This window comes from Heteronotia binoei, chromosome 11, assembly GCF_032191835.1.
Source record: "Heteronotia binoei isolate CCM8104 ecotype False Entrance Well chromosome 11, APGP_CSIRO_Hbin_v1, whole genome shotgun sequence".
NCBI lineage: Eukaryota > Metazoa > Chordata > Lepidosauria > Squamata > Gekkonidae > Heteronotia > Heteronotia binoei.
In genome coordinates this window covers 7,572,977-7,824,462 of record NC_083233.1, presented here as the reverse complement: position 1 = coordinate 7,824,462, position 251,486 = coordinate 7,572,977, and the positions used below count along the sequence as shown (strand labels likewise).

The 251,486-nt window shown below is 47.7% G+C and overlaps 1 protein-coding gene across 1 annotated transcript; it reads left to right on the top strand.

Moving 5' to 3' along the window:
- Positions 1-75,500: 75,500 nt before the first annotated feature.
- Positions 75,501-234,886, top strand: SLC16A2 (solute carrier family 16 member 2). Its single transcript, XM_060249105.1, has 6 exons — positions 75,501-75,741; positions 195,854-195,998; positions 221,065-221,527; positions 223,976-224,119; positions 231,854-232,082; positions 233,931-234,886. Exons 1-6 carry the CDS (start codon positions 75,501-75,503, stop codon positions 234,149-234,151), a joined length of 1,443 nt encoding a protein of 480 aa, XP_060105088.1. The 3' UTR covers positions 234,152-234,886.
- Positions 234,887-251,486: the final 16,600 nt, after the last annotated feature.

Below are 251,486 nucleotides of genomic sequence, written 5' to 3'. Positions count from 1 at the left end.
GCATAAAGGCCAAGGCCTCCCCTAAAGTTCTCTCTAGGATTTGGAGTTTTGCTGCCCCTGTAGGTGCAGGTTCCTTTCAGGTATCAAAGTGCAAATGGTTTAGATTCTTCAGGCAGAGTCTGGAAGCTGTGCTGTATCAATCCACTGTCCTTCAATGGCTGAAGCCCCAGGTTGAGGATGCAACAGCTACAAGTTGAGGCCACCAAAAGTAGAGGCGTGCATCACTGCTGTCAGCCAGACCGCTGTTCCTTTAACTCCAATACATCCATCACTGTAGGAAGAGGAGCCCTCTGTCCACTCAGGGAAGAGGTGGTGGTGGAAAGCGCCATGAATTTGCAGCTGACTTATGGTGACCCCAGAGGGGTTTTCAAGACAAAAGAAGTTCAAAGGTGGTTTGCACAGCAACCCTGGACTACCTTGGTTGTCCCCCATCCAAATGCTATCCAGGGCTGACCCTACTTAGCTTCTGAGACCCGACAAGATTGGGTTAGCCTGGAAAAAGGAGGCCTCACATTTGTTAAAACACAGCTGCCACTGCAGTGCCTGGAACAGTTTAGGAGCTGCATCTTTGGCAGTGGAGTCTAGTGACATCCATTCCAGGCCTTGGATCTTCTGGAACTATTCCAGGACATATTCCAGGCCTTGGATCTTCTGGACTGATCCAGGTCTTGGCTCTTCCTGTCTGCTCTGCTTCCCTGATGGATCATGCAATGTCCTGCCCTGCCTAACCTGATGAGGGGCAACAGGTTCCCAAAACACTGCATGAGTGCCCCGTTCTCTCAGGCTTTGGACTCTGTCTCCTCTACTCATGCCAACCAAGCAGATCAGAGGAGATAAACTCACAGATGCTCTTGCTCACTTTTTAAAAAATGTTGTTATATGCTCTTCTACACCAGAAAGCAGCATATAAAGAGTCACAGGGACAGAAAGATACCCGGCAGAGCCAATTCCAGAGCAATTCAATCCAAGCAAACCAGCAAAAGCACTTCTGGTCCACCTCAGATCAACTGGCACCAGAGCTGTGTGTCAGAAGTAGGAGACTCTCATTTCCGCATCTTCTGTTCCTGCTGGCTCTTGCATCCAGAGAACATATGGCAACAGTCCGCTCTGATCCAAATAGGCCTCCTTCCATTCCGTACTTTTGCTTTCTAATGTCCAGATGGGCCTTTGGATTAACATTAGCTTGGGGGTGCTACTGGAACCTTCATTGACAATGGAGACCCAGATAGCAGCCGCTGCCAAATCTGCCTTTTTCCATCTTAGGCGGGCAAGGCAGTTGATTCCTTTCCTCAACCGTGGTGACCTGGCAACTGTGATCCACGCTATAATCACCTCGAGATTGGACTACTGCAACGCCCTCTACATGGGGCTGCCCTTGTCTCAAATCCGGAGGCTACAGCTGGTGCGGGAGCACATACAGCCTGGGCTGCAGGAGCTGCACTGGCTGCTGATAGTGTACCAGATTCACTGCAAGATGCTGGTTATCACCTTTAAAGCCCTATATGGCCGAGGACCTGTCTATCTTAGGGACCGTCTCTTCCCATATGTTCCCCAGAGGGTACTCAGATCAGGGACACAGAACCTGTTATCGACCCCTGGGCCGAGGGAGGCAAGATTGAAGACCACTCGGGAGAGAGCCTTCTCTATAGTGGCCCCGTTAGTAGAACCAACTTCCAGCAGAAGAGCCTTGCAAGACCTGGTCCAGTTCCGCAAGACTTGCAAGGCTGCTTTTTTTCAACTTGCTTTTGATCGATAGCTACATATGAGGATACTCAATTAGACTGAAGTTATTGGAATTTTACCATTAGCACCAAAACTGTTTTGATATGTTTTAATTGTTATACTGCTTAAGCTTTTAATCAGTTAATGCTTAGTATAAACAATTTTTATTAGTAACATATGGTAGTAGAACTATATCTACAACTTATAAAAAGCTTAAGATAAAAAAAAAATCATTCTACCCCACATCTTACTTTTCTCCCACCCCTCCCCCCAATAATTGACCCCCGCCAGTGTTATTTTTTTTTAAAAAAAAAACAGATATTAAAGGTACCTTTAACTATCAAGAAAAAATTGATTAAGAAAAAGATCCCCCCTTCAAAAGTTATATTCTTGTCTTAAAGGTCTTAATCTTCAAAAATTGTCCAATGTCCTTTTATTTTCCACTCTTTTTCTACATATCTTCTGAATTTCTTCCACTCCCGATTAAAAAGTTCTAAATCGCAGTCTCTTAGTTTTCTTGTTAGCTTTTCCATTTCACTCCATGACATAACTTTTATAGTCCAGTCCCATTTTTCTGGTATTTTTTCTTGCTTCCACAACTGCGCATACAATGTCCTAGCAGCTGAGAGCAAGTACCATATTAAAGTTCTATCTTCTTTTGGAAATTTTTCCATTTGTAATCCCAGCAGAAAAGTCTCTGCTTCTTTGTTAAATTCATATCCTAGGATCTTAGATATCTCTTGTTGAATCATCTGCCAAAACATTTTAGCTCTTTCACAAGTCCACCACATATGGTAGAAAGAACCTTCATGCTTTTTACATTTCCAACACCTATCTGGCATCTTATTGTTCATCTTTGCTAATTTTTTTGGAGTCATATACCATCTATACATCATCTTAAAACAGTTCTCTTTAATACTATGACATGTTGCGAGTTTCATAGAGTTTTTCCACAGGTATTTCCAAGATTCCATCTTTATTTCTTTATTTACATTAATTGCCCATTTTATCATTTGAGATTTCACTACTTCATCTTCTGTAGTCCATTGTAAAAGTAATTTGTACACTTTTGAAATTAATTTCTCATTATCTCCAAGCAGAACTCTTTCCATTTCTGTTTGCTCTTTCCTTATTCTTTCAGCTTTGATATCATTCTCCATCAAGCTTTTTATTTGTTGCATTTGAAACCAATCATATTTATAATTCAATTCTTCTGCAGTTTTCAGTTCTATTTTCCCACTTTGTATTTTTAGTAGTTGGTTGTATGATAGTTGTTTTTCCTTAACTGTTTTGGCCGTTAACTTTATCACTTCAGCCGGCACTATCCACAAAGGTCTTCTCTCATCACCATATTTCTTGTACTTTATCCACACATTTAGTAAGCTGCTCCTTATATAATGGTGAGAGAAAAGACCGTCCATCTTCTTTTTCCCATAATACAAGTAGGCATGCCAGCCGAATTTTTTCCCATGGCCTTCTAACACTAGAAGTTTTTTATTTAATAACGTTATCCATTCTTTCAACCATACTAAACAAATTGCTTCATGATACAGTTTCAAATCTGGTAATTGAAACCCACCTCTCTCTTTTGCATCTATCAGGACTTTCATTTTAATTCTAGGTTTCCTCCCGGCCCACACAAATTCCAAGATTTTTCTTCTCCATTTATCAAATTGCTTAGCATCTTTCACAATGGGGATGGTTTGAAACAAATACATAATCCTTGGTAAGATATTCATTTTTACTGCAGCTATTCTGCCCAACAATGACAAATTGAGCTTGTTCCACTTTAGCATATCTTCTTCTATTTTGCGCCAGAGCTTTTCATAGTTGTTCCTAAACAGATCAATATTTTTCATTGTTATCTCTACCCCTAGGTATTTTACTTTAGAGGTAACTTCACAACCCGTTAGTCTTTGTAGTTCTTGTTGTCTATTTTTCTGCATATTCTTACATAAAATTTTTTATTTTTATTTGTTTATGTAAAGTCCCGCCAACTCCCCAAACTCTTGTATTCTCGTTAACAACGGTGTAGCTTGTAAGGGATTTTCATTTATAAACATTATATCATCTGCAAATGCTCTATATTTATAGGTATACCCTTTTATTTGTAGTCCTTCTAAATCTTTTTCATCTTGGATCTGCATCAGTAAAATTTCAAGAGTCATTATGAACAACAATGGCGAAAGCGGGCAGCCTTGTCTAGTACCTTTACTAATTTTCATTTCGTCTGTAAGATCTGCATTGATGCACAACCTTGCCCTTTGTTCAAAATATATTGCCTTTATCATTCTTATAAAACTTTCTCCAAGCTCCATTTTTTCCATCACTGCAAACATGAAGTCCCAATTTAAATTGTCAAATGCTTTTTCTGCATTCGCAAAGAATAGTGCTATTTCCTTTTCTGGATGTCTTTCATAGTATTCTACAATATTTACAACAGTTCTAATATTGTCTCTTATTTGTCTTTTAGGAAGAAAACCAGCTTGGTCCTCCTTTATAAAATTTATCAGATATTGCTTAAGTTGTTCCGCCAGAATTCTTGTAAATATTTTATAATCGTTGTTCAAAAGTGAAATTGGTCTATAATTTTTCACATTTGTAACGTCTCTTTCTTCTTTAGGTATCAAAGAAATAACAGCTTCCTTCCATGTATTTGGTACCTTCCCTTTAACTCTTATTACATTCATCAGTTTCTGTAATTTTGGTATTAATTCATCTTTAAAAATTTTAAAATACTTAGCTGTATAACCGTCTGGCCCGGGAGCTTTATCATTCTTCATCACATTAATTGCTGCTTCAATTTCTATTTTTTCAATTGGGTCATTCAAAATTTTTCTCATATTTTCAGTTAAAGGCTCAATTTTTATTTTCTGTAAATATTCATCTATCTTTTTTCTCTTTACTTCAGCACCTTTAAACAACTTGGCATAGTACTTAAAAAATTCTCTTTTTATTCCCTCTTGAGTAACTACATCTCTTCCATCTATCACAATTCTACTAATTGTTTTGTTTTCCCTCTTTTTTTTCAGCTGCCACGCCAAGTATTTCCCCGTCTTATTTGCTCCTTCAAACGATTTCTGCTGAAGCCTTTTCAAATTCCATTCCACTTCTTTGTTTAGTAAATGTCTTAATTGAGTTTGCAATATTGATATTTCCCTTAGAATCTTCTTTTTCCCTGGTCTTTTCCTCAACTCTCCTTCTTTTTTCTTTATTTCATTTTGAATGTCCAATAGTTGTTTTTCTTTTTCCCTTTTATCTTTGTTGTTCAAAGTAATCAACAACCCTCTCATTACTGCTTTATAAGTATCCCAGACCGTCTGGAAGTCAATATCTTCTTTATCATTCATTTGGAAAAATTCCTTAGTTTCTTTTCCTAGGAAAGTCACTGTTTCTTTGTTCTGTAGCAAATCTTCATTCAGTCTCCATCTTCTCAGTCTTTTGGACAATTTTGTAATCCACATTATTGGGTTATGGTCAGCACCAATTTTAGGCAAAATATCTATCTTCTTTGTTATAAGGCCTAAGTCTCTAGTTCCCCACAGCATGTCAATTCTAGAAAAGGTCTTATGTCTTGCAGAAAAAAAAGTATAGTCCCGCACTTCAGGATTAAACTTTCTCCATATATCTTCCAAGTTTTCCTGTTTAACTAATTCAAAAAAAGACTTTGGCAATTTCCCTTCTTTCCCACTATTTTTTCCCCCTCCGGATCTATCCAATGAGTTCTCAACTGTTCCATTAAAATCTCCCATTAAGAGTATTTGATCGTAGGTCAACTCATCTAGTTGTTGTATAATGTCTTTAAAAAAAACATCTTTTGCACCATTAGGTGCATATAGTCCCAATAACAGCGTTTTTTTCCCATTTGATGTTATTTCCACTGCTACAAATCTTCCATCTTTATCTTTAAACACCAGTTTTGGCTCCAAGTCCTGTTTAATATAAAAAACTACTCCCCTTTTTTTCTGTTCAGCTAATGAAAAAAATTCCCTTCCCAATTGTTTGTTCCATAAAAATTTATAATCCTTTTGTTTGATGTGGACTTCTTGCAAACAAATTATATTACAATTTTGCTTCTTAATCCAATGAAAAGTTGCCCTTCTTTTTTGTGGTGAATTTAGTCCATTAACATTCCAAAACAATAATTTGTAATCCATCATGGTGCAAATTCTTTATTTTCTTCAAAAAATCTCCTCAACTCTCTGGCATTTGTAATTGTTACTCTCTTCCCCTGAAGTTCAAAGCTCAAACCCTCGGGGATTATCCATCTGTACCTTGTGCCATTGTCTTTCAGTTTTTCTGTCAACTTTTTATATGTTCTCCTGTCATTTATCACTTCTTTGGGTAGCTCCTTCATTATTCTCACTCTGCTACCTCTTACTATCAATGACTGTTCAAAGTTTTTCTTCATAATCCTTCCCACCATTTTCTTTGTCATAAATCTTACAACAACATCTCTTGGTAAGTTGTTTTTTTTGGCATATAACGAATTGACTCTATACATATGATCATACATGCTCTTAGTCTTGTCAGGGTCTTCTTCTAAGAATTCTGCAATTATGTTTATTATATATCCTTTCAGATCATCATTCTCTTCCTCAGGTACTCCTCTCAAGTGTATCTGATTTTCCATTAATTTGCATTCGTGGATCGTCACTTTTTCTTGCACTTTCAGCAAGGTGGTATCATGTATTTTAACTTTCTCCTCCACTTCCTGTACTTTCTTGTCTATTTTCCCAATTTGGTCTTTAAGGTCATCCACTTCTTTTTTAATTACTGTGACAAGTTCTTCCTTCATTTCTTCCATCATTTTCTTAACTCCTTTCATAATCCTGGCTTCCATAGCCTCCATTTGGTCCTGCATTTTTTCTAATGAGAGGGCTCTTGTTCGGGGCTGCCTGGGCTCTGACATTTAGGCAAGGAGCAGGGAGATAAAATAAAAATACCAAAAATTTCCGTCTCACAATTTACAAATTTGGCTACCAAGTTCAAAAGGTCTAAATTTTCTCTCTTATTTAGTCTTTGTTCTGTTCTCTTCTGAGCTTCCCAGGCCCAGATATATATTTTTTAAGAAATTTTTCCCCTTTAAAAAATGACGAAATTTTTAACTTCACCAATTTGAAATTTGACAGTCAGGTTCAATAGAGCAGAGCTTGCCCTTTCCAGCAAGCCTAATTTCGCTGGTTTCTGAGCCTCCAAAGCCAAGATATTTATCAAAAAAGTCTTCAAAAATTCCAAAATGGCGGCCGCGATTTTTTCCCCTTTAAAATTTTTTTTCCCCTTTTAAAGTCACCCCAGGAGCCCACCAGTAATGTAGTCAATAGTTCTTGTCCTCTTACCCTTTTTCCCGTCGATTCTGTCAATTTTTAAAGTCCCAAATCTTTTTAAAACAATGTTTTAAATTGGACCTCCCAGCAATGGCTGCCGACGTTTCTCTATGATGTAGAGTAGGCTTTTTCCTTTACTGCTTCCTGTCTCTGTCAGCTTCAACTCTCATGGAAATTTCACGATACTTGACGCACTTCCTGTCTTGCTCAGAAGAGTTGCAGAACTGTTCCAGTATATTCCAATGCAACGTGGGCTGTTTACTTTTCACAAACCGCAAACCGCAAGTAGACAAAACTATGTTCTCTTTTCAAATTTTAGCAGTTTTTAACACTGTCTTTTGTATTAAAACAGTCCAAACTTCTCAATTTCTTTCTTCTAATTGCAAGCTTTGTATTTTCCCCTTCTTCCCACCTTTAATATGTCCCTTTAATCTGTAAATAGCTCCGGAGTGAAAAAAGAGCTTCTGTACCTTTTTTTCTTCACTTATCCAAGTTCCACTGGTCTTCCAAAACTTTAGTTGTTTAGAATTGTCCCAGAAGGTTAGGATCCTGACGAGCTTATGCCAAATCAATGACTCTGAAAGATCTTGCAGACGATAACTATGCAAACTTCTGAGACCCCTCAAAGGAACCCCCTACAGGGCTCCTTTTCAGCCAAGGTAAATCTCTTCCAAAGTTTTAAGTGCAAGTCTTGGACCTTTCTCTCACTGAGAAAGGTAGGCAGTGGGCTTTGATTTGCCCTCCACTACCTCGAACAAGACCTTCAGCTTGCTCCCGATGTGAGAGACAACTCAGCTCGCCATTTTCCTCCCCGGAAGTCCTAATCAGTTAATGCTTAATACTTGTACATGTTTTTATTGTTGTAAGCCGCCCTGAGCCTGCTTCGGTGGGGAGAGCGGGATATAAATCCAATAAAATAAATAAATAAACATTTCTGACTTCACACTTGCAGGATGCAACTCAGCGTGGAGCAGAAGTTATCACTGGCTGATCAAAAGTCAAACATTTAAAACAGTGATTTATTGGGACAGAGGTCAGGATGGTTCCTCTCTACTGAAAGGCCACACTCCATCCTAGAAAGGCCTCCACCAGCAGCAGCAGTCATGACTTTTTGGCATCAACTACAGCAGGGGCTGTTCGCAGGCATGAGATTGCTTCGTGTAGCTTCTTCGCCATGCACAGGTTTTATGCTCACAACTACCCCTTGTGAGGTAGGTGAGGCTGAGAGCAAGTGACTGGCACAAGGTCACCCAGCCAACGTCCATGGCTAAGCCATGGGGCTTCACTGGGAACGGAGAAGAAAGATGGAAGAAAGAGGCAGAGCAGCAGTTGCCTGCTTCTATGTCTTTCTTTGGGTGTTTGTACGACTGACTTGCAGAACAGGAAACCCAATGCCCTGCATTTCATCCAATTCAGAATGTTGAATCAGGCCAATCACCCATCCAGTCCAACCCTCTGTGTCACACAGTGGCCAAAACCACTGTGGACCAACCATCAGGTGGTCCAGCAGGGCCAGAACTCCAGAAGTCCTCTCACTGTTGCTACCCCAAGCACTAAGAATATAGGTGCATCACTGCCCCAGACAGAGTGTTTCATCTATACCTTGAAGTTAATTGCCACAGATGGACCCCTGCTCCATATGTTTGTCTAGTCCCCTCCTGAAGCTATGCTTGTAGCCACCACTGCTTCTGCAACAGCAGTTGCCACCACTTCTGCAACAGAAAAGTACTCGGGATGCCACTTATACCAGGGAGTTCCAGACACAGCGGAATATTTGACAGTATTGGCTATAACAGACAATGGCTACAGCATCAGACAAGTATCTGGGAAATCCAGATTCCTGTGCACTTTCCAACATGGAACCCTGCTGGCTGACCCTGGGCCAATCGAGCTCTCTCAAGCTAACAAGGTTTTTTGTAAGGAGAAAATGGGGAAGGAAGAACCTGCCGTCCTGATTTCCTTGGAGGAAAGGTGGGATAAAATGTATGAGACAGGAAATCAGTCACTGAAAGCACGTGACTGGCCAGCTGTAAGGAGTCCCAGACCTCGTGGAGACCCAGAGTTCAATTCCTTCAAACCACTGAGTTGCAGCCATTCTGTGTGGTTCTCCCATAACGGCTGAGCAGTCCTCCTTGATGAGGAGTGGAACGAATGCCAGTTTCCTAGCAGCTGAGAGTCATTTCCTCCAGTGGCATCTTTTCAGCTTCCAAAAATGCATCCCTCAAGCCTCTTTGGCATCTCCACTCTGCCAGTTGTGTTGACCTCCCCCAGCTGTTTCTGTTCGGTTTGCTCAGTCTGGTTTGATGCACTTTCTACGTGGGGGTGGGGTGGGGTTGCCATTTGCATCAAAATGCATGCCTTTTGGAGACAACAATTTAGTCTGCAGAATACAATGAAGCGGGGCCATTTCCACGCTCTGCAAAAAGCCAGGGATGGCTTGCCAGTGCGTCCACTTGGGGCTCCGAGCAAGTGTATCGAGAGCAGTCTTCCCAGCAGAGTGAACAGAAGATGCCATTTGCTAGCACTTGAACTATGTCTTCTGATTGGGAGCTTCATTCTTCTTCCAAGGGAGATTCTTGGCATGTCTGGATCACACACTGCAGCTAACAGTCATTCTGAAACATGTGCCGCACTTGGCTGGGTAGGGGGTGCCACCCTGGTGTGTAGATGCTTCACATACCTGGATGGGCTTCAGCAGTGTGACTGACAAGCTGTCAGGGTCTTACCTGGATTTGAACCAGGAGGCTTCTGATCTATGAGTTGGTGCCTCTTGTGGTAAGCCCAACAAAGGCAGATGGGGCAGTCTGGCTTTCCTTGGTCACAGTATGGTCCTGCCTCTGGGTATCCCGTTGGTTCTTCTGGAACTGGCGCGACTGTAAGTGCTCACAAGTGTTGACTTCATTCATGCATGAAGCTGTGGGTCTGATTTTCCATAACCATATGGGCACATGAGTGAAGAGCACTGGACTTCATCAGCGTGGAACAGTAGGTTAGAGAGTCAGCCTCGGGTCTCGGATCTCTATCCCACTTTAATGCTTCCTTCACCTGCCATGGCTCTCGTATGTATGCCTCCTTTCCTTGCCAATAAAGAGACATGTCAGGCAGACTGAATACGACAAAAATTTCCATTGGCAAAACTGTCCAATGCATGTTCTGCAGGTGCAGCTTCCATACGTGCACACACACCCGGGACGGGGGGAGGAGGAGGAGGAAGGAAGACAATGAACCTGCCCAGCCTGTCACCCTGATGCAACACACAGGGGTGTCAGACTCATCTGTTATGAGGACCAGATCTGACATAAATGAGGCCTTGCTGGGCCATGTTGGGCCAGGCCATGTGTGAACCTATTTAAGATTAGGTAGCAGAGATAACTTTATAAACTACAAAGGACACAGAAAAACACAATTAATTTTTTTTTTAAAAAACCCTTAAAATAAATCATGCTTAAACATTAGCACTCATCAGGCTTAAAGGTTCTTTCTTTGTATTTCTCCCATGGGGTCTAGGGAACCAGGCAAAGGAAGCTCTGGCTCTTTCCTTCCTTCCTCAGGGGACCAGGAAGGGGAGGAACCTCAGCCAATAGAAGGAAGAGAGGCTTGGCTCAACAGCTCTGATTGAGAGAGTCTGGCAAAACAAGCTTTGCCTCCCCCCCTTCCTCCCCAAGAGAGGAGCCTCAGCCAATGGAGAAAATAGAGGTTTTGCTCTGTAGCTCTTGTGCAATTGAGCAAGTCTTGCAAAGCTTGCTGTTATGCAGAAGGAAGAAGCTGTTATGCAGAAGGAAGCAAGAAAAGGAAGCAGATGACAGCCAGTTGATCGGGGGCCTGATAGGAGCCCTCCAGGGGCCTGATTTGCCCCCTGGGCCACATGTTTGACACCCCTGCTTCAATGCATACAGGAGAAGCACTGCTACCATGCCTTGGTTTCTGGAACCAGCCATCACATTATGCATCCTGCCAAAGCCCAAATATTGTCATACAGAATAATTTATTAGATAAGCCACATATCTACATAGTGATGACTACAACCGCTGATGCATGGCACAACATTTCAGGAATGACAGCAGATACTGGCGAAAAAGAAGCCCATCTTGCAGCTTCTGCCCACTCCCTTCTCCGTTGCAATGGACACCTGAACAGGTGTTACAAGATTGTCTAACCTCATCAAAGAACAAGTGTCAAACGCTCCTCAGCATCCAACAGATGTCAGGTGGGTGGAGGAATCTGAATCCCCCTTTTCTCCAGAAAAAATGCTGCCACGTCTCTGAAACAGTCACTTGCAACTCTGCCTGATGTAAATGCAAAAGAAGTTTCCCTGGATATTCTGAATACCGCAAATGTGGCGGAACCCATGTAAGAAATGCAAGTGACTGTTCAGGACAGAGCCTGGTTTCTATTTGCATTCATCCTGTAATGTCCATCAGAAATTTTCTTCTGTAAAACTTGAAGGAGGAATATATTCTTTGTTATTTGAGCCACATAAACAATGAGAACCAGCCTGGGTGTTGTGGTTAAAGTGTCAGACTAGGATATGGAAGACCCAGGTTCGAATCTCCACTCTGCCATGGAAGCTTGCTGGGTGACCTTGGGCCAGTCACATTCTCTCAGCCTAACCCACCTCACTAGGGTGCCGTGAGGATAAAATGGAGGAAAGGAGAATGACATCAGCCGCTTTGGGTTCCCTCATGGGGGAGAATGGCAGTGTGTAAATGCACCAGGTTCTGTAGGGCAAACAAGCACCTCCATCCAGATTTCTACTGATCATGCATTCTCTGCAGTGTCAGCGGTTCTGACTTTCCACTGGGGGCCCCTGCCAGGGACAGGACCAGTCAAGGCAGAACAGTAAGAAGCCACATGTGAAACAGAGAACAGCTGGAAATCATGTGCCTGAAATCACAACATCCATACTCTCTCATCCATACTCTCTGTGCCAAGAAGAGCCAGTTTGGTGCAGTGGTTAAGTGTGCGGACTCTTATCTGAGAGAACTGGGTTTGATTTCCCACTCCTCCGCTTGCACCTGCTGGAATGGCCTTGGGTCAGCCATAGCTCTCTTATCTGGGAGAACCGGATTTGATTCCCCGCTCCTTCTCTTGCATCTGCTGGAATGGCCTTGGGTCAGCCAGAGCTCTCTTATCTGGGAGAACCGGGTTGGATTCCCCACTCCTCCACTTGCACCTGCTGGAATGGCCTTGGGTCAGCCAGAGCTCTCTTATCTGGGAGAACCGGGTTTGATTCCCCGCTCCTTCTCTTGCATCTGCTGGAATGGCCTTGGGTCAGCCAGAGCTCTCTTATCTGGGAGAACCGGGTTGGATTCCCCACTCCTCCACTTGCACCTGCTGGAATGGCCTTGGGTCAGCCAGAGCTCTCTTATCTGGGAGAACCGGGTTTGATTCCCCACTCCTCCACTTGCAGCTGCTGGAATGGCCTTGGGTCAGCCAGAGCTCTCTTATCTGGGAGAACCGGGTTTGATTCCCCACTCCTCCTCTTGCACCTGCTGGAATGGCCTTGGGTCAGCCAGAGCTCTCTTATCTGGGAGAACCGGGTTTGATTCCCCACTCCTCCTCTTGCACCTGCTGGAATGGCCTTGGGTCAGCCAGAGCTCTCTTATCTGGGAGAACCGGGTTTGATTCCCCACTCCTCCTCTTGCACCTGCTGGAATGGCCTTGGGTCAGCCAGAGCTCTCTTATCTGGGAGAACCGGGTTTGATTCCCCACTCCTCCTCTTGCACCTGCTGGAATGGCCTTGGGTCAGTCAGAGCTCTCTTATCTGGGAGAACCGGGTTTGATTCCCCACTCCTCCTCTTGCACCTGCTGGAATGGCCTTGGGTCAGCCAGAGCTCTCTTATCTGGGAGAACCGGGTTTGATTCCCCACTCCTCCTCTTGCACCTGCTGGAATGGCCTTGGGTCAGCCAGAGCTCTCTTATCTGGGAGAACCGGGTTTGATTCCCCACTCCTCCTCTTGCACCTGCTGGAATGGCCTTGGGTCAGCCAGAGCTCTCTTATCTGGGAGAACCGGGTTTGATTCCCCACTCCTCCTCTTGCACCTGCTGGAATGGCCTTGGGTCAGCCATAGCTCTGGCAGGGGTTGTCTTTGAAAGGGCAGCTGCTCTGAGAGCCCTCTCAGCCCCACCCACCTCACAGGGTGTCTGTTGTGGGGGGAGAAGATATAGGAGATTGTAAGCCACTCTGAGTCTCTGATTCAGAGAGAAGGGTGGGGTATAAGTCTGCAGTCTTCTTCTCTGCAACCGATATGCCAGTGTAGTAGATGTGGAGACATTAGCCTCCCCTGCAGTCTGTATTCTGCTCCTGCTGGTTATAAAGAGAAACACAGACCATTGGAAATGCTGCTCAGAGTCCTTTTGGCATGACCAGTAGTTGACCACTTCATCTGAAAGTGGTCATTATCTTTGCTTTAGAACGAATGCAGCATTGAATCCAGGACTCAAATATGTGACTTGTGCTAGGCAGCTGTGGGATCTCGCATGTTACTCGCCTGTGGAAAATTACCCTGCATGTCTACTGCACTCACCTAAGCAACAGACTACTCTGGTATCTCATGAGCAAGGACGTCATTATCCTATTTTAAAACATATCCAATCCTATAATTCCAAAAATGGTGGTCAGCCATCTTCAGAGGCAAACATGCAAATTCTGGCCTCCAAATTCCAAATGTGGCAAGTTATTACTACATAAGTCACAGCTGACTTATGGCAACCCCAGCTGGGGGCTTTCAAGGCAAGTGGGAAACAGAGAAGGTTTGCCCCTTGCCTTCCTCCGCAGAGCCTTCCTGGGTGGTCTCCATTTAAAGTACTGACTTTGCCCGGCTTCCAACATCTGATGAGATCAGGCTATACCATGCTGCCTTCCTTTCCAATTAGATAAGTTAAAAGTCCAATGCTCTCCTAAAATCAAGGAAGTAAATCCAACGTGCATCTTTTCCTCTAATGCAACCTTGCTTGCACCTTAAAGGGCCTGAACTGGGGTGGATGATGCACAGCCAGAGACCAGTGGGGCAGTGACTGCTGAAGGAAGCTGGAAGATGCTGCTGCAAAAGATGAATACGGAAGACGAAAGAGACACAAGGGTCTTCCCCTTCCCCCCCTGAACATTCAGAAGGCTGCCTCTGCATCCCTCCTGTTGCCTGATCTGCTCAGTCAGCAGCTGTTCTAGCAATTGATACAAGAATCTTCACCAAGAATCCTACAGCACACTTTGACAGAATGCACTCCTGAAATCCTGCCCACTTATTTAGACGGCTCCACGGCTGCCTCTCCAGCCACACCATCCAAATGGCTGCTTAAGATGGCAGAATAAAGTGTCATCATACTGGAAGGACTCGACTAGTGGCATTTCCTGGGCCCACAACACAGCCAGAGGACAAACAAGCCCAGGAGATAGAGGTGACAAAAACACCTCCAAAAGGCCCTGGACAGCTCCTTTCTTGTCCCTCCTGGACAGATCCACTGGTCCCTCCACCAGCTTCATCTCTTCTACCCCAGCAAGCAAGACTCCAGCTTTATTCTACAGAAGGCACAGGCAGAGGAGAACAGGGAGAGGAGAACAGGGCAACTAGAATGATTAAAGGGCTGGAGCACTTTCCCTATAAAGAAAGGTTGAAACGCTTGGGGCTCTTTAGCTTGGAGAAACGTCGACTGCGGGGTGACATGATAGAGGTTTACAAGATAATGCATGGGATGGAGAAAGTAGAGAAAGAAGTACTTTTCTCCCTTTCTCACAATACAAGAACTCGTGGGCATTCAATGAAATTGCTGAGCAGCCAGGTTAAAACGGATAAAAGGAAGTACTTCTTCACCCAAAGGGTGATTAACATGTGGAATTCACTGCCACAGGAGGTGGTGGCGGCCACAAAAATGGCCACCTTCAAGAGGGGTTTAGATAAAAATATGGAGCAGAGGTCCATCAGTGGCTATTAGCCACAGTGTCTGTGTATGTATAAAAAAATTTTGCCACTGTGTGACACAGAGTGTTGGACTGGATGGGCCATTGGCCTGATCCAACATGGCTTCTCTTATGTTCTTATGAGATCAAAGAGTATGGCAGAGGGCACAGGAAGTGCATCCCCCAAACATCTAGAAAAAGATCAGCGAAGCCCCCATGCTATCCTCTGCAACTGTGCATGTTCTGCAACTGCAGAACAAAGGCAGAATTCATACACTGGGCAGCCCCAGGAGCATATGGGAAACTTCAGCTGCCTGGCTGCTCATCCGGGGTCACATTGCGGTAGTTTTTGTAATGACCTTTTGGCCTTAAGTCCTGACCAGCACACGGCAGTGAGTGGAATCAACACCTTTTTGTGGGGGTCTACAGAAACAGCCACTGCGATTTTTGAGGTTGTCTTTTTAGAGACATCTCCATGAGACCTTTTATTTATTTTGATACTCTGCTTTTCTCCTGTCGTGGAATTAGGGCTGGACTGAGTCTCGGTCATCTGCCTATGCTAAACATATGCTAGTTCAATGTCTATATTAATTAGACTCTATAGTTGAAACTTTGGTTCTGTTTTCCAGGAGGCTTTAGGACGCTTCATATCACATTGGGTGATGTGACCTTCCTGGTTCAGATAACGCTGTCTTTCAGCCTCACATGGCTGTTGCATTTTGGAATGTTTATATACTGTCAAATTCTAAATAGAGTATCAGAACCTAGCTTCCTGAAAACATTTTAGTTAACCTTGGCTGAGTTAACTAGCTTAACCCAATTTTCCTGGACCCTCGTGACTCCACAGAGATAGAGAGAAAGGGCTGAGTGTTGTGTACATCACTACTTGCCAGATATTCATTACAAACTTTACAGTTACATTGGCTGCTATAAATGGGGAAAGAGGAGGAGACGGGATTTATACCCCACCCTTCACTCAGAGTCTCAAAGCGGCTTACAATCTCCTTTCCCTTCCTCTCCTCACATCAGACACCCTGTGAGGTAGGTGGGGCTGAGAGAGCTCTCTGAGGACTACTCTTGAGAGAGCAGCTCCAAAAGAACTGTGGCTGGCCCAAGCAGGTACATATGGAGGAGTGGGGAATCAGACCCGGTTCTCCCAGATTAGAGTCCATGTACTTAATCACTATACCAACCTAGCTCTCATTAAATGTTACTTAATATGTGAATGTAGTCTTTTCCCTTGCTGTTCTTGCCAACAACCCATTTTCTCTGGGCCTTTACGAGCTCATCCAACTTTCTACTGCTCCCCCCTTATTTACAACCATTGGGCAAGTAATAAATCCATCTGGCCCAAGGATGTTTATGCTACAGCCTGGCTGGTACCACTTTCAAGTCGCCTCTCCCACAGGCTCACACAGACAACTCTTATCTTCTGCTAGAGAAGTGTGAGCATGGGAGATGTTTTTAATAGCCTAAATTCCTGAGTAATAAAAGAAATAGTATTTAGTAACCTTTGAACCTGTGACTCAAGTATGCATCTGTAATGTAACCTTTGAAGATATCCTATACAGCAACTGTGTAACCCTGTATACGTCATTACTCCCAAGGCTTGTGTCCTTGGTACAGCTTCTGAATTTCTAACAATAAAACAGCTTTGATTTAAAACAAAAGACTGCTTATTGAGAAATATCAGCGCTTGACATTTTGGGAGTAATCCTACTTGGGGACATAACCATCTTGGAAACTTTCTACCCAAATGGCAGAGAGAGCTCCAGATAATGGAGAAGCCCCCGAAAACCCAGAACGACCAATCGACGAAGATCAAGCACCCGACACAGCCCCGGGACAACCTTTGTAGCACATATTCGACACCAGGAGGCCGGCAAGGCGAGGGTCTCCGCTGCACATACAGCGACTATTTATCACCCCGACGGATTGGGGCCCCAGGAGGTCCACTAGCCTAATGGACGAAGCACCTGCTCGGAGAGAGGCGATCTTGGCACTACCCCCCCTACGCACATGGATGGGAGACGACAGTGACCAGGGCGCCTCGGAAGCGAGTGAGGGAGATGGTTGAGAAGAGCAATGCCCCGATCCAATCCCAGATGAGGAGGAAGAGGAAGAACAAAACCCCAACCCGTGGGACTTCCTCCAAATGATGAGATTAGAAATGGCAGAGATGGCCAAATGCTTAAGAGAAGAAATACAAGCCAACAATGTATTCATGGCCCAAGAGATGAGGAAACAACTAGACCAGGCATTGCAGTCACCGGCGCAAAGAGGGGGGCAACCACCACAACCCCCCCCCCTTCCACCACTGCAGCTACCCCAGCAACCTCAGTTGCTGGTACCACCACCGCCACAAGATTACAGACAAAGCCACGAGCTGGATGCCACCTTCGACGGAGACCCGAAGAGGAGGAGGAGGTGAAATCAATTCCCCATGAGAACAGAGACTTAAAACAAGTGTTCAGTGAAGAAGAAGCTAATGAGCTTCCCCCCCCCCCCCAATCAAGATACAAACTGTGCTATAGAATTGATTCCGGGGCAGATCCTCCCTCGAGCTAAAATATACTCCGTGGGGTGGGCTGAAAAAGCAGAACTTTGCAAGTTCCTAGACAAGAACTTAAAGTGGGGGTTCATGAGACCGGCTATGGCCCTCCATGGTGCCCCCGTGCTGTTTAGGAAGAAGAAGAATGGGGGGCTCAAGCTATGTATGGATTTTAGGGGGATAAACATGATTTTGACCTCAAATGCATACCCCATACCCCTAATAAAGGATTTATTGAGCACTGTGTCGGAGGGAAAGATTTTCACCAAGCTGGATCTAAGAGACGCTTATTTCCCAGTACGCATAAAAGAGGGGGATGAATGGAAGACGGTGTTTAACACGCTGATGGGACAATTCAAATACTTAGTCATGCCATTCAGGCTACAAGGGGCCCCGGGAGTTTTTATGAACTTTATAAATGAGGTCCTGTGAAAACATTTGTACCGAGGGGTAGTGGTGTACCTGGACAATATAATTATTCATTCAAATGATCTCCCCTCCCATGTGAAATTAGTGAGGGAAGTCTTAGCAACTCTCTATGAAAACCAGCTGTATGCAAAACTATCCAAATGTGAATTCCACAAGACCGAATTGGATTACTTAGGTTACAGAGTGTCGGGGAGAGGTTTGGCAATGGACCCCGCCAAAATACAAGCCATACTAGATTGGGAACCCCTGAGGGCACGTAGATAGCTCCAATCCTTCATCGGATTCGCAAATTTTTATCGTAATTTTATACAAGGGTTCACACACACCATGCTCCCTTTGACTAACCTTCTTAAGACGAAAGGGAGAGGTCCAGAGGCCAAGCGGCCAGGAGCAAAATTAAATTGGACAGAAAACTGTCAAGAAGCCTTCAACAAGTTAAGAAGGTTGTTCACCAGCGAACCCATCTTGATTCACCCCAATAAATTAAAACCCTTTGTGGTTCAATGCGACACCAGCAATGTCGCTGTGGGGGCAATTCTCATGCAACCAGATGGGGGGGGGGTTTCCCTAAAACCGTGCGCTTATATCTCTAAAAAATTCTCTAAAGATCAGAGGAATTGGTCAGTGTGGGACAAGGAAGCTTTCGCTGTAACGTTTGCACTAAAGACATGGCGATCTTGGTTAGAAGGGGCAAGGGTCCTGTTTGAAATATGGACCGACCATAAGAACCTAGAAGCCCTTACTGGTCGCAAGAAACTAACTGAAAAACAGATCTGGTGGGCGGGATTCTTTGCTAAGTTCGATTTTAAGCTGAAGCACATCCTGGGATCTAAGAATTTTCTTGCTGATGCACTATCTCGACTTCCTCAGCACAACAGCCAAAGGGAGGAGGTGATCGATTCACTCACCTCCCCCAGCCAATTGGGGGGAGTAGTAACTACCCGCTCACAAGCAAAACACAATGTTAGAAGATAAGTGGGGGGAGAGAAAGACTGATTGTCGAGATGGAAAAGGAGGGAGATGCAATACCCGAGGGGGTAAAGAAAGGGGAAGGGAAATTCTGATACAAGGACAGTAATTACTCTTTACGTACCAGAGAGCCTCCGAAAAGAAGTGCTTCAATTGTGTCACGACAGCAAGCTATCTGGGCACTTTCGATATGTAAAAACCCTGCATCTAGTGAATAGACAATCTGGTGGCCGCTTATGAAAAAAGACATTTCTAATTATGTCGCTTCGTGCCCAATATGCTTGATGGCTAAGAGAAGGGGGGAAAGCCCCCAGGGTTGTTACAACCACTAGAAACAGAACGTGGTCGGTAGTCTCATTGGATTTTATCGTAGAGCTTCCCCCCTCGCAGGGAAAGACCGTAATTCTTGTAGTAGTGGACACTTTTTCTAAGCAAGCCCACTTCATTCCATGCTCTCAAAAACCAACAGCTAAAAGACTAGCTCAATTATTCTTCCAACACGTGGTAAAACTACACTTGTTTCTAGATAAATTAATTAGTGACAGAGGCATACAGTTCGTTGCCAACTTCTGACAGGAGTTTTGTAAATTAATGGGGATCGAGCAGGGATTGAGCTCTGTGTACCATCCCCAGACTGACGGACAGACGGAAAGGATAAATGTGCTGCTGGAGCAATACTTAAGATGCTTTGTGAACTATCAGCAGTCCAACTGAGCAGAGTTGCTTCCATTTGCTTCCAAAAGTTGATGGGATTTCAGGCAACTAACAGGGGGAACGATGCCTGAAATCCCATCAACTTTTGAACAACAGTGGGGAAAGTTAGGGAAGGCTTGGAACAACATCCAAGAAAATCTGGAATTGGTAAAGGAGAACTACAAAAAACATTACGATAAGCATCATTCACCCGCTTGGGATTTTAAAGTGGGAGATACAATGTTCCTGTCTACCAAGAACTTGCATCTACCACAAACTTCTAAAAAACTGGCATACAAGTTTTGGGACCGTTCCGTATTAAACGTATAATCAATAAAGTGACTGTAGAACTCGAATTACCCAAACTGTTTAGTAAGATACATCCCATTTTTCATTGCAGTTTGCTTTGGAGGGATCCTGGAGTCACGTCTTGGCATCCCCGGCCCAAAGCTCCCGAGTCTATTCAAGTGGGGGACCAGACTCACCATGAAGTAAAAGAAATCTTAGATGCTAAACTGAAGCGGGGTGTATTATATTTTCTGATTAGATTGAAACATTTCAAGTGCGCTTATTTCTGTAACTTAATTGTTTTTTAGACAAAGAGCAGGTCACCAGCTCTCTACTGCTCCCTACTTATTTACAATTATTGGGCAAGTAATAAATCCATCTGGCCCAAGGATGGTACAGCCTGGCTGGTACCACTTTCAAGTCACCTCTCCCACAGGCTCACACAGACAACTCTTATCTTCTGCTAGAGAAGTGTGAGTATGGGAGATGTTTTTAATAGCCTGAATTCCTTAGTAATAAAAGAGATAGTGTTTAGTAACCTTTGAACCCGTGACTCAAGTATGCATCTGTAATGTAACCTTTGAAGATATCCTATACAACAACTGTGTAACCCTGTATACATCATTACTCCCAAGGCTTGTGTCCTTGGTACAGCTTCTGAGTTTCTAACAATAAAACAGCTTTGATTTAAACAAAAGACTGCTTATTGAGAAATATCAGAACTTGACACTACCTTCTCTTCCTCTCCAAATGAACCCAATGGAAATGGGAATGAATGCAAATGTTCCTGCACCCCTAATTTCCCCCATCTCCCCAATGAGAACTTAAAACAGTCTTCCCTTTTATCTTCACAACAACCTTGTGGGTTTGGTTAGGCTGAGAGAGAGAGCAATTGGCCCAAGGTTACCGAGCAAACTTCCATGCCAAATGAGGGATCTGAACTTAGGCCTTGTGGATCCTAGCCCAACCCTCTAACCACTGCACTACACTGGCTCATCATGCTCTTTCGCAGACCCACTGGCACCTCTCCTACCCTCCTGTGGCCAACCACACAGTGCCTGCTGCATGTCTGGTTCAAGCACAGATTTGCATGTTCAAGTCCAGTTGTTCATCCAATTATCCACAGCCTAGAAGACAAGAGTAACCCAATTTTATATACCACTTACATTCAGAGGTAAGCCAGGATGTTCTCCTCCTGAACTCCATGCCCCAAAAGTGCATGTTGTTCAAGCTTGAATGTTCTCCTACCGCAGAGGTCCACCATCTTTTTGAACCTGCAGACACCACTGGAATTCTGACACAGCACGGTGGGCACAGTGCAGCCATCAAACGGCAGCTACAAAATGGCTGCTGCAGGAGATGGAGCCAGCTACAAAATGGCTGCAGCAATTTACTTTCAGCAACACAGTGAAGATCCCTGTGCTGTGGTGGCAGCTGCCATCAAAGCAGTGTTTTTTTAAAAATCTGCACAGCTAATCAAATCTCCAATGTCCAATCAGAAGCCTTGCTGGTCAAAAGAAGAAGAAGAAGACTGCAGTTTTATACCCCGCCCTTCTCTCTGAATCAGAGACTCAGAGAGGCTTACAATCTCCTATGTCTTCTCCCCCCAAAACAGACGCCCTGTGAGGTGGGTGGGTCTGAGAGGGCTTTCCCAGCAGCTGTTCTTTCAAGGACAACCTCTGCCAGAGCTATGGCTGACCCAAGGCCATTCCAGCAGCTGCAAGTGGAGGAGTGGGGATCAAACCCGGTTCTCCCAGATAAGAGTCCACACACTTAACCACTACACCAAACTGGCTTTCACACATGGCCATGCCCACTTTCTAAAAACACTTGATGGGCACCAGAAAAGGTGTTGGCAGGCACTACGGCACCCGGGCAGCGTCCCCTGGCATATAGCAAACAACTCCGAGGGCAACAGCTGCCATTGCCAACTTTCAATAGTTCAGGAAAGCAATTCTGTTTTCAGACTTAAAAGTTATGCTGGGTAGAATCACATGGCCAGAAATACTTAAGGAGAAGGGAGTTGAAGAGGGGTGGGAGTTTCTTAAAAGTGAAATATTGAAGGCAGAATCACATATGATTCCTATGAGAAGGAAAAAGAAGCCAACTCTCTAAAGGCTCGAGAAACAAAAAAGACTCATTTAGGAAACGGAAGAAGGGTTCTATAACTAAGGATGAATATAAACAAATAACCATTGCTTGTAGAGAGAAAGTTAGCAAACCTAAAGCTCAGTATGAGCTGAGGCTACTAAGAGATGCTATGAAAACCAAAAAAGGGTTCTTTCCTTTATGTTCAAAGCACAAAAAAGAGCATGTTGGTGACCCCTGATTTAGTCTGACATTGCCAGCAGAATTACTAAACTCACCGAAATATCTCACCACAGCAAGCAATGAACGTGCAGCCCTTTGGCTAGATCATACTCATTTTTATAAAAATAATAACCCTCTTAAAACAATAATACAAAGGCAGGGAAGTCCCCCAACCCCCCCGCCCTGCCCCGATGTCAGAAACATTCCTCAAATGAAAAAGGACTACAAGGGCTATCTGTGGTTTAATTTCTCCATGCATTCTGGGTATTCAGAAGCTACTGTGATGAGAATATACTCTGGAATGGCCAAAGGATTAAATTAGATTCCTGCAGGCATGAAAGCGGTGATGAGCGATTGGACACCAGTGGGGCATTCCAAATGATGGCATCTGGGCCTGTGCCAAGTGGGGAGACACATACACATCCAGCAATATGGGATCCACTCAGCTTGGGGAAGAAGCGATTACTCTGCAATAAATAATGCAATCAACTGTGAATAAGGGAAAGGATTTTGAGAGTCATAATGATCAGCTTGGAGAGAGGCTGTAGGGGGGGGAAGAGAAAGCTTTCCCCGCTCTTTGCATGAGGAGAACACCAGATTCACGCTGTGAAACCGACTGGATTTGAGAGACAAACGTCCTTCATCACTGACTGCAGGGGTGTCAAACATTCAGTTCAAGGGCCGAATCAGGTCCCCAGAGGGCTCCTATCAGGCCCCCAAGCAACTGGCTGTCATCTGCTTCCTTCTCCCTATATCTTGCTTCCTTCTGCATAACGGCTTGCTTTGCAAGGCTTGCTCAATTGCACAGGAACGACAGAGCAAAACCTCTGTTTTCTCCACTGGCTGAGGCTCCTCCCTTGGGGAGGAAGGTGGAGGAGGGAGAGCTTGCTTTGCCAGGCTTTCTCAATTGCACAGCGGAGCTACTGAGCCAAGCTCCTCTTCCTTCTACTGGCTGAGGCTCCTGCCCCTCCTGGACCTCTGGGGAAGGAAGGAAAGAGCCAGAGCTTCCTTTGCCCAGTTCCCTGGATTCCATGGGAGAGATACAAAGAAAGCATCTTTAAAACCAATGAGTGCTAACGTTTTAAGTTTTTAAAAATATATATATATTTGTGTTTGTCTGTGTTCTTTATAAAATTTATCTCTCTGCTACCTAATTTTAAATAGGCCCAACCCGACATGGTCTGGCCCAACCAGGTCTCCTCTATGTCAGATCCAGCCCTCATAACAAATGAATTTGACACCCCTAACTTAGTGCATAATTAACTTATGGAATCTGCTGCCAGACAATGTAGTAGTATCCACTGGGTTAGATGGTTTTAAAAGAGGATTAGGCATATTTACAGGGGCAGAGAAGTCTATCAGTGGCTGAGCCATGATATCCAAATGAAACCTTCACACTCAGAGGCAAATGAAACCTTCACACTCAGAGGCAGCATACCTCTGGGGAGGGACGGTGGCTCAGTGGTAGAGCATCTGCTTGGGAAGCAGAAGGTCCCAGGTTCAATCCCCGGCTTCTCCAAAAAAGGGTCCAGGCAAATAGGTGTGAAAAACCTCAGCTTGAGACCCTGGAGAGCCGCTGCCAGTCTGAGAAGACAATACTGACTTTGATGGACCCAGGGTCTGATTCAGTATAAGGCAGCTTCATATGTTCATATGTAAAGAGCACATGCTTGTGTTTAAGCACACTTGGGGAGGGACGTTGGCTCAGTGGTAGAGCATCTGCTTGGGAAGCAGAAGGTCCCAGGTTCAATCCCTGGCATCTCCCAAAAAGTGTCCAGGCAAATAGGTGTGAAAAACCTCAGCTTGAGACTCTGGAGAGCCGCTGCCAGTCTGAGAAGACAATACTGACTTTGATGGACCAAGGGTCTGATTCAGTATAAGGCAGCTTCATATGTTCATATGTTCATAAGCTAGAGGACACACAACAGGCACCTGACCAGCCACTCGTGGAAGCAGAAATCACACCCCTGTGCCTGCATCCCGAAGGAAGACTTGTTGCAACAGTTGTTTTTACACAACGGTTTTTAAGCAGGAGCAGCCTAAGCAGAGACAACTTGGGAGTTTATCTGCAGGAGCCCTGAACAACCAAACTGAGTGCTGGAAAAACAAGGTAAAAATATTCAGTACATAAAATTAAAGGTTCACGAAGCTTCTTAATTCAGCCTGCTGCTTTGCCAGAGGATGTAGTGAGAGGCAAAGGCATAGACAGCTAAGACAGATTCATGGAGGATAAGAGGCTGCTAGAGGGAACCTTCACTTTCACTGGCAGTTCACCTCTGAATCCCAGTGGCAGGAGGCAATATCAGGAATCACAGAATCATAGAGTTGGAAGGGACCTCCAGGGTCATCTAGTCCACCCCCCTGCACAGTACAGGAAATACCTCACAATGCAGGAAACTCACAAAAACTCAGAAATAAACTTACAAATACGTAAGAATAAGTTCTTACATACTTGCATCCTGTCATGAATAAACACAGTTCGAAAGGAATGTCCTACTAAGTCATATATAGCCAGCTTTGCACGGTTTATTCCCTATAAGAATTGAGTTTATGTGGTGTAGTGATTAAGTGTGTGGACATCTAGGGGAACCGGGTTGAACATATGAAGCTGCCTTCTACTGAGTCAGACCTTTGGTCCATCAAAGTCAGTATTGTCTTCTCAGACTGGCAGCGGCTCTCCAGGGTCTCAAGCTGAGGCTTTTCACACCTATTTGCCTGGACCCTTTTTTGGAGATGCCGGGGATTGAACCTGGGACCTTCTGCTTCCCAAGCAGATGCTCTACCACTGAGCCACCGTCCCTCCACCGTCCGTCCCTGGGTTTGATTTCCCATTCCTCCGCTTGCAACTGCTGAATGGCCTTGGGTTAGCCATAGCTCTCGCAGAGCTGTCCTCAAAAGGGCAGCTTCTGGGAGAGCTCTCTCAGCCCCACCTACCTCACAGGGTGTCTGTTATGGGGAAGGAAGGTAAAAGAGATTGGAAGCTGCTCTGAGATTCAGTGCGGAGGTCAGGGTATAAGATTCAGGGCCGGGCAGGGAGAAGGCCTTGGCTTCTATGCCATGTTTGTTTGGCTCTCAGAGGACCTCACTGGCCGCTGTGTGAGACAGGATGCTGGACTAGATGGACCCCTGGTCTGATCCAGCAGGGCCCTTCTTGTGCTCTAACGTCTGGACAGATTGATAGAATGGCAAGGAAGGGTCATAGGCCCTGGGGTTAGCACTGGTGCTTCTAGAAAGGAATAGTTATAACACTGACTCCGGCCCATGAACCTCAGGGAACACTCCTCAGGAGGCCCATCGTAACCATGCCCAATCTCAAAGGCAGGACTGAAGACTCTCAGAGTGGCAACATTCCCAAGGCTACAAAGAGCAGCACCACTTCCCCTCCCACCCGGGCAACAAATACTCCAAAACAGCTGTGCCGCTGCAGAGTACAAGTGGGAGCTCACATGACTCAGCATTCCTCCATGCCAAGAATCCCCTCTGAACAGAAAACTAACTGCCCGGGAAGGGGACTCTAGCCCGAAGCTACTGCTTTTCTCTCTGCAAGGGCTTCTTCATGGAAAAACAGTCAAGCCCCCACCCCCTACACATACACACACCTGCCCTCTGAAGCATTCCAATCCTGAGGCAGGCTAACTCTCTTCTGTTTGGGAGAACTAGGTCCGAGCGCAGGGCTAACCGTGTCCCCCTGAATACAACCCCACTGTGCAAGTGAGTGGGATTACAGCACCGTGGTCAGTATCCTGCAGTGAGAAAAACAAAGGAGAGCAAAAACAGTTCTGCTGCTGTCTGGGAGAAAAGCCCCTCCCCCATGAACATGAACATATGAAGCTGCCTTCTACTGAATCAGACCCTCGGTCCATCAAAGTCAGTATTGTCTACTCAGACTGGCAGCGGCTCTCCAGGGTCTCGAGCTGAGGTTTTTCACACCTACTTGCCTGGACCCTTTTTTAGTTGGAGATGCCGGGGATTGAACCTGGGACCTTCTGCTTCCCAAGCAGATGCTCTACCACTGAGCCACCATCCCATGCACCAATCCAGCACATTTGTATCCCTCGTCCCACAAGTTCTGAGAAGCACACATGGTTTCCTCCCTCCTCACATTATCGACTGAGCAGTCCCCCCCCCCCATGAGCTTCATGGCAAAACTTGGAAATGAATTTGAACCCAGGTACCCCCCCCCCATTGAAATATTCCTGTGGCAACCCCTTTTTGCCCTGACCTGGGTGGCCAAGGCTAGCCCAGTCTCATCAGATCTCAGAAGCTCTGGCTGGGGGCTTGGATGAGAGACCACCAGGAAGCCCAGGGACACTACGCAGCGGCAGGCCAGGCCAAACCATTCCTGAATGTCTCTTGCCTTGAAAACCCTACAGGGTTGCCATAAATCAGCTGCGACTTTCCACCAGCAGCTCCTTTCTAACGGGTGTATTTCCTTTACAGAAGGATGCTCCAAAGGAAAGCCAGCAAGACATGCTTCCCCGGGTGGGACAGCCTCAAATCATGTACCTGCCTGTGAGAAGCCAGACCAGCCTCCTGCTGACTGAATGGCTATTCAAAGGGTTTTACCGTTCCCGTCTCCCCAAAAGAACCTCTGGGTCTTTCCAGATGTTGCAAAGGGGGGACATCCCAGTAGAGGAGAGGCCTGGGAGCTTGGGGGCAACCTTCCTGGGAAGACCAACCCCACAGACAAGTTCTCAGGGTTGGACATATGAAAACATATGAACATATGAAGCTGCCTTCTACTGAATCAGACGCTCGGTCCATCAAAGTCAGTATTGTCTACTCAGACTGGCAGCTGTTCTCCAGGGTCTCAAGCTGAGGTTTTTCACACCTCTTTGCCTGGACCCTTTTTTGGAGATGCCAGGGATTGAACCTGGGACCTTCTGCTTACCAAGCAAATGCTCTACCACTGAGACACCGACCCTTGCCTTAGACATATGAACATATGAAGCTGCCTTCTACTGAATCAGACGCTCAGTCCCTCAAAGTCAGTATTGTCTTCTCAGACTGGCAGCAGCTCTCCAGGGTCTCAAGCTGAGGTTTTTCACACCTATTTGCCTGCACCCTTTTTTGGAGATGCCGGGGATTGAACCTGGGACCTTCTGCTTCCCAAGCAGATGCTCTACCACTGAGCCACCGTCCCTCCCCTGATAAGGCAGCTTCATATGTTCATATGTTCAATCAGATCTTTGATCTGTCAAGTACAGTATTGTCTTCTCAGACTGGCAGTGGCTCTCCAGGGTCTCAAGCTGAGGTTTTTCACACCTATTTGCCTGGACCCTTTTTTGGAGATGCCAGGGATTGAACCTGGGACCTTCTGCTTCCCAAGCAGATGCTCTACCACTGAGCCACCATCTCTCCCCAAAACATATGAACATATGAAGCTGCCTTGTGCTGAATCAGACCCTTGGTCCATCAAAGTCAGTATTGTCTACTCAGACTGGCAGCGGCTCTCCAGGGTCTCAAACTGAGGTTTTTCACACCTATTTGCCTGGAGCCTTTTTTAGTGGAGATGCCGGGGATTGAACCTGGGACCTTCTGCTTCCCAAGCAGATGCTCTACCACTGAGCCACAATCCCTCCCCAAAACATATGAACATATGAAGCTGCCTTCTACCTTTGGTCCATCAAAGTCAGTATTGTCTTCTCAGACTGGCAGCGGCTCTCCAGGGTCTCAAGCTGAGGTTTTGCACACCTATTTGCCTGGACCCTTTTTTAGTGGAGATGCCAGGGATTGAACCTGGGACCTTCTGCTTCCCAAGCAGATGCTCTACCACTGAGCCACCGTCCCGTCCCTCCCCTCGGGGGTGGGAAGTGCTGCCAAATCCCAGCTGACCTCTGGTGACCCCGTGGGGTTTCCCAGGCAAGAGAGGTGCAGAGGTGCCCAGCGACCCTCCCATCCAAATACCGGCCAGGGGTGCCCCTGCTTAGCTTCTGAGGTGTGCCCAGCCCGGCCCATGCAGGTGAGGGGTCTCACTGGGGCACCCCGGCCAGGCCAACCCCTCCGGGCTCCCCGCGTCCACCGCCCCCGCTCTCCCTGCAGGCCTGTCCCCATGCCAACCGAGACGTCTGCCAAGTGCCAACGCGACGCAAGAGCCGGAGCACGACGCCCCCGAAGAGCCCAGCCCAGCGCTGTGGCAACCCCCTCGCCCGCCAGCGGGTCTTCCACGGCTGCGAGCAGAAGAAGAAGAAGAAGTGCGGGGGCTCCGCCTTCTCGGCCAGCCGTGCACGTCCCGACCTGGGCGCTCCTCCTCTGGGCATCTCTCCAAAGAGAGCCGCGGGTGTGGAGGGGCGAGAGCGCACTCTGCACATGCCCCCGAGCCTCCCCCTGCTCCCCTGCCCCGCCCAGCCCCCGCAGAGCCCAGCGGCGCGTCTTGGCGCCCCTCGCAGCCCCCCGCAGGCAAGCCCGCCTCCGAGCGCGGCACTGCGCCCCCCCCCCCCCCCCCCGCAGCCAGGCACAGCCCCGCGCATCGCCCACCTGGCAGAAAGCAGCGCCCGGCCGCCTCCCCGGCCAGCTCTCCGTCCCCCGGGCGCCCAGGGAGGGCTCAGCGGCCGGCAGCCCGCGAGGGGCTCACGCTCCCGTCCCCGGCCGGCATGCTCCCGCGGGCGGGCGGGCTGCAGAGGCGACGAGGGCAGCTGCAGCTCTGCTCCCTCTCGCTCTCTCTCTCTCACTGCCTGGCCGCCGGGCGCGCGCGCGCCTGCGCGTGTCTGCTCGCTTCGCCTAGCCGGGCTCCGCAGTGCGGTCGCTGCGCATGCGCCTCCCGGCTGCTACCTCTGCTTCTCCCCCCCCCCCCCCCCGCCTTGGATGCTGCTGAGCCTGCCCGGGCCCCGCGAGGGCTTGGAGGCTCCCTGGAGCTGGAGCTGGAGCAAGACCTTCCACCCTCCTCGGGCTGCCACCTCTGCGGTGGGAAATTCACCGGAGGAAAGGAGCCCCGCTGGAAGGGCCATCGAGCCCGGCGCTGGAAGCCGCTGGGAGACTTGGGCATGGATCTCCCGGGTCCCCTTTGAAAGCTGTTCCTTCCCGTGAACGTATGAAGCTGCCTTCTACTGAATCAGACCCCCCTCGGTCCCTCAAAGTCAGTATTGTCTCCTCAGACTGGCAGCGGCTCTCCAGGGTCTAAGCTGAGGTTTTTCACACCTATTTGCCTGGACCCTTTTTAGTTGGAGATGCCAGGGATTGAACCTGGGACCTTCTGCTTCCCAAGCAGATGCTCTGCCACTGAGCCACAGCCCCATTCATGGCTCTCCAGGGTCTCGACCTGAGGTTTTTCAGACCTATTTGCCTGGACCCTTTTTTGGAGATGCCAGAGATTGAACTGGGACCTTCTGCTTCCCAAGCAGATGCTCTACCACTGAGCCACCGTCCCTCCCCAAAGCATATGAAGCTGCCTTATACTGAATCAGAGCCTCGGTCCATCAAAGTCAGTATTGTCTACTCTGACTGGCAGTGGCTCTCCAGGGTCTCATTTGAGGTTTTTCACACCTCTTTGCCTGGACCCTTTTAGTTGGAGATGCCGGGGATTGAACCTGGGACATTCTGCTTCCCAAGCAGATGCTCTACCACTGAGCCACCGTCCCTCCTCAAAACATATGAACATATGAAGCTGCCTTATACTGAATCAGACCCTTGGTCCATCAAAGTCAGTATTGTCTTCTCAGACTGGCAGCGGCTCTCCAGGGTCTCAAGCTGAGGTTTTTTACACCTATTTGCCTGGACCCTTTTTGGAGATGCCAGGGATTGAACCTGGGACATTCTGCTTCCCAAGCAGATGCTCTACCCCTGAGCCACCGTCCCTCCCCTATCCTGTGGCCCCCAGGATAGCCTCTGGCAGCAAATGCCAGGGTTCTATCACTCTCTGGGTGAAGCAGTAGTTCCTTTTGTCCGGCCTGAACTAGGGAGGGCAGGGTAGGGACTGCCGTGAGGTATGTCCACCTTCCAAAGCAGCCACTTTCTCCAGAAGAACTGACCTCTTTGGCAACCCTAGGGCACACAGTTGACACAAACATCTCAGAGAAGGCCTTCTCTTTGAACCATGAGTGGGAGGTTAGATTTTTTCTTAACTCTGGGGTGATCTTATAGTTCCCTGAGTCCTCCCCCACCCCAGAAAAGGTGCCTGTAAAGAGGCACGAGTAATGTGCAAACATATGCTCACAACCATCAGCTGAAAAGGAAAGGAGAAGAAGTCTTCCATGGTTTGGTTGCTATGACCACTGCCCACAGGAGGAGGAGGAGGGAGCAGGGTGTCTCTCCAGAAAACTAGATGTGCCCCTGAAGAAAGGAAGGAGCTCTTCCAGATTGGGATGTTTTGTTTTGTTTTGTTTGGGGGGGGGGGTTGTTTTTGCTTTCTCAGCCCCTTGCACCATTTCTGGCTTGCCTGGGCCGCAGGTGCTCTTGACCAGCTGGTGGGGCTGCTAATCTTTAGGTGGGGCCTGGAGGCCCCCTGGAATTACAGCTGATCTATAGAAAACAGATCAGCTCTACTGGACAATAATGACTGCTGTGGAGGGGAGATTTGTGGCTCTGCTGAGGCCCCTTCCTCCCCCAGACCCCACCCTTCCCAGGCTCAACCCCCAAATCTCCAGGAATTTCACCAAACCAGAGCTGGCAACCCCTGGGAAGGCACATCTGGTGAACTGTCCTTTCAGGATGTTTTTGAGACCCCCAGAAGAGACCCTCTCAGCAGGCAGGGAGGGGCAGGGAAAATGAGGCGCAAAAGCCTCTCCCTTCTCACTGGAGTCCTGACTCATGTAGCCCAGCCCAGCCAACTTTGTCCCTGGGTTTATTTCCCAAACGGGCAAAAACAAGCCACACTCAGAGCAAACAATACACAAGGCTTTTGGAAGAGTTTGGGGACATGAAATCCTCCTTGGTGGTGGCCACACCTTGCCCCCTACTGGAGTGAATCATAAATGGCTTCCAAAATGGAGACAAGAAATTGATTTTGCTCACGCTATGCGACCAGCAGCCGTCCGTCTGCTCTCCCTCATTACACTGACTTCTTTGCCATGTGTTCTTCAAGCAGCCATTGATGCCCTTTGAGGTCTGCTGCTAGTAGCGCCCTCCTCGGCCCCCTGCCCCGCCAGCATCTGAAGGTAGGTGGTGGTTACAAGAGAACTGCCTTGGGATTCTTTACTGGAATGCAGTCTGGGAGCTCCCAGGGTTATTCTGTGGAAAGGGGGAGCATTAACCTTATCCTTTTGTGCCCCCTGATCTAGCAGTGCAGTCTTTTAGCAGTGTGGTTACACAGGCTATTTACCTTGACCGTTACAGACAGTGAGGAGGACTGAAGTATTAAAACCATGATAGAGAGTGCTGTCTTGGCTAATCAAAGGACAATCAAAGTACAGTCCTGAGTCACACCAGAGATGCTCACACGAAGCATCGTCCTGTCAAGGTCAGTATTATCTTCTCAGACTGGCAGAGGCTTTCCCATCCCAAATACCAGGGATTGAACCTAGGACGGTCTGCACGCCAAGCAGAAGATTTTCCACTGAGCTACAGCCTTTCCCTTCAAACTCCAATGACCTTAGAAGGGTGCTTTGGAAGCCATTGTTAGTCTTGTGCAAGTGCATGTGCAGGGGAATTTATGTCGTAAAGCCACGTAGGGGAAAAGGAACACCCTGTCCGGCCATGGTTAGTATTGAGCAAACCCGCAGTGGCGTTTTATTTTATAGGGAGAAAAATATCAAGCATCTTCTGTGTGACAGGTAGTTGAGTGAAGGTGGGAGCACAGAAGATTTGTGGATGTTCTCTCCCCTCATTGGTGGATCTGTATGATATGGGATGTAAAAGGAAGATACAAATGATTTTAAGAGACCCCTCACATCCGGGCCACTTGCTATTTGAGATCTTACCGTCAGGTAGGCGATATAGAGTGCTGAAAGCTAAGACAAATAGACTCAAGGGCAGCTTCTATCCAAGTGCCGTGGTTAGGCTAAATGCAGGGTTATGAATGGTTATTTGTTTTTAGATGCATTTAAATGGTCTATGTATATGTCCTTTTGTGGGTGTTGATGTGTTGGTTTGTTTGTGGAAGAGCACCTCATTTCGTTGTTCTCATTTTTCTTTTGTTGAGAACAGTGACAATAAATTTATCTATCTATCTATCTATCTATCTATCTATCTATCTATCTATCTATCTATCTATCTATCTATCTATCTATCTATCTATCTATCTATCTATCATCTATCTATCTATCTATCATCTATCTATCTATCTATCTATCTATCTATCTATCTATCTATCTATCTATCTATCTATCTATCTATCTATCTGTACTCTGCTGCCCCACTCTACTGTTTACAGCCTGTGGCTGGAATAAGAAGACCGTTCTGGCCCTTGTCGTTACATCCTTGGCAGAGCTACATTGGGTGATATCCCCTCACCCAGGGGGGCAGACCCTTAGTCAGAAGGTGGCATGTGAAAGAACAAGGAGAGGAGGCTCCATTCAGTGTGAGAGATGATGCGCATCTGGAAATACCACAAGCATCCATTGGGCTCACAGGCAAAAGGCCTGTCATTGAGCCAGACCGGGTGTGTGAGGAGGAAGGTCCTCCTATTGCCAGCATTTCACAGCGCATCTCTGGACCTTGTGTGCAGAGGCCTAGGCTATCCCACACTCCCATGGATCCCAGACGATGCTGGCCCAGGCCTACCTCCTAGGGTTGTTGTGGGGATACACAAGAGAAGAAGAGAATGGGTCCTCCTCACTGGGGAGAAAGGAGGGCTGTAAATGAAGTCAAAGAGCTGAGCTGAGGGTGCTCCTGCCTGCCTCTGTGCTCTGGGTGGGAATTGGGAAAGACTCAGCGGCACTGGCCGGGCCCACTGCTGCTCAGCTAAAGACTCTCCAGGGAAGATCCCTGGGAGTTGTTGTCTGTGCCCAGGTGGAGGATGCTGAGCCTGCAGAGGGTACTGAGCCAACCAGCCCTTGCCAGCATTTAAAAGGCATTAATTAGTGCCCCCTGGAGCCCCTCCTTGAAAAATTCCTGCCTGTGGCCCTGCCCACCTGTCAAGCAAGCAGATTTCAAAGTAACCAGTCCTTGAGTTGAAACAAAGTATGGTTTATTGATAATCCATGTGCTTCTATTGAGCTAGGTATTGGAACTGATACAGAGTAACAGTAGAATGCATACTTAAAGGTGGCACATCAAAAGTTCTCTAAACATTGCTACAATTGCTAAACAATCCTGTATTCACATGTGAAAATTCACACAGTAACTTCTTTATCTCCCCTGTGGTTATTCTTCCTGGGTCCAGGCCTGGCCTGGGAAACTGTCTCTGGAGGCTTTATCTTTAAAGAGCAAATTCCTGCATTTGTTAGTAAAAGCGAAAGAGGTGCTGGCTAACTCTCTACTTTGATGTGCCTCAGTTTAGGTCAGGGTTAGTAATATCTTTCAAGCAAGGGAGTTATATTCAGATAAACATAGACAGTCATAGAGAGATTAAACATTGCTTGACACCACCTTTGTCCAGGGCCTTCCTCTCTCCCCTCAGCTCCCACATTCAACCATACTGTCAAGGGTCTAACCCCGATTGTATCCTCTTGCCACGTAACAATCTGTAACTGCTTTAAGAATGACCATGAACACATCTGTGACTGCTGAGTGAGACAGTCTGCCTTCTCATTTTGAGACATTTAGCCTGTTGCTTTGCTTCCCCCGCTGGGCGCATCCCTAGTAGTTATTTTAGCAGCTTGTTAGCGTGGCAACCAAGGTCAAGGCTGGAGGAGATCGGAGGAAGCATTAGATAGTGCACCTGGAACATAGTAGGGGGGAGGGGGTGTAAAATGCCCGCCAAATGTACCCGCCGCTTTTTGGATAATGGTCCACCGAGGGTATATATGAATTGGCTCTGAGCAGTGACGTTAGTTTCAGCAAACCGTTGTCTTGCCTTATGATACCTGGAGTAAATGTCTGAGTTAACCACCTGCGTGTTCCTCAACTCTGGGGTCTGACACGTACTGTCCGTGGCTATTCATAGAAACAGGAAGAGAATAGGAAGGAGATTTGCTGTTTCGTGGACTTCCATGATCACATGGGGCTACCCTTGTGCCGGACCCAGAAACTGCAGTTGGTGCAGAACGCTGCTGCCCGGCTGCTATTAGGGCTCCCAAGACGGGAGCACATTCGGCCGGGGCTCCAGGGTCTGCACTGGCTGCCAGTAATATTCCGAGTTCGGTACAAGGTGTTGGTCATTACCTTTAAAGCCCTATATGGCCTAGGACCTGCCTACCTTAGGGACCGTCTCTCCCCACACGTTCCCCAGAGAGTACTACGTTCAGGTTCGCAAAACCTGTTGGTAGTCCCCGGGCCAAAGGAGGCCCGCCTAAAATCCACCAGGGACCGGGCCTTCTCAATAATGGCACCTTATTGGTGGAACCAGCTGCCGGAAGAGGTGCGGGCCCTGCGGGATCTAGGGCAATTCCGCAGGGCCTGTAAGACAGCCCTCTTCCGGCAGGCCTATAATATTAACTGACAATGAAAATATCTTGGATGGAACAAAATGCATCTATAGACCGCCGGTTTTATTCTATCTTGTTTTTATTAATTTATGGTTAATTGTATTTTAATTGTATTTTTAAATGTTTTAAACTGAAGTGTTTGAATTATTATGCTGTAAGCCGCCCTGAGACACTTAGGTGAGAAGGGCGGGGTATAAATCCTAATATAATATAAATAACAAATGCCTGAGGGATTTCACTGGCCCACCCAAGAAGAACACCTTGGCTCTTCTTTGAGAGGCTTATATTTCACTCTGCCAATGTCCTGGTCATAAACTAGTCACCACAATGGTCAACTAAGGCATTACCCCAGCACCGTATAAATAGCTGCTCTGGGTCCAATTTTGAGTCTGGGGTTTGTTTTAAAAATAAGGGTGAAGTTCTGCTGCTGCTGCTGCCGCCACCGCGACTGTGGATCCATTTTCCCGTATGGAATGGGCCCAAATGTAAGCCAACAGGGTGGAGGGTCCACCTTGAGAATCCTGACTGTGGGAAAATGTTTGAAATAAATTTAAATAAATAAATGGTGCTTGCTTGATGAAATCTGAGCACTCACTTAAGGTTGCCAGTCTCCAGGTGTGGCCTGGAGGTCTCCTGGGATTACAACTGATCTCCAGACTATAGAGATGAGTTCCCCTGGAGACAAAGGCTGCTTTGGAGGGTATACTGAGGGGGGGCATTATACCCTCCCCAAATCCCCACCATCCCCAGGCTTCATCCCAAATCTCCAGGAATTTTCCCACCCAGAGTTGGCAGCCCGAGCACTCACAATGAGGGAATTGGTTTGTTTATTTATCATCTTCCTTTTCTAGCCCACCTTTCCCTGCACAGCAGGGCTTAGGGCAGGTAACAATAAACAAAATAAGACAATTTAAATAAAGCAGCTCCAGAATATTCAAAAGCTATTTAAAAACAAGTGTCGCAGCTGACGAGATGGCAAGCAGGCACAGTTTTCAAGTGTATGTTTGCCCAAGATGGACCGAATACTGGACAAGTGGGCAAAACCTTCATCAAAAGCACCTAATAAATAGTGCAAACATCGTGCAGCAGAATGGAGCAGGGGAGGCTGATGTAATTAGACACCTGCTGCTTCAACCCAAAGGCCAGACGAAACATCTCTGTTTTGCAGGCCCTGTGGAATGTAACCAGTCCTGCAGGACCCTGATCTCTATTAGGAGATTGTTCCACCAAGCCAGAAAAGGCCTCTGGTTCTGGTTGAGTCTAAGCGGATGTCATTTGGGCCATGGATCACCAGCAGATGTTGGTCAGATGAGCACAGGGGACATACTGTGAGAGACAGTCCAGGAGATATGTTGGTCCCATACCACACAGGGCTTTAAAGGATAGTACCATAACCTTGAACTTGAGTCGGTACTCAACCGGGAGCCAATGGAGCTGTCAGAGCACTGGTTGGATATGCACTCTTACAGGTGTCCCAGTAAGGACACGCCCCGCTGCATTTTGGACCAGCTGAAGTTTTCAAGTCAGTCTCAAGGGCAGCCATGTGTAGAGCAAGTTTCAGTAGCCAGTTTGGTGTAGTGGTTAAGTGTGCAGACTCTTATCTGGGAGAACTGGGTTTGATTCCCCACTCCTCCACTTGCACCTGCTAGCATGGCCTTGGGTCAGCCATAGCTCTGGCAGAGGTTGTCCTTGAAAGGGCAGCTGCTGTGAGAGCCCTCTCCAGCCCCACCCACCTCACAGGGTGTTTGTTGTGGGGGAGGAAGGTAAAGGAGATTGTGAGCCGCTCTGAGACTCTTCGGAGTGGAGGGCGGGATATAAATCCAATATCTTCTTCTTCTTCTTCAGTAGTCCAGGCTGGAGGTGACCGCTGCATGGATCACTGTAGCTAAATCCTGGGGAGAAAGACAGGGAACCAGTTGACTGACCAGTCAAAGGTGGTAGAAAGCTGATCTGGCAACATTTGTGACTTGAGCCTCCACTGAGAGCGAGACATCCAAGATTACACCCAAACTCCTCACCATTTATTGGTATGCAGTTCTGACCTTTATTTCACCATTTTCCAAAGTTGTTCAAGACAGCAAACAAAAATTCCTAATAAAAACAACTTATCAGAACGCATGAGACACGATACATTTTATCCTACAACATCTGACTTGCCTCAACTAGGGCTGGGGGCTTTTTGGCCCTGGCCCCTGCCTGGTGGAATGAGCTCTCCTTGGTGGGCCTGCAGGACCTGTTCCACATCCACAGGGGTTGCAAAACAGAGTTCTTCTGCCAGGCCTTCAGTTGAGGTGGTGGTTGGCATCCTTTATTAGACCTCCCCCCTCTGGCAGTCGGGATCTGATGAACCTCTGGACCGATTGCTCACAACTGTTGAGGCAGAATTTTTTATGCCATCATTTTAGCTGTTTTATATTGTCATTTCACTCTTGTTTTTAATTGTTCAATACCTGATGGAACCCACCCTGAGCCTGTGTCACGGGAAGGGCAGAGTATAAATCAAAATAAATAAATAAATGCCCTAATCCTTCCCTGAATGCCTACATAGTATTCCACTCTACCCTTTGAAACCCACTTCTCTTTTCTGGAAACATGCACACACACTGTCAAGGGGCCTTGCCATGAAAATCGCTGCTCCATGTTTCTGTGAATCGCTGTAACTGCGCTGGGAATGTTTGGGGGAGTTATATTCAGTCTTGCCTTGCTTTCTTTGCTTCATTCTGTACCTTACAAAGCAACCACTCTGTACTGGTGGAGCGGCCTGTGTCTGGCTTTCGAGGACATGCTATCTCTTCTTCACCCCCACTCCCTCCCACTGCCACAACCAGGGCCACACCACTTGCCTTGGAGCCTGACCACCGCGGTGGCCTTGTGTGGGAGCAGCTCTGAGCATGCCATTGCCTGCCGAAATTCGCTGCAAAAAGCCTGCAAAAAGCAAGGGCGAGCATTTCTTGCCCAGCCCCCATTTAAAAAAAAAACCCAGCAGGAACTCATCTGCTTATTAGGCCACACCCCCTGATGCCAAGCCAGCCAGAACTGCGTTCCTGCACATCCCCGCTCAAAAACAAAAACATCCTGCTGATGCTGATTCCCACTCTAGAGAGGCTCCCATGACCCCTTTCTGTCCTCCCTTGCAAAGGGAAAGTCACCACTCTCCGAGTAAGAAGGCTCTTCTCAAAGGGGAGGGGGAGAATGATCACAGAAAAGCGTCTGCTGCTGTTTAAACCTTTGCCTGTTTCTAAGTTTTAGTAGAAAATGGTTTTGTTCTAATTAGCAAGTGATTTTTTCAAATACTTTTTAGATGCCTTGGAAATCGATAAGAGCTAAATTGCAAGATAAAAGTTATATATATATATTTGTGTTGTGGGCTGTCTCCAGAGAAAAACATTGATTCGACTTTATTTGGTCAAAAGCCACGCATCCCGCCTTTCTGCTGAGCAGTTCCAAAGTCACTTGTAATTTTACAAAGAGATATCCATGCACGGCTTTAAAAATTACAAAATAAGTATATATATTTTTTATCATTTAAAAATTATTTTGTAATTTTTAAAGCCGTGCATGGATATTCCTTTGTAAAATTACAAGTGCCTTTGGAACTGCTCAGCAGAAAGGCGGGATGCATGGCTTTTGACCAAATAAAGTCGAATCAATGTTTTTCTCTGGAGACAGCCCACAACACAAATAGCCCACAAGTCCCAAATAGCCAAAGGGATGCCAGCTGTAGTTACTTGTAGATGCACAGCAATGGTCTCATGCACCTGAACACACCTGAATCTGCCTTATTCTGAATCAGGCTACCAGTCCTTCAGAGTCAGCATAGCCTGCTCAGACTGGCAGTAGCTCTCCAGGGTCGCAGGCTGAGGTCTTTCACATTCACCCACTACCTGGTCCTCTCAAGTGCAGATACTGAGGATTGAACTTGCGACCTTCTATATGTCAAGCAAACGCTCTGCCACTGAGCCATGGCCCTCCCTGTTGACTCCTTCAGCCCTGCTGAAAATTCTTGTTTGTGTTCATGTTTCTTTGTAGACCACTGCTCTACCTTGGCTGCTCGATTATCAGAAACATCTGAAACTGTCTTTCAAGTTCTATCTGCGCTTTTGAAAAATTAATTAGCTCCTTTCATCTGGAAGCTTTTCCAAGCTCAGAACTAGAACCTCCCATTACATTATTTATTGGCTGGAGAAAGTGCTCTTGAAATATCCGCTGCCACTAAGCACTCACTCAGCTCTCTGCTTTCCTTGGCTTCTCAATAGCCACTCCGATTGTTACAGAAAAGTGGGTCGGTCTCAAGAGGATCAAAGACAAGATGAGAGACTGCCCTCACCAAGAAAGAACGACCAGTAATGAGAACAATTTCATGGCATGTGGCAGCTCCCACTGATTGAGACCTGTATCAGATCTTCCAAATGCACACTGCCCCTGAGAGCCCCTAAGATGTCTTCCTGCCCACAACTGCTTCTGGTGGAATCAGCTACCGGAGGAAGTGCGAGCCCTGCGGGACATTAACCAATTCCGCAGGGCTTGCAAAACTACCCTCTTCCAACAAGCTTATAGGGAACTCTGAATGTGACAACTAGCCATCTGGATAGACATCGCACTGAATATAGCACCTTTAATTTATCATGGTTTTATAATTTTATGCAACTTTTAAATTGTATTTTAACTGTATCTTTTATGAATTGTATAACTGATCATGGTATATACCATGTCCTGTTAGCCGCCCTGAGCCTGCTCCAGCAGGGAGGGCGGGATACAAATAAAACTTCTTCTTCCTCTTCCTCTTCCTCTTCCTCTTCTTCTTCTTCTTCTTCTTCTTCTTCTTCTTCTTCTTCTTCTTCTTCTTCTTCTTCTTCTTCTTCTTATTATTATTATTATTATTATTATTATTATTATTATTATTATTATTATTATTATTGCTAGGATCTCAGCCTGGCAGAGTGAGCCACCCCAAGTCTGGCCAGAGGCGGGAACTGCAGAGAAAACGGCCAAGGAAATTTGGCACCATCAAGTCAAGTGAAGGACGCCACTCCATGTCAAAGCTTTTGAGTTCAGACAGATCAGTTGCTCTCTGGTCTCAGCAAGTAGGAGACCTGAAGCTGCCCTTGACTGCAGAAGAGCAACAACCGGCAGTTGGAAATTTCACCCCAGGGCAGTGTTTGCCAAGGGGTCAATTCAAATGGGCACATTCAAGGAGAAAAGGTGTCAGGCCCTTGTTGTCTTGAACTGCAGCCCCATTGTCCTGAGGTGTGGGGTTTCTCTTGCATTACTTATGCATCTCTTTATAGAGGGAATTTCTATGCTGCTGCTTCTGGAGAAGCAGCACGAGGCAACTTAAAAAAAATAGCATCGTAAAAAAGTTAACAGTAAAATGTGTAAAACCTGGCCTTAGATAAAAACCCAGCCAGATAATTTAAAACAAAACAAATCATCGAGCAACTTTTAAATGAATTTAATAATTTCAGACTAACAGCATACGCGGAGGAATGGCCTGGCTGATCCTCAAGCCCTGCTCCACTGTGGCCTTCCATGGCATCGAGAATCCTGCAGTCCTCCCAATTTTCTGCCTAGCAATCTGCTACTCTCCCAGCTGGGCCAGGAGACCCATTGCCACTTGCTTGGTTTTTGGTACAATGCCACCAGCTGCTCAGTTCTAGAATCACCCTGCCTGAGGTGGCCAGCACTCCCAGCTTCCCATCTGCATTGCTAATGAAACATACTGACTTGTACCCACATCTCCTGCTCTCTAACCTCTGGTTACCATGAGGATGGCTTGTCACACCTGTGCTCTCCCAGGGCATTATTGGTCTACCAACCAATAAATAAACTAGCCACCTCCCTTCCCCTGATGACCAAATGAATAGCACATTCAAACAGTGGAGGTCTAAATGCATTTAAAATAGTAGGAGTTTATTAAAAGAAAAACATCCACACACGTACCGTATTTTTCGGAGCATAAGACACACTTCCCCCCCCCAAAAAAGTGGGGGGGGAGTGTGTGTGTCTTGTGGACAGAAGGGACGATAGGACGTACCTTCCTCCGGGGGGGCGATCCGCTGCCTCCGCCTTCGATCCCGGCGCTTCCCCCGTGCCTGCCTGGCTCCAGCTCTGCTTCCAGCAAGCACTGGGATCGCTCCACGCTGCCCTCACCGCAAACCCAGCGCTTCGCAAGAGCCGGCTGTGGAGAGGGCAGTGTGCTTCCTCCGTGGCTGTCTCCCTGGCTCCAGCTCTGACACTTACAGCAAGCGCCAGCATCGCTCCCTCCACCCTCCGATCCCAGCGCTTGCTTTAAGCATCAGAGCTGGAGCCAGGCAGCTGGCCTGATCCAACATGGCTTCTCTTATGTTCTTATGTGACACAGAAATGTTGGACTGGATGGGCCATTGGCCTGATCCAACATGGCTTCTCTTATGTTCTTATGTGACTCAGAGTGTTGGACTGGATGGGCCATTGGCCTGATCCAACATGGCTTCTCTTATGTTCTTATGTGACACAGAGTGTTGGACTGGCTGGACCACTGGCCAGATCCAACATGGCTTCTCTTATGTGACACAGAGTGTTGGACTGGATGGGCCATTGGCCTGATCCAACATGGCTTCTATTATGTTCTTATGTGACCCAGAGTGTTGGACTGGATGGACCATTGGCCTGATCCAACATGTCTTCTCTTATGTTCTTATTTGACACAGAGTGTTGGACTGGATGGGCCACTGGCCTGATCCAACATGGCTTCTCTTATGTTCTTATGTGACCCAGAGTGTTGGACTGGATGGGCCATTGGCCTGATCCAACATGGCTTCTCTTATGTTCTTATGTGACACAGAGTGTTTGACTGGCTGGACCACTGGCCAGATCCAACATGGCTTCTCTTATGTGACACAGAGTGTTGGACTGGATGGGCCATTGGCCTGATCCAACATGGCTTCTATTATGTTCTTATGTGACCCAGAGTGTTGGACTGGATGGACCATTGGCCTGATCCAACATGGCTTCTCTTATGTTCTTATGTGACACAGAGTGTTGGACTGGATGGGCCACTGGCCTGATCCAACATGGCTTCTCTTATGTTCTTATGTGACCCAGAGTGTTGGACTGGATGGACCATTGGCCTGATCCAACATGGCTTCTCTTATGTTCTTATGTGACACAGAGTGTTGGACTGGATGGGCCACTGGCCTGATCCAACATGGCTTCTCTTATGTTCTTATGTGACACAGAGTGTTGGACTGAATGGGCCATTGGCCTGATCCAACATGGCTTCTATTATGTTCTTATGTGACACAGAGTGTTGGACTGGATGGGCCACTGGCCTGATCCAACATGGCTTCGATTATGTTCTTATGTGATACAGAGTGTTGGACTGGATGGACCTTGGCCTGATCCAACATGGCTTCTATTATGTTCTTATGTGACACAGAGTGTTGGACTGGATGGGCCACTGGCCTGATCCAACATGGCTTCTATTATGTTCTTATGTGATACAGAGTGTTGGACTGGATGGACCATTGGCCTGATCCAACATGGCTTCTATTATGTTCTTATGTGACATAGAGTGTTGGACTGGATGGGCCACTGGCCTGATCCAACATGGCTTCTCTTATATTCTTATGGTTAAATGGACCCTTTCCTTTTACATTGCCCGTACCAAAGAGTTCGAACAAGACTCTAGACTGTTTGTCTAATATGCTGCCCCAAATAAAGGGAAACCAATTTCTTCTCAGAGATTGTTGAAATGGATTTCACTGGGCATTGCTTTATGCTGTGAGCTCTTGGGCACTACCCTCCCATCCTTACCTAGGGGTCATTCCACCAGGGCAGTATCTACTTCCTCTGCTTTTTGGGCTAGGGTCTCCCTCGAAAACATTTGTGCGGCAGCTACGTGGTCTATTCCATCCACATTTGTCAGTCATTATGCCCTTGATACAAGAGCTCACAAGGATGTGGCCTTTGGCCAGGCAGTATTGCAATGTATTTTCCATTGCTAACTTTGTTTTATCGTCCAGTGGCTTCCTTTTTTCCTGCATCTTGCTCACCCTTTATGGTATCATAAACCTGAAATAAATTTGTTACATAAAAAGGTAAAGGTAGTCCCCTGTGCAAGCACCAGTCGTTTTCGACTCTGGGGTGACGTTGCTTTCACAACGTTTTCACGGCAAACTTTTTACAGGGTGGTTTGTCATTGCCTTCCCCAGTCATCTACACTTTCCCCCCCAGCAAGCTGGGTACTCCTTTTTCCGACCTTGGAAGGATGGAAGGCTGAGTCAACCTGGAGCCGGCTATCTGAACTTGCTTCCGCTGGGATCGAACTCAGGTCATGAGCAGAGGGCTCTGACAGCAGTATTGCAACTTTACCACTCTGTGCCACGGAGCTCTTAATCTGTTACATATCTTACTTCTAACGCAGTCTATTGCTTAACTTACCTTGTGTCTGTTGTGCTTATTGGGTTGCTTCTCAGCCAGCACCCACCATCCGAGGGACATCAGCTTGCTGGTCACCCAGTTCGCGGCCTGCACAGAGACCACAAAGAAGATAAACAGGTTGCTTCCCTGTAACTTAAGATCTTTGAGTGGTCATCTGTGCAGCCGCACCCACACAGCCATCCTTCCCCACTGCTGGCTTTCTAGCGGTTTTTATCTTTTGTCTTTGAGATCATCTGGTAGTGCAAGGAAGGAACTGAGGTGGGGTGGGGTTTCCCTCATCTCCAGGCATGCGCAGTGGGTGCCTGCTCCCTGGAGTGGAGGGAAAGCCCACCTGAAATTCTAGCTATAGAAATTTCCCAAAGAGAGACACAGCACACGTGTAGTACTCAGTGTGTGGCTGCACTGATGACCGCTCGAAGATCATAAGTTAGAGGGAAGCAACCTGTTTTTCCCCGTCCATCTGAATGCACCCACACCACATGGACGTGAGCAGCAGTCTGAATGCTCCTTGTGCACCTGTGCTGCCAGTGCCTCTCCCAGCAGCAGGGTGGGGGCTGTGTGAATGCCCCTGCATACATCAAAGAATACTGGCTTTCTCCTACTGGGGAGGGACGGTGGCTCAGTGGTAGAGCATCTGCTTGGTAAGCAGAAAGTCCCAGGTTCAATCCCTGGCATCTCCAACGAAAAACAGTTCAGGCAAATAAGTGTGAAAAACCTCAGCTTGAGACCCTGGAGACCTGCTGCCAGTCTGAGTAGACAATACTGGCTTTGATGGACCGAGGGGGGTCTGATTCAGCAGAAGGCAGCTTCATATGTTCATACGATATAGCTGGGCCAGATTCCTTGTGTGATTGCGTCCACTGACTTCCCACCCCTGCCTGTCCTGTGCTCAGAAATAATTTTTTTAAAAATAGCAACCGAGTATGGGGGTTGTGCAGAGTCGAAGCACTGAAATAAAATACATTTCTCCAGAGCATATTATAATGTTATTTTAAAATGTCAACCCCTGAATAAACAAAAATGTTTGGGGCCAGCACCTAATAGAGAGCAGTGGAGGCTCCAGGCAAACTTCAAGGGGAAGGGAATTCCACAGGTAAGGTGCCACGACTGAAGAAACCATGGCCCTTTTCACACTTACCAGTGGAAGCCGGAAGGGAGTCGGTATTGTGCCGCCTTGCAGTAATCCGAGACAGGGATGGGAGTTTTCAGACACATGTTTTTTTTTCCGATAGGGTTCCGTGATCGAAGCGAGCCATTTCACACTGTTCCGCTCTTATCTCGCTTCCACCAGCGCCAGCCGTTTTCGCCTGCCGGCTCACGATCTCCAGCTTATTTTTTTTTGGGGACATCGGGCAAAGATCGCAACACCATAGAGATGGCTACGCTCTATTGAGATAAGTTACCAGGTTTCAGCGGCGGCGATATCTGACATCTTAATGGAGCCCAGGCATCCCTATGGTGATGCTGTTATGATACGTTGCTATAGCGCTATAGCAATCTTAGCCCGACGTTCCAAAAAAAAAAAAAAAAAGCCGGAGATCGCACGCGCCGGTGGGCGAAAAAGGGCGCGAAAACTGCTCCCGGGTTAGATACTGGACATTTCACACAGCACCCCATAGCGATTTCAACCTGGAAGAAGGGGTTGAAAAGTGGAAGAAGCTGCTCTTTGTTAGTAACGACTCAGGCATGCCTCACTACCGGGACAGCCGCGGGACTGTGTGAAAAGGTGAGAGTATTCCGGTAGCAGCCAGTTACTGAATCGGGTCTGTCTGAAATGCCAGCAGAAACCCGTTACTGTTCAGTAACTGACCAGCTGCCATACCGGAATACTTAGGCTGTGTGAAAAAGATCCATGTCTCTGGCTGCACCTTCCCATCTGAAGGTGGAAGCACAGACAGCAGAGCTGGTGAGGCAGATCTTAACAGGCAGGCTGGAGGCTCAACTGCGTGGGTGGAAGAGACAGATGCACAACTGAGCATGGCTCTGTTCTTCTCCAACCTTCAGCACAGTTATGGTTTTTTTCTCATCTGGCCAAGATATAAATGCTTCCAGGACCCGGGTCTAATTTTTTGTTTGGGGGGGGGGTGGATGTTTGCATTTGCCCCTGGGAGCAGCTTAGCCTTTTCTAGACATGCCAGGTTCCTACATGTTGGACTCTTCCTTTCGGTGGCAGCAGCTGCATCACCCCCTTTGCCTAGGAAGTCTGTCCACTGGCTCCACCCCCACGACCTTCCTTTTCCACCATCATCATTCACAGGTTTCCTTTAAAGCGCACCTCTGCAAACATGCATCAGCCACATTACTTTAGTTGAACGTGGAGCTCCAAATTAAGTACAAACACATTTAAGAACTTCCTGACTTTGTCCCGGCAAGGGAGAGGCTAACCAAATATTCTTAATCACTTTCTTTAAAGAGAAATAATTTTGACTATTCAAACACATAAAGTCTGTTTCAGGAACACGAGCAAGAGAATTGGTTCAGAAGTTAACACACAAACTTCAATAGGCAGGCTCCTCGGCCATCTCGATCGATTGCATCACACCTGAACGGTTAAATCTATATTTATGCTCTGCACTCTCTTTTACCACTGAAGTCCTTTCTCCATCTAACTTCCTGGCTTTATTGCAATGTTCTCTTCAACTCTGGCTGGTTCACTGTTTTGAAAAGAGTCATTCTTTAACCCCTTTTTTCCCTCCAAGATTCTAAAGGGGTCTCCCAAATTGACCAGAGGGTTACTCATTTAACCAATTCCATAACATTTCTTGTTAAGCTGATAGTTTCCTTTTTTACCATTTCAAGTAATGGAATTGAAATATTCATCCTAAATATACTTGGAAGGATGTTTTGCCTGTTCCACTAGGGTTGCCAAGTCCAATTCAAGAAATATCTGGGGACTTTGGGGGTGGAGCCAGGAGACTTTGGAGGTGGAGCCAGGAGTCATTAGGGGCGGAGCCAGGACAAGGGTGTGACAAGAATAAATGAACTCCAAGAGAGTTCTGGCCATCACATTTAAAGGGATGGCACACCTTTTCAATTCCTTCCTTCCATAGGAAATAATAAAGGATAGGGGCACCTTCTTTTGGGGCTCATAGAATTGGACCCCCCGGTCCAATCTTTTTGAAACTTGGGGGGTATTTTGGGGAGAGGCACTAGATGCTATACTGAAAATTTGGTGCCTCTACCCCCAAAAACAGCCCTCCCAGAGCCCCAGATACCCACAGATCAATTCTCCATGATTTTCTATGGGAATAAATCTCCATAGGGAATAATAGAGTTCCCAGCAGACATTTCCCTCCCCTCCCCCCCGCTTTCTGACGACCCTGAAGCAGGAGGAGGGTCTCCAAACCGGGGGATCCCCTGCCCCCACCTGGGGATTGGCAGCCCTATGTTCCACTGAGGAACCACTCTAACTGTCAGGAAGTTCTTCCTAGTGTTGGAAGTTTTTCTTTTCAATAAGATAATGATAATTTCTTTTCAATAAGATAAATGATGCCCCATTGCCAACCTCCAGGAGTTCTGGAATCATCACTGACCTCCATCCTACAGAGATGCATTCCCCTGGAGAAAATGGCGGCTTTGAAGGGTGACTTCTCTGGGCTCACATCCGTGCTGAACTCCCTCCCCAAATTCCATCCTCCCCAGGCCCCTCCCCCCAATATCCCATAATTTCCCAGCCCAAAGTTGGCTACTGCTTGTAGTGCTTATTGGGTTGCTTCACTTGTAGTCAGAAGTGGCACAGTCCAGACACGCCACCAATGCCTTTGTGTGTGTAAACCATTTTTTTAAAGCGTTCCCAAAGTGATGTAGTGCCCACTCCAGAACCGATAATTTTGGGAGGGGTGTTGAAGGACCTGAGTCAGATTGAGGTGACGAGAGAGGAGGGCCTACAACTGATGGACAAATTAAAAATTAATGTCACCAGGCCTGGATGGCATACATCCAAAAGTTCTGAAAGCACTCAAAGGTGAACTTGTGGATCTCCTGACAAAAGTATGTACTGTAACCTTTCATTGAAATCTGCCTCCGTTCCTGAGGACTGGAAGGTAGCAAATGTCACCCCCATCTTTAAAAAGGGTTTCAGAGGAGATCCGGGAAATTACAGGCCAGTCAGTCTGACTTCAATACCCGAAAAGTTTGTAGAAACCATTATTAAAGAGAGAACGAGTAGGCACACTGATGAACACAAGTTATTGAGGAAGACTCAGCATGGGTTCTGTAAGGGAAGATGTTGTATCACTAACCTGTTAGAGTTCTTTGAGGGGGTGAACAAACATGTGGACAAGGGGGATCCAATAGATGTTGTTTACCTTGACTTCCAGAAAGCTTTTGATAAAGTTGCTCATCAAAGGCTCCTTAGAAAGCTCGAGAGTCATGGAGTAAAAGGACAAGTCCTCTTGTGGATCAAAAATTGGCTAATTGATAGGAAGCAGAGAGTGGGTATAAATGGGCAATTTTTGCAGTGGAAGATGGTAAGCAGTGGGGTGCCATAGGGCTCAGTACTGGGTCCCATGCTCTTTAACTTGTTGATTAATGATTTGGAGTTGGGAGTAAGCAGTGAAGTGGCTAAGTTTGCAGATGACACTAAATTGTTCAGGTTGGTGAGAACCAGAGAGGATTGTGAGGCACTCCAAAGGGATCTGGTGAGTGGGTGTCAACATGGCAGATGAGGTTCAGTGTGGCCAAGTGCAAAGTAATACACATTGGGGCCAAAACTCCCAGTTACAAATACAAGTTGATGGCTTATGAACTGGCAGAGACTGACCAAGAGAGAGATCTTGTGGTCATGGTAGATAACTCACTGAAAACATCAAGACAGTGTGCGATTGCAATAATAAAAAAACCATGCTGGGAATAATTAGGAAGGGAACTGGAAACAAATCAGTCACTATCATAATGCCCCTGTATAAATTGATGGTTCAGCTTCATTTGGAGTACTGTGTACAATTCTGGTCACCGCACCTCAAAAAAGATATTTTCTCTCTCGCTCTCGGCTTGGCTTCGCGAACGAAGATTTAAGAAGGGTGCAATAGTCCACGTTTGCTGCAGGCTCGCTGGTGGCTGACAAGACCAATGTGGGACAGGCAGGTCCGGCCACAGCGGCTGCAGGGAAAAGTCTGATTTAGGGTTGGTCCTGTAGCAGTGCGATTCTTCCTCAGTCTCCTTTTGTCCTCAAGACCAGCTATGCGTGCGTTCTCAAAGGAAGAGACAGCCTGGTGGATGGTGTGTCTCCATGCTTTGCGATCTGAGGCTAGGTCAGACCACTGGTGATGGTTGATGTGACAGGTGCTAAGGGATTTCTTCAAGGAAGATATTATAGCATTGGAAAAAGTACAGAAAAGGGCAGCTAGAATGATTAAAGGGTTGGAACACTTTCCCTATGAAAAAAGGTTTAAACCCTTGGGGCTCTTTAGCTTGGAGAAACATCGACTGTGGGGTGACATGATAGAGATTTACAAGATTATGCATGGGATGGAGAAAGTAGAGAAAGAAGTCCTTTTCTCCCTTTCTCACAATACAAGAATTCATGGGCATTCAATGAAATTGCTGAGCAGTCGGGTTAAAACAGATAGAAGGAAGTCCTTCTTTACTCAAAGGGTGATTAACATGTGGAATTCACTGCCACAGGAGGTGGTGGCGGCTACAAGCATAGACAGCTTCAAGAGGGGAATGGATAAAAACATGGAGCAGAGGTCCATCAGTGGCTATTAGCCACAGCTTATTGTTGGAACTCTGTCTGGGGCAGTGATGCTCTGAATTCTGGTGCTGGGGGGGGGGCACAATGGAAGGGCTTCTAGCCCCACTGGTGGACCTCTTGATGGCACTTGGGTTTTGTGGCCACTGTGTGACACAGAGTGCTGGACTAGATGGGCCATTGGCCTGATCCAACATGGCTTCTCTTATGTTCTTGTGTTCTTAGTACTAGCACTCTGTGAGAGAACTTTTAGGAAGCTGTGAGAACATGATATGAGCCCCCAAATCAGCCACATGCAAAGGAGGCCTCTCTTTGTATCATGTGCTATTCTAGCCATATCTCATTCCCTAAAAGAGCCGCTACGGGGGTATAATTCCACTGCATCAGGTCCAACTGGATAGTTGGAGATGCAGCAGAATTCTTCCCTCTCTCTTTTAGGGCCTCTCTTCATTCATGGGGTGCATCCAGATCAATGACTGTTGCAGAAGTGCAGGAGGTAGGTTTCTCTGTAAGGGGGCAGTTCTGACTCTTGCACATTAAAACAAAACCACACGGCAAACTATATTTAATTCAGAAAAAGTCCTTCTGCTTCCAGGAGTCTGCAGTAGAAATGTGACTGTAATCCTTCCCTTTGCCACTAGATGGAACTGCTGCAATGTAACAAGAAACCGGAATCAGGCTGCTAAAAGGTGGCGCCTCGCACAGAAAATCATAGAAGCATAGAGTTGGAAGAGACCTCCAGGGTCATGTAGTCCAGCCCCTGGCCTACACAATGCAGGAAACTCACAAATACTGCACCCCTCCCCTAAATTTACAGGATCCGCATTGCTGTCAAATGGCCATCAAGCCTTTGTTTAAAAGCTTCCCAGGAAGGAGAGCCCACCATCTCCCAAGGAAGCCTGTTCCACTAAGAAACTGCTCTAACGGTCAGGAAGTTCTTCCTAATGTTGAGCCGGAAACTCTTTTGATTTAATTTCAGCCCGTTGGTTCTGTTCCTACCTTCTGGGGCCACAGAAAACAATTCCACACCATCCTCTAGATGACAGCTTTTCAAGTACTTGAAGATGGTGATCGTATCACCTCGCAGCCACCTCATCTCCAGGCTAAACATGCCCAACTCCTTCAGCCTTTCCTCATAGGACTTGGTCTCCAGACCCCTCACCATCTTTGTGGCCCTCCTCTGGACCTCTTCAAGCTTGTCTATATCCTTCTTAAAATGTGGTGCCCAAAACTGAACACAGTACTCCAGGTGAGGCCTTACCAGAGCAGAGCAAAGTGATACCATCACTTCACATGATCTGGACACTATACCTCTGTTGATACAGCCCAAAATTGCATTTGCCTTTTTAGCCACCACATCACACCATTGACTCATGTTAAGTGAATGGTCCACTAAGACCCCTAAGATCCTTTTCGCACATACTACTGCCCAGACAAGTATCCACTATCCTATAACCATGCATTGGATTTTTCTTACCTAAATGCAGAACTTTACATTTATCACTGTATTAATTTTATCGGCTTTAGCCCAGTTTTCCAGCCTGCCAAGGTCATCCTGTATCCTGTTTCTGTCTTCTACTGTATTTGTGACCCCTCCCAATTTAGTATCATCTGCAAATTTAATAAGCATTTCCTCTATTCCTTCGCTCAAATCATTTATAAAGAAGTTGAACAAAACAGACCCCAGGATAGATCCTTGAGGCACTCCACTTGTCACTCCTCTCCAAGAGGATGAGGAACCATTCACAAGCACTCTTTGGATGCGATCTGTCAACCAGTTACAGATCCACCTAACGGTAACAGGATCCAAACCACATTTTACCAACTTGTCAACAAGGATAGTATGTGGAACCTTATCAAAAGCCTTACTGGAATCAAGATAAATGATGTCTACAGCATTCCCCTGATCCAGCAGGATCAAAAAAAGAGATCAGGTTAGTTTGACATGACTTGTTCTTGAGAAAACCATGCTGGCTCTTAGTAATCACAGCCATCCTTACTAAATGTTCCAGTACTTAACTGTTTGATTATTTGTTCTAAAACTTTTTCAAGTATAGATGTCCAGCTAATGGGTCGGTAGTTACCCAGATCCTCCTTTTCCGCTTTCTTGAAGATGGGGACAACATTTGCCCGCCTCCAGTCTTCCGGCACCTCACCTGTTCTCCAAGAATTCTCAAAAATAATGGCCAGAGACTTAATTATTACATTCACAAGCTCTTTTAGTATTCTTCGATGCAGTTCATCTGGCCCTGAGGACAAAGTTTCATTTAAAGAAACGACGTGTTTATGTACTACCCCTATGCTGATCCTAGGTTGGAACTCCATACCCTCATTATATGTTCTGTTTTTGCCATGATGAGCACCATAGTTGTAAACTACGGGGGGGGGGGGGTGCTGAGGGGCTTGAGCCCCCTCTGAATTTTTTCGGTGGGGGCTGAGCCCCCCAGGGCAATTTTGAAGAAGGAATGATCTTCAAAGGTATGTGAAGCAGTAAAGCTCCCCCATCTGTGTGTTTTTTCCTCAGGGCTGCAAGAAGAAAGTCAGAGCTGTAATGAGCTTTTTCACCTTCTTACAAATGCTAACTGAGCTACAGAGCAGACAATGGATAGATAAATAAACATCCCCCTTCTCTCCCCTCCCAGAAAACATATATGTGAACAGGAAGGCTATCTCTGGTGTCAGGAAAAGCTGTTTTGACCTGAACAGACCTGATTCAAAGGGGTGGGGAAAGAACTTTGATAATGTTTCTGAGTTGGCAAGAGAAGGTCTTTTGCTGCTTGATTATCAGGAAGGACAGATCTCTCACCTGAGATGGAATTTTGTCCATTCATCTGGCTGGCCTAGAGGGCTGAAGGATGGCACTTGAAAAGATAATTGTGATCTGCAAAATTTTTTACATATCTCTGGACTCTCTAGATTAATTACTAAGGTTTTGATATCCAGAACACATCAGTACTTAAATATGTTTGGTGTCTGTTGGGAAAAAAGTATAGTCCTTAACCCCCTGGCTGCAACCACTTTCAGTGTGGTAACAGTCAGGCTGCAAAGCCTTTGTTGGGCTCAACATACTTACAATTGGGGGAAAGTGAGATTGGGAGGAGGGGACATGAAGATCAGAGGCCTTTTAAAACTTCTTCTTCTTCCTTCTCATCTCAATTTATACCCCATCCTACCCCCTAGCAAAAAAAAAATCCATGCCTCTTGTCAGAGAAATATTTGTGTGTGTGTGTGTAACCTCAGTTATTTGCATGCTAATTTTGTATTTGCATGCTAATTTTATGCAATTCACAGATCTTTCTCTCATCCAGTCTCAGCTGTAATCAGCTATAATCACCCAGTATTTATGCATCTTGGCTTTTCTGACAACCACCCAACCCCTGTAAGTAAGGGTTAAGGAAACTGTTTTCAATGTATCTGAGAAAATGTGCAGCACAGGGTAGCTTATACTCAGAATAAAACTTTGTTGGTCTTAAAGGTGTTACTGGACTCAAACTTTGTTAAACTAGTTAATGATTGGAGAAGAAACTGGGGGGGGGGGGGATAACACTGTATTGCTATGTTGCATACATATTGCTATAGTATTTGAGGGTTCTTTTGGCAAGTAAACTCCTCCACTTGCAGCTGCTGGAATGGCCTTGGGTCAGCCATAGCTCTGGCAGAGGTTGTTCTTGAAAGGGCAGCTGCTGTGAGAGCCCTCTCCAGCCCCCCCACCTCACAGGGTGTCTGTTGTGGGGGAGGAAGGTAAAGGAGATTGTGAGCCGCTCTGAGACTCTTCGGAGTGGAGGGCGGGATATAAATCCAGTATCTTCATCTACCTCACAAGGTGTCTGTTGTGGGGGAGGAAGGGAAAGGAGATTGTGAGCCGCTCTGAGACTCTTCGGAGTGGAGGGCAGGATATAAATCCAATATCTTCTTCTTCTTCTAAATATTTTGCGACTTCCTCAAGCCTGTGATTGTTTACATTCATTCAAATGGATGCGGAACCAGATCCTGAACCAGGATTAATAAATATTGTGATGTGAATTACATCATTGTAAGGTCAGCATGGATTAATAATTATATTACCTAATTTTTAATTAATTGCTGTATAATAGTTTTATTAATTGATTATTAATATTAGTTTCTTTCGCCTAACCACTGTTGAAGATTTGTAAAATGAATTGAAACTGAGAAATTAAAGCACCTGGGTCTTCATTTGGAGGATTTAGGCTAAGACATTATCTACGTGGGACTTTATTTCCATTTTTTGATTGCCTAGTGCCTGTATGATTTTTGTTTGGGATATTGTGTTGTACTACTACAGACACTCCATGTTATTTTGGAATACTTCCATGGAGTCACACATCTTTGCAGGTCTCTCCCATTAGAGACAATGCCCTCCTACACACATTATATTAGACAAGTTGGCCATTTGTGACAGGGAAAGTACTCTTTAGATTATGCTTCTTTCTTTTGGCTGCAATCTGAATGTGAACTGGATCTTCTTGCGTAAACGTACGTTTAACTTTTTTTTTTTGCAATATACTTCTTAAGAGATCTTTTTACTGTGCACGGTTTCACTTCTATGACTGGGCAAACTCTGCTATATTATCCAAATACTGCAATATATTCTTGGTGCAAACAATGCCTAAATAAGCCCCTATAGCCACAGTTAGTCCCTGAATATATCCAAGATCAAATCTGACCCTTGACCTCTGTGAATCTTGCACTCTGGTGCATGCCAAGAGCAGCACCCTGTCCTAAGGTGTGGTGCTTCTGTGTCCAAGGGATTCTGTGGAAGTCTCCATGGCAGATGACAAGAGATCCAGGGGGGGGAGACACTAAAATGGGGTTTCAGAGCTTACCTTGGGACAACAGATTGACTCCAAACTGGAATATGGATCTGTGATCTGTTTTAAAACAGCAACAGCAATGGCTAAAGTAGTGGAAGCCAGGAGTGTGCATCTGAATATAGATCTGAGGGGGGAGTTTTCTGAAATAACTGAGATTTTTGGGAACCACTAGATAGTTGAAGCGAATGGCTGTCTAAAGGGCTACTGGCATTAAAGTTGTGAGCCGCTGGAATTAAAGTTGTGAGCTGCTGCGTAAATTAGTTAGGGCCATTTTTCCTGAGCTGAGACAGTATCTTTAAATGCTTTCGTTCTGGGTGAACTTGCTGCTTGAAGAAGTCATTTAAAGAGGCCACAGTCCCTTAAAGTGCCCTTTCCCCCTCAATTAAAATCAATGGGGGCCCATACACTTGGACTCCTGGTCCAATCTTTTTGAAACTTGGGAGGTTTTTTGAGGAGATGCCTCTGCTTCAAAAAACGGCCCCCCAGACCAGTTCTCCGTTATACCCTGTGGGAACCATTGACTATTATAGTCACTACAGGGTATATTGGAGAGAAAAAAACAAATTGGGACTTCAAAAAAAACAAAAACACCCAAACCCCAAATCTGAATACTATACCAGTATTGGAATTTGGGAATATCAGAAAATAACAACATTTGGGTTAATATACCTGAACCTGAAAAATATCAATATTTTTGCAGACCCCTAGGAGAAGCTGCTCTTCATAATCTGTGGCCTTTAATGTTAGATGAAATGCACCCCCCAAACAAAACAACAACAACAACACAGCCACAGCTACAGGAGAAGAGCTGTCTAGGAGTTCCCTTTGGCATACAGCTCATCCAGCAGGGATGAAGGAGGCTCTCGTTGCCAAGGTTGTCTTTTGGGGACTCCCTGGTGGAGAAGGGGGCACTAACTGTGGACACCACAAAATACAAATCTGAAGCATGCTATTTCTAAGTGCTAGTTATTCAAACCTTTCTCCTTCCTCCCCCTTCCCCCTCTCTTTCATCCATCTTCCTTCCCCCCCTCTGGGTGCATAATAAAACCCTCAAGATGTGTAGAGTAACCTTGTAAGCAACAGTGTAAAATGCCTCTCCCCCCGATTCACACAGCCATGCCTTATCAGCTAGCAGGGAATGTGTGAGAAATGGAGATGTGAACATTTCTTAGTCATAAAGAGATAGTGACAAGTATCCTTTGAACCTTCATCCCCATTTGCATCTTTATGTTATTATTTTGAAGTTATCTGTAAACCTGCCTTTTGAACTATCCTATAAGACTCTATGCAACTCTGTATTCAGTATTACTTCCAATGAATGTGTCCTTGTAACAAGTCATAGAGTTTCAATAAAACAAGTCTTTGATTTACAACAAAAGCTTGATTATTTCAAAATATCGATGCTTGACAGTATTGGAATGCTGGGAAGACTTTCTGAGTCCAGCAAGTTCAGGGATGGAGCCCAGGAGATGCGGGCTTGGGAGCACCATCCATGTGACAGACCCCTGGGCCTCCCATTGGAGCACCCTGTTACCCAGTGAGGAAACCGTGAGTGGTGCCCGGGTTGGAAACAGCAGCAGCAGCTAAATTGCATTTAGCAATTAAGCTTCTAGGAGGAAAGTGCTGAGGGTGGAATCAGCACTGTCAGTTGCAGCCATTCATTTTGTGCTGGGTTGAGGAATGGACCTGACCAGCATTTCTAAACAGAGCTGAGGGCAGGGGTCATGCTAAACCTCAAAAACTTCAAATTAGAGGGACATGCTTGGAAACGACAGCTGCTGATGGACTTACTGGCTTTAGTGTTAATGGGAAATGGGGCAGATGGTCTTCTAGCTGGCCGGAGAGTAAGCTGCCACCGGGGGAGTAAGAGATAAGACAGATGCAGCAAGTGGACCAGGACTCCTCCAGCCCTGGCAGCCTGAGCAACCACTTGTGCAGTGAACCAGCTGGCTCCTTTGCTGCCTCTCAAGCCATTTGTCACAGATAAAACCACAAGGGATACGAGGAAGAAAAGTCAGCAACTGCATTCAAGTGTGTAAATGTCTCCATCTCTGCTGGGAACCAGTTGTGAACGCAACTCATTGCCAAAGACTGACAATTGGTGCCATTATAACCATACGCAACATGGTGTTGGGGGTGGAATCGGCAATGTCAGTCGCAGCCATTCATTTTGTGCTGGGTTGAGGAATGGACCTGACCAGCATTTCTCAACAGAGCTGAGGGCAGGGGTCATGCTAAACCTCAAAAACTTCAGATTAGAGGGACATGTATGCTGCTTGGAAACGACAGCTGCTGATGGACTTACTGGCTTTAGTGTTAATGGAAAATGGGGCAGATGGTCTTCTAGCTGGCCGGAGAGCAAGCTGCCGCCGGGGGAGTAAGTTGTGTTCACAACTGCTGGGAACCAGTTGTGAACACAACTCATTGCCAAAGACTGACAATTGGTGCCATTATAACCATATGCATCCTGGTGGTTCTTTAATGAGCAGTCAACAGGCCGATGTGGAGCTGGGAGGAAGTTCCAGCAGAAAATCCCTAGAGATCAGTGCTTTTGGTGAGTATGATTTTACATCTTTTTAAAGTGAGTGGTTTATATCCCTGTAACTGTGACCACAATGCTTGTTTGCCCTTTTGTTCTTGCAGAGCAAGGGGGAAAAAATCCAAAGCAAACAATCTTTGCAGCTGAGGTTACCTTTAACAATAGCAGATGCAATGGCTACAAGCAGACAGATCTGATTTCTAGAGAAATGAGTCACTCGGACAGCACTGGGTTGCAACACAACAGCCTTCAAGAAACAGGCCTGTATCTTTTGGAAGAATGACTCGCAAAAGGAAGGCCATGGGGACTGCAATGTTGACTAACTAGGGACCGATATCAAGTTCTCTAATCCCAAGCTGCCTCGAAATTTCTGTACAACGATAAAACCTCCTTGAGGGCTTCTTCGTGTCCAGATCACTTTGACGGTTCCACTCCCTTGTTTTGCTTAAGGTATCACTGGATGCTGATTGGGGCTTGGCAAAAGAACTAAATGTTTCTCATTTACTATAAACCTCCCCTCCCGCCCGGCAGGAAAAGGGTAATTTGTCTGTAGTGGTGGGGTCTGAGAACTATGCTCCATAGATGCGTGCATGAAAAACTTCCCGTTTTGCAATTGGAGCTGAAAGAGAATTGGGCTGAGAAATAAATAAGATATTATGGGCAAAAACTGAAACATGATTTATCCAACAGTATGTCCTTTTGGGGATCCTGATGCCAGATCGGCAGTTGTGTTTGTTGTCTGTGTTAACAGAGGTGCAGGCCTCCACTGTGCCCTGCCTTGTGAATAAAGCAACTATTACCAAGGGACCAGAAACCGACAGTGCTTTCTCTTCCAGAGAAAACTACCTTAGGTTTACATTATATAGCGGAGGATCCCAGGGTATGGTTGAAAGATGCATTACATCCCCCAGGCTCAGCAGGGAAGCTGCATATTTTAGTAAAATAAAATATTTATTTATTAGCAAAAGAAAAAAAAATACCACAGCAGAGCTAAATCTACGAAGAAGTGGATCTGCTCAGCACCTGAACAGGAGTCTTCCTGAGAATTATTATTATTGTTATTATTATTATTAGTTTGTTTATATTCTGCCCATTCCCCATAGGGGCTCAGAGCAGAGTACAACATAAATACTAAAACCACAATAAAATCACAACAGTAAAATCACAACAATAAAAACATAACAATAAAAGCTGATTACAATGTTCAGTTCAACAGAAGGGTTCAGCAGGACCATATAATAGGATGGTGTAACAATACAATACAGTGAAACAGCACAGTAGGATAGTACAGTAGGGGAGGCCAACCGATCTAATGAATAGATACCCACTGCCTCACCCCAAAACTTGGCGGAACAGCTCCATTTTGCAGGCCCTACGAAAGGCTAACAAGCCAGGTAGGGCCCGGATCTCTATAGGGAGCTGATTCCAGCAGGTTGGGGCCGGAACCGAGAAAGACCTGGTCCTGGTAGAGGCAAGACGGGCATCTCTTGGGCCGGGGACTGTCAGCCTATCTTGGGAGGCCAAACGAAGCAACCTCCGGGGCATATACGGGAAGAGGCGGTCCTGCAGGTATGTTGGTCCCAGGCTGCGTAAGGCTTTAAAAGTCAAAACTAACACCTTGAAGCAAATCCAGTACTCTATAGGCAGCCAGTGCAGGCAGTGGAGCACCGGCTGCATGCTCACCTGTACAGGTGATGCAGTCAGCAGGCTAGCTACCGCATTCTGCACTTGCTGCAGTTTCCGTATCAGCTTCAAGTGCAAGCCAGCGTAGAGCGAGTTACAGTTATCTAGTCTGGAAGTGACCATTGCATGGGGCATTGTGGCCAGGTCTTGGGGGGGGAAGATATAGTGCTAGCTGCCTGATCTGCCATAGATGGAAGAAGGCAGACCCAGCAGCCGCCATGACCTGGTCCTCTATAGAAAGTGAGGCATCCAGGATCATCCCCAGACACTTCACCTGTTGGGTCAGCATTAACACAGCACCGTCCAAGGTTGGGAGTTGGGTGCACAACCCCTCCCCCCTCGACTCAGCACAGGACTTCCATCTTAGCTGGATTTAACTTCAGTCAGCTCTGCTGTAACCCTCCCACGACAGCCTCTAATGCCTCAGACAGATGTTCAGGGCCAGAAGATGGTCTGCCGTCCATCAACAAATAGAGCTGGATGTCATCAGCGTACTGGTGACAACCCAGTCCAAAACCTCGGGCAATCTGGGCAAGGGGACGCATATAGATGTTAAATAATATGGGCGAGAGAATAGCCCCCCGCGGCACTCCACATATAAGCGGGTGTTGCAGGGAGGTCTGTTAATTTGCCTAAAATTCCATTATGGAAGGAAGGCCAATGAGAAATGCAACTATGGAGGTCATGTGGCTGGGAAAGACAGAAATACTAGCCGAAGGGTCACTCCCGAGTCTCAGTGGTTCCCATCTGACAGCTGTACCCTCGGTAAAAAGCCTCAGGGCCAAAGCTCCATCTAAACTGTGGAGTCTTGTGAGCAAAAATTCTACTTTGTGAGCTACTGGCATTAAAGTTGTGAGCTACTGCATCAATTAGCCATTTTTCCTGAGCTAAGACAAAAATGTGTGAGCCGGAAGCTACAAAACTGTGAGCTGGCTCACACTAACTCAGCTTAGAGGGAACGCTGTTCGGGGTGTGGTTGAATTCAGGGCCATCATTGGATAAACAAGCATCCATAGTAGCACAGTTGGTGTTTTTTCACCTATGCCAGGCCCCCCAGCTGGCTCCTTATTTGTCCGGGTCAGACCTTCCCACATTGATCCATGCAATGGTCACCTCCAGATCAGACTACTGTAACTCAACCTATGTAGGGCTATCCTTGAAAACACTTTGGTGACTGCAGGTGGTCCAGAAAGCAGCTGCCAGATGGCTGACTCCACTTTTGTGGCAGCTGCACTGGCTACCAGTTAGTCTCTGGATCCAATTCAAAGTGCTGGTGTTAGCTGTTAAAGCCCTTAATGGTCTGGGACCATATTTTATACTTGTTTCAGTATGAACATATGCCTTATACTGAATCAGACCCTCAGTCCATCAAAGTCAGTATTGTCTACTCAGACTGGCAGCGGCTCTCCAGGGTCCCAAGCTGAGGTTTTTCACGCCTATTTGCCTGGACCCTTTTTAGTTGGAGATGCCGGGGATTGAACCTGGAACCTTCTGCTTACCAAGCAGATGCTCTACCCCTGAGCCACCATCCCTCCCCTGCTCTCCAGGGTCTCAAGCTGAGGTTTTTCACGCCTATTTGCCTGAACCCTTTTAGTTGGAGATGCCGGGGACTGAACCTGGGACCTTCTGCTTCCTAAGCAGATGCTCTACCACTGAGCCACCGTCCCTCCCCACCGTCCCTCCCCACCGTCTGCTTTTATGTTGTTCTTTACTTATTTATACTGTTTTAATGTTGTAGGTCACCACAAGCCCCTTTGGGTGAGCAGTGACTAAAAAAAAATCTAATAAATAAGCAAATAAACAAACAAACGCCTCCCCTTGAACTTCTCACTACTCCTAACTGGAGAATAGGTTGCAGCCTTTCATTTGCCCCCAAGCATTTCTCCTCTGCTCTAATCCAGCTGATGCGACTTCTCCCTCCTCCCACCTTCTGGTCCGATCAAAGGACACGGGAATCTCCCCTCTGACTCACATCTGATGAAAGAATCTTCGCCTCTCCTAGAAACCCTGTTGGTCTCTAAAATGCTCTGGGGCTTGAACCGAGTTAGTCTTGTATCCCTTCTCCCGCTTTCCCTCTGCACTGCAAGGCTCCATTCACACAGCCAGAGCTACAGTAAATGTCAAGAAGCATGGAACCCCCCTGGAGAAAATGGCTGCTTGGGGGGGGGGGGCTCCATGACCCTATACCCCATTGATTCCTGGAGATTTGCTCTGCCTCCAAATCCCCAGGAATTTTACAACCTGCAGGTGGCAACCCTACCCATTCAGCAACACTCACCGGGGACTTCCCTGCCCTGTGATATCTGAAGGGAAAGCAAGTCATACTTGGATGACCTGTCACACACGCCCCCCCCCCCCCTTACATCTCCCCTTCTCACAGAGTGAGTTCAGGGAGGGGGAATGAAAGATGCTTATGCTGCTTTTCTGCAATCCATGTCAAGATGAACCTTGCTTTTTCTCTGAAAACAACGAGACTTATTTTTGTTGTTGCTGCAAGAAAACCAGCGCATTGCAACATAAGATTATGAAACACTTTGTTTAACTTTTCAATTAAACATTTTCTGAACCTGCAGATAGTGTTAAATCTCTGCCTGTGGTTTGTGAAGTGTGACCAACCTTTCAGCAGGAGGAAACAAAGAAACCAGAGCCTCGCAAGAACCGGGGTAGAGGAGGCTGCTGTGCGGCCTTTCTGTTGTTTGGTGCGATGCATTTTCAAAATATGGTGTTCGACGTGTGGGAGATGGCTGTCTGAAATAAGTGCATACTGTGTTTAAGACGACTGTTGGTTTCCCCAGGAGGAGCCGTCCTTCTTCTTTGCGGGGAGCCTCTGCCTTCCCCTTCCTGTCACCTCAGACTCCCCTCATCTGCCATGACCCTCTTTCATCCAGCCTCTGCGGTTTGCTGAGAACATTCAGGGGAAGCCACAACTGGAGTCTTGGAAATCCAGCTGCAAATGCAAACCTCACGATGGCCACATTGTCAGAGAAACTGTGTGGCTCTGCTCACTGCCAAAGCTGGCAGGCGAGGACCAGGGCACAGATAACCCCTGCATGGGTGCTGTGCTGCAGCAAAGAATGCCAAAGAGAGAATCCTTCCTGTGCGGATGCAGCGCCAAGGTGGACCCATTCTCTGTGGCAGAACAAAGTAGGAGTCAAGGTGCACCTCTAAGACCAACAAAGTTTTATTCTGAATAAAACTTTGCGGGTCAAAGGGGCACCTTGACTCCCACTTTGTTCTACTGCTTCAGACCAACACGGCTGCCCGCTTGACCCATTCCCTGCAAGCGGCATGTCCACCAGATGGGGCTGCCAGTTGCCTGGTTCTGTGAAGAGCTCCCAGACTGGTCTGCTCTGCTGACCTGATTTCTGGGTCAGGCTCTTCATCCCTCTGCATCAGCTCCAGGAAACCTTGCCCTGCTCCCAGGTGTCTCCGGGGTGACGGTCCCTCAGCATTAATGCATCTGTGAAATTATGAGATGGAAAGTCAGAGGTGGCGTTTTAACACCAGTGAGACAGTGAACTTTACAAGAGTGAGCAAGCACTACAGTGCACTTAGCACTATACTGCACCTGGCAACCATATTTCGGAATTCCTGGAGCAGAAGGGGGCAGCCCAGCAGCATTGCTGCCAGTAGTGGTCTGCAGCTCCGCAGCCTAGAGAGGCTGGAAGAGGAGGCCTTTTCTGGACTGTCCTTCCGGGCTTCCTCCCCTCCTTCCCGCAAACTCACCTTGAAGAGAAGCAGCATTGGCAGAGTCTTGCTCAGGGCTTCTATTGCCATGTTGAAGAGCCACAGATAGGCCTTTGAGGAGCCCCTGACAATTCGGGGGGGGGGGAAGGTGCCTCCAGGATCGCCACCAGCATGCCACTTCTCTCATGGGCGTTGTGCGCCATGTAGCGTGTGTTGCAGAATGGTTGTCGTGGCACTGGCTGTCTCTGAGAAAGCTACAGGAATTGGGCTACAGGAATTGCAGCCCTCAGTGCATCCACGCACATTTCCGTTTGCTCCCTTCGCCACCAGGGTTGAGGCAGCGGTCAAGCAGTGGGTGCTGAAGCCCATCCTGTGCAGTGGCCTCACAATGTCCACACCGCTGCCCACGGCTCCATGTCCTGGCTCCAAGGCAAGGGCACCGGGGAGTGATTGAGGCGTGTGAGCATCCACCACCAGATGTGTCCAGCATTCGACCACAGACACCGAATATCCCCCCAGAGAGGCATAGCCCTGGGCCTGCAGGCAGTCCAGGCATCAGTGGTCAGATTCTTTATGAACAGAATTAGCACCTGAAATTTTTTTGTTTTAAATTGGAATGTTTTAAGATTAATGTGATTTTAAAACCTTGTATAATTATATGGACATGTTGTTAGCCACCCTGAGCCTGTTCGGCGGGGAGGGCGGGATATAAATAAAATTTATTATTATTATTAACAGACACCCTGTGAGGTAGAAGAAAACATTGGAATTCAATATCTTCATCTACCTCACAGGGTGCCTGTTTTTTTTGGGGGGTGGGGAGGTAAAGGAGATTGTGAGCCGCTCTGAGACTCTTCAGAGTGGAGGGCAGGATATAAATCTCAGAGTCTCACAGCATCTCACAATCTCCTTTACCTCCCCCCCCCCACAACAGACACCCTGTGAGGTAGATGAAGATATTGGATTTATATCCTGCCCTCCACTCCGAAGAGTCTCAGAGCGGCTCACAATCTCCTTTATCTCCCTCCCCCACAACAGACACCCTGTGAGGTAGATGAAGATACTGGATTTATATCCTGCCCTCCACTCCGAAGAGTCTCAGAGCGGCTCACAATCTCCTTTATCTCCCTCCCCCACAACAGACACCCTGTGAGGTAGATGAAGATATTGGATTTATATCCCTCCCTCCACTCTGAAGAGTCTCAGAGCGGCTCACAATCTCCTTTACCTTCCTCCCCCACAACAGACACCCTGTGAGGTAGATGAAGATACTGGATTTATATCCCGCCCTCCACTCCGAAGAGTCTCAGAGCGGCTCACAATCTCCTTTATCTCCCCCCCACACACACACAACAGACACCCTGTGAGGTAGATGAGGATACTGGATTTATATCCCACCCTCCACTCTGAAGAGTCTCAGAGCGGCTCACAATCTCCTTTATCTCCCCCCCCACACACACACAACAGACACCCTGTGAGGTAGATGAAGATATTGGATTTATATCCCGCCCTCCACTCCGAAGAGTATCAGAGCGGCTCACAATCTCCTTTCCCTTCCTCCCCCACAACAGACACCCTGTGAGGTAGAAGAAGACATTGGATTTATATCCCGCCCTCCACTCTGGAGAGTCTCAGAGCAGCTCACAATCTTCTTTCCCTTCCCCCCCCCCCACAACAGACACCCTGTGAGGTAGAAGAAGACATTGGATTTATATCCTGCCCTCCACTCTGAAGAGTCTCAGAGCGGCTCACAATCTCCTTTATCTCCCCCCACACACACACACAACAGACACCCTGTGAGGTAGAAGACATTGGATTTATATCCCGCCCTCCACTCCGGAGAGTCTCAGAGCAGCTCACAATCTCCTTTCCCTCCCCCCCCCCCAACAACAGACACCCTGTGAGGTAGAAGAAGACATTGGATTTATATCCCGCCCTCCACTCCGGAGAGTCTCAGAGCAGCTCACAATCTCCTTTCCCCCCCCCCCCCCCACAACAGACACCCTGTGAGGTAGAAGAAGACATTGGATTTATATCCCGCCCTCCACTCTGGAGAGTCTCAGAGCAGCTCACAATCTTCTTTCCCTTCCCCCCCCCCACAACAGACACCCTGTGAGGTAGAAGAAGACATTGGATTTATATCCTGCCCTCCACTCCAAAGAGTCTCAGAGCGGCTCACAATCTCCTTTATCTCCCTCCCCCACAACAGACACCCTGTGAGGTAGATGAAGATATTGGATTTATATCCCTCCCTCCACTCTGAAGAGTCTCAGAGCGGCTCAAAATCTCCTTTACCTTCCTCCCCCACAACAGACACCCTGTGAGGTAGATGAAGATACTGGATTTATATCCCTGCCCTCCACTCCGAAGAGTCTCAGAGCGGCTCACAATCTCCTTTATCTCCCCCCCACACACACACACACAACAGACACCCTGTGAGGTAGATGAAGATACTGGATTTATATCCCACCCTCCACTCTGAAGAGTCTCAGAGCGGCTCACAATCTCCTTTATCTCCCCCCACACACACACACAACAGACACCCTGTGAGGTAGAAGAAGACATTGGATTTATATCCCGCCCTCCACTCCGGAGAGTCTCAGAGCAGCTCACAATCTCCTTTCCCTTCCCCCCCCCCACAACAGACACCCTGTGAGGTAGAAGAAGACATTGGATTTATATCCCGCCCTCCACTCCGGAGAGTCTCAGAGCAGCTCACAATCTCCTTTCCCTTCCCCCCCCCCCCCCACAACAGACACCCTGTGAGGTAGAAGAAGACATTGGATTTATATCCTGCCCTCCACTCCGAAGAGTCTCAGAGCGGCTCACAATCTCCTTTATCTCCCCCCACACACACACACAACAGACACCCTGTGAGGTACATGAAGATATTGGATTTATATCCCTCCCTCCACTCTGAAGAGTCTCAGAGCGGCTCAAAATCTCCTTTACCTTCCTCCCCCACAACAGACACCCTGTGAGGTAGATGAAGATACTGGACTTATATCCCGCCCTCCACTCCGAAGAGTCTCAGAGCGGCTCACAATCTCCTTTATCTCCCCCCCCCACACACACAACAGACACCCTGTGAGGGAGATGAAGATATTGGATTTATATCCCGCCCTCCACTCTGAAGAGTCTCAGAGCGGCTCACAATCTCCTTTATCTCCCCCCCACACACACACACAACAGACACCCTGTGAGGTAGAAGAAGACATTGGATTTATATCCCGCCCTCCACTCCGGAGAGTCTCAGAGCAGCTCACAATCTCCTTTCCCTTCCCCCCCCACAACAGACACCCTGTGAGGTAGAAGAAGACATTGGATTTATATCCCGCCCTCCACTCCGAAGAGTCTCAGAGCGGCTCACAATCTCCTTTCCCTTCCCCTCCCCTACTGCAGACTTTGCATCTGCCAGACCTACAGGCCAGATGTCTCACTCCAGTCTCTTGGACAAAGCAGAGCCTGCACCTCACCGGCTCCTTCGATCATCTAAACAGGCATTGAGCAGTTGCATGAACATGACTGGCTGGCAGAACAGCACACAATCAATGCAAAGCTATTAATCAGATGGCAGCCCTCTCTACTGCTTAGTAACAGGCTCCAGGAGTACTATAAAATGCTCAGCTGTGAATGGAGGCTCGAAATGCAAATACTGCCTTGTGTGACAAGGAGGCACACAGCAATTTGTGTTCTGGTAATGTCTGCAGGCAGGTTCAAGGCAAGAACTGCAGTTCTTTTATAAGTGGGAGATTAATTGCTGTGATACTGAAAAGGGTGTGTGTGTGTGTGTGTGTGTGTGAATTAAAGTGGTGCTTTGCATACACTGGGAGCCCCGTGGAAGTTAATCAACTCCCATGCCCTCCAGCCATTTATGAAACTGTTTCCTCCCAATAAGCCATGGACTGTTCTGCTCAAGTCCCGCATCTGCACAGCTCTGCGCTCAAAGCACTCCGCAGTGCCACAGCAAGACCAAAAGGTCAGGGTTCACCACTCAGACCCCCTTTCTGGGGAGTTTTTAGCCCACGCACCATCTGTCTGTGAGCCAGAGGATTAGCTGCCCTGCCTCAAGATCAGTAAGGGGGTGGCCAGGAGGCAAAAGCGGCAGCGCCACGGAGAAGAACAAAGTCTCCACCAAGAGTCCAGGCGCTCCAGTTTGAGAGAGCTGCAGGCAGGCTCCACTGAAGCAGGAGCTGTGTGGAGCCCCGTGACCTGCCCCACCAGGGGTCCCAGCTGGAGAAGAACTGGCAGGTCGTTCCCGCTGCATCAGGAGCACCACTGCCGCCCAGACCCCAGGGCCAGCCCGGTGCTGCTATGTCATGATCTTCCGCCAGAATCTAGGAAAATGTCTTCATTCGTTAAAAGATTCAGGTGGATAGCCATGTTGAGAGACATTTAAAATAGCAGCAGTAGCAAACACATCAGGGGAGCGGATTCTAGAATTGGAGGGCTACCAAAGGAAAGGCCCCATTTCTAGTAGCTGTTGACCCCCTCCCCAGTCCCAGATGCCTCGGTGGATGATCTTAAGGCATTGGTGGGTTCTAAAAGCCAGTACTTTTAAATTGGTCCTGGCAACAAACTGTGAACCACTGAAGCATAGGCAAGATGTGAGGCAGTCTATAAATCCTGACTGAAGTGTTTCTCTTCCCTGTATTCCCAGCTGTCTGTGTACAGAGGTCCCTGCATACAGAAAACAGCATCCAGGGAATCTGCTCCCTGACAGCTAGTTTTCTGGGGCAGGGGTGCTTTTTTTTAATTGGGAAGTTCCACTACATAATCCTTCAGAGAAGATGATGATAATGATTTTGGATTTATATCCCGCCCTATACGCTGAATCTCAGAGCGGTCACAATCTCCTCTACCTTCCTCCCACCCCCCCACAACAAACACCCTGTGAGGTAGGTGGGGCTGAGAGCGCTTTTACAGCAGCTGCCCTTTCAAGGACAGCTTCTATGAAAGCTATGGTTGACCCAAAACCATCTCGGCAGGTACAAGTGGAGGAGTGGGGAATCAAACCCGGTTCTCCCAGATAAGAGTCCGCGCACTTAACCACTACACCAAACTGGCTCTCATAGTCTGAAGCAGCACAGCCAAGAAAGTTCTGCTACGATTATGTTGTTCATTGGTTGCCAAACCAGCCAGCAGTTCCTGAGCCGTTGCATTGCCCTTTGCATCATCTGTGCAGGTGCAAGTGAGAGAGGTGTCATTGATGGGACCGTGAAAGGAGGGATCAGGAAGAAGTGGACACCTTCCCATTGCGCCTGAACCCAGGTCCAGCTGAGAGGGCTCTTTCTCTGGTTTCCAGCAATGGCACCCTCAGAGGGATGACAGGAACCAGCCAGGGCCTCTCAGCATCGTGCCTGCCTGAAGCCCTCCCTCCCCACAAGAACATTTGTAATTACAGTATTTGCTGGCTTATAAGACTACTTTTTTGCCCCGAAAAACATGCCTCCAAGTGGGGGGGTCGTCTTATACGCCGGGTGCACTTCAGTTGGGATAGACACCGCTGCCCATAGTGGCCTTCCGATGCTCGCCCGGTGCCCATAGTGGCCTCCCGATGCCCGCCCACCTCATTCTACATACCGTCCAGTATTGCGCAGTATCCAGCATGGCCGTGGTGGGTCATCAGCATGGCCACAGCGGAACATCAGCGTGGCTGCGGCGAGCATCAGCAGCGAGACAGGGGTGCCAGCCTTTTCGGCGTGACCGGCCCGTTCTGCTCGGCGGGAAGCAGTGGCGCTCCGGCCCGCCCCTTGTCTATGCAGAGCTCGCACATGCGCACTTGCGCACTAGTGCCGGTCACAGGGAGATGGAGGGGCGGGCCGGATGTTCTTTTACCTTTTATTTGGTGTGTGGAAGGTGTGCGGAAGAGGGGGTAATCTTATACGGCGAGTATATAACAAACTCTATATTTTGAGTGGAAATGTTGGGGGGGGGGGTTTGTCTTATACGCCCAGTCGTCTTATACGCCGGCAAATACGGTAGTTTTGATATGTCTGTTGCAATGATGTGGCTTAGTTTCCATACGAATGCCCTGAACAAGATTCCCCCGTCATTTTGGGGCTGGGTTGCGCAGTCCTCTGCTCCCTCCCCCACCAGGCCCCACCCCTGAGCCCCCAGATGCCGCCTCATCTCTGTGGCAACCCTAAAAATATTAGAATCAGGCATTTCTTTGCTCAGGGTATCCCCCCCCCCCCCAATCAAAATTTAGCAATGCCCTCCTAGGCAGAATTACTCCAGCTCGTTGCTTTCAGGAAGGGTCGCCTGGGATTGTGTTGCAAGGACGTGGCCAGACCTAGGCTTTCTGGCGCCCTAGGCAAGGATAACTTCTGGTCCTAGGGTTGCCAAGTCCAATTTAAGAAATATCTGGGGACTTTGGGGGTGGAGCCAGGAGTCTTTGGGGGTGGAGCCAGGAGACACTTGGGGCGGAGCCGAGAGCAAGGGACCTGGGGATTGGGAAGCCTAGTGGAAGAACGTCTCATTAGGGGGAAAAAAAACCCCGGCCGCTCTAGTGAGAATTCATTTGAGGCCCGCTGATTTCCACTCTCTTTCCTACTCAGGTGTAGGACCCCGACGTTACAAGGCTCGAAACCGGCTCATCCTCGCTTCGCCCAGCGAGTCCGCAAAGTAAACAGAACCCACACGCACAGTCCCCGCCCCCTCCCGGCCTGACCAATCAGGGTGGCGCGGCGGTTGGCGCAAGCTCCTGCCGTTGGGCCTAGCTGGGCAGGTCCCGAGGGAGCTAGGTGAGCCCGGAAGGTGCGGCTGCGGCGCCGGGCGCCATTTCCTCGGCACCTCCCGCGGTGACAGCGCAGCGGCATCACCGCTGACGTGGGGGCGACGCGCGGCTCTCGCCCGGCCCAATCCCTCCTCCCCCACCTACTTCCCCTGTGACGGGGGCGCCACGTACTTCGGTGAGTCGCTAGAGGGGGCGGGGACAAGGCGGGAGTGCGCAAGTCGGCGCGGCGGGGCAGTTGGAGGCTGCGGCTTTGGGGGGCTGAGAGGGGAAGCCCGGGCCGGCTCGAGCGCGCTGGGGCGTAGTCCTGGGACCGAGACCATCCTGGGGCCCGAATCCGAGCCTGCCGGCGCTCCGCCCTATATGCGACTCGAGGACCGCGAAAGAGCTCCCGGCCTTTGCGCCGTTCCCCTATTCCCTCCCCCCCCCCGCTTCCATTTTTGGGGACAGCGGGGGAGGAGGGTGCAAACCCGGGGGTCCCCCGCTAGGGCGGGAGGGTTGGGACCCCTATCTGGTCCCCTGCCCCCTCACTGATAATGTCACCAAGTCACATGGGGGGAACCAATTGCCTAGTGGCAGACCAGCCCTGTGCAAGGAAGAAAGCGGAAAAGAGGCACTTGACTCACTCCTGGCTGGATCAGGGCCTTTCTGAATCCAAAATTTGCATTAGAACACGCTTCATTCACCCGGCGGGAACAAGACAGCCACACGGACAACCACAGTATGGGGGACAATGAGGGCCCCTTGGGAAGAACTGAGAAACCTCCTCCCCTCTCCCAAACAGCTGCAGAATCCTCTCAGCTCTTGGGCAGAATCAATTGTCCCACTTCCACCCCGCCTCAGCAAGCCATGGCGGTTTTCTTCAGGTTGGTCTACCAAGTTGTATTTTCCTGCATATTTGCAGGTTTTCCCTGAGAATACAGAAAACACTTCCCTTTTGTGGGGGTGGGCTGATTGTCCAGCTTTTGGAAGCCTAACAGGGGACAGCCATTTTATATGCTTATAGCGCCATCGGCTTTTACTGAAGAGAGTATTTTCAGCAAGCAGTGGAGCTTCCTCAGCAGGTGTTCCCCTTGTTATCTCTTCATGCAACCCCCATCTCCCCCCTCATGCAAGCTTTTTAAAAAAACAGTACAATACGTATATTGCTACAGTGTTAATAACATAGAGAAAGAAGAAGATGAAGATATATTGGATTTATATCCCGCCCTCCACTCCGAAGAGTCTCAGAGCGGCTCACAATCTCCTTTATCTCCCTCCCCCACAACAGACACCCTGTGAGGTGGGTGGGGCTGGAGAGGGCTCTCACAGCAGCTGCCCTTTCAAGGACAACCTCTGCCAGAGCTATGGCTGACCCAAGGCCATGCCAGCAGGTGCAAGTGGAGGAGTGGGGAATCAAACCCGGTTCTCCCAGATAAGAGTCCACACACTTAACCACTAAGGCATGTGTGTGTGTCACAGCTGACCCCTCCTGGGGTTTTCAAGGCAAGAGAGGAAGTGAGGAGGTCTTGCCATTGCCTGCCTCTCGGCTTCCTTGGTGGTCGCCCATCCAAGCAGTAACCAGGAACAGCCCTGCTTAACTTCCAAGACCTAAAAAAAAGGCAAAAAAACCCCACCTGAACCAGCTTCTATATCCAATTACATAACAAGAAAAGCCATTCAAATATAAAGAATTGTATTTAACCCACATATATTGCTTTCATCAAAACAACCATAATAGTCAATCCTTTGAACAAAAGGAAGCATTTACACCAAGAGTTCTTTTCCTTTATATGGTAAAATTGTCCAGCTTTTCCATGGAATCCTGGTGTGATATTCCCAATGATGAACATCTCTCAACGGATGCAGCTAAATTTTCAAAGAGGAAAGGACAAGGTAGTACTAATACCTTTGTTTCGCAAAAGCTTCATCAAGCTATAAAAGACCTCTTAGCAGAGACTTCTTCAAGCTGCAATAAACCTCTTGGGAGAGAGCATATTCAAGCTGTAATAAACATCTTAGCAAAGAGCTTCTTCAAGCTGCAATGCACCTGAATAATAAGATAAAAAGCATACAAGAATTCAATAATACACTTAACCTGTTGCACATGAGCCATAAAACATTTAAAACACTGAATAAAAACAGCATACCTCTTAGCAAATTCTTAAAGCAAAGGCCATCATAGCCCAAATGTTTTCTAACTGAACACCCAAAGGTGATGCAAGGAATACAACTTAATGGCTTATATGTATCAGGTGCAACAATTCACAATATTCCTTAAAGATACAGTATAACCTGCTGCAGCAATATCCAAAATATAGTCTCAAAAAGAAACATACATCTGACTATAATTATAAAAAACATGCCAAGTCCCAATCATTATTGAGACCATGAGGAGACAGAGTCCTTAATTTAAAGATCAAGACCTGGCAAGACTGGGCTAGCCTGAACCATTCAGGTCAGGACAGCAGTAAATTCTACTTCCAATAAAAACACAAGCAGCAAGTCCCTCCATGTGCTCCCAACTCATTTATCAGAGTAGAAACGGGTATGGTCACTGTGAAAGCAAGACTGTGGATTGCTGCTATTCTTTACTGGTATAAACTAATGACTCAGCCCACCAGTTTGGCGGGGCTGATAGCAAGAGACGCATTTGTGCCTCCGTGGATTAGAGAAACGGAGTCCAAGTTGGGTTATTATGGACTATCTAAACAATGTTTGCTCAACATGGAGTACAATCTGATTAAACCCTTTCTTAAACAGAGAATCTTGGATGTCGAAAGACAACATGATTTGAATCAGCTTAAAGGTTATTTACCAGGAATAGAGGAGCTACATAAAATAACACCGATGCCATACTTGCATAATCTTGATAAAGTTGAGTATAGGAGAGCATTTACCCTTCTCAGACTTGATATGTTACCGTCAGCTATTATTGAAGGCAGATACACAGGACAACCATACGAGGAGAGACTGTGTATTTGTGGGGACAAGAAACCGGAAGATAGGGAACATGTATTATTCCAATGTAAATTATATCAGTGTATTAGGGCCGACTATATACTCCCGGACAGGAATAAAAGAACCACTTTATGTGTGGCAAAATTTGCTTCGCGAGCTATAAGTCTCCGGAAGCAATTCCTAAGGGAAATATCCAACTGAATGCCTTGGCCATGGAACCTAACTACTGTTCTGGAGGGAAATTATATCATACTGTGTATGTTTTATTCTGATTATTGTTTTACCTGATTGTATTTTATTAAGTTATTTGTATTTAATTTGACTGGTCTATGACCGTATTAAACTTGACTGACTGACTGACACAAGCAGCAAAAAAATGGCAGGAGGAGGGGGGCAGGGGAAGCACAAGGGGGGATGATAGACGGCCAGTGTGGTGTAGTGGTCAGAGTGTTGGCCTGGGAACTGGGAGACTCAGGTTAGAATCCCCACACTGCTACAGACTCTTGCTGGACAATGCTGGGTCAGCTTCCTCACAGGGGGAACGTCGTAAGTCCGCTACTGGGGAGAAAGACAAGGTACGAAAGAAATTTTAAAAACAATAATGCCAGATGCAAGAATCCACACCTTTTCACCGACATTTTTTTACAACCTGCTTTGGGTTTGATCTTTCAAGGGAAAATGTGGCAAAGCAGCTATGGACAAACCTGCAGCAGAGCTAAGGAAACCTAGAAGCTCCAAAAGGTCTTCTGCTATTGGGGAGGGAGGAGCAGGGTTGGCCCAAGACTGTCTAGCACTCAGGCAAGGCTAACTTCTGCCCCCCCCCAACAATATCACTAAGTCACATGGGGGTGTCCAATTTGGTACCCCCAGAAGACCAGCGCCCTAGGCAATTGCCTAATTTGCCTAGTGGCAGGGCCGGCCGTGGGAGGGGGGAGGAATAAGAGCTCCCAGTGCAAGCAACCAGTCATACGGGGGTGGGGGTGGTGGATTGGAATAGGGATCTGACTTCACTAATGAAACCAGAGTTACTCAGGCATAAGGGCAGGTGATGCTGTTGCAGGACACTAGCAGTTCTGCACCACTGAGCCCCACTAGTGGAGTGCCAATGGAGCAACAGCACAAAGCCCACTGCTGGTGAAGATGTGGGCATTCCAGGGGGTGTGGGGGCAGTTAGGAAACATCCACAGTGATTTCAGCATGGAAACCCCCCCCCCAAAAAGGTGCAAAATTGTGCTGCAAAAATGGCAGCATAGCCCACAGACAGCCATGGTAACTTCAAATTCACTCCCTGACACACACACAGCTGCAACCACGTCTCTGGGACCTCAAGCGGCTCAGGGCACTGACTAAATGTGCACCCGATTTACTTGCACGTTTCAATTGAAGTCTTCTTCATGGTCTCAGGAAAATATATGCTTTCACTGGCGCCAGTGCTCAAAAAGAAAAGACCATAAGAGAAGCCATGTTGGATCAGGCCAGTGGCCCCTCCAGTCCAACACTCTGTGTCACATAAGAACAGAAGAGAAGCCCTGTTGGATCAGGCCAATGGCCCATCCAGTCCAACACTCTGTGTCACATAAGAACAGAAGAGAAGCCCTGTTGGATCAGGCCAATGGCCCATCCAGTCCAACACTCTGTGTCACATAAGAACAGAAGAGAAGCCATGTTGGATCAGGCCAGTGGCCCATCCAGTCCAACACTCTGTGTCACATAAGAACATAAGAGAAGCCCTGTTGGATCAGGCCAGTGGCCCATCCAGTCCAACACTCTGTGTCACATAAGAACATAAGAGAAGCCATGTTGGATCAGGCCAATGGCCCCTCCAGTCCCACACTCTGTGTCACATAAGAACATAAGAGAAGCCATGTTGGATCAGGCCAGTGGCCCATCCAGTCCAGCACTCTGTGTCACATAAGAACAGAAGAGAAGCCCTGTTGGATCAGGCCAATGGCCCATCCAGTCCAACACTCTGTGTCACATAAGAACAGAAGAGAAGCCATGTTGGATCAGGCCAGTGGCCCATCCAGTCCAACACTCTGTGTCACATAAGAACATAAGAGAAGCCATGTTGGATCAGGCCAGTGGCCCATCCAGTCCAACACTCTGTGTCACATAAGAACAGAAGAGAAGCCCTGTTGGATCAGGCCAATGGCCCATCCAGTCCAACACTCTGTGTCACATAAGAACAGAAGAGAAGCCCTGTTGGATCAGGCCAGTGGCCCATCCAGTCCAACACTCTGTGTCACATAAGAACAGAAGAGAAGCCCTGTTGGATCAGGCCAATGGCCCATCCAGTCCAACACTCTGTGTCACATAAGAACAGAAGAGAAGCCATGTTGGATCAGGCCAGTGGCCCATCCAGTCCAACACTCTGTGTCACATAAGAACATAAAGGAAGCCATGTTGGATCAGGCCAGAGGCCCCTCCAGTCCAACACTCTGTTTCACATAAGAACATAAGAGAAGCCCTGTTGGATCAGGCCAATGGCCCATCCAGTCCAACACTCTGTGTCACATAAGAACATAAGAGAAGCCATGTTGGATCAGGCCAGTGGCCCCTCCAGTCCAACACTCTGTTTCACATAAGACCATAAGAGAAGTCATGTTGGATCAGGCCAGTGGCCCCTCCAGTCCAACACTCTGTGTCACATAAGAACATAAGAGAAGCCATGTTGGATCAGGCCAGAGGCCCCTCCAGTCCAACACTCTGTTTCACATAAGACCATAAGAGAAGTCATGTTGGATCAGGCCAGTGGCCCCTCCAGTCCAACACTCTGTGTCACATAAGAACATAAGAGAAGCCATGTTGGATCAGGCCAGTGGCCCCTCCAGTCCAACACTCTGCGTCACATAAGAGAAGCCATGTTGGATCAGGCCAGTGGCTCCTCCAGTCCAACACTCTGTGTCACATAAGAGAAGCCATGTTGGATCAGGCCAGTGGCTCCTCCAGTCCAACACTCTGTGTCACATAAGAGAAGCCATGTTGGATCAGGCCAGTGGCTCCTCCAGTCCAACACTCTGTGTCACATAAGAGAAGCCATGTTGGATCAGGCCAGTGGCCCCTCCAGTCCAACACTCTGTGTCACATAAGAACATAAAAGAAGCCATGTTGGATCAGGCCAACGGCCCCTCCAGTCCAATACTGAGTCACATAAGAACATAAGAGAAGTCATGTTGGATCAGGCCAGTGGCCCATCCAGTCCAACACTCTGTGTCACATAAGAACATAAGAGAAGCCATGTTGGATCAGGCCAGTGGCCCATCTAGTCCAGCACTCTGTGTCACATAAAAACATAAGAGAAGCCATGTTGGATCAGGCCAGTGGCCCATCCAGTCCAACACTCTGTGTCACATAAGAACATAAGAGAAGCCATGTTGGATCAGGCCAGTGGCCCATCTAGTCCAGCACTCTGTGTCACATAAGAACATAAGAGAAGCCATGTTGGATCAGGCCAATGGCCCCTCCAGTCCAACACTCTGAGTCACATAACATAAGAGAAGCCCTGTTGGATCAGGCCAGTGGCCCCTCCAGTCCAACACTCTGTGTCACACAGTGGCCAATATATGTTTGTGTGTATATATACACACACACACACACATACATACATTACTGTGGCTAATAGCCATTGATGGACCTCTGCTCCATATTTTTATCCAATCCCCTCTTAATTCTAATGATTCTAATTGAGGAACAAGCTGTCAGACACCGGAGCAGGCAGGCTGTTTTCACGCAGCTCGTGCTGCAATTAGAATTATTCTGCCGGGCCTCCTTCTTTTTTTTTTTGCTGCTCGCCCCTCCGCCACAGAACCGTCTCCTTAGGGAGGCGACTGCAGAGCCGCAAGAGCACCGCAACGCCGGCCTTGCAGCAGCCAGTTCCTTCGGGGGCCTTTTGGCATTCCCCCCCCCGCCCGCCCCTTCGGTGCATTTGCAAGCGGAGCATTTTTTGCACAATCCGCATATGCTGCCTCTTCCCCGCCCGCCAGCCGTGCAGCACACGAGGCACTGCGAGCACGTCCTGCTAGCGCGCTGCCTGGCTTCGCGAGGGCCGAGGGGAGCTTTCCCGGGCGGCCGGGGGGCTCCTTCCCGGGAGGAAGCGCCGGGCCCGCCTGGAGCCCTGGGCAGGCCCGCCTCCCTCCCTCCCTGGCGGAGCGGGGCTGGCGCGCCGAGGCTTCGGGAGGGCGGAGCTGGGGGCGGCCGGAGGGGAGGCGGCGGCGGCGGCGCAGGAGGAGGCGGCGGCAGAAGCAGCAGCGGCAGCGGCGGCGGGGGCGCGTCTAGCCGGGCGGGCAGCGGGCGCGAGTGCAGGCGGGCCCGAGGCCGGCGGCGATGGCGCTGCAGAGGCCGGGGGCCGTGGAAGAAGAGGAGGGCGAGGAGGGCGGCGGGGGGCCGGGCGGGCCGCGGGGCTTCACGCCGCCCGAGGGGGGCTTCGGCTGGGTGGTGGTGCTGGCGGCCACCTGGTGCAACGGCTCCATCTTCGGCATCCACAACTCCTTCGGGATGCTCTACGTCCTGCTGCACGAGGAGGTGGCCGGCGGCGCCCCCGACCCCGCGCTGGAGTTCAAGACAGGTGAGCCCGGCGGCCCCCGCCGCTTGCCTTGGCGCCCCCTCTGCACGAGGGGCCCCTCTCGCTCCCGGGGCCGAGAACGGGCTGGCTGCAGCCGGACGGGGCAGTGGGGAACTGCCGCAAATGCAAGCGCTGATGTCTGGGGCCAGCGGCAGATCCCAGCCCCGGAGCCCCCGGGAGGCCCCCGAAAGGCTCGGCTGGGGCGGGAGCTCTCCCTTGGCCGGTTGGCATCTGAGGCAAGGAGCCTTGAAAAGCTGCTCGGTCTCCTTGGTGCTGCGGCCCCTGCTGTGGACCGAAAGAGCTCCCGGCTGCAACTGTGTCGGAGGAGTCAGAGAGCAGCCCGGGAATGGTGGGCGGGGCTGCGGGGCTCCCCCCCCCCTTTCTTTTTTGCTGTCAAGCATATTATTGTCTTTTTATTAATGATATTATATAACACATTGTCGTCCGGGTGGCCCATGCATAGGTGAAGAGTAAGTCTGGTGGTTCCCAGTTGCTGGCTGCCTTGGGTGAAGTGGGCCTGGAAGCTGGTTGGGAGGGGGGGAGAATGCCCAACTCTCTCCCCTTGGAATTAGTGGTGGGGTTGCTTTCGCGCTTCATTTATTGAGGTTTTCAAAACTTCTTTTCCATCTTAATTTGTCTTCCTTTCCCACCTTCCTGTGTAAGGAAAAGCAAACGCCTTGTCAACAAGATTTAGTGAAACTGTGCTGAGGCCCCAGATAGAATTGTGGTACCTGCCTCGCATCTTCTTGTGTGAAGGGGAAGAGTTGTGCGCCCTCCCCCTCTACGGTTTCCTGATTGCAACTTCCTGGGGGAGAGGAGAGAGGGGGCACATGGGGTAACTGTGGTCTGGGGGCATTTGCTGCCTCCCAGATCAGATTTCGGGAATAGACTGAGCAAACTGTGTCCCTGGATCTGGGTTTTCCAGAGTAGTCCCAGTAGTTCTCGCATCCCCCAGAAATGGCTGGCCTTGCTTTATGAATTCGTTATCTGTCCTTCGAGCTTTAAAAATGGTCGCTTCGTTCTTGTAGCTGTAGCTTGAAAAAGAACACGCACCTGCAAAGAAAAAGACTGTGCACCCCAGCAATCCAAAGGTGGATGGATGCTCCTCTCTTGAATGCCATCAGGTGCAATATGTCTAGTTGTTTTCTAATGTGTAAGAGTTTCCGTGCCAAGAAAACAGCCTGGTGCCTCATACGTATATTATTACGTGCTTTGCATTAATTGCTTATGTAGACTGCAAGGTCGTGTGTTGCCTCCCCCCCCCCCCCATTTTGGCCACCTCCTGCATAGTTTCTCAGATCCCATGGAGTGTTGCTCCCAACTGGAACTTGAATTGCCTGTTTGGGTTTCTGCGATCTAAATCCTGCTGTATTGTTACTTTAAAAGGATGTCTCCCTCCATTGATTGCATTGATGTGCTCTGGGAAATCACTCTTGAATCTTGGTGAGACCACAAATAATGTAAACAAATCCTCAGATCTTGCAATGCTGCCTTGTCAAGAAGCCTACAAACGTTACTACTACTATTATTGGTCTGTAAGGGGCTTGCCGGCATGTGCACACACACAAGTAGATCATTCCATATGGTGTTAGTGTCTTAGAAGCAACATGAAACAAGTCCAGTGGCAGCTCAGAGACTAACGACATTTATTCTGGCTATTTCCCCTTGACTGGGAGTTCAGCACAAAGATGGCTTGAGCAATCTATGCTCACGTCTTACTAGGGCTGTTTCGCACATAATACAGCCGCAAACCCAAGCTGGAATCCTGATTGTTTATATCTGACTGCTCTACAAACACAAATTCCTGTGTCTGCCCTGCTTCATTTTCTTGTTTTGTTTCCCCAACAGTGAAAGATCCGTGTATGTAGCTGCCTCCATCTCGGGATGGGGCGGAGGCGGGGAGGAGGCTGGGAAGGGAGGGTGTCCACCTTTGACAGCCAGATGAGAGGGGAGGGGCTGTGACTCAGTGGCAGAGCATACCTGCTGGACACATCGGAGGTCCCAGCTTGAATCTCCAGTTAAAAGGACCAGGCAGATGGTGATGCGAAAGACCTTTCACCTAACCCTGGAGAGCTGCTGCCAGACAACGCCGATCCCAAGGGCTGGTGGCCTGGTTCAGCGGAAGGTGCACAGAGGCCTCTTCCAGCCTGTAGCTTCTCTCCTTTGGCTTATGTGTGATCGGGGAAGGTCTGTGCTGTAATGCAAGGATCTGTTCTGGTCTCATCTGCTTTGGCTTCCTCCGTCTCAACACCTGCAATGCACACTGTGAACTGCTTACAGGTTATGAGTAGTGTCTGATTAGCTAATAAGAAGGTCACTGTATCAACACAAATGTTTTGCTCACAGTGCATCCTTACGATGGTTCTAGGACAGTGTGTGTAAGCGCCACAATATTTTCAGTTTCTCAGCGGGGCCAGGGGTTGTCAGGAAAGAATAAGTGAAGCTGACTGGTAGGATTTGAACTCATGGCTCCTAACGCAGTGATGGAAGCGAAAGGGTTGCACTGCACATCTCCACAGGAGTCACTGCTCTCTCATGGAAGTCCCTGGGGAAATCGGCACATTGGTAGGCATCCTCTACCCAGGGCTAAAATACGTTGCATTGCATTGTCGTTACAGGAAATAACTGTGTGTGTGAGTAAATTAGGCCAGCTGATGTCACTCTGAATAAGCCTCTTCTTTGGCTAGTTGACTGTGCGGCAAGGATGCTGGCTTCCGAAGAGTGATGCAGTGCCCACCAGGATTGCATCCTTCTAAGCGGCCTTGTGCGAGGGGTTTATGAAAGGGGTGCAGCTTCTGCCAAAGCAAGTTTGCCAGGTTCTCATCTATGGTTTAATCAAATTCCTGAATGAATTGGCTGTCTGGATCTTGACTACTTTTAAGAGCACAAGAAGCTGGCACTGGAGGTTTGTTGTGCTTTTCTCAGGAAGGGTTCTTGCAGCCAGCCATGTACTTACCGAAGCCTCACTTCCTTGCACAGCAGGGCCAGAGTGGCAGGCCTTAGGCACACACCATGCATGTGCCATTCAGGAGTGGGGAATGCCGAGAGCTGTCCATTCAGACAAGCAGTAGTTTTCCAAGGCTTCCTTCCCAGGCCTTCTGTCTGGGCTTTGTTTGGGGTAAACCTGGCGCTTTTAGTTTGTGCTCTGCCACTGAGCCAATGACTTGAAAGTCTCATTCAGCAGCAGTGTGTGTGCCGATGTCTCTGGGCAGTGAATGGCTCAATCTTAATTGACAGGCAGTCCATGAAGGGAGAAGGGGATGTATCTGCTTGATTTGTTGTATGTCCCAGGAGTCCCTGAAAATCCCACCCACCTATCATCATGAGAGATGTCTGGCTACTGATTTAATCACCATGTTCCTCCAAGGCAGTGGTCCCCAACCTTTTTGGCACTAGGGACCAGTTTTGTAGAAGACAATTTTTCCACGGACAAGGGGGGCGGGGCAATGGTTTCAGGATGATACGATTGTGCACTTTATTTCTGTTAGTCTGGTGTAGTGGTTAAGTGTGCAGACTCTTATCTGGGAGAACCAGGTTTGATTCCCCACTCCTCCACTTGCACCTGCTGGAATGGCCTTGGGTCAGCTATAGTGGTGAAGTGAGAGGACTCTTATCTGGGAGAACCAAGTTTGATTCCCCGCTCCTCCACTTGCACCTGCTGGAATGGCCTTGGGTCAGCCGTAGCTCTCTCAGGAGTTGTCCTTGAAAGGGCAGCTGCTTTGAGAGCTCTCTCAGCCCCACCTACCTCACAGGGTGTCCGTTGTGGGGGAGGAAGGGAAAGGAGATTGTGAGCCACTCTGAGACTCTGAAATTTGGAGCGGACGGCAGGATATAAATACAATGTTGTCATCTTATTATTAATAATAATAATATATCAATATATTATGAAATAATTATACAACTCACGGTCCGGTTGCTAACAGGCCACAGTCCAGGGCTTGGGGACTCGGGTACTGGTCCACAGACGGGGGCTTAGGAAGCCCTGCTCTAAGGATTACAAAGTTTCTCCTCTGTGGTGTGCCTTTCAAGGGGTCAGTGTGTTCCTGTCAGAGCTGTGGAGGTATCTGATTAACTGCTGGCTTTCGGAGTTGCCTTGACTCCTCTCTTGCAGGCGCATCTGGTTTGGCTTCAAATCCGTTTTGCACCTCACACTGTCTGCTTGAACTCAACCTGCAGCTCTCCATTTCAAGAAGGCAACTAGGTGTGGAGTTTGGACTTTTCTGTCATACTTTGAAATAGCATTTTTTCACCCCCTTCCTTTTTATGTGGAATGTTGAGCTGTAGAGAACTTGAAAAGTTGGTCCTGATTTCGTGACAGTTTGCTTGGGTCTAATGAAAAAACCCCAAGTATGAATGGCTGTTTTGTTTTTGTTTTTTTTAAAAACAATTTTAGCTAATGACAGCAAGTTTCCTGTTTTCAGGTAGTTAGAAGACAAAATTTATGTCCCTTTGAAGTTGCTTGTGTGAGCAGCCCCGGGGCTACCAATAATTCTACTGATTCTTGAAGTTCCCAGCCTTTTTAATGTGGAATCCCTAAATACAAATTTACTTGGTGTAGCAACCCACTACAAGCTTGCTACCCACTATTGGGTTAGGATCTGCAGGTTGGGAAACACTGCTCAAAATAAACCTCCTGTCTCATTTTTAAAGAGAGGAGTCTGTCTAGAAAGAGTTGCAAAGATAGGCATGTGGTGTTTGTAACATAGGAGGGGCATTGTGGTGGCCTGTTTTGCTAGATGTTCCACATGCTCAGGTGACGCTGGGCCTTCTTGAAAGCTGAAGCTGGCAGGGCAGAGGGAGGGGGCAAAGGGCAGGGCTGGCTTCTCCATGTTTCCCTGTTGGCCATGTTGAAGAGCTACAGAGAGGCCAGTGGGAGAGTGGAGAATGCAGGCTGGGCCTGAGAGTTTGTTGCTGGAGAGATTGTCAGGATAGAATGATGAATGTCCTGAAATGATTTTTTTAAAATTGCAGTTAGTTAACTGTGCGATAGTAGATATTGTATGGATTTGTATGGAAAAAGTTAAGCTTTTATTTTGGTTTCTACACTGTGCTGAAAAGCCGATATCGTAGTCAAGATTTTTTCCTATGAGGATACATTTCATAATCTAGGGTCTGTACAGATGCCCTGTTTGAGCCAACACAGGAGCTCCCCAAAGCTGGATTTAAATTGTGCATTCAGATCTGCACATCTGGGTCCTGCCTCACTCCCACCCTTATGTCATTGTCCAGCACCTTAAAAAGCTACAACTTATAAAGGTAAAAGGTAAAGGTAGTCCCCTGTAAGCACCAGTCGTTTTGGACTCTGGGGTGACATTGCTTTAACATAAGCGTAAAGTATGCTGCGGGCTGCCCCGGCCCCCGGATTTTCCCATCCAGGGCTAAGCCCCCGCTGGGCAATCAACACAGGACTTGGGGCTTCAAAGGCATGAATGGGATGATAAAGGCTGTGTGTGATTTTCCTTCTGAGCTTCAAAGTCAGTGAATGACTTTATGAATGACTTAATGACTTTACAACCCAAGCTTAGCTCCTTAGAAATGCTAATTGAGCTTCCCCTGGGCCAGAGACTAGGTGTCAATCTTCAGCTACAGACGTCCTGCAGTACAAAAAGAAGTCACAGCCCTCATATCCCAAACTAGCCAGATCTCATCAGAGTTTGGAAACTACACAGGAATGGCCATGGTTAGTGCTTGGAGGGAAAGCTGAGGCTGCTGTGCAGAGGAAGACAGGGCAAACCACTTCTGCTTGTCTCTTGCCTTGAAAGTCTCATTAGGTGGAAAAGACAATGAACCAATCAGCCTTGGATAGGGCAGCAATTGTCAAGATAATAGTGGCACTCCTTCCCCCTCCACTTTTAATGCACCAACAGCCCGACCGCAGGCTCTCTTTGGAGGACAGTATTCCCTCTAAGCTGATTTTTAGCCTCCAGCTCACACATTTTAGTCTTGACTCAGTAAAAATGGCTCTAGAGCACAATAATTTATGCAGTAGCTCACAACTTTAATGCCAGTAGCTCACAAAGCAGAGTTTTTGCTCACAAGACACTGCAGCTTAGAGGGAACATTGTTGGTGGATTCAAAATACTTGCTTGGTTCCAATTTACATTTGGGGGGGAAAGTGAGATTGGGTGTGGCCATGAAGATCAGAGGCCTTTAAGAACAAAACCTGAAGCCAGGGGCACCGTTAAGAACCGACCAAGTTTTAAGTGCTGTTGGTCTTATGATGTGAGCCATCCTGAGCCCATTTTGTGGGTAGGGCAGGATATGTTGAATACATGAAATGAAATGAAAGTTTGATTTCTGAGTATAAGCGAAAACTGAATGATTTAGGTGTCAAGCCTCGGTATCAGCAGCAGCTGTAAACTGTAGCATATACTGAACCCAACACATAGTTGGTGACAGCCAGTTTGGTGCAGTAGTTAAGTGCGCGGACTCTTATCTGGGAGAACCGGGTTTGATTCCCCACTCCTCCACTTGCACCTGCTGGAATGGCCTTGGGTCGATCATCACTTTTGCAGGAATTGTACTTGAAAGGACAGCTGCTGTAAGAGCTCTCTTAGCCCAACCTACCACACAGGGTGTCTGTTGGCGGGGGGTGGGGGGGGAGGTAAAGGAGATTGTGCGTCAGGGCCATCAGAAAGCAGTGGGGGAAGGGAAATGTTCCCCTAAAGCTTTTCTGTATTGCCTTTTACTGTCAAATTTGTGACCATTGGTTTGTCCTGTGCACATGATGTGTATATTTGCAGATCTTAAAGTGACTATTCTAAAAGAGAATTTCAAAAACAGGACACAGCAAGAGACCTCTGAGATACCACTATAACCACTGGCCAACTCCCACCTTTTCCTGGGTTTGGCCTGGTCCATGTTTTTTTGGGGAGGGGGTGCTCCCTAAATTTATGGGAAGGGAGCTTCTCCATAAATTCATAGGTAGTGATAATGGAGGCCCCTCCCTGTGATGTCACTGGATCAAATGTTTCTGGCTGGACCCCAGCCCCCCCCCCCAGGAAATTGAAAACTCTACGCCCCTGTTTTCACGGCAGACTTTTTACGGGGTGGTTTGCCACTGCCTCCCCCAGTCATCTACACTTTCCCCCCAGCAAGCTGGGTACTCATTTTACTGATTTCGGAAGGATGGAAGGCTGAGTCGACCTGGAGCCGGCCACCTGAACCCAGCTTCCTCTGGGATCGAACTCAGGTCGTGAGCAGAGGACTCCTACTGCAGTACTGCAGCTTTACCACTCTGCGCCACGGGGCTTACTAAGTAGTAGCAAATCTCCGAAGTGCTTCCCTGTCGCCTTTTGGGAAATGCCTCCCATGCGCTTGAGTGGTCTGACTGCTCCTCTGGAGCTTGCGTGGCCCGTCCCTCTCCCGGCAGTGGGGTGCATGCTGTCTGATCACCCCGGGGCGCCGCAGACTGTGCTGGCTTTTTTTCGGAGCCACGAGGCTGCTGCCCCAAACTGCCTGTCTGTACTCAGTTTAGGACTCCCTTATCTTTGTCTGTTGTGTTTCCATCCTGCATTTTCTCCAGGGAGTTCAGCAGGGCACATGTGGTCCTCTCAGCCTCATGCAGGAACCCAGGGAAGTAAGGCTGAAAGAGAGAGAGCCTGGCCTCAGACTGCCTGTTTGCTAATATCAATTGGGGTATGTAGGCAGGAAAATGGCATCTCCCCCCCCCCCCCGCCCCCGCTCCAAGCATCAATACTGTGATAAACTTTGGATCCCCCCTGAGGGGCAGATCAGCCCTTGTTATTGTTTTGAAAAGTCCCATTGGGCCAATGGTGGGGAGTGGGATGTCATCTCACCTGCCCAGTCAGCCCAGTTTGGTGTAGTGCTTAAGTGCATGGACTCTAATCTGGGAGAACTGGATTTGAGTCCCCGCTCCTCCACATGCAGCTCCCGCAGTGACCTTGGTTCAGTCACAAGTTCTCTCAGAACTGTTCTCTCAAGAGCAGTTCTGAAAAGAGCTCTCTTAGCCCCACCTACCTCACAGGGTGTCTGTTGTGGGGAGGGGAAGGGAAAGGAGATTGTGAGCCACTCTAAGAATCTTTGGACTGGAGGGCGGGATATAAATCCAATATCTTCATCTACCTCACAGGGTGTCTGTTGTGGGGGAGGAAGGGAAAGGAGATTGTAAGCCGCTCTGAGACTCTTCGGAGTGGAGGGCGGGATATAAATCCAATATCTTCATCTACCTCACAGGGTGTCTGTTGTGAGGGAGGAAGGGAAAGGAGATTGTGAGCCGCTCTGAGACTCTTCGGAGTGGAGGGCGGCATATAAATCCAATATCTTCATCTACCTCACAGGGTGCCTGTTGTGGGGGGGGGAGGAAGGGAAAAGAGATTGTGAGACGCTCTGGGACTCTTCGGAGTGCAGGGCGGGATATAAATCCAATATCTTCATCTACCTCACAGGGTGTCTGTTGTGAGGGAGGAAGGGAAAGGAGATTGTGAGTCGCTCTGAGACTCTTCGGAGTGGAGGGCGGGATATAAATCCAATATCTTCATCTACCTCACAGGGTGTCTGTTGTGAGGGAGGAAGGGAAAGGAGATTGTGAGACGCTCTGAGACTCTTCGGAGTGGAGGGCGGGATATAAATCCAATATCTTCATCTACCTCACAGGGTGCCTGTTGTGGGGGGGGGGGAGGAAGGGAAAAGAGATTGTGAGACGCTCTGAGACTCTTCGGAGTGGGGGGCGGGATATAAATCCAATATCTTCATCTACCTCACAGGGTGTCTGTTGTGAGGGAGGAAGGTAAAGGAGATTGTGAGCCGCTCTGAGACTCTCCGGAGTGGAGGGCGGGATATAAATCCAATATCTTCATCTACCTCACAGGGTGTCTGTTGTGGGGGGGAAGGTAAAGGAGATTGTGAGCTGCTCTGAGACTCTTCGGAGTGGAGGGTGGGATATAAATCCAATATCTTCATCTACCTCACAGGGTGTCTGTTGTGGGGGGGAAGGTAAAGGAGATTGTGAGCCGCTCTGAGACTCTCCGGAGTGGAGGACGGGATATAAATCCAATATCTTCATCTACCTCACAGGGTGTCTGTTGTGGGGGGGAAGGTAAAGGAGATTGTGAGCCGCTCTGAGACTCTTCGGAGTGGAGGGCGGGATATAAATCCAATATCTTCATTTACCTCACAGGGTGTCTGTTGTGGGGGGGGGGAGGGAAAGGAGATTGTGAGCCGCTCTGAGACTCTCCGGAGTGGAGGGCGGGATATAAATCCAATATCTTCATTTACCTCACAGGGTGCCTGTTGTGGGGGAGGAAGGTAAAGGAGATTGTGAGCCGCTCTGAGACTCTCCGGAGTGGAGGGCGGGATATAAATCCAATATCTTCATCTACCTCACAGGGTGTCTGTTGTGGGGGGGAAGGTAAAGGAGATTGTGAGCCGCTCTGAGACTCTTCGGAGTGGAGGGCGGGATATAAATCCAATATCTTCATCTACCTCACAGGGTGTCTGTTGTGGGGGAGGAAGGGAAAGGAGATTGTGAGCCGCTCTGAGACTCTTCGGAGTGGAGGGCGGGATATAAATCCAATATCTTCATCTACCTCACAGGGTGTCTGTTGTGAGGGAGGAAGGGAAAGGAGATTGTGAGCCGCTCTGAGACTCCGAGTGAAGAGCAGGGTAGAAATGCAGACTCTTCTGCTGCTGCTACATGCAAGTTGCTCAGGCCAAGCATCCTCCCATCATGGGGGGGAGGGAAGGGAGCTCCCTGTTTGCTTTTGGAGCACCCGGGGACTTTGTTAAAACAAAAACATCCGAGCCGTGGATAGCCTGTGTTGTGTAGTTTGGCACTCCCTGCGTGTGGGTTGCACCCTTTCAAACTGCAGGAGGAGCCTTGCCTGGCCAAATGTTTCTCAATAGATAAAACTCCCTGCTTGTCGAAAGCAGGTACCTAACCAGTGATAAAGCACTTCTCCTTGACATGCTAATGTTCTGCACGTGGGGAATTGTTTTGCTTGGAACAGCATTCCATCAATTCCCACCAAATCTCACATGTGAGAGAGAAGCGTTCTTTCCTAGCTTAAGTGCCCAACTGTCCATGTGCAGTGAAGTTTTTTTTTAAAATGCGGGAGCCTTCTCTCCTAGCCACCTCCAGCCGCATTCTGAAGTACTGGGTTTGCAGCCCAAGCAGAGTGGGCAGGAGGCTGACTTGGGGTCTTAATCCCTGACTGTAACTCTGCCCTTATTATCAGCGAGAGCCCTGCGAGAGCTCACACAGTTCCGCAGGGCCTACAAAACGGCACTCTTCCATCATGCTTTTTCATAATGACATCTACAGCGATGGATTGGGCCCAGAAACACCACCAGTGGCTTGCCTGGGACCTCCAGAAGTTTAAAAATCGACCAGTCTGATTACCACCACCAATATCGTGTTGCTCGGATACATCGAATTAGCACCAGATGTTTTGTTTTAATGTTTTAACGTTTTATATTTAATATTATTTATATTTACTGTTAAATGGTTGGGCATGCTGTTGCAGACCCTCATGCTGTTAGCCGCCCTGAGCCTTAGGGGGAGGGACGGTGGCTCAGTGGTAGAGCATCTGCTTGGGAAGCAGAAGGTCCCAGGTTCAATCCCCAGCATCTCCAAAAAAAGGGTCCAGGCAAATAGGTGTGAAAAACCTCAGCTTGAGACCCTGGAGAGCCGCTGCCAGTCTGAGAAGACAATACTGACTTTGATGGACCCAGGGTCTGATTCAGTAGAAGACAGCTTCATATGTTCATATGTTTTGGGGAGGGATGGTGGCTCAGTGGTAGAGCATCTGCTTGGGAAGCAGAAGGTCCCAGGTTCAATCCCCGGCATCTCCAAAAAAAGGGTCCAGGCAAATAGGCGTGAAAAACCTCAGCTTGAGACCCTGGAGAGCCGCTGCCAGTCTGAGAAGACAATACTGACTTTGATGGACCAAGGGTCTGATTCAGCACAAGGCAGCTTCATATGTTCAGGATAGAAATTAAATAAATAAATAAGTAAATAAATTGCAACCGTTGGATTGAGAAGCTGCTGATTGGAAAAGGTTGCCAGGATGCTTATTTTTTGGTTTGCCGTTTCTGGAAAAGGTCTGCTTTCTTTTTCTTTAATGATCTCAGACTTGTTTTCTAGTAAATGCCATTCTGTCTTTTGATGCCTGCCCTAGGCGGAGCACGGGACTGGAAACGGCATGAAGCACATCCTGAGCCCAGCTGTGCCACTGGCTCATGGCCTCAGTCAAGTCACCCAGCCTTAAGCATGCACGTGTTTGTGTTTTGTGTGTGCGAATGCGGGACGTGCCCCAGAGGCTAATGCCTGTCAGTGGATTGAACGACTGAGCTTTTGGAAAAAATTCTTTTGCGATCTACGCGCCGCATACAAGCTGTATTCCCTTAGGTTAAAGAGTGACTCAAGGTGCAAATCCAGCCCAGACAATAAGCGAGGGATACATGGTTGCTTTCTCTGCTCACATTTTTGTGGTTTTTAGAGGGCACATTTAGGGTCAGGCTTTCAAAGCAGTCCCATGCCCAGAGAATACACAGTTTCCTACATTAAAGGAATATACCACACAGCCTATGGAAACAAGGGAAGCTGCAAAGATCAGCAAGTGCTGCTGTGAATCTCCAACACGCCCTTTGGAGGAACTGCTTGTGCTCTCTTCCCAGCTTGGGACCCCTGTTTGAGTTGCAGAGAAATGTCTGGAAAGAAGCTGCAGAATTGCTCACCACTTCTCTCAAAGGAGGCTCGTGAAGGCCAAGCTGCAGAGCCTGGGTGATGTGCTGGAGTGCATGGGGGTGTCAAGTGGGCTGTGGAGCAAGTGCCGAGTGGCCCTGAGGGCGAGGGGATAAATCCAGTCTCCTTCTCTGCTGCTGCAGTCCAGTGAGGTGCCATATGGCACTTGCCTGGGCCAAGCCAATGACGCAGGGACCACCTGGCTGGTTGTAAGCATCAATGAAGGGAGCTTGCCCGCCTCCTGCAGTGGCCCCACTGGCCAGCACCCATTGTTGGTGCCCTGGCAAGGCCTGAGCTGAGTAGCCCGTGCTTGCCCTTGGCTTGCAGGAGCCCTGCAGGCCGTGGCCCCCCGCTAGGAGCCTTCACTGTAGCTCAGGGGTCCCCAGCCTTTACAGGAGGCACCTTTGGAGCGCTGGCACTGGGTGGGGGGCACAGTCACAAAACAGCCACTGCAGGAGGCAGAGCCAGCCACAAAGTGTCTGGGAGGGAGGTTGTAACTCTTCCATTTTTCAGGCAATAGTTCTTTTGAACAGGATGTCTTTTTAAAATGAACACATTGATTTAAAAATATTCCATTGCACACATCTGCACAGATCCTCAGGCTGTGCGGCAGCTGTTGCTGCCAGTTTGGTGTGGTGGTTAAGTGTGCGGACTCTTATCTGGGAGAACCGGGTTTGATTCCCCACTCCTCCACTTGCACCTGCTAGCATGGCCTTGGGTCAGCCATAGCTCTGGCAGAGGTTGTCCTTGAAAGGGCAGCTGCTGTGAGAACCCTCTCAGCCCCACCCACCTCACAGGGTGTCTGTTGTGGGGGAGGAAGGGAAAGGAAATTGTGAGCCGCTCTGAGACTCTTCGGAGTGGAGGGCGGGATATAAATCCAATATCTTCATCTACCTCACAGGGTGCCTGTTGTGGGGGAGGAAGGGAAAGGAGATTGTGAGCCGCTCTGGGACTCTTCGGAGTGGAGGGCAGGATATAATTCCAATATCTTCATCTACCTCACAGGGTGTCTGTTGTGGGGGAGGAAGGTAAAGGAGATTGTGAGCCGCTCTGAGACTCTTCGGAGTGGAGGGCGGGATATAATTCCAATAACTTCATCTACCTCACAGGGTGTCTGTTGTGGGGGAGGAAGGTAAAGGAGATTGTGAGCCGCTCTGAGACTCTTTGGAGTGGAGGGCGGGATATAATTCCAATATCTTCATCTACCTCACAGGGTGTCTGTTGTGGGGGAGGAAGGTAAAGGAGATTGTGAGCCGCTCTGAGACTCTTCAGAGTGGAGGGGGGGGATATAAATCCAATATCTTCATCTACCTCACAGGGTGTCTGTTGTGGGGGAGGAAGGGAAAGGAGATTGTGAGCTGCTCTGAGACTCTTCGGAGTGGAGGGCGGGATATAAATCCAATATCTTCATCTACCTCACAGGGTGTCTGTTGTGGGGAAGGAAGGTAAAGGAGATTGTGAGCCGCTCTGAGACTCTTCAGAGTGGAGGGCGGGATATAAATCCAATATCTTCTATCTTCTTGCTGGAGCAACTTTTAAAAAAATCTGCACAGCCAATTGGATCAGTAAAACCTCGTTTAGCCCCACCTACTTTCTGAAAACACTTGGTGGGTGCCCTGGGTACCACGTTGGGGACGCCTGCTAGAGGTAAAATGGCCAGTCCACTCCTGGCAATGCAGAATCAGCCCCCCTCCAGTGTTCTGAGTCTGAAACCCTTCGCTTCAGAGAAGCTCTGGGGGTGTCTTGCCCTGCCTGTGAGAATCAGAAAGAAAGCACCTTGCAGTCTTCACTGCCCAGCGGCTTTGCAAAGGAGGCTGCTGCTGCTGTTCCCATTTAGTAGATCCCACATGAAGGCTGAGTCATCAGAGTCATCCCATTCGAGGCAACCTGAGTCATCAGAAGCCGATATGGGGCTCAAACGTAATCGAATGCTCTCAGTTCCCAGTATTCTCAGGGGCTCGTTCTCTTCTGCAGATGGCTGTTTGCAGGGTGGGAACGTGTTTTTGTCACAAAGCACCCCCCCCCCGCCCCCGACAATGGGTGAGGTCTGTAATAAAGTTCTTTCCATAGGGGCTCACTTGGGCATAGTATTGAGAATGGTAACCTTGATGGCCAGATGAGACTGCTTCTCAGACTGCGCTTGGTCACACTGGCCATGCTAGGAATTCAGTAGGCGTTAGCTGGGATGGTGAGCTGTCTACCTTGGAGCCCTGTGCCCCCACCTTTATTTGCTGAAATCCTCCGGATGCGACTGAAGCTCTCTTGCTTAATGTTTAATTTTTTTTTTCATTTGCTTTGGAAACAGGAACTGGCATCTGGGCTATAAAATGTGTCTGCTCATGCCAGCGGCTGAATTAGTGACATTTTGTCTCTGTCTTCCTGCCAGCGATTTCCCAGCCAATCCCAGGTGCTTCTCCATCACAGCAAATGATGCAGCCGGGGCTGGGGTGGGGGTGGGGGGGGGGCTGTTCTTCTCAAGACGGTTTCCCTGTGCCAGTTTTTAAGTAGATATGGCCGCACATTTAAGAACAAAGATGTAGTTAGATAATTAAGCTCCCTGGATTTTTTGCGCAGAGTAAATTGGCAGCTGAAAAGTGTTTCCTTGCAGGACGTGTTGGCAGAGGGTTTTTATTGCAAAGTGCCAAGCATGGGGTGACTCTGGGGATCAGAGGTGCACATCCAACATTATATTTAATTTGTCTGTGTGCTGGAAGAAGCAACAGAGATGCAGCAAATGGGCAGACGGTGTTGGGAGAGCAGGCAGATAAATAAAATGTCTGCCAAGGTACCTCATTAGGTTCAGCTCCATCCTGGATAACTCAGCGTGCAAATTACTGTGCCATCTTTTCTCAGTCTCAGCTGTGTCGTATTTTGTTTCCTCTGTAAAAACTGGATTCCACCCCCACACATCTAAATGAAAGGGAAAAAGAAAATTGCCTGCTGCTTTTAAAAAAGTTATCTCTTCTGCCATTCATCTGTCTGAAAAGGCCCTGAGAGGAAGCAAAAGCCAGTGCTCTTCTTTGCACCAGAGATATTCAAGTGGGGCACCAAGGCTGTGCGGAGACTCTGGGTAGCTTTTTCTGAATTGGGACTCGGAGTGCGAGTTCAGGATCCTGAAGACTGGGATGATGCCAAACCAATAGGGAACATGAGAGGATTTGCGGGGGGGAAGGGGAATCTCATTTTCCTCTCTATCCCCTCCACACACTCTCTGCTTGTCTGCTCTGCTCTTCCCTTGGTCCCTTCTTTTGTCTCCTAGTAACATTATTCCCCCTCCTCCCACCTACTTGCTTCACTTTATTCCTCCCCACCAGTGGCTCCTGTTTTCCTTCCTGGCCCCTCTCCCCGACACAACCCCATATCCTCTTCCCTTTGCCTTTCCTGTTCCTTACTCTCGTGCCTTTCTACTTCAGGCGCTTCAGTCTAAAATGTCACTCAAAAGTTGGAGGATTTTTTCCTGTGATGTCTAGACACATGCAAACATTTATTTTATGTGGGAAAATTAATCACTTCTCCCATAAAAAACTTTTAAAAGATTTTTCCGTAAACTTGGGAGTTCTCCAGTTGCGCAGAAGCCCCCTGCCCTACTTCTGAGTGCCCCCCCCTTCTGCAGATTTTGTGATCTGCCAAGGAAGAGCCACACATGGGATTCATACAGTTGAGCTGATTGCGACAACAACAAAACCACTGTTTATGTAACTGAATTTCACAGATGGGGTGAGCCTGTGTCTGGATTGCTCATGTAACTGGCTGGGACAGAAGAATCCTTCCACATGGGGTCACTTTGCTGGCTTCCATGCAGCTTGTGTAACCGGAAGGACTCTTTTCTCTCCAGCATGGGTCTAATCCTGTAGAAACGTGAACATCATTGATTTGAAAACTGCTGCTATATGGTTGGAGGGGGGAGGGAATCAGTTTCTTACAAGGGATCTGGTCATATTAAAACTTGCCTGCCTTTGAGCCCCACCAGCTATATCCAACTTGAGATTCAAACACAGAATTTCATGAATCTGGCATATATCAAGGGCATATAATTACAGGGTTTTTTTTAAAAAAAAACCTCAAAATGTTTCATCTAAACCTTTAGGTGCCACTGTATTTGGTGTATATTTACTATTTATGTAGTTGTAGATTTTCCGGGCTGTGTGGCCGTGGTCTTGGCATTGTGAGACCTGATGTTTTGGCAGCAGTTGTGACTGGCATCCTCAGAGGTGTAACCCAGAAAACTGGAGTTCTCTCTGACCCAGTCACAGTTGCTGGCGAAACGTCAGGTCTCACAATGCCAAGACCATGGCCATATAGCCTGGAAAACCTACAACGAGTCAACGACTAATGAACTCTGGCCATGAATGCCTTCGACAACATAATATTTATGTAGTGTTTGAGATCCTGCCCCCCGCCCCCGCCCGGTAGACTCGAGGCTGCATCCTGTAATAATCACAAAGAAGTAGGAACCAGGTCCAAAACCATATAATGATAACTGGAGGGTCTGTACTTTATCACAAAACACAGAAAACAGTTTTCTGAGCTCTCACATGCTGAGAAGAGATCAATTAATGGTGGGTGCTTTCCTCATCTTGCTCATTATTTGCACCTATTCCTTTCCCCCTGTGTAGAGTATCCTTTGCCTACAAAACAGCAGCATAAACCACATGGTTGAGCCTTGCAATTAGTGAGAGCTCATCATGATACATGCAGAGTTGCTTCCTTCAAATAAGGAATCTTTCAGAGCTGGAGGCCACATGCCAATGCTACTGCCCTGGCACCTAAAACGCCCAAAGCACTCATCAGTGGACTTTGCTTTTCTTGCAGGCTCTGTGCCCTTGAAAGGGGCATCTTTGCACCCTTCATTATGATCTGCTTGACGGTATAAGACGGAGCTGAATGCCAGACTTAGCTGTGTGCATTGCTCATCTGGTCCTTCTCTACCCTTCAGAATCCTATTCTGTCAGGGAGCCTCACGCGGTCAGGTTCCTTTCAGATTCAGTAGTCTTGGAAGGGTCTCAAATTGATTCTGAAATGTGGGTCTGTCCAACTTCTTTGTTTTGAGGTTCAGCCATACCTATTCGATCATAGACATTCAGCTTCACTGCGGGCGTGCTTTTGCATTTCCAGTTTGATCTTTCTCTTTATTATTGATTGATTCTAAGGTTGCTAAGACAGAACAGCAGGTGAATTATAAATGTCTCACATATAGCAGAAAGAAATGAGGGGGAGAATGGTTTGAAGGGGTTCCTTCCCAGGCACTATTATGGGGATTGGGAAATGTAACTCTTTTGTGTTGCCTCACTCAGGTGATATTTCTCATATTTGTCCCTGAACACATTTGTTGTTAGTTCAAGATTTGATCCATACTAGTCCCGTGGTGCAGAGTGGTAAAGCTGCAGTGCTGCAGTCCTAAGCTCTGCTCACAACCTGATATGGCCGAGGACCTGTCTACTTGAGGGACCGTCTTTCCCCGTATGAACCCCAGAGAGCGCTGAGGTCATCTGGAAAGAACCAGCTGAATATCCCTGGGCCAAGGGAGGCCAGATTGAAGTCCACCCGGGATCAGGCCTTCTCTATAGCGGCTCCCCTACTGTGGAACCAACTTCCGGAGGAGGTACGGGCCCTGCGATGTTTTGACCAATTTCGCAGGGCCTGTAAGACCCACCTCTTTAAAATAGCCTTCGCTTAATACCGAGCCAAGGAAGTCCTGTTGGATATGTTCTATGTTTTAGTCACTGGATTTTATGGAAGATCTTAACTATAGCACCATAATCTTAATTTTAATGTAATTTTAAGGATGATTTTATAACTGAAATTGTAATCATTGTATATTCTTATTGTACACTGCATTTATGTGTTGTGAGCCGCCCTGAGCCTGCTTGCGGGGAGGGCGGGATACAAATAAAAAGTATTATTATTATTATTATTTTGATCCCAGTGGAAGCTGGGTACAGGCAGCCGGCTCAAGGTTGTCTCAGGCTTCCATCCTTCCGAGGTCGGTAAAATGAGTCCCCAGCTTGCTGGGGGGGAAGTGTAGATGACTGGGGAAGGCAATGGCAAAGCACCCCATAAAAAGTCTGCCATGAAAATGTCATGATACGATGTCACCCCAACAACTGGTGCTTGCACAGTGGACTACCTCTGCCTTTTTTTTTAATCTATTACCGTATTTTTCGGACCATAAGATGCACTTTCCCCCGCCAAAAAAGTGGGGGGGGGGAAAGTGTGTGTGTCTTATGGTCCGAAGGTACGTACCTTCGGGGGGTGAGGGGGCGATCTGCTGCCTCTTCCTCCAATCCGGCGCTTCCCCCGCGCCTGCTTGCCTGGCTCCATCTTCTTCAGGCAAGCGTGGGATCGCTCCACGTGGCCCCAGCGCTTCGCAAGCGCCAGCTGCGGAGGGGGCAGTGTGCTTCCTACTTCCCTGTGTGCCTGCCTTCAGCTGTGATGTTTAAAGCAAGCGCTGGGGTCGGAGGGGGGAGGGAGCGATCTCACGCTTGCCTGAAGAAGATGGAGCCAGGCAAGCAGGCGCGGGGGAAGCGCCGGATCGGAGGAAGAGGCAGCGGATCACCCCCCAGGAGGAAGGTGCGTCTTATCCTCCGGTGTGTCTAATCGTTCGAAAAATACGGTATATTGGAACAATAATCCCAACTACAGTTTCTCACTAACAGAATGTTGCTTATTATGATAGTGTGCATTTGTGTAGGTAAAGTGTGTGTTTTGCAGGGACTTTGGGTGAGAGCAGAATACATCTTGATGTATGTGTGTGATGTGCTGTCAAGTTGTACTTACGGCAACCCTATGAATAATTGGCCTCCAAAAATTCCTATCGACAGCCTCGCTCAGATCTTGCCAACTGAGGGTTCTCATGGCTTCGAACTCAGATCATGACATGTAATTAATTGGATGGATCTCATTCACGCATGTGGCTGGAAGTTAAGGAGGCCAAAGGGTGGGGTGGGGTGGGAGGAACGCAGCAGGATATGAAGTTTTTGCATAACCCCAACAAGAATATCCGACGAAACCTCTGTGTGAAACGGCCGGCTCCAGCTTTATGGAATTGGGGTTCAGCTTGAATGCCACTGACGGTCTCTGAAGAATGGCACTGGTGTTTGCCTCTAAATTTATGAAATGATTGCAGTGGAGATAATTGTACTATGAACTGCTGATTCTGTCATCTCCCGGTTTCACCAGGAGTTTATCAGGTTAAAGTACAAGTTGTATGAACAAACTTATATAGAATTATTTGTAATGTTGATATTGCACTTGTGTTGAATTTTCATATTATAATTCTTGATATTGATTATAAATGTGTTGCCAGTAATTTGTAGCCGTGAGCCTTTGGGTTGTGTGCTGTTACTTCATGGCTTCCTCTTGTTGTGTATGCACATTCAAATGAGCAGGGCCGGTGCGTGGGCAGTCGCCTAGGTTGCCACCTGGCTCCTTACTGGCACATGACTCTGGCTCCTGACCACTGTCACCTTGTCTTCTCCCATCACCAAGCTGCCCTCAACAAAGCCAAGCCACCCCCCTCTCCCCAATGTGCGACTGCGTCTCCCACCTCATCTAGGGTTGCCGTCCAATTTAAGAAATATCTGAGGACTTGGGGGTGGAGCCAGGAGACATTAGGGGTGGAGCCAAGATCAAGGCTGTGACAAGCATCATTGAACTCCAAAGGGAGTTCTGGCCATCACATTTAAAGGGACGGCACACCTTTTCAATGCCTTCCTTCCATAGGAAATAATGAAGGATAGGGGCACCTTCTTTTGGGGCTCATAGAATTGGACCCCCTGGTCCAATCTTTTTGAAACTTGGGGGGTATTTTGGGGAGAGGCACTAGATGCTATATTGAAAATTTGGTGCCTATACCTCAAAAACAGCCCCCCCCCCAGAGCCCCAGATACCCGTGGATCAGCTCTCTATTATTTTCTATGGGAATAACTCTCCCTAGGGAATAAAAGAGTCCCAGCAGACATTTTCCTCCCCTCCCCCTGCTTTCTGACGACCCTGAAGCGGGGGGAGGGTCTCCAAACCGGGGGATCCCCTGCCCCCCCCTGGGGATTGGCAACCGTAACCTCATCTTATCCCACCACCCTCTTCCCTGGTGTGGCCAGCAAGCACTTATTCTCACAATTTTTTAAATAACATATCACATTTAAAAAAAAAAATTAAAAATCAGTAAATTAAAAATGTGAAAAGTTTCCAGTTTGGTGCTCTTCATTTCCCCCATATTTTTAATAAGGGCGGGTGATTAATAAGCTGGTGGGTGATTCGCCTAGGGCGCCCGAAAACCTAGCAGCGGCCCTTCAAACGAGACAGTGGTTTTCTGGAGACAAAGTGGGTGCCGTTTCTATGTGAGGTCCTACTGACTCTGTGGACTCAAAGAGGAAACCCTAGTAGCATGGAAAGTTTGGGAGAGTGGCCATTTTGAAAACCGAGCTGAGCAGATGCCAGCAGCTTCTCACCACACTGGCAACACGCCTTGGTTCTGATAACCTGCAGGAAAGCAGCGACAACAGAGGCACAACCACCCACTTTTTGCTGGGGCGGGGGGATTTCTTTAGAACACACTTCTCCTGGAAAGAGAGAATGTATTGATGGGTGTATTTGGCAGGGCCCTGTTTCTAAGCTGGGATCTTTTGTCTCATAAGCAGTTGTTTGTAAGGAGTTAAACTGAAAATACTGGCAGTGTTGACAGGTGAACAGAAGATTTCCTATGTAGAAAAAGAAATAACTCCCAAGCTTTTAAAGGCATTGTTGCAATTTTGAAGCAGTGTAATTTTATTCTTAAATGTTTGCTTATTGCCTGGGGAGGTGGAATGTTGGCTTTTTCTCTGGAAAGTGTTTTCCCTCGCTGTTCCTGAAGGTGGCACTCTGACTGCTACCGGCTCCGTTGATCACGTTGTTGGGCATTTGATATGGGAATTCACGCAGTATGTGAGGTGGCCATTGGCCCATCTAGCTTGGTATTGTCTCCTTTGACTGGCAGCAGATCTCAAACTGAAACCAAAGACCAGCAGGACTTTAAAGACTCATAACATTTATTTCAGTATGAGTTTTTGTGGGTCGCTTAGCCCACTTAGTCAGATCACAAAGCTGACGTGGTTTCCTGTTCAACTGCTAAAAGAGCCTTTTAACTGGAGAGGCTGGGAGCTTGTCTGCAAAGCATCTTGACTACTGCTTGAGCTATTAGGGTTGCCAGCCTCCAGGTCGGGCCTGGAGGTGTCCCAGAATTATGGTTGATTCTTAGGCTACAGATACCAGTTCTGCTGGAGGAAATGGCTGCTTTGGAGGGTGGACTCTCTGGCATTGTGGCCCAATGAGGTCCCTCCCCGAACAAAAAAATATTCTTCCTAGACTACACCCACAAATCTCCAGGAAGTGCCCAACCCAGAGTTGGCAACCATAGGCACTCAGGGGAAAACCCCAGAACCTAGTACGCAATGCAGCATGGGGGTTAGAGTGTCAGGCTGGGCCCAAGGCAAAGTCTCTTGAGCTTCTGCTGGCTTGGGCTCATGTGCAGAGTGCTCTCTAACCTTACAGCAATACATGTTCGGGTAAGAGACAGTGAGTTACACAAGTGCAGCAGCCATGTCAGTCTGTTACAAGAAACATGAACAGGAGTCTTGTGGCTTCTTAAAAGCTAGCAAGTTTTCCCGCTAGCATAAGGTTTTGTGGACTAGAGCTTAACTTCATGAGATGTGTGGAGCAGGACGTCGCTAGGTGAACCTCATGAGACCCCACTCTGTGCATCTGCTGAGACGAGCTCTAGTCCAGGAGAGCTGATGCTAGAAGCCACAAGGGGGTGGTCCTCTGGTGTTTCAGTGCTCCGCACTGCTGCCGTTGCTGCTTGAACCTTGGGCATATAAGCCAAAGGACCTTGAATGGCGTTGCAAAAGAAGCAGGCCCCTTGGGGTTGTTTCCTAGCAGTGGATGGACTGACAACGATTCGTTGCTCGTGACAGACACACATCCCTAGCTAGCTTAGCCGGCCACCCTCTCCAGCAGTGGTATGTGCCTAGGGGGGCGGTCTTCCTGGCTTGGAGTTACAAAAAACCACAAATCACGCTATCCTTGGCAGAGAAGGAGACAGAGGTACAGCCTCCTCCTAGAAATCCCCTGTCCTCCTGTCTGAATGTTCTTTTCTTTTCCGTCTTGCTAAGGGCCAGCTGGAGAATTTAGGAACTCAGTTGCATTTTCCGAGGTCTGTGATGCCCAGATGACCTGGGGTTTGCATAAGGGGTGAAGAAAACCTGCAGGGGCATTGAAATGCCCAGCCCATTGTTTTCTGGAGGATGCAACATTTGGCAGAGAGTTTCTGTTTGACTTAATTAAGGTGTGTTGGCTATAAATCTTCCAAATGCCATGTTGGTTGCCTGCAGGATCTTTTGCTTAAGAGAGGCCTTGCGCCACATTTTAACCGTTAGATGCCAAGGTGGTTTGCAGGTCTTCGAGAGTGGCATATGCGCAACAATGGTGCTGCCTTTGCTGTTGACAAACTCACCTTCCCTTGAAACTATAGGGACAGATATAAAATTGTCGCTCTAGCCAAATGGGAAATTTGTGTTTATGCGTATGATGGGATCAAGTTTTGGGGCACAACCCACGACAAAACCTTGGTATAGAAAAACAGAACCCGCCCTGCTCAGCAACCCAGATGCGTCTCCTTAAGCAAGCCTGGTGACTGACTACTGTGGACCAAGTTAAGAACATCGCAAGAGTCTTGCTGGATCAGACCCAGGGGTCCATCAGACCAGCATCCCATCTCATAGAGTGGCCAGCTAGTTCCTCTGGACCACCAACAACAGGGCACAGAAGCCATGACCTTCCGCTGAGGTTGCCTCATAGTTCTGAGATTCAGAGGTTCACTGCAGTGCATAGGTTTGCTAGCAGCTGACAGTGACCCTGCTTGAGGAACTTGGAGGCCAGGGAGGAGGGAGGTCCAGGAGCTGGTAGCATCATCTGGATGCCGGACAAGGAGAGATACATATTACCTGACTGCTGCAGCAACCCAACACAGGTTGCCAGGTGGAATATTTTTAAATGCCAGCAGCTGCTTTTGGGGAAGGGAAGAGTAGATTTTGCTGTCACTGTTGGACTTCTGTCACGTGTAAAGCTGAATTGGCGAGAGGGCCTGTGGCTCAGTGAAAGAACTACTTGACCTGCAGAAGGTCCCAGGTTCAATCCCTGCCATCTTCAATTAAAAAGAGTCAGACAGTAGGTAGTGTGAAGACCTTTATTTATTTATTTCAGTTTTTAGCCTGCCCTTCCCCTAGGACAGGCTCAGGGTGGGTTACATCGTAAAAACAATCAACAGTAAAAACAATACAAGAGCTATTTAAAATATATAAAATCTAAAACTACAGAGTGACAATAGAGACTAAAATGACAGGTTCTGCCTCACAGACGTGGCCTATTGTCCAAGTCCAGCAGATCTTATAGCACTGGGATGGAATGAAGGGGTGAGACTGGTAACAATTGACATCCGCTGCCTCAGCTGAAAGCCTGGTGAAAGAGCTCTGTTTTACAGGCCCTGCGGAATTGGAGCAGATCCCACAGGGCCCGGATCTCCAGGGGGAGCTCATTCCACCAGGCAGGGGCCAGGGCTGAAAAGGCCCTGGCCCTTGTCGAGACCAGATGGACATCTCTGGGGCCAGGTATTTATCTGAGATCCTGCCAGTTGGAGTAGACAATAATGACCTTGATGGATGGGTGGTGTGATTTGGACGAAGACAGCTTCATGTGCCTTCACTGGGGGGAGAAAATAGGAGTGCTCTTGGGGGAACCTTGTTCCACCCCCTGATGATTGCTCCTCCCTGGGGCTATTAACTTTCAAATCGCCTGCCTGTCTTCAAAGCTGCATCTCAGCTTCTGTTTCTTGGTCACGGTAGCTGGTGATGGAATGTTGCCAGATGGCTTTTCGGTACGTTGATGGCATATCGCTAAAGAATAAGGGGAAAAAATTTAGGTCTTCCTAAAACATGAATACAAGAATCACCTTCCCCATCAATTCAGCTTTTAAAAATGCATTAAGCTCCTTCAGATTTGCTCTGATTTATGGTATTTACACAGCAGAATTCTCTAATGACTGAAAACTTGGCGAAGAATTGGTCGGGTTTCTCACTGGCTCCTCCAAGATTGATTTTAGAATGCTTCAGTCATTTCTCTAAGTGACGTACTACAAAGGATGTTTCTGTATATCACAGTCAAGGTGTTAAATACTGGGTTCAGTACAGAGGAGGACACTCAGTGGAGTGATCAGCATCTTTTATTATCAATACAGCATGGTGCGTAAGGACTGAACTAACTGGATGGAGCCAACGGGGCCAACTATATACACATTGGGTTCCCGTGCTGGCATGCCATAGGCCCGTTTGAACCAGCAGGAGGACCCATGATTGGTCAGGGAAGTGCAGGAACTAGGATCCTGCTCCCATTGTTATATTAGTTCCAAGCTCCGTCCATTGGCTCCAATGAGCCATTGTGGGAGCACAAGAGCATACAAAACCCAGATACAACATCCCTCTCCCCCTAGTCCACAAGCCTGCACACATAGTCCTATAGGTGAGCTGGCTTTTGCCACTCCCACGGTGAGTGCCTGGTTATGGGGGTTGGCGCAGCCGGAACTGATTCTGGGCTCGGCAAGGTGGTCTCTGTAGTGGCGAGTGGAGAATTGGAGGGGGTTGGAGGCCCGGGAGGCATCAGCAGAGTCTTGGGGACAGTCTGCAGGTCCAGAAGGTTGGCAGCCTGTTCCACCAGTGGGTCCTGATCAGCTGGTGGCAAGAGCTGCACTGCTTGTGGCCCTTGGTGTCTAAGTCCTCCTGGAGCAGACGGGGCTGCAGTTGGTTGATGGTTGATGTGACAGTGGAAAGTGGGCTGGTTACTGTAGTAATCCGAGCAGGGATCCAGGCGGACCTCCTGCAAAATTTTGTGCATAGACCAGGCCCCCTGGGGAGAATTCCCTGGGAGCCTGGTGGACCTCAACATAAGGCTGGAAGTCCAAGGCTCTATCTGGGTGGAGCTGGTCGAGGAGTGTTGAGAGCTGCCAGGCCATCAGGAGTGCAGCTAGGCTGTGGCCCATGGTGGTGCATGGGATGGCCCTCTGACCCAAGAGAAACTGCCAAACGGGTTATGAGGGGGTCTGGAGACCAAGTCATGTGAGGAAAGGCTGAAAGAGCTGGGAATGTTTAGCCTGGAGAGGAGGTGACTGAGAGGTGATATAATCACCATCTTCAAGTACTTGAAGAACTGTCATATAGAGGATTATATGGAATTGTTTTCTGTGGCCCCAGAAGGTAGGACCAGAACCAATGGGTTGAAATTAAATCAAAAGAGGTTCCGGCTCAACATTAGGAAGAACTTCCTGACCGTTAGAGCGATTCCTTAGTGGAACAGGCTTCCGCGGGAGGTGGTGGGCTCTCTTTCCTTGGAGGTTTTTAAACAGAGGCTAGATAGCCATCTGACAGCAATGAAGATCCTGTGAATTTAGGGGGAGGTGTTTGTGAGTTTCCTGCATTGTGCAGGGGGTTAGACTAGATGACCCTGGAGGTCCCTTCCAACTCTATGATTCTGAAAAATCCCTGGTGCTATGCTAACCCCAAACTGCAGTCACCTCACTCTAAACACACCCGTGTGTAATTATGGTCTGAGCTTCCGCTGTGGCCTCATCAACAGGAAGCTGTTGGTAGGCCTGGGCTAAATCCAGTTTCCCAAAATTTTCCCCCCCACCAGTGAAGCAAGAACATGGCTGACAACAGGGACCAGGTATGTGTGGTCCTGCAACACTTTATTAATTGTACATGTGTAGTCTGTGCAGATACAGACACTTCCATTAGGTTTCACTGGGGTGGGGGCGGTCTCCTGCTGTACATTGAACACCGATTCCAGGACTCCTTCCACAATGAGGTGGTCTAGCTCCTCGTCAATCTAAGGCTCTTCGTCAATCAATCAGCACAAATGGAACATGACTTGCCTTCAGCCTTATGGGCTGCACAGTGGGGTTGAGCTGTAGGGACACCGGGGGACCAGTGTACAGACCAAGCTGCCCATTGAATACTGCCGGGAACTCATCACAAATGCTTTTGAAATTTGAATTGGCAGTGGCCTGATGAATACCCATGACGCAGAACCCTAGTGGTGCAAACCAAGCCCACCCCAACACACTACCAAAGAACCCTCTACCACTAATAAGTCCAGGGGGCCCTCAAACTGTCCATATTTGACTTGGAAGGAGCCGATTCCCTTGACTGCCACAACCCATTTGTGAAAGTCCTTTAAGACCACTGGAGCCTGCCTGAGGTGGGGACCTCTGTCGGATAGTCTCTGTCGGGTCTTGACTGAAATGATTGAAAAGGCAGACTCCATGTCTAACTCCATTGAACAGGGAGCCCCTTCTATAAGCACGGTAGCCTTTAGTTTGGTAGCGGCTGTCTTTGGAGTTCTCGCCTGGTGGACTTTGGTGGTGAATTTTTTGGTGGCCTCTACAGCCAGGGCCTCCTCGTGGGCTACTTGCAATGATGGATCACAGCTTCACAATGTTCTGGCGCTGCAGACGCTCGTCCCTCAGGCCGCACCAGTCTTGCACAACTTCTTCTAAGTTGCGGAAACTGCAGTGGCGAGCAGCTCTGCGTAGGGCGGTCACATAAGTGGTGACCGACTCTCCGGAGGCCTGGTTCCTTGTGTAGAACACATGGCAGGCAGCGATGATGGATGGCTTCGGTGAGAAATGGCCTTGCAGTTTGTCCATGCGTAGGCAGTTGCTCGGAGTTCTGCAGGAGCCAGCAGTGATAGAACAATCTCGAAGGTCGTCCTCAGAAGAAGGTCGTCCTCAGAAGAAGGTCGTCCTCAGAAGAAGGTAGCAAGGTTCATGTCCTCCTTGGTGATTCCTGTCGACTTGAGGAAAAACTTGAACCTGAAACTGTAGGAATCCCAGTCCTGGTTGTGGGGTTGAAAACGAGGAACGATCCTGGAGCGGCAGCCATCTCGCCTTGGTTGTGATGCAATGCATGGTGCATAGCGAAGGCGTGGAGTTGCCATGCGGTTTCGGTGGACCAGGGCCTCTACTCAACAGGATCCCATCCTCGTCACTGGTGTTAAATACTGGGTTCAATACAGAAGAGGATGCTCAGAGAACTGATCGGCATCTTTTATTATCGATACAGCATGGTGCGTAAGGAATGAACTAACCGGAATGGGGCCAGCGAGGTCAACTATCTACACATTGTGTTCCCACGCTGGTGTGTCATAGACCCATATGAACCAGCAGGAGGGCCCATGATTGGTCAGGGATGCACAGGAACTAGGATCCTGCTCCCATTGTTATAATAGTTCCAGGTTCTGTCCATTGGCTCCAATGAGCCGTTGTGGAAGCACAAGAGCGCACAAAACCCCGGACACAATACAGGGTTTTCTCTCCATTCGATGTTAACAGGCACTCTTTCGAGAGGGCCTGTTTTGCTGTCTTTCCGTTAATGTGGTTAATTTTGTCTGAGTACTGAGAGAGAGACTTTCCCAAAGAGCATGCAGTGAACGTCATGTCTCACGTGGAAACCTGGGTGTTCTCTGGAACATGCTGCTGCCACACGTTATTTTTAATTTCCCAGAACTCTGGTTTCTCATTGCCCTGACCTGGATAGCACTTGAAGGAGAGATCAGCAAAGAAGTCCTTGGGCCGCTACGCAGGGCAGGAATTGGCAAAGCACCTCTGACCGCCTCTTGCCTTGAAGGACCTCTGGGACTGACATAAAGCGGCTGCAACTTAATGGCACTTCCCACCCCCAATTCCTCATTGCAATAAGCTAATCCTTTTGCAGAGTAAATGTACAGCCGAGTGCCATTTTAGTGAAGATTTGTGGAGCCACCCTGAGGGCTTCTGGGTAAATAAAAAGCTCTACTTAATAAGAAAATTAAAAGAGCTTTTCTGGTGGGGGATATTAGCATTTTTTTAAAGCTTTTATGGTTCATTACCCAAATACCAAACAACTCAAAACATTTTTTTCCCTACCTTTCTTTCTGTAGTTTCCTTGGGAATACTGGTTTAAGGGTGCATGAATCAAGCTGTGGGATAGTATGTTCAATAATAATTTGTTGTTTGGAGTATTTAATTCAATTTTACCCTTTGCCATTTTCTTCCAGAGTGTTGGATCACATTCTGTCCAATGGGCTAAAGTCTCAGGACAATGTACTAGTGTCCAAGTGGCTGCCCAAAGTGGCTGTTTGACAGATGGAACTTGGTTGTGATCAATTCAGATTACAGTCAGAACGTTGAAGCAGAGGACTTGTAAACTGGCATATCTGCTATTGCTTGGTTATGTGTGGGATTTTGCTCAGGTATCACTCGGGTAGACTTCTCATGCAGAAGCAGAAAAAGTTTATTTGATGTGAATCAGCAAAGCTAACACTTATTACAGCCTTGTCGAATGTTAGCAATACCGGGGTCTTGCCAGAACTAAATAAAACAATGAATCCTAAATGTCTTATATAGATAGCAGATAACCAACACATTCTGCTCAAACCTCTCGCCAGAAGTCATTCAAATTGGGTTTCCAGACTTTGATGTTTCCCCCCCAGCCAAAGCCACACATTCCAAGGTAGACACATCTTGGTTGCTGCTTGTCTCCGTCTCCCTGGAGAGGAGATAAAAGTTCTCCCAGAGGCTTTCACTTTTGAACAAGCTCGCTCTCATACATGCTGTTCTACTAACATTAGGTTAATGCTTTAAAATGTTCAGGGTTACAAAATAAACTTGTTAAATTGTATGGTGGTTAGTTCCAAGTGAACATATGAACATATGAAGCTGCCTTATACTGAATCAGACCCTTGGTCCATCAAAGTCAGTATTGTCTTCTCAGACTGGCAGCTGCTCTCCAGGGTCTCAAGCTGAGGATTTTCATGCCTACTTGCCTGGACCCTTTTTGGAGATGCCAGGGATTGAACCTGGGACCTTCTGCTTCCCAAGCAGATGCTCTACCACTGAGCCACCGTCCCTCCCAAGTGAGTGCATATAGATAAGTGAATACACATGATGAGAGTTATTTGGCTAAATATAAAAACAATTGGTATATAATAAGTAATGATATTAATACTAGGATAATCCAAACCAATCAGAATGAATATACAACATTTAACCAGAACAAACAACCTTTTCGGGTATTTAACGCTACAACATTGACAAGAATTTTAAAAAAAATTGCACTGCAATGCCTCGATGTGGTGTGGATGTGGGTGCTAAGGTGGCGATGCAAGGAAGAAGTTCCAAAACTTGACGTTTTAAATAAAAATATGAGGACTATCATAATGCCAACTGTTATGATGAGCAAAGCTTTGGCAAAAGGAGGAGTTGTGGGTTGTAGATCACATGGGGTAACACAACCACAGAGGTTTCCAGTACTTCCCCTAGAGTGGCACATCTAAGCAGAGACATAGAAATACAGGGGCCATTAAGTCCAAGCTATGAATTTCAAGTTCTAGACCTTTAATGGCATAATAAAATAATAAATAAAAAAATAAAAACAAGATCTAAAATGAAAGAAGCAATTAAGACAATGTCACTGAGAAAACTATGAATGTAGAAGTTCTGGGTTCAGCTCTTGCCACTATCTAGGGTTGCCAATCCCCAGGTGGGGGCAGGGGATCCCCCAGTTTGGAGGCCCTCCCCCCGCTTCAGGGTCGTCAGAAAGTGGGGGGGGGGGGAGGGGAGGGAAATGTCTGCTGGGAACTCTGTTATTCCCTATGGAGATTTATTCCCATAGAAAATCATGGAGAATTGATCTGTGGGTATCTGGGGCTCTGGGGGGGGGGGCTGTTCTTTGGGATAGAGGCACCGAATTTTCAGTATAGCATCTGGTGCCTCTCCCCAAAGTACCCCCCCCAAGTTTCAAGAAGATTGGACCAGGGGATCCAATTCTATGAGCCCCAAAAGAAGGTGCCCCTATCCTTCATGATTTCCTATGGAAGGAAGGAATTGAAAAGGTGTGCCGTCCCTTTAAATGTGATGGCCAGAACTCCCTTTGGAGTTCAATTATGCTTGTCACAGCCTTGATCTTTGCTCCACCCCAATGTCTCCTGGCTCCACCCCCAAAGTCTCCTGGCCCCACCCCCAAAGTCCTCAGATATTTCTTGAATTGGACTTGGCAACCCTACCACTATCGCACACATTGTAGCCTAGCTTTTGACAAGTCACCCTCTCCCTTTCTCCCCTTCCCCCCTTTACAAGAAGCATGGGTTCTGGGGGGTTTCTGTATATGTGTGTGTGGAAATGCTAAATATTATATTTATGGTTTACAGCCTACACAGGAAGACCTGTTCAGCAACAGCCTGGAGCCCTACAGCGTCTCGCACAGTCCACTGCCTGTTATATTCTGTTCAGGATGTAAACTGCTCTGCTCGGGGTTGGGGGGGTGGATGGATTGGAGGGAACATGGGTTCCAAGTGGTTTCTGGCAAACCAGAGCTAATCCTGACAGGAAATACCTGTCGGTAGTCAGTGTATCTTGCAGTGGCATTTGGGCACAGGGTGCGAATGGCGCTTCCCTCAGCACTCCAGAAGACTCTAAAATTAGTGGCCTTGAAAGTTTCCCCCCTCCTCTTAACATACACCCTGTCTGTTATTCAGTCATTCATGGCACAGAGCCAGAGGTCGATGACTAGAATAACTAGGGATTTGTTTGTATGGGGCCTTCCTGCATAGAAGGTATGCTGTTATGCCATAAATAAAACAAAACTCACACCAGGCAGGGTCTCTTGTGGAAGAGCTCTACAAAACTCCTCTTTAAGTCCCCCACCCTGAATGTCGTGCCAGGTAGTGTCAGCAATTTTTTTTTTAACTTGTGGGGCTGTCCGTTTTTTGTGCTAATTAAGAAAAAAAAGCAACCTTCCCCAAGGTTTGGAAGTCGACTCAGGAGCGGCACACTGGGAAGTCTTGGAGCCCCTCAGAGGAACATCCAGCTGACTGGGATAGAGATGGGCAATTTTCAGAAAGGGGGAAGTGGAACTTTGGGGGAAGGTTGAAATAGGTGCAATACTTACTTTCCTATCAAACCTAAACTTCTTTTACTGATTGAACAACATAACTTAGTATATGAAATTGTACTGTTTGGCGTATTGATGGAATTAAAAAGTAAAGATATCATCAGTGATTAGTTGTCATGGTCCTTTCTTACACGTCCAGGGAAATGCTGATCACTGCTTTGGGGTCAGGAAGCCATTTTGGACAGGGATCCTGGAGAGGTTTTTTGCTGTTTTCTGGGCATGGAACAAAGGTCACCGTGTGTGTGTAGGGGGGGGAGGTATTTGTGATTTTCCTGCACTGTGCAGGGGGTAGGAATAAATTATCTTACAGGTCCCTTCCAACTCTATGATTTTGTTATCTTCATTTTCTGTAAGAAAAATAAGTATGTAAAATAATTACCATAGCACCAAAAGCTACTGAGTTTTTCTTATTCAGAAAGGGAAAATGTTCCATGGGATTTTTTTCAGTACTGCCCCCAAAATTGGGAGAAAGGTGTGATGGGGAACGTGCCCCCCCCCCATTCCACCACATTTGTCCAGTTTTTTTCTGAATGCTCGTATCTGTAGAATGGGGGGTCTCGATCTTTCTGAGTTCTGCTATTTCTCCACTCACTGGTTGGGACTGCTGCAGAGTCGCTCTCCCCACTTCCCCCTCCCCAGCATAATTTATATGAGGTTTTTAACGCTGACCCAGTTTATTATTTATTATGTACAGTGGTGATCAATCAGACTTTCCCCTGCAGCTACTGTGGCCGGACCTGCCTGTCCCGCATTGGTCTTGTCAGCCACCAGCGAGCCTGCAGCAGACGTGGACTACTGCACCTTTCTTAAATCTTCGTTCGCGAAGTCAAGCCGAGAGAGAGATCAATCTATACCATTCTTTATTTTGTGGCCATTTGGTACATTATATATATCATATATTGCATTATATAGAGGCAGCCCCAAATCTGCTCTTAGCCCCCTTTGCACCTCCTGTCCCAGCACCCTCCACTTTTTGGACTCAGCTGCCTAACCCGCTTTTGGGTCTGACCCTCAGTTTGAGAACCACTGGTCTAGAGTTTTGTCTTAAGGTTTCTGTAGGCTGAAACCAGAAGGCTCAGGAAGCGTGGCCTGGGAATCAAGGTGTGGTACCTGGCAGATCAGGGGGTGGGGCTTAATAGAGCCTGTTGGCATCTGGTAGAGGGAAAGGATGTGATCTGGCAGGGTTAGGGTTAGACTAGGCTAGGCCATGTCTGTTACCGAAGAGATAGAGTTTGTTGGCTGCAGGGCAGAGAAAACAGCAGCACTCTCAAGCCAAGCAGAAGCAAGATGGCTTCCCCCTGGATCCAGGCCAGTCCCCCAAGACTAGAGATGTCAGAGTTGCTGAGAAGGGAACTGAAGCTTTCACACCCATTTCACTCAGAGATCCTGTAAAAGAAGCAAAGGGTGAGGTCCTTTGTTTAGCTTCCTGCATTTCTTTTTATTTATTTCGCTGTGCACAAGAGAGAGACTGCTGGTGCACTGGACTCCAGCTCTGCCCAGAGTGACTGAACCCGGTGCCCGTTATCCAGGATTTCAAGCCTTGACCCCTTTCTACAAGGAGATCCACAATGATGGCTGCACTTCTATGAAATGATTCTGCAGTAGCAGTTGCTCCATTCCTCGGGCTTCTGCTTTCCCCAGCTCAACGGATCAATTCAGCTGCATTTTGACCCACATCTCCCTCCAGTTTCCCCCATGTCTTCCTTATCTTGTTTTTTAGAGATCCAGGAAGACAGGGGAGAAATTGGAGGGAGATACAGATCAAAATGCGGCCATGCAACAACTGGTGGGGAATTGATTGGTTGTGCCAGGGTGGAGCAAGTGCTACTGTGGAATTAGTTTGAGACCGATTTTGCACTCAGCTTACCCTGTGGTCACGTTCCTCTTCTCTGCGCGGCATCCGTCGAATTTCCCACTGTCTGCGCGGAGTTACAGGAAGCGTTGCGGCTTTCACGCAGCACATGGAAACCGCTAAAAACCAGTTTCCATGTGCTGTGTGAAAGCCGCGACATTTCCTGTAACTCTGGTGCAGGTAATGGGAAATCTGACGGATGCTGCACAGAGAAGAGGAACATGACCGCGGGGTAAGCTGAGTGCGAAATTGTCGTGTGCCAAGAAAGGGTTCCAGGCCATGGCATTGTGGACATACATACAATCTCACAAATCACAGAAAATAAAAAAGTCTGTTTTATTTGCAAATTGACATATAGCCCCTCATCACGATAATGGATAGGATTCCTGGACCGTGATAAAGAGGACTCATTTCCCTTCTTGGGCTTGTGCCCTCACATATACAGCCCAACCGCAGCTCCCTTGGGCTTCAGAAATATACTTAGGAATATAGACGTTTTGACCCATGACTGCCAAAGAGCTCACAGAATTTTGATTTGATTTTTATTGATTTATTGCATTTATACCCCACTTTCTCCTCAATGGGGACCTCAAGTGGCATACAACATTCTCCCCTTCTCTGGTTTATCCTCAGAACAAACCTGTGAGGTGGGTTAGGATGAGAGTCTGTGTCTGGTCCCAGGTCATTGAGCAAGCTTCTGGGGCAGGCTGGAGATTCCTGGACTGTATGCTAGGCTCTGGATGCTGCCACGGAGTGCCTGTCTAGTGCTGCAGCTTGTCTCTTCGTGGGCACAGGCAACCCAGACTTCAGGTTCTCTCAGGGTCTCGAACCTGGTATCAATATAGACCAACCACACCTCTTCAGCTCTTATTTTCAAAATTTCCCCTCATCTTCCTTTCTCTCCCACATTGTATCTGCTTCAGAATGTAAAAATGCAACTTCTAGAATTTTTATTCTGCTTGTCTAACCTGCCTCATTCAGGGGGGCATTAGTTATCTCTCTCTGTCCTTGTCCCATTTGAATCTATGTAACTTCCAACAGCACTGCTCAAGAAGGCTGAGGCTTTGGTGGTTCTCCAAAAGAAAAGGAGGGAACTCCCAAGGTGAGGGCAGCCTTTGAGAATGCTGCTCTGCGTGATCTCAAGTCCAGGAGCCAGTGGTGAGGGGAATTGTGAACTTGTTCTGTGTGAACCCAGAGTGCTGCATAAGCATCTTTATGTGGCTTTTTGTCCATCTTTTGCACACGGGCATTGCTGCAGAAGTCAGTTATGATCAACCAGCTCAGGAAACTCCTATTTACGTAATACCTAAAATGAAAAGAATACACTTTTTTTTCCTCCTGCAGTATTTGCTCTCAACAATACGAAACGATCTGGAGCGCAGATTGCAAATCTTTGTCTTCCAGTAGTGTGTGGGAGCTGTTTCTACTCCTTCAGGCAATTTCTCTCAAATTGTCCTCAGAGTTAGATCAGATGATTGCAAAACTCCTGCTCTGCATTGGGGATTGCTGTGACATGTTTCCCTCTTTTTGAGTATCCTACAGCTACCTAGTATAACAGGTCCTGACAGGTCCTTGTCAGCAGGCAGCCATGTCGTTCAAACCAGCCACGTGAGAATAGTGAGGGAAGGTTGAAGCATGGCTGTTGTCTCGAGTGGGTGCATGCCCGTGCGGCACTGCCTGAAGGGTCCTTGTCTGCCCAGCATCATGGCCATCAGCAGGTATCCCCTCTGAGGCTGCTGTGTTAGACTGGTCACACACACTAAATATTTATTTATTTATTTATTCGATTTATATCCCGCCGTACCCCACCAAGGCGGGCTCAGGGCGGCTTACAATACCAAAAGCTAACAAAGATCGGTTTAAAATACATTAATAATTATACAATAAAATACATAAAAATACATAAAACTCACACCAATATGCACTATGCTACTTTTCCTTAAATCAATTCTTCAGATATTCCAGTATTCAATATTCTGATGTTCGAAGTTTAAATATTCAGGCATTCCGATATCAATTAATTGTATGCCAACCGGAAGAGGGCTGTTTTACAGGCCCTGCGGAACTGATCAAGGTTCTGCAGGGCCCTCACCTCCTCCGGGAGCTGGTTCCACCAACAGGGAGCTGCAATCGAAAAGGCCCTGTCTCTGGTCGCTTTCAGACGGGCCTCCTTTGGCCCAGGGATTATAAGGAGGTTCTGAGACCCCGATCTCAGCACTCTCTGGGGAACATGTGGGGAGAGACGGTCCCTAAGGTAGGCAGGTCCCAGGCCATAAATAATGCACTTTTAATTCACTTTCAGTGCATTTTCCAATGAGATTTTGCCAGTTCACTTAGGATGATTGCAGCCAGGGGCTCCAAGCTGCTGTGAAACTCTCTAGGCCTCCTAGCCTCTGTCTCCCCGCCAGGGAGGTCAGAAGAACCACGGACGGTATAGCATGAGGTGCTGTCTCTGTTAAGAAACCAGCATGCTCCTCTGTGTTTAGCCTGCTCTCAGCATCTGAGCATGGGTCGAGTGTGTGGGCAGTCGTAGACTTTTCTCAGTATAAGTAATAATAAGCAGCAAAATGATACAGGGACATCATTGGCAAGGGTGACTTGTTTGTGCCCCCCCCCCCAAATCACCATTCTGGCATAACTTTTTAGAAGCGGAGGTGACAAATTTTCTTCCACTCAGTGAGACAAGTGCCATCCCTCTGACCCCCCCGCCCCCGGATAACAGGAGGAGTGTTTGACCCATTGCCAGATTTTCCCTCAAGCACTCGGGCTAGCGAGGGGGCTTTGTCCAGGTTGAAGTGCAGTTGGGACAGATCTTGGGTGAACAGTTTGTTGTTGAACGAGAGCAGGCTGAAGACCATCCAGCCCACCCCCGTTTCCCTCAAGAAAACAGTGATAAACAAATTTATTTAGTTTTATTCAGATATACTGCCCTGGTGTTTCGCCATTGCTTCTTGAGGGGATCTGTGTAATTGTCTCTAGTAGTTCCCATGGCAACGGGATTTATTTCCGGGACAAGAAGCATAGGTGAAATGTGTAGGGGCAGTATATATGGATAAAAGAGCTCTTTCTTCTTATTGCAAACCTCCTTTTGCTCTGTCTTTGGTGGGGCCTGCCTCTCCTGTCCCCCTCTGAGGCCAGCCAGGCACCTCTCCAGGCCAAAGGCCCTGAATGTTCCACAGAAGCTCATCATTCACCAGCATGGCCGCCACCTTTCTTTAAAAGCCCTCTAGGAGACAATCTCTCACTCTGCTTTGATTGCGGAATTATTTACTTATAGTCTGCCTTTCTCGCCCTGAGATGACGAAAGGCCTGGTGGAAGACAAATGCCGGGAGAGAGATAAAGAAAAGATTACAGAAATTAGAAATAATGCAAAAAAGTATCAAACGTGATATAGTGAGCGATGCAGAAAATGGAATTACAAAATAAAAACACAGAGCAGTGTGATACATACAATTCAGTCGTCGTCGTCCCCCCCCCCCTGCAGCCTTTTTTCTCTCCTTGCCAGCATTGGGCTTTTCTGGCCTTTTCTGATTTTTTTAAAAGATATAATATATATAATTCTTGAGAACGCACGCATAGCTGGTCTTGAGGACAAAAGGAGATTGAGGAAGAATCGCACTGCTACAGCACCAACCCCAAATCAGACTTTTCCCTGCAGCCACTGTGGCCAGACCTGCCTGTCCCGCATTGGTCTTGTCAGCCACCAGCGAGCCTGCAACAGACGTGGACTACTGCACCCTTCTTAAATTTTCGTTCGCGAAGCCAAGCCGAGAGAGAGAGAGGTCATCAATATATTGTTGCAGTGTGCTCACTTCATAGCAATATCAAATATCTACCATCAGTAATCTTTTTTTTGAAATGGCAAAAAGTCTGTTGGGTGGGTGTGTGGGTGGAGGGGGTACAGTTGGCCCTCGATGTGGCACCACATGGTAAGGAAGGGTAAAAATTTACCCCTTTCCTTCCCCAGGAGCCATAGAGTGGTAAGCTGCAGTACTGCATCCCAAGCTCTGCTCATGACCTGAGTTTGATCTTGGCAGAAGCTGGGTTCAGGTAGCCGGCTCAAGGTTGACGCAGCCTTCCATCATTCCGAGGTCAGTAAAATGAGTACCCAGCTTGAGGGTAAAGTGTAGATGACTGGAGAAGGCAATGGCAAACCACCTCATAAAAAAAGTCTCCCGAGAAGACGTCATGATATGATGTCACCCATGGGCCAGTAACAACTTGGTGCTTGCATAGTGGACTATCTTTACCTTTTTTCCCTTCCCCACATCTAGTTCTGGGGTGATATTGCAGGAAAGATCATATCAAAGCAGTAGAGCAAAATTTGAGTCCAGTGCCATCTTTAAGATCAACAAAGTTTAATTCATTGAATTGTTCTTGCACATGAAAGTTTATACCAAGAATCAAACTGTGTTGGTCTTAAAGGTGCCACAGGACTCCGACTTTGTTCTGTTGCTTCAGACTCTCACGGCTGCCCCACTGGCTCGTATCAAAGCAAGGGTGTTTTTTTTGTGGTGGGGGGCTCATTGGAGCCAGGGAAGACCTGGAATGTTGGCAGGACAGTGTTGTCATGAAGAAGCAAAATATAAAAGCCCTGCAGTTTGGAGGATGGATGAGGGGGGAATGCAGAGTATGACGCCTGCACAGAAACAACCAAAGTTGTGTCCTGCGCAGTGATGCCCATAAGCTAATTCGGCAGCAGTAGCAGAGATGCCCTTTGCTGCATTTTCTGCTCCACTTCCACAGGCTGTCCAGTTATCCGTAAGAACATAAGAGAAGCCATGTTAGATCAGGCCAATGGTCCATCCAGTCCAACACTCTGAGTCACATAAGAACATAAGAGAAGCCATGTTAGATCAGGCCAATGGCCCATCCAGTCCAACACTCTGTGTCAGATAAGAACATAAGAGAAGCCCTGTTGGATCAGGCCAATGGCCCATCCAGTCCAACACTCTGTGTCAGATAAGAACATAAGAGAAGCCCTGTTGGATCAGGCCAATGGCCCATCCAGTCCAACACTCTGTGTCAGATAAGAACATAAGAGAAGCCATGTTAGATCAGGCCAATGGCCCATCCAGTCCAACACTCTGTGTCACATAAGAACATAAGAGAAGCCCTGTTGGATCAGGCCAATGGCCCATCCAGTCCAACACTCTGTGTCACACAGTGGCCCCCCCAAAAATATTATATATATATATATATATATATATATATATATATATATATATATATATATATATATACACACACACACACACACACACACACATACACACACACACACACACTGTGGCTAATAGCCACTGATGGACCTCTGCTCCATATTTTTATCTAAACCCCTCTTGAAGTTGGCTATGCTTGTAGCAAACCACCACCTCCTGTGGCAGTGAATTCCACATGTTAATCACCCTTTGGGTGAAGAAGTACTTCCTTTCATCCGTTTTAACCTGTTTAACCTGTTTGCTCAGCAATTTCATCGAATGTCCACGAGTTCTTGTATTGTGAGAAAGGGAGAAAAGGACTTCTTTCTCTACTTTCTCCATCTCATGCATTATCTTGTAAACCTCTATCATGTCACCCCGCAGTCGACGTTTCTCCAAGCTAAAGAGTCCCAAGCGTTTCAACCTTTCTTCATAGGGAAAGTGTTCCAGCCCTTTAATCATTCTAGTTGCCCTTTTCTGCACTTTCTCCAGTGCTATAATATCCTTTTTGAGGTGCGGCGACCAGAACTGCACACAGTACTCCAAATGAGACTGCACCATCGATTTATACAGGGGCATTATGATACTGGCTGATTTGTTTTCAATTCCCAGAGGCCATTTTTGTGCAGTTCCTCAGAGCAGGTGCCACAAATCAAGCTTGTGCTACACCTGGCTTAGCGTCTTGCAACCCTGCCTATGCCCCTGGGCTTCCCTTCCTTCTGCTTTTTCGTGGAGCCTTCTGGTGTCTTGGATCAGAGCCACCTCCCCCACCCCAGCCCTCAGGATGGGAAGGAAAGAAGGATCCTGTTTTGGATCTGGCTGCAGGCAGGGATGTGCAGCAGCACTGTGAAAACCAGCCTGTGTTGCAGGAGAGGCATGAGGGAGGTGAGAGGGCGTACTGGAGGATGGGCAAGTCTGGGCTCCCCATGGCTCCCCACCTGTCAGCAGAGTGTGAGCACCGGTGCTTTGGCCTCCACCAGCAAAGCATCTGGTCTGATAAGGAATGGGGTTGATTCAATTGCTGATCTCCTTCCTACCATATTCTGGCATGAAGCAAAGATCCTGACCCATTCTGAGACAGTGTAAGTGCATTGCATGAAAGAAGTGAAAGAAAAGTTCCTCTGAGCGCAACATTCTTCATCAGGGTGCTCCACACCTGGACCGGTGAGGCCCCATTTGCTGGTTGCCCAAAGACTCCAAAGAAGGGAAGGGCTGTCAGTCTGTCTTGGGTGAGCTCCCTGTTTTGGTGCTGCTTTTAGCTCTGACCTGTCCTCCTCTGTTCTCCAAGTTGTCACCATTTCTTGTGTCAGACTTTCCATACAGATGACTAGGCAATAATTGCTTGCTTATGGTGGTGGGCAGAGCTGGCATGACCCAGTAGGCCAGGTAGGCAGCTGCCTAAAGCACCACCCGGCCACAGGGTCGGATGGCAGGCACTCTGCCACCCCTGGTGCCCCTTCCCCACTACCTCTGCGCTCACCCTTGCTGCTGCCCGCCTCTCCACCACTCTCCTCTGCCTCGCTGTCCAGCCCGGGCAGGCAGCCTGGGGAGGCAGTGGGGGTGGTGGGAAAGGGGCTGAGTGGGGGCAGCGGGTTGGTGGGGCAGTGCGTGTGCACTTGCCTCCCTTGGTGCCCCTTCCCCGCCACCAGGTTGATGTGGCAGCAGGGTGTGCCGCAGCAAGGGAGGGCCAGCTCCGAGTACACGTGCTGCCCCCCCCCCTTCCTCAGCCTTCCTGGGTCTGTGCTTCTGGTGGAGGTGCTCCGAGCCGGCCCTCCCTTGCCAGAAACCCTGGCCTTTGTTTTTGGTACTTCAGCAGCTTCCTGGGGTTTGAACTTCAGTTTGGATGGGATGCGAGATGGATTTTGTCTCTTGCTATTTAACGTCTTTTCTTTCATTGTGTTATTTTGTTTTTAGTGCCTTGATCTGGTTTTTTTCCCCCAGCCTTACATTATTGGTTTGCTTTGTGTGAAAGCCACCCAGAGTGCTTTTATAAGGGGAAGGGTGAAATAGAAGCCTTTCAAATAAATAAGTCTCGGCTGGTGGGCCTAGGCCTTCAGGAGGCAGGGACTGCCCTTTGGGGTTGGGGGGGGGACCTGAAGGGGGCCACCTGGGGGGCTCCTTGCTGGGCCCCGATGTGCCAGAGTGCCGCCTGGCTCCCCCTCTGGAATGTTGGCCCGTGACTCCTGGAACGAAGTCTCTGCCTCCTGGTTGCATAACAGGCAACTTGAGCTCTTGGCCAGTGATGAAGTGGGAGCAGCAACAGTCGCAGTGTTCTTGAGAACGGGCCAAGAATTAATCCCTGTGTTTTAGCAAACAGACTTCTAATTTCGAAAGCTTTGTATAAACAGCGGCTGCTGTGATCACCCGGGAGAAGGGGAGGGAGTGGGGAGGGGCTGGTGCCGGGGTGGGGGGGGGAAACAAACTTTTTAAAAAGCGGCTAGGCCTGAAGGGGAGCTTGCATGAGGTGTGGAGAGCTTGGGAGCCAAGAGTAACAGGCCCTTGAAAGAAGACTTTGTTGCTCTGTGTCCGGGACATCTCCACTCCTCGGCTTTGAGAGATCCAGATGTGGTCTTCAAGCTGAAACAAATCTGAGTTTAGAGAGGAGCTCTGGCAATCCCGGGCCTGAGTTGAGACTGTACCAGCACTTAAGCCTATTTGCAGGGTGATGTTGGAACACTTGCAGTGCCAAGGGAGCACAGCAAGGGAGGTAGGCACTTGCCTCCTTTGGTGCCCCTTCCCCACCACCAGGTCTTCTGTTCACGCACAGGGAGCGTTTCCTTTCTCCACCAGTAAGTCCTGGGGCTTGTGCCGCCTGGGGAAGCCAGATCAGGAACTTCTGATGGCTCCAGCACCTCTTTCAAACGGGGCAGTCCTGCCAAGAGAAAAGTCTCAGTTTAAGTAAATTAAAGGGAAATGCCAACCTGGCAGTATTGAGCAGGCTGTTCGCTCTGTGGCACACCAAAGGACATAAAGACAATTGGCCCTGGCTGCAAAAGAGCGAGAAATAGAAATAGATTGCAGACGCATTAGAAACTTGCCCAGAAATCTGGTAACAACACTCAGAGCCAGTTTGATGTAGTGGTTAAGTGTGCAGACTCTTATCTGGGAGAACCGGGTTTGATTCCCCACTCCTCCACTTGCACCTGCTGGCATGGCCTTGGGTCAGCCATAGCTCTGGCAGAGGTTGTCCTTGAAAGGGCAGCTGCTGTTAGAGCCCTCTCCAGCCCCACCCACCTCACAGGGTGTCTGTTGTGGGGGAGGAAGGGAAAGGAGATTGTGAGCCGCTCTGAGACTCTTCGGAGTGGAGGGCGGGATATAAATCCAATATCATCATCATCTTCTTCTTCTTCTTCTTCTTCTTCTTCTTCTTCTTCTTCTTCTTCTTCTTCTTCTTCTTCTTCTTCTTCTTCTTCTTCTTCTTCTTCATACTTCCTCCACCACATAACCTGGAAGGTGGGAAAGTGGAACGTGTTACTAAATTTATCCTTGACCTGGTTTGGTCACAGAGTGACTGTCAGGCTAAACCACTGGCCTGTGTGGGGAGGGGAAATACAACTGTTTCCTTTCCTTGTTCCAACAGCCAGTCTGATGCCAGGCAGAGGGAAGTCTGGGGTTCCTCAGGAGCTCTCTGTAGGTCCCTCTGGGATAAGATGGAGAATGGCAGCAGCATTGTGGGTGCAGCCCAGGACGCACCTGAAGTCCCATGGTCAGCAGCTGGTGTGCCGCATGGACAGGGTGCATGCCTCTGTTTGTGGCATGCTGGGTTTCTTGGAGTATGAGTCATTGTGGAGGGTTTGGAAACAATTCAAGAGGTATACAGAGTGCTGAATTCAATTTGGAATACCTGTGCTGGAATCTCTACTTAAGGAGATGAAAATGAACATGATGATTTTGGCCCAGCTGTTACCTGCCTTCAAGGTTGTTGAGTGGATAAATTGGTGATGACGGCCCAGGCCCGATGGATTGGATGGAAGCACATGTGATACAAATGATAAAAAGTTAAGGGGAGGGTCATGGCTCAGTGAAAGGGCAAAGGCATGCGGAAGGTCCCAGGTTCAATCCCCGGCATCTCCAATTAGAAGGACACAGCAGAAGATGACCGAGACCCTGGAGGACCACTGGCAGTCTGAGAAGACAGTACTGACCTTGATGGATCGATGGTCTGATTCAGGACAAGGCAGCTTCCTGTATGCATGTGTTAATGGGCAAGTGGCTCTGTGCCACCTCTTGTAAGGTTGGCTTGCAGACATAAGTGGGTTAAAATCAGGCCTTGAATTCAGCAGGAGCTCACAGAAGCGCAGCTCCCGAACCTTTCTGATAGCCCCCCTCCTCTCCACCTGCCTTGTCCACTGAATAGTAAGTGCAGCTGCAGAACAATCCCTGGATTAGGAGAACAAGCAGCCAGCCAGCCACCAGGAGCTTTGCCATGCCCCCAGAAGCCCTCATTAACCCCTGGAGAAGCCCACACCACCCTTTCTCCACTTCTTATGGGATTTTGGCCAGTGAATGGCTTGTTGGCCTTTTGACCGTGGAGGGGGGGAGCGGTCAAGGAGAGCCCCAGGTGAGCGAGGCCTGCTTGGGCTGGCTGGATCTCTAGCCAGCCCAAGCAGGCCTCGCTCACCCAGGGCTCTCCTTTCTTGTATAGGGTTGTTTTGGGCTGCTGGGGGGGGGCACATATGCTAAATTATGCTAATGAGCTCCACCATCTATTTTTCTACAAAACGACCCCTGGTTAAAATGAATTAAACAGCTAAGGTGTCTCTACACCTGTGCAACAGCCCAGCTTGCAGTGTTAGCCATCGGTTGCTTCTGCTGGGCTTTATGGATGCTGAATTCTGGAGACAAAAGCCACAAGATGCCTTTTATTAGTAACGACCAAAAAAATCATCAAAACAGGGGGCAAGCTTTCAAGTACTCTTCATCACGCTGCATTTTTTAAAAAAATAAAATAAAAAAGGAGGGGTGAAAGAATGGTCTTAAACCCTATTCTTGTAGGCATCCTGTATGAAATCCTAACTAGGATGCAAATCTGAAGTGATGCTGGTGTCAGGCCATGCCATTGGCCTTCTGGGAGGAAGACGAAATAATGGATGCATCCCCTTGAAAGCATTTGATTAAATGCCTGTCTTAATGGCAGGTGGGGGACGCGGATCTTTTTAAAAGTCAGAGAGCAGAAGGAAAATATGTAGTAACGTTGCGTGCGTTAAGTGCTGTCAAGTCGCTTCCAACTTATGGTGACCCTAAGAATTAATGTCCTCCAGAACATCCTGTTGTTCACAATCTTGTTCAGGTCTTCGAAACGGAGGTCCTTCGTGGCTTCCTTGATGGAGTCGGCCATCTCCTGTTGCTAGCTCTCTTCCTGCTGCCAGGGGTCATTTTGTAGAAAAGAGTGCTGGAGCTCAGTAGCATATCTCAGTTGCTTGTCTACCGACCTGTCAGCTTGACGTCTATACCTGGAAAAGTTTTAGAACTAATCATCAAACAGTTGATCCTGGAACAGTTAGAAAGAATGGATGTGATTACTAAGCGCTAGCATGGTTTTCTCAGAACATGTCATGTCAGACTAACCTGATCTCTTTTTTTGAGAAAGTGACTACCTTGCTGGATCAGGGGAATGCTGTAGACATCGTTTATCTTTATTTCAGTAAGGCTTTTGATAAGGTTCCACATACTATCCTTGTTGACAAGTTGGTAAAATGTGGTTTGGATCCTGTTACCGTTAGGTGGATCTATAACTGGTTGATTGAATGGTTCCTCATTCTCTTGGAGAGGGGTGACAAGTAGGATGGGGGAGACTTGACTTAGCAGTAGTATGTGCGAAAAGGATCTAGGGGTCTTAGTGGACCATACGCTGAACATGAGTCAACAGTGTGATGCAGTGGCTAAAAAGGCAAATGCATTTTTGGGCTGCATCAACAGAAGTTTAGTGTCCAGATCACGCGATGTGATGGTATCACTTTACTCTGCTCTGATAAGACCTCACCTGGAATATTGTGCTCAGTTTTGGGCACCACATTTTAAGAAGGATATAGACAAGCTGGAACGGGTCCAGAAGAGGGCGATGAAGATGGTGAGGAGTTTGAAGAACAAGTCCTATAAGGAAAGGTTGAAGGAGCTAGGGATGTTTAGCCTGGAGAAGAGGCGACTGAGAGGAGATATGATCACCATCTTCAAGTACTTGAAGGGCTGTCATATAGAGGATGGTGTGGAATTGTTTTCTGTGGCCCTGGAAGGTAGGACCAGAACCATTGGGTTGAAATTAAATCAAAAGAGTTTCCAGCTCAGCATTAGGACGAACTTTCTGACTGTTAGAGCGATTCCTCAGTGGAACAGGCTTCCTCGGGAGTTGGTGGGCTTTCCTTCCTTAGAGGTTTTTAAACAGAGGCTAGATGGCCATCTGACGTTGCTATGAAGATCTTGTGACTTTTGGGGGAGGTGTTTGTGAATTTCCTGCATTGTGCAGGGGGTTGGAGTAGATGACCCTAGAGGTACCTTCCAACTCTATGATTCTATGATTCTACCATCTCCATATCTGGCTCTATCCAATTGCCTCCAGTGCAGCCTCCCCCCCAAATTTTGGTACTTGGGAAGAAGAGGAAGAAGAGCCATGCCTGGACCCGTTCCAGCTTGTCTATATCCTTCTTAAAATGTGGTGCCCAAATCTGAGCACAATACTCCAGTTGAGGTCTTACCAGAGCAGAGTAAAGCAATACCATCACATTGCATGATCTGGACACTATACTTCTTTTGATACAGTCCAAATTGCATCTGCCTTTTTAGCCACCGATCACACTGTTGACTCATGTTCACCGTATGATCCACTAAGACCCCTAGATCCTTTTCGCACATACTGCTGCTAAGACAATTCTCCCCCATCCTATAGCCATGCATTGAATTTTTCCTACCTAAATGCAGAACTTTACATTTATCCCTGTTAAAATTAATTTTATTGATTTTAGCTCAGTTTTCCAGCATGTCAAGGTCATCCTGTTTCTGTCTTCTTCTGTGTTTACAACCCCTCCCAATTTGGTATCATCTGCAAATTTAATAAGCATTCCCTCTATTCCTTCATCCAAATCATTGATAAAGATGTTGAACAAAGCAGGTCCCAGAACAGATCCTTGAGGCACTCCGTTTGTCACTTCTCTCCAAGAGGATGAGGAACCATTCACAAGCACTCTTTGGGTGCAATCTGTCAACCAGTTACAGATCCACCTAACGGAAACAGGATCCAAACCACATTTTACTTGTCAACAAGGATAGTATGTGGAACTTTATCAAAAGCCTTACTGAAATCAAGATAAACAATGTCTACAGCATTCCCCTGATCCAGCAAGGTAGTCACTTTCTCAAAAAAAGAGATCAGGTTAGTCTGACATGACTTGTTCTTGAGAAAACCATGCTGGCTCTTAGTATTTCTAAATGTTCCAGGACCGACTGTTTGATGATTTGTTCTAAAACTTTTCAAGGTATAGACGTCAAGCTGATGGGTCGGTAGTTACCCGGATTGTTTTTTTCCCCTTTCTTGAAGATGGGACAACATTCGCCCGCCTCCAATCTTCTGGCACCTCTCCTGTTCTCCAAGAATTCTCAAAAATAACAGCCAGAGGCTCAGAAATTACATCCGCAAGCTCTTTTAGAACCCTTGGGTGCAATTCATCTGGCCCTGAGGACTTAGTTTCATTTAAAGAAACTAGGTGTTTATGTACTACCCCTGTGCTGATCCTAGGTTGGAACTTCATACCGTCCTTATATGTTCTGTTTTTGCCATGTTGAGCACTGTTTCCCTCAGAAGAGAAGACTGAGGAAAAATAGGAATTGAGCAGTTCTGCCCTCTCTTCATTACCTGTTACAATTTCACTTTCTTGCCCTCGCAATCGGCCTACCGTGTCCTTGCTCTTTTTCCTACTCTGAACATAAGAAAAGAACCCTTTTTTTTGTTTTTAGCATCTTTGGCCAGCATAAGCTCATACTGAGTAGCTTTCCTAACTTTTTCTCTACAAGCACTGGTGATTTGTTTATATTCATCCTTGGTTATAAGGCCCTCCTTCCAATTCCTAAAGGAGTCTTTTTTATTTCTCAAGTCTTTAGAGAGCTGTTTATGGAGCCAACTCAGCTTCTTTAGGCTTTTTCCATTTTTTCTTTTCATAGGAATCGTCTGTAATTGCGCTTTCAGTATTTCACTTTTAAGAAACTCCCACCTCTCCTCAACCCCTTCCTCCTAAGTATCTCTGACCATGGGATTTTACCCAGCATAGTTCTAAGTTTATCAAAGTTTGCCTTTCTGAAGTCCAACCTGTAAGTCTGACTACGTATAGCTTTTCCCTTCCCTAAGACTGTAAATTCCAAAATCACATGGTCACTACTGCCCAGGGTGGCCACCATTTCTACTTCTTCAATCAGTTCTTCCTTGTTGGTACTTTGGACACTGTTGCTTTGTGTGGTCAGAGAGTTGGCTGGCCAGCAGGATGGGTGAGGAGAGGAGTCACCGGGGCTGCCCTTTGAGTCTAAGATCCATGAACAAAGAGGACAGTTGATAATCAGGTGCATGAGCTCAGCATCTGGCCCGCTCCAGGCAAGAGAAAGGCAGCCCTTCCACGTCTAGGCCCTCTTCGACTAGAACTGAACTCAAAACAACTTCTTGTTTTCTTATGGGGACATCTTACATGCTGACTCATCATCGTCATCATCTCAAGTTGATTTATTGCCCTATCCCAGCAATAAATCCCAGCATCTGGGTTATGTTCATTGCCTCAGATAAAGTTTAAAAAAATAGCTATCTATAACTTCAGTCACTGGAGAGGTATTTTAAACTGAATGGAAAAGCATTGTCCATAACGTTTAGTCATCTGTTTCTATTAGGCGGAGGCTGTGGACAGACTGAAGGATCTTCCACCGGTGGGCTTCCCAGAGAGGTGGGGCTGGGGTGATGTGACTAGCCACTGCTGGGAACTGGCTGGTGGATTCAGCGGTGCATTGCTGTGATCCAGCAGACATGTTCCTTGCCCCTGCCACAGTGAGAGCCCTCACTGGCCTGTGCTTGTCCCTTTGGTGTGTATTCATCAAGAGCGTAATGTGGTTAGAAAGTTACGTGGACCTCGGGGTCGTGCTGTTTCAGCAACTTGTTTCAAGGTCTTTGCCAATTCGCATTAACCATGTCAGCTCCTTCGGAAGGCTGCAGTGATGCCTGCCCTGGGATGTACTTCAGAGCCTCCGGATGGGCCACTGTTGCTCCGAGGAAGACGATTGAGTCACTCCTGATCTGCGTCTCTTTTATTTTGGGGGAGACCCCGGGGCTTAAAACTTGGATCAGCCCTCCTTTCTCTGACGAATGGCTTAAATGGAAGTCAAGATCGTATTTGTGTGTTCTCTCGACTGTGCTTCTCTGTTCATCCCTGCGCTTCACTACAGCAAGACAGTTCTTTGTCTACAGTTCACATGAACACATGGAGCTGCCTGCCCCCCTTGGTCCATCAGGGTCGCTATTGCTACTCAGACTGGTAGTGGCACTCCAGGGTCTTTCACACCACCTATTAATGGATTCCTTTAACTAGAAATGCTGGGGATTGAACCTGAATCCTTCTGTATGCAAAGCAGGTGCTCTACCACTGAGCCGTGGTCCTTCAGCCTGTGCCGATGGCATCGACCCCAGCCTTTGAGGGTGATTTCTTGCAAACCCTGCCAGTTGGCACCCTGGGCTTGCAAAAAATGAAATGTTTGCAAAGACTTCTGTCTCAAACTGTCTTAAATTCTGCATACAAAAGTATAACGGCAGTGTTGGGGGGTTGGGCGGGTCATCGCTCGAAGATGGCAGATGCATTCTGAACAAGCTCCGCTCTTCTTCCCTTAAAAACTGCTGATAATTCATAACGATGAAAGTTCCGGTACAAAAAAATATGAGAAGAAACCTACGAGCAGCAGCTAAATCAAGGGTGAAATAGACAGAAACGGTAAAAAACTATTTTACGTCTACTAATTCCAATAGACCTTCGAGCAGCCGCAATCTAAAATGGCGCCTGGTGAAAACTCCCCTAGGACGCCCTCTGAGCAGAATGACGGGCCATTTAGTAGAAAAGACTTGCTAGATCTAAGAGAAGGCTTGTGTACCTTTTTCCAAGCATCAATGGCAGAGCAGCTAGCCCCGATTAAATCCAAACTTGACTTGCTTGCCTCAGAACTGAAAGAAACCTCCAAACTAGCAGAAAATAATGCAGAACTGGCGCTGACGATGCAGGAAGAAATTAAGGATCTGCAATTCGCCGAAAAACACCTCAATGATCGTTTGTGCGTTATGGAAGTGCACTGGTGCTCGTTTAACTTGAAAGCCAGGGGAGTCCCAGAGGGGGTGGAGGAGAATAAAACAATGTACAGCTTTATTAAAACATGGCTAGAAAAATGCTTTGACTCGTTGGGTGAAGCCAACTTCGTGGTTGCTAATGCATATAGACTTGGTTCTATGGTGTCAGTAAGACGGGAACGTTCCCGGGACATTTTAGTCTAATTTACATCCTCTACTATGAGAGACACCATTTTAAAGGAAGCGCGCCGCAGTGATCTCTTTGTAAATGGAAGACATGTCATTCTGCTGCTGGACTTATCGCAAGATGCTATCGCAAAGAGACGTCTTTTAAAGCTGATAGTTGGAAAGCTACTTGACAACAAAATAAAATTCAGGTGGAACCCAGCATCAGACACAGTGTTCCCTCTAAGCTGAGTTAGCATGAGCTAGCTCACAGATTTTTAGCCTCCAGCTCACACATTTTTGTCTTAGCTCAGTAAAAATGGCCCTAGAACACAATAATTTATGCAGTAGCTCACAACTTTAATGCCAGTAGCTCACAAAGTAGAGTTTTTGCTCAAAAGACTCTGCAGCTTAGAGGGAACATTGAGCAGACATTATTGTACAGAGAGCGGGAAACATATTCCAAGCCAACGACAGAATGACGGGGAAAGCCATGCTCAATGTTTTGAATATTTGTCTCACCCCACGGGAAGAAGAAGAGCTTTTGGCGCCAGAGGATCCCGCTGTAGATCAGAACTGACTTTCATGCTACAGCAACTAGCTGGAATCACACTTGCTGGGTTGCTGTTAAGCGACTAACAACAATTCTTTAATGACAGCTGCCGCCGTTTATACCTGTTTTGTGTTTCATTCTGACTAGAGACTTAATGGCTGCGTTTATGACTGTAGAGGTGCTGGTATGTGTGACCGTGTGTTTGATAGCTAAAGTGTGAGATGATGAGTGACTGTTTATAGTGAGAGTGGCTAAGATTGGATGATTGTATATTTGGTTAGAAGTTAAACATATACGTGGAAGACTGGTTGGGTGTGATGGAGAGTAATTAGAAACCTTGAATAAGAGTGAATGACTTTTTATAACAGCTTAGGTGGTGAGTGGGTGTGTTAGTATGATGGGTAGCAACAGTGTTAAATGGAAGGAAACTGGTATAGTAAAAGAGGTGGTGAAAGGAAGGAAGGATGTTTAGTTAAGAGATAAGTTTGTGAAAGTCTGTCATATGTTTGTGAAGGTAGGACCAGAACCAGTGGGTTGAAATGAAATCAAAAGTTTCCGATTCAACATTAGATAGAACTTCCTGACTGTTAGAGCGAGTCCTCAGTGGAACAGGCTTCCTCAGGAGGTGATGGGCTCTCCTTCCTTGGAGGTTTTTAAACGGAGGCTAGATGGCCATCTGACAGCAATGAAGATCCTGTGAATTTAGGGGGAGGTGTTTGTGAGTTTCCTACATTGTGAAGGGGGTTAGACTAGATGTGATGGCATCGCTTTACTCTGCTCTGATAAGACTTCACCTGCAATATTGTGCTCAGTTTTGGGCACCACATTTTAAGAAGGATATAGACAAGCTGGAACAGGTCCAGAAGAGGGCAACGAAGATGGTGAGGAGTTTGAAGAACAAGTCCTACGAGGAAAGGTTGAAGGAGCTGGAGATGTTTAGCCTGGAGAGGAGGCGGCTGAGAGGTGATATGATCACCATCTTCAAGTACTTGAAGGGCTGTCATATAGAGGATGGTGTGGAATTGTTTTCTGTGGCCCCGGAAGGTAGGACCAGAACCAATGGGTTGAAATTAAATCAAAAGAATTTCCAGCTCAACATTAGGAGGAACTTTCTGACCGTTAGAGCGATTCCTCAGTGGAACAGGCTTCCTCGGGAGGTGGTGGGCTCTCCTTCCTTGGAGGTTTTCAAACAGAGGCTAGATGGCCATCTGACATTGCTATGAAGATCTTGTGAATTTTGGGGGAGGTGTTTGTGAATTTCCTGCATTGTGCAGGGGGTTGGAGTAGATGACTCTAGAGGTCCCTTCCAACTCTGTCATTCTATGATTCTGATAGTGTGTGTTTGATAGTAGACAGAAATTAGGAAGATGTGTGAAAGATTTTTATTAGTTTTAAGATATAGCTAATACACATAATTAGCTTATATTTTTTTAATTGAGACTCTGCCTAGCCAAGTATTTTATAATTCGATACATAGGTTTTCACATTGTTATTGAAGTCCTTACTGTTGACAATGGATTTCTTAAATCAATTCTAATTCATTCTAATTAATTCTGTAGTTTGATGGTGTTCAATTAAGTGTTATAAGCGCTTTCTGTGTTTCATTGAGTTAACTACTCTAATAATTTGCATAGACTTCAGACCATGTTAGCCAGGCTTTAATGGAATTGCTTTATCTAAAATAAGCATTGTTTATGTTTTTATGAATTATTTACTACAGGTAGTCAAAGGTACTTTAAATTCTGTTCACATTGGGGGAAGCAAATTACTCATAAGATGGTTAGATATAAGTATACGCCGGCTGTACTCTATATGTTTTACTTATTGCTGTTTTGGAAATTGTCTGCGCATCCGCTTATTAGGTAATGATAAGGGGGAAGAGAGCCGATTCAAAGGTGTTACCAACCAGTTACTTTAAACCCCCCAAGATGTTTAAGATTGTTGACGTTTCTGGCCAGGGGGTACGAGTTTTTCCCTCATGTAAGAACTCTCTATAAAGGTATATTTAGGAAACGGATCCTCAGGGTTTGAGAAGGTTTTAATGAGTTCTGGGTTATTTTAGTTTTCGTATTGACTAGCGTTCGGTTTAGAGGATCAGAGTGGTGGTACATTTTATAATCAACTGTTTGTAAGCAGTTTTCAGAGCAAAAACGACGGCAGCATTGAAAATCTGTACTTGGAACTGTCGGGGTTTGGGTAACCCCATCAAAAACCGTAGGGTAACAAATCTGGCATACAAAGAATGGATAAGTATACTGTGCTTATAGGAAATGCACCCAAAAAAGAAACAGATTCATATACTGAAAAATAAGTGGTTCTCTCAACAATATCAGGCCTTATCTCCTAACTAAATTGCCAGGGGCATGGCAATGTTAATAGCAAAAAATGTCCCATTTCTTTTCAAAAAAGAGCTTGTAGATCCTAGAGGGCGCTTTCTTTTCATCTCAGGGAGCTGGAGGAACAGCCAGTAACCCTAGTGTCCATCTATGCACCCAATTCTCAGCAAATTGAGTTCATAGAAGAGACATTTAAGAAACTATTTGTGTTCCAATCAGGAGAAGTCATCATAGGATGCGACTTAAATCTCATTTTGGACCTAGCTGTGGACCACACGTACAAAAATAAATTGGTAAAACATGACCTTTCTTCTGCAACTGCTCTCAAAAACTTATTGCATAGTTATAACTTCATTGATGTCTGGAGACAACTAAATCCTTCCTCCAGGTCTTACACTTTTCACTCAGCGGTACACGGCACATACTCTCGAATTGACCATCTTCTTGTTTCTCCCTCTTTAATAGGCAAGATATTTGATGCAGATCTCAGAGATAGAGCGATCTCGGATCACGTGTGGGTGACCACTAGGTTAGATTTCCAACAAACAGACGGCAAAGGTTTTAATTGGTCATTCAATTCTTTATTACTGCAACGAGATAGTATTTGTGAAGACATAGCTAAACAAATGCAAGAATACTTTAAGTTTAACTGTGACTGTGGTGTCTCCCAAGACATGGTCTGGGACTCTTTTAAAGCGGTGTTAAGAGACAAGCTGTTGCCTATTTCAGCTTTCTGTAAAAAAGAAAGACAAGCATTAATTTTGGAACTGAGAGCCACGATCAAAAATATGGAAATAAAACATATGAGGTTTAGGGGTAACAAACTACTTAAAAAACTGAATATTGAGAGAGAAAAAAACTTGACGCTAAGAAACGTCGGAGATCCAAAATAAACTGTGTTTCCTTAAACAAAAATACTTAACTGAAACCCCCAAGATGGCCAAACTGCTGAAGCATAGAATGGAGCGAAGGAGGGCATCTACAGTAATACATACTCTACGCTCTCCAAATGCAAAAATTATTAATACCTCAAAAGGGATCACACAGATTTTCCAAGAGTTTTACCAAAAATTATATTCCTCAAACAACCCGCACACACAAGATATTTTGGCCTATCTCAAGGACACAACTTTAACATTAAACTATCTAAAGATCACTGTTCAGCTATGGATGCAGCAATTACACCACTTGAAGTTAAAGAAGCCATAATGGGCATGAAATCAAATAAGGCTACAGGCATTGATGAGTTGCCTGTTGAAATATATAAAAAGTTTTTACCCCTAATGTTGCAGCCGATTACAAACATTTGTAATTCAATAATGGATAATGGGAAAATGCTAAATTCATGGTATAAGGCTAGAATGATCCTGCTCCATAAAGCTGGTAAGGAAAAATTAGATCCTGCATCCTATCACCCTGTAGCAATTTTGAATCACAATTTAAAAATTTTCACAACTCTGATGGCGAATAGGCTCAATAAAATTATAACTTGCTATGTCCACTCAGATCAATTGGGCTTTATGGCTAATAGAGCGATATCTGACAAGTCTCCCCCATCCTATAACCATGCATTGGATTTTTCCTACCTAAAATGGAAAACTTTACATTTATCCCTGTTAAAATTCATTGTATTGATTTTAGCCCAGTTTTCCAGCCTGTCAAGACCATCCTGTATCCTGTTTCTGTCTTCTACTGTATTTGAAGTAGTTGTGCTGTATATGAAGTAGTTAAGAACCAATTTGAGCCTTGACGCCAGTAAGTCACAGAACTGGTCCCCAGCAGGCTCCTAAAAGCTTGGACAGATGGGGCAAATCAGCTTCCAAAAGGATGAGACTTTGGCGTGGTGCTGTCAGCTGTCTTGGCCTACAGATCCGCCAGTTGACTTTCTGATGTCAGGGAAGCTTCTTTAAATCTTCTGAGTGTCAAGGTAGATCGAACAGGCCTTCAGTATATGCCACAATACGTAATGGAGGCAGTATAACTCTTGAGTACCACACAGTAGAGGGAGAGGGTTGGATTCATTCCCTGCTTATTAGTTTCTTAGAAACAGTTCTGGTCTCACCTAGCAAAGTAATCCTCTGTTCTTTCTGGAATGGAAATATCTTAGGGTTGCCAGCAATGTTCCCTCTAAGCTGTGGAGTCTTGGGAGCAAAAATTCTACTTTGTGAGCTCCTGGCATTAAAGGTTGTGAGCTGCTGCCTCAGTTAGTGTGCTCAGGGGCCCTCCTTCCTGAGCAGGCTGAGTTAAGACAAAAATGTGTGAGCCAGAGGCTAAAGAACTGAGCTATCTCACATGAACTCAGCGTAGAGGGAATGCTGGTTGCCACTGTCCAGGTGGGGCCTGGAATTACAGCTGCTCTCCAAATGACAGAGATCAGTTCCTCTGGAGGAAATGGCTTCCTTCTCTCCAGAGCTCCCTCCCCTCCCCAGGTGCCACCCACAACTCTCCAGGGATTTTCCAACCCAGAGTTGGCAACTCTACCCCCCTCCCCTGCTGCTTAACCCAGAGACGGGGGTGTCTTATGGGGTTCATTTTAGATGTAGTGGAAATGCATCTTCTGTGCTTCATGGGTTCCAGAGCTGGCATTGAAACAGTTTCCAGCTTCTCCCTGGCAAGCTGCCATTCAGATCAAGCCACAGGAGATGTGGGTGGGGGATCTCTTTGTCGTGGCCCCAGAGGCTTTCTGCATCGCAAGAGCCATAGTCTGGCCAGATGGTAGAGATGTTCACGGAATAGCTCTGCAGTGCCTTTGTGCAATGCCAGATTTTTCTGTAGGTGAAAGTGAGTGACAGACATAGATGGGATTCAGGCCAGAAAACTGTGCCCAAAGTGTGCAGCTGGTGAATGGAGATGGGCACCTTGTCTGGATGAACACATTAATTTGCCTTATACTGGCCTGGATCATCAGTCCATCCAGCCCAGTTCTGTCTTACATAAAATATTTTAAACTCCACCTTATTTCTGCAAAGTCAGGATGGCTAACAGAACAGCAATGCAGCAAGAACACTGACACCTTTCCAGTAGGCTGCTAAAAGCCGATGCGCACAGTGATGAACGCAGTCCATGATGACTTACCCGCCCCCAAATGCCCTCTGGAAGAATGTCTGGCGCACCTGCCTGGATGCAGGAGGTGAGGGCATCTTCACTGGTCATTCTAATAACTCTGGCTGACTAGTGGCACTTCTGTAGAGGTCTTTCCTGGTCCAGGTAGCCAGAGATCAAATCTTGATCCTTCTGGGCTCAGCCTCCAAGTCGAATGCTGCAGGAAGAAGACACATTTGTAGCTTGCTGGGGCACACTGATGTCTGGGTTATGTAGAGGGAGGGAGGCATTTGTGTTTCTGCCTCTTCCTTCTGGTGGGAGGCCTGGGGGGTGGGCAAGATGATGTTTTGATCGGTTCTGACTGCCTGCTTCTGTGATGTGATGCAATCCGATAGACATGCTTAGCTTCTCCCACCAGCTCAGCAGAACGGGTTGTGCCAGGACAGCGGCAGGAGTCTTCTGTGCTGGCAGAGCAGTGTGTGTTTCTCCTGGCTATGCCAGCTGTCTCCAGCAATCCTGTTTTAGAAGGGATTACCACCAAAGTGTAGGTGTGTGGAGACAGATCCTGGGTGGAGTCTGTTCTGCTCTTGAGGCCAAGCCCGTCCCCTCTGTTGCACCACCAGCAACCTTGAAACCCTGTCTAGGAAGCTGTGGTGGAAAGGGCCTTCCAGACTCATTGCAGCCTTGCAGGGTTTGAAGGCAAGAGAGGGGCAGAGGTGGTTGGCCGTTGCCTGCCTCGATGGTTTCCCATTCAAATCCTAAAAAGGCCTGACCCTGCTTAGCTTCTGAGACCTGATGAGGCTGAGTTAGCTTGGGCCATGCGGTCCAGGGTGCCTAGGGAGTGAGTCCCCCGGATTCTGTGAGACAGGCTGCCAGCCAAATAAACGCAAGAAGATATATAGCTGTAACCAAATCCTCAGCTTTCACTTGAAATTAAATATGAGCTTGTGGCCCTGAGCATTGGATTGAGAGATTGCTTCAGACCAAAGAATGTGCAGATGCTGGGATGAGGGATGAATGGCAGTGCACTCCCCCCACTCCCCTCCGCCCACTCCCCAGAGAGCCAGTTTGGTGTAGTGGTTAAGTGTGTGGCCTCTTACTTGGGAGAACCTGCTGAGATGGCCTTGGGTCAGCCAGAGCTCTGGCAGAGGTTGTCCTTGAAAGGGTAGCTGCTGTGAGATCCCTCTCCAGCCCCACCCACCTCACAGGGTGTCTGTTGTGGGGGAGGAAGGGAGAGGAGATTGTGAGCCGCTCTGAGACTCTTCAGGGTGGAGGGCGGGATATAAATCCAATATCTTCATCTACCTCACAGGGTGTCTGTTGTGGGGGAGGAAGGGAAAGGAGATTGTGAGCCGCTCGGAGACTCTTCGGAGTGGAGGGCGGGATATAAATCCAATATCGTCATCTACCTCACAGGGTGCCTGTTGTGAAGGGGGGGAGGTAAAGGAGATTGTGAGCTGCTCTGAGACTCTTCAGAGTGGAGGGCAGGATATAAATCCAATATCTTCTTCTTCTTCTTGGAGCCTTTCTTCTGGTGGCACAAATCATGGCATCTGAGACCAGGACAGGCTGACTCTGGGGCTGACCAGGCCACTCTCCAGACTAGGCAGGGTCCTCTGCTTGCTTGGGGATAGAGATGCCAACTCCCAGTTGGGTAATTCTTCCCAAGCAGCCATTTTCTCCATGGGAAAGGTTCTCTGCCATCTGGAGACTTGTCATTCTGGGAGATCTCCAGGCCCTATCTGGAGGTTACAACCAAAGAGATAAATCACCATGAAAAATAACTAAATTACACTCACGCAGATTTTATATCACTACTTCTTATCAATATCTTATTGTATACATATGTTCACAGTAAAACCACAGTATTACTATCTCAAAGTCCCTCCAAAAGTCCAGTTTGCACCCCACTTAAGGGGAAATACAGTACTTGTCCCAATCTCTGCCCTACTCAAGGGGAAATAAAGCGCTTATGTTGCTTCTTACAATAAAGTACTTGTGCAGTATAGAAAGGCTTTTGTTCAGGATGTCCAGGATGCAACAGACATTTTCATACACCATGGAATATGAATGTTCTTGTTCATCCTCAGAGGGCAGCTCAGTCAATCAATCAATCAATCATTTTATTTATATCCCGCCCTCCCCGCCGAAGCAGGCTCCGGGCGGCTGCACACGTCTTCAGATACAATGAAATAAACCTTTTTCAAACATCAGATATAGGTGGAAAGATAGTTGCCAGAAAGGTCTACTTAAGAGTCAAGTTGTGTAAGCAACTAGGCAATAGGTATACCTGAGATTGGTTGAAATAGTGGGTAAGAACTGTGAATAACAGCAATTGTCTTTATAGTAACATTTCATAAATGAACAAACTTCTTATTGTCCTTCAGTGCTGGCCTTCTGCACTTCAGCAGAGGTTTGCTGTATGTGATGAACCATATCTTTCCTATTCCATTGACTCTGTCAAGGAAGCCACGAGGGCCCTCAGTTTGCAAGACTTGAGCAAGGCCTTTAATGAGAGGTCTTTTTGGAGGACCTTAATTCAAAGGGTCGCCATAAGTCGGAAGTGACAGCAGCACTTCACCCCACACACCCACGCAATGTGAACCTAAATTTCTTGCATTGTCACCTTTTTTGCTGAACTGCAAAGCATAATTTTCTCCAATTAATCTTTCTCCCCCCGCCCCAGACTTTTGCCAGTGCAACACAATTGCAAGATACTTTTGGAGAACAGATACTTAAGTATAACTAATTCTGGATTACAACTCACATTATATCAAATGCCACAAGGTAGAATCAAAGGGTGTTTTCGCACTCACCTTCAGCCGGCGCGACCCCCCTCTTCACCGCGCAGGATCTGCGCGGATTTCGCACGTAAAGCCGCGGAGCAGCCGGAAGAGCCGGAAACTCCCGGCGCTTTTGCGGCGCAAACGTAAACCGCCAAAAAGCAGTTTCCGTTTGCGCGGCTTTTGCGCCGGGAGTTTCCGGCTCTTTCGGCTGCTCCGCGGCTTTACGTGCGAAATCCGCGCAGATCCTGCGCGGTGAAGAGGGGGGTCGCACCGGCTGAAGGTGAGTGCGAAAACGCCCAAAGAGTTGGAAAGGGGCCATAGAGGCCACCTAGTCCAACCTCCTGCTAAGTAATAATAATAATAATAATAATAATAATAATAATAATAATAATAATAATAATAATAAATATAATAAATATATTCTTATATCCCACCCTCCCCCGCCAAAGCGGGCTCAGGGCGGCTCACATGACATGGTTTACACCATGATTACACTAAAATCCAATAATTACAATAAAAGACAATTAAAATAGTTAAATACATTCAATTCAATTAAATAAACAATTAAGATTATTAACAGCTACAAATTAAAGTGCCACAGTTCATGTATACTAAGTGCAGGATCAGCCTAGAGCACGGGTGGCCAATGGTAGCTCTCCAGATTTTTTTTTGCCTACAGCTCCCATCAGCCCAAGCCAGCATGGCCAATGGCTGGGGCTGATGGGAGTTGTAGGCAAAAAAACACCTGGAGAGCTACCGTTGGCCACCCCTGGCCTAGCGCATCCCTGACCAGTGTTCATCCAGCCGCTGCTTAAAGACTGCCAGTGAGGGGGGAGCTCCCCACCGCCCTTGGTAGCTGATCCCACTGCTGAACTATAATAAAGTTTTTCCTAATATCCAGCCATTTCCTTCCCACCCTAAATTTAAACCCAATATTGCAAGTCCTTTCCTCTGCTGCCAACAGGAACAGCTCCCTGCCCTCCTCTTCTAAGGGACAGCCCTTCAGATACTTAAAGAGAGCAATCATGTCCCCTCTCAACCTCCTCTTCTCCAGACTGAACATTACCAAGACCCTCAACCTTTCTTATAAGGCTTGGTCTCTAGGCCCCTGATCATCCTCCTTGCTTTCCTCAGCACTCCCTCCATTCTGTCCGCATCCTTCTTGAAGTGAGGCCTCCAGAACTGCACACAATACTCCAAGTGAGGCCTGACCAATGCAGTGTACAGTGGGACTGGGACATCTTGTGATTTGGATGTTATGATACACCCCAAGATTGCATTAGCCTTTTTTGTTGCTGCATCACACTGGCTGCTCATATTTAACTTACAGTCCAATTGTACCATACGGTCCACCCATAACACCTTGCTTCAAGCCAACAGCCACTCTTTTGAAAACAGCCCTCCAGAGGTCCTCCTTAATCATTAGCATCAGGCCCAATCGGCTTTAGGGCTCCCAAGTAGATTAGGCTTGGTACATTCTCTTCCCTCTCCCCTTGCCAGGTTGAATGTACAGGCATTCTTGGCTGTGGCTGATGATTAAGAGGGGGTTGCAGAGGCTTTGTTGGGGAGCTTATTTGCAGCCACTCCCCCATAGGGGTGCCTGAAGAAAGCTGGCAACCTGGAAGCCACAAGAGGCTTCATTTTCTCTCAGTGATTCTCTCTGCATGCTCTTCCAGCCCTAAGAAAAAGGGCCTGTTATCTGTCCTGTTGGGAGATGTGGGCCAGAGAGACAAAAGGGAGAGCCAGGTTAGTTTCTTTAACTGGCCACGTGTGTTCTTGCTCACAAGAAAGGTGCATCTTAAGTCACACAATGGGTTTATTTTGGGGGAAGCTAACTTGTTCTGAATGATTTCTTCCACAACAGCATAGATTTCCTTGTTTTTTGCTTTTGCATCAATTTGCACACTTGGCAAAAGGCTAGAAACTCTGCCTCTTGACCTCTAGAAGCTCCACACATCAAAGAGTCCTTCAGCAATCAATAAGAAGAAGATGCCTGCAGATTTATACCCCACCCTTCTCTCTGAATCAGAGACTCAGCGCAGCTTACATTCTCCTATATCTTCTCCCCCCACAACAGACACCCTGTGAGGTGGGTGGGCCTGAGAGACCTCTCACAGAAGGTCCCCTTTCAAGGACAACTCTGCGAGAGCTATGGATGACCCAAGGCCATTCCAGCAGCTGCAAGTGGAGGAGTGGGGAATCAAACCCGGTTCTCACAGATAAGAGTCTGCACACTTAACCACTACACCAAACTGGCTCTGCACATTTCAACTTTGAAGGCAAAGTTGGGCTACATGTGACAGAAGTGGGTTTTTGACCTGTGGCACATGGACAAGTGGTGAGCTGGGCTAAGCCAGGGGGAGAGAAAGCAAGGGTGCTTCCGTGGGGTGGGGTCCCTGTGCCCAAACGCTCGCTAAAAATAATCCTCTCCAGTTCTGAGTGATTTTGCCATTCTGTACTGCTGTTCATCTCACGGTGCATGCCAAGAGAAGCAGGAGACCCTTGTTGTCTGTGGCAGCTCAGTAGAGACCCACAAACCCCCCGGGTAGAGCTCTCATGACCCACTGAAGGGAGGTCTGAAGATCAGTGTTCTAAAGCAATCTGGTGGATTATTGGGGTCCATCCTACCAAATTTAAAAGCCAGGGTGGTATAGAGGTTTAGAATATCAGACTAAGATCTGGAAGATGCAGGTTTGACTCTCCACTCGTGTTGTGGAAGCTGATTGGGTGATCTTGGGCCAGACACATTCTCACAGCCCAACCTACCTCACAGGGTTGTGAGGACAAAATGGAAGAAAGGAGAATGATGGAAGCCTCTTTGATTTTCTTCTGGGGAGAAATATGAATAGATAATAAAATAATAAATTAAAGCTTTGCATTTGTTTTGCCATGTGCATACCTTCAAATGAATCTCAGCCAGGCTAAGCTTCCTGCCGCATGTTTACAAGGAGTAACAGAGGCACACGGCTGTTTCAGTTAAAGTTAACGCACAAGAGGGCTTTAAGGCAGGGGTATCGATTAAAGTCATTTTAGTGTTGGCCTTGTATTCTCTCTCTGCTGCCCTGCAAAGGTTCCAGCTTCCCACCAATGAACCCTTTCGGTGGCATTTTATTTGCCAAAGAACCCTTTGGAGTTGCAGTCGGGTTGTCTATGTGTGGCTGAGGAATGAGGGATACATGGCTTGGTGATGGCTTCAGATTGCCCGGAGTGCAAGCCAGTCAGCTGGGGTTAGACTGTGTGACCTTGTTTGGACAGAGACCGGTTCTGCATTAGCCTTTGCCCCGGTCTTGTTCTCAGCTCTCAAGTTTGCGCAGGGAGCAAGCAGGGAACACACAGCCCTGCTCTAGAGAAGCCGGTGCAGAATCCAGGAAAAAGAGCCGCCCTGAGGGACAGAAAGGAGGGAAGGGCTAAGTGCGGAATTAGTCAGAGACTCTCCCTCGAGCACTCCTTTGCAGGAGGTTAATAGGTGAGCCAGAGAACAAAATCTGAGTCCAAGGGGGCACCTTGAAGGTCAACAAAGTTTTACTCTGGGCATAAGCTTTTGTGTGCATGCACTGAATGTACCCGAAGAAGTGTGCGAGTACATGAAAGCTCATACCCAGAATTAAACTTTATTGGGCCTTCAAGGTGCTCCCCTGAACTCAGACTTTGTTCTGCTGCTTCAGACCAGCAGGACTGCCCACCTGAATTTTACTTACTTATTTACTTATTTGTTTACTTATTTTAACTTCTAGCCCACCCCACAAGCAGGCTCAGGACAGATTGCACATATGAAGCTGCCTTATACTGAATCAGACTTTCGGTCCATCAAAGTCAGTATTGTCTCCTCAGACTGGCAGCGGCTCTCCACGGTCTCAAACTACAGATTTTCACGCCTGGACCCTTTTTAGTTGGAGATGCCGGGGATTGAACCTGGGACCTTCTGCTTACCAAGCAGATGCTCTGCCACTGAGCCACCGTCCCTCCCCAAAACATATGAGCATATGAAGCTGCCTTATACTGAATCAGACCCTGGGTCCATCAAAGTCAGTATTGTCTGCTCAGACTGGCAGCGGCTCTCCAGGGTCTCAAACTACAGATTTTCACGCCTACTTGCCTGGACCCTTTTTAGTTGGAGATGCCAGGGATTAAACCTGGGACCTTCTGCTTACCAAGCAGATGCTCTGCCACTGAGCCACCGTCCCTCCCCAAAACATATGAGCATATGAAGCTGCCTTATACTGAATCAGACCCTGGGTCCATCAAAGTCAGTATTGTCTACTCAGACTGGCAACGGCTCTCCAGGGTCTCAAGCGGAGGTTTTTCACACCTATTTGCCTGGACCCTTTTTGGAGATGCCAGGGATTGAACCTGGGACCTTCCGCTTCCCAAGCAGATGTTCTACCACTGAGCCACCGTCCCTCCCCATCAAAAAGTCACAGTTGAGCAGTTAAAACCGGATTAAAATTAGATAAAAGCTAAAATTACAGACTAAACATTAAGCTCATAACAAATTCAGCTGCAACAGGCATTGCCTACCCATCTTCCTAGATGAGCCATAGTTCAGGATGCTGCGGATATTGCATCAAACACGTCTGGCAGGTCAATGTGCCGTTTCCGACAGCCCCCATGGCTCCTGGGTTGAGCCTTGCCTCTCCTGGCTTCTCAGCTGTGCATGCCCCCACAAGCAACAGCCAGCGACATCGGAGCTGGGCAGGGAAGATGCCCTGTCGGACTCTAGCTTTGTGGCAACTCGGGGGCTCTGTGTGTGTGTGTAGGGGGGGGGGTTCCTTTCCTTCTGCCTTGAGAGCTGCTTTTGCAACTGCGTGGGAGGTGAGACTGATTCTCCCTCAGGCTCCTGTATGAGTGGGACAGGGAATTCAAATCCTATCAGGAGAAGCAAAAAACAACAGGCACAAAGTAATCTCAGCAAAATGATTGCCGTGAGTATCAGCCAGAAAGGTGCTCTGTAAAATAAATAGAATACTGTCAGTAAGGCAGACTGGGATGAGCACCAAATCGTAAGACTTAAAAAAAAAGAACCCAGTGTGTGTCAATAACTGGTGGGTTTGTTTATGCTTCAAAAAGAGAGAGAAGGCCTAGGCCTTGTTGCTGGTATTGCACAGGAAGTGATATCAGTGACATCTGGGGGATGCTCTAGTATTTGGGCAAAATTCTACGGTAGAAGCCAGTTTCTGCCCAAATACCAGAGCATCAACCTGATGATGCTAACGTGATAATGTCACACTGGTAACAAGGCCTGGGCCTTTCTCTTTCTCCTCAAGATCTGGCAACCCGGTAGTGGCTCCTTGGCTATGCCGAAGCTGAGGGGGCCCTGAGCTTTAGCAGTGTGCTGCACCGGGTGGGGGCTCCTGTTTCAGTTGCTGCTGTATCACCTCTGCCTCCTTCCTTATCGGCTCATTCCAGCAACTTATTAATCAATTAGTTAATATTATTATACCACCTCTCTCCTCACAAAATGGAGCTCAGAGTGGTTCACAGTAATATAAGAACTGAGGTAGTAAATATAGTAAACTGTATAAAATACAGAATTTACAACTGATATCAGTGGATCGGTCTTCCTCTAACAACTCTCTGCTTTTTTCTACCCTGGCTTTGCCCTTCCCTGTCTTTCCCTCCCCTCCCCTCCCCTCCCTTCCCATCCTCTCTCTCACATTGGAGGAAAGTGTCTAGTGGGGTGCCGCAGGGCTTGGTTTTGGGCCCGGTCCCTCCCCTCCCCTCTCTCAGATTGGAGAGAGGTGTCCAGTGGGGTGCAGTAGGGCTCGGTTTTGGGCCCAGTTCTTTTCGACATTTTTATCAACGATCTGGATGAAGGGTTGGAAGGGCTGCTCATAAAATTTGCTGATATACCAAATTGGGAAGAGTAGCAAACACCCAGGAGGATAGAGTTAAAATTCAACAAGATCTGAATAATTTGGAAAAGTGGACAGTTGCAAACAGGATGCAATTTAACAAAGATACGTGCAGAGTCTTACATCTGAGTCATAAGAATGTGAAGCACAAATACTGGATGGGGGATGCACTTTTGGGAAATAGTGTGTGTGAAAGAGATCTTGGGGTACTAGTGGACTGTAAACTAAATATGAGCAGTCAGTGTGATGCTGTGGCAAAAAAGGCAAATTCAGTCCTGGGTTGTATCAAAAGGGCTATAGCATCAAAATCGCAAGAGGTCATAGATCCGCTGTATACTGCCTTGGTCAGGCCACACCTGGAATCCTGTGTGCAGTTCTGGAGGCCTCACTTCAAAAAAGATGTGGACAAAATTGATCAGGTGCAGAAGAGAGCAACCAGGATGGTCAAGGGCCTGGAGGAAGAACTCTATGAGGGCCTTGGGATGTTCAGTCTGGAGAAGAGGAGACTGAGGGGGGACATGAGTGCTCTCTTTGAATATTTGAAAGGCTGTCATTTAGAGGAGGGCAAGGAGCTGTTCCACTTGGCAGCCGAGGGCAGGACCCAAAGCAATGGGCTCAAAGCAGAAAGGTACTGGCTGGATACTAGGAAAAAAATGGTTACGGTCATAGTTCAGAGGTGGAACCAGCTGGCTAGGAAGGTGGTGAGCTCCCCTTTGTTGGCAGTCTTCAAAACGCAGCTGGATGATTATTTGTCAGAGATGCTTTAGGCTGATGCTGCATGAAGCAGGGGGGTGGACTAGATGGTCTTTATGGCCCCTCCCAACTCTTCTATGATTCTACCCCCTCCCCTCGCTTCCCCTCCCCTTCCCAGGCACAACCATCGAGTGGGATCCTTGGCAGGATTTGACAGCAGTGCAGCCTTAATGCTCTGTAGGGTTGCCAGTCTCCAGGTAGTGCCTGGAGATCTTCTGCTATTACAGTTTCCCCTAGGCAACAGAGATTAGTCCACCTGGAGAAAATGACCATTGTGGAATGTGGACTTCATTGCATTATACCACACTGAAGTCCCCCCCCTGCCAAACCCCGCCCTCTTCAGGCTCCACCCCCAAATCTCCAGGTATTTCCCAACCCAGATCTGGCAACCCTACTAAAGGGGTCTACTTGAAAAGGGGAGGGGTGCTGATGCCTTCAGAAATATGCTGTGCTCCCTTAGAAGTCTGTTGGGAAGTATCATGCTTAAAAAACTGCCTGGTCTTTATTGCAAAGATCTTCTGTGTTAAGCCTAACCTTAACTGAAAGCAAAACACCTTTTTTCCTGTGAATGCTAAGAGCTCACTTACATTCTCTTATTTTGTGCCGCCTTAGACTAGTGTTTCTATACCTGTGCTTGAGGCAATGTGATTTAGTGGTGAGAGAGCCAGATTAGGACTGGGAGATCTGGGTTCACATCTCAGCCCAATCTGCCTCACATAACGATTGTTATGAAGTTGACAATGGAGGTTGGGAGAAACTCTGCTCTGAGCTAAACTACAATGGATATTCTTGTAAATTGGACACAGTAGACTTCCCTACCTGAAACCAAGAAATGTTTTGAGATAAATGCAGACTGGCTGAAACCTTGTTTGTGTTAAGTGCTCTCAAGTCGCTTCCGACTTATGGTTGGTGACCCTGTGAATTAATGACCTCCAAAAAATCCTCTTGCTAACAGTCTTCCTCAGGTCTTGCAAATGGAGGGTCCTCGTGGCTTCCTTTTTTGAGGCAATCCATCTTGCGAGCTCTCGTAGGAGTTGCCTTGAAAGAGCAGCTGCTATAAGACCTCTTCCAGCCCCACCTTCCTCACAAGGTGTCTGATGTGAGGGGGAAAGGTAAAGGAGATTGTGATCGCTCTGAGATGCTGAGATTCAGAGTACAGGGCGGGATATAAATCCAGTGTCGTCGTCTTTTTCTCTGTAGGCCAGGATCACTGTAGGCATTAGTCAGGTGATTCCCTCACACACACACACACACACCCTACATGGCCAAGATGCTACAGGCAATTTCACTGGCTCATCTGCTGTTTGTGTGGTTTTGCTTATCAATGTTACTTCTAAGAACCGTTCTGTTGCGTTGCATGGTCCTCTGACCAAATGCTGCTCTGTGGTTCCCAAAGCAAGTAAGCCAGGCCTGCAAGGGACAGGACCTATCCAACAAAAGGCAGGCAAGGCAGCCACATACTGTGGTCAACAGGGCTGATCAACCTCCTGGTTTCTCTTCCTGCTTGGACTGAAAAAAGGAGGTGGGGGAGATTTTGCAAGCATCTAGCAGGCCACACGGTACACTTACTGGGCTGCCTTAGGCTTGGTAGACATCTAGTGATGCAGGTCTTGGGCGCATCTCGTTCAGGGTCTAATGCTCCACTGTTGATTGTCTCTTGACCTGCATTACAGCTGGTATTCTTCCCTGCTACAGTTACAGGAGCGTAGGTGATCTGGGTCTTTCTTCTCATCTTCCCACTTTGTCTCTGCAAAGTACTGACTAGAGGGCATACTCTATCTTTGGAGGAAAATGCAGGTCCCTAGTGCTACAGAAGGCAAGGACAGCTCATACCACTTCACTAAAAGGAAAGAGCACATTTCTGTTGGGAAAAACTCAGGCTAGATAAAAGTCGTCATTTAAGAAGGCTTGCGGTATGCGAAAAACTGAACGGTAAGGGAGGTGGGGAGGAAGAAGGGAAAATATGACAACTCAGCCCCAGGCACTGAGGCCTTTGCCACATAACACTCTTTTCTCCACCTCAGTCAAGTCCCCCAATCTGTCCCCAATATGGGGACTGTTACATATTGAACATAAGGGATCGGGCCGCATGGCGATCGCGACTGAAGGTGACCCTCGGGACCCCGGAGGGAGCTCGCCAGTCACCCCGCCCATCAAAATCTGTGGCGGGAAGTTTGACTGACCAGGATTGGCCTGGTCGGATGAGGGGGCTGTTTCGGGCAATGTATATAAGCGGGGCCCAGCCCGCGTGCTCTCTCTCTTGTGATGTACTTCTGATTAAACTATGTTGCCTTCAAACCGTCTCGGTTCTCAGTACATTACAGGGACATCAACTCAGGCCTGCCACTCTCAGGCTTAATGGAAGAGAAGGAAGCGGGCCATATTTAAAACAACAACTCCTCCCTCTTATTAGCCAGCTGGTGTTATTGTGACGCTTTGTCTACAGATGGGGGCAGGCAGTGCATGGGGGGGGGGATTAAATTGCACTCTAGAATAGATAAGAGACATCAATAAATTCAAACTGTGAAATTGAAAAAAAAAATACAACAAACATAATCCTCCCCAAAGGCAACTGAAGGGAATTCGTCACTGTTGGGCCCACTTTGGATGGAGTCTACCTAGCTCTTTGCTGTGCCTTTTTGAACATAACTGCTGCTCATTTCAAATTGGGGTTTTAATCTGTTTTAGATTGGTGTTGTTCTTTTAAAGCTTCCACTGTGCTGTTTACAGTTTGGGGAAAACAGTTTAGAAACATTCTAATAACTCAATGAAAGAAGATGAGTAATTCCTTCAGAGCTGTGCTCTACGGGAGGCGTCAGGGGCTTGCTTGTAGGAGGAAATGGAGGAGGAACTGCTAAAAGTACTCCTCCTCCTCTGAAGAGCACAGTCATACCCTTTGGGCTGTGCTTGGCTCATAATGTTTTGGTGACTGAGGCAGAAAATGGAGACAACAGGGAATGACAGCCCGCTAGGACTTGCTCCAGCAGCAGCTCCATTCCCTTCTTAAGAAACTCCACGTGACTTTGAAAACCCACTTATGCAGGGGTGTCAAACTTGTGGCTCGGAGGCTGAATGAGGTCCTTGGAGGGCTCCTGTCAGCCCCCTGAGCAACTGGCTGTTGTCTGCTTCCTCCTCCCTCTCTCTTGTTTCATTCTGCAAAACAGCTTGCTTCGCCAGGCTTGCTCAATCACACAGGAGCTACAGAGCAAAGCCTCTGTTTTCTCCATTGGCTGAGGCTCCCCCCTTGGGGAGGGCGGCAGGGAGGCAGAGCTTGCTTTGCCAGGTTCTCTCAATCACACAGCAGAACTACTAAGCCAAGTCTCTCTTTCTTCTATTGGCTGAGGCTCCTGGTCCTCTGGGGAAGGAAGGAAGGAAAGAGCCAGAGCTTCCTTGGCCCAGTTCCCTGGATCCCATGGGAGAAATACAAAGAAAGCATTGTTAAGACCAATGAGTGCTAATGTTTTAAGCATGTTTTGAGTTTTTGGGAAAAAATATTGAATTGTGTTTGTCCGTGTCCTTCATAAAGTTATATCTCTACTACCTAATCTTAAGTAGGTACACTCATGGCCCAGCCCAACATCACCCAGTCCAACAAGGTCTCATTTATGTCAGATCCAGCCCTCATAATAGAAGAAGAAGATGATGATGATATTGGATTTATATCCCGCCCTCCACTCCGAAGAGTCTCAGAGCGGCTCACAATCTCCTTTCTCTTCCTCCACCACAACAGACACCCTGTGAGGTAGATGAAGATATTGGATTTATATCCCGCCCTCCACTCTGAAGAGTCTCAGAGCGGCTCACAATCTCCTTTCCCTTCCTCCCCCACCACAGACACCCTGTGAGGAAGATGAAGACATTGGATTTATATCCCGCCCTCCACTCCGAAGAGTCTCAGAGCGGCTCACAATCTCCTTTCTCTTCCTCCCCCACGACAGACACCCTGTGAGGTAGATGAAGATATTGGATTTATATCCCGCCCTCCACTCTGAAGAGTCTCAGAGTGGCTCACAATCTCCTTTCCCTTCCTCCCCCACAACAGACACCCTGTGAGGTGGGTGGGGCTGGAGAGGGCTCTCACAGCAGCTGCCCTTTCAAGGACAACCTCTGCCGGAGCTCTGGCTGACCCAAGGCCATTCCAGCAGCTGCAAGTGGAGGAGTGGGGAATCAAACCCGGTTCTCCCAGATAAGAGTCCGCACACTTAACCACTACGCCAAACTGGCTCTCCATTTATGTCAGATCCAGCCCTCATAATAGATGAGTTCGACACCCCTGCACTAATGGAAGCCTCAAGAAATAAATGGGCTCTGAAACGCAGCCAAGAGAAAACTGAGGAGGATTTCACCCTATGCTGTTTCCCCAGTTTTTAAAAAAGATTTCCTTGGGCCTATAGTTGCCTATCCCCAGGAGGGGTCTGGAGATTTCCCAGAAGTACAGCTGATCTCTAGACAAATGGCTGCTTTGGAGGGTGGACACCCTCCTTATACCCTGCTGAGATCCCCCCTCTAAATCCTGCTGTGACGGAAAGCTAGGGGTTAACCAGACACTGAAGGCGCACAGGGCCTGCGTCAGGTGACCTGAGGGTGGGGGCAAAGTGCTCGGAGCTCTCAGGGAGGGAAAGTGGTTGAGGGACAGAAACTGCTGAGGCAGTCATTATTATAGCAGCGCCAACCTCACGGCCTCACTGGATCTCTTTAACTCAGTCTCTTCGGGGTATTTTACTTAATTATTAAGAACATAAGAGAAGCCATGTTGGATCAGGCCAACGGCCCATCAAGTCCAACACTCTGTGTCACACAGTGGCAAAAAATTTTTTATATACACACATACACTTTGGCTAATAGCCACTGATGGACCCGTGCTCCATATTTTTATCTAAACCCCTCTTGAAGGTGGCTATACTTGTGGCCGCCACCACCTCCTGTGGCAGTGAATTCCACATGTTAATCACCCTTTGGGTGAAGAAGTACTTCCTTTTATCCGTTTTAACCTGTCTGCTCAGCAATTTCATCGAATGCCCACGAGTTCTTGTATTGTGAGAAAGGGAGAAAAGAACTTCTTTCTCTACTTTCTCCATCCCATGCATTATCTTGTAAACCTCTATCATGTCACCCCGCAGTCGACGTTTCTCCAAGCTAAAGAGTCCCAAGCGTTTCAACCTTTCTTCATAGGGAAAGTGTTGCAGCCCTTTAGTCATTCTAGTTGCCCTTTTCTGGACTTTCTCCAATGCTATAATATCCTTTTTGAGGTGCGGCGACCAGAACTGCACACAGTACTCCAAATGAGACCGCACCATCGATTTATACAGGGGCATTATGATACTGGCTGATGGAAATATTATCTGATGGATTATCTGATGATGATGATGATGATGATGATGATGATGATGATGATGATGATGATGATATTGGATTTATATCCCGCCCTCCACTCCGAAGAGTCTCAGAGCAGCTCACAATCTCCTTTCTCTTCCTTTCTCTCCCTTTCTCTTCCTTTCTCTCCCTCCCTCTGATGGAAATAGAATTCTCTTTGTAGGGGACCACAGCAGCTTTATAGTTTTCCCCAAAAATATAGGCTCTCGAGAACTTTAACTCAAACCACAGATTTATTATAACACAAAGTCTTTAACTTGGGGATAAGGGAGATATTTACACAGGCTAACACGTTGCTCAGTTGTTTCAGGCTTTACATTAACTTTTTCCTTCTTTTGAGTCTCTCAGTTACACAGTTCACAGGTTCCCTATATCTTGCTCTCTCCACCTCTAGCCAAGGTCTGGCCTCTTGGGAATGATGTGCCAAGTCTCACCCCTCGACTGGAGCCACTACTGCCAGTCCTTCTGGGGTCTCAGACCCACATCCGCTCCCTCAACCACCCCACTAGATCTTCAGAGTTGTCTATAGGTGTCTGTGACCGTTCAGGTCTTGACTGACTCACACTTGTTCCTCACACACACAGCCCTCTTGGCTGGTTTTGTCGAGCTTGCAGCCTCTGGAAGTCTTTCCCGCCACTGTCTCAAGCTCCTTCACAGGACCAGCTGCCCTCCCCGCCTCGGTCAGGCACGAACTGACCCACTCAGTCTCTGTCAGGCCCCAACACTGACAGACTTCACTGACAGGCACCAACCCTGTCAGACACCAACTGACTGAACAACTGCCTCAGCAGCTTCTGTCACTCAACCACTTTCCCTCCCTGAGAGCTCTGAGCACTTTGCCCCCACCCTCAGGTCACCGGACGCAGGCCCTGTGCGTCTTCAGTGTCTGGTTAATCCCTAGCTTTCCGTCACACCTGCCCTCCCCAGGCTCCACCCCAAAATCTCCAGGTACTTCCCAACCTGGTGCTATTGACCCTAAAGGCGCTCCGTGAACCACCATTTGCTGGTTGTCCCTGGCCTGAAGGATGTTCACTTCGCTTTGGCCAGAGCCAGGGCCTCTTCCACCCTGGTCCTGACCTGGTGGAATGTACTCCCAACTGAGATCACAGTCGCATGGGACCTATTACAGTTTCACAGGGCCTACAACATGGAGCTGTTCCACCAGGCCTTTGGCTGAGGCAGCGGGTGTCCACCGGTTGGAGCCGCAGCTTTAAACTCCACACTGCTGCTAATAAGATCTTCATAGCTTGGTCCAGCCACTCCCAGCTTTAGGATTCGTGAACTGTTATCTATGCAACGCCTACCTTTTTAACTGTTTTAATTATGCTGATATTCATTTCTACTGGGGAGGGACGGTGGCTCAGTGGTAGAGCATCTGCTTGGGAAGCAGAAGGTCCCAGGTTCAATCCCTGGCATCTCCAAAAAAGGGTCCAGGCAAATAGGTGTGAAAAACCTCAGCTTGAGACCCTGGAGAGCTGCTGCCAGTCTGAGAAGACAATACTGACTTTGATGGACCAAGGGTCTGATTCGGTATAAGGCAGCTTCATATGTTCATAGCTTAATCAAAACTACATAGATATTTATAGGCAGATAAAATGGTTCTATGTTGCATGCCCAAACCTCGCACAATATACACTTTTAAAACAATTCTCAAGCCTTCGCATTATTTACACTATTTATTATGATTTATTTATTTCTGTACATTTATATCCCACTCCTCCTGAAACAGCTCTGAGTGGCTTCCGACAGGATTAAAACCATAGCAATAAATACAATAAAATAATTACATAGTAAAATCATATACTATACTATAAAATGGACATTGTATTCAGCATACTACGGTCAATAATAATAACAATAGTGGCCATGTGGCTTATTGATCTTAAATATTCTTATTGCGACATACCCACAGGGAGACCGATCAGTCTTGTCGGGGCATTGAGATATTAGCTGTAAGCCGTCCAGAAAAGCTCGATCCTACAGGCCCTGTAGAATTGAAGCTAGCTCTCAGCGGGCAGGAACATCTGTCTTTACCAGCCCAGTTCATTTCCATGAATGCCCTATAAGACATTCATTAAAATAAGACTCCGAAGCTGACACTGCTGTAACGCCCCCCTCCCCCCCGCCCATGAAACAATTCGAAAGCTACAAACAGAAGTCTGGTTACATGATAATCATAAGGTGAGTAACATATCTACTGAATATGAGATGAATACATGCCATATGTGAGGAATACATGCCAAAGAATATAAATATAAAAATAAACGACGTGAAATAAGTAAATATGTGATTAATAAGCAACGACAATAATGCAAGGCTTAGTCTCTCACTTTCTCCAAAATCATGGCACGTAAAAACTCATGAAACGGACCCTTACACTATGACTAGTAGCTGCTGATAGACCTCTCCTCCATGAATCTGTCTAATCCCATTTCGAAGCTGTCTGTGCCTTTAGCCATCACTGCATCTTCTGGCAGCAAATTCCCCGTTTTAATTGGCACCTGGATGGAAGCCAGCTGATCTAGTCCCTTTCTGCAGTTCCCAGGGGCGTTGCTGTGTTGCTCCGTTGCCACAAAAGCAAACACGACTCTTGTGATATCTTACAGACTAATGGATTTTCGGTGATAGAAGCGTTCCTGGATTAGAGCTACATTCTCCAGAGAATTTAGTCCAGAAAAGCTGATGTACAATAACTCTGGTGGTCCCTAAGGGGCCACAGGACTCTCTTTTCCTTCAGCTGCCATGCGATTGTGGTGATTAAGACTTCAGGGTTTTACCCTGAAGTTTCTTCTGCCCATTTCTTGGAGAGGTGTGCTGGTGTTCATCTGAGAAATGCTGATGGGGTGTTGGTGCTGTAGACTAGCTCAGAAATGCAGTTTACAAGTTAGCAGCTCCCAGTTGTTTTTTCTTGCTTTCTGCCATGGTGGGTTTTTTTGATCGGTTGCTTTGTGCATCCGTGTGTGTGTGTGTGTGTGCGTGCATGTGTCATCCCTGCAGCTGCACAAACAGTCTCTCTGGCAGCCAGGACAACTGGTGCACATGTGAGGACTGTGGTGGTGAGTCAGTCATTGTCTTCAGCCCCCCCCCCCCTCCCTACAGAGAAGCCTCATACTTGTCTCTTGTCGCTCCCCACCCCCTTCCCCCAGCAGCTCCTTCTTGACATTTGTGTTCCTGCCTTCGCATCCCACATTGCTCAGCTCCCAGGCACACACTCATTAAATACCCTCTACTTGTGGATTCTTTCTGGGAGATGGAGAGCTCCTAATTGGAACCCTTTGTTGTTGTTGTTGTTCAAAGAGCATGGAAGCTTCGTCTCCCCTCCTCCCCCGCCCCCCATGTTGGGGTAACGGAGAAGAGAAGGACCCCTCCCCCTCACACTGACTTTCAGATCCTATTGACACTAGTGAATTTCCAGGCCTTGTGCTGAGTGAGAGCATCCACATAGAAGGTTCCCATGTGCCCAAAAAGCCCAGTCAGAGGAAGCTGCTTGCAGTGCTTCTGTATGAGTTACTGCTTAGTGTGTGCTTAGAGAGCACGCGAAAGCTTACGTTCTGAATAAAATTATGTTGGTGGTGCAACTTGACTCGCATTTTGTTCTAGTACTTCAGACGAACATGGCCGACTACTTAGATCTATCTGCTTAGGGCATGGCTCCTGTGCCTCAGGTGGGATTGTGCCAGTGGATTGTTCCCAATACAGCATGGCAGCAGAAGTACATTTCAATTGAGGAGGCTGCCTATTAGGTCTCTGTTTGATTTGCTGTTATGGGCCAGGCAAACAACGGAGGTCTGCCTGGGAGGACCAGATCTAATGGAGCCAAAGGTGTGAGGCTTCGGGTGTCTATGCACCAGTACCCAAAGCTTGAGGAATAAGAAGGAAGAGCTTGAGCTTCTGATGCAGATGGAGGGATATGATTTAGTAGGCATTACAGAAACTTGATGAGATGATTTCTGTAATGTAGTAGTGGATGGATATGAGTTGTTCAAGAAAAGCCAAAAGAGTCAAAGAGGAGGTGGGATGGCATTGTATGTGAGGAAATACTGCAGGAGGAGGGTGACAGTCCAGTGGAAAGTGGCTGAGTGAGGTTAAGGGAAGGAAGGACAAAAAGTATTGTGGTTGGAGTCTGCTACAGACCTCCTGACCAGGATGAGGAGGTGATGCTGCCCTCCTTGGACAGCTTGACAGGGTATCTAAACAACGTGACCTGGTAGTTATGGGTGACTTCAACTTCCCTGATGTGTGCTGGGAGACAAACTCTGCAAAGTGTCCACAGTCACGCACCTTCCTGACCTGTCTGGCTGACAACTTCCTTCATCAGATGGTGGAGGAAGCTACAAGGGACTCAGCCATACTTGACTTAATATTGACCAACAGGCAAGAGATGGTAGATGGGGTGAAGGTGGTGGGGACCTTAGGGGGAAGTGTCCATGTCCTGCTAGAATTCCTTTTGCTATGGGGGACCAAGAACGTTCATAGCCATGCATGTATATTAGATTTCAGTAGGGCAGATTTTAATAAACTCAGAGGCATGATGAGAATTATTCCATAAGCAAGACTGCTGGAATGGAAAGGAGCAAGTGAGGGGTGGGCTCTTCTAAAACAAGAGCTCTTGCAAGCTCAAGCCATCACTCTTCTAACAAGAAGGAAACGTGGAAGGGGATCCAAAAGACAATGTGGATGAACAGAGAATTCCGATATCTGCTAAGAGAGAAAAATGAAATGTTCAATACATTTTTCTCAATACAGTGAGAAAATTTTCTTTGGATATGTGAAAAAGCAAACACAACATAAAAGAGGAGCTAGACCTACTATTGGGAGAAAATGGAGAAACTCTGACAGAGGACAGAGAGAAAGCAGAAAGGCTTCATGCCTATTTTGCCTCAGTTCCCCCCCCCCCTGAAGAAAAGCCCCTGGGCCGGATAGTATGCACCCAAGAGTGCTCACAGAACTTTCCACAGAGGGGACATCTGTTTATAGCAGATGGGTCAGATCAGTAATCCATTCAGTTCTTATTCAGGAAGAAGAAGAAGGTGATATTGGATTTATATCCCACCCTTCACTCTGAATCTCAGAAACCCTGTGAGGTAGGTGGGGCTGAGAGAGCTCTCACAGAAGCTGCCCTTTCAAGGACAACTCCTGCGAGAGCTCCGGCTGACCCAAGGCCATTCCAGCAGCTGCAAGTGGAGGAGTGGGGAATCAAACCTGGTTCTCCCAGATAAGAGTCCGTGCACGTAACCACTACACCAAGCAGCCAATGGGATGCTCTGGAGGACCAAAATCCCTGGCCCTAAAGATCAAGGCCTTCCCCTGATGTTGTCTCCCACCAAGGGCTTTATTTGTAAAAAAAAGCCCAACAGGGACTCATTTGCATATTAGGCCGCACCCCTGATGTCAGCATTGTTTCACACAGGGCTTTTGTGTAGAAAAGGCCCAGCAGGAACTCATTTGCTTATTTACACTAAAGAAGTGCAAATATAACACACCCTCTGACGCCAAGCCAGCTGGAACTGCATTCTTTGCATGTTTGCTCAAAAAAACCCCTTGCTCCTACCACTGGTGTTCAGAGGTTGACTGCCTCTGAATTTGGAGGTTTCCTTTACTCACCAAAGCTAATAGCCATTGATGGCCTCTCCTTGAGGTATCTATCTTTAACCCCCTTTGATAGATGCTGCTTGCAGCGGAACTCCACCATTTAATTGCTCGTTTTATTCCATTAACTCCTGTGCTTTGGGGAGTGAACAAGCCCCTTGAGATCACACGTGAAATGCTTTGGAGGAGCCACAGCTCCTTTGTTCTCTCTCATGCTCTACAAGCAGATTAGGCAACAAAACCCAGTGACCCAGTTTTTCCACAAAGCCTGTTTCTGATGCTTTCAAGCCCCTGTGGTTTTCTGCGGCTGGGCAGGGATACAAGTTTTTAGAGAGCAATCAAGCATTCCTGGGAGATCTCTAAACACTGTGTGGATGGCTGTGATAGTATTTCTACGCACACACCTGGCTGTATCTGAACTTGCTATTTAGGCCTTGGGGGTCCTGCTGGACTCAGGGCTCCTGTTGGATAAACAAGATGGCAGAGGTGGCCAAGAGCATCTCCTGCCCGCTTCAGCTGGTGAGGCAGCTGCAGCTTTTCCTGGGCAAAAACACGGCTTTGCCACTGTGGTGCAAGACCTGGTAAGATCTAGATTGGATTACTGCAGTTTGAGACTGCCCTTGAAGAGCATCCAGAAGCTACAACTGGCGCAGAATGCAGCAGTCAGAATTCTGACTGGAATGGGTTGTAGCGACCCTGTCCTCTCTGTTTTCTTCTAGACCCAGTTCAAGGTGCTGGTCTAGACCTTCAAAGCCCTACACAGTTTGAAACTAGCATAATTTAAGAACCGCTTATTCCTGTATGGCCCCACCTGACCATTATGGTCATCTTCATGGTGTTCCTGCCGACTAAGGCTAGACAGGTAGCAACTCACAAAAGGGCCTTCTCGGCTGTGGCACCAAAGCTGTGGAATTCTTCTCTCCCCTTCGATTCTTGTCTCCTGTCAGCGGGTGAAGCCTTTTCTGCTTTGTTTGGCATTCCCTCACTGGCCCTCCTTCCTGTTTATTTGTTTTACCTATTTGTCTTTTAAAAGGTGGTTTGAATGTTTTTGATTGTTTGTTGCACTGAGGAACCCTATGTTGGGTGGAAAGGTGGCATAGAGCTGTTTTAAATAAATGCATTGTCAGTGCAAGGGCCCATCCCTAGGGCACATGAAATAGAAATTAAAGTTTGGTGTAGTGGTTAAGTGTGCGGACTCTTATCTGGGAGAACCGGGTTTGATTCCCCACTCCTCCACTTGCACCTGCTGGAATGGCCTTGGGTCAGCCATAGCTCTGGCAGAGGTTGTCCTTGAAAGGGCAGCTGCTGTGAGAGCCCTCTCCAGCCCCACCCACCTCACAGGGTGTCTGTTGTGGGGGAGGAAGGTAAAGGAGATTATGAGCCGCTCTGAGACTCTTTGGAGTGGAGGGCGGGATATAAATCCAATATCTTCATCTACCTCACAGGGTGTCTGTTGTGGGGGAGGAAGGGAAAGGAGATTATGAGCCGCTCTGAGACTCTTTGGAGTGGAGGGCGGGATATAAATCCAATATCTTCATCTACCTCACAAGGTGTCTGTTGTGGGGGAGGAAGGGAAAGGAGATTATGAGCCGCTCTGAGACTCTTTGGAGTGGAGGGCGGGATATAAATCCAATATCTTCATCTACCTCACAGGGTGTCTGTTGTGGGGGGGGGAGGAAGGTAAAGGAGATTGTGAGCCGCTCTGAGACTCTTTGGAGTGAAGGGCGGGATATAAATCCAATATCTTCATCTACCTCACAGGGTGTCTGTTGTGGGGGAGGAAGATAAAGGAGATTGTGAGCCGCTCTGAGACTCTTCGGAGTGGAGGGCGGGATATAAATCCAATATCTTCATCTACCTCACAGGATGTCTGTTGTGGGGGAGGAAGGGAAAGGAGATTGTGAGCCGCTCTGAGACTCTTTGGAGTGGAGGGAGGGATATAAATCCAATATCTTCATCTACCTCACAGGGTGTCTGTTGTGGGGGAGGAAGGGAAAGGAGATTGTGAGCCGATCTGAGACTCTTCGGAGTGGAGGGCGGGATATAAATCCAATATCTTCTTCTTCTTCTTGCATTTGAGAATGTGCAAAATGGTGCTTTGTCACCCATGCACGTATGAGGGGGCAGGTGAAGAGTCCCCAGACTTAGAGTCCCATGAGTTTTTTCTACAAATACGTCCAGTTTCTATAATGTGGAGGAAATGACAATTGCTTTGTTTTTTCCTTTGAAAAAGTGAAGCTCCTTATCCTAGGGACAAGCTAATCCCGTAGTAGAAATTTGTCAGGAAAGGTGAGGGGTTCTCTGTCTGCTCCACAGTGGGTTGCCAACTTTTTCTAATGTCCCTGTGCCTGCACAGCCGCCTTGTGGGCAAGTAAAGTTTTTCTTGGCACGGAGAGGAGGTGATGGAAAGTGGTTCATCAGTTCAGTTTGTGCTTGTCCAGAGAGCACTGCCGGCTCTGTTGTGCCAGAGAGAGGATGCAGCAAGAGAGGGAGTTGGAAGACATGCAAGAGAAGCTATGGAAGACATGAAGCCATGCACAGCGCTGCAGCTTGTCACTGCTGCACTTCCCTGTTCCATGTGAGCACCTGCCCTGCACATTCTCCATCCTAGCATCCCTCTCGATTCCTGCGATGCATTTGCGTGGGGCCGTCTTTGAAAGTTTCTGGAAACTCCAAAGCACAACAGCTGGCTTGTTGACAAGGCCTTGCCTCCAAGTAAGCATTTTATGCCACATTCAAAAGACCTTCACTGGCTTCCAGTTTGTTTCTGTGCACAGTTCAAAGTCCTGATGTTGATGTGTGAAGCCAGGAATAGTCTGGAACCAGTGTCTTTGAAGGGTCACCTTCTCAAGCCTGTTTACCCATTGAGATAATTGTCAGAGATCTTCTTCAAGGTCCCCCACCTGTGCAAGTGGGGCAGGTCTGCTGGAGATGGGGGCTTTTCTGTGGTTACACTCCACATCCTGTGGATCGGAGGCTTCGGAGTTTAAATTGAGACTTCTTAACATTTTCTAGCATGGTCATTTTAAAAACGATTGACTTCATTTATTCCCCCTTCTTTTCTCTCCAGTGGAGACTTAAGTACCTTGCATCATTCTCCTCTCCTCCATTTTATCCTAACAACAGCCCTATGAGGTAGATGCGGTTGAATCTATGTGACTGGCCCAAGGTCACCCAGCGAGCTTCCATGGCATGAGTGGGGATTTGAATCTGGGTCTCCCAGAACCAACACTCTGGCCCAATACTGGCTACCTGAGCTTTAGTTTTGTTGCCATCAGTGCTGCTCTTTAGTTCATTCAGTGCTGCTCTTTAGATTTCACATTGCGTTGTGCTTCTGTCATGTATCTTTTAGGTTGCCTTTAATGGTCCATTTGGGTCAAAAGACATAAGAACATAAGACAAGCCATGTTAGATCAGGCCAATGGCCCATCCAGTCCAACATTCTATGTCACACAGCAGCCAAATACACACACACACACACACACACACACACACTGTGGCTAATAGCCACTGATGGACCTCTGCTTTATATTTTTATCTAACCCCCTCTTGAAGGTGGCCATGCTTGTGGCCGCCACCACCTCCTGTGGCAGTGAATTCCACATGTTAATCACCCTTTGGGTGAAGAAGTACCTCCTTTTATCCGTTCTAACCCAACTGCTCAGCAATTTCATCAAATGCCCACGAGTTCTTGTATTGTGAGAAAGGGAGAAAAGTACTTCTTTCTCTACTTTCTCCATCCCATGCATTATCTTGTAAACCTCTATCATGTCACCCCTCAGTCGACAGCCCTGAACGCTTCTTGAAGAAGTTGAATCCCAGGGCAAGGGAAGAGTGCCGGGGGCTTTCTTGTGTTCGTTGCGCAGACAAGAGATCTTGTTTATTTACTTCCTTACTTTATCTATAGCCCCCCTTCCTCACTGAGGCTCAAGGTGGGTAGTGTGGAATAAAACCATGCTGGTCATTGACTGTACAATAAACTAAACTAAACGATGCAGTTAAGCAGTACAGTAGCGTGAGGTATCTAATCAGTAGTTCTGTAGGGCTAGCCTCATGCAAATTAGAAGCAATGCAAAAAAGTATCAGCTGTGATAGATCAGACAGTGCAGCGAATGGACTTAGAGAATCCAAATGCAATGTGATAAGAGTAGTAGAGTGCATACAACATATAGAGAAATGCATGCCATAAACCAGGCGTCCCCAGCTGCCTGTGCTTTTTCTGTTGCCTGCCAAGTGTATTTAGAAAGGGCAGGCAGGGGGGCTTTTGCGCAGCAGTTCTTCTGACTGGGCATTGGGGAACGGAAAATGTTTTCGTATGTTGCTTTGGCAACAGCTGCCACCACAGCACAAAGATCTTCACTGTGTGAATGAAGGGATGCTGTGCCCACCGCACTGTGTCAGAATTCCCAGGGTGTCCCGATGCTCACAACGTTTGGGACCCCCGCAGTAAACAGTGACATGGACCACAGTCTTGTTCCCACATTTATCTCTCCCATCAGCGGCTAGAACTGTTAGGTGGCCGGTACAGGATGGAAAAGAAGGAACAGCTGCACTGCTCTGACTTGCCAGCTTCTTTCCCTAAGGCCCAATTCACACATGAAACCGGCTGGCAAGACCATGACCAGCACACTGTTGCATGCACCCAGCAGCTCGTGAAAATGGGGTCACTGTGTATTCATCATTTGCAGCATCCTGCAAAGCCTGCACGCTTCAGCCTTGTTAGCATGGCACGTGGATCAGTCAGGGGCTCAGTTGAAAAGCGGCCGCATGCACTGTTGCGGAGCTAAGTTCTTTTTGTCCGCTAGCATTGAACTTGCCAAGGCTTCTTTGCTTTTCTTCCGCTTCCTGGAGCACAGACTTCATTAATCCACGCTGATAGACAAATTCCAGCATTCAGTATCATTGTATTAATTGCCAATGTACTTACTCAGTGTTCATTGGATTTGTATCCCATGCTTCCTTCCGAAAGCTCAAGGGAGGATATGTGGTTCTCATCTTCTCAGTTTCGTTCTCATTACAGTTCTGTGAGCTAGAGAGGGCTGAGCAAAACTGGCTGGCCCACAGTCACCCAGTGGCGGAGTGGGGATTTGAACCCAGGTCTCCCCTCTTCTGGTGTGATAGCTTAACCTCAGCCTCGAACTGGCTCTTGCTCTCTCTGCCCATTTTGTGCCACAGTCTAGGTTGTGCTCAACTTGGCAACACTGCTGGTCATCCTCACATGAACAGCTAGCCCAGTTCAAGAGCCACGGGGCTCTCTGTTAGTGCTTTGCTTCCGAACTTTTTATTCTTGGAAACATTACTAAAGTAGGGCTTATTTGCATCTTTTCCCTGAAATACCTCTGTCCACAGGAAAAAGAAGTGTGTTCAGTAGATTCTGTTTTTTTCTCTTTCTGAACCATTCTCTCCTGCCTGGATACATGACAGCAGGCATTAAGAGGATAATTAATAGCAAATGTCGATGGGAGGCTGGCATCTGGGAGAGCCATTCTTACCTGTAGGAGAAGGCAGAGGATGTTGTGTGTGTAGGAGCAGAAGGTCTTCCTTGTGACCGCAGGCCTTGAACATATGAACATATGAAGCTGCCTTATACTGAATCCATCAAAGTCAGTATTGTGTCAGCTTGTATACATTGAAGTCTACTTTATGGCCTGAACTGTTTATTTACTGTTAACTAACCCCATGCCTTTTGCCGTACTAACCCTAGTATTATAGTGGAATGTGAGAAGTGGCCAGGAGGGGGGAAACCGAAGTGCCAACAGGCTTTTGAATTGTAAAACATCTAGCCGGTTCCCAGGCGCCCAGCAGGAAGGAGTGGAGACGAGCAAGGCCGTTGCAGGGGAGGAGAGGCTGCTATGTCGGTGGGAGATAACAGATAGGCACCCTGGCTCTTCTCAAGAGAGGAGCCCCAGTTTTATTATGGGAAATGATTTAAAACCCCTATCCTTTGATGTGTATCCATATATGCTCATGCTTGCACCCCTCTCGTTATTAGTATCAACGAACCTGCGTAGTGAAATGCATTGCTGTAATCAATAAAAGGAAACGTTGCTTTTAACAAAGCCAAGCCTGCTCATTGTTGAAACTTCAATGCCCCTTCGCTGACATATTGTCTTCTCAGACGGGCAGCGGCTCTCCAGGGTCTCAAGCTGAGGCTTTTTCACACCTATTTGCCTGGACCCTTTTTTGGAGATGCCAGGGATTGAGCCTGGGACCTTCTGCTTCCCAAGCAGATGCTCTACCACTGAGCCACCGTCCCTGCCCTTGAGACTTGTGTGGGAGCCTATCGTCGTAGCCACCACACTCATCAGTATAACCACACATTCTGTTCTTTTCCTTGGTTGCTCTGAAGTGTGACAGACGTTTGGGAACCGTCTTTTCTTCTGACGTAGAACAAAATTTGAGTCCAGTGGCACCTTGAAGACCAACGAAGTTTAATTCTGGATATATGCTGTGCACACAAAGTGTGCATGCGCATGAAAGCTTCTACCCAGAATTAAACTTCGTTGGTCTTCAAGGTGCCACTGGACTCACTTTGTTCCGCTGTTTGAGACCAACACAGCTGCCCACCTGAATCCTAATGCAAGGATGTTTATGGTGTACTACTAAGACTTCTCTTTCCTTGAAAACTGTCTGGGGTCACTCTAAGTCAGCTGTGACTTGATGGCATTTCCCACCAGCACAGCGCGCATGGAAGGGAATGTGCAACAGAGGCAGTTACAGTGCCTTCCTCCAAGGGGGTAGCATTACCAGGGCTTTCTGGGAAGCAGAAGGAAAAGAGAGGTAACGAGAGTAGTCATCCTGCTGTCTGTTTCTATACTGGGTATCCCTATATGGATCTCAGCATTTACCTGGAAAGTGGAGGGCATTCAAGCCTCATTCTTTAGACAAATTCTTGGTATGCCAAAATGTGTGTCCTACTTTGCTCTCTGCTCTGAAGTGGGTCAGTCTTTGGTGGAGTCAAAAGCCTGGTTTGCAGTGTTTAAATTCTGGCTCAAAATTCACTTTAGAACAGATTCTAACAGCCTTCTTGATTGTATGAAAAGAGACCCATATATTTCATCCTGGTCAGCAGTTCTTATGTCCAAACTTAACCAGTTGGGGATAGAGGTTGATGATTTTTTTACTTCTGATGAGTCATATATCTTCAGATGTATTAAACTGAAATTGTTGGAGTTGGAGGAAACAAAACTACGTCCAACAGACCCTTATATTTGCTCCCCAGCTTCCTTAGGTCTTTATGCTTTTTGCGGCAAAATGCCCCATTATCTATCAGACTTAACCATTCCAAGTCATCACAGGGCATCTGTGTTGGCTAGACTAACTGCGTTTCCCTCCAAAGTTCTACAAGGGAGATATCATCGAGTCCCTTTAGGCGACAGACTCTGTTCCTGTGGAGCGAATATTCCCGACTCAATTCAGCATATATTGCTTGATTGTTCCTTTTATCATAACCTCCGTAAAGATTTATTTTGCAAGTTTTCTTTCTCCCCAGATTTGTCTATTCTGCCTCCCTGTTATTATTTATTGAACGATACTGAGGGGGAGGTTAGCGAGGCTGTGGCAAAATTTTTGGCTGACATCCTTAACTTTAAATCTGACCATATATGAATGCATCTGTAAGCTCGGTTTCATTTTGATTTTATCTCCAATGTTCAAATTTTTATATTCTGTGTATTTTTATTTGCAACTGTTATGCCATTAAAGGTTTGGTATGGCATGGCTATACCGGGTAGCCTGACCCAAGTAGCGCTGAAGTCCCACTGAAGTGCGTTAGAATGACGGCACCCTCAACTACCTTTCACCTTGAACTGACTCCTGAATGCATCAGGACACCTGCAGGCAACCCTGAAGACTTTGTTGTTGGTGCTCCGAAGGAGCCTTAATTCCATCCGGGCCGCTGGGTGTTTGTTTGCTTCCACTGGTCTAAAGCAATAAGAAACACATGCCTGCTTCTGACAGGCATCTCTCTTCCCCCACCCCAACTAGCATCCTGGCCCTGAGAAATTTGGCTAAGCATCTGGCATGATGTCATTGTCTTCATTGTTCTCTTTGGCCATATGTTTCATTGGTCCCTGACTTTTGGGGGAGACAAGTTGACTGCTCAGCAGCCTTACCATAAAGGCTGGAGCTGCCTTTGCAGCTCTTTCCTGTCCTGCCCTGTTTTCTGGGGTGGATAGATTAATGCAGGTATGGTATCCAGGGCCATGGCTCAATGGTAGAGCATCTGTTTTGCATGCAGGAGGGTTCCGTCTCCAGTTCAAGCAGTCTCAGGTAGCAGCACTGTGGAAGTCCTCGGAGAGATGCTTTTTGGAGTAGATGGACCAGTTGTCTGACTCTGGTTCAGGTAGCTTCCTCTGTTATCTCACTCAAGGGGGGCATAATGGCCAATGGTGACCAGTCTTCCAACTCTGCTGGGACATTTTTAAAAAGGGTTTCCAGTACTACCAAAAATGGAAATGTGAGTTATTTTGGCTCAGCTGAATTTGACTTGACATAGAACAGGCCAACGCTTAAACGGTATTTCATTTATTCTTTAGTATTCTTCACAGAGTGGAGCTCAGTCATTGTTTTCTTCACAGGAAATGTGAATTTTATACTGAGTTAAGGCAAACAGACATTTGCAATGAGATGACTTTGCTTCTGTCCATTTGGTGGTGGACGAGGGGTAGATTAATGTTCTCTTCCCCTGCCGTACAATTAGGGCTGGTAGACCAGCCATAGAAGGCAGGCCAAGGTGGCTCCATTTTCTCCTTGAATACCAACAAAGTTTTATTCAGAGTGTAAGCTTTTGAATGCATGCATACTTTATTAGACTGTGGAATGGGGTACAGTGAGCTACATATAGATGGTGGGCAGTGGTCAAGAATGCAAAGTGGGAGAAAGTAAGAATCCAATGGCAAAATAGTGAAACTAACAAATCGAAAGAACATTTTGTCTGGATAGCATTTGTGTGGGAAACCAATAAAACAGTAGCGTGTCAGAATGGCAGAATGATGGTGAGACTGTCATAAGGCAATAAATGGAGTCTGTCAATTGCTCTGTTGCTGGGTTAAACTGAGAATATGTTAGGGTTGCCAAGTCCAATTCAAGAAATATCTGGGGACTTTGGGGGTGGAGCCAGGAGACATTGGGGCGGAGCCAAGAGCAAGGGTGTGACAAGCATAATTGAACTCCAAAGGGAGTTCTGGCCATCACATTTAAAGGGACTGCACATCTTTTTCAATGCCTTCCTTCCATAGGAAATAATGAAGGATAGGGGCACCTTCTTTTGGGGCTCATAGAATTGGACCCCCTGGTCCAATCTTTTTGAAACTTGGGGGGTATTTTGGGGAGAGGCACTAGATGCTATACTGAAAATTTGGTGCCTCTATCTCAAAAAACAGCCTCCCCCCCCCCCGAGCCTCCGATACCCGCAGATCAATTCCCCATCATTCCCCCTGGCTGGGGGAGGGGGGAAGCCTGTAAAACCGGGGGATCCCCCTCTGGGACCTGGGGATTGGGAAGCCTAGAATATGTCTCTCCCAGGGGTGTTCCTGTCCATCTAATTTACTTTTTAACATGTAACGTACATTAAAAACATTCTACTCCTACTTCATTCTGTTGCTTCAGACTAACATGGCTGCTCCCCTGGATCTTTCTCCTTGAATGTCACTGACATGTCACTGGAAAATGCCACAACATCATCGCATTTATCTTGTTCTTTCCTGCACATGTCCTGGTAGACTTCAGAACAGATCTACCCCTTGGTGTATAAAACAAATAGATATATTATTAATACAGGACAGAAGGTGGCCTGGGATAGTCGGATTTCATCAGATCTCAGAAGCTAAACAGAGTCAGAGCTTGGATGGGAGATAAGGAAAAGAAGGCTCTGCAGAGGGAAGGCAGTGGCAAGCCACCTCTGCTTTTCACTTGCCTTGAAAAACCCTTTGCTGGGGTTGCCATAAGGCAGCTGTGACGCGATGGCACTTTACATTTTCGATACACATTGACTTAAATCGTGCTGTGTTTCTGCCCCCCTGAAATCCCTTCCTAGCATGCATCTGGAAGATGCACTGGCTCGGTCTTTGGGTAACTTAAATCCTGCTGTGTTTCTGCCCCTCTGAAACCCATTTGTCAACCTCATTTGTCATGAGGGATGTCTATATCCTTCTTAAATTGTGGTGCCCGAAACTGAACACAATACTCTAGGTGAGGTCTAACCAAAACAGTAAAGCGATACCATCGCTTTATGTTTTATTCTTAGAAATTGCGCTTCATGTTTTATTTCTAGAAATCCCACTATTCAACCACCTTCCCATTTTAAACGAAATATTGCAAGACTTTTAAGTGTGTTAGTATTTTAAGTAAAAAAATTAATCTATTTAACTGTGTTTGTCTGTGTCCTTTATAAAGCTTATATCTCCACTGTCTGGCATGACATTTTATGACACTCATGGCCTGCCCCACAAAGTCCCATTTATGTCAGATCGTGGTGTGGATGCTGCTGTCCCAGGAGGTGATTTTTGAGCAAAAAAAGCAACTGGCATGTACACACACACTGCTCCTTCCACCCCATCTGCGGCTGTGATTGCATTACTTTCTCCTGAGGGAGAGGAACCATTCAAAGAATTGCATGTAGTTTGGCATTAAGAACAACAGAAGAGCCCTGCTGGATCAGACCGGTGGTCCATCTAGTCAGCATCCTATCTCACACAGTGGCCAGCCAGTTCTTGTGGAGGGCCAGCAACAGGGCAGAGAGGCTGAGGCCTTTCCCTCATGTTGCTTCCTGGCTGTAGGATTCAGAGGTGTAGTGCCTCTGAATGAGGATGTTCCCCTCAGTAACCACAGCTAGTAGCCACTGATAGACTTATCCTCCAGGAATCTGTCTAATCCCCTTTTAAAGCTGTTTATTCGTGGGGCCATCACTACATCCTCAGGCAGTGAATCCCACATTTTAATCACTCTCTATGTAAAGTCGTATTTCCTTGTTGTACATCCTGAATCTACCACCCATCAGCTTCATTGGATGCCTTTGAGTTCCAGAACTTTGAGAGTGGGAGAAAAATTTCTCATCAACTCTCTCCACACCAAGCATAATTTTATAAACCTCTCTCATGCCCTCCCCGCCCCCCCCCCCCCCAGTCTTCTCTAAACTGAGAAGTCCCAAACTCTTCGGCGTTTCCTCCTAGGGAAGGTGCTCCAGCCCCATCTCGGTTGCCCTCCTCTGTACCTTTTTCAGTTCTGCAGTGTCCTTCTTGAGATAAACATTCCCAGGCGGTAAGCCAGGAGTGCCCACGGGTGGGTTTTCACAGAACTTGTGTGAGAAGGCACAGTCTCGGTGGTCTGAACTGATCTGGGTGTGAGCAGTGTCCATCTTACACAAACAGTATTTTGTTAACAAATTGTAGAACAGACACATCTTGAGATAGCCCTGCGTGCCACTCCTCATTCTCCATCCCCTTCTGATTGCTTCCATGGCCTCTTTTCTTTTTGTTTGCTTCCCCCTCTTGATGCAATGGTGGGGCTCTGTAAACAGAGATCCACTCCCCACCCCCAGTCACATCCGCCTTTGGCAGCCACGGAGGGATTAAGCACATGAGTGGAAGCCATGAGCAAGGACTGTGAACTTGAACTCCATGTTGTACCCGTTGGAACAATGCTCTGCTGGTGCGGCTCAGATGAACCATTTTGGAATCTTACCTAGGTCTTTCTTGAACATGGGAGCAGGAATACTCCTGAGGACTCCAATATATGTATGCAGGTCTCTTGACTCAGGGACTATTGTTTTCAATATGAGCATAGTTCAGTCATGAAACAGAGGTGAGAAGAAGAGATTGGATTTATACCTCACCCTTCACTTTGAGTCTCAGAATGGCTTACAATCTCCTTTCCCTTCCTCTCCCCACAACAGATACCCTGCGAGGTAGGCAAGGACGAGAGAGCTCTGAGAGAATTGCTCTTGAGAGAACAGCTTTGTTAGAACTGTGGCTGACTGAAGGTCTCCCAGCCGGTACAGGTGGTGGAGGAGTAGGGGCTCAAACCCAGATTAGTCTGAGGAAGAGAAAGCCCCGAGCACAAGGGAGAGCAGGGTGCACTGGTTTCAGTGTTTCCAGTTTATTTTACAGATGACTGACTTGGTTGCGCCGGACCGATAAGTGTTCTTTGGGACCTCCCTCCTCCTTAGAAAACCATAGGGCTTCTCAAGCCTTTGAAAGTTCCTTTTGCTTGGGAAATGGGGAGGGGGCGGGACAGAACCCAAGGAACCAAGGAGGAAATGAGGCTTATCTGATCTTGACCTGGTTTATGCCCTCCAGGTGACTGAGCAGTCCCTTTTGCAAACCAAGACTGGTCAGCTGTCACTGCAAACGAAGGAAAATTTTCTTTGGCCTTACCAAGAAGCCCTTATAAAACCAACCCCCCCGTTGCTGAGGGTTGTGTGCATCAGAGCTGAACAGCGTTAAGGGTGATTTGAGAGAGGACTTCTGTACAGAGGTGGTATTTGTGCCTGTGTGGCTATGGCGCCTCCTCCCACCTTCCTCTGCACAGGAGAGATTCAAGGCTCCGGATTGGACCTTGCTTACTCTTCAGCAGGTAGCCTGCAGCGCAGTCATTCGCATGCATGTTATATCTTTGTTTTCTGGTGAAAGGCTCCTGAACCTCTCTGAGGCTGGTGCCAGCAACAAGACCTTCTCATTCAAGTTGAAACATAACAAAGAGTTCCTCCAGCTCCCCGCAGGGCTGCTTAGCCATCTGCTCTCCATTAGTGCCTCCTTTTTCCGCAGCACAAGAAGGAAAACCTGTAATCTGTCTCTGGCTAGCAAGAGGTTTCTGTAAACTGTGAGGCTGGCTTCCCACGCACTTTGCAGGAGTGTCTTGGGAGAAAAGGGTACTGGCCAAGATAAAGCTGTTTTTGACAGGCTGTGCCATTTCAGCAGTGAAGAAGTCTCAGCATTTTGGCCCTCCCTCCTTCGTCATCTGTGGATCAATGCAGATTGTGACATCCTTCTCCTTTCCCCCATCATGCACGGAGCAGGCTAAATAGGGAGAGAAAGGGGAGCAGGCTGTGGCGGCGGCAGCAGGACCCCTCTGATCGGAGCTGCCTCTCCTTCTGCCCTCCTTCTACCTGGAGCAATATGAAAAGAGGTTGGGGCTGCAATTAGGCATTCTGTAGCCAGTTAGAAGCCATGCTGGGCAGAAGCCCTGCCTGCTTTCTGAAAGCATGGGACAGGCAGCCAGGCAGGAAAGGTGTTGGCACTGTAATGGGTGTATATTCCCTCTGGAGGGCTTTTCTGGCAGTGGCTTCTGAGGCAGCCAGGGTTGTTGTCTCTTTCCCCAGGCACCAGCCAGAGATGTCTGCGCTTTCCTGGCAGGCTGGCAGCAGTTGCTCCTCCTGCCTTGCTTAGATTGTCCACCTTCTCCCCTTATGACATGTCCTGGAGACTGAAGGACACAGCATGCAAAGGCAGAACAGTGAATCTCCTGGCATGTTTCTAGGCCCTAGAGAAGAGAAGGAGAGATTGGCTTTATACCCCGCCCTTCACTCAGAGTTTCAGAGCAGCTGACAATCTCCTTTCCCTTCCTTTCCCCACAACAGACACCCTGTGAGGTAGGTGGGGCTGAGAGAGCTCTCCAAAAACTGCTTTTGAGAGAACAATTCTTTTGACTCAAGGTCATACTAGCAGCTGCGTGAGGAGGAGTGGAGAATCAAACCTGGTTCTCGAAGAGAAGAGTCCAAGCACTTAACCACTGCACCAGATTGGCTTCCTAGAAGACAGCCGCAGGTGGTGGCAGTGTTGCATGTCCATGCCTGAGCTAGCTGCAGCCTGGTGGGGTGGGAAATGATTTAGCTCTGTGCCCATCTATATTTGGATTCCTCGCCCCTGTGATTTAGGGTCAAAATCCACAGAGAAAGATCTGATCACAGATCTCCACTGTGATGTTTTGCTTGACCCTATGTTGCAGGTACCCAGGCCAGGGGAGGAGCAGGTGAGCGCACCCACAGCCATCTCTTTCGCTGCTGCTTCAAAAGATCTGCTGAACTATGCTAGGGAAGAAGAAGAGGAAGAAGATATTGGATTTATATCCCGCCCTCCACTCCGAAGAGTCTCAGAGCGGCTCACAATCTCCTTTCCCTTCCTCCCCCACAACAGACACCCTGTGAGGTGGGTGGGGCTGGAGAGGGCTCTCACAGCAGCTGCCCTTTCAAGGACAGAGTCTCAGAGTGGCTCACAAACTCCTTTCCCTTTCTCCCTCACAACAGACACCCTGTGTGGTGGGTGGGGCTGAGAGGGCTCTCCTAGAAGCTGCCCTTTCAAGGACAGAGTCCCAGAGCGGCCTACAATCTCCTTTCCCTTCCTCCCCCACAACAGACACCCTGTGAGGTGGGTGGGGCTGAGAGGGCTCTCGCAGCAGCTGCCCTTTCAAGGACAGTGTCCCAGAGCGGCCTACAATCTCCTTTCCCTTCCTCCCCCACAACAGACACCCTGTGAGGTGGGTGGGGCTGAGAGGGCTCTCACAGCAGCTGCCGTTTCAAGGACAGAGTCTCAGAGTGGCTCACAAACTCCTTTCCCTTTCTCCCTCACAACAGACACCCTGTGTGGTGGGTGGGGCTGAGAGGGCTCTCCTAGAAGCTGCCCTTTCAAGGACAGAGTCCCAGAGCGGCCTACAATCTCCTTTCCCTTCCTCCCCCACAACAGACACCCTGTGAGGTGGGTGGGGCTGAGAGGGCTCTCACAGCAGCTGCCCTTTCAAGGACAACCTCTGCCAGAGCTATGGCTGACCCAAGGCCATGCTAGCAGGTGCAAGTGGAGGAGTGGGGAATCAAACCCGGTTCTCCCAGATAAGAGTCCGCACACTTAACCACTACACCAAACCGGAGACAGTTCTGGATAGAGGGTGTGTTAGTATGTCGTAAGCTGTGGCGTTTAATGTTTGGAGCTGATGGGGCATCTGGGTCCAGGCTAGCTAATCTTGTCAGATCTTGGAAGCTAAGCAGGGCTGGCCTTGGTTGGTCCTTGGATGGGAGACCACCAAAGAAGCCCAGGGCTGCTACCCTGAGGCAGGCAGTGGCCAACCACATCTAAACGTCTCTTGCCTTGAGGGGTCCCCGTAAGTCAGAGGCATCTGGGAAATACCTGAGTTCAGCAATTCTAGGGCAGGGGTGTGCGCACCCTCGCAAGTTTTGAAAAAATGTTCTAAAAGAAAAACAGGACTTGCAATTCGCCAGATGAGTGGTAGCAGAGAACTGGGATTATGCACTCTGAAAGGGAAGCTCTGGCGCAGACGTGGGGTCGGAACGTGGCTCGCAATGCAGTTTTCCTCGTGGAAGGTCATGGCGCTGTTGCATCTCAATGGCTAAAGGCCCTGTTGGATTGTCTTATTGCTCCTGTTGTCTCTACTCCTCTGTAATGGTGCAGAAAGGACAGTTAAGGAGAGCCAGTTTGGTGTAGTGGTGAAGTGTGCGGACTCTTATCTGGGAGAACCGGGTTTGATTCCCCACTCCTCCGCTTGCACCTGCTGGAATGGCCTTGGGTCAGCCATAGCTCTCGCAGAGGTTGTCCTTGAAAGGGCAGTTTCTCTCAGAGCTCTCTCAGCCCCACCTACCTCACAGGGTGTCTGTTGTGGGGGGAGAAGATATAGGAGATTGTAAGCCGCTCTGAGTCTCTGATTCAGAGAGAAGGGCGGGGTATAAATCTGCAATTCTTCTTCTTCTTCTTCTTCTTCTTCTTCTTCTTCTTCTTCTTCTTCTTCTTCTTCTTCTTCTTCTTCTTCTTCTTCTTCTTCTTCTTCTTCTTCTTCTTCTTCTTCTTCTTCTTCACTGTTCCAAACACAGGATTCATGCAAGATTTTTTCAAATAATAAATAAAATTCTGTGCATTGTCCTTATGAGTTGCTTTGTCTTTATGAGCCCCAGCCGGTGACTTTGATGGACTGATGTACCCATGTACGAGGCCATGTCATGTATTGATCCTTGTAAAAATGCCTCCTGGAATTTGGGCTGATATGCTTCTTTGCATATGGAGCCACTTCTGGCTTGATGCTAGGACAGTTCTACCTGGCTTGAACAAATTCACAAGGGTGGAAAAAAGGACACAGCCTGATTGACCTTGGAAGGGAGCCAGCCAGCCTGTTCCTCCCACAGCCTTTCGAAGACACCCTGCCCCCTTTGGCTTTTATGGCTGGGGCTTTCTTACTGTTCTCCTTAATGGACATTTTCCTGTTGGTTCTTATCTGGCCTCAGCAGCCAGCCGCCCCTCGCCACACAATCGTTGCCCGGCGTGGTTCTCAAGGTCGTTGATGGCTTGCGCCCCCCAAGCAGCTCTTGCTTGGGCCAGTTCTAAATGTCCTGCCTTAGCGAGGGGAAGGTGTCCTGGGGGGCTCCTATCCTGCTGAAGACAATATACGAGCTAGATCCCCGGAGACCCAGAGAGAGCTCCAAAACAGGAAGAGCGGATGTTTGGAAGGAGGCGGATGTGGGCTGTGGGGTGGCCCCCACTGTCAGCAGCAGAGGATTTCAGTGCAATTCAGAAAGGATTAATAAGCTCTTGAGGCTGTTGCTTTGAGTTCCAGGTGTCTTCAGAGGCCTGGCTGTGAAAATGGCAGGAGAAGCAATAATCAAGTGAGCCTGTTCAGCAACATGAGATCTACAATGCAGAATAAATGGGTCTCACTAGTGGTGGCAGTTTCTTTCTTGCATTGGAGGGAAAAATGGATCTCCTGGTTGCAACCCAATGATAGACAGGATGTCAAGACAACTGTCAGCCTGACCCCTTCTCACCATCCGTACACACCCTGCTTTAGTGGTCCCTGCCAAGAAGCAAAATCAGGCTTATAATCCCCGGAGAGCCCCCATGTATCAGTCAGTCTTTATTACAGCCCACACAGGTCATTCAGAAGCAGAAAAACACAAGTATTGCTATCCTACATAAAATCTCAGCATACGTCATCTGAATATAACAGTTTAAGGGCTAGACTCTGAGTAGATTATACACGAGATGGTACTTTGCAGAGAGCAGAAACTTAGCCACAGATAATTGGACATTCTTTGTTCAGCCATCAACAATGAGCTCTCAGGTGTGACTGATGGGGCCCTTCTCCCAAAGCAGCAGGGTGAGGAAAGGGGAGAAACCTGAAGTTTCTAGTGTCTTCTCAGAAGCATGACATAAATAATGGAGAGAATCAAAGATGCCACCCAGACAAAGTAGAGAGCAGACTTTGCCTCATTTAATGAGTGAAGTGCCTCCTGGGATCTATTTTGTTCAATATCTTTATAAAATATTTAGGTGAAGGAATAGAGCAGAGGTTTTGAACTAATTTGTTATGAGGGCTAGATCCATCATACATGTCACTTTGTTGGGCCAGGCCAGGGGTGGCCAAACTGTGGCTTGGGAGCCACATGTGGCCCTTTCAAACATATTGTGTGGCTCCCAGAGGTTGAAGAAGAACTTAATGCAGGCTTACTCTCAAGTAAACATGCTTCGCATCAGGACCTTAGTCAGTGCTGACCCATAGGAAGGCAACTATTTCCACCGTGTGTGAAGTGAGAACGGAGGGGAAAATAGGCAGGCTTGGAAGCTCTTCTCCACCACAAAGGCTGCTCAGAGACTTAGAATGGGTAAAGAGAGTGCAAGAGCCAAGGGAGCCACTGGAAGGAGGGATGGAATTACAGAGGGCTGTGCATGGTTCCCCTTTAGTTTCATAGCTCTTGTAGAAGCTGTATTTGCTAACCTTGATGTCAAGGCAAAGAGAGATGCATAATGGTACAAACAATGATCAGTGATTTATATGGTGCACGTGTGTTTCCTTCTCCCACTGGTGCCAAAAATAATTTCCTAACCTTTCCCTATGCTGCTCTTATGGGCACTGTTATTCCCAGCTTTTGTTTTTAAAAACTGCTCATTCTAGCATGGTTGCATTGTAAACTGCATACATATGTATTTTATCTTTCTGTGCAAAGAAAGTACTAAGGCTTTTAATAAAGTTGTGTGTATAATTTTTGTTCATGTCTTGCAGCTCTCAAACCATCTGATGTTTACTCTATATGGCTCTTACATTAAGCATGTTTGTTGATTTTGTCTTATTCCAAAGCTCGATTCCTGATGGAAAAAAGACTGTTTAAGTGGGACTTAAACAGCACTATTTTCCATGCTTGTCGCATGTGCTCTCCTGCCTTCTTTGGTTTTACATACTCCAAGTCCTATTGTCCCTATATAGATTTTCTGACCATCCCAGGCTACAGAAGAGCCTTCTTAGCCAGGTTTAATGTGCTTCCTACTGCTGTTCTTAGTGGACGCTGCATGAGAAAGCCCTATTCTGAGAGATTATGTGGTTGCGGATCTGGCTCTGTTGAAACTGTAAAACGTGCTTTTTGTTTGCCAAAGGTATAACTACTTAAGAAAACAGTTTATCGACCCATTCATTTCCGATATTGATCTGCCTGTGGCAAATAAGCTCCAGCTTTTACTTGGTGGCTTTGATCTAACCATCACCGTTTCGGTTGTAAAATTTCTTCTGGGAGAGTTTAGATTTAAGAGACAAGAGGAGGATTTTAAGAAAATGGAAAATGATCTTTTATGTTGTGCACTTTGCTGACTTTAAACGTTTATTTTGTAAAATCTGTAAAATCTATATTATTGATGAATTTTCTATTTCATTGCCATTTGTTTATGACCAAATGGTCTGTGAGCAATAAATATGTATGTATGTATGTAAGCATGTTTGGCCACCCCTATGCCAGACCATGTGTGCCATAAAATGTAACAGGAGGTACAAGAGGTATGAACTTTAAAAAGATTATTTCAGATGCCAAATGGCAATAGGCTTGATTGGATTAGGTGTGATACACAGAGGGGTTGTAGGTTTAGAGATATCATTATTGGTAATGAGAAAGGAAACCTAGGTCTCAGTTTGGTCCAGGAGGATGCAAATGGGCATAAATCTGAAGAAGTGAGCAGCGTCTCACAAATGAACATAAGTCTGAAGAGAAGTGAGCAGTGTCTCATGAAAGCTCATACCCTGCCACAAATTTTGTTAGTCCTCAAGATGCTACTGGACTAGGGCTGTCAATCCCCAGGTGAGGGCAGGGGATCCCTTGGTTTGGAGGCCCTTCCCCAGTTAAGGTCATCAGAAAGCGGGTGGCGGAGGGAAATGTCTGCTGGGCACTCCATTATTCCCTATGGAGACCGATTCGCATAGGGTATTTTTTATATATATAAAGCCTAACCATATTGGGGATGACTCACCTACCCTTCTTTTGGCTGAGCCACATGTCACTCAAAAAACAACCCCACCCTCCAGGCCCAGAATAGATGAGGCTTGGGCCACTGGGGAAGCTGTCTTTGCATCATATCCTGCTGGCTCCTCCATTCTTACACTTTACTCAGTTTCCCCTCAGTGGCTGTTGCTAGCCAACCACACTTGGTTCTGTCAGTAAGAGGCAACCAAACTTGGTTGTGTCGGTAGAAGGCAGGGAAGAGGAGGCTCTTTCCAAGCCTATTTTGGCCTTTGAGGGAGAACTCATTGGGGCCATTTCCAACAAGGGTTGCCAGCTCCAGATTGGGAAATGCCTAGAGATTTTGTGGTGGAATCTGAAGCCAGAGTTTGGGGAGGGGAAAGGCCTCCGCTGAATATAATACCATAGAGTCCACCCTCCAAAGCAGTTGCTCCAGGGGGAGGGAGATCAGTTGTCTGGAGTTCAGTTGTGATACCAGGAGATATTTAGGCTCCACCTGGAGGTTGGCTACCCTAGGCCTGGCAGAACTCTCTGAGTTACTTGATGCCATGTGACTGGCATGACATAACTAGGCCTGGCTGCTTGCTCCTGTTCAGCAGCAGCAGAAGCCCCTCTATGACAGCCAGTGTAGTGTAGCGGTCAGCGCTTCAGAGCAGTATCTGCCAGATTGGTGCAGATTGGAGAGCCAGTTTGGTGTAGTGGTTAAGTGTGCGGACTCTTATCTGGGAGAACCGGGTTTGATTCCCCACTCCTCCACTTGCACCTGCTGGAATGGCCTTGGGTCAGCCATAGCCCTGGCAGAGGTTGTCCTTGAAAGGGCAGCTGCTGTGAGAGCCCTCTCCAGCCCCACCCACCTCACAGGGTGTCTGTTGTGGGGGAGGAAGGTAAAGGAGATTGTGAGCCGCTCTGAGACTCTTCGGAGTGGAGGGCGGGATATAAATCCAATATCTTCTTCTTCTTCTTCAGACCCAGGTTCACGCTGTGGAAGCTGACTGGGTGATTTTGGACCATTCACAAACTTTCAGCCTAACCGACTTCGCAGGGGATAAGAACACTAACGATTTGCAGAGAGTGGCACATACACTAGGTAATGTTAACTTGCAGGAAACAAAACCCTCGCGATGCAGAAAACATGGATTCCAATGCACAGAGTACGGGAAACAAACAGGAGGAACTGGAAGTCATGATACAGGAAGGAGACTATGACATAATAGGCCTTACTGAAACTTGGTGGGATGACACCAATGGGAAGCCACCTCTGGGCAGCAACCCTGGACTTCTTTGGTGTTCTCCCATTCAAGTGCTAACCATGACCAACCCTTCTTAGCTACCAAGATATGACAAGACTGCACTAGCCTGGGCTAGCTGTGTCAGGGCGAAGAAGAAGTGACAGTAGTACACAGGCCGGAGAACAAATCTCTGGGATCCAAAGCATTGTGCATATCTGATTTAGGTAAGAATGTGATGGGAAAACATGGGGGATACCAATAAAGGGGTCCTTCATGCTAGCACAAGAATAAACCATGGTAAAATTTCTGTTAACTCTTCTATTAGTTAATGATATTAAAATGAAATAATTCTTACCTGCCATCTCTCCTTTTGCTTCAGCTTTTGAAAGGTTAAATCAAGGGTGTCGAGCTCATTTGTTATGAGGGCCAGATCTGACATAAGGAAAACTTTGCCGGAATGGACCATGCGTGTCATAAAATGTAATGCCAGATAGCGGAGATATCAGCTTTATAAAAGACACAAACACAAAGTTTAAAAAAATAAAACATGCTTAAAACATTAGCATGCGTTGTTATCCTTGTTGACAAGTTGGTAAAATGTGGTTTGGTTCCTGTTAGCGTTAGATGGATCTGTAACTGGTTGACAGATCGCACCCAAAGAGTGCTTGTGAATGGTTCCTCATCCTCTTGGAGAGGAGTGACAAGTGGAGTGCCTCAAGGATCTGCCTGGGACCTGTTTTGTTCAACATCTTTATCAGTGATTTGGATGAAGGAATAGAGGGAATGCTTATTAAATTTGCAGATGATACGAAATTGGGAGGGGTAGCACACAGAAGAAGACAGAAACAGGATACAGGATGACCTTGACAGGCTGGAAAACTGGGCTAAAACCAATAAGATGAAATTTAACAGGGATAAATGTAAAGTTCTGCATTTAGGTAGGAAAAATCCAATGCATGGTTATAGGGTGGGGAGACTTGTCTTAGCAGTAGTATGTGCGAAAAGGATCAAGGGGTCATAGTGGATCATATGCTGAACATGAGTCAACAGTGTGATGCGGTGGCTAAAAAGGCAAATGCAATTTTGGGCTGTATCAACAGAAGTATAGTGTCCAGATCATGTGATGTGATGGTATCACTTTACTCTGCCCTGGTAAGACCTCATCTGGAGTATTGTGTTCAGTTTTGGGCACCACATTTTAAGAAGGATATAGACAAGTTGGAACGGGTCCAGAGGGGGGTGACGAAGATAGTGAGAAGTCTGGAGACCAAGTCCTATGAGGAAAGGTTGAAGGAGCTGGGGATGTTTAGCCTGGAGAGGAGGCGGCTGAGAGGTGATATGATCACCTTCTTCAAGTACTTGAAGGGCTGTCATATAAAGGATGGCGTGGAATTGTTTTCTGTGGCCCCGTAAGGTAGGACCAAAACCAATGGCTGAAATTAAATCAAAAGAGTTTCCGGCTCAACACTAGGAAGAACTTCCTGACCGTTAGAGCGATTCCTCAGTGGAACAGGCTTCCTCAGGAGGTGGTGGGCTCTCCTTCCTTGGAGGTTTTTAAACAGAGGCTAGATGGCCATCTGACAGCAATGAAGATCCTGTGAATTTAGGGGGAGGTATTTGTGAGTTTCCTACATTGTGCAGGGGGTTGATGACCCTAGAGGTACCTTCCAACTCTTATGACTTTATGATTCTATTATTGGTCTTTAAAAGAGCTTTGTTTGTATTTCTCCCATGGGATCCAGGGAACTGGGCAAAGGAAGCTCTGGTTCTTTCCTTCCTTCCTCAGAAGGGACCAGGAAGGAAGAGAAGCTTAGCTCAGTAGCTCTGCTCTGCAATTGAGAGAGCCTGGCAAAGCAAGCTATTCCTCCCCACTTTCTCCCCAAGGGAGGAGCCTCAGCTAATAGAGAATGAGGTTTTGCTCTGTAGCTCTTGTGCGATTGAAGAAGCCTGGCAAAGCAGGCTGTGATGCAGAAGGAAGCAAAAGAGGGAGAAGGAAGCAGATGACAGCCAGTTGCTCGGGAGGCTGATAGGAGCCCTCCGAGGGCCTGATTCGGCCCCCGCACTGCATGTTTGACACCCCTGGGTTAAATGCTTCAACAGACTTCTACCCTGGGAAATGTTAGTCTCAGTTATAAACATTGTCTACTTATAAATACCAGTTTATTAATAATGAGATTATTACATTTGAAGAAGTACAGACCCAAACAGTTACAGTCCAGTAGCACCTTAAAGACTAACAAAGTTTGTGACAGAGGATGAGCTTTTGTGAGGGAGCAGTGATGCAGTGACTCATGAAAGCGAGCAGTCCCTCACAAAAGCTCATCTCCTGCCACAAACTTGGTTAGTCTTTAAGGTGCTACTGGGCTCTTGTTCTTTTCTACTGCTACCCATGTAAGTCTACAGACCCAAAATGAACAAATGTCTTCATTTCAAGATTTGTTTTCTGCAGTCCCTCCCCCCCCCCGCCAAAAAAAAAGAAAAAGATTTTAGTGGTTAAAAAAATGATTCTGGAAGATTTAAAAAGATGGGTAAAGGCTTACTTTGCAATCACCTTCCATGAGCTTTTACATTGGATCTAACCCAGGAATTTTTGCCAGCTACATCCTTTTAAAAGCAAAATTTGAAATTGTGATTGTAATAAATAATATTGATTTATTTTGTAGTGACTTAGAAGTCTGTTGAAATCCCTGGAACATACTTCTGGATAGATATTGGATTTATATCCCGCCCTCCACTCCGAAGAGTCTCAGAGCGGCTCTCAATCTCCTTTACCTTCCTCCCCCACAACAGACACCCTGTGAGGTGGGTGAGGCTGGAGAGGGCTCTCACAGCAGCTGCCCTTTCAAGGACAACCTCTGCCAGAGCTATGGCTGACGCACGGCCATTCCAGCAGCAGCTGCAAGTGGAGGAGTGGGGAGTCAAACCCAGTTCTCCCAGATAAGAGTCTGCACACTTAACCACTACACCAAACTGGATAGATGCATGTGCAAGAGTGTTGGGGCCAGTTTTCATGATACTTTCTACCAGGGCAAGAAACTAGCCAGGTACATCAGGCCAGGACAAGACAGTTGTAAGAAAGGTCAAGATTTAGCCAATAGTAGCATGTGCACAATGGCACATTGACACCTGTATCCCAACTGCATTCTTGCACACACTGCAGAGGCTTTTCATCTGTCAACGCCAGTTGACCTGATTGGAAGTTGCCACAGTCTGTGGTCCTCTGAAGATCAGCCATCAGTTTAACTTCAGGAACAGACTGTTTCATCTCTTGACTTTGGGATGTTCACTGATTAACAGACAAGGACTTTCAGTCTGTAATGTCTGTTTTGACGGGGTCTAGGCAAATATGACCTGGCAAAGTGCAAAGCAGAAATGGCACATCCCACCCACGGAGGCCACCGCTGGACAGCATTCTGATGCTCACCGACTGCAGCCCTTCGCTTTGACTTTCTGGTTCCAGCATGATCAGTGCTGGGCTGGCCTTCGCTGTAGACCCCCTACCCTGCCTCTTGCACAAGATCAAAGAGCAGAAGCCTTGAACTTTGACCAGATGATGGGAGTTTGCTGGAGGAAAACAGGTGAAAGGGTAACTGTCAATGTTTGCCTCTTGCACTATGCTAGCCTCTGGTTTCAGCAAAATTTGTGCAGTGATATCCAGTTAATCATAATCAAAAAAATAAGGAAGTTTGTTCAGGTCATTGCTTTGGGATGAGGACTTTAAGAAACTCATCCAGCCCCCAGAGCATGTTGCTGACTCCAGCTGTTTTGTGGTGGTTGGTTCAATCTCTAGAGTGAATGATTACATCCTCATTTGACCCCAAATCTGGTCCAACTTTTGGAGCAAGAGCTGCCAATCTAAGAGGAGGGTGTACTGTTGATCCAGCTTGCCAAATCCTAAATGAGAGCATTTCCAGGGGACCAGCCATGTTAATCTGTTGCAGCAAAACTAAACAGGACTCCTGAGCTCCTAACAGACAGGTGTTTGGGGGTGGATGGGAATCCACCCATCCCGAATCAAGCCAGCTCAAAAAGAGCCATCCCAAAGTCTCCACACATTCCAGTTCAAGGCGGCCCCATCCCATCCTCAAGGCGGCTTGGCATGATCAGATTGGGGGGAGAGGGGCACCTCAGAGGCTGGACTGCTCTTTTTCTCCCCCAACAAGTCAAGCGCTCATGTGCTCAAGCACTCTGGGTAGTTTTTACACACACATACACAAAAGCAGGATGCGGCTTGGCGGTTTCACACCACCAAGGCACCTCACTTGTGCCCTTCCGCTTCTAGATGGTGAGGAGGCAACTGGCATGCAGCTCAAAAATTTGCTTCCACTTTCAAAGTGGTAGCTTTTTGAGCCGCTCTCTGACTTCTGGAGGATGGGGTGAGTACGGGATGGGGACGAGTGGCAGATGTAGCCATTTGGAAGGATTTTTCTAGTTGATTTCTGAGGCGTCTCTGAATCGGCCCAAAGTGCCGGTCAGTAATCACCCCTGTTGTACCTCATAAGGACAGCCCTGCTGGATCAGACCAGGGGTCCATCTCGTCCAGCATCCTGTTTCGCATAGCAGTCAACCACTTATCCTGGAAGGCCAACAAAAAGGCATAGAAGCCAAGGACTTATCTTGATGTTGCCTCCCAGTACTGGTATTCAGAGGTATATTGCCTCTGTGTGTGGAGGGTCTCTTTGTTGACTATGGCTAGTAGCCATTGATGGATCTCTCCTTCATGAATGTGTCTAATCCACTTTTAAAATGTTCTGTGTTGATGCCCATCATTACATGCACAGGCAGTGAATTCCACAGCTTAATTAGTCATTGATTGAATTCCTTTGGTATGTCCTGAATGTGTTGTCCAAAGATTAGCAAGAATGTGTTGTCCAACGATTAACAAGATTTCATGGGTTAGATATAAAGCAGTTTATCCTTTACACTGTTAAAATATCAACTGAACTGTGAAATTGCCTTCCATAAATTCCATTTATTTAAGAGGTCTGATAAGCTAGTGGTTTAGATGCCGGGGGGTTTTTTTTTGTGGCAGGAACTCCTTTGCATATTAGGCCACACACCCCTATCCTCCTGGAGCTTACAGTAGGCCCTGTACTAAGAGTCCTGTAAGCTCTTGGAAGATTGGCTACATCAGTGGTGTATGGCCTAATATGCAAAGGAGTTCCTGCTACAAAAAAAATGAATAATCATGACACATTGTATTACCACTTGAACTTTGCATAGATATGGAATGCATCATATAACCTCCTGGCCCTCACTCCCATAAAATGCAAGATGACTTTCAAAACTTCCACCTGGTGTACAAATCCTCACTTTTTATTAAGCATTTGGGCTGAATAGTGGCTACATATGTTGTGGAGAAAAATTATTCACAAATGATGACTAAGAACATAAGAACATAAGAGAAGCCATGTTGGATCAGGCCAATGGCCCATCCAGTCCAACACTCTGTGTCACACAGTGGCCAAAAATTTTATACATACACACACATTGTGGCTAATAGCCACTGATGGACCTCTGCTCCATATTTTTATCTAAACCCCTCTTGAAGGTGGCTATGCTTGTGGCCGCCACCACCTCCTGTGGCAGTGAATTCCACATGTTAATCACAATGCAACATGGCTAGTGCTGATTTTATATGCATGCCTGTTTAAAGTGCCACCAAGTCACATCCAGTGTTCCCTCTAAACTGAGTTAGCCTGAGCTAGCTCACAGATTTTTAGCCTCCGGCTCACACATTTTTCTGCTGCACAGTGTGCTAGCACGTTATTGGGTCATTCAAACCAGCAGGGGACCTGTGATTGGAGCAGGGCAGTTTGGATTTGGATCCTACTGCCCATTGTTCCCAAGTCTCCAAGCTCAGTCCTTCAGGCTCCAATGGGCCAGGCAGGAACACCATTGATACAGCATTGACTCTCATACATAACAGACTTCAAAGGAATCGACTTTCTTCCTGTCAGCTTTCTTCCTTGTCCAACTTTTACACCCAGAGCCAAGGACCCTGCTTTGTGTGGTCTTTATACGTCATCAGGCTGAGCTTCCACAAGACCCGTTCTGCAGACATTGTATGCCAGGAGGAGAACTTGCTTCCACACAGGATGAAAACTTCACTAGATGATCCTCTTCATTATTATATGGTGGTGGTGGTGGTGGAATGTACCATTTATTTTATTTTATTCAATTTATATCCACCCTCCCCGCAGGTGGGCTCAAGGCAGGTTACAGGTCATATAAGCCATGACAATAAAACAACAGAATATCACAATTGTCACATAAGTTAAAAATTAAAAACGATAACAATAAGACCTGCCTTGGTTGTGACACTATGATGCACTCTTCTGAGCGGTGCTGCTGATGTTGGCAGCTGGCCACAAGGCCAGAACTACCGTTAGGGGAGGCTGAAAGATGGAAGAATTTGGACACTCGCTGCCTCAACTAAAAGCCTGGTGGAACAGCTGCCGCCTTACAGGCCCTGCAGATTTGCAGTAGATCCCTCAGGGCTCTGATCTTGGTTGGTAGTTTGTTCCATCCGGCTGCGGCCAGGGCCCTAGTTGAGGCTAGTCAGATGTCCCTCAGCGCAGGGACAACCAGAAGATGTCGGTCCCTTAAGCGCAAGGTGTAGAGTGGGGTGCAGGACTGTACTATTAGTGTAGGGTTGCCAATCCCCAGGTGGGAGCAGGGGATCCCCCAGTTTGGAGGCCCGCCCCCGCTTCAGGGTCATCAGAAAGCGGGAGAAGGGAAAAGAAATGTCTGCTGGGCATTCCATTATTCCCTATGGAGAATGATTCCCATAGGTGTCAGGCTCTGTTCATTCACTGTATCTTTTAATCAATGCTACTGACCATAGTTAAATGTGCAGGGGGGATCCATACTAACCAGAAATGGGGTCGACTAGGAGGGAGGGGGGAAGAGTAGAGAGCCTTTTCCCAGGACTATCAAAGGTTGCCAAAAGTCTTTGAAGCCACACGTAGGTGCCAGCTTCTCACCTCCTCCCCGGAGGCCCCAAGGCCAGCGCCTCTAGGCACTGTAACCACCAACGGAAGAGATAAGGGGGAAGCGCTGGGAATGTATCATATGCAAAAGCAGCCTTTTGTTTTGGGAACTGTGGGATAGATGTGAACGCTTTGAAGTAGAGGATAAATAGCTATAGATTGAAACAGTCTCTATCAGTTCCAATTTACCTGCTTGCTTGGAGTAACGCTGAAGCTTCCAATAAATGCAACTTTGTTTTAAACTACTAAGTCTGCGTTCTTGTGATCTTCAATGAACCCACGCCTGACAATAGGGTATAATGGAGAATTGATCAGCGGGTCTTTGGGTCTCTGAGAGGGTTGTGTTTTTAGGTAGAGGCACCAAATATGAAGCTGAGCATCCTGTATCTCTCCTCAAAACACCCTCCAAGTTTCAAAAAGATTGGACCAATTCTATGAGCCCCAAAACAAGGTATCCCATCCATTATTTCCAGTGGAGGGAGGGCATTTAAAAGGCGTCTGGTCCCTTTAAATTTGATTGCCAGAACTCCCTTTTGGAGTTCAATTATGGTTGTCACAACCTCGCTACTGGCTCCAACCCCAATGTCTCCTGGCTCCACCCCCAAAGTCCCCAGATATTTCTTGAATTGGACTTGGCAACCCTATATTAGTGGCCCAGTACTTTGGATTTCTAACCCCTGAGCCTTGGAGATTCTCCAAGTACTCGAAGTCAAGGTGCTTAAAAACAGTCTTTCTGTTTCTGGAAAACCAGCTAAACAATTCTTGTTTTTCTCCAGTGAACAGCTGATGGTGGTGTAAAGTCTTTAGTGCATAACAACCCACATTTCTTAGTTCTTTGCGTTCCTTCTTAATCTTCTGTAATACCTTCAAGAATGGGACATGGAGTGTGGTGTGCAAGGCCTGCTTGGACTCATGCTGACTTGCGGCAGATATTTTGGTATTTTGTAAATGGAAATTCAAATCAAAATTCCCAGTTAATACCCTGCTTGTGAGTTTCTGGAAACCAGTTCCCCCTTCTATGGAACTCGTGTTCTCCCCTTCGGTGGCAGCTCCTAATCTTACATCTGTCAAGTCTGCTATGAATTACTCAATACCTGTATTAAGTTTGGTTCTGAAGTGAAGGAGTCTGGGTACTTTACAGTGTACACCGATTGCTGCTAGCTCACTTTCCCGCCCCCTCACTAGAGAGGCCTTTGTTGTGTAGTCTGCTTTGAAATGCTAACATGTGAATAAGATAAGGGCGCCTTCCCAGCCTTGTTCTCTGTGGGAGGATGGGGCGTCAAGGCTTCGGCCTGGGAATGAAGGGAGTAGCATCCTAGTGCGAAAATGTGTTGCATAGATTACCCCCACCGTAGGAATTCCTTTCATCCATACCTTAAATGCTGGTTTAGTGCCTATGTATTTCAGTCCTTCAATCTCTGCCATGGTCTCTAGTTCTGTTTACAATAAACTTGTTACTCTGTTTCACCAAGAGACTCGTTATTGAATTCAGCCGACTTGACATTTTGAAGGACTCCCCTATCTTGGAGTTCAACCTTTCCGGCAACTGAAAAGGCGATGTCCGAACAGTCTCCGGAGAACGGAGAACTCCCAACCAGAGTGGAGGGGGCTGAGACACCCTGGCACATCCATACTGCCAGAAGGACCGCGGCCTCCCCTCCCCATTTTCAGCTGGTGGTGACCCCACGGCAATACCAGCCAAGGACCTCCACCACGCTGATGGATCAAGCCCCGGTCCGACGGGAGGCGATCATGACCCGCCACACCAAGCGGGTCCAACTGGCCGAGGCCGCCGCCGCCAACCCGGGCGAGACGAGCGAAGGCGCCGGAGCTGCGGGGACTCAAGACCCCGGGAGTGGAGGCGAAGGGGCCGAGTGCGGAGCGGATGACGGAGGGGCGAGACCCAAGGACCAGGCCGATGAGGATTACGAAACGTTTCGGGCGATGGTCCGCAGGGAGATCGACGGGACGGTGAGAGACCTCAAGGACCAGATGCAGACCCTGACCGCGCAGCTGGGCAGAGCGCTGGGGGTGACCGGGGCTCGCCAGCAGCAGCCAGCCCCGGCGGGTCCGCGGGGACCCCCGGCTCAACCGGGCCCTGCCGCCCCTCCACCCGGAGTGGCCCCGCAAGCCCCAGCGGCGCACCCTCCTGCCCCGGTCAGACAAAGAGACCTGGGGGGAGGCCGGGAGCTGGACGCCACGTTTGACGGAGACCCGGAGGAAGTGAACTACTTCGCGATCCAGGCGAACAGCTACATGTACTACTGGGGGGACCTATTCCCCGATGAGATGAGCCGCGTGGACTACCTCGGGTCGAAGCTGCGGGGCGCAGCAAAGAAGTGGTATGTGAGCCTATGCGAAACTAACAGCCCGGTCCTCCACTTCGTAAACACCTTCGTGCAAGCTCTACTGACCCAGTACGAGGACCCCCTGCAAGAAACCCGAGCGCTGGCGGCGCTGCGGAACATGAAGCAAGGGGCCCGATCCATCCGAGAGTACGCGGCCGACTTCCAGGCCAACGCCGCCCGGGCTCGGAATTGGAACGAGGTGATGAAGATCGAGCACTTCACCAATGGGCTGAACCCGAGCATCCTGGATAGGGCGCTCACGCAAGCCAGCCCCGATACCCTGGTGGGGTGGATTCAGCTGGCGGGGGAGGTGGAGACCAACCTGAAACGAGTGGCAATGCTGCGCCAAGCACTAGCCGTCAGCAGGGGAACGCCGAAAGCAGCCCCCGGGAAGGCTGAGCCACCTAAAGTCAAGAAGCCGGTGGCGGCTGCTCCGGGGGGGCCCCGACGTTGTTTCCGGTGTGGGGACCCCAACCATCTGGCCTCCGGCTGCCCCCAACCAGCCACCGGGGCTGCCCCACCGCAGGGAGCCACCCGCCCGGGCACCCCCGGCCCCAAGAAGACCACCGGCCGCCCTAAGGATGCGGCGAAGGGCAGCGCGCTCCTGGTGCAAGAGGACCTGCAAGAGGAGGAGGTGCGTCTGTCTGAGGAGCTGGCCAAGCTGGCGTGGGAAGAGGAGCCGGCGGGAAACGACGCCGACCTGCTTTGAACGGTGCCAACCAGCAGGTCGACCGGGAGGAGGTACCGCTAACGGTGAGACCCACGGGAAGGTTGTACTTTATAGTGGTCAAATTGTTGAACCCAAAGCTAAAAAGGTTCCTACAGATCCGGGCCCTCATAGACTCGGGCTGTAATAGAGAGCTGATTTCCCCCAAGGTGGTGGAGGCTCTGGGGTTGGAACGCTTTCAACTGCCCCACCCCATGCACTTTGAACAGATGGATGAGTCAGTAATGGGGGGGGAACCCTGCACGCAAGAGACTGAGCCGTGCCCCCTGGGGATTGAGGACCACTGGGACTCAGAGACGTTTGTGATCGCGCCCGCCTGCGGCTACCCCGTGGTCCTGGGAGTGGGGTGGTTGGAGAAGCACGAGCCCCTCATCCGCTGGAGAGCCCAGACCATCGGATTTCCCGACCCAAGTTGCAGCCAGCACCTTTGGCAAGTGGCATGGGGGCCACGAGCGCCAGCCGCTCGGGAGAGGGCGTGCGTCCTGGTGGAAGAGGTGCACCATGTCCCGGACGCCTACCGCGACCTAATGGAAGTGTTTAGTGAGCGGGAGGCCTACCCCCCCACAGGAGCACAGACTGTGCGATAGAACTGATCCCCGGGGAAAGCCTTCCCAGGGCCAAACTCTACCAAATGGGGTGGGCTGAGAAGAAGGAGTTGCGTAAATTTCTAGACTTGAACTTGAAAAGGGGGTTCATCAGACCCGCGACGGCCCCCCACGCGGCCCCCGTGTTGTTTAGAAAGAAAAAGGACAACAGTCTTAGGCTTTGCACTGACTTTCGTGGGATTAATGCGATTTTCATGTCAAACACCTACCCCATCCCCCTCATCAAAGACTTGTTAAGCATGGTGGCGGGGGGGGGAAATTTTCACAAAGCTTGACCTGCGGGACGCATACTTCCGAGTGCGCATCAAAGAGGGGGATGAGTGGAAGACGGCGTTCAACACACCGATGGGACAATTTGAATACTTGGTCATGCCGTTTGGATTGCAAGGGGCACCTGGGGTGTTCATGAATTTCATAAATGATGTATTGCGGAAATTTCTGTACAAGGGGGTGGTGGTGTACCTTGATGACATCATTATTTATTCTCAAGATGAACAGTCCCATGTGAAACTAGTGAGGGAAGTGTTGGCCACCCTGCTGAAGCACCAGCTCTACGCCAAGTTGTCCAAATGCGAGTTTCACCGCACGGAACTAGACTATTTGGGCTTCCGGGTGTCTGGGGACGGGCTGGCCATGGATCCAGCCAAAGTTCAGGCAGTTTTAGAGTGGGCCCCCCCCGAGGACACGTAGACAGCTCCAAAGTTTCCTCGGATTCTCCAATTTCTATAGGGGATTCATTGAGGGGTTCGCCCAAATCTCTCTGCCCCTAACAGACCTCCTGAAGACGAAGGGGAGGGGGGAAGAGGCAAAGCGACCAGGGGCCAGGCTGAATTGGACACCGACTTGTCAGGCGGCTTTCGACCGGCTTAAACAACTGTTCACAAGCGAGCCGGTCTTAAGCCACCCAGATGAGCGGAAGGGGTTCGTGGTCCAATGCGACGCCTCCGATGTCGCCGTAGGAGCCATTCTCATGCAGAGGGATGAGGAGGGGAAGCTGAGACCCTGCGCTTACATTTCGCGAAAGTTCTCGGAGGAGCAGAGGAACTGGTCGGTGTGGGACAAAGAGGCTTTCGCTGTCATGTTTGCACTGAAAACTTGGAGGTCCTGGTTGGAGGGAGCCAGGGTGCCCTTTGAGATATGGACGGACCACAAAAATTTAGAGGCCCTAACAGGGAAAAGAAAATTGAGTGAAAAACAAATCAGGTGGGCGGGCTTCTTCTCCAAATTCGACTTCACCCTGAAGCACATCCCGGGGACCCGCAATTTTCTAGCGGACGCCCTGTCCAGACTCCCACAGCATGAGAGCCAGAGGGAGGAGGTGGTAGACTCCCTGATCCCCCCCACGCAAGTGGCGGCTATGGTCACTACCCGCTCGCAGAGAAAAAAGGAATTGAGTGGGCTAAGCAAAGAACGAATCGCCCTAGAGGCCGAACGGGAGGGAGGTGGGCGGCCAGAGGGGTTGCAGAAAAGAAAAGACGGTCTTTGGTACAAGGGAGAGAAACTGTACATCCCGGAAACCTTAAGGAAAGAAATTCTCCAACTGTGTCACTGCTCCAAGCTAGCTGGGCACTTCGGCTATGTCAAAACCTTGCACTTAGTGCACCGGCAGTTCTGGTGGCCGTCTCTAAAGAAGGATGTGTCGGACTTTGTGGCTGGTTGCCCGGTGTGTGTGATGGCAAAAAAGAGGGGGGGGGAACCCCGGGGCTCCTACAGCCGTTAGAAACAGCGAAACGGCCATGGGCCGTAGTGTCCATGGACTTCATAGTCGAGCTGCCACCCTCCCGGGGGAAAACAGTCATACTGGTGGTAGTGGACACATTTTCAAAACAAGCCCACTTCATCCACTGCAGCCAGTTACCCACAGCCAAGAAACTAGCAGCTTTATTTTTCGACCACGTGGCCAAACATCACTCCATCCCTGACAAGGTCATAAGTGACAGGGGGCCTCAGTTCGTTGCCACCTTCTGGCGGGAGTTTTGTAAATTATTAGGGATGGAACAGGGGCTAAGCTCTGCCTATCACCCCCAGACGGACGGACAGACAGAGAGAGTGAACGGGGTGCTAGAGCAGTACCTACGGTGCTTTGTAAGCCTATGCCAATCAGACTGGGTGGACCTCCTCCCCTTCGCAGAATACGCTTACAACAACAGCGCTCACAGTTCCACCAAAGCATCTCCCTTTGCAACAGTGTTTGGGTATGAGGGGAAGGCGATCCCCATGTTGCCAGGGGGGGAGGGATTGACGGGCTCAAGTTTCGAGCAATGGTGGCAAGGTCCCAGCCAATGTTGGCCAGCCATACAAGAAAACCTGAAGCTGGCCAAAGAGGCGTATAAAAGACAGTACGATAAAAGCCATGTGCCAGTCTGGGACTTGAAGGTGGGGGATTCTGTATTTCTGTCAACAAAAAACCTGCCTCTGGCACAACCGTCTAGGAAGCTGGCTTTTAAGTTCCTAGGGCTATTTAAGATCAAGCAGGTAATCAACCCGGTGACAGTAGAGCTAGACCTCCCCCCTGCTCTTGGTAAAGTCCACCCTGTTTTTCATTGCAGCCTACTGCGCCGATCTCCGGAGCCGTCCAAGTGGCACTCACAAGATTCACCAACCCTCCCCTCGAAGGGGGAGTGCCGGAGCCTCTCGGGGCCCGAGTTGCTGAGCCATAAATGTGAACCGCCCTCCTCGCAAGCCCGCCCGGCAGGGGATGGGGCCTAGGGGGGGCAGTATGTCAAGTCTGCTATGAATTACTCAATACCTGTATTAAGTTTGGTTCTGAAGTGAAGGAGTCTGGGTACTTTACAGTGTACACCGATTGCTGCTAGCTCACTTTCCTGCCCCCTCACTAGAGAGGCCTTTGTTGTGTAGTCTGCTTTGAAATGATAACATGTGAATAAGATAAGGGCGCCTTCCCAGCCTTGTTCTCTGTGGGAGGATGGGGCGTCGAGGCTTCGGCCTGGGAACGAAGGGAGTAGCATCCTAGTGCGAAAATGTGTTGCATAGATTACCCCCACCGTAGGAATTCCTTTCATCCATACCTTAAATGCTGGTTTAGTGCCTATGTATTTCAGTCCTTCAATCTCTGCCATGGTCTCTAGTTCTGTTTACAATAAACTTGTTACTCTGTTTCACCAAGAGACTCGTTATTGAATTCAGCCGACTTGACAACATCAGTAATCACATTGCAGGATTGGAACCCTTTCCATACTTTCACTGTGGATTTGCTGTCTAAATGTTTTAGGAGACATTAGCTGCTTTGGAAGTAAATATTTAAAAATAGTAAGTAAGAAATAATGTCGGCAATTCACTACCAGAGGGAAATTCTGTTTATATGTCTGGCCTTGCTAAACATACGCCATTTCAAGGGCCTTGGGATGCTCATCCTCTTCCACTGACCGCACAGCGTCAGGAGGGACCCACATGGAATGGTGCGGGAGGAAGTGTCAAGTCGGCTAATTCAATAACGAGACGTTGTTGATACAAAGTTTCTAGTTTATTGTTATCATGATTCTCGACTGCTGTAAGATTGAAAGACTGGCGAGTATACAATAGGAGCAAGCATATAAGGTATACATCAAAAGGATTCTTTAGGGAGGGGCACTCTATGCAGGGCACATTCACACATTGATGTTACTACTTCGTTCTCAGGCCTGGCTTGGCCTTGAGTGTCTTTCAAGCTCCAAAACTCCCCCGACACTGTCTGAGAAGGCACCGTAATCTCTTTCCCAAATTCCCATTTCAAAGCAACACTACATAACAAAGGAGAGGAGGGGGGGGGAGGAGAGGAGCATTTCAGGCTAGCAGCATTGGCACACAGTATGGCTTTTCCCAGGATACATCTCTTCTGAACCAAAGTTTGGACACAGGCTTGACCAGAATTGAAGCAGACTTGACAGGAAGAGGACACCAACCTTGTCAGCCAGATCAGCCAAGCCAACCCTGATGATCGTTGTGGTGGCAGATGTTGCAGCCAGATTGCCCTCGCCCCATTAATCGCCAGGGTTAATTCAACTGATAAACACGGATAAACCTCTGAGCCGGCAGCAGAGGTTTAGAGCGTGCGTTGATCTGTGTCTGAAACAAAGTTACTGTGGCTCCGGAAGACGGTGAGAAAAGAGTATGAGATAAGCAAAACCGTGAGGACTCCTTTCTATACGGTTCCTCCTTATTCTCTCCATTAAAGTGTCACAAGCAGAACCTTTAAGGACTCCACCCTATAGCACTTACTTATGGCTGTTTCCTATGTAGAAATTTTAAAGTGCATGAATTGGGGGAGTGCAAATACCTTATTGTTCCTTTGTTCTATTTTGTCTTATATTAGCACTAAATCAAATGCATGTACACACAATGAGAGTGTGAATATCTTTATCGTCGACCGGTGATTTTTTGTAATTATTCCATTGTACATCGGCACCAGTTACTTATATTAGAAGTTGGAGGGAAGCTGTTCCAGCTAGTCCATAGGCAAAGTGGAATTGTCATAACACGAGTGCTGTGTCTACATTGACGTGAGTCATGGCACTGCATGATGGAAAATGTTAAGCTTTCTGGAAGGAGCAAGACCCGCAGGGGGGTGTTATCACCTTACCTACTAACATTTGAGCAATCGCACCTGCTTCCATGTCTTCGGGGCAACCTATAAATCCCAGAAGCGGGTACTTTCCAATCCTTTCTTGAGCAAAAAAACTGCACTTACCAGACTAGCACAATATTGAATGATGCTTTTGTAATAGTCACTTTGAAAGCAGTGAGGTCAATGCCCAAGGGTATTGGGGAGTTTGTCTTGAAACAATTACTCTCCCCCCTTCTGTTCCTTTTCCAGGGAGGGGGAAAAAAACAGCTAAGAGTAATTTCCTATTGTGCAACTAGTTGGGGCTCTGCTTGTAAACAGAGGTGATTTGGCTTATAATGGTTAACTGCTGGATGCCATTAGATTCAGAAAGCAGTTCTGTAGGTGCATTGGGATAGCTTTGGAAGGATTGGCATAGTTTATAGACTAGAAAATAAATGCATCATACACAGGAGCAAGGTAGTTGGATCTCTTTGATTCAGTAACCTTTTGATGAGTTTTGGAGGCAATTTTACAATGTTGAGAATGTTTTTTTAGGTGATTTCGGGCCGTTGACTAAAAGATTTCCTTAAAATTCAGTTGTAAAAAGAAAAAGAAGGAGAAATACATCCCCCAAAACATTACCCAATGTGAATCTGTGAAGATGATGGCCTAAATTCTATCAAGTAACATAAGATCTGCAGCATTCTGTTGCTTCTTTTGTGAAGATGCTTTTGTGAAAAGGGATCTGTGGCTCATTGGTAATGCATAATCTTTGCAGACAGAATGTCCCAGGTTCAGTCCCCAGCATCCCGATTAAAGGATGTCCTCTCTTATAGGAGTACCTCTCTTATACCTGCGTTACATTGATGACATTTGTATGGTCTGGACACATGGGAAAGAAGCCCTGGATGCATTCCACCAGACATTCAATGACTCACCCTACCATCAACCTGACAATGTCTATGCAAGAAATACATTTTCTGGACACCACTGTAAAAATACATAATGTTAAATCTTAGAGATATTCCTGTTATATTTAGATCAATTTTATTCTTAAATGTTTTTGAATAGTTTTTGCTTTTGATTTGTACTGGTCATTGGCCGAATAAATTGACAATCAATCAATCAATAAATCATAATGGACGCATAGACACTACCTTATACCAGAAACCTACTGACCGAGAAACATACCTGCATGCCTCCAGCTACCATCCCAAACATACCAAATGATCCATTGTATACAGTCAGGCTCTACGTTATAGCCACATTTGCTCTAATCCTACTGACAGATTCTCACCTGATGGATCTACAACAAACCTTTTTTGGAACCAAAGTACCCACCTGATGAAGTCAGGAAACAGATCAACAAAGCCAGAATGATACCTAGAGAAAACCCGTTACAAGACAGACCCAAAAAAGACAACAACAGAACACCACTAGTGGTCACACACAACTCTCAACTGAAAACAGTTCAACATATCATCAATGACTTACAACCTATATTGGACAGTAACAGTTCTCTTTCAAAAGTACTGGAGGGTAAACCTTTTATTGCACACAGACAGCCCCCTAATCTCAAACAACTCCTCACATACAACAATGCAACATCTCATTTGAACATGGACACCAGTACCAGAGCTTGCAATAAACCCAAGTGCCAACTTTGCTGCCACCTACACTCAGACAACACAATCACAGGACCTAACAGCATTAACTACACCATCTCAGGCTCATTCGTTCATCTTCCAACATTATATATGCCATTTAATGCCAACAATGCCTTTTAGTTCTCTACATAGGGCAAACAGGACAAACACTACGACAAAGGATAAATGGACACAAATCTGACATCAGGAATCACAAAATTGAGAAACCCATAGAGAGCATTTTAACCTTCCAGAACATTCAATGGGTGACCTCAAAGTTGCTGCTTCAAAGGAACTTCAAGAACAGAATGGAAAGGGAAATTGCTGAATTACAAATTATTATGAAACTTGGAACAAACACCTCCCCGGGACTGAACAGGGATATTGTTTTTTTATCTCATTACATATACTAAACCCATTTTCACCAAGTATAGCTATATATCCACAGTATTTTAATGTATTTCTCTTTTAGAATAGTGTATCAGAATAATTTTTTTTGTATTGACATACTCAAATAAGGAATATTGGTTGTTTGTCTCATTACATATACCAGGGGTGGCCAACAGTAGCTCTCCAGATGTTTTTTGCATAGAACTCCCATCAGCCCCAGCCATTGGCCATGCTGGCTGGGGCTGATGAGAGTTGTAGACAAAAAACATCTGGAGAGCTACCGTTGGCCATCCCTGACATATACTAAACCATCTTCCACAATATTTTAATGCATTCATTTTTCTAATGGCAAACTAGAATTATGTTTATATGTATGTTACATGTTTAAATTAAACCTCTGAGAAACCTGTGCCCTCATTTTAACCCAGAGCTAACATTACAACAGACTCTCATTTCTTGCACGTCACGCCCAGGATATATAATGACATATAGACATCAATCTGGCATTCCGACTTATATTACCCTTTGTTGTTGTTTCAGCTCCATCAACACAAACTGACAAACACCAGACTCCAACTTGTGATTCTTTTAATCTGCTAAAAAACGTTTCGAATTACTTTGCATACTCACTGCCCACTTTTTCTATATTTAGGACTGCTTGCCATTCCATACTATTATCTGATGAAGTGTGCTTCTAGCACACGAAAGCTTACATTCTGAATTCAACTTTGTTGCTCTTAAATTAGCAGAATCAGATTGCAAATCTTGGAATTCTTTTGGAGGAAGCCAAGATTGCAGAGCAGCAAAATTGGTGTTTTAAAAAGTTTCTCATTATAGAGTTACCGTAAGGATTTTGTTCTCAGTTGGAGGCAGAACTTTATCTTGTTGTGGCAGTCTATTTTCCTCTTTCGCCTTTCTTCCTCTTTTCTTTTTCTGAAGCACATTTCAATGGGAAAAGAGAAATTTGTGTAAGTTCACAGTTCTACAGTTTTCTTTAAAACAAAAAACCATTTTCTGAATGTTAGGTCAAGTCTTTTGATCTTTTCCTGTGAGTCTGAACTTAGGCCAGATTCCAGTGGCAGCTCTTCACGTGTAAATCCATCTAATTGCATTCTGAATCTGGCCCATTCAGTAGAATTTCCGTCTGATGCTTTTGTTTCCACGTTTTGGGGAGTGATTTCTCTGAGCAGCTCCAGGGGTCCCTCTGTCACCAGCCCTGCAGTGGCCATGGAGCCTTTTACAGTTTTGGCATCAGTTGGTAAGAAGAGTTTGGGCCATCTCCAGTTTAATGAGTCTTTCTAATCTTGGCTCCTTAATTTTTCCGTTTTCATTTCTGTAGCTGTTCCAGATACTTGTTTGGAGGGGAGCCATGTAATCCTATTAGAAGGGCTTGGATTACACACTGTACCCCCTTGTTCATAACTGAAGAAACCTGGTTGCAGTTGGGTCTGTTCCCCTCCTGCCCTTTCTCTAATTGCATTTTGTTCCCAGACGGAACAAGGCTGTTGGTGTGAAGTGGATCCCCTGAGGTGCCCTCCTGTTTCTCAATTATTCTGTCCTTTATTATACAGTCTCAGTTTATTACAGAAATGGTCTTGAATAAATTGGTTCTCGGAAGCAGCAAACAAAGCCCCAACAACTGCAATTAGTTTAGAAAATTTGTCCGTTCTTACAATGGCATGTTGGGGGGAATGAAGAATGAACCTGAGTGCCCCAGCCATTTTTGTTTTCTTTTATGACATACTATTTTGTGCAGCTCTTGAGGCGACTGGAGACCTGGCTGTTCTTTGTACGCAGCAAATTCAGTGAGGCGCTGAGCAGAGACATTCCGAAATATAGATGGAACCTCACGAATACAACAGAAGGCCTTCCTGATCCTGCATGTCTTTGAGGACATTTTTTAAAGAAGAAAGGCTTAGAAGACCTTCTGAAATCCCAAGCATTTGCAGGCATTTTTTTAACTACCATCGGATGCAATCCAGAACATCCCATAATCTTTGACAGCATATTGACTTGCTAGCCTAGGAGGAAGTTTTCTGGACGTTACCCACTGTGTAGATAGTAGGCTTCCCAATCCCCAGGTCCCAGAGGGGGATCCCCCGGTTTTACAGGCTTCCCCCCTCCCCCAGCCAGCTGGCCAGCGGGGGAAGCCCCGCCCCCACAACCATCATGCACCTCCATGAACAATTCCAATAGGGAATGATGGGGAATTGATCCGCAGGTATCGGGGGCTCTGGGGGGGCCCTGTTTTTTGAGATAGAGGCACCATATTTTCAGTATAGCATCTAGTGCCTCTCCCCAAAATACCTCCCAAGTTTCAAAAAGATTGGACCAGGGGGCCCAAATCTATGAGCCCCAAAAGAAGGTGCCCTTATCCTTCATTATTTCCTATGGAAGGAAGGCATTGAAAGGTGTGCCGTCTCTTTCAATGTGATGACCAGAACTCCCTTAGAGTTCAATTATGCTTGTCACGGTCTTGATCTTGGCTCCACCCCCAATGTCTCCTGGCTGCACCCCCAAAGTCTCCTGGCTCCACCCCCAAAGTCCCCAGATATTTCTTGAATTGGACTTGGCAACCCTCGTAGATGGGCTAGTGGTAGTACAGGGGAAGAGTCAGTGCTCATGATCAACATTCCCTCTAAGCTGTGGAGTCTTGTGAGCAAAAATTCTACTTTGTGAGCTGCTGGCATTAAAGTTATGAGCTGCTGCATAAATTCGTTTGCTCTAGGGCCATTTTTCCTGAGCTGAGACAAAAATATGTGAGCTGGAGACTAAAAAATTATGAGCTAGCGCACACTGACTCAGCTTAGAGGGAACACTGCTCATGGTGCACATTGGCACTAAGGATGTTGAGAAGTCCAGGAGAAAAAAAAGTTTGGCTGCTAGAGGTTCTCCTCGCCTGGATGGCCCAGGCTAGCCCAATCTCATCAGATCTTGAAAGCTAAGCTGGGTCAGCCTTAAGTCAGACAACCAAGGAATACCAGGCTCATGATGCAGTGAACATCTCTTGCCTTGAAAAACCCACCAAGGCTTGCTTTAAGTGCAATGTAACTTGACACACACACACACAAATAAACACCCTTGGATGAAAAAGAGGTTTAAAGATTTGCTAAAGGAAGACGGGGCTTTTTGTGGAAAAAGTAAAGGAATTCTTTGCATCAGTTTTCACTGTAGAATATGAGGCGCCCACACCAGAGCTGCTGTGTTCAGGAGGGGCATGTGGAATTGTCTCCACTTTTGTGGATCGGCTTAATCCAAATTTTCCAATGGGGGACTTAAAAAGCACACACTTTTTAACTTATTCCACTTTTGAGTAATATTATGGAATGCTGTGATCAGAAAGACACAAAAATTGTTTCAAATAAACCAGAAGGAAGTGGGGAAATATGTTGATCCAGTGAATGTTTAATTTATAAACTAGTAAAGTTGGGAATTATTTTTAATCTAGGAATAAGATCCATTGTGATGTAAAATACAACAGGCTCTAGAAAGAGGCTCTGGGTGAGTGCCCCCACCCTTGCTGTCTTCCCATCCACTCACCCAAATGAAGGCATTCACTCCCACCCCCCCCAAACTTGGTGTCCTCCCACTCACCCAATGCAGCCATTTTCTGTATGAGAATTGATCTGATTTCAGCTTTCCATCTCCTCCTTTCTCCCCGCAGCCTCTACTTAGGCAGGGTCGGTGCGTAGGAGTCGGCGAGATAGGCAGCCGCCTGGTGCGCCACCTCACCGCAGGAGCGGGGGCAGGCACCCCCTCCCTGGCCCTGCTCATGCTGACCCTTATGAAGCGGGAGAGGGCTGGGCATGGGGCTGCCTGAGCTGTGTGTTCTTTCTTCAAGAACGCAGTGTGTTCTTTCTTCAAGAACGCCGCGTGTTCTTTCTTCAAGAATGTGCAGCTTGGGCCACCCGTGCCCAGTCCACTCCCGTTTCAGAGGGAGTTGGAAAGAGGTCTTTCTGGCTCCCTTTGAAGCAGGAGAGGGCTGGACACAGGGTGGGCCAAGCGTTCACACACCCCGATGACATCACTTCTGGTTGGAGTCTATGGCTTTGTAACTAACTGAGGTCTCACCCCTCCTCAAACTCCAGCCTCTCTAGGCTCCACCCCTCCAATCTCCAGGAATTTCCCAACCTCACGTTGGCAACCCTAACTCTTCCCAGCAGCAGTAGCAAGCAGCCAGGCATAGGGTAGCCAACCTCCAAGTGGAGCCTGAAGATCTGGTATCACAACTGATCTCCAGACAACAGATGGAGAAAATAACTGCATTGGAGGGTGGACTCAATGACATAATATTCAGCTGAAGTCTCTCCCCTCCCCAAACTCTGGCTTCCTTAGACTCCACCACAAAATCTCCAGGAATTTCCAACCAACCTGGAGCTGGCAACTGTAGTCAGGACTGGGCCCAGTGAGTTCTCCCTCAAAGGTCAAAAGAGGCCTGGAAAAGACCTCGTCCCCCTGCCTTTTACTGACAGAACTGAGGTTGGTTGTCTTTTACTGACAGAAACAAACTTGGTTGCCTAGCAACAGCTGTTGCCTAGCAGTTTCCTCAGTAGCCCAATCATCGTCTGTCCTGGGGCCAGCAGTGGGCAGGGGAGAAGAGTAGACCCAGCTAATGGCACACAGATTCTCTTGGCTGGCAGTTCATGGGCCAATAGCTGATGTGGTATGCAACACAGCCAATGGAAGAACTAGAAAGTTCTAGTACGCAAGGCTTTTATATATTATAAAGATTTTTGTCTCAGTTTTGTACATTTATACATGCTTACATTTGTTCTTCTCAGAAAGAAAATATTTTCTTTCTCTACATGATTAATTTCTAAATGTTGCAATCTATTATTTGATTTACATATTCTTTAAAAAATGGGCAGTTGTGTCTGAAGAGTTGTATTCAAAATATATGAGGCACAAGAAAACATTCTGGAGTGTTTTTCGAAGTCGGCTTCTTAGTACTTTTTAAAATTTGCTCCACTTTGGCCTTGCTGCTGCCTGCTGGGATGAGCCCTCCATAATGACAAGAAAGATCTCCCCCAAATCTTCCATTAAGCCACGTGAATTTAAATACAAATGCCAAGTGTATGGAAGGAAAAGCTGAGACTGTGGACACAGTCTCAAGAACATTCCACATACCTGTTGAATACGGTATGAATGAAATGCCTAGCTGAGCTTTGCTGTGATGGAGTTCAGTGGGATGTTTTGATAACATTGCCTTCCTGCTGCAGGCAACCTAGTGGAGTCTCTTGTGCCTCTGCTGGTGTGAGAGGGGACAGGAAGAGACTGCCTGCGGCCTCTTTGGTGTTTCCGTAAATATGGATCTGTGAACCAAGCTGTTGGCAGTCATTGTAGGTCCCCAGTAAGATGGAGGTGCTGCTATCAATCCTCTTTACCCCCTCACATCTTTAAAGGTGGGAGAAGGTGATGCAGGTTTTTCTCTTCCTATAATAGGAGAGCCAGTTTGGTGTAGTGGTGAAGTGTGCGGACACTTATCTGGGAGAACCGGGTTTGATTCCCCACTCCTCCACTTGCACCTGCTAGCATGGCCTTGGGTCAGCCATAGCCCTCACATTGTCCTTGAAAGGGCAGCTGCTGTGAAAGCCCTCTCCAGCCCCACCCACCTCACAGGGTGTCTTGTGGAGGAGGAAGATAAAGGAGATTGTGAGCCGCTCTGAGACTCTTCGGAGTGGAGGGCGGGATATAAATCCAATATCTTCATCTATCTCACAGGGTGTCTGTTGTGGGGGAGGAAGGGAAAGGAGATTCTGAGCCACTCTGAGACTCTTCGGGGTGGAGGGCGGGATATAAATCCAATATCATCATCTACCTCACAAGGTGTTTGTTGTGGGGGAGGAAGGGAAAGGAGATTGTGAGCCGCTCTGAGACTCTTCGGAGTGGAGGGCGGGATATAAATCCAATATCTTCTTCATAATTATGTCCATGACTCAGGCCCTGTATCATCCATGTAGCCTGTATCCATTCTTGACATTTTCCTGTTCAGCCATGAAAGAGCATCTCTTGTGCACTCCCTTGACAATCCTGTTGTCTGCCCCATCTCGCAACATCCCACCCCCTTTCCTTACCCTGGGGCCTATAGCTTTCCTTCAACTGAACGTTGTCAAGATTCAGACATATACAGCCCACTGATCTCAGGCCAGTGTGGTGCAAAAGAAACTTGTCCTGGGAAAGTTTTAAGGGAAACTTTTGTCCTGGCAGATGGGGAGAAGGTATGCTTTGACCCACATTTTTTTTCCACATCTTCCAAGAACTGACCCTTTCACTGAAGTCCCAAATGAATTGCTTTGCGAACAGGTCTCTGGATAAGGCAGGAGGTGGCTCTCCATGGGGCAGGACAGCAAAGAGCTGCAGTGTGATTTGGAGTTGGGAGTGAGCAGTGAAGTGACTTAAGTTTGCGGATGACACTACATTGTTCAGTGTGGTGAGAACCAGAGAGGATTATGAGGCACTCCAAAGGGATTTGTTGAGACTGGGCGAGTGGGCATCAACATGGCAAATGAGGTTCAGTGTGACCAAGTGCAAGGTAATGCACATTGGGACCAAAAATCCTAACTATACATACAAATTGATGGGGTGTGAACTGGTGGAGACTGACCAAGAGAGAGATCTTGGGATCGTGGTAGATAACTCACTGAAAATGTTGAGATAGTGTGCAACTACAATAAAAAAGGCCAATGCCATGCTAGAAATTATTAGGAAGGGAACTGAAAACAAATCAGCCAGTATCATAATGCCCCTGTATAGATTGATGGTGCAGCCTTATTTGGAATACTGTGTACAATTCTGGTCACCGCACCTCAAAAAAGATATTACAGCATTGGAAAAAGTGCAGAAAAAGGGCAACTAGAATGATTAAAGGGTTGGAACACTTTTCCTATAAAGAAAGGATAAAACGCTTGGGGCTCTTTAGCTTGGAGAAACATTAACCTAGGGTGACATGATAGAGATTTACAAGATTATGCATAGGATGGAGAAAGTAGAGAAAGAAGTACTTTTCTCCCCCTCTCACAATACGAGAATTCATGGACATTCAATGAAATTGCTGAGCAGTCAGATTAGAACTGATAAAAGGAAATCCTTCTTCACCCAAAGAGTGATTAACACATGGAAGTCACTGCCACAGGAGGTGGTGGTGGCGGCTGCAAGCATAGCCAGCTTCAGGAGGGGATTGGATAAACACATGGAGCAGAGGTCCATCAGTGGCTGTTAGCCACAGGGTATTGATGGAACTCTCTGTCTGGGGCAGTGATGCTCTGTATTCTTGGTGCTTGGGAGGGGCAACAGTGGGAGGGCTTCTAGTGTCCTGGCCCCACTGATGGACCTCCTGATGGCACCTGGGGGGGGGGGGTTGGCCACTGTGTGACACAGAATGTTGGACTGGATGGGCCATTGGCCTGATCCAACATGGCTTCTCTTGTTCAGTGGTGTTCTCTTGTAACTTGTTCTCTTGTTACGTGGTGCTGTGTGCAGTATGTGGGGTGGTGGCCCGCATTCTGGGAAGAGAGAGGTCCTCCTTTTTGAGTATAGGTTAGTCCTATAACCTAGGCCTGGGTTTGTCTCTCCTTTAGTTTCAGAAGGTAGCTGTGTTGCTCTGCAATAGAAGAGCTGGATTCAAGTCCAGGAGCACCTTAGAGACCAGCAAGGGTTGGGGGGGGGGGGGGAATGGGTTTTCGAGAATCAAAGCTCCCATCTCAGATGATGCACCAAGGGAACTATGATTCTTGAAAGCTGGTACCCTGAAAATCTTGTTGGCCTCTAAGGTGCTCCTGGAGTTGTGTCTGGCTCTCCGCTTGAGCACACTGGTGTTTACATTGGCTTGTTTCTTGCTGCTGCTCAGCTAACCCATCTCCCCCAAGACTGAATTTCTTCTTCTCCTCCTCCTCCTTCCGTCTACAGCGTGGGTTGGATCCCTGGGCATGGGGATGATCTTCTTCTGCTCTCCCATCGTGAGCATCTTCACAGACCGGATTGGCTGCAGGACAACAGCTGCCTCTGGAGCAGCAATTGCATTCATCGGACTCTTCTCCAGCTCTTTCACAAAGTAAGACTTGTGTGCCAACTTTCATGGAGCTTGTGGTTTCCCTGCCAGTTTCCTGTCTGAGTCCTCTTAGAAGACTTGTAACTTCCAAGTGCCCAATCACATGGAGGCAGGGCTTTCAGGGAGGCCCGGGTGGCCCTGTTGTTGCCTGCTCCCACATCACAGTTCCTCCTTTACTCACTTGACAGCTTTCCAGATTTTCTTTCCATGAATATAGACAAGATTCAAATGTGCACATTTCACCGAACTGCAGCCAGTTCTAGGGAAGTTTGTTGTCCTTACAAGGGAAATTGCAAGGACAACAACTAGGAATAAGGCCTGTTGTAGGGGAAAATACAGCAGGCTCTAGAAAGAGTCTCTGGGTGAGTGCTCCCCATTCCTGCTGTCTTCCCACCCTCCCAAGTGAAGGCATTCACTCCCCGCCACCCTTGATGTCTTCCCAGCCCCTCCAACTATGCCCTAACCCCTAACCAAGGTTCCCTTTAGTGTGAGCATACAGGGCCGGCCGTAGGGTGCACAGCGCCCCAGGCAGACTTGCCGTGCCCTCTCTATGGTGCCGCCTTGTAGTGCCATGCCATGCCCCGCCACCCCTCCCCTCTGCCCGCACACGCCGTGCCCCCTCCCCTCCCTTTTTCTTTTATTTGCGGTGCCGCAATGTGACACAGTGCTCCAGCCCCTGTCCCCCCGGCACACCCAGATGAGCGACGCCAGCCTCCCCCTTACCCACTTCTACTGTGTGAGCTCCTAGCATTAAACTTGTGAGCACCTATCATGTAAACCGAGCATGGAGGGATCATCTATGCATTTAGACTGAAAAGCTGTGAGCAGAGCAGTGAAAATTTGTGTGTATTTGCTCACGTGCTCACAGGGCCAGCTCACCCACTAGGCAAATTAGGCATTTGCCCAGGGCTCCGGGAGGGGCGGTGCAGAATTGGACTCCTGAGCACTTGGCGGGGGCAGGGACGGTGGGCAGTGGTGGGCTCCTGAGTGCACTGGGGGACAGGCCACCTTCTGCCCTCCTGGTGCGCTCAGAGGAGCAACGCCAGCCTCCTCCTTACCTGCTTCGAGGGGTGAGCGAAGCCTCATTGTGTGCTCTCTTAAGAGGATGCTTTATTGAGATGCCCACGTCTAAGTGGGTAAGGGGGAGGCTGGCGTTGCTCCTCTGAGAGTGCTGAGAGGGTGGAAGGTGGCCTGCCCTAGGGTGCAGAGAGCCTCAGGCAGACTTGCTGCGCCGTGCCCCCTCTCCACTGCCACCCTGTGGTGCCATGCCCCACTGCCCCTTCCCTCTGCCCGCATGCGCCACACCCCCTCCTGCCCCCTCCCTTCTTCTCTTATTTGCGACACTGCAATGCAGCACCACACTCCAGCCCTCGCCCCCCGGTGCAGTCAGAGGCACAATGCCAGCCTCCCCCTTACCCATTTCAACTGGAACTGGAAGGGAGGGGGAGCAAAGCCTTGTTGTGTGCTCTCTTAGGAGAACGCTTTACTAAGATGCCCATGTCAAAGTGGGTATGGAGGAGGCTGGCATCACTCCTCTGAGCACAACCTTGGGCGGGGGGAATTAGGCATTTGTCTGGGGTACTGGGAGGGGGGATTTGTCTGGTGTACTTGGTCTTCACTCACCTGCCACCCTTGCTGTCTTCTCACTCACCCCAACTCTTAGCTTCCTTGGGGAAGCTTGGAGGCTATTTAAAACTATAATCCTAGAAGCTCAGATAAAATATATACCACAAGTTAGGAAAGGCACAATCAGATGTAAGAGAAGGCCTGTATGCTTAACAAACAAAGTAATGGAAGCTGTAAAAGGTAAGAAGGACTCCTTTAAGAAGTGGAAAACCAGTCCAAGTGAGATTAATAAAAGGGAACACAGGCTGTGGCAAATCAAATGCAAGATTGTGATCAGGCAGGCAAAAAGGGACCATGAGGAGCATATTGCAAAAGACATAAAGACCAACAATAAAAATTTCTTCAAATATATTAGAAGCAGGAAACCAGCCAGGGAGGCAGTGGGGCCCTTGGATGACCATGGGGTAAAAGGATTACTGAACGAGGATAGGGAAATGGCTGAGAAGCTGAATGCATTTTTTGCCTCCGTCTTCACTGTGGAAGATGAGAACTTTTTGCCCGTCCCAGAACCACTAATTTTGGAAGGGGTGTTGAAAGACCTGAGTCAGATTGAGGTGACAAGAGAGGAGGTCCTACAACTGATTGACGAATTAAAAACTAATAAGTCACCAGGTCCGGATGGCATACATCCAAGAGTTCTGAATGAACTCAAAGTTGAACTTGTGGATCTCCTGCCAAAAATATGCAATCTTTCATTGAAATCTGCCTCCGTTCCTGAGGACTGGAAGGTAGCAAATGTCACCCCCATCTTTAAAAAGGGTTCCAGAGGAGATCTGGGAAATTACAGGCCAGTCAGTCTGACTTCAATACCGGGAAAGTTGGTAGAAACCATTATCAAGGACATTTTCATTTTTCATTTCATTTCATTTTATTTGATTTATATCCTGCCCTACCCCACCAAAGCGGGCTCAGGGCGGCTCACAGCATAAAAATTCTAACAATAAAATTCAGAATTAAAATACAATAATAATTTACATAATTAAAACAACTAATATATCGATACATCAGTCAATGTCAGTGTGAATGAGCAGGCACATTGATGAACACGAGTTATTGAGGAAGATTCAGCATGGGTTCTGTAAGGGAAGATCTTGCCTCACTAACCTGTTACAGTTCTTTGAGGGGGTGAACAAATGAGGACAAAGGGGACCCAATAGATGTTGTTTACATTGACTTCCAGAGAGCTTTTGATAAAGTTCCTCATCAAAGGCTCCTTAGTAAGCTCAAGAGTCATTGAATAAAAGGACAGGTCCTCTTGTGGATCAAAAACTGGCTAATTACTGGAGAGCCAGTTTGGTGTAGTGGTTAAGTGTGCGGACTCTTATCTGGAAGAACCGGGTTTGATTCCCCCCTCCTCCACTTGCACCTGCTGAAATGGCCTTGGGTCAGCCATAGCTCTGGCAGAGGTTGTCCTTGAAAGGGCAGCTGCTGTGAGAGCCCTCTCCAGCCCCACCCACCTCACAGGGTGTCTGTTGTGGGGGAGGAAGATAAAGGAGATTGTGAGCCGCTCTGAGACTCTTCGGAGTGGAGGGCGGGATATAAATCCAATATCATCATCATCATCATCATCATCATAATTAATTGGAAGCAAAGAGTGAGTATAAATGGGCAGTCTTGGCAGTGGAGGACGGTAAGCAGTGGGGTGCCTCAGGGCTCAGTACTGGGTCCCATGCTCTTTAACTTGTTCATTAACGATCTGGAGTTGGAAGTAAGCAGTGAAGTGGCAAAGTTTGCAGATGACACTAAGTTGTTCAGGGTGGTGAAAACCAGAGAGGATTGTGAGGCACTCCAAAGAGATCTGTTGAGGCTGGGTGAGTGGGCGTCAATGTCGCAGATGAGGTTCAGTGTGGTCAAGTGCAAAGTAATGCACATTGGGGCCAAGAATCCCAGCTACAAATACAAGTTGATGGGGTGTGAACTGGCAGAGACTGACCAAGAGAAAGATCTTGGGGTCGTGGTAGATAACTCACTGAAAATGTCAAGACAGTATGCGTTTGCAATAAAAAAGGCCAATGCCATGCTGGGAATTATTAGGAAGGGAATTGAAAACAAATCAGCCAGTATCATAATGCCCCTGTATAAATCGATGGTGCGGTCTCATTTGGAGTACTGTGTGCAATTCTGGTCACCGCACCTCAAATAGGATATTATAGCATTGGAAAAAGTCCAGAAAAGGGCAACTAGAATAATTAAAGGTTTGGAACACTTTCCCTAGGAAGAAAGCTTAAAACGCTTGGGGCTCGTTAGCTTGGAGAAACGTCGACTGCGGTGTGACATAATAGAGGTTTACAAGATTATGCATGGGATGGAGAAAGTAGAGAAAGAAGTACTTTTCTCCCTTTCTCACAATACAAGAACTCGTGGGCATTCGATGAAATTGTTGAGCAGTCAGGTTAAAACGGATAAAAGTAAGTACTTCTTCACCCAAAGGGTGACTAGCATGTGGAATTCACTGCCACAGGAGGTGGTGGCGGCTACAAGCATAGCCAGCTTCAAGAGGGGATTGGATAAAAATATGGAGCAGAGGTCCTTCAGTGGCTATTAGCCACAGTGTGTGTGTGTGTGTGTATTTTGGCCACTGTGTGATACAGAGTGTTGAACTGGATGGGCCATTGGCCTGATCCAACATGTCTTCTCTTATGTTCTTATGTTTTTAGTATTCACTCACCCGCCACCCTTACTGTCTTCCCACCCACCTCCCAAACCTTGATCTTCACTCACCCCCACCCTTGCTGTCTTCCCACCCACCCCTGTGTGTGTGTGTGTGTGTCCCTGTGTGTGTGGTGGATCAAAGCTCTGAAACAGGCCCAGAAGGCCCAGAAGGAAGAATAATTATGGGGAGTTTGTGGGAAGGGGCATGATGCTGAGAGACCAAAGCTGCTTACATCATTCTTCTCTCCCTCCTTTGATCTGAAGAAGACGACAACGACGACATTAGATTTATATCCTGCCCTCCACTCCAAATCTCAGAGTCTTGGAGCGGCTTACAATCTCCTTTATCTTCCACCCCCACAACAGACACCCTGTGAAGTGGGTGGGGCTGAGAGAGCTATCACAGAAGCTGTCCTTTCAAGGGCAGCTCTGCGAGAGCCATGGCTAACCAAAGGCTATTCCAGCAGCTGCAAGTGAAGGAGTCAGGAATCAAAGCTGATTCTTCCAGATAAGAGTCCACATACTTAACCACTACACTAAACTGGCTCTCTCACCAATCTGCACAACAATCCTGAGAGGTAGGTTAAGCTCAAGTCTGTGGGTGGTCCATAATTACACAGTCAGCTCCCTCAGCAAGAACCTGGGTCTCGCGGACCCTGCTCTGAAGCACTAACTGCCACGTCACAATGACTGTTATATAGGGACTGACCTTGGCAGGGTATGATGACACAAAGTCCACCATATTCTCCAGGGGAGCTGATCTCTGCCATCTGGAGAGCAGTTGTAATTATGAGTGATCTCCAGGTGTCACCTGGAGATTGACAATAGTTTTTCCCCAGGAAGAATTGGCTGGTTTGGAGGGTGGAGTCTGGCATTGTTCCTGTTTCAGGTTTCACTCCTCCTCAAGCCAAACCTTCTCCAGGCTCCACCCCTGCAATCTCCAGGAATTTCCCAAACTTGAGTTGGCAATCCTATCTCTTTCCCTGCCATCCATCAACCTACCTTTATCTGCCCCTCTGACTTCAGCTTTCCATCTCCTCCCCCCTCCCTGCAGCCTCTACCTAGGAAAAGGACAGTCTTTCTCCACAGTGGGAACCAAGCAGCTTGCATAATTTTCTCTCCCCTTTTTGATCTGCATAACAACCCTGTGAGGTATGTTAGGCTGAAAGTCTGTGAATGGTCCAAAATCACCCAGTCAGCTTCCACAGCATGAACCTCGATCTGGCAGACCCTATTGTGAAGTGCTAACTGCTGTGTCATGCTGGCCGTCATAGTGGGGCTGCTGCTCTCTCAAAGGCCAAAACAGGCCTGGGAAAAGCCTCCTCTCCCTGCCTTTTACTGACAGAACCAAACTTTTAATACTATGGCTGCCTAGTAACAGTCACTTAGGGAAAATGGAGGATCTAGAGGGACAGGTCAATAGGATATGAAGGCAGCTTCCCCAGTCTGACCCAGGCCTCCTCTGGATGGCTGCCACTGCCTGCCAGAATTGCTGCCACCTGAGGAGAGACAAACCTTTTTTTTTTGTCAGGGAAGACATGGCCATACTGGCAGTGGGTGGGGGAGATGAGCAGACCCAGCCAATGTGATGTAAGTACTGTTGAGTGGTGGTTGATGCACCAGTGGGTGAGGAGGTGAGCATCATGGGCCAATGGGAGAGTCAGAAAGCACTAATATGCCTGGGCTTTTATATAGATAGGATTTTCCATAAAGATGTCACCTCAACTGGCTCCATCTGCTGGGGATGCAGAACTGTTTTCATGGCCAGCTCTAGAATGAAACAAGGTGCAGTTGGAGAGCCAGTGTGGTGTAGTGGTTAAGAGTGCCAGGCTAGTATCTGAGAGTCCTAGGTTTGAATCTCCACTTGTGAAAATTGGGTATATGATTCTGGGCTGGTTACACTCTCTCAGCTCACCTCCCTCGCAGGGTTGTTGTGAGGATGAAATGGAGAATGATGGAAGCTACTTTGGGTCCCCACTGGAGAGAGAGGTGGGGATAACTGAATTAAATAAATAAATAGCATTGTGGTCTGAGGTGGTGGTTGGGGGGAGGGCAACAGTTTCTCCCTTCACCCTTTGTCCCTGCCGCCCCTCCAACTGGAGCAGTTAATGCTTCTTCTGCCCTCACTTCCCCAAGACATTCTGAGGGGAGGGATGGTGGCTCAGTGGTAGAGCATCTGCTTGGTAAGCAGAAGGTCCCAGGTTCAATCCCTGGCATCTCCACTAAAAAAGGGTCCAGGCATTATAGGCGTGAAAAAACTTAGCTTGAGACCTTGGAGAGCCACTGCCAGTCTGAGTAGACAATACTGACTCTGATGGACCGAGGGTCTGATTCAGTATAAGGCAGCTTCATGTGAGATTCTTTGAAAGGCTGCCTGAACTTTTGCAGGATTCTTCTCATGAAAGTTCAGGAAGACAGGGGGTGAGTGGTGAAGGGATTTCAGTTTCAAGCAGCATTCCTTGCAAAACTGCCCGGATAATGTTTTTAGGCACCACTGTCGATGCATTTATTCCAGACTGAGAACTGGGGAGCATTCTGGTTCCCTTTTTATCACCCTGCACCCTTATGACCCTACCCACTATGGTCATCTTCTGAGGCTCTGCTTAGGGAGCCCTCACCTCCTGAGATTAGACAGGTGTGACTCCTGAGAAGCCTTCTCAGTGGTGGCGGCAAAAACCCCTCCTGTTGCCATCTTCCCCCAGTGGGTAAAGACTTCTTTGCTTTGAGTGCAATTCCCTCAATGAGGGATAGATATGATTGTGGTTTGCATACTACATACTCCATACAAGTTTTGATGAAGCAACTTAGAGAGGACCAAACAAATTGCTATGTTCATTTTGGAGCCAGTTTTCCTGGGATTTCAGAAATTGCATTATTTTCATATTGTTATAGTTACAAAAAGGGCAACCGTAATGTCTCTCCCAAAATATAGGATCCAAAAATTGATTAAAATAACACCCATCATCATACCAAACCTTTAATGGCATAATAGATTCAGATAAAAATACACAGAATATAAAAATTTAAACATTGGAGATAAAATCAAAATAAAACCGAGCTTACAGATACATTCAAACATGGTCAGAATTAAATTTAAGGATGTCAGCCAGAAATTTTGCCACAGCCTCACTAACCACCCCCTCAGTATCACTCAATAAATAATAACAGGGTGGCAGAATAGACAAATCTGGAGAAAAAGAAAGCTTGCCAAATAAATCTTTACGGAGGTTATGGTAAAAAGAACAATCAAGCAATATATGCTGGATTGAGTCAGGGGTATTCGCTCCACAGGAGCAAAGTCTGTCGGCTAAAGGGACTCGCTGATATCTCCCTTGTAAAACTTTGGAGGGAAACGCGTTTAGTCTGGCCAACATAAATGCCCTGCGATGACTTGGAGTGGTTAGGTCTGATAGATAATTGGGCATTTTGCCACAAAAAGCATAAGGACCTAAGGAAGCTGGAGAGCAAGTATAAGGGAGAGTTGGCCGTAATTTCGTTTCCTCCAATTCCCACAGTCTCAGTTTAATACATCTGAAGATATATGACTCTTCAGAGGTAGAAAAATCATCTACCTCTAACCCCAATTGATTGAGTTTAGACAGAAGCACTGCTGTCCAGGACGAAATATATGGGTCTCTTTTCATACAATCAAGAAGGCTGTTGGGATCTGTTCTAAAATGAATTTTGAGCCAGAATTTAAACACTGCAATCCAGGCTTTATTGCACCAACTGTGTGGACTGACTTGGGTAGCAAAGTTGGAGTTACACAGAACCTTGTTCATACCTTGCAAAGAGTGTTTAAAAAAATAAAAATCTTTCCATGCCAGTTGAGAGCTGCACCTTGCCCTGCCAGCATGTTTGATTGGGCCTGAGGTATCATCTCAAAACATCTACAAATGGCCAGACCTGTGGATATTTAAATCCAGAGACTGAAGCCATGAACGGAGAGAACAGATCTTTCTACAAAGCTGAAAAATGCTCCAGTTTTGCAGCAAAATCTGATTTTGTTTTTTAAAAAATGGGGGTTAACCCCTCCAAAATATTAGAAGCAGCTTTATGAAACAGATGACCTCAATAGCTGTTGCTAGGTACCCACAACAGTATTGTCTTTCTTCAAGCCTTGGATTCTATCAGTAAAAGGCAGGAGGATGGAGCGGGGCCCTTTCCAGTGTTGTTTTGACTTTTCATGGAGAATGTATCAGGGCCAGAGCCAACAGCGACAATATGACTTTCACGATTCCACCAGACCTGGCTGCTTGCTAATGTGCAACAGCAATCCCCCAAGAAAGTCTGTGTGGTGTGTTGACTAGCGCTTCAGACTAGGAACTGGGAGACTCGGCTGTGGAAGCCCACTTAGTGACCTTGAGCCAGTTACTTTTTCCTTCCCCAAACTTACCTCACAGGATTGTTTGTGAGGGTAGAATGGAGGGGAGGAGAATGATGGAAGGTGCTTTGGGTCACTATTCTGGAGAAGGTAGGATATAATTGAAGTAAATAAATAATAAATATAGCTAAAGATGGAGGAGCAGATAAAAGGTAGGTAGGTTGGTTGGTAGAAAGGAGAGGAGGAAGCTGGGAAAGGTAAGGATGTGGTGCTTGCCAGGGGGAGGGAAAGAGGAAATAGTGTGGGGAAACTGAGATGCCCTCTGCGAGTCCTTGTGGGATCGGTTGTGGCAGCTTTCACAAAAAGGGAAAGAGGATCTTCTCTGTTCTGGTTGTTACAACCTTTTTACTTGTTTAGATAGTTGCCCTCACCTCTAAGCCTTTGCCTGAATAGCCAGATTCATCTGCTTTGAAATAAGATACATTCAGAACATAAATGCCATTCCTTTTAAAATTCCGGTTTTTGGCATAAAAGGGTCAGTCAATCTTTGTGTGCTTTGTTTGGCTGTGGAGAGAAGAAGCAAAGGGGGGGGGGGGATCAGAAGTTTAAATGGATTTTGGAGAAAAATACATTTCCCCCCTTCCAGATCTTATTTTCCTGCCCTGACCTGGATAGCCCAGGCAAGCCTGATCTTAGAAGCTAAGCAGAGCCAACCCTGGCAAGTATTTGGATGGGAGACCTCCAGAGAATACCGGGCAGAGAGAAGCTATCAAGCCACTTCTCTGAACATCCTCCATGCCCCAGTAGGAGTTGCCAGAGGTTGCCATTACTTCCAGTCATGGGCACATAAATGTATGAGTGCACACACACACACAAAAATTGCAAAAAAAAAATCCTCCCCCACCCCCGACAAATCTTATTTTTCCTTCTGCAATATGCCATTCCAACCAAAACACAAAAATGTAATTCTGTTTATTTTTAGGGCTTCAGAATGGCTGTGGTTTTCTCTTGCTGCGGATTACACATCCAGTTTTCGACTAGTTTCTGTCCTGGCACTATTCAGACAAAGTCTGTTCTTTTGCTCTGAGCAAATTTTAGGCAACTTAGCATTCAGCTTTGTCTGTTTTTAACACTTTTTAAGTTGTGACTCATCTAACCAAAATTAAAATTACAGGCTAGATTCATAATTTTCAAGTCAAAGATTTTCTGGAAAATTTTGTGAATCACTATTAACAGGACATTTTATTGTGTGTTGATTCCGGCATTTTAAAAGGTGTAATACATTAAAGTAAATATCTCTCAGTGAAGTAAAATCTGTAAGCACAATCCAGCCAATGTTAAACCAAACCAAGAGACTGTATTACTGTAGACTTCAGTTAAAAAGGACCAGGCAGTCGGTAATATGGAAGACCTCAGTCTGAGACCCTGGAGAGCTGCTGCCAGTTTGAAGAGACAAGACTGACCTTGCTGGACTGATGGTCTGATTGAATAGAAGGCAAGCTTCATGATGTAATTCAGATTTCATTTTAAGTCCCATTTGTTTTAGGTACCAGAAGGGACAGATTCCACTCAGATATCTACTGATTTACTCTCAACTTTTGCAAACTTCCTTTTCAAATGCTCAAAAAACCCTCTCATCTGGGATTTTTGAGCACTTCCAAAGGAAGCTCCCCAAAAGCAAATATGAACAGGACACTCCTTTAAGGGACGGAGTTGCAACACTGTTGTTGCAACAGTGGTCTTCATTCTCTCTCTCTCCCTGTCCTAGAAAAATACCTCAGTTGCCAGGTATCAAGTACCTTGGGAAATGTAGTTCTTAATGGTCCTTCACACTCCCACATACAGGTTCTTTGCCAATGCAGAAGGCAACTCCAGAAAGTGCTGGAGTTCTTGCCTAAGAATTGGTGATCAAAACCCCTTGTTGCTGAGAGGGACATACTGCCCATCTGCACATGTCTGAAGGCCAGCACCTTAAGGTTGCCACCTCAAGGTTAGGAAATTCCTGGAGTTTTGGAGGGTGAAGCCTGTGGAGGGCAGGGTTTGGGAAAAGGAGAGACCTCAGCAGGATATAATGTCATAGACCGTTTTCGCACACAGCTCACCTCCAGTCACAATCCTGTTCCCTCCGCAGCGTCGGGTCGGATTTCCCACCATCTGCGCCGGAGTTACAGGAAGTGCCGCGGCTTTTGTGTAGCAAACGTAAACCACTAAAACCCAGTTTATGTTTGCTATGCAAAAGCCGCGGCACTTCCTGTAACTCCGGCGCAGATGTGGGAAATTCGACCCGACGCTGCGGAGGGAGCAGGACTGTGACTGCGAGGTAAGCTGTGCGCAAAAACGGTAACAGACTCCACCTTCCAAAGCAGCCGTTCTCTCCAGGGGAATTAATCTCTGTGGCCTGGAGATCAGTTGTAATTTTGGGATATCTCCAGCCAACTGTAAGGTTTTGCCCAGGTTCAATCATGAGACTTCTTGAGTGGGATCAAAAAAAGTTTTAATGATGATACTTAAAGCAAGCAGTACATGGCAAGTGGTCACTAGTCCAGGTCTTGCCAGACTGGAGTACAATCAAAAGGTATCTATTACAGAGGAGGTGGCAATGGCTACTCACTTTTCCACACCCATCAAAAGTCTTTTGAAAGCAGGCCTGTAGCTACAGAAGGGGCCAGGCCACTCCATTCAACCCCCCCTTCCATTTGTATGACCCCTCCATCGGAGGGCCTCCAAGGGGCTCCAGAACACAATAAGAGTAGGAGGAGGTGACCGGCTGTGGGAAGGGTATGGAGCAGTGGCAACCCTAGTAGTTTAGAATCAGAAACAGCAGCAGCAATCCAGCGGGGGGGGGGGGGGGTGTATCTCCTTTCACAGGCCCAAAGCCCCAACCTTCCCCATCAATACCCCCAAGGACATTGCTCCCCATGGTTCGCTCCTGGCTATCTTCCCGGTGGATTGGCACCTTCCTTGGCTGACAGTGGTCTGCTTTGCAGTGGGGTCAGGAGCAAGCAGCTCAGCTGGGGCCGGCTCTGAGGTTTCCGTGTAAACATGCTGTGATCAAGTACCCCCCACGGCCCCTCCTGGCATGGTGCCCCAGGCCACAGGCGTGAATCTTGCCCCCCTCCCCATGCCTGGCATTGCCTCCAGCTGCTGCTGTTTGAGCTGGGAGGGGCCAAAATGCAATCCCCTCCCCTCCATCCACTGAGCCCCATGTTTTGCTCTGCCCAAGAGAAACTGTGCCAGTCCCTAAGCTCTCTTCTCAGCATGCAGACAGGGTTGAAGGCAACTCCTAGAGATTGCAAGAATGCTGCCTCTGGTAACCAAGGACAAGTTCTTTTAAAAGTTTTTGACGTCATTTTATACCCCATGGCCCCCCCTACCGAAAATTCCATCTGCTCCCCCCCCCCCCCCCACCGGCTACAGGCCTGTTTGAAAGTCTCTTGGAATAGTATACAGTTCTTTCTCAGACCTCAGTAGTCAAGGTCAAATCCTCTCTTCGGTTGGTGTCTATCAGCGTTGCCCAGGGAGACCAGATTACAGTTGTCTCCCCGCGGCCTCTTTCCACCTGCAAGCCTGAAGCATCCCACATCACACAACATACTGAATAGTCAGAAAGAGGCCTAGTGACTGTTAGTAGCTAAAAGCAAGTCTACACAATTAGTATTAAGCAGAATCCAAAATACGCTTCATTTACTATGAACGTATTAAAAAGCAAGGATAAAAAGACCATGATGATAACGTCAGCAATTGCAACACCAGAGAGCAGCAACCATTCAATGGAACATTGTCAGGGACTTGCTCCTGATACCACTACCCGGAGCTTGATGATCCTACCAGCGCCTTCTTGCTCTGTTCCCTTGGCCTTGCCAGAAGGTAAACGACTCTAGGACAATTGTCCTGAGAATTTTCTCTTCTGTGTCATGGATGTTTGTCTCTTGCTATACCCAGAACAGAGTTGCAAATCAATTTGACGCTGTTGGATTTCACAGACAACTAGCACTTTCTACACTGCACCGTGCAAAGTAAATTTTGCAAATGCGATTGATTGTTCCTGCTGGAGTTTACAGAGCACCAGCTGTCTCACCCTCTTTCCTGACTTCTCCCGTGCATGAAGGTTGCAAATGAAGATTGTCTGCTTCTCTAGTTTGCAGAAACGCCACCTCCTTTCTCGCTGCTGATCTGCTCATTTCTGGTTCCAGAAAGTGAAACTTTCTCAGCTTTGGAAAGTTCCTACTTGTTAGCATCAGAGTCTACTTGAATTGAAGTTTGTATCGGTGTAATTATTGGTGCAATTGAAAAACAGACGTCGCTGCAGTTAATGTTGAAAGAAGCTGATATTAAATCTCTTTGCTTTGACAAATATTTTTGCAGATGAGACTTGTGTAGTTGTAGGGTGGAACATTTCATTAAGCCTTGCATAAATGCAATATGACCTATACATTTTTAAACATGGTTATATTTGAATGGTATATTTGAATAACAAGAGTGTCGACAGGCAACCCAAAAGTTAGGGAATTGGACATTGGCTGTGAGACTTTTGCAACTTATTTTGCAGATAAAGTCCTGCCTCTCCCAGCCACAGTTGATACAGGATGAGAACTGGAAGCCCACTGTCTGTCTTCTGGCCCTTTTTAGGACCACTTCAGTTGACTTTCTCTGAAATATGTAGATAGGATCTTGGCTGCAGTGAAGCCTACTACCTGTCCCCTGGACCCGTGTCCATCTTGGCTTGTCAAAGCAGGTGGTGTCGATGTCTGGAGCCCTCTGGTTGACATTGTTAATCTGTCCCTTCATCAGGGACATTCCCAGTTAGGCTCAAAGAGGCAGTGGTACATCCACTTTTAAAGAAGCCATTTTTGGACCCTATGGTCCTGGCCAATTACAGCCCAGTTTCAAATCTTCCATTTCTGGGCAAGGTAATTGAGAAAGCTGTGGCAGAGCAGTTTCAAGCTTTCCTGGAGGATACTTCTATCCTTGACCCTTTCCAATCTGGCTTTCACTCTGGTCATGGGACATAAACTGCTTTGGTTGCCCTCACAGATGACCTCAGAGGGCATCTGGATCAAGGCGGGTCAGCGCTGCTGTTATTGTTAGATCTTTCAGCAGCATTTGACACGGTCAGTTATGATCTAATGACCCACCGCCTTGCCGACATTGGAGTTCAGGCGGTTGCCTTACAGTGGTTTTCCTCCTTTCTTTGTGGTCGGGGACAAAGGGTAGCTCTTGCCAAGCAGACCTTCATGCATCACCTACTTGAATGTGGTGTACTGCAGGGAGCTATTCTCTCGCCAATGATGTTCAACATCTATATGCATCCCCTTGCCCAGATTTCTCAAGGTTTTGGGCTGGGTTGTTGCCAATATGCAGAAGACACCCAGCTCTGTTGATGGATGGACAATCAGATTCTGCCCCAGATCATCTGACTAGGGCTCTAGAAGCAGAAGTGGCTCAGCTGCATTAGAGGAAGGTCCTTGGAACTAGGACAGAACTGCTGGTAAGCTGTTGCTGAGTGAGGAGAGCTTGTTTGCCTGGGGGTAGTTGCTGGCCTCAACCTCTGCTGTTGTTCTGGCTGTTGAGTCAGAGGTGGGTGGGAGCTTGAGCCTTTAATTTGCAAGGCTTATCCTTGCCAGAGGTAGAAGTGGCTCAGCTGCATTAGAGGAAGGTGCAGGGAAGTCAAGATAAAGAGACTTTTGAAATGGATTGCAGCAGCATGGGTGGTGAGGGAGCAGTGGCAGTGATATGTAAAGACTGTGAGATGTTTGTATTTCTAACTAAGAGTAGCACGAATTAACTTGCAGCAAGTGTAAGTTAGTGGCCCTGCTGGAGGAGAAGATACAGGGACTGGAGGCATGATTGTCCACACTGCAGTGTATAAAGGAAGGATTTTATTGACAGAATGCATGAGGCACTCTTGAAAGGACAAGAGGAGGGAGAGGAAGTGGTATCGCATCAATTGGAAGAGAACCCAACACAGGAGGAGGGTTCCTGGAAAAATGTAACCCGAAGGAAAAAAATCAGGAGATGTTCTGAGCCTCTGCTGCTCAGCAATAGGTTCCAGGATCTCCCCACAGTAACTGATTCTGAACCATTGGAACAAGGGCTGCTTCCCCAGCCTCCAAGAAGCTTGAACAAAGTTTCTCAGGATCCTGTGGATAAGAAGCCTGGGGCTTCTGCTCCCCAATATAGGGAGAGGAAGGTGGTGGTGATTGGAGACTCCTTTCAAAGAGGGGTGGAGCCCAAAGTGCGCCAACCGGACTTGTCATCCCGAGAGGTCTGCTGTCTGCCGTGTGTATGCATCGTGGATGTGATAGAAGGGATTGGAAGATTTATCAAGCCCATGGATTATTATCCTTTCTTGCTGATCCATGTAGGAACAAATGATACTGCCCATTATAGCCCTGAACGTATCTGGCTCTGGGTCAGAAGGTGAAGGAGCTGGGCACACAGGTTGTGTTCTCATCAGTTCTTCCTATTGAAGGCCATGGCGTAGGATGAGAAAGAAGAATACTTCAAATAAATGACTGTCTACATCGATGGCGTCGTCAGGAAAGATTCGGATTTCTGGACCATGGCTTACGCTTTTGAGATGGTGGTCTTCTATCGGAAGATGGTTTGCGCCTTACGGCGGTAGGGAAAAGGGTGTGTGGTAACAGCCTTGATAACCTAATAAGGAGGGCTTTAAACTAAATTGTATGGGGGAGCGAGACAATAATTCAAAGCCTCGTATGATGCCAGAAACTGAGGATAAGAACACTAGTGATTTGCAGAGAGTGGCACATACACTAGGTAATGTTAACTGGCAGGTATGTACAGAAACTAAACCCTTGGGATGTATAAAATATGGATTCCGATGTCTCTACACTAATGCGCAGAGTATGGGAAACAAACAGGAGGAACTGGAAGTCCTAATACAGGAAGGAGACTATGACATAATAGGCCTTACTGAAACTTGGTGGGATGACACTCACAACTGGAATATTAGGATTCAGGGTTACAACTTATTTAAAAGGGACAGGCAAATGAGAAAGAGCGGAGGTGTAGCAGTATATGTGAAGGAGGTATACTTGTGAGGAAATATGTGAATCTGAGCATGGCAACTCAGTTGAGAGTCTCTAGGTAAAATAAAAGGAGTAAGAAATAACAGTGATAGGTGGGGGTCTGCTATAGACCAACAAGCCAGGCAGAGGACTTGGATGAGATACTTCTACAAAAGATTGCAAAGTTCTCCACGAGAAGGGATACAGTGATCATGGGAGATTTCAGTTACCCAGACATGTTGGAAGTCCAACTCTGCTAAAAATTAAAGGTCAAATAGATTCCTGACTTGTCTTGTTGACAACTTCCTTTTCCAGAAAGTGAAGAAGGAAACAAGAGGATCTGCTATGTTGGATTTGATTCTCACCAACAAGGAAGAATTGACTGAAGAAGTGGAAATAGTGGGCACCCTGGGCAGTAGTGACCATGTGATTTCGGAATTTACAGTCTTAGGGAAGGGAAAAGCTATACTTAGTCAGACTTATAGAAAGGCAAACCTCAATAAACTTAGAACTATGCTGGGTAAAATCCCATGGTCAGAAATACTTAGGAAGAAGGGGGTTCAGGAGGGGTGGGAGTTTCTTAAAAGCAAAATACTGAAAGCACAATCACAGACAATTCCTATGAGAAGAAAAAATGGAAAAAGCCTAAAGAATCCAAGTTGGCTCAATAAACAGCTCTCTAAAGACTTGAGAAATAAAAAAGACTCTTAGGAATTGGAAGGAGGACCTTATTACAAAAGATGAATATAAACAAATTACCAGTGCTTGTAGAGAAAAAGTTAGGAAAGCTAAAGCTCAGTATGAGGTAAGACTGACCAAAGATGCTAAAAACAACAAAAAAAGGGTTCTTTTCTTATGTTCAGAGTAAGAAAAAGAGCAAGGACATGGTAGGCCCATTGCGAGTGCAGGAAAGTGCAATTGTAACAGGTAATGAAAAGAGGGCGGAACTGCTCAATTCCTACTTTTCCTCAGTCTTCTCTTCTGAGGGAAATGGTGCTCAACATGGCAAAAACAGAACATAGAAGGAGGGTATGAAGCTCCAACCTAGGATCAGCATAGGGGTAGTACATAAACACCTAGTTTCTTTAAATGAAACTAAGTCCTCAGGGCCAGATGAACTGCATCCAAGGGTTCTAAAAGAGCTTGCGGGTGTAATTTCTGAGTCTCTGGCTATTATTTTTGAGAATTCTTGGAGAACAGGGAGGTGCCGGAAGATTGGAGGTGGGCAAATGTTGTCCCCATCTTCAAGAAGGGGAAAAAGAAGGATCTAGGTAATTACCGACCTTTCAGCTTGACGTCTATACTTGAAAAAGTTTGAGAACAAATCTTCAAACAGTCGGTCCTGGAACATTTACAGGGTTGCCACTTTCTGAAAAGTCAGGTCAGATGGCTATGATTACTTAGAGCCAGTATGGGTTTCTCAATAACAAGTCATGTCAGACTAACCTGATCTCTTTTTTTGAGAAAGTGACTACCTTGTTGGATCAGGGGAATGATGTAGACATCATTTATCTTGATTTCAGTATGGCTTTTGATAAGGTTCCACATACTATCCTTGTTGACAAGTTGGTAAAATGTGGTTTGGATTCTGTTACCATTAGATGGATCTGTAACTGGTTGACAGATTGCACCCAAAGAGTGCTTGTGAATGGCTCCTCATCCTCTTGGAGAGGAGTGACAAGTGGAGTGCCTCAAGGATCTGTCCTGGGACCTGTTTTGTTCAACATCTTTATCAATGATTTGGATGAAGGAATAGAGGGAATGCTTATTAAATGTTTCCTTTATAAATTTCAATGAAAATTTGTTGATTATATTGGAGGCTGGTTTAATCACAGAACCCTTAGGGGCTCCCCTGCTAGTCATTTATCTGTGATTCTCTATTCATATTAGGCTTTTGGTTGAGGCAGTGGGCATCCTATTCCACCAACTATTCTATCAGTCGGCCTCCCTTGTTGTGATATCTTGCTTTACAGCCTTGTTGTGCTGCTATATCTTATTACTAACACCATCACTTCTTCTTGGGCCAAAACCTGCGGTATTTTGTGAAATGTGCCCTTTCTGCCTGTGAAGCACTTTATCTTGTTTTATTGCTCTGTTGTTCAGGTTTTTATTGTATTGTTTTAAATTTGAATTGTAGGCTGTTATTGTTCAATTTATGTTGTGATTTGCCTTGAGCCCTTTATGAGAAAGGGCGGGATATAAGCCTACTAAATAAATAAATAAATTGTGATCAGGGAAATTGACAAATGTTAGTCAGGGAAATGAAAAATAAAATTTTAGTGCCCCTCCCACTTGCAGGTGGCAGGAAAGCAAAAGGGAGTCCATTCCATCTCATGGGGCCATAGAACAGAGTGGACTCCATTTTATCTTATGGGCCCATAGAAAAGAATGGACTGCATTGTATCCTGTGAGTCCACAGGACAGAATGGAGTCCATTCCATCCTATGGGCCCACAGGCTACAATGGAGTCCATTCTGTCCCATGGGCTCATAGTATAGAATGGACTCCAGTCTGTCCAATGGACCCATAGGATAGAGTCCATTCTATCATATGAGGCCACTGTAACCTAATTTAAATAAAAAGAGTGAAGAGTATTTGCAGGTGGAAAGGGGGCTTGATACATTATATAGTGTCAGTCTGTTTATCTGCTGCTGTTGAACTGGCCCCTCTCTGCTTTGAATGAACATTCTCTTTGTGTGAGTTGAAGAGAAGTAAGTGCTACTGTTTGCCTCATGAAAATGTCTCTCACAGTTTACTGTTTGCTTCATGGCAGCATTGTTTGTGTGGGGGGGACTGTCCCCGTCTTCCTACAATGGGCCCTAAGGAAAGGCAGTAGTGATCAGTAAGCCCCCAGGAGAACCTGTCAGCAGAGAACTGCCTCCCTCATAAGTCAGTGGTCGTCTGGTGGGGTTCTTGCCTGATGGGGCTGGTGGTGGGTGGGGGAGAGCAGAACTGGTCAATGGCACACCAGAGACAGAGTGCAAGCCGATCCTGCGTGGCCCACATCCAACCAATGAAAATCCTCAGATTTGCCACCATGGTTGGGCTTTTTATTTATTACTGATGATGATGATAGTCAAGACAATACTGAAGTATGTTACAACATCAAACATAAGGCCAGCAATACATGCATCCCAAGTCCCCCCCCACCCCCCCATAAACCCTTGTGCTGCATGTAGCTTGAGGGAGAGAGGGCAAGAGTGAGAAAGGAAGGCCAGGAAGGAGAAAGGGGGGGGGGGGCTCTTCCAGGCAGGCAAGTGTCCAGGCTGCCAATGGTCCAAGTGAACTTCAAACCTACACAAACCAGGAGGTCTGCAGTTCCAGGAAGAAGGCTTCGAGGGTGGAGCCAAGCAGTGATTCAAGCATTAATCTGAGTGTTAAGAGACTGGTGCAGCCAGTGAACCAGAAACTCCAGGACACAGTAAGAACACAAGTTGGAGTGATGCTGGCAGCTGTCTATTATGGACACTGGAGAATTAATTAAATGAAAGTGTTTGTTTTTCCTGGCCTTGAGAGAGAGGCAGGAGGAATGCAAAAGTCGGAGGGAAGCATTCTGACTGGTTAGTGGTGTGATTGGGAGAATTAGCCCATGGGAAAATGGTCAGCGACAGACACAACCACCTCATTGGGTCAAGATGTGTCATTTTCTCGAAGAGCAGTCAGCTAAAGCAGGGATCCATAACATGGCACCCATGGGTGCTTTCCCTGGTGCCCGTTAAGTGGGTGTTGTTGTTGTTGTTGTTTGGGGGGGGGGGGCTTTTGCCCAGCAGGGTTTCTGGTAAGGGCCATGTATGCAAGAAAATATTTCACTTCAAGGTGTGTCACTTAAGCAAAACTTCTACCTGAAATTTGAAGAGTTCTTGTTAGAATGATGCACACCTTCCCTCCCTGACATTTTGTGGTTGGCTCTGCCACCCGCAGTAGCCATTTTGTAGTTGTGCCCACCACCCTGTGGAGGAATTAAAAAGGTTGTTGCAGACTAAGAAAGGCATAGGACCCAGATCCAAAAGATTATGTCATCCTTTTGTTAGAAGGGAATGCAGAGAGGCAACAGAATACACTGCATAGAAGCACTTTGATTGGACGGTACCCCCCTCATACGGTAGCTGGCGAACCTTCCGTGCATGTGTCTGTCCCTATCTGAGCTTTCCATAGTGCCCGTTGTCACTCTTCTGGGCTTGTCATGCATCTCGCAGTTAGCTGCATCCTTGTTCGAGTCAAGTTGGGCAGCCTGTTCTTCTACCAGCTCACCCGTTAGTTTGCAGATAGCTCCATCGGGGGTGTTGGCAAGACTTTTGCCTGGGGACTCTCCATGACCTGGGGCTGGCAGAATGGCTGGTTGGTCATAGAGTTAGAGACTGCTGCTCAAATGGAGGCAGAAGGCTCACAGCAACAGCAGAGCTTTTTTAACAAGAAGAAAAGTGAAGATCGTGTTATATGTTTGATTCTGAGGGAGTTATTTACCCAGCATTCATTTCAGCCAGCCTTGAATGCCCTTATTTTTTATATGTAAGGTATGAGGCGGAATTAAGACCTTAATGTGTCATAGAATCTGCCATTTGGCACAGCCAGTTCTCCAAACCAGAGACATGTTGTCCCTGGGATAGTCTGAGTGACGGAGTGCGCGGCAGCTGTGAGGTGGTTATTCATCTGCACAAGCAGGCTTCTCCTGACACTTCTCTGATGTAGTTTGAGTCTGGAAAATGGTTTTTAGGACAGTGTGGCAAACATCCCCCCCCCCCTCCCACTTGACTAGTTGAGGGGGGAAGGCTTGCAGTGGAATAAATGAGACACTTGTAGGCAGGGTTATTAAAATACCCGTCTCCCTCTTTCTTGTGGACATCCTTGGCACTTCATGGGGTTTTTTGGATTTTTTTGAAGAATTGAAGCCACTTTCTTCCCAAAGGACTCAGTAAAACTGAGCTTCGTGTAGCTGACTGCTAGAAGTCAGACAGCTTCTGAGAGGATGGGCCTGGACAGTGAGGTTTTAGAAGGAAGCCCTGGTTTTGTTCTTGGTTCTCCAAGGCCTGCATGGTAGGACATTGGAGAGAGTAGTTAGGAGCCACACTTGGGGACAAAAAGTTAAGAGCTTTAAGATGAACATCATACTAAGGTTAATTTAGATAATAAGAGGACTCACAATATATTCCCATTTTTTCTTAAAATGTATACATTTTTAAACCTTTTTTTGGGGGGGGGCGGGGGGGAGGGTGGCAATGACCGAGCATAGCCTACAAAAAGCTACTGCTGCTCTCTGAAAAAGAAGGGCTTGGGCTCCCTGGCTTAAGAGTTTACCGCACTGCCACTTCAATAGGGAAACACTGGCAAGAAATTCCAACAGACTTTGTTGACCTTCTCTGGGCTCAGGTTGTCAATTGTGGCTTGGGAACTTGTCTCAAGTGAGTGAAGGTAGGTGTTAGCATAATTTAACTAATGATGAATGTGTGAATCAATGATCAGTGAATAATTATGAGCAATATTTAACATGTCAGCGAAGCAGATTAAATGACAGTCCGTGGGAGAGAAGGGCAGAGTTCTCTCCTCTTTCTTTGGTCTCCTTCTTCCAGCTGCCTCCCACCCACATTGGCCACCAGTTGGTGTTCCAGTCTTGGGCCACAAAAACAGTGGCTACCACCTGCACTAGAGCTGGCATGAAAAGGGGCAGCTTGTGGCATGTGGGAAAGAATCAGGAGGGTCCTTGCCAGTGGGGTGCACAGCTGGCTTTGGCAGGACTGCTCAGGGAGGGAGTCCAAAGAACCATGGAGCAAGTCGGAAAATGGAGGACTGGCTTTAGTGTGGCAGGGAAGGGAAAAGCAAGCAACAGAAAGGCAGAGAAGAAGATGATACTGGATTTATATCCTGCCCTCCACTCCGAATCTCAGAGAAGCTCACAATCTCCTATATCTTCTTTCCCCACAACAGGCCAATGAGAAGAGGCAGGGAGTGGAAGCATCAGGGAAGAGGAGGAGGAGGAGGAATAAAGTGGGTGTGATTGCCAGCTCTGGGTAGGGAAATTCCTGGAGATTTGGAGGCATTTCCTGGAGCAAGTGGAATTTGGAGCCCGGAGAGGGTGTAATTCCAAACAGTCTACGTTCCAGAGCTGCTATTTCCTTCAAAGGAACTGATCTCTGGTCTAGAGATCAGTTGTAATGTCTGGAGAACTCCAGACCCCACCTGGGTAATTTTGTCCTGTGGTGCAACCAACCAGGTGAATCCAGGGAGACATCTTCTATTTCAGTGTTTTCCATTTGCAGGATCGTGACCCGGTTCTGGGCCACGGAAGCCTCACTACTGGGTCACAAGAAAAGCCAAGGCTAGCCCTGCCTCCAGCAAAGCATGACCTCTGCTCTGCTTCCTTCCTTCCCCCATCTCTCTGTTGTGCAGAGAAAAGCTAGCCTTGAAGACTGACACAGGCTGCAAAGTCTGAGCTCCGTTGGCTTTCTTCCTTCTCCTGTCTCCGTGTTGTGCAGAGAAAAGCTAGCCTTGAAGCAAAGCCTGAGCTCTGTTTGGCTTCCTTCCTTCCTCCATCTCTGTGTTGTGCAGAGAGGAGCTGGGCTGCCTCTTCTTCCTTCTCCCCCCCTCCCAATGTTTGAGAGAAAAGCTGGCGTCCACTGGCACTTTAGACTCACACACACACACTCTCTCTCTCTCAGCTGGAGAAGAACAGGTGTGGGGGGTGGAAAGAGAGGACTGCCCACTTTCCACCGCCATTTTGGCTCAGCATGAGTTTCAGAGAGATTTTTCTGAAAATGAAATTACTTCAGAAGAATAGGCAGGTTTGGGGAAGTTCCCTGGAAGTGACATCACAGGAAAAGGTGGAGTTTTGGTTCAGTGTGCCCCGGAAGTGACATCACTTGGCCCTTGACCTGGAAGTGACATTACAGGAAATGACATAATTCCTGGCTCCACCCCCAAAGTCTCCTGGCTCCACCCCTGAATTTTAGTGGGCCACGAAGGAGAAGTGTAAAAATAACCGGGCCACGGGAAAGAAAAGTTTGGGAAACCCTGTTCTATTCTAATAGTCACCCATGGCCCCCCACCAGTGAATAGCTAAATCTGTGGATTGGCTAAACAGATTTGTTGGTGTTTGCAGGTTTGCAGAAAAATCGGGACTTTTTAAAAAACAAAACAAAACATGGAGAGGTGGGTTAAGTTCCCGGAAAAGTAGAGTAGTGTTCTCTGTGCAGGTGCAGAAAGGGCACTTTTCACCTGTGTGATGGAGCCACGGTGGACCGTTTGGGAGCTGCTCTGAGCCCTTCCATAGTGGCAGAGGATGCCAGGAGCCATTTGGGGCCCTGCCCCCACCATGGTGGATGCCAGACACTGGGAGGCACTCCGGCCTCAGAGCGCTCCTGCGCAGGGCCAGCGCACCCATTAGGCAACCTTAGGCAGTCGTCCAGGGCAGAGGCCCAGGGGGTGCTGAATTGAGTGCTGCCCCCTCCCTCCCAGGTGATTTAAACTGCACAGGAGGGTCCCAGGAGCAGCTGCTGCCCTCCCTGCACCAATGAGAGGTCCTGCAGATCATCTTCACATTTTTGCTTCCAACCACATCCCCCATTCCCCCCCACCCACCCGTAGCTGGTCTTACGTATGCACAGCACAGCTCTTCCTACTACTACTACTACCACACATTCTTGGGTGTTCAGAACCTTGTCTTGAAACCATTTTAACACACATGGGGAAGTATTTAGGGGCGGGTCCTGACCCCAACCTTCCTGGATCTGGCCAGCTATCAAAGACCAGTTTGGGAAAGCCGCGTGAGATGCCTCAGTGTGTTCCCTGCATTCCTTACATTCAAGAAAAACCTTCACTTTCCCAACCTTACACCCTGGTTAGGGCCTGTCAAGTCCTATTTAACTAGATCTTCCAAAAATTCAGCAGTGTGAAGTAGGGGGGAAAAAAGGTTCCTTTCCACACCAGTCAAAAGATCTAAAAAACGTTTTGCTCAGCCTCAAAGCCAACAGCCAATCAAAATCAACAACTGCTCCTGTGTGTGCTTTCTCCGTTGTGGCCTCCATCTTGTCTGAACCTCTTTTGGAACAAGTTGAAATGATTTCAAGACGAGGGTCTGAACACCCAAGAATGTGTTATAATAGTAGGAAGAGCTGTGCTGTGCATACGTAAGACCAGCTCCCTGGGCATGATCCGCTGTGAGTCCCAGTGGGAAAGGCAGGCAGTCAATAATCCTCGCAATGCACAAGCAGACGATGAGCAGGCAGCTTTGGGGGGCTGCAGGTTTTGATCTCAGTGGCAGAGCGTGTGACACACACACACACAGCTGTTCTGGGCCAGGAGGGAAGGCTTCCAGCCATGTCCTTTCCCCAAGTGCAGCCCCTGCAGTCTGAGGTGGGGTGGCGTCTTCCAAACCATCATGCTGTGGCTTCGTGGCTCAGGTTGAGCCGATGAAAATGAATCCGACGAAGACGGAGGTTCTCTATCTGAGCCGGGGTGGTCCGGGGGGAGGGGTTCATCTGCCGGCTCTTGACGGGGTGCCATTAATATCGGCCCCTACGGTCAGGAGCTTGGGCATGCTCCTTGAGTCCTCCCTTACAATGGAGGCGCAGGTAGCGGCCACAGTTAGATCCGCCTTTTTCCACCTTTGGCGGGCATGGCAGCTGGCCCCGTTCCTGGAGCACAACGACTTAGCAGTGGTGATCCATGCTACGGTCACCTCAAGAATAGATCACTGTAACGCTCTCTACATGGGGCTACCCTTGATGCTAACCCGGAGTCTACAGCTAGTGCAGAACGCTGCGGCGCGGCTGTTAATGAGACTCCCTCAATGGGAGCACATTCAGCCGGTGCTGAAAGAGCTGCACTGGCTTCCTGTTGTGTTCCGAGTTCGTTTCAAGGTGTTGGTGTTGACCTTTAAAGCCCTTTATGGTCAGGGACCTGTCTATCTGCGGGACTGCCTTTCTCCGCATATTCCCCAGAGAGCACTGCGTTCAGGGACGAAAAATCTATTGTCCATCCCTGGACCAAAAGAAGCCAGGTTGCATACGACACGAGCCAGGGCCTTCTCGGTGGCAGTGCCAGAACTCTGGAACGCTCTCCCGGAGGCCATAAGGGCCCCGCAGGATTTGTCTACATTCTGCAGGGCCTGTAAGACCAAATTGTTCCGACAGGCCTTCGACATTTAACCGAGAGAGAGCTGCCACTGGACATCATATAGAGCACCATGCAGAGTACCGATGGTCACCATCGAACTTTCAGAACTGCTATACTGTACTGTATTAATACAGCACCATGAAATGTTTTAAATAATTTAAATATGTAATTATGTTTTATATGTTTTATTGGCTTTTAATGGAAGTAATGTGATGTTGTGAGCCGCCCTGAGTCCGCTTGCAGAGAGGGCGGGATATAAGCTTAACGTAATAATAAATGTCTCATCCTAAAATGCTGGAATGTAACAGGTGCTTTATCTTGCCTGCAGGTCCCTTGAAGTCCGTTATTTCACCTACGGGGTCCTCTTTGGATGCGGCAGCTCCTTTGCCTTCCAGCCCTCTTTGGTCATCCTAGGCCACTACTTCAAACGGCGGCTGGGTCTGGCAAACGGCCTGGTGACCGCCGGCAGCTGCCTCTTCTCCATGGGCCTCCCTTTCCTCTTGAAGATTATTGGCCGATCCATTGGGCTGGCACACACCTTCCAAGTCCTCAGCGCCTTCATGCTTGTCCAGATCTTCTTGTCTTTGACTTTCCGCCCCATGTTCCCTTCGACCTCTGACCCTCACGATGTGGAGCACGTCAAACTGGACAGTCGGAGCTGGAGGCAGCAGTGCACGTCCCAGATGAGGAAGTACTTCAGCATGAAGGTCTTCAGGAAGGAGTCCTATCGGATCTGGGCTTTTGGGATTGCGACCGCAGTTCTGGGGTACTTCGTACCTTACATGCATCTGGTGAGATTGTCAGGAGGTGGAGGAGATGGGGGGGTGAGGGAGAGAAGATGCCTGCTGTAGGGCAAGGGAAGGGAGCCTGATTGGTCTTTGATAAAGAAGCTCCACCTGACAAAGGCCAATGAGAGCAGGAGGCAATTTGGAATGTTTGGAAGCTGAGTGCTGATGCACTGATGTTCTTCTTGTTTGTTAAGGCACATGAAAGAGGTTCTGAACAGCCATATTCAGCAAAATCCAGAAAAAAAGAAGAGTAGGTTAAGCTTTTATACCCCATTTTTCTCTACTTGAAGGCGTCTCAAAGTGGCTTACAATTGCCTTTCCCTTCCTCTCCCCACAACAGGCACCTTGTGAGGTAGGTGGGGCTGAGAGAGCTCTGAGAGAACCATGACTGGCCTCAGGACACCCAGCAGGCTTCTTGTGGAGGAGGAGTGGGGAATCCCACCCGGTTCTCCAGGTTAGAATTTGCCGCTCTTAACCACTACACCATGCTGGGAAACAAAAGAAACAAAATCCATATAATACTCTTTTTTTTTTTTTGGTGGGAGGGGGGACCCAAAGGAACCCCTTTTTCTGCTTTGAAAACTGTGGAAGCTTGTTGTGTGAACTACACAATCCATGACAATATTCTGCTCCCATCGCTAGTGCCCTGGGGTGCCAAACACCAGGATTGGAAGGAGGGTATTGTCAAATTCTGCACAGTTCTCTTCAATAAACATCTCATAAGAACATAAGAGAAGCCATGTTGGATCAGGCCAATGGCCCATCCAGTCCAACACTCTCTGTCACACAGTGGCAAAAAATTTTTATACATACACACACACTGTGGCTAATAGCCACTGATGGACCTCTGCTCCATATTTTTATCTAAACCCTTCTTGAAGGTGGCTATGCTTGTGGCCGCCACCACCTCCTGTGGCAGTGAATTCCACATGTTAATCACCCTTTGGGTGAAGAAGTACTTCCTTTTATCCGTTTTAACCTGTCTGCTCAGCAATTTCATCTCACCGGATTTGGTAGATTTATTGCATAATAACAGACAGATACAGTAGGCAAGACTTCTCTTGCTGAAACTGAGGCTTGTGGCCTCAGTCTCCCCAGATATAGGTTTGGGTCCATCCATTATACATTCAAAAGGCTAAGTGCCAAAAGGCTCCCTCCTCCCCCCCAAGAGCATCTCGAGCAATAACTGTGAGAAGAAAATGAAAGTACATTTTCTGAGAGTAAGATAACACGGGACGACCTTGGTACCATCCAGCGCACTTTCTCAGGGCAGAAGTGATTCCTTAGTAAGTTACACTCACGACAGGCAAAAGCATGCATGAGTCAGGTAATAATAATAAGCCATGCTTGGACCCTATGGGGTTGCATACATCAAGCGCATAATAACCTGCTGATAGGAAGGTATGGCAAAGGTGAGTAGGCTGTGCTAAGGGTGCCCACATCGTAAGTGCAATACGAAGATCAGCCTGGCATGGCTCCTTGGACAACTCTGAACTGTCCGTTCCTCGAGGTCCAATGCAGAGGGAGGCCTTGTAGCCAGGGATGATGCAGCCTGTAAGCAAAGAAAGTCATCCCTTGGGCTGCCAGGATTCCTGCAGCAGCTGCCTTGGCTGTGTAAACGTTTTGTAGAGAATGCTGCTGCCTGCACTTCTAGAGGGGTGCACAGTGGCTGCTTAACGGCTCAGGGACTGAGTGTGAGCTCCTTCCTTCCAGGCCCGGAGATCTCTGCAGGCCTGCTAAGGGCATAGACACAGATGCAGAAAAAAGGACATCGAAAAAAAAAAGAAGAGACATTAAAATGAACTTCCCTGGGACATCTATTCAGCTCTCGTTATGCTGCTAAACATGAAATAAGGCAAAAGAGGGACAAAACTTTCATGCGCCTGGAGTGCAAAAGATCCCAGATTGTGGGACAGGTGGTGCAGCGGGGGACCTTGCACTTGCACCCACTGGGGTCGGGTGGGCTCTGAACCCCTGATTGTGCGTTGCAGAAGGTGTAGCACTGGGAATACTGAGGCGGCTAATGTCCTTATTAGGAGCCCTGCATCACAGAGTACTGCGTCACACAGTCCAAGCTCTGCTCACAAGCTGAGTTCGATCCCAGCAGAAGCTGGGTTCAGGTAGCCGGCTCAAGGTTGACTCAGCCTTCCATCCTTCCGAGGTTGGTAAAAACGAGTACCCAGCTTTACATTTTTAAGTGTCTAGTTCTTGGACTGTTTATCCCTGTTTTATTGTATTTTCATGCCATTAAAGGTTTGTTTGATTGGCTGAGTCCCCAGCTTGCTGGGGGTAAAGTGCGGATGACTGGGGAAGGCGATGGAAAACCACCCTGTAAAAAAGTCTGCCGTGAAAACATCCTGATATGACATCACCACATTGGACGGTATCGACCCGCTACTTGCGCAGGGGACCACCTTTTACATTAATGTCCTTATTTCCTCTCTTTCCCAGGTGAAATATGTGGAAGAGGAATTCAAAGAAAGAGATAAAGGGTGGATTGTGCTGGTCTGCATGGGAGCCACGTCAGGAGTTGGACGCTTGACTTCTGGACCAATTGGCGACCTTATCCATGGACTGAACAAGATTTACTTACAGGTATGGCATGCCTGATCTTTGCGTTCTTTTCTACACGCCAGAACGCTCTGGGAACCAATGCCAGAAGCACACTTTCCCCCTGAATAAATTATACAATCACAGAGTTGGAAGGGATCATACAGGCCATCTAGTCCAACTAGAGAGCCAGTGTGGTGTAATGGTTAAGTGCATGGACTCCTATTTGGGCTCACTGGGTTTGATTCCCCACTCCTCCACTTGCAGCTGCTGGAATGGCCTTGGGTCAGCCAGAGCTCTCTTATCTGGGAGAACCGGGTTTGATTCCCCACTCTTCCACTTGCAGCTGCTGGAATGGCCTTGGGTCAGCCACAGCTCTCTTATCTGGGAGAACCAGATTTGATTCCCCACTCCTTCACTTGCAGCTGCTGGAATGGCCTTGGGTCAGCCACAGCTCTCTTATCTGGGAGAACCGGGTTTGATTCCCCCCTCCTCCACTTGCAACTGCTGGAATATGGCCTTGGGTCAGCCACAGCTCTCTTATCTGGGAGAACCGGGTTTGATTCCCCACTCCTCCACTTGCAGCTGCTGGAATGGCCTTGGGTCAGCCACAGCTCTCTTATCTGGGAGAACCGGGTTTGATTCCCCCGTCCTCCACTTGCAGCTGCTGGAATGGCCTTGGGTCAGCCACAGCTCTCTTATCTGGGAGAACCGGGTTTGATTCCCCACTCCTCCACTTGCAGCTGCTGGAATGGCCTTGGGTCAGCCACAGCTCTCTTATCTGGGAGAACCGAGTTGGATTCCCCACTCCTCCACTTGCAGCTGCTGGAATGGCCTTGGGTCAGCCACAGCTCTCTTATCTGGGAGAACCAGATTTGATTCCCCACTCCTCCACTTGCACCTGCTGGAATGGCCTTGGGTCAGCCATAGCTCTGGCAGAGGTTGTCCTTGAAAGGGCAGCTTGTGGGAGAAGCTCTCTCAGCCCCACGCACCTCACAGGATGTCTGTTGTGGGAGGAGAAGACATAGGAGATTGTAAGCCTCTCTGAGACTCCGATCCAAAGAGAAGGGTGGGGTATAAATCTGCAGTTCTTCTTGCTCAATGCAGGATCAGTGTTCGTCCAGCTGCTGCTCAAAGACTGCCAGGGAGGGGGAGCTCACCATCTCCCTATGCAGCCCATTCCTCTGCTGAACTGCTCTTACTGTAAAAAAGTTTTGCCTAAGATCCCGCTGGTACCTTCTTGCCCTTCATTTAAACCTATTATTGCAAGTCCTCTCCTTTGCTGCCAACAGGCTCAGCTGCCTACCCTCCTCCTCTAAGTGACAGCCCTTCAGATACTTATAGTGTCCCCACTCAACCTCCGCTTCCCTCAGCCTCTTCTTGTTGGGCTTAGCCTCCAGGGTGGGATAAAGGGTGGGATCGAAAGGGCTGCCGGACAAGAAGCTTCTGTTCCCATGGGAGGGGGGATATGCGGCTGGACATTTCTCTCTCATGCTTTAGCATCTCCAAAAACAGCTGAAAGAGAAAGTGGTCAAAGCCATCCAAGTGCTTGGGCACACAAGCAGAGGGGTAATTAGATCCCACCCATTAGAGAGCCAGTTTGGTGTAGTGGTTAAGTGTGCGGACTCTTATCTGGGAGAACTGGGTTTGATTCCCCACTCCTCCACTTGCAGCTGCTGGAATGGCCTTGGGTCAGCCATAGCTCTGGCAGAGGTTATCCTTGAAAGGGCAGCTGCTTGAGAGCCCTCTCCAGCCCCACCCACCTCACAGGGTGTCTGTTGTGGGGGAGGAAGGGAAAGGAGATTGTGAGCCGCTCTGAGACTCTTCGGAGTGGAGGGCGGGATATAAATCCAATATCTTCTTATCTTCATCTTCTTACTGTTGCCATCTATTTATCTTCAAGATCTCTGCTTGGAAGGTAACGTGCCAGACTTTACAGAACTAGCCAAGCCAAATTATGTGACTAGACACAGCTTGCAGCACATAATTAAATGCAGGAAAGGTAAGCTTTTAGCATTACGCGCAGGCAAATCAGATATGATTGGCTCTGGGCCACGCAGGGTGTGAAGACAACGGCCATGCCCCATTGCTGTCATAGAAGAAAGAGCGCTTGGAGCCCATCTGAAGGTGACTCTCTCATTTCTGTTTCCTGTGTTCTGTGTTAAACTGGAGAGCCACACGCTCTGCAGGTGCTGTGGCCCTGATCCAGTGTGAGGGATCCACATGCCTCAGCAGCCTTCCTTCCGCCTGTGTTGCTGAAGCATTGGCGCATCTCCATCACCATGCTCCTCTGAGCCAGGCTGGATGCAGAACAGAGCTGCCAGTAGTTCTGCAGGACCAGCTGTCCACTGCTGCATCCCAACTCTGTCTCCCTAATGGCCGGACAGAGGGATTGCTTCCTGGGACCAGGGCTACCTAAGAACATAAGAGAAGCCATGTTGGATCAGGCCAACGGCCCATCCAGTCCAACACTCTGTGTCACACAGTGGCCAAAAAAAATTATATATATACACACACACTGTGGCTAATAGCCACTGATGGACCTGTGCTCTATATTTTTATCTAAACCCTTCTTGAAGGTGGCTATACTTGTGGCCGCCACCACCTCCTGTGGCAGTGAATTCCACATGTTAATCACCCTTTGGGTGAAGAAGTACTTCCTTTTATCCGTTTTAACCTGTCTGCTCAGCAATTTCATCGAATGCCCACGAGTTCTTGTATTGTGAGAAAGGGAGAAAAGTACTTCTTTCTCTACTTTCTCCATCCCATGCATTATCTTGTAAACCTCTATCATGTCACCCCGCAGTCGACGTTTCTCCAAGCTGAAGAGCCCCAAGCGTTTCAACCTTTCTTCATAGGGAAAGTGTTCCAACCCTTTAATCATTCTAGTTGCCCTTCTCTGGACTTTCTCCAATGCTATAATATCCTTTTTGAGGTGCGGCGACCAGAACTGCACACAGTACTCCAAATGAGACCGCACCATCGATTTATACAGGGGCATTATGATACTGGCTGATTTGTTTTCAGTTCCCTTCCTAATAATTCCCAGCATGGCGTTTGTTTCGCTTTCCTGGCATTCGTAGCCAAGGAGGTTCCCTTCCTCTCCAAATGAGAGTCAAGGCTGTGCTCCCTCCCTGGGACTTGCAGGTACCTTCTTGCTCCCTCCCTGGGACTTGCAGCAGGGCTGCCAGCTCTGGGGTGGGAAACACCTGAAGATTTGGGAGGGGGAGGGGGGCTCGGCAGGATAGAATGCCATAGAGTCCACCCTCCAAAGCAACCATTTTGCTTCAGGGAAACTGACCTTGGTCATCTGGAGATCAGTTGCAGTAGTGGGAGATCTCCACTGGAAGCTGGCAGCCTGTCAGCAAAGGGTTCATTGAAGTTTCAAAATGATCAGACTTGTCTTTGTTCAAAAACTACGTGTCATTTATTGATTACAACAATGCTACTCTCTACACAGGTTCTTTGAAACTGATAACGAATAAGGGAAGGTATTGGCATTTATGGACATACATCAAAGCGTTGGGGGTTTAAATCACTTCTCATAATAAAGTTGCAGTTTGTCTTTTAGAAGTACCCGGTTCGCACGCCCTTATCTTTCACATATGTAAACTGTATCTTCCTCCCGGTGGTGTCCTTGCTCGGCTCCAGTAGGCGCCTGAGAAGGGCCGAGCATGTTTGCACTTCAAAGACCTCACTGGCCTTTGGCACATCAATCACCTCCTCCTCCCCCCCCCCTTTCACATTCTACAATGGCACTAGTGTTAGTATGCAAAGATTCATAGGTTTAGTTAGTAGTAAATAAACATTTCAAACAGCAGAGTTAGCTTCAATGGAACACAAGCTGACACAACCCTAGGTTGATGCCTTGGTTGGAGGGACTCTCCAATTATGCCTGTTTCCAAGTCTCTCAAATGACCTCAGATGACCTGGGATGTGTTGCATGTTGGGGCAGAGACAGCAAGGTTGACTCCAACTGGATATCTTAGGGAGGTTTTGTGTGGGAGAGAGAGTGAGCCTCTGTGCCACTTACTGTTGTCCCGAATGCCTCCCGGATGGCTGTCCAACGTGTTTCTTTCCCAGAATTCACTGCGAGGCTTCTCTTCATCCCTCTCCAGAATATTGAGAACTGGTCTCGTATTCTAACCGCGTGGCCTCACCTCCGCTCCTCTTCATTGGCTTGGAGGGGTGCTGAGGAAGAGAAGGATGTTGTGCTGTCACAGATGATGGGAGGGTGTTTGATGAGATGGTTGCTGCTGGCAGCAGCAGCCTCATATAATTTGCAGCGGGTTTCCAGGGTCTGTGTGTGGCCTTTTCACGGAGTCCTCCCCAGGCAGCATGGCTGGAAAATTCATGGTTTACCAATCCAGCTGTTGAGAGCCCCGGAAAATAGACCAACGGGATGAAACAAGAGGACCCTTTGAAGGCCAAAGGGATGTGGTGATTCTGTGTCCTTCCGCATACTGACCACTGCCTAATTTGGCCTCCATGTGAATCTGGCCCCCAAAGGCAGGCCAATGAGAACCCCACAGGTAGCAGAGGGCTTTCATGGGTGTGGGTGTGCGCCTGGAAGGCATGGCTACTGGGGCCTGGAGGGTATTAAGAGAGGTGACTGAATAAAGCCTGCCCCTGCCCTCCCGACTTCTGGTGTTCCAAGGTCTCCCACCCTTGGAATACTTGCCAGAGTCTGACGAGACTGGGCTTGCCTTCATTTACCATCTGGTTGGCCACTGCCTGCTTCTAACCAAGTGAACCTGGACTTCCTTTTTTGGAGGTCTCCCATCCAAGTCCCAGTCCTGCTTTGCTTCCACTGGCATAGTGGGGGGGGGGGGGGGAGTGTACAAGGGTGGTTGCCCCGGGTGCAAAATTCTTGGGGGTGAAAAATTTCAAAAGGAAAAAGAGAGTCGCTTCTCCCCTGGCCGGCTTGCAGGTCGCTTTGCCTTGAGTGCGGAGGAAGAGCCAACCCGGCCTGGACTCCAGGCTGGGGGGAAGGGAAGAAGAAGAAGAAGATTTTGGATTTATATCCCGCCCTATACTCTGAATCTCAGAGTCTCAGAGCGGTCACAATCTCCTCTACCTTCCCCTCCCACGACAGACACCCTGTGAGGTAGGTGGGGCTGAGAGTGCTTTCACAGCAGCTGCCCTTTCAAGGACAACTTCTTTGAAAGCTCTGGCTGACCCAAGGCCATCTCAGCAGGTGCAAGTGGAGGAGTGGGGAATCAAACCCGGTTCTCCCAGATAAGCATCCGCGCACTTATCCGCTACACCAAACTGGCTCTCCCCCAGCTGGCAGTCCTGCAGCCCTAACCTTCTCCAGGCCCCCTTCATTATTGGGACTCTTGACTCCTTCTCCCTCTCTCTTGCTTCCTTCTGCATCACAGCTTGCTTTGCCAGGCTTGCTCAATCGCACAGGAGCTCCAGAGCAAGGCCTCTTATTTTCTCCATTGGCTGAGGCTCCTCCCCTTGGGGAGGTAGAGGGAAGAGATATAGCTTGCTTCAAAGGAAGTTTTGGCTCTTTCCCTCCCCCCTTCCTCCCCCCCTCCCTCCCCAGGAGATAAGGAGGTGGAGGAGTCTCAGACAATAGAAGAAAAAGAGGCTTGGCTCAGTAGCTTTGCTGTGCAATTGAGATAAAGTTTATCTCTCTGCTAATTGGAATTACATTTTATGACACGCATGGCCCGGCCAGATCCAACCCTCATAAGAAATGAGTTCGACACCCCTGCTGGTGGCTGGTTGGTCCCTGCTGCTGGAGACAGGAGGGGTGGCTCCACAGGTGGCATGAGGGGAGCTGAGGAAGGCTGCCTGGGGGAGAAGCCAAGGCCATTGCCGCCACAGTCCTTTCTCCCTTGCCAAAGGCAGTGCCGGTGGGAGTCACCGCAGGCATGGCTGAGCCAGGGATCGAGCGGCCCCGGCAGCCCTTCTGCTGGATCTCCAGCAGAGTGACTTTTGAAGCTCCTGCACACAGATTAGGGGGTGCAATACTTGCCTTGCCCCAGGGCACTGGCAGCCTACGCTGCACCGCAGACTGGCAAGGACTGGCAAGATTGGGCTAGCCTGGGCCATTCCAATGAGGTCCAAGGCAGGTCACAGAGTTATAAAAGGCAATGCGAAAAAGACAGCCTAGCGGATATTGTGAACAGTACAATAAAAGACAAAGTACTGCGAAACCGAAACGGTATTCTACATCACATCAACTGGATTTTGCAATTGCAGGTTGCCGAAGTAGAGATAGTTTAATGCGCTTTGCACACAATGAAGTACAAAGGAGGAGGGAGGCAAAGAAGGCTGCCTAACAGCGTCACAGACTATTAAAATTAAAACATTACTACTGATATAGAAGTTGCTCTCCTGCAGAATTGAGTTTTACTGCATCCCTGATGCCTCCGGGCAAATGCCCTCCTCCTGGGCTGTGATGCTTAGTATTGGAGAAAGGCTGGGGGAAAGCCGGCTGGAAGTCCTGACCCATTCCGAAAGCTCCCTGGGTCCCTCTTGCAGCCTAGTCTGCCTCACAGGGCTGTTGCGAGGACAAGCGGAGAAGGAAGAATGACGATCCCTGCCCTGAGCCCTTGGAAGAAGTGTGTGATGGCTGTGGGGGATCCAACCTGCAACCTTGTGAGTGAAGCACAGATGCTGCCCTCCTTGGAGGAAACTGCAGGCAGGGGAAGCTAGAGCCAGTTCTTCCTGGTCCTTGGAACCTGGTGCTCTCAGAGAACCCGGCACCAAGATAGGCAGTGCCCAGAGACGCTTCCCTCCCCGCCTGCTGCCCTCTCCCTCCAAACACTTGTCCTCTGAAGCAACAGCCCTTTTGTGCTAGAATCACGTAACATCCCCAAATTGGCAGAGCATGCCTGAAGGGCCTGGAGCAGTAAGTACTCAGCCGTCTCCCTGGCCCTTGGCAACCACAGAGCACACTCGGCTGCATGGACTACCTTTCCCCAGGAAGTTTGGATGTACTCAGACATAAGAATCTGCCTGTGGGCCCATCTCCTCCATAGGATGACCGGTTCGGGGACACTTGGAGAGCTGCTCCCCGAGACCCCTTTAGCGGGTGATGCTGCGGACGGAACTCTCCCGATCTGTGGCTACGATCCAAAGAGTTGCTTCCCTTGTGGCGAGCCTGACCACACCTACATGCCGGTGCGATTCCCCTCCCCTCCGCTTTTAGCAGCAGGCTCACCCCTCGTGCCTGGGAAACTCCCTGCAGGTTTCAGACCAGACCGGTTGGCCCTGATTTGCAGGGTGGGAGAGGTGAAGGGGGAGCTGCTGCTTTGTGAAAGTTCAGTTCAGTCAGGAGGCCCTCGGAGTGCCCAGACCTAGTCAAAGGCATCCTGATTAGAGGCCCTTTATGCCCCAGGAAGGAGCGCCTGGAAGCAGGCAAGCTTGGCCAGTGGACTCCATGCCAGGTCTGATCCTTGGAGCAACTTCAGCCAGCCCTTCAGCGGTCTTTCCGAGTGGGAAGCCCCTATTGTCTCTATCAAAATGCAAAAGACTGCTGACTGCTTGACCCTGGAGACTTGGCACTCACTGCCAAGTGGACAGCCTAGCCTACCTCGCAGAGCTGGTGTGAGGAAAAATGCAGGCGTGGGGAGAACAGTGTAGGGTGCCCTCAACTCCTGGGAGAAGGTGCAGCATGAAAACGAGCCAGGCCGAAAGCTGCCCTCTCTCTGTTCTGAGGTCCTCCAACTGGTTCGCATTGTGCTTGGACTCCTAACCCTGCTGCTGTGTGTTGACTCTCCGCAGCCTTCCTGCCTCAGCAGCACTTGTGCTTTGCCTCCCCAGGTGGCCTCCTTCATTCTCTTGGGCGTGATGTGCATGATGATCCCACAGTGCCAAGAGTTCTGGGGCGTCATCGTCGTCTGCCTCTTCCTTGGACTTTGCGATGGACTCTTCATCACCATCATGGCTCCCATCGCCTTTGAGCTGGTTGGACCCATGCAGGCTTCTCAGGCCATCGGGTATCTTCTGGGACTTATGGCCATCCCCATGACAGCAGGTCCCCCAATTGCAGGTTAGTCAAGTTGTGCTTCAAGCAAAAGCTCACCTTTGCTGCCCCTCCCAACCCAGGGTTTGTACATTTTGTGACAAAATGACTTCATTCACATTAAACCGGAGGTCCCCAGTGTGGTCCCCGAGCAGCACCAGGGTACCTGCCCACACTTTTCCTGGCACACGCCAGGTGTTTTACAAAGTGGGTGGGGCCAGGTTGGACTTTTGCCTGGGAAGGCTTCTGACTGGCCACTGGAAATTTGACTGGCTGTGCAGATTTTTTAAAATGCTGCTTTGGCAGCAGCTGCCACTACAGCACAAGGATCTGCACTGTGGGACTGAAGGTAAGCTGTGACAGCCATTTTGTGGCTGGCTACACCTCCTGTGGCAGCCATTTTGTGGTTGCACCCACCACACTGTGTCAGAACGCCAAAGGTGCCCGCAGACTCAATGGGGTTTGAGACCCCTGCATTAAATTGTGGCTTAACTGTATTTTAGTGTTATGACCATGGCTCAGTGGTAGAGCATCTGCTTTGCATGTAGAAGGTCCCAGGTTCAAGCCCCGCTGGCTCCAGTTTAATAAGACTCTGGTTGCCAATAGAAAATGTGCAAGATGTCTGAGACAATGGAAAGCTGCTTCCGGTTGGTCGGTGGCCTTCTAGAATCATCCCTGTCCTCCAGGTGTTCCAGAAGAGAGTGCAACTCAATCACCTGTGTGCCTTCCTATTTATGGCAACTGATAAGCTGTGAGATTGCTGACACAATGTGCATGTGTGAAGCACTCTCAAACACTGAAGCGTACCATGTCATTGCAGAGTCTTCTGTTGCTAGCAAAATAGGGTGGGGGAGGGCGGGATAAGCTCCAGCTGAAGTCAGGAAGAAAAGGTGGGTTTTGCCCAGTTTATCCACTTGGCTCCCTACCCAAGCTGACAGTGGCCCCCTTCAGCTTTGCTGTGCTTCAGGTGAGCAGCTCTCACCTAAAGAAAACACCGGGCTTTCCCATTCTTGAAATCCTGTTGAGAGGGAGGGAGAGCCCAGAGCTGGCCTTCTGTGTCTGTCAGCTGCTTTTACTATGAGCGAGTTGGCCCTGGAAGTCTTTGCTGGGTTCAGAGGGGGCCCACTTGGCTCATGCCAAGAGGCTTTGGGGCTGGACTCTTTGCCCCGCCTTCCTCTGGTGAGGGCTGAGTTTCTGAGGGCAGCCATGTTGGTCTGCAGTAGAACAGCAAGATTTGAGTCCAGGAGCACTTTTGAGATCAACAAGGGGGCATAAGCTCTGGAAAGTATCTGCCGAAGGGAGCTGTTACTCTCGAAAGCTTATACCAGGGGTCCTCAAACTTTTTAAATAGGGGGCCAGTTCACTGTCCCTCAGACTGTTGGAGGACCGGACTGTTGTGGTGGCTGCCGTTACTGTACAAGGCCGCGGGCCGTCAGTTCTCCGTCTTCTGCATCTCTCTCCCTTCCCCACACCACACACCCCAGCCTGGGAACTCACCTCACCATCGCCTCACACTCTGTCTCTGCCGCCTCAGCCCAGTGCCGGAAGTGTGCATTGCTAACGCAAGTTTAGGTCGAACGTCACTTCCGGTCTGATTTTGCCATAACCTGGTGGGCCACATAAACGTCCTCAGCGGGCCGCATCTGGCCCGCGGGCCATAGTTTGAGGACCCCTGGCTTATACTCTGCAAATCTTGTTGGTCTCTGAGGTGTTCCTAGACTTGAGCTTTGCTTGCTGGGTCTGAGTGGCAGCAAGTGGGGGGGGTGGGCTGTCAACTCCCCCACGAAGACTCTCTGCAATCTAGCACCATTGTTTTAGATGGATTCCCGTTTTTCTCTTTCTTTGTCACCTAGAGCATGCCGTTTTGTTTTGCAGGGTTCCTCCATGACTGTTTTGGGAATTACCACCTTGCCTTTTATTTTGCTGGCGTTCCCCCACTAGTTGGAGGTCTGGTTCTCGCTGTTGTTCCGGTGATCCATCGAAAAAAGCTCAAGCAGCAGCAGCTGGAGTCCGGGAAAGACAAGATGTTGGTTTTAGAGACTGTGATGAATGGAGAGCTCCTTCCAGGTTCCCCAGCCCTGGAGGCGCACATCTGAAGCCATCCGTAAGATCTCCCCCCTGCACACCCCCTCTTGCCACCAGCATTTCTGACACTGTCTGAGCTGAGCCCTTTCTGACAAGGAATCCAGCCTGTCTGCTTGTAGGTGGAGAGGACCCCACTGACGAGCCTAATGGGACAGTTTGCTTTCGAGTTGATTTTAATACCAACACCTCTTTTCAGCAGAGAGAATTCTACCAGCACTCTAATTCATTGTTAGGCGATTGTTTTTCCGGCTGGCGTAGTAGCTGGTTTAACCCTTAGGCAGTAGGCATTTAACAAGCTTTTGATAGGTTTCATGGATTTATTCCCCCACCCCCCCAAAACAGAGTCCATCATTTTGAGCTCCTTTGGGACTTATTTTTATAGCAGCCAAAGTCTCTGAGACTATTTTAACCACTCATGGAGGCAAAGAAAAGAAACATTGCAACATGGGTGAATCCTGAATCTTTTTGAGAAGTGTATTTTCTTCTCTTCTCCCTCCCCGCTTTGGCAGAATCTGCCTATGAATTTCTCGTTGATCACAACATTTTCATACCAGGCTCCCCTGAGTTTTGTATGTGCACAACCATCTCCTCATGTGTAACAGGCCTTGTTAGTAGATATTCTTCTCAGTTCTTGGGATGTTTTCAGACTGATCCCCACCTGCTGCCAGAGAGGATTGTATCACAAAGAATGCCACTGGAGAGGAAGGTGCAACTCATTAAATAGTACATACAATTTTTTAAAAAAATCCATCTCCATTTTTAAGGTCAACCTCTAACTTTTGAGTTGTCCTTCAGAAGCTCCCTGACCAGAGAGTGCTGCTGGGGGTTTTCTGGCCATGAATTTTCCATGAGTCGGTTAGAGCCATTTCTCCATGGCAAAGTGGACCCGATTGGTTGAAGTTGGCAGAACCATCCTCCTCTTCTGTGCAGAAGTATTCAGGACATTCCTCCTGAACCAGAGCCTGCAGGCTGGGTGCAAACACAGAAGGGAAAGAGATATTCCTTAGTCCCCCTTATGAGTCCATAAATCCCTTTGTGAGTTGTGCCACAGAAGCTGTGGGAGAGACCGGAAGTGGTGCGACGAGGTGGGGTGAGTCACTAGCGAGCTCTCTAACGACTGCCTGAATTGTGTGCTGTCGGGGGGGTTCAGAGGGGCAATGAGCTGCATCAGCCCCTGGTCATCTTCTTCTTCTTCAAGAGCTGCAGGGAAAGGGAGGTTTGTAAATGGCACGGACCTCTGCTCAGCAGGGATGTGATGCCACAGAGTCTACCCTCTGGAGCAGGGATGTGATGCCACAGAGTCTACCCTCTGGAGCTTTCCTCCAGGGGAACTGAATTCTGAAGGTTGGCCAGGAAGTCTGTGTAGCAGGGCCAGATCTAGGGGGGGGGGGGGGGCAGAGGGGGGTGCTTGCCCTGGGTGCCACCGGAGTGGGGTGCCAAATTGGGTATGGAGTCCATTCTATTCTATGGGCCCATAAGGTAGAATGGGCCCATAAGAGGGCGCCATTTTTTTAATTTTGCCCCCCCCTCAAAAAACATGTAGATCCAGTCCTGCCGGGTAGGGCTTTTTTGTAGAAAAGGCCCAGCAGGAACTCATTTGCATATTAGGCCACACCCCCTTATGTCACACAGGGCTCTTTTGTAGAGAAAGCCCAGCAGGGCCACACACCCCTGTTGCCAAGCCAGCCATACTGCCCTATGCAGTTTGTAGTGCTATGCAAATGCTATGTGGCATTATTGCAATTTCAGTTCTAGATATATCCCACTGTGGGTCTGTCACGCAGCAGGGGACCAGGAAGGGTCTTCTACTGGCTGCCACCACTCTGGTAAGGTCTTTGATCCAGGCTGTAAATCCCATCTGGTTATCCTTCGTCACCACTACTGTGACCAAAAATGGTGCTTCTGTCCTTGAAACTGGGCATGAAGTTCCACGCAACTGACCATTCTTCTGTCACAAACCTTCCAACGTTCCCTCTGATCTCCCCCCACTACTGAGTGGAGCAGTTCACATCCTGAGCAGAATATAATTGCTGTACTCTTAAAGTGGGCAGTGGGTGCTCCAGATGGCTGCTGAGCAGGGCTTCCTCTGTTCCTCATGCATGCAGCTTAGAAGGAGCACTGTTGGAGATCTGCTTCCCGTTTCCCTGGATAGAGCTGAAAGCCATGGGGTTTGATCCTGTGGATCTGTTACGCTTGCAGTGATGGCTTCTCTCAGAGTAGGGAGTCTTTCCCCTTATGGAGCCTCTGGGATCAGGGGAAGGTCCCTTGGGTGCCACATTGATGTGCTGGATCCTCAGGCTCCAACACGAGGCACAGACCTTTCAGTCCTGTTCTCCTGGATAATCCAGGATTGAATAAATACTTATTTTCTCCTGGAGGGCATCAACCCAGGTCGAGGCTGTTGTTGCTTGACTTGACAGGATGGCCCACTGCCTCGCCAACGTGGGGATACAAGGAGCAGCCTTGCGATGTGGTTGGGGACAGATAGTAGTGGTTGGGCAGAGGGTGACTCCGTGTGACCCTTTGGTGTGTGGTGTCCCTCAGGGGGTGACCTTCTCCCCGATGCTGTTTAACGTCTTTCGTACCCTCTTGCTCAGTGAATCAGGGGTTGGGATTGGGCTGGGTTGTCACCAGTATGCTAATGACACTCAGCTGCATCTGATGATGGACAGCCAGCTGGACTCCACACTGGATACTGGGATCACCAGCAGATTTTGATCAGTGGAGAGTAACGCCCTTCCCGGGACATAGCGTAGGAGGTGGTCCCATAGGTACATCGGTCCCAGACCACTCAGGGCCTTAAAGGTCATAACCAAAACGTATTTATTACACGGTGTAACAATTGACCATTAAAAACAAGATAGATACACAGAGATGCTAAAATCCAACCTATAGAAATTGCACAGCAACTGAAGTAGCACACACTTTTTAAAATATATTTACATTAACACACACTTAGATGTTGGATACTTGGCCAGAGACAGAATAATCGGAGAGAGACACTGCCCTCCTTGTGGGTTGGCTCAGAAATATACACAGGCCTAACTTTCATGTGAAGCCCACTCTCATATTGAAATACTACAAACCTGCCTGGCCCTTCAGTTTTACAATTTGTTTTTAGTGTGTGCTACTTGGTTTTAGGCCATGGAAGAAGGCTGTTATGGCCAAAACACATCCAGATATTCTGTTATATGATTCATGTTCAGTTGATGCTCAATTTCTAGAGCTTGGATTTTAGCATCTCTACGTATCTATCTTGTTTTGAATGGCCAATTGTTACACCGTGTAATAAATACATTGTTATTTTTACATTTGTTATACTCAGCCTTCTGAGTACCCACACTGTTTCGGCGGTTGGGTTTCTTTCCCTTTCGTTTCTTCTTTCTATGCGAAAAGGAACCAGCATATCTGTGGGACCATGTCTCCCAATATGTTCCCCGAAAAGCCTTACACTCAGCAGAACAACACTTACTGGTAACCCCCGGCACAAGAGACATCTACCTAACCTTGACCAGAGCTTTTTCGGCCTGGTGGAACAATTGAGATTAGGACTTATGGCAGTTCCACAGAGCCTGTAAAATGAAACTGCTCCACCAGTCCTTTGGTTGAGGCAGCGGGTGCCTCACCGTATCCAACCTCCCCTCCTTCCACCAGCCTACACGATTTACTATAGTGTAAGAGAGATTCAAGACCTTTAATGGCATAATATACCAGCTTGTATCATAGGCTGGGGGCTGGGCCCAATAGGCCTTGATGGCCCTTTCCAGAGTCAAACTGGAAAGCCAGTTTGGTGTGGTGGTGAAGTGTGCGGACTCTTATCTAGGAGAACCGGGTTTGATTCCCCACTCCTGCACATGCACCTGCTGATGTGACCTTCAGTTGGCCACAAGTTCTCGCAGAGCTGTTCCTCTCAAGAGCAGTTTCTGTCAGAGCTCTCAGCTTCACCTACCTCACAGGGTGTCTGTTGTGGGGAGGGGAAGGGAAAGGAGATTGTAAGCCTCTCTGAGACTCCTTCAGGTAGTGACAGGCAGGGTATAAATCCAATTTCTTTTTCTTTTATTCTTGTCTTTTTCTCCTTTTCGGTTCTCCTCTTCTTTTATCCCCCTTCTCCTTCTATCCCTGAGGTCTAGGCATTGCCATCTTGCCATCATGTAAGTTAGATTTTAACTTAAATCTGTATCTGTTTCTATGTGTTTGTTGGTGCATTGTACCCCACCCTCATAAATAGAATAAATAAATCCTTCCGGCTGGTTGGCAGCCAGCTAAAGATCATCACTGTCCGTTACATCTGCATCCTTGATGCACTCAGCCATTCATTATACACTCAAAGGCAAACAGCAGCATCAAGAGCAGTATTATATAAGGCTCCATAATAGGAAATTGTCACCTGATTTCAGAGATAAAGGCAGAGTTGCTGTCTAAGAGAGAGGCTGGCCACGTGCCGTCCAGCAATAAGCTGTGAATCAGGAGCGATCCTGCCAAATCTGCAGTCGCTCTTGCAGAGCTCTTGGAGGCAGACAGCAGTTTCCACTGGGAATCCTGGAGTGAGGAGGGTGCTCAAAGTCAGTAGCGTTAAAGGGAAAGTTGACTGCAGTTGAAACACTAAATGAATTCCATGCCACCCCCATAATAATAAAAGACAGACATGGTTGGCACATCAGTTTGCATTTTGTTGCAAAGTCTTTTATGTATTTGTGGATTTTATTTTTATTTTTTTTTTTGGGGGGGGGGGGGACATTTGCACTGCCTGGTGCCTGTGCTGCTGATAACCTCTGACCTCTGTTCCGCCACAAAATGTATCCTTGGTAGATAATTTTTCTGCAAAACATGTTGTTTGAGTTGAGAAGGGGGATTTATTGGAACGAGAAGTTTTCATCAGGATTCCCATGTGTCAGTCCCAGGATCCACAGAACCCCTGGAAGTCTCACAAATGCCTTTTTTAGTGTCAAATTCCCCCATCTTGGAGGCTAAAAGAGAGCAGGCCAGAGTGGCAGGAGGCTAAGTTCCCGGTGGCAGCTCTTCAGGCCACCAGAGACTAGTTTGCCCCAGTTGCTCTCCTTCCTCAGAAACCTCATGCTGGAATGTCATGGCAACGCCCACCGCGCAGTGCTGCTGCTCTTCTGTTTTTCACACAGCATGATACAATGAACCTTTTAATGGAGAGAAAATGAAATCCATCGATTAAAAAGAAAATGCTCTGAAACTAACACTTTCTCAGATAAATTTCCCCCCTAAGAGAACTTTTCTGGAAAAGACCAGCGAGAAATGTCCCGTTGGGAAACAACTGGTGGCAGTGGACTCTTGCCTCCATGTCATGATACTGGAGGCACTGAATAGGCCCACTTTGGAAAGGGGATGCTAGTTTAGATGGACCCTTGGTCTGATCCTGCAAGGGTGCTTTTGTGGCCTTATGCACTTACCACTGGAGGGCTTGCTCATTTCACCCAAGTTGCGAGAGATTGGCCTGCACCCACCTAAAGCTCAACAGCATGGATCAAAGCAAGTGTCCTGTAGCCATTTTGCAAAAGGGCAACTGCCTCCACTTATTCTTCATTCATCTGTCACTTACTGCCCCATGGGTGCCTTTGTAAGTACCTCATGGTTTGGGGACCAAAACCTGCCTTGAAGACAGGCAGGGACCCTTGAGGGCACATTCTTCCCTTAGTGGAGATGTGCTCTCCCTTTCTGAAGTGCCTCAGAGTAGCCTCAAGGGCAGTGAAGAGTCAGTGGAAAAAAACTTCTTTGAGCCAGTTCGATCCCAGCCACATTCGCAGGGCCTCAGAACTGGACCAGACTCCAGCCCTGGCTTCAGAGCATTCCAAACTAGGCCCCAATTCGATTTCAGGCCTTGATTTTCTTTCCTAGGTTGTTGCTATTTAGGGTGGATTAAACTCCTTTCTCGTTTGCCCCAAAGGAAAAGTGAGACATTGCTGAGACCTCCCTCCCCTGCACAAAATCTTGGTCTTGATTCGCAAGGAGGCCCTGATGCTGTTCTAGGCCTCTATGTCCCTTCCCAGGCAACATAACCCAGTTGCCTGTCTGGGATTTTTCTTTGATGGGTCCTCTCCTTGGAAGGGGTCAAAAAACAAGGGGAAGCTTGACTTTCCCAGCACCTGCCCTGGGAGGAGAACAGCGATCCCCACAGCTGATTTGACTTCAGGCTGCCTCCAAAGTCAACGAGGACAAACCAAACCCTCCATCGGAGACCTCTGTGGGCACTTGCACTGTATGGTGGAAATACTTTTCCTTTGGGAGCATTTTCTTAAGGATTATAACAGTTCTGTGTGGAACCAGGCATGGAGAATTCAGCCCCTTGGAGTAACAGGCTGCTCTGGCAGTCCCAGTAGCACTCTGCCCTTTAGCAATGGTCTTCTCCCTGGATCGTTGAACCTGGTGTAACATGAAACGAAGTGTTTTTGGTGAGGAAAGACACTTGAGAGCCCTCCACTACCAAAGAAACTCCACCCCACCCCCCTTCGAGGTGCAGCCACATTGGGTGAAGGCACAGGACTGAAGGGTCCCCCTGCTCCATAACAACAGCAGCCATGGTTGCCAGGTGCAATGAAATGCCAGTTCTTAGTGCCCATCATTTGTCCTTGGATTAGAAAATTGCCTGCACAGCTTGGAAAGAGCAGGGGGCCTCCCATGTACACCAGACCAGCATCATTCCAGTTCAGCCCATGCAATGTACACAGAGGCATTTTCTACAAGGGAGTTTAATTTTTACCTTTTTTGTTGTCAGTTATGTTCCAAAGCTTCCCCAGTTTATCATCTGCAAATTCTCAGTTTGCCAAGACAATCGTATATGTCAACTGTTATATGTATTGCTAATCGCTATAATAACTGTTATACTAAAGGCATGAAATGTTATTGTACAAGATTTTTTCCCCCCCTTTTAGATAATTCTGTTGGGGGGGGCAGTGTTTTACTGGTGTGAAATCTTTTCTTCAATTTGATTATCAAAGCTGGATTGAAATTATATCATTTGTTAAGATTTCTGACCTTTCTCAGAATCCATCTGTGGTCTTGGCTTCTTTGTTTGTTGCTCCACTTTCAAAAGCTTAAAACACACTTGGCTGATGGGCACATCAAAATCAAATTACTCTAGAAAACTACAGCACTTTCCGAAGGACTTTCCCAGTATATCTAGTTTCAACAGACATGCTCTGCTTTCTGTTTGATTGAATTCACTGCAGGAGTGAAGAGTGGAATTCTTGGGAAATCTCTAGCTGCTTAGAGTTGCCCACTCTGGGTTGTGAAATACCTGGAGATTTGGGGGGTGGAGCCTGGAGGTGGGGTTCAGCAGAGTATAATGCCATAGACTGCCGTTCCCAAGCAGTCATTTCTCCAACTAAACTGATCCTGGTCACCTGGAGATCAAGTGCAATAATGGGAGATCTCCAGGTGCCACCTTGAGGTTGGCATCCCTAAAAGCAGGGGGTTCCTCAGCAAAGTGATAGGGAAATGTTCACTTCTGCATGCATTCCTCTGCTCCCATTGCCATGCCTGTGTTGTTTGTCAATGAAAAACCAACTTGGTAAGATATATGTTCTATGTAGTTAACATGCAGGATTCTGCCCTGGCCGGACAATGCCAGGCAGTCAGTTTTATTTTGGAAGGTGAAATTGGTATACAAATTCATCTGGTTTGCCTCACTGTTGCACCTCTGGGCAGACAGGCTTCAGAAGCTTCAGAGGCTTCGAAACATGGCAGCCATCCACAGAACTTATTTAACCAGAGATTATCTATGTAAGTAGCGATTACTTAACAGCTCAAAAAAAAAAAATGATAATAGTTTCAGAGGGTAGCCTTGCTGGTCTGAAGTAGAAGAGTGATATTTGAGTCCAGGAGCCCCCCCCCCCATTTACAACGCCCCAGCTTTCAAAGGGAGCTTTGGCTCTTGCAAACACCCCACAATTCATGTTGATCTCTGAGGTGCTCCTGGATGTGAAACAAACCAACCCAAAAACCTCAGTCTGAAGCAAAGCCATCTGATGCATTCACGTTGGAGCCTGCCAGCTTTGATTGGCTCCCAGCCCGGTCACAGAGTTGGAAGGGGCCATACAGGCCATCTAGTCCGACCCCCTGCTTAATGCAGGATCAGCCTAGAGCACCCCTGAGAAATGTTTGTCTTTGTTGTTCAGTCGCACAGTTGAGTCCGATTCTGCGACCCCATGGACAAAGTCACGCCAGACCCTCCTGTCTGCCACCATCCTCCGAAGTTTGCTCAAATTCATGTTTGTTGCATCAGTAACACTGTCCAGCCATCTCATCTTTTGCCATCCCCTTCTTCTTTTGCCTTCTGTCTTTCCCAGCATCAAGGTCTTCTCCAGCGAGTGCTCCCTTCTCATTGGGTGGCCAAAGTATTTGAGCTTCAGCTTCAGCATCTGACCTTCCAGGGAGCAGTATGGGTTGATTTCCCTTAGGATTGACTGATTTGATCTTCTTGCAGTCCAAGGGACTCTCAAGATTCTTCTCCAGCACATTTGTCTAGCCTCTGCTTAAAGGCTACAGAAAAAAACAACCTGAGATCACAGTTCCTATTACAGGCAATTAAAAAAAACCCACTGTGATATACTGGCCAACAATGTTTAGTAAAACTTTTTAAAGAATCACTTAAGCCTTTTGTACATATGATAAAGTACAACTTCACAGTATTAAAAAAAATAAGTCAATCCAATGAGCATCCGGATTTAGGCTCATTTCATCAAAAGTTTTCCTCAGGAGTATTCCTATTTCAGCCTCTTGTTACAATCAGTGTTGATATTGGGAGCAACCCAGGCCATAACCTTATGCCAGCATAAATCAGAAGACTTCTGCATCTGGTTAGAGAAGAGGGTCAGGACTGGCTTGCTCCTAAACAATCAATCAGAAATGCCTTGCTCCTAGTGTAATTTAATGTAGAGTATTTAGCCAGCAAAATCCAGAAGGTGATGACTGGGGAAGGCAATGGGCTTGCTCCTAATATAAATATAAACACTTAAGTGCTATTGAGAGGGTAAGAGATTTTGAAGTAAATAAAAAGGTTGCAGAGGATTTTGCCAGCCGACTTCAGAAGGCTTTGGCATCTGTTTAGAGAAGAGGTCATGGCCCAGTTTGTTCCCAGTATCAACAGTGATTGAAACAAGAGGCTGATAACTTTGAAGGAAATCCTGGGTACGGTCACACTCACCATTAAATCCATCTGCAACGCGCCTCTATTATAATCTGCACAACCAATTTTCCGATCAGACAACAGCCAGGCTCCCCTTCTATCCCATGTGGGTCCCGTCGCTGGTCAATCAGAGTGCTCTACCGGACCTTGTTTCATGAGACGTCAATCTGCATTAGCACAGGCACAGCGATGCCCGCTATCTGCACTATCGAGCAGATCCAGCGTCTCCTCCCTTCTCCACGAGAGACCTCACACACCCACCATGACCTCATTCTCGAGGGCGAGAATGCGTGTTGCTTTTAAATGGGTCGGATCACTAACAGTTTTGCTAGTCCATTGGCACTACTTTTCCAGCACGAGCACTACGCGTGCAGAAAAAAACCCAGGAATTCAAATCAGTTCACATTTAGTTTCAAAAGTTAGTTTTGTTTCCAGACATAGGGGTGAGTAAATGATTTATCAAACCAACATTTGCTCGCTCATTCACTGGCGCAGTGATATCACTTGCAGGGGGCTTTGGGAGGGAAGCGGTGGTGTGCTTCCAACGAGTTGCCAACGATGGAGCGTTCAAACAGAGAAATTCCGCTCAGGAACCATCAGAAGAATTTTGTTCCGGATTTAAAGCAGTATCAAATTAGTCTGCACCCCAGTCATCTCAACGTAGGACTTGAACGAGCTAACCACCATTCGCAGATGCTGACGTTTGGACAACCGCTTAAAATCCGACATGCCCGTCGCGGGGTTTTCGGAACGTCTGACCTCACCCCCTGAGGAAGTTCTGAGGAAGACTTTTTGACACACCTATATCCAGGTGCTCATTGAATGACCTTTTCTTTGTAATGTTGTAAAGTCATACTTCTTTATAATGTATACAAAAGACTTATGTAACTCTTTAAAAAGTTTTACTAAGTGTTGTTAGTCAGTATATCAGTTTTTGTGCTGCTTAAAGACTGCCAGTGAGGAGGAACTCCCCACCTCCCTTGATAGCTGATTCCACTCTTGAACAACCCTTACTGTAAAAAAGTTTTTCCTAATATCCAGCTGGTACCTTCCCACTCTTAATTTATACCCCTTATTGTGAGTCCTCTCCTCTGCAGCCAACAGGAACAGCTCCCTCCCTGTTCCCTTGTCTGTCTAGTTGCCAGTCCCCTATCCAGAAGGTGGTTTCCAAGCAGTTGTGGGGAAATCAGTTGAGAGACAATATGGTTGTTCCTTGGGACTTCCTTTGCCTCCTCTGCCAATCATTGTGAGTCTTGGGTGGGGCCTATGAAAGTGTGGAATTCTAGAGAGGTTTTATGCTACCTGTTTTAGCTATTCGCAAGTTCTCTCTCAGAGTGAATGTCTGCAAGAGCATTTAGTGTGCTCATTAAGTGAATAAATTATTTCCCATTCCATCATTTCAGACAGTTCTGTGCTTGGGTTAGCTTCATTGTGATTCAGTGTCTTGCAATTAAACTCAGCTTGCCAGCTCTGGGCTGGGAAATACCTGGAGATTTGGGGGATGGGGCCTGGAGAGGGCAGGATTTGGGGAGGGACCTCATCTAATAAATAATAATCACACCTATTAATAAAAGTCCTAAGGTACTATGGTTGACTCACCTGATCACCCATCAACTGCCACTCAAGCTCCATTGTGTTCCATTGGTTGAGTCTCCTCATCTTTCCTGCCTGCTGTCGCCGACTCACTCTCCGTGTCATTCAGAACAGACAGTAGGCAGCAGCAGTGAAGAGATAGCGAAGAGACAGGGAACAAAACTGGTTATGCAACTAGGTGGTAAAGCCTGGCACCACTGTTGTTCACATTTGTTGTTCACATTTCCTCAGAGGCCATGCCGGCCTCCTCTTTTCTGTCTGTCCCTCCCTCCCTACCTCAGGACAGGGATTGACCCACTGGGGAAGCTGCTAGTCAGAGGCTGTTGCTAAGCAACCAAGCTTGGCTCTGTCAGTAAAGGGAGAGGTCTTAGCTGAATAGAGTGCCGTAGAGTCCACCCTCCAAAGCAGTTATCCCCAGGGGGAGAGAGATCTGTTGTCTGGAGTTCAGTTGTGATACCAGGAGATCTTCAGGGTCCACCTGGAGGTTGGCTACCCTAGGCCTGGCTGTTTCCTCCTCTTCAGCAGCAGCCCCCATATGACAGCCAGTGTGGTATAGGAGTTAGCACTTCAGAGCAGTCTGCCAGATCCAGGTTCTTGCTGTGGAAGCTAACTGGCTGATTTCAGACCAGTCACAGACTTTCAAAAGGTGAATGATGTAAGCTGCTTTGGTCCCCAATATGGAGAAAGACTGTACTTTTCCTAGGTAGAGGCTGCAGGGAGTGGGGAGGAGATGGAATGCTGAAGTCAGAGGGGCAGATAAAGGTAGGTTGATGGTTCGCTGAGGTGATAAGGTTGCCAACTCCAGGATGGGAGGGGTGGAGCCTGGAGAGAGTTTGGCTTGAGGAGGGGTGAAGCCTCAGGTGCAATGTCACAGGCTCCACCCTCCAAACCAGCCATTTCCTCCTGGGGAACAACTGTTGCTAATCTCCAGGTGAGCCTTGGAAAGCACTCAAAATTACAACTGCTCTCCAAATGTCAGGGATCAGCTCCCCTGGAGAAAACGGTGGACTCTGTGTCATTATAATCTGCGAAGTCAGCCCCACTATGACAGCCATTGTGACGTGGCAGTTAGTGCTTTAGAGCAGGCTCTGCCAGACCCAGGTTCTTGCTGTAGAAGCTGACTATGTGATTATGGACCACTTACAGACTTTCAGCCTAACCTCTCTCCCAGGATTGTTGTTCAGATCAAAGAAGGGAGAGGAGAATTATGTAAACTGCTTTGGTCTCCACATCTGTGTGACCATTGTCATGCCCCTTCCCCCCCTTTCCGTAATTATTCTTCCTTATCTCTGTTCTGGGCCTTGAGTCATCACACACACAGGGGTGGGTGGGAAGACAGCAAAGGTGGGAGGTGAGTAAATATTAAGGTTTGGGGGTTCCACCCTTCAAAGCAGCCATTTTCTCCAGCGGAGCTGACTGCGATCATCTGAAGATCAATCATAATAGCGGGAGCTCTCCAGGTGCCACACGGAGGTTGGCAAGACAAGATTACACGTTCACATGTGATAGTGAGTTCACAGGGGTGGGTCCATTGCACCTGTTATAATGTAATTTTGCAGGAAAGGTTCCTACAAGCTGGCCACAAAGCACACGGCAGGGCCAGCAGATGCCTCTTGAAATGCAGCAGAAATGCACATTTCATCAGAGTCTGAAAAAAGTAAGCATACTGTGAACTGAAATTTGTTATTTGAAATAAGATCTACAAATGAATGCTTGGTATGGAGAAAGGAGGTTCCCTCCAGCAGAGCATTCTGCCTGCTTCTTTCCACCATGGCCAGCACTCTCTGCTTCTGGGCTTTTCACCACAGCGCTACACTTTCGCAGTCATCAAGGATACCCTTTATCTTCTGCCAGAAATGCCTGCTCTCCGGGGGCAGGGGTAGCAAGATGTCCTGTGCTTAATTCAACTCAAGGATAGGTCCTTTTTTTACTTCTGGAACTTGAGACGTTTCTGCAGGTGTGGACTTCAGGCATAGATGACCAAACAAAGATTGTCCTGGAAATTGGAATTCAGTTGTTTTTAAACCTTCTCTCTTCTTACAGGTGCGCTGGCCAAACGTGATTATTTTGAAAATTTCATTAAGTATTGGGAACAAAATACAACAACACCCCCCCCCCCCAGGGGCCAGCATCTGAAACACATTGCCAGTAGTGGCCTCTTCTTGTGAAGCACTATCAGCCCTAACTCCACATAGCTCATGATAATGCCTAGCACTGGCCAAAATCTATTTCAGAGTCAAGGGCTCAGGGCCCAAACTCTGTACCTCTCCCACCAAAGGAAGGTCTCTCTGGGCACCCTCCCCTGAGGGAGGAAATAGATTGAAGCCTCATGAAACACATCTGGGTGTCAGGACAGAGCAGCTAATTTACACTTGTAGTTGTCTGGGTGCTGATGTTTTTGGTCTGGTCTAATGCTACGGTCACCTATGTGACAGTTACTTTCCATTTTCATAGCTGCCAGTAGCAAAGTTTCCCCTTTCCTGGAATAAACATTTGCAACAGTGCTATATCCATTGTGCTAATTGAATAACTGAACATAAGGAAGCAGCTATGCTGTTAGTGCTCCATATCAATGGACACCCTCTCACAGGAAGGTTCTAGAGGGTCCTAAGCCCTTCCAAGAGGGTTTTGGGCCATGTGAAGACATTAAACTTTTGTGTTCAAGCCACACAAAAGGAAAGGCTGCACTGCCTACATTCATCCTGGTACGTACAACTGCCATTTTGGACAAACAGGTTTTCTAGATTTTGGTATGCATGAATGAATATTCCCAATACATCTGGGTTTGGGCTTGTGCTTGCCAAAATGGGAAAATATGCAAATTGCCCTATTCTTCCAAAATGGTGACCACAAGCAGCAAGGGATCACAGGGTGGATGAGAGCTTTGAGTTGGCAATCCCGGAATGAAACAGAAAACTCGGGCTGCTCGGCCACCCTAACGAAAGAGAGAGCAAATTGCTAATGGAATCATGGGGGAGGGGACAAATGATGAGCAAAACAGGATGAAGAAAGAGAAGGGGTTCTGGTTCAGTGGCAGAGCATCCATTCGGCATGCAGAAAGTCCTGGGTTTTTTTAAGAACATAAAAGAAGCCATGTTGGATCAGGCCAATGGCCCATCCAGTCCAACAGTCTGAGTCACATAAGAACATAAGGGAAGCCATGTTGGATCAGGCCAATGGCCCCTCAAGTCCAACACTCTGTGTCACATAAGAACATAGGAGAAGCCCTGTTGGATCAGGCCAGTGGCCCCTCCAGTCCAACACTCTGTGTCACATAAGAACATAAGAGAAGCCATGTTGGATCAGGCCAGTGGCCCCTCCAGTCCAACACTCTGTGTCACACAGTGGCCAAACCTCAGGTGCCACCAGAAGGACCACCAGTGGAGCTAGGACACTAGAATCCCTCCCACTGTCGCTCCCCCTCAGCACCAAGAAGACAGAGCTTCACTGCCCCAGACAGAGAGTGCCATCTATACCTTGTGGCTAATAGCCAGTGACAGACATCTGCTCCAAATGTTTATCCAATCCCTTCTTGAAGCCATCTATGCATGTACCTGCCACCACCTCCTGTGGCAGTGAAATCCATGTTTGAATCACTCTTTAGGTGAAGAAGTACTTCCTTTTATCTGTTTTAACCCGACTGCCCAGCAATTTCATGGAGTGTTCACGAAATCTTGTATTGGGAGAAAAGTACTTCTTTACCTTCTCTATTCCCTGTATAATCTTGTAAACCTCTATCATGTCACTTCTCAGTCAAGGTCTCTCCAAGCTAAAGAGCCCCAAGCGCTTTATCCTTTTATTGTATAGTGGGTTCTATGCATCGATGAGTCGTAGTTTGAGTGATAACAAGCTCTTTATTTGGTACAGCATGGTATAGGGCTGCACAATCAAGACTGAGAGCTGGGCCAAACTTATCTACATCTCAGGGTCCCCACACAAGCACGTTATTGGGTCATTCGAACCGGCGGAGCTTGTGATTGGTCCAGGGTGGCAGAGATTTGGGTCCTGCAGCCCATTGTTCCCAAGTCCCCAAGCTTAGTCTGTATGGCTCCAATGAGCCAGGCAGGAACACCCAAATTCTTCACTTGAGTCCACATACATAACACCTTTCCTCATAGGGAAAGTGTTCCAACCCTTTTATCATTCTAGTTGCCCTTTTCTGGACTTTTTCCAGTGCTATATCTTTTTTTTAGGTGCGGTGACCAGAATTGCGCACAGTACTCCAAATGAGGCCACACCATGAATTTATACAGGGGCATTAGAATACTAGCTGATTTGTTTTCAATCCCCTTCCTTATAATCCCCAGCATAGCATTGGCCTTTTCATTGCAGTTGCACACTGTCTACCACAACTCCAAGATCTCTCTCTTGATCAGTCTCTGCCAATTCAGACTCCCATCAATGTGGGTTCAGTCCCCAGCATCTCCAGTTTAAAGGAGCAGGTAGTAGATGATGGGAAAGACCCTGGAGAGCCCCTGCCCATGTGAGTAGGTAATGCTGACCCTGATGGACCAAGGTCTGATTCAGTGTAAGACAGCTTCATAAGTTCATGTGATGCTTAAGCACAATGACATTCTATTGGCCCTTGGTGAATAGAGCTTTTTGTGGAACAACAGTTCAAGGAAATAATCAGTATGCGTTCATGGTGATCAGCGGGGCAGCAACCGACTCTTTCTCAAAGGAAGTTTCTGCCACTATCCCCTGCCATAAATTCTTGTTCCACAGCTTCTTTCAACCAATGTTGTTTCTTACTTCTTTGGCTGAAGGCTGTATTGAAGACGGTCTAATATTTATGCCCACCAAGAGACAGAAGCAGGAGACAGACAGCAGCTTTAATGGAGAGAGGGTGTGGTGTGTGTGAGAGGCTGTCTGTGTTAGCTTAGTGGCACCTCTGGCCACATGCTTTCTAACAACAGAAAAGTTCACAAAGTGAAAGCAAAAGTGAGGTGTATATGCGCAACACAAAGTGGTACCACCACCACACCACAGTACAAGAAGTGGCACTACCGCCGTCTCACACACTTTTCAATCTATCACAACTAGCATGTCCACTGTGAGAGTTCCAGTTGGTCTGACATTCTTTTCTTCTTCGTAAGTTGTGCCTGGTAACTTATCACCCCTACCTGATTTGTGATATTGCAATATCCCTAAAATATGTCCGATGTTATCTTCTATTTTCCTATCTGAGATAAACCCTGTTTGATCTGGTTTTATATGCTCATTTTCTGATGTTTCTTGTTCTGTTATTTCTAACAAATCAAAGTCTTTTTGAGTTAAAAAAAATATTGTCTCTTGATCTGGATTTTTAGAGGTATATAATTTTGCATAATACTCAGATAATTAATTTTAATATTTATATGCTCCTTTTTCATCCTGTAATTGTCTAATCATCTTTTATTGCAGAATTTCCTTCGGTCTCCAAGGCAGTAATTTTAGGGGGGGGGGGATCATTGCCAATGTTTTTGTTTCATGTAAATCAAACCTTTTTGTATTTTCTTTGTTTCAAAATCCTAATATTTTTCTTTCTGCAACTAATTAGAATAATAGAATCAGAGTTGGAACCCCGTGGCGCAGAGTGGTAAAGCTGCAGTACTGCAGTCAAACTCTCTGCTCATGACCGGAGTACGATCCCAGTGGAAGCTGGGTTCAGGTAGCCAGCTTGAGTTTTACTCAGCCTTCCATCCTTCCGAGGTCAGTAAAATGAGTACCCAGCTTGCTGGGGGGGGGGGGGAGTGTAGATGACTGGGAAAGGCAATGGCAAACCATCCTGTAAAAAGTCTGCTGTGAAAATGTTTGATGCAACATCACCCCAGAGATGCAAACGACTGGTGCTTTACCTACCTTTAGAGTTGGAAGGGATCTCCAGGGTCATCTAGTCCAACCCCCTGTACAATGCAGGAAACTCACAAATACCTCCCCCTAAATTCACAGGAACTTCATTGCTGGCAGATGGCCATCTAGACTCTGTTTAAAAACCTCCAAGGAAGAAGAGCTCACCACCTCCCGAGGAAGCCTGTTCCACTGAGGAACAGCTCTAATAGTCAAGAAGTTCTTCATAATGTTGAACCAGAAACTATTTTGATTTAATTTCAACCCGTTGGTTCTGGTCCTATCTTCTGAGGCCACAGAAAACAATTCCACACCATCCTCTATATGACAGCCCTTCAAGTACTTGAAGATGGTGATCATATCACCTCAGACGCCTCCTTTCCAGGCTAAACATGCCCAGTTCCTTCAATCTTTCTTCAAAGGACTTGGTTTCCAGACCCCCTCCCACCATCTTTGTCGCCCTCCTCTGGACCCATTCCAGCTTGTCTATATCCTTCTTAAAATGTGGTGCCCAAAACTGAACACAATACTCCAGGTGAGGTCTTACCAGAGCACAGTAAAGCGATACCATCACTTCACGTGATCTGGACACTAGACTTCTGTTGATACAGCCCAACACTGCATTTGCCTTTTTAGCCACCACATCACACTGTTGACTCATGTTCAGCATATGATCCACTAAGACCCCAAGATTCTTTTCGCACATACTACTGCTAAGACACGTCTCCCCCATCCAATAGCCATACATTGGATTTTTCCTACCAAAATGC

Excerpts from the sequence above, each read along its gene's own strand:
- SLC16A2 (XM_060249105.1), top strand. The coding sequence starts at position 75,501 with ATGGCGCTGCAGAGGCCGGGGGCCGTGGAAGAAGAGGAGGGCGAGGAG. Across the intron at positions 75,742-195,853 it reads CGCGCTGGAGTTCAAGACAG|CGTGGGTTGGATCCCTGGGC; the intron begins GTGAGCCCGGCG and ends TTCCGTCTACAG. Across the intron at positions 221,528-223,975 it reads TCGTACCTTACATGCATCTG|GTGAAATATGTGGAAGAGGA; the intron begins GTGAGATTGTCA and ends TCTCTTTCCCAG.